The 282,590-nt window shown below is 37.5% G+C and overlaps 1 protein-coding gene across 2 annotated transcripts; it reads right to left on the reverse strand.

Annotated features, from left to right (window-relative positions):
* Positions 1–5,145: 5,145 nt before the first annotated feature.
* Positions 5,146–238,913, reverse strand: TMTC2 (transmembrane O-mannosyltransferase targeting cadherins 2). Of its 2 annotated transcripts, none has more exons than XM_005519400.3 (12): positions 238,586–238,913; positions 137,909–138,479; positions 101,003–101,831; positions 86,873–86,987; positions 77,734–77,819; positions 76,708–76,892; positions 75,006–75,084; positions 62,291–62,412; positions 48,679–48,760; positions 34,840–34,954; positions 28,273–28,336; positions 5,146–8,056 (listed from the first exon to the last, which is right to left on the reverse strand). In XM_005519400.3, the coding sequence occupies exons 1-12, from the start codon at positions 238,666–238,668 to the stop codon at positions 7,877–7,879; spliced, it is 2,511 nt and encodes an 836-aa protein (XP_005519457.1). In that variant the 5' UTR covers positions 238,669–238,913; the 3' UTR covers positions 5,146–7,876. The 2 variants fall into 2 exon arrangements, with proteins under 2 accessions (XP_005519457.1, XP_087911903.1); XM_088055777.1 differs by lacking the exon at positions 238,586–238,913 and adding an exon at positions 160,410–160,500.
* Positions 238,914–282,590: the final 43,677 nt, after the last annotated feature.

Here is a 282,590-nt window from a genome sequence, read left to right on the forward strand (position 1 = left end):
CCTTGAATGAAGCAGAAAAACTAATTACTTTTATTTATACAGTCCCATTAGAGCACTTTACAGCCATCTGGAAGGTACAAATCACGGCTCTCAAGACTATAGTGTCTGCAAGGAATGCCTTGTCTGCAGGGCAAGTAGGGACAAGAGCCAACAGTAGGAGTGGGGTTATGGAAAGTTGCAGAGATGATCTCTTCATCTTGTCACTTCCTGAGATTCTAAGCAGGGAACAGTCAAGATGAGTATGCCAATTTGGGATTTGTCAGAATATGTAGCAGTGTAGTCCCATTCAACCCAAATTTCTAGGAGCCCAAATATCAGTTGGTATTTCTACAATAAGGACTAAAATGGGGATTTCCTCCGTGCTTTTCTTTAGATGTTTAGTGAGCTCATATGGATCCTTTATAATTTTGAAGGTAGAAAAAAACCCAAACCAACAGAAAACATGTTTTTGAGCCCTATAGCAAATGAGGACAGTAGGTTCAGTGAGGTGTCTGAGCTACTACATAGCTTTTATTTTTAAAAAATGAATCCTTCTGTATTTCTTCACTTTGATTATAAATGCTTTCAGGGTGATTTGGTCCAGTTTTGCAATAGTCTTTGAGCTATTTTGTATAGCTCAAGCTTAATGAGGTTGCTGGGATTCCACCTCTACAAAGAAAAATATTTATCTATATGGTCACCTCTAATTGACACACATATATCACTACTCAGAGTCCATAAAAATCTGAAACAGTACCCATCTCATTTCATGAGATTTCATTTCATGGCTTTTTTTTTTCTTCCTACTATGTCTGAAAGGAAGTTTTCATATCAATCAGAATAAACATTACAGTAAATAACTGATTCAGAATAAACTGGATAAATATCTGCAGAACTGGCAGGAAGATTATCAGGCTGTGGTGGTGCCAGTGGGATGTGCACGTGTTCACATGCAAAGCACATCTTGAGCACAATGAAGTGCAAAACCCATCAACTGGGTATCAAGTTATTCTTAAAATGCTGAAGACAGCTGTAAGTACCAAATGAAACCAAACTGAAACAAAACAAATTTTATTTCTTTTTGGCTTTGGCAAAAAGGCATAAAACTGACGTAGAAGATCAACCCAAGGTCTTCTCTGCCTTTCACTTCAGGGAAAGTTGTTCCTCTTCTGGCCCCTAAATAATTCATAAAACTAACAGAGGAGATGGGGAAAACCATTTTCTAAGCAAGAATATCTAAAGACTCTTCCAATTAATGAGAATTATCAGGAGACATATTCCATTTTTAAAAATCAAGAAACACAAATTTGCAGTTATATAGCTAAAAGATTAATTGCCACTAAAACTTCATACAGAAATGGCATTTTGGAGGGAAGAATAGTAATTAAAAGAATAGATTTTAATGATTGAGCTGCTACACTCTATCCATGAATTTTAAGGTATAAGTGCCATTTACTGAGCTCTGTTGCTATTAATAGTATGTTTAATTTTTAAAAAAAAATGATTGTTAAAGTCTTTCTTCAAGGAAAAGGACAAAAAAGGCTATGAAATGACGGTGGTTAAAAAAAAAAGTCCTATTCTATCATCTTACATCTTCCTGTTGTCACAACAAAACATTCCCTACCACAATAGGAAAAGTAATGCTGTATTCCAGAAACTGTGGGTGTGCAGAAATGATTGGCAATGATTTGCTTTGCATATCACTATAAACCAGAAGAGGGAATTGATTTAATATAAGGAACAATACACTGAATTATACACTCATGTACTGTAGAGAAACTTACGGTTGCAGTTGCAACAAACATGACCAAATAATAAAGAAATCAATTCTATGGAAAGCTAATTTCTCATTGTATTAAAGAAAAATACCGGGCATGCAGGAGTACCTGCTTTCAAGAAAATTAGAGACAAAATAAAATATCTCTCCAGAAGAGAAAAAAATATGCTTTGTTGACAGGAATTAAAAAAAACCTAGAGAAGAGCCAACAAAGACTCTCAAACAATCTCTGCTTTCCAGGTTTACCTGCTGCAGCAAAACACTGTATATTGGGCTGAAAAATCTATTCACCTGGGTTAAATAATTACTGAAAGCAAAACTGAGTTCAAGTTTAGCCATCAAATCTCCATTTCTACCTAGCTCTAAACAGAAACTGTAACTTAAACTATTGAAACTCTGCAAGAGAGAAAAAAACAAAAATATCTATGTAGAAATAGAATGTCATCAGCTAAAGGAGCAGTGATGCAAGGAAAGACAGGCTCTTCAGTTCTATCAAATGAAGAAAACCCCACATCTTCTCACAACATCGCTTCCACACCCGTTTCTTCGAAAGGAAATCACAATTTTTTTTTAAAAACATGCATCTGTGGTTAAATGCACACAAATGGATAGAAATTTGTACGTATAAACAATTTAATCTCCAGCCTTACACATAAATATTTGTAAGCTCCATAACTTGTGTAAGTAAAACCAGGCTTTGTCACTGAAACTATATTCAAAACAATTTGAGTGTACAGCAAGAGTGAATGATTTAATCTATTTCATCTTAAACCCTTCTAGAAGGAGCACTGTGCTGTTTCTGCCCTTCTGAAATGCTTCCTCATGAGTAACCTTTAAAGCCGTCCAGCTCTGGAACTGTGGGAGCACTAAAGAGACAGTGCACAACAGGGGAAATAAGATAAAGAATTTATCTTTAAGGGAAAGGAGAAACATTGACTTGAAAAGTGAATGAAAATACAACTTTAAAGGTTTTCCAATCAAGTGGCATAACTTGAGTCACACATTCAGTCTTTTGTGGGTGTCATGATTTAACCCCTGCCAACAACTAAGTACCTCAGAGCCACTCACTCACTCTTTCCTGGTGGGACGGAAGAGAGAATTGGAAAGGTAAAAGTAAGAAAGATCATAGGCTGATTTAGGAAAAAAATAATAATTAAAACTTCAATAAATTTAATGCATTATAGAAAACCAACAGTAATAATAATAATAACAGAATATTACAAAAACATGAGAAAAATAAAGCCCAAGAAAAACAAGTGATACAAGTGAAAAACAATTGCTCACCACTAAACCACCAAACAACTGATACCCAGATGGCTCCCAAGCAACAGTTCCGCCTGCCAAACTCCACCCCAGTTTTATTGCTGAGAATGAAACCATATGGTCTGGAATATCCCCATGGTCAGCTGTCCTGGCTGTGTCACTTCCCAGCTCCTTGTGCACCCTTGCTGGGGGGGTGGTGTGAGGGGCACAAAAGGCCTTGACTCTGTGCGAGCACTGCTCAGCAACAGCTAAAACATCCCTGTGACATCAACACTGTTTTCAGCTCAGATCTGAAACACAGCACCATTCTAGCTACTGTGAAGAAAATTAACTCTATCCCAGCCAAAGCCAAACCAGCACAATGGGGAATATATTTTTATGTCCTGAACTTTATAATACTATGTTCCAAGGACAGCTTTTCCTGTTGGCAATGTTTGGTTTCAATTTATTATTATAACAGAAGAACTTAGAAGTTTTTACAAGTCTGTATAGCTTTGGGGTTTTGTTTTCTTGCATTTTTTAAAAAAAAAAATTACTGATGAATTCACTTTTCCATAGTTTATTCTAGAATAACTTGATCTCAGGGTTCCTTCTTTGCTCTTGTAATAAAATCTGTCTCTCTAAAGGTTTACTAATTTCCCCCAAAATGTCTGCCTCTGCTCTCAAACTCCCTCGTAATATCCCTTCACAACATCAGATGTATTCTATTCGTATAATCACTTTCTTTCAACATCACACTACTGAATCTCAGGGAGATTAAATGTTAAGCATCTGTGTGAAACAAGGCAGGGACTTTTCAAATTGCAGGATCAGTCTACCCAAGGGAGCCTATCTGATCATAATTCAGCTGCTGATGCCTGTTATATATGAGCTGGAAGCAGTGTCTCCTCCCATGCTACCTGCATTCACCTCTGTCAGGCACAACTGCCATGGGAATGCCTACAACAGAGTGCCAAGTCAGATCCAAATGAGCTGGTATACTTACACAGAATCATTTAGTGCCTTACCTTTATCTTAGTTGAAATCCCAGAAGTGACACAGCCATCCATAACAGCTACTGAGAGCAAGTTCAGATGGGTCTGTGAAAGCAGGACTAAAAAAATCACCAGAAAGTGGTCGTGTGCCTTCATCAGAAATGGAGACGTAGCAAGTATCTCTTGCCTGAAAGTGTGATCCTTGGAAGAACAGAAATATTGGAAGCACAGCACAAGGCAGACAGAACAGGATCTCACTCAGAAGGGTTCAGGGCTAAGGTGCCAGGGCAGGAGCTCAAGCCCATGCTAAGGCTCTATTTCCAAGAGAAATAAGTGACACAATTCAGATGATTCTTTGCATTCTCTACATTCATCATCTGCCATTTATTTATTACCTACTCAGGCAAGGAGTGTCTGAAGGTGAGGCGTGACCTTCAATAGAAATAAGGTGAATTTGCAAGTCACTGACTGAAAGACTGCCCTGCTCGTGCCCATGCATGTTTTTCAATCATAGAGCACACCTATCAGTGCTCAGGACTGGAATGCAACAGAACTAGGGAGATATTAGAATACTAGTTCTGCACTGAGTTAAGGAGGTTCTGTCCATAGAAGATTAAGAGAAAGCCAAAAGGCAAAAGAACCATGTTGTTTCATAACATCTCTGCACAGGAAGGCAGAAGATTTGAAACTCATCATATGACATCCCAGCATGAGGAAAAGGTGACCTCATACATGCAAAAGACCTCGTCCCTAAGTGCAATTTTCTCTTTAGCTTTTGTAACCAATAACACTTTAGCAAAGTTTTTACTGATATCATGTTTGTATAGTAATATAAAAATATTTTGTAAATATATTAATCAGCTTTTATTCCTATAGAGTTTAGAAAAAATAATCAAATATAATAATTATGACATCCCTTTGGCTAGATTTAATGAGTATAAATATTTAAAAATGCTTTCAGGGAACCTTTTTGAAAATATTCTCTGAAGTCTAATTGAAATAGAGCATAGAAGTAAGCCAAATGTGACAGGTTGTATTTTACTGATGCTAAACAGTTCTCCCATACATAAAATAATCAAGATTACTCATTAAATTAGAACAATTAAAAAACCCACAGTACTGTTACAGTAACACAAAGAAACACACAGGGTATTAGTTATCAATGCTTTATTATTGAACAAAATTGAAATTCTTTTATCTGGCACATAAACAATTATTTCTACAAAAAGGAAAGCCTACAAATCTGATAATTTATACAAATAACAGTTTTTCAAAAAATAAAATTTTAATTTAGTAAACTTGTCTTGTGCTCTTTTTTTTTTTTTTTGTTTAGCACTGTCTGCAATAATCCACCACAAATCCCTGAGCAGAGAGACATATTTTAAACATGTTTTAAATTTATCCCAAAAGAAGAAAGTCATCAAGCCCAGACCTATATTAAAAAAATGTATTCAGGGACATTCTTGGTAAATTTACGGTAGTCCTTTTTTCTTTTCCTTTTTTTTTTGTTTTTTTTTTTAAAGAAACAAACAAAACCAGTTATCAATGCAAGCATGACACCATATCACAGGAGTGCTCCCCTCTTCCCCTTTTTGTGCAATGAATAAAAATTACCAAACAAGAATAAGTACAAGTTGAAGGAGAAAAATAACCTGGTGAATGGTTAAGACAAAGAAGCCATCGAAGTGTGATGGCTGTTGAGCAAATAAAGCTGCAGGATACCACAGTTCTATACCAAGCTGAGTTACAGTTACTATCTATTTCTATATCTTTTCCCAGAAAGTCAGTAAAGCAAGAGAATAAGTTCAAGCTACCATTGTATTCTAACACTGGTTTCAACGATCAAGTAGAAATTCAAGTTTTGATCCTTCAGTTTTGCTTTTCCAGCAAGAACATAATTTGAGAAAAACTTGACACACTCCACAGAACCAAACAATCTTGCCCCTCTGGCCCTTCTGCTGGGCCAGCTGTAAACTTAGCAACTTACGGTATTTTAGTGAGCAAGAGGGAAGAAAAGGAAACACACGTAACTACAGTTTTTCTACTATACTGACTTTGAAACAGCTATTCCCCAATCTATTTCAATCCAGATTTCAAATCCAAGTATCCAAGTGTAAGGGTAGAATGACCAGGAAGGAAGAGTATAATTCAAATGTTCCCTTTCCCATTTGGTACATACACTAACCACAAAACAAATGCAAGTAAAACCAAATAAAAGAAATAGCAACACTTAGAGATTGTTGTGTTAATGGCAGGTAACATTGCTGCAGTCAAGTAATAAATAAATAAATACAGCAAAGTGTTCTTCTCTACATTTTTGTTGGAATGGTGCTCAACAGTTAAAAAGGAATACATAAACTAAAAACCCCAAACCCCTTCTCAGTAATAAAGAGCTTTTAAAAGAAGATCCTGAAGAAGCTTCAGTTCAAGGTGCTCTACCACTTTAACATTTTATCTATCATTATGAAAGGAATACTGAAGCAGATACCAAAGGGCCATTAAATGAAATAGTACATTTTCTTACAAGCAATAATACTTATTCCAAAGAAAGAAAGCAGTTAAAAAATGGCCTGGAAAATAATTACTAAAGCTTCATACACTTCGATTTAAAATAAATTATTTTTACATTTAAAATCTGAAGACTAAAACAGTAATGAGGCTAAATCATTCTGAAACAGAAATAAATTGAACCTCACCAAAAGCATATTTAGATATTTGACAGCTCTGCTGCTAGCATGTGTCAGAATACAAACAGAATGCTAATATTTGGTTAGAATCTGAATAAGTTGTTTAAAACACCAACAATATGGAAAGTAACTGGCAACCACCATTACTAATTCCTTTTAATCTACACTATTTTAAGCATGATCGAATCAAATTTCTTCTAGCCTCATCAATGCATAACATTCCCTTTTCTCTGAGATGCTCATGAAGTCTCATTTTAGCCTACCCAAGCACTAACATTTTCAAATCTAATTTTAATTAGTAATTGCAAAAATATCATATATAGAATTCAATTTAAAGTTGGACTTACCTGATAGCAAACTAAAGAGATTCAAAGACATTACTCTATAATACCAATTATTATTTTCTAAGGTGACAGTCTGACCACACTGATTTGGTATCAGGGCAAATACTCCTCTTCCTTGTATGGGTAAATCACACCTCTGGTCTTTTTTTCACCAGCCTACATACTACATCTGATGTAGAATAAATACAGACAGCTCCTTGATCATTCTGCTACCTCACAGAAATTTGACTGTGTATCTCAAGAAAACTGTACTATAAGTTAACAAGCTGAAGTAACAGGCATTTTCTCAGCTTGCAATGCTGTCATCTAATCACGTGACAGGTTTGAAAAGAGTGGGCCATATAAGCTGTGAAACTGGCTAGCAAGTGGTTCAAAAGTGAGATACAGCAGCATTAAGACAAACTGCAAACACACTGGATTTAGTACACATTTTAATGAATTACAGTATTAGCAAAATACTTTAACCTACTATTACCACTTTAACTCCCATATGGCTTTACTGTGTTTAGTGTTTACTGTGTGATTTTCCCTTCGTATTTCTATGACAGTATACATTTCAAGTACCCATCCAAAAGTAAGCAATATGGGATTTGCAATTATTTATCAAATATACCAAAACAACTTCTCTCACGTGCCATTGTTTCAACTATTTTTGTTGCGTAACAAGTTCTTCATGAATCCCTCAAAGTCTCCCTTTTTCTATTTCTCTAGCAGAATATCTTCTCCTAGCAGCAATTAGGACCTCTGATCCCTGCAGTCAAGTCCAGCAAGTTCTCTGACCTGACAACTGTGTGGAAGTTCTAGTTCTTGGGTTTAATCACTTTAAGAAAAAGAAGTTCAGAGTTTTCATCATCATGTCTTCGATGTTTTCAAACCTTGTTTCTCCATGATATTCCACAATTTGCGAAGATTGGACTGGGTGATGACATCATCAGGTTTCAGTTGAAGAGCAAGGAGGTAGTTTTCTTCAGCCTCTTTCAGTTTGCCATTCAGATGGAGAATGGCTCCAAGATTCATTAGGGCAGCTGGATACTGGTATCAATAATAAAAAAGGAAGGAGGAATATTACAAATATTTTCAATTTTTCTTTTTAGACAATCTTCTTCCACTTAAATTACTCCCTTATGTTTGCTGATTTTTCATGGAAACAATTTAGTAATTTAAGCAAATACAGATAACAAGAAAAAGTTTCTGAACAGCTGTGCTGTTGAACAGCTGAACAGGTTGTGCTTTAAACAGGTCAAGCTCTAGTGCCTACAGACATAAGACTTTTCTCTTTAATGAGAAAACACAGAGCTCAAAAAGCTTTAAATGTGGTAATGTTGGCATAACACAGGTTCCAAGAGAAAATTAAAGTAATGCAAGAGTGAATTAGCAACAAGAATTTAATTTTAATCAAACCCATTGCCAATAAAGAGTTTATAATCATTGGGAATAGTTAACACATTGGAACTTATCCCTATTTTCTCTTTGTCTTAATTGTAACTGGTAGAAAATACAACCTGGTCTCCGATTCTCAGTGTGTTCAGGGGTTCTAGAATATCCATTTAGATTCGGGCTGTGGCAATTATTTCTTAATGAATGATTGAATAGAACCAACAATGGTGGGAAAATGTTAAAATTTTGTAACAAATTAATTTGAAAGTTTGTTACTAATTTTTTTTTTTCATGTTTAGCTAAGACAAAATGCTTAAATCATTTCTATTTTTTATCTCTAGCTTACTCCATTAAGAAATAATAGGTTTCTTCATGATAATAATGTGCCTGGTCACTAGAGTTAACAAATATTCCAAGGGCAGAAAAACACATTTATGAAGCTGAAGAGTCTAACCTACCTTTTGGCAAGCACTAAAGGTATTCACATCCTAGTGAGAGCACAGTAAAGGCATTTGTCAAACCAGTACTTTGCATTTTAAAGAACAATGGGAAAAAAAACCACACAAAGTTCACTGTGGTTCTCACCCTCAGGTCAATCTAAGTTTCAATGAGAAAATCCATTAATTAGGAAATTAATACTAATTATAATTTTTATATATATTTATATATATATTTATATGTTTATGTATATATATGTATATGCATGTATATAAAATAATAATTATAAAAATAATCAGGAAAACACGTTTTCAAACTCACATAGTGTTGCCTCAGAGGATAAGTGTTTCAAGCCACCACTTACCAGTGTTCTGCACAAAATAATATTCAAAATGTGAAGCCACATGGCATATCAAGTTCAGACTACTGTGAGGGTGTGTTGGGATGCTTTAGGAGACCTCCACTGACAATAACTTCAGGAAGACTGAAGTTTTTTAGACAGTGGAACAGGCTGCCCAGAGAAGCTGTGGAAGTGTTCAAGGCCAGGTTTGACGGGGTTCCGAGAAGCCTGGTCTAGGTGTCCCTGCTCATGGCAGGAAGGTTGGAACTGATGGTCTTCAAGGTCCCTTCCAGCCCAAACCATTTGATGATTGTATGGAAATATACATTAGGTAGAAGGCAAATAAAATATGTACTACTGTTGGTCTCCCAGATTGATGTGGTAATAGGAAATCATTATGGCGAAGACGACTTACCTTTGTTCCAAACCTCTCCACTACAAAGTTAAACTCATTACTCTTATGCTTTCTAATCAAGCTTCAACAAAATCCCTACAATTCTTATGTCTAAAACCTAAATTTTGTGGTGGAAATGTTCAGATAATTCCAATGTTTTATATCCTCATACTATATATTCATTCTTTTTCAGCTTTCTTCTTGCTTCTTTTAACCTATTAACATATGCATCACAAAAACTCATAAATAACTGTGATGTATCAAATTTTCAGAACAAATAGCTTAGAGTTTCAAAATGAAGCAAAACAAAATTAGTTCAGCCCTCCTTAATGTAAACACCACAATGCTAATGAAGAGGAATTTGAAGATGTAATTTTTACATTTACTTCTTCTTGCCTTACCCTGATAGATTTTTTCCACCTTCCCTAAGTCAGTTACTTCATTCTACTGTGAATAAAACAAACACCAGCTGTGTTTCATACAGTTTTATCAGTTAAATGCTCTTCAAAAGAAGGGAAAGAAGGCCCATGAAATGTAATCTATGGTACAAATAACTCACACTGGCAGCCATATTTTCATAGCTCCACCTTTGAGTATGCCTGTCTTGCATACTGTTTTGTAATGCAGTAATATACTCCTTAATTACAGATGCTCTGGGTGCCAACTGATGTTATTAAAGGGAAGAACGCTTGGAAATCAGCTCCCATGTACATTGATGACTGTTTAAATATCCCCATATCTAATTTATTTTTAGACTTCAGATTGCTTGAGAGAATTTTCGCGAATCATGAGTAGGAATGTCCATTTCCTCTAGTCGTGCGATTTCTTTGTTTAATCAGAGTTCATGAATGAAAGAGCTTTCTTAAAGTTATTGACACAGAGCTGTCCTCTCACTTGAATTATAAGTGTGGGTGTTTACACTGAGACAAAGCTTACAATGAATAAGGACTAAAAAAATCTTAAACCTAGAAAAACTCATATAAATAAGGCACATGTTTAAATGTGCTCAGGACTAATTCTACAGCATTCACAAAACTTACTGTGCAGGAAATAACTCAGTTGTCTCATATGGCTTCCAGAATTCCTCTCCATTTCCTCCATACCCTCCTGAAAATATGATGTGTGTATGGGACTAATCAAGAACATCACATATGTAAGACTATATGCCTAGCTAAGAAACTCTTCTACCATCATGTCTTTAATTTGATATACCATTTCACGAGGGCAAGCAACAAAAACAAATAAAATGAACAAACTTCATGCTTTTTAACTGAAATTTTCCAGCTTCTATACATCATTTCTGATTTCCTGGAGGCCTAACAAATTCCAAGCCATTAATGTTTTACACAAAGGTATCCACGGAAAACGTGAACAGATAAATCATTTCAGGTAGTACTGAAAGTTCATTCCAACTCCATTACGTTTCAAATAAGGAAGTGCATGGGATTTTGGAAAGACTGTTCCCTAACTTTCTAGGATATCAGTGCTGGGGTGCCAGCATCTATGGTTTATTGTAACAGTCACAAGGATTTTGCACGTCTGCAAGATTCCATGTCAGTGCTCTCTGGCATCAATAAAGGATGGTCAGAGGATAAGAGAGCAAGAGACATTTGCTGTAGTTTTACTTCACATGGTTTGTCTTTTATTAAAGACAGCTGATAAAACTTTTCAGTACGTTAACAAAGGCAGTCAGCAGCTACCACTGCAATAACATGGGGCTTGTAGCACTGTATAACAAATGACACCACCTACTACTTCAGAGACTTGAAAGGAGAAACAGGCCTGCCTTCATTTCCTTCTGGAGACAGATGCTTTACATCAAAAATAGCTGACTGGCATTTCTATTGAGGTTATAAATGCTGTCTTTTACAGTCTATTTGGAATTATTCCCATTATTAGCATTTTATCGTGGTGTGCTTGTTTCCTTAGTGGTTTTTTGGGGGTGGTGGGGGAAGGTGCTCAGGGGGAGGAGGGGAAAGAAAGAACAGAGTAGTTAATGAATAAGAAAATAACACAAGGCAAGCATTTAGTTGCCTGAGGTGGTTTTGGTTTACATTAATGACAATTTTTTCAAATTTTCCCTTGAGTACCAAAATAAAAGGAGAGCATTGGGCCATGCAAAAACCCTATCAAAAAGTCCTCTCTAAAATTAGAGAACTATAGAATCCTCAAATAATTCAAAATAATTCTGAGTAGTATTTCAGGATTACACTACCGTAACCATGTACAGTATTGGACCCACAAACAGAATTAATGGGATAGAAGATGAACTGCCTCCTTGTTTGTCATCTCTGCCTCCACATACAGCAAATGCCATAGCAGAAGTACAGTCACAAAGACAAAAAACCAATTTTACTCCTACATGGTCAAAGAAGTTATGGAGAGAGAAACAAATACACAAACATTTAATCTAGCACAAATATACCTTTTGCATGGCAGAGAAGTATGAACAAAGAACAGTCCAAACACAAGCAAGGAAATCCAAAATTGTTTTCCTCAAAGCTCTACTTACAGATGACCTTCTCTGCTCAACACCACAGAGATCAGGGCAGTAAATTCTGAGAGGAAAGTGCATTTTGTTAAATCTCTAAGGAAATTACGGCAATTTTTACTCCAGTAGAATCACAAGTGCAAGATACTTCTCAATGACCCATTTTAAAAGATGTTGCCAAAATCCATCTTACTCTTAAGGAATTACTGCCGTGTCTGATACTTTAGATGTTTCAGAACAACCCCAGGACTGTTGAATGAATTCTGTAGTAAGTGTGGCCAACCTACCAGAAACACAGAGGCTGTGTATTGTTTTTAAAAAGTGCAATTAAGGACACTTATTCTTTTAAGGATTTCTTTTGAGTTAAAGAAGGACACAAAACATCAATCACAAATGAATATTTCATGCTAGCACTTGTAGTTCAAAAGGGGTGAAGAATTCAGAAATTTCTCTTTCATAGCTGAAGACACATAGGTGGTACAAGGACTGAGCAGTCAAACAGCAGAGTATTAGCTGTAGAATGGCTCACTAGACATGAGAGAAAATCATGGTGGACTGCTGCACCTGATCAGTGGCCACTAAGTAATATGCTGTCATGCCCTTTTTTATCCTTTTACAGTGATGGCAAGAATTTTCTCTTGAACTTTTATTACTGGTGGAAGGAAAAGGAGGGGAGGAACATGCTGAGAGATGATTGCTGCCAACTGCATCTTCCTCTCCAATGTAATACAGTGACAACATTGTAAATTCATCAGTGGCACATGGAAGCAGACTTTTTTATTGGAGTGCTCTCAGATAAACCAGGCAGCAGTTATGGAGAGAGACTCATGTTTCTACCTGGTTCTCTATGCTATAAGGCTTCTAAAGAACTGCAGTTTGATGTGCTGTGTCTGCTATTTTGTTCAAAACGGTACATGAACCACAACTAAGACACTGATCTTCAGTAAGCTGGCTAAGACAACGAAAGTTAATTGTCTAGGCACTGATAATTTGGTGCAAAAAGCATTCTGGATCAAGACGACAAAATGTATTGCTTAGTATGGATCAGACAGAATAAAAAAGCTACAATTCAAAGTTGAAAGGGATTTCCTGTGTCACCAAACCAGACAGAAAAACATTCAGTTCTTCTGGAAAACAAATAAACAAAAAAATCAGCATCTTTGCAAGCTCTTAAAATGGAAAAATGTTCTGCAACTTTTCCTCTACAGTAGTTATGTACATCACTTAAATTTCAATCTGCTTATGAACAATTTTAGTAAGTATGCTTTTGTGTCAACAACAGCTTTCAGTTTAAACAGTTAAGAAGGGAAATGGAGAGGAAAACGCTTACCCTGCCAGTATTAATTTGAACATAGAGCACAGTTTCCACTGTTGTATTAGTCAGAAATGGACCTAATCACCTCTGCTGCAAAGGAAATGTGTCCCTATCTAATTACCTTAAGAATGAATAACATAAATAGCTATATAAATCTAAAGAGCAATAGGCCAAGGCTCTGGAGGGGAGTGGATCCTTGGATTCAGTCATCCTCTTTAAGAGTAGTATGTTCTTAACACTGGAAAGAGAACAACCTTACCTATTATTTACTAACATGTCACTAAACAGAGAGAGACCTCATTCACTGTTCACCAAACTAACAAATAATTGATTTCCAGGGAAGATGAACACCCTGCAGAAAAAAAAAGGACCTCCAAAGAAATATTCAATAAATAAATAAAAATATTTTTAAAAGTAAATAGCAATTAAATAGTTTGTGTTGAACACTGTTTATATATAGTCTCAGGTTATGATAATATATTATGCTAATAAGGCAGAAAACCAGAATGAGTTAACACCTGGTCACCTTAACAGCTGATGATATTACAAAAACATTAGGTCACAAATAATTTTTCTTAGTTTTTTTATTATTTTACATTTGGATACTCTCATCTGGACACCTAAAGCAGATGACACTTTAACCCACCTGGTGACAGATGGATATATATGGAAATTGTTTGTATGCATCTAACCTTGTGTATTTTGAAACACTGGAAACTCTCTTATCTCAAATTGCAAACTACATGATACGTACATTTAAAGCCAGAAATTAAAAAGTGACGGAAGTGTTTCTCAGCATTTTTTTTTTTTATTTATGGGTGGCAGATGTGGTCACAGATTGTGTCCTCATCCACAAATATACCATGAAATTATTCAGTTTGCTTCTGGACTGAGACATCAGCATCATTAAGGAAACCCACAGCTGTGAGTCAGGGAAGAGTTCTAGACTTGGCATAGGAAGGAAGAATCAAGCAGTCTACTTTGTTTCTCAAATTGTCACATCAACAGGGGACACCTTACCCTCAATGTTCCCCAGAGAATGGAGATTTTTTTTTCCTCAGCACCTCGCTAGTCTCAACCCTCCAAGAGTGCTCAGCCAAGCAAACCAAACAGCCAAACGTATATGGATACATGTTACATCTTACTGCTGAAAAGCTATCTACCACTGGCCTTTATGTATGTTCATGGTAGGCCACTTTACAGATCAGCAAGTTAACAAAAGCATGTGTTACAACTGTTAAAGGCTGTTGATTCTAACAACAGCTGAAATCATCCCACAAAAATGTACTTACACTTGTAATTTCTGTGTATCTAGACATTTTTTCCCAAAGGCCATGCACTGATTGCTTTGGTTTATGCTTAAGAAGCCACCTAGTAATCACTCAGTTTATATGGAAACTGCGATGGACATTTCTAGATAACACACTTGGATTACCACAATAAAAGCTAAAGAAGAACATACGTTACGGGCATTTCATATTATGGTCGTACAAAAAAAACCCCAATAATAATTAAAAAAGGTAACATTTTCCAGACCTCAAAGTGTTTCTAATTAAACTTTTTTGCTTTCCAGTTGTCATCAGTATAAGATAGGATAATCTTACTCAGTTTTCCTTGCACTTTAGGATTCCATTTAAAACAAAACAAAAAAATCAAATTACTTAATTTTTGTTTCTAGAAACCCAACTATGCTCTAATAGCTGCAATTTGATGATTTTAATATATAGTTACAATACACTTAACTTATTTACCTTATGAAACACAAATAGGCTGCATGCTAAGTAGGAAGTCTGTACTTCAAGCAAAATAAAAATTTGGTGGACAGAAATGTCATCTCTACTGTTGTAATGACAAATAGAAATTGCTCAAAATCTTCACTAACAGAATTTTGTCCTATTAAGACAAAGTAAGTTTATTAAAATGAAAATCAATTTGTGAGCAAATGCACTTTTGCCTGCATTTTCTTTCTAAACCTTGGAAAACAGAAAAGCAAAGGGCTTTGTGTTGTTACCTAAAGACAAAGCTCACTTTTAATATAAAAGAAATGTAAAATGTTAAAAAAATGTATATATAATGTACTTCACCCCAGCAGCTCACATACAGGGCTGATTAATAGTTGTCCACATTAACACAATCAAAACTGGCTAATCTTCAGAGAAAACTCAAATGTACAGATCATCAGAATTTTTAATCACAATTATACTCACACTATTAGCATTAAAAGATGTTCATTTTTCCAATCAAATAAAATGTCATTAGAAAATAAAAACACCTGCTGAGAATGAATGTATTATCCATTTATTTTTGCTCAGATACTCATCAAATACATCAGTACACAAAGAAGGTTGTAAGCTTTTCCTAGATGCCTGTAACAGGCATATAGCATTAGAGTTTCTATTTTTCTGGAGAATAGACAACAACTGCAGACTCAGAAAGAAGTCATGTTGATTTCTAGCCTTTAAAATTTAACTCAGTTCTAGTTATGGGAATCTCAATATAATGAGATTTCCAATATTTTGACTCAAATGTTCAGTTGAACATTAAATTTCCAAAAAGCCTTTGCACCTTTGGCTTACAACTGAATTAAATGCTTGAGAACTAGATTAATATTGGTATAACTGTATGTTTTCCCAAACTATTTAGGTATTTTTAGTTTATATAAGGCATTGCTTTCAGCCACATAGTGTAAACAATTTCATAATTTGACATAGCTGGTCTGAGCACAAAGAACAATAATACTGTTAATTTTTAAAGGCTTCCATCATGCACAATCATTTTATCAAGAGAGCCTGCAGACAAAGTGTGGTCTTACAGCATTACTGAAAAGAAGACTGAGGTCTAGGAGATTCTGAAGCATCAGAATTTTTTCTTCCCTTTTGTCCTTTTTCATCTGGCTCCTATGACTTCCATGCTAATGCAATAAAGTTATGCCCAAACTTGTCTTGAGTTTGATTTTTAAGCACAGAATTATGAGAGCGGCTGAGAAGAGACGCATGTACTAGAGGTCTTTTGCAAAATGCTGAATTACAGTGTTCTGTACAATTCATAAAAATTCATGCCTTACTTTCTGGCAGCCACTAACCTGCAGGTGTTCCCTGTACAGTATTTAGCAATTAAAGGCACAGTACATATTAAAATTATTAACTTCCACAGTAAGTCCACGGATTTAATTTTTATTCTTACAGCCTAAATATTTCAGGGCTGCAGTTTCTAAAATTTGGTCTTTTGATTGCTAATAGTTAAGACTACTGGGCACTAATTGCTCACTAGGCTTTTACAATGTTGTGACTTCTAAAAAAATAAAATTACTTGCAGCTAGGGTAGCCTTATTTACCACACCTGAATAGTGACATGTGTTTACAGTAATTAATATCAATAATAGCAAGACACATTCAGTGGTAGATTTACACATTCTACTCTGAAAGACTGCACTTGATGCAGCATATGCTGACAAATGCTGTTTATCAAATAGAAGTTTTTTGTATTTGTCAAACTGAGGTTTTAAGATATGGACACACAAAGCAATAATTTGGATAATATTTTCCTTTTTAAAAAGTGTTAAATTAATTACTTCTAAAGGCACAAGAGGACAATTAGTATTTGCAGGACTAGCACCAAGAAATCAAAGTTCAATTCCTGCCTCTGAAATTCAGTGTTAGAAATTATTCAGTGAAACCAGATGCTTCCTCCAAACTGGTCCAGAAAAAGTCCTCTATGGCTGGAGCAAAGTACAACCCAGGGTCAGTAGACTTAATAAGCAATTTTGTAGTTGATGACTCAATTGAGGTTATTTTGCCTCAATTTTTACTACACCTATCACTCATTCTATATGAACACCACAGGATACCACAGAAATTAACTTTGGGTTCTACCAGTGAACTGTCTGTTCGAGTTCATTTTTCCACCCAAACCAAAAAGTTTGTCTCCTGTGCAATTTCAATAATCTCTGTTCAGAGAGCATTTTCTTCCTCTATTGTGGGTAAAACAATTTTTGAACAAATCAGCAAAAACACTCTATCAATGCAGCTATCTGAATAGAATTTTCCAAACAATTAATGAAGGATCATGGATCTTTCAAAAAGGACAGAAAATGTCTAATCTAATAATTTCAAGTGTATTTGAATGCAGTCAGAATGTGTAAAAATGAAGTAGAACTACTGAGTTGCAATAAAACTCCACCAAATAACTCCACCATGAACATATTAATCATTCACCCCCATAGAATCTAAGAGACATACAGCAAATCTTATGGAATTTCATCTAGGGGTTTTATTGTGAATTTTATTTACTGTTGCTGTTTTATTGGAAGAAGTTTATATTTTCTTTCATGCTGCAATTGTCTGCAATGATCTTGAGGCAGCCAGATGTTGAGGCAACTGGCACTATTACAAATCTGACAATAATGTCAGATTAAAGTTATTTATTGTTAAGGAAGACAATCCTTATTGGAGCACCTGAAGAATTAGTAAAACTTCCTCAGCTTAGTAATAAAGCTGTTCATTGTATGGGAGACATTTCAATAGGGTAGGTACACTGGAATGCACATTTGCTCTCCAGTAAAACTAACTGTGGTAAACAGAATCACATGAATGCAAAATGAAGAGGTAACCAATAAACAGTGGGGTTCAGACAGTCTTAAAAAGGGACTGTTCCTTGGGGGAAACAAGCAACTCTCCATCCCCTCCCCACTGCACCTTCTCATTTACAGGCATCTGATCTCTAGACTAACCTTCCAAGGCAAGAATATGTTCAAACTGATACTGAAGTTACTCTGAAAAACAAATTCAAAGCAAATTACTTCATACAGATGCCTGACACCCATCCCCTTCCTAGCGGTCTGCAAATGTACAGCTCTTCTCAGGCAGATCTCAGACCAAAACTAGCCTCACTGCAGGGCATTTCTCCTCTACACACAAAATTACATTCAACCCAAAGGTGTGGGAGGGTGGGGAAGAAAACCAGCTGCAGAAAAACCATCTTGTGAGAAAGAAACTTTCTCCAGAACTCGTGGGGGGAAAAAAAATCTAGCAGACTATGTCAATACACAACTAAAAAACATTCCTAGATTGAGAAATACATCAGAACTACAGATTAGGAAGAAAATTAAACAGTTATCTATTGCAAAACATCCTATTGAGAATGTACAGTTGCCAGGTTCATTTAATGGGCATTAAACCCACATTCTTATGAGTTCTAATTGTGTGATAAAACCATTGCATTCTTTCTAAAATCAGCACTAGAACACTCTATTAGGAAAAGCCTTGCTGGATTATCTTTTAATTGAGTTCAAACAGATGGTTTAATTTCTGAAATGCTATTCTACTGGTGTGAGTTCTCTATTTCATAGCACTTTATTTCTGATTGACACCAAGAGCAAATTTACCAGGCAAATGCAATCTTTCTCTCTCCAGGAACTGATGTAGGCAGCACAGTATCCCCTGCCATATTACTGTCAGACTGTTAAGCACAATCAAGTGCATAAATCTATCCATGATACACTATCTTCAATTCCACAGTTTTAACAGAGACTGCATCTTTACAAACTACTACCTCTCATCCTCTCAAAGCATAATGATTCGTTTTATTTAACTCAGTAGTACAAATCTAGACTATTTAGTTTCCTATTAATTAGTTTCAAAAACCCAGTTTTCAAATTATTTAGTAAATTAACATCACAGCTGAGTACAAATACAACCATTGTGCAGTATTTTTCATTTTTGAAGAGTAAGCACAGGAAAAAAAATATATCTGTCTACTAAAATATGAATGAAAAACACTAAAATGCTAGATGAAACAAATCTGCATGCCAAGGGACAGGCCTAGATGACTTCACATCTTTTTCTTTCTTCAAGCAATTTTGATGGTGGATTGATCATATCTATACATGAGATAAAGACTTCAGATTGGCATAATGAAAATACGTATTTAAAAAATTGTGAGATTTCCATTCAAATTAACTGAGGTGCAGTCCTACAAAATTTCTGAATTGAAGTCTTGACAATGAAATAGCTCCAGTATTATTTGGTATGGGAATACCTTCACTTTGGAGAATTTATGAGCCATCCAAGGTGAATTACATCACCTAATGGTACTGGAAGAACATGGGTAGGTGCTCAGAGAGAAAACAGAATCTATAAATTAATACTTCTCTGATTAACTTCTTGAGAAACATACTAAACCAACAATAAATATGTATGATTTTTGTGAAAACAGTCTTTTTCTGTTTTGAAGTTTTAGTCACATAACATTTTGAATCTGTGGGCAACCAAACCTACAACAGAAAAATGGTTGCATTAACTAAAATACCCTGAGGTACTTCTGGTTTTTTTGTGAAGAAAAGACTTTCCTTCACAGAAGAAAAGCATCTCCAAGCAGCACAAGGGATTGCCATCAGACATACTGAAAACCTGGTATGACCTATGGGCTAAGTGAATAGTGTATGAATTATTGGAGAGTTTCTTTCTCCCAAACTATGTGTTATGCAGAAAATTACTGTTTCAACAGTTCTTGGTAAACATAATTGATTATTTAATGGAGTTCTAAATGTTAAATAAATTAGAAAAGGGGAGTTAGTATATAGATGCCTATTTCTAACATTTGTTTCCCTGTAAGCAAAAGCATGACTACACATTTCACTGTTCATGAGGTTGAATGATTTGCAAAATACATTACATCAATAATTAGACTGTAGAAGGACTAATATTTATGAGACATTTGTAAACATTTTTATAGCTAAAAATGAAAGGAAAAACACTCTGAATTACCATGACAATGAGTTTCTGGCTTACTTTGCTGAGTACTTAAGCTAAAGACAGCTCATAGCTGCTTGCATACTTTCACATGAAATCAGAACATAGAGAGTCCAATTTCTCTCTCATATGCAGGAGAAACAGAAGCAACTCTAAAGTCAATGATGGTACTGCAATGCAATATCTGTGTGAGCAGAAGAAACTTGAATGTATTTTCATTTCAGTAAATTAGAACTTGCAAACAGACAAAACAATTCTGTATTGATTAGAATATCAATGTACAACAAATTATTCTAGATGGAAATAAACAGCAACTTAAATGCATTTTAATTCAATTTCAAAGCTCACAAATTACACTGAGCAAACCATTTTATCTCAGACATTTGTGTGTTTAACTGCTTGTATAATCAGGAGAGTGCAAATCAACTCCCTAACTCTCAGAAAAGTGAAGATGTGAACTGTAATGACAGTATTTCCAGCTTGTTCCTCTGCATCTTACACAAAGATGGATCACAATATTTAGAACTAGATTTAAGTAGTCTATAATTGCCCAAACGTACATTCAATCTTTGCTTTTACAGAGCTGCTACAATGCAGGAGAAGACACATGTACAATTTTCTGGGGTAAGACAATAAATATTCTCATGTATTTCCCAAAGGAAATTCAGTGTTTTCCACAGCTGAGTAAATCGGTTTTCAAATTATATAACTCATTCTGATATTGTACTTAAGGTACAGGTAAATATCCCCATTCCAGTGGCCTGTATTCTTTCTTTGTCCCTTGATAGAGATCACAGGGATGGAAAACACTCTATGAGGTTTTTTGTTTTTTCTGTTGTGTTTTTTTTTTAAGGTGGGAGACACTAATCTCCACTGAAGTAGGAATACTTTAAGATTCAGAGCAATGTCCTGTACAGAAGCCTGTCCTGAAGCTGACAATTGTGCACAAAAACCTGCCCAAATGTGTCATAAAAATGTGTCAGAGGGCTGTGAACAAATATAATTGCAAATACAGGAAGAAATAGTTTTGTTCAAAAGAATAAATACTGTTTTTCCTGAACAGCTGGATGTAAATAACATATCTGCCTTGCACTTAGCCCCAGACAAGAAGGACCTGAAAGGGGTGAAACAAAACAAGAGAAGTGAGTTGGGGACTAATAAGATTCAGAAAAAGCTCAGGAGGAGCAGAGAGACTTGGATAAGAGCAGAGGAGCATGGATAAACTCTACATGGGGAAGTATTGCTATTCCTGTGCAAACACTGAAGAGTCTTTCTACCTGAAATGATGGGAAGCTTGCATTCAGTTAATACTAATTTTCTTGAATTTTTCCATTCTGCACAACATTTAGGCTAGCTCACCCTTGCACTATGCAGAATGAAAAATGTCACAGCTGTTCTGATATCAAATCTCAGAGTCATTTTTTATGGTGTCTCAACAGGGACAGTCTAACCAATTTACAGTAACCAAGAAGGGGCTCTCTTGAACTTTTGAGATCAGAGAATGATATCCTCTTCTCAATAAGGGTGTTCCACTGTCTCCTCTCCCAGTGGAGCTGATGCATGCCTAAGCATCCCACCCCTGTATCTGTCTGAATTCAAACTATTAAAAACATGTCATCTGGAAATACAGTTCTCATCAGTCATGCCTATTCTTCTCATTAGGAAGCCACAGTACCTGTTTTACTGCCTGAAAGTCCTGCATGCCCTGTAACAATTGCTTGAGTCTTTAGCAGGAAGAGAGGAAGAACTGGATCCTGGGAAGTTTTCTTTTTCCTCACACCTTCAACAGGAGCAAAGAAAGGAGGCATTTTCAAGAGGCCAAGAGCACTGCTGAGCTGGAAGGAATCCACAGCCATTCATATTATTGAGGCAGAAAATTTGGCACACTTCAGAAGAAGCCTTAAACAATGTGAGGCTTAGCAGCAGCTGGTGTGGGTAGTAGGAAGATGTGCAGCCCTGACACAAGGCAGGAGAAGCTGGGAGCATCTCAGAGGGCACACAGGCAGTCAACAGAGGCTCCTGCTCCACAGGGCCCACTTTTAACTTTCAGTACAGGCAGACAACTGAACAGATGAATCTGCTGGATGCTAACTACTTAAAAACACAGCTCTGTGGTCATGCCATAGCACCAGTAGATAAAGCTAAAATATTACCATGTGCTCATTATTTTGAAAAAAGAAGTAAACAGGCAGAACAACATTTTAAATAAAACAAGGATTTGCAGCTGTAAATTGTCACGCTTTACTGGCAATAATACATAAGTGTTAAAATCATATATATACTGTTTCTCTAGGGAATTAGTTGTACAGCTTTATCTGTACTATGCTCCAGAAACCAGGAGTACAGATGGCAAGGCACTCCTTGCCTTTGCAACTCAAGTTGCATTTGAACAACAGGGACTAGGTAGATCTGCTCAAAAGAGCTGCAAGAGCAATAATAGATACATTACTGGTGAGGGATCTGCTGTATCCCTGGAGCAGTGTGGCAATGAGATTGGATCCACTGTAGCCAGCTTTTCTGTCAATTGAGGATCAGCTGCAGACAGTGCAAGAATTGCTGTTAACCCATCCATTACTGCCATCATCAATAGATTTAACATAGCAGAAACTCCTGAAAGAGTTTATGAAAATTCTCCCTGGTAATAACAGATGTCCTTAACAAAGCTGGCAAAATGTGTTTAAGTTTTTTCCCTCACAATTACTCCAAACCCAGTAAAGCTAAGTGAGGCAATTACTGAATGTTCATGAGAAAATCAAACAGAAAATTTGGCACAGAAACATTGAAGGAAAAAATATATAATAAAGCAGATCTTGATTACAGATGTTCCAAGACAAAAATGCTGCATTTACTTTCTTTTTTAAAGATGTATGTACTATTGGAAGTATTTTCTTTTAGAAGTCCTGCCATGAATAAACCCCATGAATTATGAACACTTTCCCTAAGAAGGCAGTGAAAGTATGTTATCTCTAAGGTGCCTATGAAATTACAGTCAATTATGTAGAAATCACTAGCATTCTTCTTTCACCAGCTAGACAGTTTGAGGCAGAGATTATTGCAAGCCTGGAGCCCTTGGCATGAAATCTGTACTTCAGCATTGGGAAAAAAAAAATAAAATAAAAGAAGCACTTGTAGAAACTTCTTTTTAATATGATATTGTGTTAACTGATTACATAAGCCCTTCAAGTCAAGAAATGGTTTAGTCCCCCACATCATGATTAAACCATCTAGTGGAAATTGTATTTATTTTGCTTATAGGTACATTTCTCCTTTCCCCCTCACTCTCTGTGTGTGTCTTTATGTATGTTGTTACAGTGAGACATTTAATCAAGCCCTTTTGAAGTGGTAGAGTGGAAACAGCTGTATCTGACAATGTGCTGATGACATGGGGCTTAAAGCTGTCATGAGCTCCAGATTGCAAGCAGCACTAATATGTGGTTGGGATGGTAGTGACTTACAGGTCATGGCACCTCCTTGAGGAATGCTCCTAAGCCAATCAGCTCTAGGTGGTGGCTCAAAGTCTTAGGGCTCTGGTGAGCTCTCTTTCATTTAATACTCTTGAGGTCACACTTCAAAGTGCCCGTTCTTCTCAAAAGCCATTGGCCATATGTGGGGGTTCTAGAGCTGCTTTTTAAAGACTGGCTGCTTCAGGCTCAGACTTTAAAAATTAGAAACGCAGCTCTGTTACACAAATGTTATCTTAAAAGTTGAACAAAGGCTGAAGCTTAAATGGGAATCTCACATTCTTGTAAAGAATGCCAATTTAAAGACAGTTTCCGGATGACTGATTTTCCACAACAAAGCAAGTTTAAGCCCACATTTTAGAGTGCCTAACAACTTGTTAAAACTATTTCCTGGTTTGTGAAGATTACAATATGTAGGGCACCCAGAAATCATCCCTGAATACAGCTTTTCTTCAGCCATACTCATAGTCAGAATAATTATTGTATAAATTCCCAAGAAAATTATGGTTTCATATCCTCACGCAATTTAATTTGTTAAAATTAGACTAATGTGATAAATGTACACTCAAGCCAACAATGCTAGAACAAACATTTAGGTGCTTCTCAGTGAGAAGGCTCTAAAATCATTTTGGTTTGATCATGGTATAGCAAACAATGCAGTAACATATTTTTTGGAAAGCATTCATAAAGTTCAAGGGGCTAGGGAGGCTAACCTCTGTAGGTTACCTACAGACTTGAAGGAAGAAAAGAGAGTCCTGTAGGAAATAATTAATTGCAAATAAAAGTAGGTTTGTTTTCTGAACTGCTTCCTGGATTCCTCTCTACCTATTCCCTTTCCAGGGGAAATTGACCCTCTGAAAGCTAAAATAGACATAACCTTGAGAATGCTTGCTTCTTCAGTAGAGACAAATTGTTCCCGTCTTTAAAGCAGCAGTGTGTTCTACAGAAAATACTGCTCTTCTGAAATTTGTCTGGAAATTACTGTCATGGAGGATAAATACCCATCTACTGCAAATAAGGCCAATTGTGAACGTTATTAAGAAAACAGCTAGGTCTGTATCTCAAACACTAATAGAGCCAGACTTGTTTTTAATTTGCATCCAAGCTTCTTTTCAGCTGGTGCAGCAATTGTATCAAAGTGTTTTAATTCTTTTACCATCTGCAGACAGAAAGTGTATCCAAAAGCAAGGATGGCATTCAAGATGTGGATATACGTTTTAACACACCTTTACTGTATTCAGTTGTTCCTTTGCTGTATATTTTTCTTGCAAATACTTTATTCATTGTAATAAGGCTTGTAATGAAAAAAGTAAATTGTATTCTCAGACGTCTCAGAATTAGTTCAGTGATGAATGAATCATCCCCAATATTGCAAAAATAATATCTTTTTATGCTTGCTCTCTTAAAAACAATAGCCTGCAAGTTTCAGAGAAGTTATATTTTCTGTAACTGAATACTGTGTTTCTGGCAATGTTTTAAGCTGCCTTAGTCACAACTTTTCTAAAAATGGATTAGCTGAATGTGAATGTGACTCAGACATGCAGCTATATTGGTGCTCGCTGCTGCTCTCCAATTCTGAGACACTGAAATAAAAGGGCTTGTCTAGGAGACAAATGCAAGAGTGAAGACTGCTGTCTGGAAAAAGCACTAAAATAGCCAATTAAGTATCTCTGAAAGTAGTAAATCAGATGGCCATTTAAACTGGACATGGGTGAAGAAAAGCTCAGCAGAGCAGTTTCTAGATCCAAAGGGCTTATATATTAGGGAGCAGATAAGGAATTGTTGCACATAGAATATTGTTTCATTCCAAAAGCAACAAGAATGGTTGAGAAACCAGAGAGGGGGATGCAAAATGAAAACAGAATGCTGAGAACAAAACTGTGTCATGATAGCTAAATGAGAATAAAAAAATTCACTAACAATCAGTAAAAGATTGCATTTACAGTATTACTAAAATCTCTTATTGCTCCTAAGGACTGTATCTTATAGTAGCAATATTAGAGATATTATACAATATGTTACATTTGTAAAGAAACAGATGCAAGAGTGGAAATCTGAGATTTGTTTCAGGCTGTGCTACATGAAAATCTCACAGGAGCCTGTCATCGGTCTAAAAGTGATAATTTAATTGTCTTGGCACAGTGAAAGAAAGAAGTTGATAACAAAGAAGTGGATCTTCAACTTGGGATCTGGCCAAGTGACTGGGGAACCAAAGGAAAAAAGTCATACTGAAAAAAAGCAGAGTGCCAGTTTACTTGGGATGCTGCTCCATAATTCGCTCATATCAAACAGTACTGTTTAAAGCACCAGAAGAAGGAAGATTTGTCTTAAACAGACCCTTTGAGCACTTAATTATACTAATAACAAGGTTGATCCACTGCACAGATTGAGACTTCACTGCTGCCACAGTATTCTCACTGAGAGGCTATCTGGGGTCAGACCTATTAGCAACTAAAGAGATGTACACAAATATACATACAGGTATGTTTGTATACATGGAATGGTAGGAATCTGTATATTATATCACATGAACACATCTAGTAGCTAGAATTTTCTGTCAAGAAATGTTTCTAGACCATTAGTGATGGATACAAAAAAAGAAACCAACCCAAACAAAGATCCTTCAAGCACTTATTCTATTTAAGGATATTTCTTTATCATCTTGACTCATGTAATTTTGCTGATCCTTCATATTCATAAGACAGTGAGAGAATACACAGGCCACATACAAAATCAACTGTGGGCATTTTCAGGCTGTGAAAATGGTTTCTACACAGCTCTGGACTGGGCCACTGCAGTCTCTAGGACAATACCTTGATAAGCAGCTGGTTCAATCAGCACTGGGCACATTTAACTTATCGGCACAGATGCAGCCATTCTTCAGTAATTTTCATTCCATATTCTTTTGAAAAGATTGGAAGCTTCTGTCTTACCATGTACGTATTAAACTGCTTACTACCAAGTAAGCCTCCTCAAGTGGCTGCTTTTCCTCCCAGTCTGAAACTAGTGTGGTAAATTTGAGAGTTAATAACAATAAGAAATATGTATGACTACTTCTGGTTTTGTTTACATTTTTAAGACATACCCCTGTAAAGTCATCAGACAGTTGATAATAGCTGTGAAAATGGATACAAGTTTCCCACTCTGCACCAATAAAATATTCTTAAAAAGTCATGAACCATATGCACACTATGCTTACCTATAAAATTCAACTATCATCGTGAATATAAAAGTGTAATTATCTTTTGAAGAAAGCTGAACACCAGTACCTATTAGATTTTTACTCACACTAATCAAAGTTAAAAGAAAGTTTCTAAAATAAATTGTTTTGATAATCTTATTCTTCAAAAAGGATACTTCGTTCATAATATGTAAAGCTTGTCATCAATAATCAGAAATACCTAATCCTTAGAATACTATTGCTGTGAATTTGCTGTCAGTCACTCCAAAGCTCTCTGAGAAACCTCACACAAATAACCATATATATATATATATATATAGGGATATACACAATAAACTTATTTCTTAGTTTCTGGGAAGCATTTTGAGTATACAATGAAGCACAGAAAAGAGAAATTGTGCCAACTTGCAGACAGCTGAGGGAATACTTTTAACATTAAGGTTTCCTCTCAGAAAAAAAGGCAAAAAAGTATTGCATTATGCAAGCATTATGAATCACAAAGTCTTTATTGTTATTTCACCAAGTATGAAGTAGTTTTAAATAAGTAGTTTTCTGAGAGTTCTTAAGAGACAGTATGAAAATCTGAAATTCCATATGAATAAGTTATTATGGGGTTTTTTATTGTATTTTGTTAGCTTGTCTTGAGTCTTAGCTGTTGTTGCTTTTGATTCTTAGCTCTGAAAACTCTTAAGTATTTTTTTTTTTTACTTGGGTTTTTCCTTTTTTTTACTACATTTGCTGACTTGTATCCTCAAATTTGCCACAACAGACTTCTGTGACAGAAATTTTCCTAGGTTTGATTTATTGCATAGACAAAGTGTTATGTATCTAAAATAAATTCTGCCCCATTTCTATTCAAGATGTTTTCCTAAAAATGTGAAGGTAATTGAAAAGAAATGTAATATTATGTAAAAAATGGTAAGTAAAAAATATTTTATTTCTTTAATTCCTGATGCAATGAAAACTGGAAATAAGCTTTCCTTCTTAAAAACCATCTGTCACTTACTCTTACATGTATCTGCTCAAACAGTAAGTATTTCTTTGCCAATACACAACTACATCAGAGATAAACATCTTTATGTTTGCTGAACAATGTTTGCCAGAAGTTCATGACAGATGAAAATGCATAAATGTATTATTAAAAATGCCTTAAACTGTGGCTCACAGTTCATTATCTTTTACTAGTGAAGAGATGGAATTGGAAAAGCTTTCCAAACTTAACACATTTAAACATAGATAAATAAATCTAAATTTGGAATTCTTTTCCAAGTATGTTTGCCAAATAAGACTTATGGCTAGACCACTTCACTGAGGCAACTTGCAGTGATTGGTTTGACGAATGAACAGCTTCATCTAACTACCCAATAATTAACTATTCAAAGTACCTATATAACACAGGCTGAGATATCAAATGCTCCAGCAAATTCTCCTCAACACAAAGGGTTCAGTGCCATGGCATGTTCATCAACTTAAGTAATGGATATCATTAAGAAGGTACTTACATTAGGTCTTAATCCTGCTGCCATTTCATAATACTTCTCGGCCTCTTCATTAAGACTGGCTTGTCTATCAGGATGGAAAAGAACAACATAGTTACACCACATTCTCCTCATATTAAAATGAAACCATACCTAAAGAAGCATAGCTAGAAACTAAACACTGCAACTACTCCCTGCTGTTTAAGGATATTACCCTAACAAATGCACAAAATATGTAAATCTAAAAGTCTTCTTATGGACATTTCAGAATGTCCATCAGCACAAATCCTCTTTGCTTCATTTTCTTTTTAGTTCTGCAGTGATATTAGTACATAATGGAAAGAAATACAGAAGGCTGAATACTCATCTCAGGCAAAAACAGAGACATACTGGACTTCACCAGAAGAGAATACGGCTCACTTTTTATCAGACATACTTTAAATTCTGAAACTGTGTATTATACCATAATCTAGTTTCTCACTTTGTGCCCTCCCAAAACCAATATAATTACAGTAAAAAAAAAGTTAAAAAAGGCAGAGAACATAAAGATTTCTGAAAACTAGGTTTCCATGATTGAGGGAATTAATTCTGAAAAGAGTTCTGATTTCAAAATTTACTCACATAATTCTGAGCAGGCATTTAAATGTAAATCCCATATACCAAGAGAATAAGATGAGTTTCTGGGTACCTGAAGCAGTATTAGCTCAACACTTTTTCTCCTCCTTACTATTACTGTCAGCATCTACATGCTCCTAGTAGTTTAGTTTTTATTTCTTCTCATCAGTTTTCAGTTTAATATCTTCATATAAAAGTGGAGTATGTTGCCAAAGAAATCCAAACATGTTTTTGTCTCAACAGGCCCTTTTTATCACTTCTCCCAAATTCCTCTTTTCTCCTTTTGTCTCCACGTTATCAAATATCTCCATGTTACCAAATTGTGTTCAAATTTTGTTTCTAACCACTCAGATTTTAAACATTAGCCCCATAATACATGGACAGACAATTAATCCCAAACAACATATTTTGACAGCTATTGGTCTTGCGGGGAGAAAGGATAATACCTTTGAAGTTTCTCAAATAATTCCTGAGCAAGCTGAAACCACTTCATGACTAACAATTTGCTAAACAGAACCTGGTTTATACCTGTTAACTGTTTTAAATTACTTTGCACATGTATCATTGACTCAGCGGTTGCAGTGGTTAGAAATGATTGAATGTCTAAAAATATTCGTTCAACCTGCTTCCGAATCACTCCTGCTGGGCATCAGTAGCACTTGAAACGACTGCAAAAAAATTAATCTCATACTTCGGAATTTCAGGATTTACAACAAGGCACTGTAAAATGAAACGTTACAGAGCACTTTTTTTTCCCCCCCTGTTTGCACAAATCTGTCAGGACACAAATCACTTCTGAAAGTGGTGAAATAACATACAGTAAACAAGGTGCCCTTCCCGGAGGCAAATACAAAAGGTACACTTAACCTCCAAAAAGAGTTGCTGGCATGTGAGTGTGGAACACATTAAAATCCTGTCCCCCTCTTTACACCAGTGGAAATGCATGGCTTGCTTTCCTGCCACATGTATATCTTGAAACAAGGATCGTCAATTGGCAAGCTGAAATCAGTTTGAATAGATAATTCTCCATTAAAAACAGTTTAGAGAAATGAATGTAGAACAAAGTAACCTGGTCAGGAAAATGCTAGTCCAATTTCTGGGGCATTCAGCAACAGTTCTGTTAGTTAAGATGCTGCAGAATTCTGGTTCCCATTTTCAGTGCAAATCTAAGCTAGAAATTAATTATGCTAAGCCCTGAAACAGCTTTCCCTTGAGAAAAATTAAAGGCACAGAGGTAGGAAATTGCAGTAACCCTATGCCACTGAGCAGTAAAGAGCTCTGGATCAATGTCAAATAATGGAAGGACACTATTAAAAGTAACATAACTCACAGTAGAGTAAAATATTAGCTAAAATGTTGATAAAAAAGCAAAGAGGAAGGAAAGGGAGCAAAGAGAAGTTCAGAAGATAGTCTTTTTCATAGTTACAAGCTATATTTTAAGCTCTATCTTGAATCTTTTCATGAGGACTGACCTTGAAAACATATCTGATTTTCCCCACTAACAACTAGCATCTGATCTCATTTTAAGGGAAAAAAATATTTCCACTTTTTATTCTCTCATATGTCTTAACCTGAGATTCCAAACCAAACAATTCCCTATATTTAGCTCCAGCTGACTAACAGTGACACCTAATAAATGTGCTTGACAACACATCACTCTTAGATTCTCCTGATACTCAGCTATAATCAGTTTATATTAATTTTGATTTTTACATTTTTCACTGGAAAAAATACTGTTGTAAGAGAAAAACACCACCAATGCTGACATGTGATTGGAAAGGGTTAGTTTTAACCTGCCTGCTGCTTGGTACAAGGCTTCAGACTGTCAATTTTTACAGTAAAACCACAGATGTCGGCACACCTACAAAGAAATTTTCTTCAGTAATTCCTATTTTAAAATGCTGGTACTTGGCATTCTTAATGGACCTTTTTGTGTAACAACAAAATTATAATCAGGTCGTATGATCAGCTGCTCCATTGCAAAGAGCCATTCATCCACAGCTCTTTTGTTTTAAAAATCTATATAGACTTTATGCTTTGCCATACATACATATTTAAGCACATAGATAGTAAATAAAGGATGAATATACTCTGTTCAGACAACAACATAGAGTTAAGTTGTGCCTATGATACTCTATCAGCAATTACACTCCATGTTTGGTCAGTGTACTCTGGAGAGCCAAAATACTCATACAGAAAATCACTGAAAAATGAAGACCATGTCATGTAGTACTGCTCTAATTTAGACTTCTGTTTTCAACAGCCAATAAACATCCTGTAACTTCATGTCACATGAGATCTTCCCAGAACAACCCTTTCACAAAAGCATGGAAAAATGAATTATTCCTACAGAATGTGCTTTTAAGCAAAGAGGTCTTTTTCCCAGATTTGTTGAGGCAAGGCAAAATTCTTTTCCGTTTTCTAATACTACAGCTGTGCCACCACACTGCCACCCTTCACTCTAGAAACAATCATTCCCCTGCCCACAGGAAGCCTTGCTCATGGCAGCTCTAGGAGAGCCAAGTGAGCCGCAGCCCTTGTTAAGACACGGCTCAGCGCTGAAGCTGCAGCCACCGTACGGCATCGCACACGCGCGTCACTGCTTCGCTGAGGGACTTCCAACTCCTCTGAGCAAGAGCACTGCAAATACTACAAATGTAAAACACATGACCAGATACTGTTTTAAGAACCACCCAAATGGCTGCGTGACCCTTGAAGAAAGCTGTCTGGGAAACAAATTTGTCGAGAAGATGAATTTTGCAGACAAGTATTATGCAAGTTAAAAGTTACCAGACTGTTGCAAAGAAATTAATTGCATTCATCCCACATCTCACCCCTCTTACAGATGACTTGAATCATCTTGCATTGCATTAATGGGATGCTACAGAAGTCATTTAGGAGAAAAAAATTAATAACTATCATGTAATTAGGTAAGGGGAGGTCTCTCAATAATGCAAACAGAACTAAGTAATTTTTTTTTTTTCTACTTCGGATTCAGTCACAAAGAGAGGAAATCAGCAATGTTGGAATATCTGACTGGAAGAGCAGAAATTCTTGTGACTGCTAAACTGAGAACAGGCTATCTAAAAATACAGCTACTGCATTTCAACCCAGTTAACAATCCTGTTGCAAATTTAAGAAAAAGAAAATTAACTTGCAGCACTGCAAAATTTTCAGAAGTTGTAAATTTTTATTTATGTTGCATTTCAAATTTTTTTCTCAGCAAGTAGGGGGATTCAAAAGAAAGGAAAATATTTAACACTAGACTAGAAAAATAAATTGCATTTTGAGAGAATGAAAGGTATGTTTATTTTCCATCCAAAACAGCTGTAAACCAAGAAATGTCTTCATGTTTCTGAGTCTTATGACACTCCTTAGGCTAATGGTGGAAACAGCAGGAGAGAAGGGAAAGATGATTCCTTCCTAATTCAAAAATACATCACTGTGTAAAATATTTGGTCTGAAAAAGAAAATATCAGAATCTATACAAGAATATAAGCTTCTGTTATTATCTTGCAGTCATTTTGGAAACCTTGCATCATCCATATTAATATCAATTTCTGTCTCTTATTCCACAACACGTCTTTAAAATTTATCCTGTGTATCTCACAAGAGTCATTTCATTTTCATGCTCTGTGAACTTCTATAATGTATTTTCTATCTCACAGCTGTGCAGTTCATTCAAAATTCTTCCTTGCTTACCAGTCAGTTTTTATAGCTCTCTAGGGTACCTAAAGAGCAGTTGGTCACCTACTTGAAATTATGTCAGCCTTTCATTTATGACTGTCTTTAGCATTCAGTTTCTACCAGTGTCATTCTGTGTCAGTTGGAGTACTCCCTTCCTTCCATCCTCCTTTGTGTCCTGGTATCTGCTTTCCTCTTGGAATCCCCTCAGCTCCCCACTGTTCTAAAGATCCTAAAAATCATCTGCTTCTGAAGAGCCAGAGTCCTGGTGGATTTGTAGCTGCTCTGTTACAATGAATGAATATGCATTGCCCTTGTCCAGCAAGTATTACGGAAGCAATATATTTGAATTAATTGCTAGGTAAAGCACTGAACAAGGACAGACAACAAAACCTGTAGCAAAAATCAGTCAGATGTTAACACATGGGATTTTAGCAAATATTTGTCAGCACTGAATTCAGCTTTGCCACCCTGACGCTTGCTAAATCCTACAAACCACTTTAGACTCTCAGAGAGTATCAGGAAGACATTATGTTCTTCCACAGAGCTGAGTATTAAGTGAAAAATTAGATCGACTGGGTATCCCAAAGGAGCACAAGGGATTCTAGTTAAACTAAAGCAGGCTTATTTTTTTTAAGTGTTTCAGTTTGGTGCATCTTGTTTTTGAAGGTTGTGGCTTTGCACTTACAGTAAAAATTGAGAATGCAGCTTAGAGTCACTGAGCTCACTGCTTGTGAAGGCCTCCCAAAAACAGTACACTCCCAGCCAGATCAAGGAGGATAACTATGGCTGATGGCAGCACAGCAGCCTAGCTGTTACTTTAAAAGTGAAAAAATACTCATATCCAGATGTACATATATACACCTCAAAGACCTTGAACGCTACACTCAGTGCTCACAGAGAAAGCAGGAGCTTTATTAAAACTATTTCCAAAATAGTACTGACCTACACCACCCCATTTTATAATATACACAATCATACCACTAAACCATCTTCTACAACACACTCAGTAAAATCAGTGACCCCTCTATGCCTTTCTAAATTCAGCTGTCATGCCTAACTTGCTCTGCTTCTGTCTGTGAATTTGTAACCCTAATCAAAATGTTTCAAATTGCTGAATTCTGTCTTGAGAGATATTATTCACAAAATCATTATAGGGAAGGGAAGGATCCTTAAAATAGCTCATACACCACTGTCAGGTCAAACTATTGTTTACCAATGAGCTATTTGTCTTGGTTTTCTTTCTAACCTACAAACAGTAAGTTATTTTTAAAAAATAACTTTTGGGGCTTATTTCCAAATCATGGCATAGAAACCATAATTCTGAAACACAGGTCACTTGCCTGAAGTGGATTCTACCTTCTCTTTTACACTCTCTTCTTTTTTTCTTCCATCTCTTATTTAAAATGCTAAAAGCATAAAGGAACCTAGTAAGGTATCTTCAGCAGAGAAATTATATGAAGAACTGTTTTGTGATAATGAACTAAATTTTTTTAGATTTCCTTTTTCATGCATTTTCCATGCTTAGATACCATCTAAATGAAATCAAGTATCCTTATAGCTGTAAAGTGGACAATAGACAATCATTTGATAGTTATCCTAGAAATAAGTATAGAGGATACCTATTTCAGTAATGTGAGTTTAATGTTATGTTATACTCAGAGACAGAAGCTTAAATGTTACTGAATAACCAGGTCTGACAGCTTTACTAGCTAAAGTCCAAAGTTTTGTTCTATTCTGATAGAATGGAATTAAATATAAGACCACATTTTAAATAACAGATTCTGAGAATATGACTAAGTGCTCCAATGCACCTCAAAGTAATTACCAGCCTGGGAATATTTAGATTTCTATTTATCATAATGTTCCCTACTGATATTAAGAGAAATTTTCAATATTCTCTATTTACATCCATGTAAGATGAGAAATATGGTCTCCTCTCTTCAGTTGTTGTGCACATTAAAATTTTAAAAATCAAGTGAAAGGAAATCCTACAGAAGGTTCTTCAAAAAAGAAACACTTGTTTCATATGCAAGCAAACTGCATTACCTGTTTGTGAACAACAGAAGTTTTGAAGGTGTTAACTTATGATATAATAAATAGAATTTAAGAAATGCAAAGTGCTAAATGCTGCAACAATTTAATTCCACTTCTTTGTATCTTATTAGCAATAATATTGAATTATTCAAAAGAGTTGCTGGGCTTTAAAAAGAATTGTGCATAAGCAAAGGCTATAAAGACTATTTTCCTCAGAAGAGGAAAATCAAGTGAGGCAGATGTTCAAGCACTAACCTGAGCATATGGGCTGCATTGAAAACAACATCAAATTCTGTATTATCAAGTTCAGCTGCTTTTTTTGCCATTTCAGCTGCTTCTATCAGGCGGGATTCTTCTAGGAGGAACTGACCTGCAATGGAGAGTGTGAACATGAGAGTGTGAACTTTCAGAGAGTACAGTCAGGAAAAGGAAGCGCAAACCCCCCCCCCCTCAAAAAAAACAACAAAAAAAATAAAATCCCCCAAAAAAACCCAAGCCCCAAACCAAGCAGCAAGCTAAGGTCTCATGTTCAATGTTTAGTTATTTCTTGATCTGCTCTGCATTTCACTATTTTTAAAATACAGCCAATGTAGAAAAATTGCAATAAATATCACAAGTAATAACAATATTTTTAGAATATATTTAAGAAAAGTGAGAATGATAAAATGAAACTCAGACATCAAGAAACAATACTCTCAGGCCCAAAGAAGCCTGCCATTTGAGAACACGCTTTTCTGCCTATATAATTACAATTATATTTGCTTCCTCAAAACAAATTGAAATAAAATAATATCTACAAATTAAACACATTCCCAAAGCACATCCCAATTTTTTTTTTAAAAGCATATCCTAAAAATCACATAAAATGATCATTTTTTGTATACATATATGTTAATATTTTTCAGCTTTAGAATTCTAAGTAGTATTTGCTTTAAAACCATTATATATGTATGTATACCTTAATGGACTGGTATTTTATTATGTATTTCACTAGCACTGAAAGAATCACAACAGGTAGCTTTTTACAAGTTTCCTAAATTATACTTACCTCTCACATTAAACAAAAACAGAAGATGGCTAAAATCAAGTGACTCACTTTTTATAAATTAAATGATCATTATCTTCAAAGCAAATATAAACTGAAAAGAATGAGTAATTTAGCATTAACCAAGCTTTAACTGAAGTACAGTAGTTTCTAAACAGAACATGCAACATAGAGTAGAACTCTATGAGTTTTCCTTTGAGGAAGGTGAAAAAAAGAATTTGAAATGTATTCAACCTTATTTTTGCTCTTTTTAATGCTTTTTTACGCCTAATCTGTAAATGTGTCATTTTTAGCAACAACTTTTTTCAAGAATTCAACCACCTCATCTCTGTGCCTATTTTACATCTGGAAAAGCTACCCTAAAGCCTAGTGATTATACATTCCAGCATCCCATCCTTCCCTTTTTGTCTTTGTAAAGTCTCTCAACCAAAACTCCGCCAAGCCATCGCTAACCACAAACTTCATCAGGATCAATATACCATGAGCAAACAATACCCTGTCTAGTAAGGGACTTTCTCTTTTCTCTTTCCCTCTTTCCTTATGCATTCCCTGTTGCTCACATACTTGCTGTGTGCTTATGCAAAAAATTCCCTTAACCAGAGCTAGCAAGGTCTGTACAAGCATTGTGAACCCAGTGATGCTTTGGTACAACGAAGACATTTGCAGAAGGAATCATTTCAATACAAAAAGTGATGAAAGGCAGCTTTCTTAGCTTTTTGTTTTCTCTGTGGATACATTTCAGCTTCGGAGAGTTGGCAGATTATTTATTCAGTCTCCTATATCTTAATTATTCAGATCTGTGAAACTTGTAAAAACATTTTGGTACCTCGTTGCATTCATAGAGGAAGATTTCCTTGTTTTAGTTACATCTACACTCTAATATATATCACATTTTGATACAGTACAATACTCTGTGCTTACTGAGCCCAGAAAGAAATTATTTTAAAAAAAAAGGCCTTTTCACACAGGAAAATAAGTAAATAAATAAATAAATAGAAAAAAATCTAAGACATAAAAACATAGTCCAAAAATAGTTTGGACCACAAGAAATTCATTTGTCTTCAGAATTATATATCAGTGCTTGAACTGTTAATGGAAGTCTCTTAATGGAAGTTTCTTCTAAAGAGAAAAAACTTCTGACAAAAGCTAAAAGTTTACCTTTTTTTTTTTTGTTTTGGGTACCACATCAGTGCATGCCTTATGTGCAGCAGGACAAACTCAGATTCGAATCTGAAAATTCTCCAAGTAAATCTAACCCTGAATTCCCATTTTCTTTAAAGAGCAATCTTTGAAATAAGCTTGACCAACTAGTATTCCTATTCTCTTCCAATGAATGAAGCAAAACAATATTCCTAATCTTTAAGCCCATGTTAAAGCAAACCACCATAAAATGTTAAAATTAAGGTACTTTTGCAAATGAAAGCCCTGGATTAGCAGAGAGAAACACTGTTAAGTGAATGTGCTACTAATACATTCAGCCAGGGTGAAGAAGGCAGATATAAGTAAAACTTCCAGTTCCTCAAAAAAGAACATTCTAGGACTGTACATTACCTTACAGAATTCTCTCCCCTGTACTGGAGGTGGCAGTAACCCATGCTGAGTGGGAAAGTAGCAGATGATGCATATATGAAACCAACTGTATTATCCTCCCTACGTAAGCCCTTACAGAACTCCATTTTAGGGCCACTTCTCTTCATAACTGACTTGGATGCAGCTCTTAAAGACATACTAAGTAACAGTATACTTACTATGTATACTAAGTAAGTTTGCCAGTGATATGAAACTGTCAGCTCCCCTGAGGGCAAGTGCTGGATTCTGCACCTGGGATGGGACAACCCTGGATGTACAAACAGACTGGGGAATGAGATGCTCGAAAACAGCACCACAGAAAGGGAGCTGGGTAGATGACAAGTTGAACATGAGTCACTGGCACTGCTGAGCCAGTTGAGGGAGGTGATTTTCCCACTCTGCTGTGTAGTGGTTTGATGTCACCTTGAATATTGTGTGCAGTTTTGGGCACCATAGCATAAGAAAGCTACAAAGCAATTAGAGAGCATCCAGAGGAGGGTTGCTGATCAAAGACTTCCTTAATTGCATGGGCTACAAATAAAATACGCTGCATCTTTCTCAGTCTAGTGAAAAGGTCTATACCTGAGTGTATAGGTGTGTGGTGAGTTGGCCCCTGCCAGTGTCCAACCACTCATACAGGGTAGGGGGAGAAAACAGAAGAGCAAAACCAAGAAAATCTCTGCATCAACATAATGACAGTTTAACATGGGGAAGAAAAAAAAAACCCAACAAAAACAAACCCAAAACTAAAACAAATTGAAGGAAATTTCTCACCACTTCTCACAGCTAGAGTGATGCTCAGCCAGTATCCAAATAAAGCCACCTTAGAAGCCAACACCGTTCTTGTTTCTATACCCCAGTTTTTATTGTTATGATGTTATATGGACTGTTATTTCTATCCCTTTGGCCAGCTCAGGTCAGCTGTCCAAGCTGCATCCCCTCCCAAAAAGAGAAAGCCTTGACACTGCTCAAACACTATTCAGCAACAGCCAAAACATTGGTGTGTGTGTTATCAAGGCTGTTTTAGTCACAAATCCAAAACAAGGCATCATCCAGGCCGCTATGAAGTTAACACTATCCCAGCCAGACCCAGTACAAGGTGGAAACTTTCAGTTGAAAATTGATTTGCCAAGTTCTCCTGAAAGGCAGACTAATTTAATTCACACATCTCAATTTAATTTAAAGCACCTAAGTAGAAAAATACCATTTTGAAAACATTAGCTGCCATTCCTTTTAATCTGATATACTAAATTCATACAAGAACGAGCTGGATTGGCAGTTTACTGCTGCACTTTCTTCATTAAAAATCAGACTTCTGAACCTTTCCTGTCAAAGCCATAAAGAGGTTTTCCCAAGACAGAGCACTAGCAGGGTGTAATATTGGCAAGGTGTTGAAGGTGGATCAGAAGGTATGATCCACAAGCCCCTGCATCCGGGAACCACTTGTGTGGGTCTAAATTTATATGTAGGATTTTCTTCTCTGACAAGCAGCTGGCAAACCTCATGATTTATGAGATACTGCCCAACATCACATAGAGAACTTACTTATTGCAGGTGTCATGATTCCTGCTCTTGCCAACAACATAAATTATGGTAGCCTGACTGTTTTTTGGAATCACAACAGCTTTTGAGAAAACAGCTCCAAATACCACATTTTCCTATCTAAAGGAAAGAATATTTTTCATTACTCTTCTAAACTGAAAGTGGGAAATCCATAGTTCAGGAAAATATGTGACTTTCAGAAACACTGATCCTTGCCTGGAATGTCGTTTTTTAAAATAAAATTTTCTACCTTTCTTGCTAGACAGCACAGGAGTGACAGTAGATGTGTAGCCAATAGTTGTTAAAGACCTTTGATAGCAGAGAACTGATTCAATATTTCACAATCCTCTTAGTCATTTTTCCTACACTATCTAAGAATCAGAAATAGCATTAAAGCTGCTGAAATCTGTACCTGCAGACTTGCTCAAATTTACTTTTCATTGCAAACCATCAACAGTGGTTTAGAGTCTATATTTGAGTCTTTATAGATGAAAAAACCTTTGGGGCAATATGTGCAATCTACTGAAAAGTAAGATACAAGTATGTATGTAATTTAAACAAGAACAAAATATTCCAGTTCCCAGCAATTGAAAAGAACAGTTTATTTTAATCTTTTATAATTTCTTTTAAAGCATTTGTCCACATAAATGAAAGAATGCAACTCTCTATCCCGTAGAAGTGTCCCCCTTAAACAATCATGAACATTTGTAAAGCATTTGTTAAGACATGCACCACCACCAATTTAAAAACCATACATCTGAACTGATAGTTCTGCTGCTTTATTGTAACAAGAAACATATTAATTGGTTGGGATATGTCTGTGTGTAGAAACCTCTTATGTTCATAGCACAGAGGTATTAGTGTGTTCCTCTAGTATGGGCTTAACTATTCCCTGCAGGCACTGTGAGCCTTTATTTTACTAGATAAAAGTGCAATTTGCTTAATTTACTAGATAAAAGTGCAATTTGCACCAATCTTTTAGTTGACATGTTCCCTCTTTTAATCACTGGCAAACATACAAAGGTACTCTGTCCCAGAACAGAGTAGATTTCTGAAATATCTCATCTTGCTGGTGTTGTTTTTGAAAAGAACTATCTTGAATATTCTCAGAATGCTGCTGGTTCTGCATTTACGCAGGTTGCCATGACAGACTTATGTGGTAGTATCTTCAGTAATCCAAGGAAAATTGAGTAAACTACCATCTGAATAATAATGAAAAAGACTTCCAATGCCATCCTAACAGGAACTTGCTCATTTTAATACACATTTCTCACCAAGTCTTCTGCTTCTTTTCCTCTTCAAAAGAATTTTTTACTTCCACAACATGAAAAGTGGCTCTACCAAGATTCAACTGTAAAATCTGTTTGCAATAAACTTCACTAAAAGTTATTTCAGCACATTCAGCATTGAGGATTTGAAGCTGAGTGTCTGCTGGTTCTATTAAAGCATTTCAAGCTTTGAAAGAAATCAGAAATCGTCAGAAGAGGGAGTGGATTCTGGCTGACTCAATACGTTGTATCTTGTCTGATGCAGATGATGTCTTGAGAGCAGAATTATGTATCCTCAGTGGCATAAGCAGAACCATCACTGAAGTTACTATCAACTTCAGCTCTGCTGTGGCAATGCAGAGCTAAAGAGCTGATGCAACTAGAGATTTCAAAATGGAAAATTTAAATTGCGTTCAGTGGAAGAAATGAAGAGAGAGCTTGTCTGGAAGTTGATTTCCAAAGTATTTCAGGTGATGAATCAATGCTTCAAGATGCAAAGTCAACAGATGTGGCCTAATATAACTGTTTCCTTTAGGAGTTTCAAAACAGATTCACTGGCTGTGAAGGAGAAGTTCCCAAAGCAAGGGAATATTTGATTAAATATCCTGCTTTACCAGGCCTGTTTAGACAATTTCTTGCTGAACGTGAAAGATGTGATAGGAGAAATAACAGCAATGTATATCACAATCACTCAAATGGTAGTAGCATTTCAGTTTTTGTTGCTCCTTGTATCCCATTCCACCTTAATCTAAAGGTGTACTCTTGGTTTCTTGCTGGAAGGACTTCTGGACACTTTCTCCCTTTAATTAGTTCCCATAGAGAAAATTCTTCCATGCAAATAAAATATAATGAAACACTAAGAAAGCCAGTGGGTGCTGCAATGTCATTATATGCACTGGCTTAGAATTGACTTTTTTTTATTAGCCTTTGTCTGAAAAACTTATCTGTTACAGTTGAGCTAAATATACCACTGGATGTCATTCAGAGCATGATCACAGATAAAACAGAAAAAATTAACTAGCAGACCTTTGGGACTTGATGACTAAACCTGTGACCACATCTGGATCACTGGAAGCTCTCACCAAACCAAAAGATTAATGATGAAAATATATACTACAGAGGATCTCATGATTTACACATACTGAGGAAGATCCTGAACTCTATATAATTTTCCAGACACTTGATGATGTATAAGGTTTGGAAATGTAAAATTTGGCTGAAAAAGAACTATCCAGCTGTACTTCTGTAGCAGCTTCATGCTATCTCTACAAAATTCCCCAGTGCCTCTGGCATTGTTCATGTTCATTTTTCAGTCCCAACTGAATAGCTACATTTTGGCAACATGGAAGAAGCATACATTTCTAACCCTGTCTCTGATCTGCACTATCTATATCACATCTCTTGAGCAGTTTAGTATATTGTGCTGAGGAAGCAGAGTCAACCACGTATTAGAGACGTCAGAATGATTAGATTTAAGGCTAAACCCAAGGGAAGAGCCAGAAGCATGGAAATTCCACAGCATTTCAGGTCAGTGACCTAGCTTGTTTGGAAATACTCCACTGCATTCCACTTGAGCGATTGGTTCTAAAGGGAGTTTGGAAAAAATGGCCTGTAATAATCTTCTTTTAATGTTGTGTGATAACAGTAGCCTAGAGAGTGGCAAAAAGGAATTAAAATTGGTAGATTGTTCTGCACAGCTCTTTGTCCTCAGTTTGGAAGTAAGAAATACTGCTGGTTAGTAGTAGCTGAAGATTTTCTTAAAGTTTATAGAGAGAGTTCTGGGAGCAGAAAGTCAGAAGCTTAATGAAGTCTTTTTTCAAGACAGTTCTATCTTCCTGTTTCAGGTCTAGGAATCCTGTCTTCTCGGAATTACGTGCATTGATACTGCAAAAGCAGGTATAAGCCACAGACCAAAGTCAGGACCCTGATTTGATGGCACATGGTATGTTCAAGACAGAGAGACTCTTTCTCCAAAGAGCACATATGTTCTATGAACATGTATTATTTGAGTATCATAAACTTGTTTATAGTTTCCCTAAAAAATAATTGTAAACTAATATTAGGATTTCCAAAAGATTTAAAACAGCAAAATCTCTGTCACTGGCAGAAAGGTTCATGAGTGCATATTGGGAAGTGAGTTAGTGATGGACATATCTGGTTCACTTTGACCCTACCTCATCAAGGGATTTAATTTCTCAATACAAAACCATCATGTAGGTTCCCAATGCAGCAGATCCATGCACTTTTATTTATCATTTAGCAAATACTCCATTTAGCTAACCTCAGTCAGAAATAGGATAATCCAGGCACTGGATTTATGGCTTCTGAAATTCTATTCATTTCATTGACAAAAGTGAACATTAATCTACCTGTGGACTAGGGTGACATTTCTACCATGCACATAAAACTCTCCTAAAAAAATTAGTAATATTCCATGAGCAGGTCATGGATATTCCTCTTTCTTATAAATACAACATTGATACTCTACTTTTCATTAGTTCACTGCTTTCTTCATAGAAACTTTTCCTAACATATGTGAGAAAAATAAATTTTTTCTAGGCCGTTCTTCAGTCAATGAAGAGAAAAACCACAAAGCTCAAGCACTGACAGCAATGTGACTACATGGAAATATTATAAATACAGCACAAAGAATCAATTAGGTTGTAAAAGACCTTCAGGATCATTGAGTCCAACCTTTGACTGACCACCTCAGTGCTCATTAAAGTTAGTACTGCCATGACCAGCCCTCCTTCTTCATCTCCAGTCATGATGACTCCACCACCCCCCTGGGCAGCCTGTTTCAATGCTGAACTACCCTTTTCAGTGAGATAATTCTTCCTGATGTCCAACCTGAACCTCTCTGGCTCAGCTTGAGGCCATTTCCTTTAAACTGGTTGCATGGGAGAAGAGACCAAACCTCACCTGGCCACAGCCTCCTTCCAGGGAGTCAGAGAGAGTGATAGGGTCTCCCCTGAGCCTCCTTTTCTCCAGGCTGAACAACCCCCGTTTTCTCAGCTGCTCCTCACATGTGTTCCAAACCCTTCACAGCCTTGTTGCACTTCTCTGGACACACTCCAGCACCTCAATGTTTTTCGTACTGTGGGGCCCAGAGCTGGACCTTGCACTCAAGGTGTGGCCTCACCAGTGCCAAATACAAGGGGATAATCCCTGCCCTGCTCCTGCTGGCCACACCATTGCTGACCCAGGCCAGGATGCCATTGGCCTTCTGGGCCACCTGGGCACTGCTGGCTCATGTTCAGCTGCTGACAAGCAGCATCTTCAGCTACTTTTCCTCTGCACAGCTTTCCAGCCACTCTGTTCCCAGCCTGCAGTGCTGCGTGGGGTCGTTGTGACTGAAGTCTAGGACCTGGCACTTCACCTTACTGAACCTCAATCTAAGTAGAAACATCTAAGAAAAAAAAAAAATCAATTCACACCTGTAAATATATAAAAATTTTCACACTCACTAATACATGTAAGCCTAAGACTTAAAGACTGAAAAAAATGGTGCTTGAAAACTCACTGCAATCGTATTTCAATGAAATATACTTTGATCTTTAACCAACAGCAATTCCAACCTATTTTCAGGCTGTGACATAGGAGTGGTAAAGCAGCCATATTTGGAAGTAAGACAGATTCAAAGCACTCATAAATTTAGGTAAAAATTTAGGTATCAAAAAGGGCTAAGAGCCCTTTGCAGAAACAGTGATTAGAAAGATTAGGATGAAATTGAAAAACAATAAAACAGCAGTTAAGAAGCTAAACTTGCTTAAAAAGAAACAGATAATGTAAGAATATCTATAAAAATAACACCTAAATTATCACAAATTCAAAAGCAAAAGACAATGTAAAAATAAAAGTGTATTTGGGAATATGTTAATCTGTTCTTAGTTCAGTGAGGATATAGCTAATACAGTTCAGCTTCAGGTAATTTGAAAGTCTCTTTTTGCATTATGTCTCTAACTGGGAATGCACTTAAAAAGGCAGATGATCAGTGTGAACTGCCAAATTCAGTGAGTGCATAATTAATATAATGAGAATAATAAATTTTTATAATGAAAAAGAAATCTTTAAACAATTTAGGATTATTAGAAACAATGTATTATTCAAAGGAAACTATTTTAAAAGGGGGGGGTCTTCAACAGCTATTAATAAAACAGAGTTAATTTGAACATCCTGTGGGGTTCTAGACTTTTCTATTCCAATTAAGCCATTACAAATATAAGGGAGAAGGCTCCTCTACCCATATTTGTCTTGAAGTCTCACTCCAACTTTGTCTCCCTCTTTTATCCTCCACTCCATTTTCATCATTTTGGAGAGACGCCACTATATGCACTTTAAGAGGTATAGTGGCAAAACCTATTTTTAGCAGACAAGTAAAATGAATTCTGCTTTAGTGTTTTGTGAGGGGTTTATTTGGTTTGGGATTTTTTCATTTGTTCTTTGTGGTTTTTTTTTTGTTTGCTTTGTTGTTTTTTGCCTGGTGGAGTTTTTATGATTATTATTATTTTAATTTTGTTTTTAAACAGCAAATTATAAATAAAATAAGACACTTCTGGAGATAAAATCTTCACACAACAAATATCACCACAGATTTATGATGTTTATCATTTAAGGGAAAGCTAGTATAGAAAGCTTTCAACAATTTCCAACTCCTCAATTACACTGAAGAATTTATTTTGTTCATTTTTTAAAAGAGATGAGCACGTAAGCATGTCACTGTTTGAAGTGCACCTCATCTCTGTGCACTGAAAAATTTCATCCATAATCTTTCTTCAACTTCTCCTGAGATAGGCTCAGTGTGGACAGAAATAGGGACCTTTACCTCCTTTGTCATATATCCAAATACCATATCCAAAACAACATAGTCTCTGAGCCATAAGGGCACTTGTCTGACCTGACTGAATATCCCTATGTTGGGCACATTTTTTAACAAATTTGATGTACTGGCTCTTTAGATGCCATTATGTTCTTAAAATATTTAGACGACAGTTCCTTTTAATTTGTTTAGTTCATACTAAACATACATACCACTCTTTGTGGTTTATAGGACTGACACTTAGATTCATCCATTTCATTTCATTGAGGCAAGTAGCTCAGAAAGAATCAAATAGTCCTTGGAGATCACTTCAATTATGTCATCAATCTGCTGATGACCAACATTACCAAGATCTTGAAAGATTCAAAATGGCCTACTTGAGTTAAATGTTCAAAGTAGAGTGGATGCATGTCTGCCAATATCTTGAGCAGATGTGAGTATGACAGTTTGATAAGAACTTTCCCAGAGGAAAAAAACTGGAAATAAATGTTAAGTTCTCTTTCAGTCAAAAGTGTTCATTTTAGGCAGTCTTTAGAAAATGTGTATTAACGATATCCAATTAAAAGCCGCAAACCTTACAGAAGCTTCAAACTCAGTGCCCCAAAAAATTCCTCCAGTGTTCTAGTTCAAAAACATATTTTCTGAAAAAATAAAAATAAAAGTATTGGTGCATCTTCAGTCTTTCCTCTCTCACTTTTTCTTCTTCCTGATTCATGAGAATTTTCTCTCTTCCATCTGTGAGGTGTTTCTGGTAGCATGCTGTGTACCTGTGCAGCTTGTACCACTCTTCAACACTCTTGTATTTATAAGACAATGGTTTTGCATCAAGTTCAGATGTTCAGATAACTGGCATATCAGAGGTAGAAAGGGAAGAAGGGCAAAAGAAAAGTGGTCAGGTGAGCAGCAGCCTGCATTTCCATCTGAGAAGGGACTGCCATTCTCTCTGGTCACTAGAGTAAAAGCCCCTTCCCCTTACGTCCAATGAAGTGACATCATGTCAGCCAGTCTACAGGGATTTATATCTCTTCCGCTTTTCCACTATTTCTCCCTTCAGACATCTTCAGGCATAATGAGTCCAGGAAACACTGCTTAAAACTTAAATCCCCTTAAATCCAAAGTCAGCCAAGTACCTATAGAACACTAATTATAATGCCAGCTTGAGCAGAGAAGCATGCTGTGGTGTTATCTTTCAAGGAGCAACCATGAAACTGTTCCACTCTCTCCAAATTTTCATGTGATTAAATAAGCTGCCTCCTGCACCAAGTCATACCTAAAAATAGCTTTGGCTTAAGGCTTGAATTAAAGCACAATATAATACAAAGGTAAGTCTCTTAAAAGATACAGCATATTGACAGTTTTTCTCATAGATCCAAGAAAAGTCCAGAAGGTAAGAAGTCAAAAAGAACATCTGCACAACCTGGAAGCACAAATTTTAAGCGTATGGAATCCATGTGCACTTGGAAGAAAATCTTCAGTCCATTTATTCCTGCTACTCCATCAACACCCTGTCATGTCCCAGCTGACCACTCTTTTCATTTGGCTGCTTTGTGAGGTATGTGTTTTTTTAGGAGTGATGCCAGCTACTTTATTCTCTCTTCCAATATCTTCATGCTGAGAAAAAAAAGTAATCTCTAAGATTTACATGCAAAATATGGATGTATTTCCCTATAATTAAACTCTTGGCATACAGGATGTAGAATGTACCTGTGACAAGGTGCTGGAACAAATTAATGAGATGGAAGGGTAAAGCTTCAAGTGCTCACTAGAGATTCCAGTGGATTATTTGGAATGTCCCTGGTAAAACACAGTACACAGCCCTCGTTAATTCAAGAAATAGGTGGAAAAGAAAAGAGAAATAAAGCTAGGAAGAAAAGAAAGGAAAAAAGGAAAGAAAGAAAGAAATAAAAAGCAAGGAAAATTTATATCAAATTTTATAAAGTCCTGTGACCAAAATAACAAGGATTTGAGATCAGCTGTACTACACAGACACAAGAGCCAAGCAGAAGTAGGCCATATCTTTCTCATAGCTACTTTGATAAAAATGTAGAATAACATCACTGAATCGGTGAGGGGATCAGAAGTTATTTTATGAAAAGATTTCACATACACTCATAAGAGATCTTTGGGTATAATGCTCCAAGACCTAGTGACTGTTAAAGAGAAACTTCTTCTATCTATTGCCTTTCAGCATCCTATTTTACTATGTTGGTATTCCAAACACTGATTAAATTTTGCTCTTCACTCCTAAACTGCTGAGTAGAACCTCACTTATTTTGCAATTACCACCTCTGCACGATGACAGAACCCACTTTTCTAACCTGGGACACAATGAAGGAAAAGTTTTCCAATGCTTTTAAGGAATAGTTTTAATTAGGAAACAACACACCATGTTAATATTGTAATGAAGAAATCAAATAGACATAAATGATGATTTGAATAACCATGCTTTTAGTTTATAGGGTACTTGAAAATGAGACAGAGGGAATATTGCAGGAAAGGACAAGTAAGTTGATGACTAATGAGCAAAAAAGAAAAAAAAATTCTAGACTTGTAATAAAATACACTAAATCCTAACATCATTTGCTGAGATGGACTGTTGAGACCAACCATTGAATTTGTATGCAAGGTTTCCTACTAAATGAAGACAGATTTCTTAATAACAAAGGCTGGAAGAGGCTTGAGTAGGATTTCAAGAAACAATCAGCTGTAACTTTTTCCTCATTGTCTTGAGATATACACAGTACTTACATCCCAATGAAACAATGGGGTTTTATATGCACAAATATCCCTATCATCTTTACAGGCATAAATAGAAAACAAGGCTGTGAACTGCAGTGTTTCATAATGCAAAATAATGCAACACTGGGCTATGTTGATTTAAAGTCTCTGAAATGTCCGAAGTCCAAAGGTTGATTCTAGGTATTTAACATACAGAATTTCATACTGCACAGACCAAACAAATATAATGTGAGCAATGCAGACAAAGATATCACAGAGTAAAAACATGATCATTATGTGATATTTATTTTTCCCTCTTGCCCACTCATTTTTAATCATTTTACCAGCAAGAATCAGAAGAGGAAATTAAAATAATATACGAAGATACATATGGTATGCTTTGTGGTTCCCGACCTTCTTCCTAAACGAAGATGAAACTTACTACTTTTTATGTTATGCCAATTGGCACAATATAGCTTGTGTTTTAGGATTTGTCCATTATCAGCTTTAAAATGCAGTTAGAATTAGTCCATAAAGATAAATAATTTTGGTTCCCTGAGACTAAACACATCTGGAAATGTTTTTTGCACATCTAGCAAAAACAATCCAAAGTTACAAAGATACCTTCAAATTAACGGTGTGCTTCGTGCAACATGCATGGCTTGAAAGGAAAGATACAGCCAACATGTCCAAATTTTTTGTGATACTAAGCCATTTCAAGCCAAGAAGGTGCTGGGATGTAAGGCCTGTAAGACACTTCAATATATGAAACTCATGAACACTAAAGTAAAACTTCTGGTTGCCCACCCACCAACCATGAGTGATGTCAGGCCAAAACTGTTAACAATAATATTCCAGGCCATGAAACTTTGACATATGGCAATTTGTTCTTTCCCAGAGAGGCAGCAACACTGAAATTCCTCTCACAGGAGGAAAGCTATGCAAAATATGAAAATCTTCACCTCTCCCTCTACAATGATTGAAACATTGTAATGAAGTAATATATGGCAGATTAGTTTCTTTCCTTTTAGAGGAGATATTTTGCCAGTAGAACTTTTCAAATCTTTAATCACTGGGAGAGATTAACAGCAAGCCTGGAACACGTGTTGAAATCCTATCTATCTGAAACATACCATAATGCATGTAGCAGTTTCCTTTGGTAGGATCCAGCTGAATAGCCTTCATGAAGTACTTCTCTGCCTCACTCTTGCGTCCCTAAAAAAAAAAAAAAGGGGTGAAATTATTTTAACAGTGTGTCACTACAGAGCAATCATGTACAGTTAAAATTTCCAAACTCCAGGCACTGCAGAAAAACAACAACTATTATCACTAGACTTTAACTTAAATAAATATGAGTGTTTAAATACTACAGTAAGTTTTGTGGTCAGCTACTTTATGGTGAAGATCTCCAGACTAAGGAAGAAATGTAACCAACATTATAAATGTCCAAGAAGTAAGGAAGTGGTAGAAACATATTGCAAAAAGTATTGAAGTATTGTAAAGGGCTTTGGGGTGAACATCAGTTCCATGCTACTTTTCTGGACAAGCAATTACACTCACCCAAGCTAAACTCAGAAGGAAAACTAGGACAGAGCTTTAGTCATGCTCTTAAGAAAAAAAGTCAGTGAGGGCTGGGGGAGGAAAAGCATGTTATGGTTCTACGAAATCACAGAATCCTAGGAGTTCTCATGTTGGAAAGGACCCTTAAATAGTCACTCCTAATCCCTGCTCCTCATAGGACTACCTAAAACCATGTGACTACATGTTTTCCAGATCCTTCTTGAGCTCTGACAGGCTGGGTGCTGTAACCACTTCCCTGCAGAGCCTGGTCCAGTGACCAGTCACCTTCACAGTGAAAAATCTTTTTCAAATATCCATTCTGAATGCCCCTGAGGTAGCTCCATTTCTTTTCCTTGCATCCTAAAAAATACTATACACACAGCCAAAGGTAAAGTTACCACAAATGAAAGTACATAAATATAAACTATTTTAGAGTTTAATGTGGAAAGTAAAAAAAAAAATATGTCTTTCTGATTTTAATGTGGGAAGTCAGATTTTATCAGAAATCAATTCTGACAATCATAAAACAACTGTAACAGAAATGCTAATTTTTAAAGACAATGGTCAAGGGTATGACAATTGGTCAGGGAAAAAAAGAACCAAAACCAACAAAACCACAGCCTAAGAAAACTTATGGTAAAAAGAATAGACATTTTCTGAGACAGAGATTTTCTTATCACTGGAATCACCAAATCTCTATAGGTCCATTATGGTATAGAAGTGCCAGAGCAGATGCATTAGTGGTCATTATTCTTGAAAAAACAGTGATATTGGATTAGTCTAGTCTGATACTCAAACACAAATCACTATCACATATTCACTAAGACACCTGCGACCTGTTTATCCCTATCCCCACAAAATTAGCTGCTGTGGTTTGTGCTATAAAATAGGCAGCCTGCAGAATAAAGAACAGTTAAGCTTAACCCCTGTGGAAGAAAGGCTTTGTGGTCTGCACCTCTCAAGTTGCCTCGAGTGTTATTTCACAGATACAGCCATATAGGCTTTCTCAAGTTCTGTGGTTTGGAAACAGACATGGCACACATCCTGCACTATCCCACAAGTTAACACAGGAATAACAAAGAGGTCTGCTCATGATTACAGCTGCTTTAGATTCTCAGTATTTCCCTCAGGGAAATTGTCTTAGAGATAATAAAATAGAGTGAAGGAAGTTGTGCAGCAGACCAAGAACTGCATGAAGACCAGGTTCCACCAAAACCAGCAGAGGCCACATTTCAAGAGATCATCCTGGAAGAGATACGAGCAGGCTTAACATTTACAGGATTCCAGTTTCACAAAATGAATGTTCATTGGAGATAACAATTCAGCCTTATTATATTGTAAACTTTCTTTGGTAAAGCCGTATTCCTTACAGCCAAGTCCTCATGGCACAAGATTCCTACCAACCAAACGGTACAACTACATGATAGAGTACACTATCTTATACTGCAGTGGTTCATCCTGCTTTATTAAAAAACCCAAACAACTAAACAACAAACCCACAAACAAAAAAGCCCAAACCAAAAAAACATACGACAGGTAGCCCAGACTGATTTTTCTTCTTTTACTAGTGGAGTAAAGACATACATATATATACATATGTATATATATATGTATGTGTATGTATATGTATGTATGTATATATGTATGTATATCTAAAACACCATTTTTTTTAAATAGCATGTAAGTATAGTTAAGAACAAAAAATGAATAAGAAAATAATCATCAATTAAAACAATTGGCAGGATGAGGTGATAATCAAACACTCACATTTGCACATTAAATCTGAGGCTGGTAATTGTGGTCTGCTGAAAGTTACAATGGCTTTTCTAAGTCTAGCATCAAGGCTTCAAAATGCAAGGCACTAAGCATATGTATCATGAACACTGACAGAATGAACATCTACAGATTTTGCATAATTGCCTTTTTTAACAGAGTCACATAATTAGTTTTAGCTGTTTGCACTCTGTGTCTATTTCTAGAACATCAAAGCACAGTTCATTGAATACAGTCACAAAATTGTAGCTTCTATGGACAGAACTATAAGGCCACAAACATTTGTCAAACATGATTAATTTTTATTTACTGGAATCACCAAAAATACATGACTGCTCTACTCTTTTTGGCACTTTCCAAATGGCATGCTGCACTCAAGTTCGGGCTAGTCAGGAGACCTACAATACACAATGATGACAGGTGCCAGCATACATAACATCAAAAGTACTGTGCTATTTACAGGCTCAAATGGTCATTTCACAGATAAAGGGGAGAAAAATCTTTAATTATATCAGCCAAGACATAAAGTCCTCTGATTAAAAATAATCAGCGAAGTTCCATCTGTTCATGTTGGCCATCAATTTAATTTATATACATTTGTCAAAAACTATTTTAAAAAATGAGTAAAAGTGTTTTCTTGTAGACTGGCATGGTGAGGAACCTTGCACAACACCACTAAAATGTTCTGCTTAATGCAGTCTACTGCTAAAATGTCAATACCTCAGCATAGATTTAATATACACCATTTTTTGTGTCAAAATATGTAAAATACAACCACTTGACAGAATCAGGCTATTTCACGATTAAAACTTAGTTTTTATCAACCTTTTTTCAATTATCCAATATACATCTTAACTATCCAACAGAATGCAGACACTGTGCAGTTTATTTGACAGTAATCCTGTCATTGTCCCTTTCCCACATTTCTCAGCATTAAATAAAACAAATGGTATAAAAGAATGAAATTATAACTCTTAAAGAAAATCCAACTAATTGTTTTAACAGCTGAAAAATACTGATTTGGGGCAGGAAGCTATTTGGTGTGCATGCTCACTGTTACGTGTATTGACCCATACAAACACAGGAATTGAGAGCTACTGGAAACCTCCCAATTTCTAGCAGCAGGGTTTGCAGTCGTATATGCACAATGACATACCCTGGCAATTTTACAAAGCAAAAAACTCTAAGTTTACAACCACATGATAGCGGACTTTTTTTAAGGATAAAGAAGTTATTCATAAATTTTAATGAAAATACTTGACAGCCCTGAAGATTAATAATGGGATATAAAATAACTTTCTCCTCCTGGTCACAAGTTTACATTCAGTCCAGGTCAGTGGCTAATGAAAAGGTGCTATATGACAGCTCAGGAGAAATGAGTGGGTGGTCCCAGCCCAAACCCTAATGGAGATCCTCTGCACAGATGCACTGGCATATTTATGGCTTTTCAGTGCAGAGACTAACAAGACATCATAAAACAATCAATGTCAATCTCCTTGCTGAAGAACTTGAACATTATGAAGACACTTTAATAATTGATTTGAAAGACTGGCTGATATTTGCCTTACCAGATCTGGACCTAAAGCATATAATAAGGACAAACTTCCCAGAGTTTTCCATTAATAAAGAGAACATCAGTCGCCCTCTCCCCTGTCTCATGCCCAAACAAACATTTTTTGCCTCTGATTACCATCTTCCAGCAACACCAACAAATTTAAAAAGGGAAAAAAAAAGTTTTAAAAGTGCAGGTAAGTAAAACAGGGCTCTTACAACATAACACATAAGTCCTCCTGGTTTTCAGAAATACCTCTCTCTCCACAAATCATGCAGACTCTAAATCAGAATGGCTGGGTGCTTGCAGTTTTTGAAGACAAACTGTTAATTGTTTAAATATTATTTCAGAAGCTTGATTTTTAAAACAAGTTCTTTGCAATTGACTGCAAGAGGGTTTTTTTGGATGGTTGCTTCTTCCCTAGAGACCAAATCAATGTATCTGTGCTTGCTAATATGGTCAAACATACAACTTATCTGGGCTTTCATACAAATTAAATATAAATGACTGTTAGATCACCAGAACAAATGAAAGAGAGCCAACTAAGGGCAGTTCACACATTAGTAAAAGACTGTATTTATCCTTAAAATATTAAAAAGCTGAGGATAAAACTAGCATTTCGGTATCCACCCCAATTTCTTTTTCCTCAGTTTTCTGGTAAATTGTGCCAAATTCATGTTGAGGCAGCTGTTGTACTTGAGGCTGCTGGAGGCCCAGGGACCCTGCAATGGTAGTAAAACTGGAAAAGACTAATACAGCTGAGCAGCTCTGAATAACCCTCCTGTGGAAACTATGATGACACAGTGGCAACCAGTAAGGTGGTTCAACAAATTAGGTGGTCTCTGCAATTTGAACCAACTTTATATGTCATAAACATTCATCATTCTTCAAAAGTTACGGGGGATCACCAGTAGGACACAGACTTCATTCTTCAATACAGTTTTACCAACTTTAACAGGTAATAATGTGATTGCATAAATAACTTAATTTATGCCACAAATGCAGTTAACTGTCATTCTCTACATCTGTTCTTTTTTCTTTTTTTGGCAAGCATTCACAGTTTTAATAAAACAGATTGAATTATGAAAAGATTTATTAACGGAAGTTTGATTAAAATGTGCACACTGAATAGAGAAAACCAAATATTATGTTACATGTTTTTCTTCCTCCTCTCTAGAACACTTTAAAGTCACAGACTATTCAGTGATAGTAAAAAAGTTTGAAATGAACATGTGACTTCCTTTTCATGTTTCCATAAGTAATTGCAGATCTACATATCCTGTTTCACAACCAATTCCTTTTCCCTCACAAAAGTTGTGAGGCACAACACAACTTAAATGGTGTGATACTGAGTAAATGAGTAATAAATTCTTCAAAAGCTTTTACTTAGCTGGACTAATGAAAGAGGAACTATGGAATTGCAGCTTACAATGATGTCATTGACACAGGCAAGCTCTCCACCCCAGCTCTAAATATTAGTAGTTCAAAAAGAACTTTAGTATCTAGTATTTGGTAGCTAAAGAAATTCTTCTTTCTTCCTTCATTTTGCTGTTATTTCTACAACTCTTCCCTCTTCACTCTGAATTACAATATAAATATCTTATACCATAATTTGTATAGGAAATGCTAGACCAAGTGAAATATAGAGGACCCAGATTTTTAATATCAAAGGTTTAAAATTTATCTCTGTTTCTATACTTCCTGTGCATTAAAAAGACAAATTTTGCCTTTTCATCTCATCTTTATTGAAATAAAATAATAATAATCAAACATGGCAGAGAAGCCATCTCAGTGTATGGAAGCATGAATTGGATTACTCTGGAGGAAATTACACTATAAATCTTTATCTACCAAGTCAAGGTAATTCAACATACATTAAACTTTATAATAAATGTGAAGCAACTTTCTCATTGTTGTGACATATCCACATAACTTTGTCACTGAGGTCATGACTAACATTCTCCTTCCCAGTCATTTCACTGGACCAGGGTCCTCACATGCACAATTCAGTACATTGCATACTTTCTGCAAAACCCAGTACATAACGTAGTTCCCTTTGGAAATAAACCTTGGTAGAATCAATAAAATCCAACCTCTTCTTTTAGTTTAATCCTCTATTTGTACCTTAAGTGGTTCACTTACATCTTAATATATAACATTAGTCCTCCTTCAAACAGATGCAGAATTTTGTTGAGTAAAAATCCATCTGCTATTTTCACTGAAATACTGCTGAAGTCAGTGTGATTCTTCCAAGAGCCAAGGTTAATTGAGAGAATAATAATATACTGTGCTCTTGAGTGTGTATCTACAGTGGCAATTAAAGGCATGATAACCATAGAGTTGAGATTGAAGCAGTGCCTATTCCAGCTTAAAACTTACTGACTTGGGACATGTCTGAGACAATATTAGGGTGATACTTTTTTCAAGTATTATGTGTCAAATGAATCAATAATATATTAAAGCTATTTGACTTCCATTTTTTTCAGTTTATGTGTCCCCTATCAACAAAATCATTCTTGTTCTAATAAAGTATTCAAAACAATATAGAAAAGAAATGTAGGCATAATTTTTTTTCCCCTTGGAGGTTTTTTTTTGTTGTTCTGTTGTGGTGGGATTTTTTGTTTGGTGTTTTTTTTTTAATGATGTATCTTATTTTTAGTCTTTCTTTTGGGATAGCTTGAAGTCTAGAAGGAATTTACCTCCTTACATCACTGTTGAAACCAAGAAATATTGTGTAAAGTCTTAAGTAAACATTTAAAGAATGGATTTCATTCTATACCTTATGATTTATTTACTGTCTAGAACCCTATTGAAATGTTCACTTCAGTCATTAAGCTTTGACCATTTTGTACCAAAAATATGTACTGAAATGTGAAGTAAATTTCCAGGTTAGTCCCTTTCTTTTCTGTTTAGTCTTAAACCACATTTTATATTTTCTGATAAAGAAGTGAATTAATATCTACTCATATTTCACTGGCCAGTCAGTAGAATATAAATTCAGTATCACGCTGCTTTCACTGAGTCCTATGAATTTCTTCTAAGCTAAATCTGGCCTATTTTTCCACAATTAGTGACCAAATTACTATGCACAGAGTAACTACAGCAGCTATATCTAATCATGTAATAAAACAAAAAAGATCTCTCTTTTGGTGGGTTAGATCTTTAAGGTTGCTTCCAAACCCAAAACTGTCTGTGATTCTTTCATGAAAGCAGTTCATCCTGTATCAGTGATGTTCTCTCTAACAAGCTTTAAACTTATGTTGAGTGAAGTGAGAAGTTTAGGGCTCCCCCTTTCCTGTCTACAGGAAGTCAGAAACACGATACCAAAGATGAGATTCCCTAAAGGAGGTTAGTGAGGGGCTATGTGCCTAAATACCTGTTCCAGAGACATTTATGAACTAGACAGATATGCTATATTTAAATGAAAATATTCTGCTTTACAATTAATTCTGTTACAACTGGCATGCAGCCAAACTCATGTCCTAAGGGGACTGGAAAGAATATCTATGGATGCAATACTTATGGAATGCAGCCAGCCTCTGAAGAAATGCAAACTCAATATAGATGTCAGCTATTGAAATTTCTGTAGTTCGGAAATCCTGTCATTCAGACTGGAGGTGTGAAAGCTCCAGATCCACAAGACAACCAAACCTTTAAAAAAGGGCTCACATTTCTGAAGTCAGTGAACCTGATTTTCCCCATTGAAGAGGGAAACCCCTTCCTTCTAGCCCCTGCAAGTGAATTGCTTGTAAGCTGGGAACAAAAATGAAAATAACTCTCATTTTGCAAACTCAGAACTAAGTACAAACTGTGCATGTATTGATTACAACCCTCAAGAGATTTCAAGTGTCAAGAAAGCTTATAGTGTCTGTGCCAGACTCCAATGACAAACTGACTACAAGACAGAAAAGCAGTAGTGTCTATTGCTTGGCTTAACTTGATTTCCTAGGCAAGGCATTCTCGTGGATTCAGTGTCAATTTTATATTGTCATGATGTGACTTTAGCTGAAATTTCCAATTTTCATTTAAAAAAAAAATCTTCCTAGAAGCAGTACTAATAGCCAAGGGATATAGTTTCCCAAAATGAAATACCTAAGAGCTTTGCTGATCTAATTAAATTGACCTGTTCAGAAAATGCCTGTTCACTAATTAAAGATTCTTCTATGTGTAGGCAATTATTGGTCCCCTAAGTATTACTGAAAATATTTTTGTTTGCTTTAAAGGAGTTGATTACTAAAAGAAGAAGCCATTCTAGAAGATCATGACTAGATTTAACATAGAGCATTTCAATTTCTGTATCTTAAAGACAGTCACAATTCTTTTGACATCATGACTGTTCTCCCTCATTCCTGCTTTCTTCCTATTTGTGTAGATCTAGAGAGACAGAAAAGAAAGTAGCAATGAACCAGCGGCATTAAAGATGACAATATGAGATTTTTCCAACAGAAATGCAAATTTCCTTTCTGTGCTGAAACACCAGCAGCAAGTAATTACAGAAATAGTAAATGTTGAATTAGTCTATTCATTGTACACCATTCTCCCTTTCCCCTGCTGTCCCTTTCTTTTCTATTCTTCCTATCTTCCATTTATTTCTATGTTGCCATTTATTTATATTTATTTTGAGACGACAGTCAAGCACTACACCAATTACTGAATACAGTAGGGTATTTGATAGCAACACTGAGTAATTTCAGAACTGACCAAAAATGGCAGGATACCTCACGTCTTCTGTTTGTCAGAAGCATAAGCAACAATCAACTGCAGGCAAAAATATGGTCACTCACTGAGAAGCAATTATCTCAAAACTTCAGAAAAGTACTGAACTTCAATGTTGATACTTGAATGTCACAATCCTGCTACTTTTATACTAATCCAAAACACTGCCTTTCTCTATCAAGTCTATAACTGCCTTTTTCCCAATCCCCTTTAAAGAAAACATTTTAAAATCAAATATGTTATATTATAGGGAATCTTCTAGGATGATTATTGCTGAATAGTTGGAGCTCCGGTACCAAAATTTTACAAGACAAAGTAAATTTTTCTTACAGCACTTCGGGTGATTTTCCAAGCCAGTAAAAAATAAGAGATTAACAGCACTGTGTGGAGCCATGTAAAATGCAAGAAAACACTGTGCAATTTTTTCCAGAGAAATAAAGCAAAGCCTGTAATTCCTAGATGCAGCACACTAAATATTACAATATGACGCTGTCCCTAAGTACTTTAGCAATTAGAGCTACTGCTGCAGACTATGCAGGGTCATTTGTGGGCTCCACTCAAAAGAGATAAAACAAAACTTAAAAACATTTCTTTCCAATTGAAGTAAAGCATCTCAGAGTAGCATGCTACTGTAACAACCAAACACTGACTGATGGCAGAGAGGCCAGACATTAGGAGGGAGGATTTCTTAGTCTTCTCTTTAGGATTACTGAAATGCGAGGAAGAAAAAAAAATTAAAACCCTTACTTGCAAATGATTTTTTTAGCATGACAGCCAATACCTTCTCTTCTAGAAGGTCTGCTCATATAATGGAAAATGAATTACAGTACATGCTCAAGGCATCACCTGGCACTGTCATTTTTGACAGACTCATTTTTATCCTAAAGCTGGGAGCCTTGCAATTTAAAAGCCTTTCAAAAAATTATGCTTTTCTTTACAATGTAGAAATAAATTACCTAAGCAAGGGATGAGGCTCAGATGGTGTGGTACAAAGCTACCAGAAGATTGGCTATGTCAACTAACATATCACATTGAAAAACAAATTCCTCAAGCGATTTAAGCAGCTTAACAAGTTAAAGGTATGAAAAAGCACGTAATGCTAAAGTACTACAGTTCTAAACAGCTACATGTCCTTTCCAAAATATAAAAAAAGGACAAACCTAAGCCCCAGACAACTGGCTATTTTCCAGTTATTCTAGTAACTGAGCTACTAATCATGATTTTCAACCACTAAATTATGCTGTCCTAACATATTTTCAAGAAAATTGTAGCTTAGTGAGCTGTAATTCTTAGATATAAACATATAACATGAACTAATATAGGAGCTAGGAAATTCTTGTGACTTATGATGTTAGGCAACAAGACTGTAAATTCATTAGCTATTCCTCTGGAGCCCTTAAGCTGGTCTGTTTTTTTCCTACGTATACAGAAACTTGCCCAAGTCCATTTGAGTATTACTTGTGTCTTTTCCAGCCTAAATGATTCTCTGACTCTATGTGATCCTGCTTTCAGTAAGCATTAATACTGGCAGCAGACTTGAGAAGGCAGAAAAACTGAGGTTAAAATTAATCCACTTCATTGGAATTAAAGCAAAGAAGTAAAACATAGCTGAATTTGTGAACTTTACAGGTCTGACTTTACTGCTGGGGGTTTTCTATTAGAACTGCCTTTGGCTGGAATTTAGGAACTTGTCTGGAAATTACCTCCTCTCTTCCCTTACACCCCCAATTTCACTGCCAGAAAAATTTCTATCTATATTAGCACCTACATCCGCCCTTCACTTCATCAGTGATCTCACATTTCTCTCCTAGAAAAGACACAGAGAACTGTTATTAACAGTTTTGTCTCAGCACTTATATTCAGAAACAGGTTTGTAAAAAGTTCAAAGGTTTGATTCCAATAGATGACAGCAAAGAAGCCTCTAACACATCTCTTCTCCAACATCCAGAAACTAACTGAAGAAGGCTTTTCTCTTTTCTAAATTTACAGGCTGTAAGACAATTACCACTAACCCAGGTAGCAAAGTGTAACGGAAGAATAAGTCACAGTGGTACCTCAAGTTGGGGTTGGGCTGAAATAACTATGCCAAAGGGAGCAGCTCTAATCCAAATCCCAATGAAGTTTATGAAGACTTCCAGGAAGCATGTCAGTTACAGCAACTATATATTTGCAATGGGAACTAATACTAGCACAAGTTCAGTACACCAGGAAGTAGACAAAATGCATTTTGTGAATCACTTAGCAGACAGTAACCTGCAACACTGATTAAGTGACCAAAATGGAGACAAACCCCACATATTTTACTGCCAAATCTCTTAATCCATTTTTCTGTTGAATATTTTTTCAGACCTGTAGCTCAAAGAACTAATTAGAATTAATGCAAAATAATTTCAACAGATCAAAGATAAAGGAACTTTTATTTTTCATTAATGAAGTAACCATCAGAAAAATGTTGTGCCCATCTGTAAATATTTTCTCATCATAATGTTTCTTGCTATATGTTTATGAAATTCTAAAAGTCAACAGGACATCAGCACCATCTTTTCAGCTTATACTGCTGTCAACAGAATGGACATCAACCCTATCTGTACATATTGCCATGAATATGAGAAGCAACAGTAATAAAGAAAAAAGTGTCAAGAGATAATAACAAATAAATGTGAGGAGAACAGATTACAGTTATGGTACAGAACAAGTATAGGAAAGCAAGTGTGTGTTGAGAAAGGAAAGGTATTTTACTGCCTATCATAGTGCAGTATTCAGTGTTGAAAGCTGTATACAAATCTTCTCCTTGCTCAGACACATCATTCCACAAACACAGCTCAGATGCTCAAGGCACAATCCACCCCACACATATCTTCCATTTATATCCCCAGAGAAAAGTAAACAGTTCAATTCTACTATAAGGACTCTTGCAGATTTTTCATTGCCTCCTTCTAAAAGTTGGCATAATAACACTAAATTTTAATCCTATTCCTGCACTTTCATAATAAGGGGACAGAATTTAAAAAAAAAAATTAGTGGCTCACAATGTTTGGATGCTTCTGGGATTTGGGGATTTTGTTATTTTGAAGAAAACTGTGAGACCTTGTTTCCCAGAACTACTGCAAGACTTTCCCTAACAGATCTCATATTTCACACACTCAGCAGTCAAAAAAATTAACCAGAGGAGTATTGGGGTAGGAGTGTGTGTGTGTAACAAAAAAAATCAAACAAACAAAAATTTGGATTTTATTAAGAAAACTCTTTACTTCCTGTCCTGGCTCTGGCCAGGATAGGGTTAATTTTTGCTGTAGCCAGAGGAGGCATGGCCAGGACCCAGAGGTTGTTCTATACCACCTCCCCCTCCAGGAAAGCGGGAGAGGGGTCACTTCTGGATCAAGGAGCATGGTGGCAGGGTTGGATATTGCTGAGGGTTTCTATGTTGTGAGCATTCCCACATGAATAGTTCGCCTCTCTCGTACACTTTGTTATTAATATCGTTGCTCTTACTGTTTGTTTTCTTATTTTATTACTGTTTGCAGTAGGTTGTTCTTATTTCAGCCCATGATCTTTACCTTTTGTGCCTCCAATTCTCCTCTCCAGCCTGCTGCAGCGGGAGGGACAGGGAGTAGCGAGAGAGCAACGTGTGGTTTAGAGTGTTACAGTGGGAACACTGAATTGGGAAGTACTATTCCTAAACCACAACACTTTCCCACAGCAATTCCAATAAATTAGCACTTTTGTGTCAAAGATCTGCTAAGAAGAAGCTGGTAACACTGAGTTTCTGCTATTATTCCTAGGTACAAGATATCTGCTAGAAAAGCAAGGTAAATACAGCAATTTTCCTGTACAACCTATTTGTAGTTCTATTCTAGAAGAAGGCAAATAGTGGGTGCATATATTTGTTAATATCCCAGCAATTTTAACAGTAACTGGACATTGTTAAAAAAAAAAAAATCCTTTCCAGGATGTGAAACTGACAGGCAGTGTAGATATAACACTACCACCTTGACTTCATTGCAAGTTAAAACCTTCCCTTCTAGGCAGCTTTTAATAAAACTCTGCAATTAACATTAACACAGGCCGATTTTTAAGTCTTCAACTGTTACTCATACAGAAAACTTTTGTTGTATTTCCTTCCCCTTTTCCAAATTCAAATACTAACAGTAAATGATCTCCTGAAATTAATCATGAACTGTTGTTTTCCACTGGATAAAAGACATCTTTTGCTTGAAGATTGGACAGCACAATCAAGACTATAGAAAAAGCTTATCACCAAGTGAAAAGCTGAGGAACTTTCAGCTGAGGAATATTCAGACTGAGGCACAACAACTCAAGAACCATACAGAAGTGTGTCATTAGTGCACAGAAAGCAAATATGAACCCACTAAGGTAAACAATGAAAGTAAATGAAGAATAGATAAAAATGAAAGAAAAATGGGAATGAGAAACTAATAACAAATGAAAGGCAGTTTTAAAACAGAATTATTTAAATTAATAAAATGGAAATCCATTTTCATCTTCAAAATGTGCGAACATCAAGGAGGGATTGGCACTTTGCTATAACGATGATATGGGGTTAGTTTACCTGGAGCTACAGGCGCACCTGCAGTCAAAACTTAAGTAAATTTTACAGAAATAAGGAAGTCCAACTCTTCTGATTTTTTAGAACTCGCTCTTAGTAGTTGAGCAGTTCTTTCACATGCTCAAAGAGATACCCCTAAAGAATGTAAATTCAAAGCATGAGATGCTATTGACAAAGTATAGGTGACACCCAGCCATATGCTGCTCCAACAACCCTGAGTCAAACACTGAATATATTACAGAATTAATTCCAATACTTATTATCCAAAGAACTTATAACAAAGGCTTTATCAAGAGAACTTCTTACTGTGCATTACAAAGTTCCTGTGCCATTATAATTGTTTTCTTTCCCAGCACAGAGTTGGTACTACCTCAAGAATAGATGCAACGTCTCACAAAAAAAACCAAAAAAAACCAACAAAAAAATACTAAGTCTTTAATTAGAAGAAGTAACTGAAACACTGTGACAAATAAGGCAAAAAGCAATTTTCAGGCCAAAGCCTTCCCATCTATCCCTTTACCTAAACTACACAAAGGACCTGAGACCACTTCCCAGGAGTATATAATAATAAACTCACCGTCAGAGCCAGCAGTTTTCCATAGGTGAGATGGGCTGGGATGTGGTCGCTCTTGGATCGCAGTGACTCCACATACCAGTGCTCTGCTTCGGGCAGCCGGCTCATTCTCATGTAGGCTTCTCCTGCAGGATCAAACAAACGCTAGTGAGAATAACACGTATTTCTCAAGTCTTCCATAATTTGTTTATCTCATAATTTTCTATGTTTTAAATGTGCAGAGATCTAGAAAATCATGAAGTGATTTGAACACTTGCAACCACACCCACACACAAAAGGCCTTGCAGACACTTGAGTGAGGCGATTAAGTTAAGGCTTTATTAGGGCTGGAATAGCATAGCTGAGACGAAAACTAGTGTTGGAACAGAATTGCTAGAGAGAGAACCACGTGGTAAGCTTTAGTCAAAAGTCTCAAAGTAGCAGAAATTTTACCTTATCTACTTCTCCTCCATCACTCTACATTGCAAAACATGGAAAAGCAGGGAGAACATGGAAAATGTTTGCATTTAACCACAATAACTCAAGTACCTAAATTTTGTTTCAAAATGCAGGGAAGTTTAAGAAAACAGTCCTGCAAGTATATTGAAGGGATGGGCAAGATATTAAAAAACCTAATCTCTGAATGTAGTTATATTAGGTCATCTGCCACAACTTGTTTAAATTAAAAACATAGCACCCATTATTTTAAAATTGCTAATCTTAAGAAATCACATACAAAATGACTGAAGCTGGACATTTTTCAAAGTGAAATCCTTGACAATGAGAGGCTGAGGTAGGCAAAGTTGAAGAACAATATATGAATGGGATATCGGAAAGTCTGTTATATGTTTATATATATATATATATATATATATATATATATATATATATATATATTAGTATTAGATAATTGTAGTCATAAAGTTTCTAAGAAAGAGTTTAGTGTACACAGCAAGAAAGTGTCTTTCTTTAAGAAGCAAATTTCTCAAAGGTTGGAAACAATCAATATGAAACAAGTACGCAGTGATGAAGAGTAAGAGCTTTCAGATTAACACTCGACTTACACAGCTCTTTCACAAGGACTCTGCATATAAACGTGCCCTTGCCTAGGTCAATGACAGTTTGAAAATGCCAATTAAAGATTCAGGATTTCATCATCCCAGCAGCTGATCCATCTCTAATAAATGACTAAGTAGCTTCCAAAAATTATGAAGTCACAGGTTATCAAATGCTCCTACTGGAGGATCAAGAGACTACAGCTAAGAGACCCAAGTAAAGATCAGCTAAGGCTGTCTCCAGGTGAGTCACAGCCTCCAGTTGTAACTCATAGCATGGGAGCTATTTTATCACTTTATCTTGAATATTTACGGAGGCTGGAGGATTTTCTTCATAAAAGAAATTGGTCAAGGTCAAATCACATTTTTTTCTTTGTCTGTCACCAGAGGAGAAGAATCCCAGGCACAATATGGCACGCAAGTTTTTCGTTTCAGGAGTTAGGGTGTGGTGCATGCAAAATGACCAAACTTCAGACCACAGATAATATATGCATGATGCAGAGAGAGAAGTCATGCTGAGCCAAGGCTAAGGGAAACCAGTATGATTGTTAAGAACAAACAGACTTTTTTTCAAACAATCCTGCTGTATTTATAGGCTTGCATCCCAGTTTGGAAAAAGAGTCTATGTGTCTATACTTGTCTATCTACATATATTCCTAAATCAAAGATTTACATAGCATTTTGTACTCATACACTGGTCTTGATATGCAATTACATACACAGAAGCACTCAAAAAATTCTGCTGCTGTTTAGGGCCAAAAAGACAGAACAACTCCCTCCAAAAAAACTCAGGTTAAATTTAAAAAAAGAAAAACAAATCAAAAAATCCAAACAGGTAAGAAATCCCAGAAGAACATGAACATCAAATTCTATGATAGGAATATCACATGTGATTTTTTTCACTATGTCAGCACTCACAAATAAGTGACATAACATTATACTTTTATCTGCACAAAACAAAGTCAGTAAGTGCTGAAAGGATGGAAGAAGCTGAAAATCAAGCTACATGCTCCCCTGAACTCCTCTCCCTAGCTGCATGCTTTAATGCAGAACGTTTAATTATTTGATTGCATACTATTTTTCCAAGAGGCTCCTGCTTCATTAGCATACAGGAAATGAGGAATCCATATTGTTCTTTTCTCTTCTTCAAGTGGAAAATTCCACCCCAACCTGTTACAGCTTGGCAGAGTTTCAAGCAATTAACAAGATGCTTTAAGAGTAATGTAAGCAGCAATAAGTGATGGCGCTATTATCTGTGGGTAGTAAAGGCTGAATGCACTGCCAAATATCAAACAGATCCAAGGTTCTCATCTATTTTTCGTGATAGATTCTGATATAAGAAGAGATTAAGAACTTTGGAGTACTTGCAAATTCAATTTTTAATAGGTTTTAGGAGCTCAACTACTTCACAAACTAAACTCCTAAAACTTTGAGCATGTTTCTGAGTGGGCGTACCTAGAAACAAAGCCACAATATGTCAATCTAAATATGAAACTGTAATGAAAGAAACTGTATTTCCCTGAACTTCACAGATGAAAACTGGGAGGAACTGTTGAGTTACTTGAAGGCAGGGAGGCTCTGCAGAGAGACCTCAACAAACCAGAGAGGTGGGCAATCACCAACCATATGAAGCTGAACAAGGGCAAATGCCAGATTCTTCACCTGGGATGAGGCAACTCGGGCTGTACGGGTCAGGGAATGAAAGGCTGGAAAGCAGCATAGTGTAAAGGGTGCCGGTTGACAGAAAGCTGAACAGGAGCCAGCAGTGCCCTGGCAGCCAGGAGGGCCAGCCCTGTCCTGGGGGGCATCAGGCACAGCATGGCCAGCCGGGCAACGGAGGGGATTGTCCTCTCTGCTCTGAGCTGGGGCAGCCTCACCTCCAGTGCTGGGGACAGTTCTTGGTGCCATGATATAAGGAAGTTCTTAAACTATTAAAGAGTGTCCAACAGAGGACAATGAGGATGGTGAAAGGCCTTGAGGGGAAGCCTTATGAGGAGCAGCTGAGGTCACCTGGGCTGTTCAGCCTGGAGGAGACTGAGAGGAGACCTCATGGCAGTTATGACTTTATTTGGAGGGGAAGAGGAGGGGCAGGCACCGATCTCTTCTCTGTGGTGACCAGGGACAGGACCCAGGGGAATGGCCTGGGGTTGCTCAGGGGAGGTTTAGTTTGGATATCAAGAAAAGGTTCTTCACTCAGGGGCACTGGCTGGGCACTGGAACAGGCTCCCCAGGGAAGTGGTCACAGCCTGACAGAGTTCAAGAGTCTGAACCATATCCTTGGGCACATGGTGTGGCTTTTGGGGACAGTGCTGTGCAGGGCCAGAAGCTGGACTTAACGATCCTTGTGGGTGTCTTCCAACACAGATGATTATGTGATTCTGTGACTCTTTGCAGATAATATAGGTGAACACTTTTTTTCTAAGGAACCTGTATCAAGAATTCCTATATTATAACTGATTAGAACATAGATTACTACAGAAGGAAACACTGTTAGGGGGTCTGTTATTAATTCCATCTTCTAAATGAAGAAAAGAAAAAGTTGAAAATTGACAACAGCTCCTATCACTGCCATACTCAAAACCCAGAATAGAATCAAGCAACAGGTAACTGAACCATTAATTCAATCAAGTGAATTTATGCATTAGGCTGATGCAATTTAATAATAGCTATGCCACCTTGAGATAATTTTCCAACAAAATGTCAGAGAAAACATGTATGGATTGATTTCTGTAATTCAGGATGCATTTGAGTGCCTGAGATTAAAATATGAAAAATAATATTTGCCATTTATAATCATGCATTCTTATAAACTTGCAACACAAACAATTTAGGCATTCGAAAGATAACAAGAGTGTCCACTGGCAGAAAACATGCAAACCAACACATAAGCAGATTTCTATATTTACTTTAACAAATGCTTTTTTTGCAAAATCTTTCAAATCTCATCCTAAAAATCTGAAAGATCACACATGGACACTTTATTAATAAAGCTTGTCAGATCTCTAAAGTTCAACAGAGGTAACAATGACAGAGAATGAAATTCATGGCAGTGAAAACCTTAAGATAGAAATGGTCATTTATCTCCAGTCCCTAATCTGTATCAACAGAGACATGTGTGGCATTGCCTGCACAATGAGTGGTGGTAATAAATTCAACAAACAACTAGAGTAAAATGGGACCAACCAGTATTTCAAAACTGTTTCCAGCTTCACAAGGGTTAGTTCAGTTAATATTTTCTGCGTTTTATGAACCCATTTCTTGTTTTATTCTACTAGAAAGATCATAGATTAATAACCTGTAATTCTCATTTACTAATGTAGTGCAAGAAAAACATAATATGGAACTGAAACACCATTAAAAGAAGGACATTAACATTTCTATTAATACTTTCAAAGAAATCTGCAATGGGATACCTTTTAGCTAGATTTACACCACCAAAATTAAAATCCCTATACTCAAGTGGATTTTATTTGCCTCAAAGATAGACTACTTGCAAAACTACCATTCACCAACAGTATTTTACCAAATTTCCTCACAATCCCTGGAATTTAAAAATAATCCTTCAAAATAAAATGAAACAAAATTCCAAAAAAATAATAAACTAGCCAAAAACCTCCCACTAAAATCACGCCAGGATATTAATTACAATTAAATATATTTGATTAACATAGCATTAACAACAATTAACACAGAATTAATAATAACTAAAACCCTATAACAATCATAATAAACATTAAATATTTATATTAAATAATGATGCTAAGAAAATATTAGCTTGCTAGCAGCCATATTCCCTAAAGGCTAAAATTTTTCTTGATAACTAAGTGGAATGTGTTTGTAAGAAATATAAACCTAAGGACACAAGATTTTCCAATACATACCACGTATTGTTAAAAAGCAAAATTAGGTAGCATTTACATTAATGTACGTTACATGGTTCTAGCTTAACCTCTCATCTGCTGATTTCATGTTTTTTCTGTTTCAGATGCATGTAGTCACACCAAGCAAAGGACTGGTGGGGAGCATGCCAGACTTTCTAATCAAAAAGTACAATAGAACTGTGGATGTAAAAGCACTGTACCTCCACAGGTGTACAGTACTCATACTTTCAGATTAACAAGATATGTCCCTCCAGTGGTCCTTCTTTTAGGAACCCAAAAGATATAGCTGAAAAGACAACCAAAAAATGATCTCCATAAAGGAGACAATGTAGGGTAAATATGCCTTGCATCATCCTTATATATGCTAATTATCTGCCCCTCAAATTTTGGCATGGTAAAACTGTAATATAGAAAACATTAAATTTGACATGGACAAAACACCAAGTGTCAAAACACCAAGGAAGATGGAGATGCCCTTTGAAAATAAAAATCTCTAATACAGACTTTCCATCAGGATTTAAATTTAATCTTTCCATCATTTCTTTTAATTGGGAGTATAAACAAGTTGCCTTAGAAAATGATGGAGAGGTCTGTGTCCCTGTGTGTCGCAATAATGTGAGGAGTTTATGTCTTTGGTAATGCGACCATGCAGCTTTCTTGTGCAAATCAAGGATGCAGATGTGCTTACCATAAATGCACCTCTCTAGATACATGACTTCCCTCTTTTTTCTCTTTGGTACCAGTGCATAAAATAACACAATAAATCTGGAAGCATAGTTTGATGTTATACTATACTGTTGTATAAGATATACTGCAGCAGATTAACAGTTTTGGTTATAAATATGCAGTGCATGCACATCTTCCCTGAAACAGCTGAAGCATGTGAACATAGTGAGCACCAAGGTCTGCACAGACCAAGCATATTGTGGGTCGATTTTTTTCCTTTTACAGAATAATCTCCTTGAAGATTTCAAGGAATGTATTGTATATTATCAGGGTTTTTGATGGATGGAAGTCAATCTACATTTACTTTGGCTGAACAAATTCTTATAGGCCTCAATTAGCTGAAGCAAAGCTTTATCTGATTTAATTAGACCACTAAGCTACTTTTGAAGGAAAATACCTAAGTAGAAAACAGATATAGATGAAGGGCAAAATAACATCAGTTGCAGCATGGACCTTGCACAGCTGTTTCCTGCTGTACAAAGGCTTCCAGTGAAAGAAGTATACTGACAAAAACAGAGGCATTGAGATCACACAACATAGGTAATTTCATTTTCATTCCAGTATAGGTTTCTTTAGAACTCTATTACTAGAAGCACTTTCCACTAGAATCATGCCTGACTGGGATCCCTGCAGTCCATTTTCAGTATTGGACCATATTTTTGGTCTGCAAATGTTATGATTATATTTATTTTCATATAAAACCCTGCATGTTTAAAATAAAAATGTGTTTCATCCTTAGAATCAACTTTTTCAGACTACTACCTAAGAAAACTCAAACATTTCATATTAAAATATAGATTAATAATCCAAAGATATAAAACTAAGAAAATCTGGGAACCTAGGGAGGAAAAAAACCAAACAAACCCAAACATGCTCTCAAACATTGAATCAATTACCATCTCCAGCAATTTACTGCTGTAATCTTCATAACCAGCTTGATTCCCTCAAAGCTAAGTTAAAAAAATAGGAGACATTGCAATCAGATTGAAGATTCATACTTAGAATCATAGAATCACAGAATCATTTAGGTTGAGAAAGACATCAATCATCACCAAAGTCCAACCTTTGATTAAACATCACATCAACTAGATCACTGCACCAAGTGTTACATCCAGTCACTTCTTGAACACTTCCAAGGATGGTGACTCCACCACCTCCCTGGGTAGCCCATTCCAGTTCCTGACAACCTTTTCAGTGAATAAACTCTTCCTGATATCCAGCCTCCCCTGACACAACTTTTTCTTGTTTCCTCTTGTTGTATTGTTGGTTGCCTGGCAGAAGAGACCAACCCCCAGCTGGCTACTTGCAGGTGGTTGAAAAGAGCGATAAGGCCTTTCCTTATCCAGGCTAAATATGCCAGGCTCCCTCAGCTGCTTATTGTAGGACTTGTGCTCCAGACCCTTCATCATCTCTATTGCCCTTCTCTGGGCATTCTCCAGCACCTCAATGTCTTCTTTGTAGTGATGGGTCCAGAACTGGGCAGAGGATTCAAGGTGTGGCCTCATCAGTGCAGAGAACAGAGTCAGTAAGTTCTCTGGTCCAGCTGGCCACACTATTTCTGATACAAGCCAGTATGCCTGGGAACACACTGGTGGTTCATGTTCAGCTGTTGGTGACCAACACCCCCAGGTCCTTTTTCTCTGGGCTCCTTTGCAACCACTCTTCCCTCCTTCTCCTGTGGTTGTTGTGACCCAAGTACAGGACCCAGCAATTCACATTACTAAATCTCATACAATTGGCCATGACTCATCATCAGTCCAGCCTGTCCAGGTCCCTCTGCAGAGCCTTACTGCTCTGCAGCACAGCAATTCTCTCACCTCAACAGAGTGACAGCTGTGAACTTACTGAGGGTGCACTCAATCCCCTCATCCATATCATCAGTAAAGATATTAAACAGGACTGGCCCTAACACTGAGCCCCACGGAACATCACCAGGGACTGGCTGCCAGCTGGATGCAGCATTTAGCTTCTTAGCTTTGGACACCTGATATAAACTACCACAGCCTGCAAAGTCTCAGAGGGGGAAGGGTTAAAGTATCAGAATGAGGGTGGGAAGGGGGAGAGAAGGAAGCCTAGCACTTTATTCCCATCACCACTGGAGAGGACACCATTCTTATTTCCATGGAACATGTAATAAAATGTACATATGGAAGAAAAAAAAACAACCTTTTTCCATCCAAGCTAGTTTTACAAGAAAAAAAATTACTTGAAATGTACACTTAGTAAGAAATTACCAGTAAAACTTCATGAGGTGCATAGGAAGCACACAGATGACTAAAGCTTAGATAAGTGCAGGTACCATACTCTGCATAAATGATGATGTGGGGTATGTATTTCACAGCTTAATCATCTTTGGATCTTATAAATTAAGTGTTGCTCAGCATGCACAGTAAAACAATACCAAAGGATTTCCTGGAGTTCTAAAAACTATTTCAAAATAGTTCAATAAGAAAGCATCTAATGGGAACAAGGGGCAAATGGGATAGGAGTCTTAACAATATTAACAGGTTTGTAGAAACAGCCACATCCACGCAAAAGCATAATCAAGTAAAGTGATAGCTATGTTATAATCATCAACACAGAAAGTCTCTCTGCATGCTAAGCCATTGTACTTATGAGACAAACCTCTGCACCAGATGTAAAATCTGGCTCCCCCTTTCTGGACTGTACACTTGTGTATGATTTGTTTTCTGTCCATGTGCAATGTGGCAGATTCGCAAGGAGAAATTTAAATTTTGTGCATCATGAACTGTATTCATTCCTACAATGTTAGCTTTTTTGTGGCTTGCATTTCTCATAAAAAATGCTTGTAAGGCATTTGAAATGCTGAAGTGCATTTGAAAACAGACATTCAGATGTTAGTTAGCAAGGGCAGATGAAGTGCAATCAAGACATTGATCTTTATGACAGTATTGTGCCAATCTAAACCTGAACAATGCCACCCCGCCATCTTTCTTGTTAGTTTGGTATTAAAATAAAGCCTCCATGGTCCACTTCACACCACTTAACTGTCAGGAGTATGAATTACTGTAGCAGGTGGGCTAGTGTGGTTTTAAAAGCAATGTAATACAATCAACTGTACAATATCAGATTTCAAGGAACGCAAAAGACATCTAGAGCAGAGGCTGATCCTTCAGCAATCCTAATATTGGCTTTAAAGTGTTCAAGATCCCACAGGGACCATTTTATCTTTTGACCTCAGGCTTTAATTGAAACTTTAAACAAAATATATTACCTATTTAATACAGCTGAGCTGGACTCTGGCCTTTGTAGTGCAAGTTGCCATGCCAAGCAAATTAATCTGTGTAACCTTAGCATGTACTTTTTAATTTACATCAAAGCAATATGGTATACAGAAAATAAATACCAAGCCAACCTTATACAGCTTGTTGAATAACTATTTTGATTCTAGTTTTAAAGTTTCAATTTTTAGCTGTTTTGGGTTCTTCCTAAGGAAAAAAAAAAAAAAAAAGAAAAGGTTTTATTTCTTGGTACAATGCCAGAGAAACATATGGTTTCCTTAGCTGAGTTGTTGTGCACCTGGCAAAATAAATCACAGCAACAGGAGACCAAAATCTTCCCTGCAACTTTTTCATATGCACAAACTCAGAACATCTGATGCTGGTATTACAGCCCTGTCTTTTGTACCATGAAAAAAATGCAAAGTCAAATGGATGCCTGCTTCTTCAGCCCAAATACTTCTTTCTCCCATTAAGAGGCAAGTTACAGAGTGTTTTAAAGGATGACAGTCTGTCAGGCAGACTAACACACCAGAGGAATGAGTCACAGGGCCTGTCAGAGCAAAAGGCCAATAGAAGCAAGCACAGGAAAAGAAGTGCAACACAAACAGGGAAAGCAGGTGGTGTAAAGGCTTAGCACTGCTGGAGTGTTAATGCTACTGCACTCAGAGTGTGCTGGAGTTCAAACCTGATTCAGTTTAAGCAGTTCATCTCCCGTTTATTCTCTTTCAAGTAGGTCGTGTACATCATACAGGAGAAAGAAAACCGTCCAAAAATTTTTCAGTTACATGAATGAGTAGTTATTCAAAATTAGAGGAAGCACTGTTTCCTTGTATGACATACATATATATGCAGCAATATGTGTGCCACTCAACCGAGCAAAGAGATTGCCAGAGACTGGAAATACAGTCATCAATATCAATACAATAAAAACCATAGCAGATAATCCTCGAAGTGTGACTATTCTTGGATTTCATGATAAGGTGTGAAGACTTCTTCCACATTTAAGGAGATAGGGAAGACTACTTCCTTCTGCTACTTGACAAACAGATGGGGAGCACTCCCCAGTTTCTCCCCCTTCCTCCCCAGCAATGAGCATACAAGGAATGGTGACAGCTCAGTCAGGTTTATGCAGTTGCAAGCGCACGATACAGGACTGGCCTATTTCAGTTCCTCTAGTCTCCCTTTTAAAGGCAAGAAGTGGGCAGACAAGTTTATGTAATGCTGTTTATCAAAGAAAGTGTTATAGAGAACGTGTTTATAATTTTGTCTTGAACATCAAAACAGAAATAAGCACTCCAGGCGGCCTTCAAATACTCAGTGACACCGTGTGAGCTGCAAAGCAGATGAACTCCCGATAATGGATGTGGCTGTCTTGTTCCCCTGTCACACACAAAGCGAAGAGATGACTGAAAAGGTACTTAGGATTTATCTCACCCAACTCGAGCTACTAGGTCTAAGTTAGTCATCTCAGCTCTTTTAGAAGAAAAGTATGCTTTCAGGGATTATGTGTATAACCTTAAATAAGTGTCTAAATCAGAAAGGCTTCATTACTCCTCAGAGGTATGCTTTTCTCTCCACGCTGTAAAGAAGCATAGCTACCTAGCTCTGTTTTGTCATCTCAGGTAGGAGAGACTAAATGCAGCCATGTAGGCTTACATAGACACATCCAGGACAGCTTCAAACAAACCAGTCTGAGTCCTGTTAATACAGCTGCACTGCATTTTATTCAGGTCCCTACCCAACTTTACATAGCCTCTTGGATTGCCTTTGCAGCATAACCTACAAGCAACGCTTCAGCAACCAGTGTGAAGCAAGTTCTGTCTTCCCTGCAAAAGCTGCCATCACAACAGCAACCAAAATACAAATACAAGCTATGTTAATAAAGTTGAAATACTCAGAGCTCCACAAGGAGCTAAGGTACACTCAATCAGTTGACCATGTCTTGTTATGCCACCAGGACATCCATGAAGTGTTGGCAGCAGCTTAAAGGAAGCAGAGGCCAGGGTATGGGCTAAGGAGAGAAGGGAGGAAGTATAGCAGGAGCCAAGCCTGGACAAGGAACTGAGCTAGTCTTTGTGTTTTAGTGAGTTAAAAAATGCAAACCCCAGGAACTTGGACATCACAGAGTGTGCTTTCAAATGAAATTGAGAAAGGCCTCCTGAACCTAAAAAATGCAACAAAAAAAGGAAAAATCTGAATAAACTTATGGATCACAGTGGTTTTAAAAGCATCTGTTCATTGGAAAAGAAAAAGGGTAGCACAAACCTGCTTTGCAATGGAACAAGCATTACATGCTAGAAACAGCACTGGTTTATGCTTTCCAATTTTGTATTCTGAGGAATACTTTCATCAGAATTATGAAAAATGTATCTACACTAAAGGCAGTCAAACATCAGAGAATTTGCTGAAGCACTGCAGTATTTCAGCAGTCACTATAAGATACCAATAGCAAGCAGAGGTTTAATTCACACAGTAGTGATTTTTGATACCACCACTAAATCGATCTGCAAGTGCTGATAAATAAAATTGATAAAACAATAATTTCACGAAGACTGACAATGAACAAAAGTATATGTAATAATCAATTTGTGCTATTCATGGATTTAGCCATTGGTATCAATCTGGTAAAGCTTAGTGTTCAGGAAGAAGTAACTATCCATTGAACCGTATGAACTGCTAAAAAATGTTTAGACTGACATCAGATACTTTGTCACTGTGGCAAGAGAACTACTTAATCTAGCATTAGCATTTACATTTTTCAAACATACAGCATCAGTCACAATCATAATTTTACTTTTTCCTGTGCCCTAATACTTGTAAGGTGCAAATAAAATCTACCTTTCCTGAATAAGTAATCAACAACAGTGTAAAAGCAATTGGCATCAACCAATATATTCCCTTGTACACCAGGCATTGGCAGGGGAGAACCACACAAAACACCATATGCTTCCTGTTGATCCTAATTGCTTCCACAGATATTTTTAATTGCTCCACTTTGAACTACTTGAAAGCAAGGGTTCTTACATCCTTTTCTATCCCAAACAAGAGAGTACTGGGCCAAGCACTGAGGTTGCTTAGCAGAAACACATGAACTTTGAGAGAGAATTCCACTTACAAGCATCTCTGTAACAATAAGAACTAGCCCTCTTGTTTTCAGATCTGAGTACTAGAAGTAATAATTCATATTATCTTCTTTCTTTTATCTGCTTAATGTATCCCATATAAAAATGCGATCAAGAGTATGAGGAACTGAAGTTAAACAAAAAACGCCTCACAGATAAATTCATTTTTTTATTTGTTTATTTGTTTATTGCGGTACTCAAAGGACTCTTAAAATTTTGAAGGACAGAGAACTGGTCCTGGAAGAAAAATAAGAATTCTCTCATTGTAGACATTTAAACTAAAGTACATCAGCTGAAAATAAGATTTTGGCACAACCTAAAAAAAAGTACGTATCTGTGGGTCTGTTTGAACACCTTGTTGGTTTACAAGGCATTTCAACACCTAACACCTACACACACTGGCACATGGGGTCTCCAGAGTAGTGGTTGAGAGATTCTGCAGACAAAAACACTAATCCATGCATTCTAAATGTAAAACTGCTACACTGACACTCTTAAAGGTATCTGGTGTCTAATAGTCTCATCATTTATTGTACCTTATGCAGCATTGCAGTTTCTGGCATTTAAGCTCTGAACCTAGTTTGGCTTGTACTGAAGGTAATTATTTTGGGGTTTTATTAGCTCAATAATTTGAGCACTACTTGCCTGGATAAGGTCTTTTGTTTCACCCTGACCCCTCAAATATCATTCTGAAGCACCAACAATGCACTTACCCATCATGTTATATAGGCTCTGCGGTGCAAACTGTCTCGGCATTTTCTGTATTGCTTCTTTGTAAACCGTAAGTGCCTCCTGAAAAGAGACACACAGGTGGGAAAATGCCAACTTAAAAAGCACATGTAAAGTAAAACCAATCTATCTTCCTTCCCCAAATGAAAGGTGCAGGGATAGAGAAAACACATCAGCATCAAAAATGCCACAGAAAGTGCAAAATTTTTCCTTTTAATAAGTTTTTTTTACCTGAATTTTACCAAATTCAGTAAGGCTTATAGACAAGAGATCAAGTTAGTTCCAATATTGCAACTTCTTTTTCAGGCAAAAGTAACAAGGACATTTTTTTATACCTCTTAATGACTGATGAGTTTATAAACATAAAATTCTATAGGCTGTCAAAGAATATGGAGTATTATCGAACTGCAGACAAAGGACACTGATGATTAACTACACTAAGTGACCTAAAAATAAAGAAATCATTATCTACTGCCAAATAACAACAAAGCAAATAATAATAATCCTCCCAACAGAAGCCTGCTCCACAGAAAGGATGAGATGCACTATAAAGTCAAGAAAGCCAAAACTGGAATCCCTTTGCAAATATGCTGTGCCTTGAATTACCTGATCATGCATTTATTCATTCACCACTTTGGACACCTGCTGCTCCGTCTTTTAGCTCTGCATCACACAGTCACAGCTCATGAAGGCTGCAATGACTACCAGGAAGAAATCTGAAGCTTTATATTCCTAAAAGCTCTTGTATCTTGTAGGTATTGAACTCCAACTCTACACTCTATCAGCTGTGCAGACAACATGCTGCTGCTCTCTTCTCTGTGTATTTGTATTAGATGTCTGTATTTTAACCAATTAGCAACTCCTTCTGACAGAGCTGGATGCAGCAGACAGATGACAGGGAATCTGTCCAGCTTGTGCATGCCTGATCTTAAACAGCTGACATAACTGTCATGGTCAGGAACACTTCACATGGATCAAAACCACTCAACTCCTATTCTGAAGCATGCCTGACAATGCAAAGAGAGAATCAATTTATTTCAAATACTGCTGAAGGTCAAACCTCAAGTGAATGTCCTGTTTCAGATAAGTTCATCAGGGAAAATGGAGAGGAATCACAACAGTCACAGTTGCATGTGTAAATGAGATGGGATGGCTTGGGCAGTTTATTGTTACATTAAAAATATCCAACCCACTTTAGCACTTAGGTCAAGTTATCTGAAAATAACACACAGTGGGATGATTCTAATCACCGAAGTTTTAAATTATTTCAACTGGGTCTTATTTTTGGAGACTTAAAAGCAAGCATAATTGCACTTTTCCAGCTGAAGACGGACTTACTGTGTTTTGAATTATAATGCCTCTACACTTTAGGTTGACTGACATTTAATCAGGTTTTATCCTTGCATACCAGCTATGGGTAAAAAGCCAAAACCAATGAACTAACACATATCAGATGTGACCACTGCTAATGTTGACTCTGACATGAAAACATCACACTGCTAATTAATAGCATTATACCAGTGGCTGTAGAGAATAAATATTCTCTGTAAAGAATGCTAATCTTGATCTGGTGAAATTCATTCAGTTCATGTGTGTGATTTATTTTGAAAGTCTGGGTGGAAGCAGTACATATTATTTGTACATGAAGTTTTTATAAGTATATTATATATAAATCTGTTATTTTACCTCATAGTGTCCTTGTTCATGAAAAAGTTTTCCTAAGTTATAAAGACAGCTGGTAACAGAGCTTTTATGAGCATGAGGATCTTTCAGATTTTCATCAGGGATCTCTGAACACTTCACAAAAGTCCTCCTGGCTTCCTCTGTCTTCCCTTGGTTCATCAGGATGATACCAGTATTTAAATAGGCAGCTGCGAAGAGGGAAAAAATGTTATCTTTTGATGGAGTTCTATTATGCTGTATCTACTGTTTCAATTCTTAGTAGTATCTGGTAGAGGTCCCAAAGTCATCTAATTGGGGTTTTGAATAACATAGATCACTCATTGGTGTGTGAACATGTAATATATGTGAACATATAAAAGGTACAAATTCAGAGGCAAGGAAGGAAGGTGACTATAAAGACTGAGTAAGTAGGGAAGGAATCACTGGTTAGGCAGGGTGTTCCATTTTGTTCCTCTTTTTAGGACTGTATAAAGCATATAGCACCTGTGCTTGAAGTGTAACAAAAAATACACATATACATAAAAACATATATACATACAGAGAAGATTAATACTGAAGGTACAAAAGTCTCAGCCATCTTAAACAGCAACACGTAATTTTGGAACCTATTACTGGCAACACCTGAATGATTATTCTCTATTTCCCCCAGGCAAGAAAGAAAAAATGAAAGGACTTAAGAAATATTTGTATTATTCACTCAAATAAATACCAGGGACTGGCTGTAGGAAACAGAAAACAGGAGTCTGAAAATTTGAGTAGTAGTGTCTGTGGCTCAACACCCCAGATCAGAAACATTTTAAGTTCTAGTAGTGCTGCCGAGTGCTAATTCATTATCTGCTTCTTACTTATATCACATTGAATTTAGTTGTTTACTAATAAACACCTGCTTTCAAGGGCACAATTTCACCTTTTGCTTTCTGACTTAAAAGCTTCTGGAAAAAAAAGAAAGCATTATAAAAGAGGAGGAAAATTTTCTAGGAAAACTGTAGTCAATATTATACAAGCTTGTATAGTTATTAAAATACTTACAAGCTAGTGTGGGTCTGCTACCAATTGCCAGTTTATAGTAATGCAATGCCTCTGAAAACCTGCTGTTTTCCTGAAGAAGTAATCCTCTGCATAAAGGGAAAAAAAAGAAAAAGAAAAGAGAGAGTGAGGTGTGAGATTACTACAAAGAGTAACTTGAAAGCAAATACCGAAAACAAAACTTGGGTAACAAAGAAAAATATGCTTACTGGTACTTCAGTGATACAAGCACTCACTAACAGTTCAGTTTGAAAATTATTCCATGTATAAAGATTCCATGTATAAAGATTCATAGACATCAGGTGCATCCATATGGCTTTAACAAAGCAGATGTTCAACAGAATAGTTTTGGCTTTCTTGGAAACCAAGAAAACCAGGATATTCATTTACTCAGTTGAGAAAATGTTAGCCTGCAAGACTTTAAAAAGTTGACAGAATATGATGGAGGTATTTGCAAGTCGTTAATGATTAGCTTAGCCTCTTGTCTTAACCTGAAATAAGCAGGTCTTTTTCAAATGCATGATGAAGTTAAGCACCCAGCCCTTCACATATTATGTTAAGGACTCCCCTTGTTGAGCAACTTCACTAGATTATTCACTGCAACAGGTTCTAAGCACCCACAAAAGTTCTGTTTTTTCCTGTATTCTTTATACTCTAAACAAATTTACAAACTGAAGAGGTATTAAAGAATACTGAATATTTCCAGTTTCATAATAGACGGGCTTTAATTTAGATTTTAAGACTAACATCCTTGTGAATTGTGCCAACAAATTTCTGAGAAGTGATGTGGACATCATGGACATGAATGTACATTGTACGTATGCTTAAATAAAGACCCCAAAGCATTATTTTTCAGAAGACTAAAGAGCATAAGGAATATATTAAAAACAGAATGATTTAAAAACTCTTAAAAATTAGTCATTTCAAAGTGGAGACTCGGACCTCAGTATCCAGGGGTAAACATTCCTTGTCATAGAACTCAAAATATCCAAGAAAACACAGCTCTTCCTCTAAGGTAGTAGTGGTACTTAAATTTCAATTTAATTGTAGTTTCCCTAACCTACAGCAATTTTCTTTTTTTCCTCTATGCTTTGATCTGCTGATAGCTTTTTGAACTGCAAAGAGCTTGGAATTCTTTTAACTCCAGTCTCAAATCAGAGAAGATTTTATTTCCCCCTGAAGTTTTCCTTCAAGAAAACTTTTTCAGTTAAACCAGTAAACTTCAAGGGACGAAAAGGGAAGGACAGTTGGCTGAAGTAGCCACCACCTATGTTGTTTGCTTCTTGTCACTGGGTTAGGGTTTAACAGAATTGAGGAATATATAATATTTTTCTTCTATACTAGCCTAACAGCATCATACAACCTCACTTTGAAATTGTTTCCCAATTAACTTCAGATTAGGCAGTAAATAATTTTTAATATTAACAGAACTTACATTTAGTAGGTACTTGTAGTAAAGTAGGCAATGAGGAAATACATTCAAGATACTTTTTAGCATGCCACCAAGGTTTGTAACTAGTGTCAAGTATCTTGAAAATAGCAAGAGGTATGATCATCAGGATGGAAATAACATTTTCTAAATTTTCTAGAAGCTGAATTTTGTTTACTCTAAAAATTTTTGTATACTATCCTTACTTTAGGGAAGATTAATTATGGTACTTTGATCCTGTTTGCTATTGATAGCAAGAGAATTAACAGAAAAAATGAGGTGGATGGTCTGACATTTAAGCTGCTTCTTACTTTTTTTAAAAGGCAAACATTCTTACACACAATTTTGAAACAATTTAATCTAAGAAATTCCATTCTTATTTATTTTAGTTATGGAATAAATAATATTGAGAGAAGTAATACAGTAATTGGTCAACTTCACCAAAACAAATTACTTTGGTAAATGCACAACATATGTGGGTTTGTGATTAAAAGAACTTTTATTTGCAATTATTACAAATTAATCATTTGCATTCACTACATGCTCTAATACTGACACTTTTGATTTATTACTTGCGACTTTGAGGTGGGTTTTTTCTTAACTTCTCTTCCAAAAGATGTTTTTGTTTTAAAAGCTGTTCCATTAACTGTCAGTCTCTCAGTGTGTGTGTCTCTCTCTCGCATATATATATAACCCAAGCAGCTCAGATGAAGGACTGAGTGTTGATTTCCACCCAATAATTAGTGATTTATTTGTATTTTTTATGAGTTTGGGAGAAGAAAAAGAATATAATCTTACCAAGGCATGAAACTCTCTCTTCTCCTTGTGAAATTGGTCCTGATTGATCACTAATTTTCATTGTAGCTTCTGGCAGTACAAACACTACCAATTTTTGAGTGTCCAGATCTAGTCTGAGGTTAAACAAAGTCAGGAAGAAGCTGACTTCTCTAGATGCAGTGGAAGAACATCCCTCAGCTGGAGTTCACACCTCGCAGGCACAGCAGATTCCAGTATCTCACCCCTCCCAGCATCCAGGGCACTCAGCTGTATAAGCTCCTCTCCACTATAGCCAGGAGCAAATCTGTTCTTGACATGCCTTTCACTTCTTTGCTTACACTGAAAAATGATAACTGCTCTTTGGAGATTTTTGGCAAAGGGGAAGAGTAGAAAGACCACAGAGGCATCCATACAGTGAGAAGCACTGGACATAATCCAGAGGTGGAGCATAGCAACTGACACATGTTGAGTATGTATGTACCTAACTTTTGTGGTTACAAAAACATAAAGCTTTCCTTTTTCCTTACACAATGATGAACAAAGGAAAGAACATCCCTGAAGTAAGGATGCCTGATACAAAAGAGTAAGTTCAAGTGATAAACTTCGATGAAAACCTTAAAGTCCTTCTAGCACTTCTAACTTTTAACAGTTACTAAAAATGCCAAACAAACTAAATAAAAATGCCTAACCATCAAAATGCTCCCACAAAAAAACAAAATACAGGAAAGGTTACTTCAAGCTGATATTTCCAAAACTTTTTATTCTCTCCAGTTCACCTTCCCAGTTGGAAGGCAGGCAAGTGAAAATGTTGACTGAAATATGCAACTTCTATGCAAAGACAGTTTACTGACATAACTATATGTGGCTTCTATAGTTTAGTAAGACAAGCACTGTGAAAGAATAAATGAACATGAGGAAGATCTTCTTCACTATGCGGGTGATCACACACTGGAACAGATTGTCCAGAGAGGTTGTGGAGACTCCCTCACTGGAGATACTCAGAAATTGTGTGGACACAATCCTGTGCCATGTGCTTTGTGCTCTGGGATGACCCTACTTGAGCAAGGAGGTTGGGCCAGATGACCCACTGTGGTCCCTTCTAATATTACACACTTTTTGATTCTGTGAAATACATAAAGATAGAAGTATTCAGAAAAGAAAAAGCAACTTAAACCCTAGGACACACAATGGACAGTTATAAACTGTCCATGAAATAATTTAGGATTAATTAGGAGGTAAGTTCTAACTGTCATAAGTAACAAGATTCCGGAACCTTACAGCAGGATTTTATTTTTTTTTTGCCTGCATTGCTTCTAGCTACTTTTCCATGGAGTGTTGTGCTGACCGCTTGCAGAAGTAGCAGACTTCTCCAAGTGACTTAGGAAGTGGCTCAGAATCCTGTTTTTTAAATAGGAAGAAGAATTTTTTTAAAAATTAGAAGTTCTCACTACCTGGAAATGCTGCACGTCATTTCTGTAGATAGAATTGCTCATTTAGTTCATGCAGGAAAACACTTCCCCCCCAAAATGAGATGTTTGCAACCTTTCTGAATTCTTTAAGCTGCCAACTTTTACCTATCTTGCATCACAAACAATAAAAAAATCTTCCTGTCTTCCTCCTCTTGCTTTGGTTTTGACTGAAAGTCACTAAATACTAATGGCACAAAAATGTTTTCAGAGACCAGAAGGCAGTCAGAGAATATAAAAAAGCAGTAGATGGTCTATGGTCTTTCTGAAGTTTCATAATAATTTCTTCCTGTTGGCAGTCCTATTCTAGTCAGCTGGTCTCTTACAAAGCAAACTCCTCAGTGACTAAAACTGGCATAAACCAGCTAAGTACGTTACACAGGAACTGCAATTGTCAAAGCAAACGTGTTAGTGAAACATTTATAACATTTTCAATTCAGGTACAACACTGAAACAGTTTAATCAATTTTGTTTACTGGTTTATAATAACTAATACAGGGCCTGTAAGCTATTACCGTGCCATGACTGCGGTTCTTCCGTGCCTCAAGCTACATTCATCCCATTGATTTCAAGTGGGATTATCTACAAAGGACTACATCTACCTAAATGCTGCACTGGCAAACAAAGAAAGAAATGGAAGAAAATCCTCTTTTATTCCCCACACAGACGTGTCTCAAGTCACACACAGCAAGAGTGGATGTGCTTTGCTTCCTAAGGCAACTCTCATTGTCATGTGAAAGACTAGTAGGTAGAAAGGTAGCTATGGATGCTACTACAAAACATACTTTTTAATCAGTAAGAACTCAAACACACAGACAACAACCATTTCTTTTGCAGAAGTCACTAAGTAATCTATCACTCCAGTAGTAAAAAAAACCCAAAAAACAAAACTAAATAATCACCCCAAAAACAGCCTCTAGACTTTCAGACAGTGCAGTAACCTTGCTTCCTTCTCCCAGATCTGTGGAAGAGCTTCTCAAATGCAAGCAAACTGGTCAGCAAATACAGTCCCAGGTTTTTTTTTTTGTTACTGGTACAGTTTGGTTGGGAATACTACCCTTTCAGGACCACATCAACTTGCACAGCCCTTATTTCCTGGGCAGAGGGAGGGCTGCTATGAGGATGAGGAGTAGCACTGCTTCTGTCTTTCTCACTCCTCTGGACAACAGGCAGCGCTGTGCTGTCTGCAGTCCCCCAACCAGATGCCTATTCTCTCTCATGTGCCCCAGCAGTCAATATAGAGAAAGAGCTGGACAGAACTTCCTGCAAGAGGGGTCTTTTTGGAAACTGAATGGCAGATACAAACCATTATTTTCCTAATTTTATAAAATGGTGGAAGTTTATGTGAGGACCCTAAGTGCCCACAATTTCAAATATTGAGACCTGTAATTGAATAGCTAGGTCACTGAGTGCCTTTCACCTCTAACTATGACTTTGAAAATCATCTGTACTCGATGGCCCTACAAAGGCCCTCTTATAGGCCCTACAAAGTGCCCAGGGCAGAGTTTTGCACTGCAGGAAACCACCAGTGACCTTTGGGTGCTACCTCAAGAGCCAGTCTGTCAACACAGAAAGATTTTATTGAGACATCTTTGGTTACAGCAAGACACAAATTTTAGCTGCCGTCTTTGACAGAGGAAGAACTAGCTGGCAAAGAAGAGATTAATTCCAAACAAGTTTGCAAGAAGTTTGCATTCACAGCTGAGAAAAACAACATTCAAGTACTGAAGACACCAGATGACACACCCTCTTTGCTTCTTAACTTAACATCCTGAATGATAAAACCTCTGGGCTATCAAGGAAGAACGACAACCTTGACCTGTTTCCTACTAGGTGGCTGCTCCAGGAACTTGGTCTGGGGAAGGTTCAACCACAGTTCAGTACAGGTTTGCCAGTGAAAGATTGGCTGCTTTTAGAGTTTTTTGTCTCTGATTAGGGGTTTTTTATGCCAGCACCCTTAAAAGGCAGGGAAAACATTTTCCAACGTATAAAGCCTAACAACAACAGACAATGAAGAATTTTGCTTATATTGATTTTTACCTAAGGATGCAGAGTTAAACTTTGCTTGCAAAACACTACAATCCTAGACTTTCTAGGATAGGTAGTCTTCAGTAGTGGCTGAAATTTCTAACAGAAACATTTTTTAAAATCCACATTTATTGATATAATACCCTAAGTTTTCCAATGTAAAGTTTATGGAAATTCATAACACAACCTTATTCAAATGATTTTAATAACGAACTTGTACACACAGTGCTCTATCAGTACAGGCAAAATGAGATACCTCAGGTGAGAAGCAAAGGGATGGCTGATTGCAAGAAATTAATCTTTGATAGGGCACTGTATTTTCCAAAATTACATTTCAGTAATTAGTATAATTTTAAAGGAATATTCAATTTAAAGTAACTAGTATAATTTTAAAGGAATATTCAATATTTATGTCAGACTGAGAACATCCTTATAATCACATGAGAAACTCAAAGTAACATAGATTACTAATATGGTTGACAAAGCACAGCCAGGCCTAAACACAGTATATGCAAAACTGTCCTAAGACACTAATTAAAAGCAATCTGAAAAAATACATTAAAAAACCACAAGCTCTAGGTAACAATCATAAGGTAACAAAGATTGAAAAGCCAAAGCAAACTGAAATAGTTTGTTTTTAATCTACTGAACATTGCTTTGTTTGAAAGAATAAACTATAATTTCTCTACAGCTCTGTCCTTGGTACTTCACAATATTAAAATATATGGTTTTCTCAGTCAAAAAAAGAAGCAGAGAAAGGTCATTTTATGCTGTTTTTCTACCCTATGAAGCTTAGCTGAAATCAGCAAAGCTACATAGCTTTGAGAATTCAAATAGAACATGTTCATAATCAGGCAAATTTTCAAATGTAGATTATGTAGTTATGCACTAATGCATTTTACATTTTTTTAAATGGCAAAAGCAGCTGTAACTCCGAGCCAAAAGGTGTAAGTTAAAAAACAAAAATACAGTACTGAATTCATCTAGCTTGTTAAATTCTAAGGATATTAATATATTAGTAGTCAATTTCTAAGATAACCTTACATTGCAATTTATTGAAAAAGAAGGAAAGAGATCAAGTGCTTTTGTTTATGTAGTTTCTCTCTTTGATTGTTATCCATTAAAATTCTGAGTTATAATTTGTTCTGCAGCAGAGAGCACTTGGATTTGTTACTGCTATCAGTGAACACTGCACATGGAAATTAATTTGCATCAAATACTGAGGTATAGGTGCTTAGAAACAATAAACATGTGATGTCGTGCTTCTAAATAACATAAAGATACTGTTTCCTGGAGTTCTATGGAGTGATTGTTTTAGTTTCAAAGGCACATACTGAAAACCAGAAACAGCAACACTGACTGGCCTCTTCTAAGCAGATATAAGACACGTTTTCCATTACAGAGGTTTTTTGTAAAGGGCTCCCACAAGACTATGTGCCAAAGATGGGTTTAACTTGAAAAGGAGCTCTTGAGGGTTTGTGCTTAAAAGAATTGATTCATTTGTGTAATATCAAAGGACACCTCATTTACCATCTCTTTTTCATGCTGGATATTGAAACATCCAACACTGATACAGCCTCCAAAAAGAAAAAATGATGCATGCTTTTTCAACTACTGTTGAATAACTGAAGGTTTTGTAAAGCTTGATTAAAAAATAAGGGATTCTATTGTATTCAAGGTAGTAGTAGTAGAAAGGCTAAGAATTAAACTTTACTTCTTATGCCCTACACATACTACAACCAGCATTTTAGTTAAAATCCACACAAATTCAGTAGAATTTCAAAAACTTTTTTGTTCAACAGAGATGAAGGTTTATAGACATATATTTTGCGTAATGGAAAACTGGAAGACTAGCAGCTTATTCTGAGAACAGTGAAAAGACTGAAATCTGATTTCTTTTATGTTCCTGCCTTTATCACCCAACCCCTTTCCTCGTCTTACCCTGGTATTAACATCAGCTTCTCTCTACAACACAGTAAGAGACAAAAGTACTGCATAGGCATATAAAAATTTAATAGCTATAATTTTCACCTTCAGAACGAATAGCATATAGGAAGTATACATGTATCTAACTTGTCACTTTATTTCCTACAATCTTCTGCTGAGTTCAAAAGTTGCTTTTTAAATGTGAGCAGAAGATTCCTCTTAAAAATATGTTTGTCATGCTCCTCACTGCCTAACAGAGAGGGAAATTCCGAGTATACACATATTTGTGTAACTAAATGATATGTAAAAATACACATATTATGAAATACGGATTTCATTTTGGAAATTCTATCATTAAATTATTTTGAGTTTAATTAAGTCAATAAATTTGCTTAACTGAAAGGCAAATTAATAAAATGGTCAACTTTATTTTAGACAAGTTAAAAATAGTGAAAAAATACTATTATGGTAAACTTCATTTTCACATATAAGCAGTCATTTTAAACTGGACTTATAGGCAGAACATTATATTTTGATTGATTTGAAGATGCTTACTATTTGAATGCAGTTTTTGCACATTTTGTTTATCTTACAGTCACGCTTTTCTGCTGCACGCAGGATGCATGCACCACATGGCTACCTATGGAATGGCAGTCACCTGGATTCTGTCCTCCACACACATCACCAAACAAGAGCACGCGGCTGCTGGAGGTGAGCAGCTTGTGCAGCAGAGCCCTGCTCCAAGGGCTTGTGCTGCCTGGGTCATGGTAGGAGGGGGAGGAAGGGCGAGGGCCAGCAGGACAAGCAGTGCTGAGCCTGGGACAGCCAGGGGATCAATCCCTCCCTGATGGGACACACAGCACACCCCACCTCAGTGAGAAGCTTGGCACGATGCCTGCTTCCTTCTTCGTGATTTGGTACATTAATGAGATGGGAAATCTTTTCCCCTGCTGAATAATTATTTATTTTGATGCTCATGTTATTTATCCTCTTACTCACCTACAACAGGGTTCAAGTAATTAAACTTTATTTAACCTATGCTGCTCTGGAGTCAGTCACAGGAGAAAAGTAATTTGCTGTTCTAACATTTCAGGCTTCTGAACCAAAGGGAAGGGTATTAATCTATGCTAGGAAGTGTTTACACCCACTCTGCCCACCAAGTGTTATTCAGACTTAAAAAAGAAGTCTAAATAACACCTCACAATTTGAGTCTCAAACAGATGGAGGGCTACAGCTCACAACTCATCTATTGGTACTTTGTTTAGTGTAGGAGGTTTTTTTCTTCTTTTGAAGCAAACAGATTAGTAAGTTTACCTTGTCCATACCCATTACATGAATATACAATAATCCTGTCCAAAAAATCCTGTCCACCCCATTGTTTAAGGAGCACAGTTAATGAAATTACTATTACAAAGCAACAAATAACATTGTCTCCATTTCCAGCAACTAAATCAGTAGCTCCATTCACAACAGGTTTCAAAGACAATTCAACCCCAGGAAAGCCACACATACTTACAAATTATAAAGCATATCAGCCATGTTGCTGCGATAGTACAAGGCATTTCTATAGGCGTTTTCAGCTTCAGAAATCTTGCTCTGGCTCTTGAGAACATTTCCAAGGTTACCCCATGCTGTCAAGAGGAGAAAACAGTATTCAGAAAGATCTACAATCCAATTACACATGACAGAGTATGCAAGTACCAGGAAGTTTCTCAGGGAGACAAGCCCCACAAAGAAACTATTTTTATGGAACGGGAGGGGAGGTTGGTTATTTTTTTCCCCCAGCCCTCTGGTTCTGTGCATCTTACTGTGAGATTCACATTTCATAGAAGGGATTTACACGCACTCTGCATTAATATAGATTTTGGTTGGGAAGTTTTTTATAAAAATGTGCCTCTAGAAATTACTCTAACAAAGGGAAAAGGACCATTTTCTTTCATACCACCTATAAATAAAAATCTCCAGAGTCAAATGTGGAACTGAGGCACCTTTTTAGTTTTTATGGTTTTTTTTTTTTTAAGCCTACTGACTCTAAATAGCAAGAAATTTTTCCAGAGTAGACATAGTCCTCACTGAAGTACTAAAATTTGACATATGACACGGGAATTGAAAGAACAGTTAGGTAAATAACTAGGATTAAAAACATGCCATATGGATATAAACATACTACACAGAGCACTAAAATGATTTTTTTTTAATACTAGAAAAACATTTGGTCCATTTCCATACAATTTATTATGTTACTCAATGTGTTTTTACAGTCCATCTATAAAGGACTTTAGGCAAAAAAAAATATTTAAAGCTCCTCATGTGTTCCCTTTGCAGTTTTGAGTGGCACAAAAGCTACTTAAAAAAGGAATCTGAATTAACATTGTATGAAAACACAACCTCTGCTACTCAGAATTTAGGAAGCAAATTTAACCAGCATTACAATTACAGTGCGTGTGAACATGAAAAAAAAAAAACACTTTATGCTTATAAATGCAAAGTTATTTCATACTATTTTCACGCTTTCTTAAATGAAAGAAACCAATGGAAAGATGATGTATGTCCTTTCCACCAAATAGAATATATATCAGAACATTCTTCCCTCCAGATGCACTTAAACATTAGCTTAAGTAGCATTTAACTCTTTGCTTTTCAAGAATTTGCATCCATTCTGACTAATAAAAATTTTAAGGTAGTTTTAATATAACATTGCTATCTAAGTTGATAACTGAGACAGGCATTTTTTTCCTCAGAAACTACATCACTTTCAAGCTGCTGTGATTTGTTGCAGAATCATCCTACCACAGGGATGGAAACAGCAGCAAACAGAATTTCCTCTGAGCAGAATAAGCCTGTCATTGCTGGGAAAAATAAATTAATAAATCCATTTAGAATTTATAAAAACCATGTTATTCAACTGAGCACAACATATTTCATAGATCAATGAAAGAAAATATATGTAATATTTCCATAAGAAAATAAACTATTTCTTCTGTGAGTAAATTCATTTTGGCCTAGTATTTAAAGAGAAATTATTTAACAATATTTATTTATCAATAAATCAATAAAAGTCACAAAATGATCCATCATTTTGAAATAAAGCTGATAAACTATTCTCAGGTTCACTCAGCTTTTCCACTTGGCTAGCATATGTGCAGAATTCTGAAATTTCCCCATTACTGCTACTCTTCCCTTTTTACACAGAGAAAACACTTTGGAAGTACCAATGAAAGTGACTAGCCAGTCTGTAGGTATTAACCTTGGAAGAAAAAAACACACACTTATATATGATTTTTAAAATTAATTTGCTTCTCCAGTAAATGAGCATCCAGTTTTCCATAACTGCATGTTCCATATAATCTATAGGGACTTCTGTTTTCACTCTAATCTCCCATAACAGAGCATTACATCAAATGACCATTTGAGCTACTGATAACAATTTCCTGCCACACAGTTATTTACTCTCAACCATTCTGAAGCTCAGTAAATGAAAGTATGCATAAAAAGATGATTCAGTTCATGTTTTCACCTCTTAGACTGGAAAGACACTATTAACACTGTTCAGTGTAACAGTTTCTCCTCTACACTTCCTTTCATGTCATGGGTTCTAGCAGTTACCTTAGTTTTTAAAACAATATTTTAATCTATATTTTGCAAAATAATCTGCATCAAGTTTTTAATATCAATCACTAATTAATCTATATTATTTAATTTTAAATTTATTCCATTTAGACTTTTGTCTAAACTTGTAAAACTGTGAATGATTAACCTTATGTGATGCACTAGAAGAAGTGACAATAGCAGAAATCAGGAAATATAAAACATGATAATCTGACAATTTATCACTAATGGAAACATGAAAACCAAGGTCTTTTCACTTATGCAAACTACAGATATTTGATATAAACATTCATGTCTATTTAAATACAGAACTAGTTAGAAGAATGATCTAGCTCTGGGTAGCGATGAAGCTACACAGAACATGAGTAGAGATGATAACAACATACACCCTGCAAGTTATGAACAGCTAATATCTGCAGTAACCACATCCTCTTGAGTTTTGGTGTATGTGGAAAAGAGGATGGTGTACATACATGGAGAAAAGGCTACATGAGCTACTCAAGGAACTTCACTCCTGCTTTGTCTTAAGTAAGCAACTAACCTTCAGGGAAAAAAAATTTCAATTATTAACTTTTTTTCTTCAAAACTGTAATAGCATTGGTTCAACTATGAGCAACTAATGACCTAATAATCTATGACTCAAATTCAATTCTAGCACTCAAGTGTACATTGTAAAGAAAGAAAAATATTCTTAGAAGAAAAAGAAACTAGGTCAGTAATTCTGGAATTTAGAATGGATGTTTATTCCAATTATTTTTTATAAACATCTTTCATATAATATCTCTATTGGCTAAGTTGAAAAAGGGAACATTTAACATTCAGAAGACACTAAAGTATACATATATATGCCACATTTTAATCTTTAATTAAAAATTCAAATTTGCCCATATTGAAGACCCTATCTAGCACTAGAGAAAAAGGAAGCTGTGAATGAAAGAGCTTTGCAATATTTACTTTTTGCCTGCTGCTTAATTCCCTGTCCATGAAAAATAAAACTAACACAGACCCAGATCTTTAAGAAATAACATTCCATCATAGCATAGGAACAAATATAACATTCACATCTCACTACAAAACAGTCAATCCATTCAAATTTTATTTAACTGCTTATTTTTCCATAGATCATACTCAGTATTAATGGGCATATTAAAAATTAAATCAATTTCATCACCTTTATCATAAGTCAACTATAAACTGAAAAATCTCCTAATGCTTGAGCAGTCTTTTGTTAGTTACATGTCTTTGCAGGAAAATGGAACGTTTTAAAGGGATTTTTTTTCTTCTGTTTGTTGTTTGGAAATTTTAAAGAAATAAATAACAGAAGAAATTATGCAGCACTAAGTAGGAAAATAAAATCATTGTTTAAGTGTTAGAATTTTGGCCATATCAAACTAGACCTCTATTAAACTTTAAAGATTGCATTTACGCCACTTTGCAGTGAGAGTACGTCAAGTTCTCATGTATTCAATTGCTTTCAAAATGAAAATTAATATAACAAATGTTAGTTTCATATTTAAAATGCTTAACTTCTCAACTATCTCAGTTAAACTGATAATTGAGATGGAACAAGACTGAAAAATACCAGACTGGTATATTAAATTTTCTCTAAGCACTTTCATTATGGAAGAGTGCAAGACAAACAAGATCAAAACAAGAACAACATTGTCTAATCTAATCTGCCTGCATTTAAGAAGCACATTTCCTAAAGAAAACTAGTAAACTTTCAGCTTGCAACTGAATGATGAAAACAGGTGAGAAATCGAAATTAATGTGTTCAAATATCTTCATTTAAATAAAATGTTCCCTTTTTACTGAATCAAAGATTATGCTACGCTATTCAGTGAAATGAAGATAATAAAGCAAAAAAGTGTCATAAAAGAGCAGTCAGAAATGATAAAAGCACTTATGTTCATCTCTTGATACAAAAGTTTGCTCTAAATTAAAAAAAAATAACATCGCAAATCATTAACAAAGACAACCCAAAGTATTAAATTCTGATTCCTACCTGGCAGCCCTATATAATCCATGAAAAATTAGGTAATAATGAAATCTATTTGGAAACTGCCATTCTATTAATTTATCTGTTGTCCAAACACTTCTGCTGAAACTTGAAGAGGAAAAAATCCAACTAGAATTGCCCATTAAATCACTCAAATACATCCTAACATAGAGAAGAAAAGAAAAACGCTGCCTTTCCTTGTATGTTATGAAAACATACTTGAAAACTAATGAAACAAAAAGCAAGACTTAAAAATTGATACACAACATTCACTATTCACATGAAATTACTTAAGTTTGGTAATACTGTTCTCACCTTGTGCTATCAGACTTACACAAGTTAATCCACAAATTGATGAATGCATTAAGGAGTGTGAACTAGATTATTATTTGAGTAAAACAAACTACTTGAACAAAGACTGAAGTATTTAGGGAACAGCTCAGTAATTTGTAATCAACTTGTCAGCAGTTCTAAACTAGAGCCTTTAGTTCAAAGAAAAATGCAAGCCAAGAAAACCTCTATGGAGCTTTACAGATATTTGTGTATTAATTATTATTCTTTATCTTGTGAAATTAGAAACAGCAGTTCCAGTTTGCATTCCCTCTCTTTAAAATCCTTCCTCATTTCTTCTGACTTGTCCATGAAAAAGAAGTGAATGCATGACAATTAGAATCTCTGGTTTTTTCTTCAATAGTGTTTAAAGGATGAAGCGATGCTGGTCCAGAAAGAAAAGCCTTCACTTTTTCCCTCAAAGGGGAAACAGTTTCACCAATAGAGGAATAACAGACTTCCGCAAGGAAACCTCTGAAAGCTCAACTTCACATTCATAAAAACAGAATGAAAGGAGTTCAACATCTAAAACACTTTTTCTACAATACAGAGCCACTATCACTCACAAATACAGCCTGAAGATCAACTAGATCACGTTTATTAAGTGGTTTGAGAATGGAAAAATTCATCTAAAATGCTACAGGTTGCTACTTTCAAAGTGGGACAGCTTTTGCACTATGGTTTTTATAAGGTATTTATATTTTTCCCATAATTTCAAAGGAATAATGATTTTTTTTTTCAAAATATGTAATAAATGCACACATAAAATTTGCAATAATTTTCCTCTAAAAACTTCACTTGTTAATAGAACAATTTGATCAAGTTATCTCCTTTTGCTAACTCAACCACAAAACTGCCCAGTTTCTTGTTTCCTAAAGGATTAATAGGTTATACATAACCATAATTTATGCGTTTAATCTACTTTGCACATTGATTTTTTTTTTTTATGTCAGTGGTTATGTGGCAATGTTGAGACAGACTGTGTTAGAGACCTATCACCTCAACTTTTACATATTCTTCTTCTATTGATTAAGGTTGTTATTTATATAATTTGTTCAACAGTTCATTTGTTGATCAGTTGCAGGGCTTTTGTAATGCCAGCAGGTGAAAGAAAAACAGAATTGAAAACTATGCACTGCTTTGAAAGCTATCCAGCAGCACGTCAGCATGGGTACTAACCAACTCGCATTTGGCAAGCAGTGCTTCAGTTTTGTTTCTCAGTTCTGAAAGCCTGATGCAAATGAATGTGAAGCATGACCTGTTCTACTGCTGATACACCCCCTTCACCCTCTGGGCTACAGAAAATTAACTCTTCCTCCTCAACAGATAGCAGAGTGACTCTGGCAGCTCAATGAACCTGAGACAGACTGAGCAGCTGCCAGTGCTCTTTGGCTTCACCATTACCTACCATCTTACACACAGTCAAGTTCTGCCACACCATCCCTCATGCTAAAATGATTTTTGTGTAGGGTATGGCATCAATCAAATAACTAAACAAATCCAAGTTAGGGAAAACAATTAGAAAAGGATGACCACAGAACCTTTAACATCTAATCTACTCACTGTTCTGTTCGCAGCAGAACCCAATCACACCTTTTCACACTTTGTTCACTAAGTGTGCATTGCGTGTGAACACCGTTAGCCACGAAGTTCCCATTCCATGAAACTTCACAATGGTCAGCAACAGAGCTGTGAACAGTGCTAATCTTAATCTCATTATATGAGGAACTGTATTTTATAGAGGTAAGGGATATAAATCATGCAAGAAAATGAAAGGAGGACAAAGGAGCAGAAAAATACAAGCGGAACAAGAGGACATGTCTGGGCACCCCAGTCATCTCAGGATGAACCCTGAGGAACTCTTCAAAGCTTCATAGTGACTCAGACAAAGAGGTGGTCATGTCCTAAATCTGTCAAATTATGCAACCTTCTTAAAAGTAGGCTTCTAAAAACATTATCTATGATATATTCAAAATTATCACTTATGTCCCAAGAGATGAACTGCAAGTCAGCCTCTTACAGCAATGGCAGGGTGCACTGAAATGGCAGCCCTGGTTCTCCAAGCTAAGAGTAGATGGAACACTGTTGGCTTCTTTCCAGAAAAGGGGAAAAGTGAGCACAGTGTCCTAGAAACATCCCAGAGGGGCCATGGCAAGAAGAAAATCAGCATTTGGGTTTGTCAAACCAAGAGAATCTTCAGATGAGCTCAAACGACATATGTCACACTTGGAAAATGCAAATTAGCTCATATCCAGGTAACAGACTTTTCATAACACTTCAAGTTGTCTGGTTTCATTTGTTTTGCTTTAAATCACTAAGAAAGGCAAGACAAGAGCCTGTGAAGCTTTGCCAGCCGATACATATCCCCATTGGTATGGAAATACAGGTGGGAGGAAGGAAAGTCATAAAATTACGTCCTTCATTTATCAGTGAAACGAATTAAAGACACTGTAACTATTAACTAGCATCTTTAATAGTCCATATTCAAAATACCATCTGTATTTTAAGACCTCAAAGAAAAGTTCAGTGTGTTAGAGCATCTAAGGAAAGAGAAGGAAATGGTATTGAGAATTCAGTCATTCTATTTCATTATCTTTTCTGCAATTCACAACAAAACTATATGCAAGCCTCATGTGCATACTGTAATTGCATCATTTACTTTTTGGATGCATGATTGGTAATGATGACAGCTCAGGCTTAAGTTATAAAGCCCCCTGTTACAAAGTATTTGAAATCTTAAAATACTTGTATTTATCTATCTACATTGGGATTTTATCCTACCACAAGTGGTATAAAAAGGCATATATGTAGATTACTTCACTGTCCATATTAAAGGTTAGTTTCTCTACCAGATTTATGTAAGTGGACCTGAATATGTACTGATACAAAATCCATCACAGGTAGGAAAATTATGACATGTAATTCATAGCCAAAATTTTAAATAAAGAGGAATTTTTCCAAGTTGTCATACTTTGAAAAAATGGAAAAATAACAAAACAATTGGATGATTATCTAAAGCACTTAAACAAATATGCTCAGCTTGAGAATCAATCCAGATAATCTCATCTTCCTAATTAAATGTAACTTTTTCCTTCTGAAAAAAACATCAGGCTAATTCTGCAGAAAACATACATATATGGACCAAAAGTCTCTCTTTTAATCAAACTGAAAAATAAAATCTATCATTTTCTGGCAAAAACCAAAAACCAACCCAAAAAACAACAACAACAACAACAAAAAACAAACAAACAAAAAAAAAAACCTTAGGCCATTTTGCTTGATATTATATGATACAAAAATTCTTCTTGCCAAAGCTGATTCCTCCTTGACTGGGCCTGGATTTTTGGTTTTTTTTCCCCTACACTGCAGTTTTTAGCTGAGATGAGCTTGTTGAAGGCTTCCTCAGGGAAGACAGGGGAAGAAATAACAGTCTGATTGGCCCATGTCTCAATGTCTCATGTTTGTTTCTTTAAAAAAGCCTATTAGTTAATAACAGTTTCTTTCCTATCCCCCTGCACTTTAAGATTCACAGATTAGAGATGCTGCTGTACTACACTCCAAGGGGAAAAAGAAATAAATCCATGTTTTGAGACCTCTACACATAAATAAAGGAAGAATATCAGGCTTTCTCATATCCTGCTGAAGAAAAAGCACATCCTACACTAACCTGGGTTTCAGAGGAAATTACAGCACTTCTAAAGAACTGGAAGAAAGAATACTCTCACTGCAGAATAAATTCAGAGTTTGAACTGAACTGTAAACCACTTTGCTTCAGCTCTCCACCATATTGGCATAACCAGACTGTTTTGCTGAGGGTGGGCTGCCTGTGGCATGCTCAAATGGCCTAAATAACTAAGGCTGTTTCCCAAACAACTTACAAATTACCATTCCTTCTACACTGTCTAATCACCCAGAGTAGCACTACTACCCATTTAGAGAGCCCCACACTATTTTCAGGGAGTAGGACTTTTATTTAACTTCCAAACAATTCTATGTGGTTCATTTGAGCTAACTCTTTTAAAGCTGTGTCCTAGTTCCAGCCATGACAGAGCTAATTTTTTACAGGAGCCAGGCAAGGTGGTGCCTGTAGTCCCAGCTACCCTGGCAGGCACTGCCAGACCCTGAGGTTATTCACTCATCACTTGCAAGATCTCTCTTGTTCCATTCAGGGGAGAAAGAGAACATACGGGAGAGTCTGTGTGGGGACAACTAATTTTGGGAGCAGTATTCCTAAACCACAACAAGCTTTTAAGAGTGGCAGATATCAAAAAGTATTTCCAATTTATTTTAAGAACTTTGAAGAATTCTGTAGAACACTTATACTTCAAATTCTGATGTTTTTGTTATGAACAGAGACATCAAATTTATCATGGTACATACTGCATAATTCATATACAACAGGCTTATATGGCCATATAACATTATATATCATAAATGATACTTTTAATGTGTAATTCTAACCTATGATTTATGTGCAATTCTAACATATATAATATAACAATATAGGTTAATAACCTATGATTTTGTTAACAATGTCATTTCATTTGCCATACAGTAGCTGTTACAAAGGTTCTTACTGGCAGCTGGAAATATTTTACACCATTGAAAGATGATATACCTTGAAGTAATTTCTTCTTTAAAAATTAGCTAAAGCTGAAAATTATTATAGAAGTCAAGGAAAATATCCATGCAACATTTAGTCAAAAAATATTAGGTATCAGAAAGTTCCAGCAAACATATTGGGAAAATGGATGATTACTTGTTATTATGTTTCTCTGACAACTTCTAAAAACATTAACTAAAAAGAACATCAAGAATCACCATAATGACTATATATTCTGATATATATTAATCAGTTGGCTTAGGAGAGATATTATACTGCCATAACTACTGAGAGGTTTTAAAACAACATGAATCATCAAAATAAAAAAATTCTAATATTTTATGGTAATAGGTAATATGAGTTCCATTCCAGAGAGAAAAATTTAGATTAAAGTGGTTTGTTCAAAAACTGAAGAAGAGTTCATTAGCAAAATTAAAACTAACTCATGAATACCAAACTCCAGATGTTATGCTCATATCACTGGTATTTCTTAACAGTGATAATAAGCAAAATTTTTAAGTGTACTTACTTATCAGCAGGTTTTATATGTTCAAAATCTGATGCTTTATATGGCAATCTGTGCACTGAAATCACTTTCTCTCTCAAGATTTTTTCCCCCAAACCCACATTTTCTATTCAGTGCAATGTTATATTAATCACAGCGCTAATTTTATTATTATTATTGACATTAAATGAGACAAAGGAAAAAGAAATAACTACTATACAGAGTAGTATATTGGGCTGTGGGGCCAAAGATGAGTTGGAGTTTTACTGACGAGATACATAGAAAAAACCTGAATATATGCACCAAAATTGAAATGCAATCCCAAATACTCAAATTATTTTTAAATGTCCAATGTGGTATTTATTAGGACACACACTACTATATTTAGGAGGTATAAAAAAATGTGTAGTGAACAACAAGCTGTATGTCAGAGCAACAGCTATTGAAAGCTCTAAATGTATTAGAGGAGATTTTGCCAGCATAATGCAAGCTCTTAAAAATAAGCATATTTGAAGAATGCTGCTTTTGGTTTCCAGTCACCAGTAGTGATACAAAATTATTAATAATGGAAAATAATGTTTCATTGCATCTTTTTTATTTGTGGGAAATATGGCTTCTCTATCTAGCTTGGTATAAAGTATAGTAACTGTTTTTCCTCACTGAACTGTTAGCTGAATTTTTAGTTAAGCATCCACTTTGTGCACCAGGTCGACTATTTCCTGGAAGGATCCTCAAAGCCTATTTATACAGGTAATGGCACCAGGAGAATAAAATTCCATCAGTAAATATGACCAAGCAACTAATAGCTCTGCAGCAGTCTAGCAGTTTGAGACTCTCTATTTTCTACTTCTTTAATCAATGTCTGTATCAGGTACAGGAAATACATCATAATGATCTTTAGTGTTCAGATGTGGACTGCAAGGTATGAAATGGCCCAGAGGAAGATTATGCTTTTTGAAGCCTATTTTTGGTACCACAGGGAAAACTAGATTTAATGAGGCATAATATCCACAATTATTTTGTGTGTCATTACAATTTTATATTAAACACAAGGTAGTCATCACCACAGAATGACCCTCAGTATAACTGAAAAAGACGTGACAGCTAATACCCACTTTAAACTTTTTTGTTTGTTTTTACATTTTGGGAGGCTTCCTTTGCTGTAAAAGAACATTGAGATAATGAGAATAGTTTTAAATCAGTTGGGCTGCTCATTAAGTTGAAGGCAGAACAGAGAAACACTTGTGTCTTTCCCTCCCTACAGTCAAAACACGCATATACCCACTTCAGAATCCATGAACTAAATTAGTGAGTCTTGCATATTTCTCCCTTAAGTGCTGACAAACTGTAACAAGGCACTGCTTGATCACTTTAAAGTTATTTGAAATACCAGTCAGAACCAAAACAGCAGAACAAGACCAGTAAAGATGCAGCTAAGGCATCCCAAGGACTCCCTCAGCCAAGGGATGGCAGCTGCCTGCCGCACAGTGAGGCAGCCAGGGTAGTCTGGAGGTAGCTTTACCACCTTCTCACTTGACTCTCCCACGGTGCATTTGCAGGTTTTTTTAAGAGATAATCCATGCCCCATGCTTTTGAGTATTTTTTCCACATTGTCAGTGATTAACAAAAACAGCCTGCAGGAATGCACGCTGCAGAAAGGCTGTGGCTGCCTGCAGGATAGAGGTTTTCTCACCCGCAGCAGAACACTGCTCTCTCTGCACTGCCTGCAAGGTACCCCTGAAGGGACCAGAAGAAAGTAGCAGCGAGGTGATTATCACCCATTTCTTCACTGAGGATTGAAGATGGAGAAGCTGCTGAATATGTTTGCCTGAAAGTCCCACAGCAGCAGATGAGATTATAATCTTACACATATCACAACACAGATGACCTGATAATAAACCATCACCAAATGAGGCAACTCCATTTCCAAAGCAGTTCAGCCACATTAGTACACAAATGCACCCATGCTAAAAGCTTGCCTTGCAAATTGCCCTTATGCCTTATCAGCTCAGTGCTCAGCACTCAGCCAGCAGTGGCACTCATCCTGCTAGCCCAGAAGACAGATGGATCTGGAAAAAAACACTCATCTTTTTGCTTTAGTAAAGATGGTCTTCACAGATTTCTATTTCTTTATCAGTTTCCACACTGAGTTCTTCAAGGGATACCTCATTGCTTTTTAGATTATGACAGAAGCAGCACTTGTTCAGAAGCAGGTCTTTGCAGGAGATGAGAAAAAAAGCAGAACTATCAGGGAAAATGATCCTGCTACTCCACAATTTTCAGAAGTAAGAAAATACTATTAAGGAGAAACTTGCTACGAGCTGAGGAAAGCAGAGAAATGAGGAGTGACAGCCTCTTCTTAGTCGCCTAAAAATAAGAAAAACACTTCTCCACTCTACCATTTGACTGAGCAGCCCATTGTCCCACTCTCTGAACAGCCTATTTAGCACTAGCATTCATGAAACTAGAAAAAAGAGGCAAACAAAAATATTTTTCTTCCCTATGTCAACCTCATTTAATTACTGAAGAGTAGTGTGAATTGTTGATCTCCTAATACTTTGGCAGGATTGGCAGCCAGTCTAGTCCAGTCAGGCTTGCCTGACTATATGAGAAATAGAAAATAAAATTAGCATAGTCAAAGCCAGGGATAATCTTAGAAATATTCACAATAATGAATAGAGTTGGGTGACAGGTCACATTAGCTCGGGCTTTCTTATACCGAGCCTTGTTACAATGTGTGTGGGCTAGTAAATATTCAGCAGAAGTTTAACAGGATATTTTAAGCAGATTTATTTAAGCCAGCTCAGTCATGTCTATATCATCACACTGACATACTGTCTTTGCTTTTGCACATCTTACAAGACACTTAATGTCAGCTTATACGCCAAGAAACCAGACGATCATATACACATGAGTCTGTGCATACTGAGATCTGTATGATGAAAATAACCCATCCTGTCTCCTGGGAGCATAATACCCAGTAGTCTAATTTCCAGACAATGATGCAGCCAATCCTACTATTGGGCAAAAACTAGCACAGTATTTTTTTGACCACAAAATCTGGCTCATCGCAAGCAAACAACTATTAATGTCTGGGGATTTCCACCAAGGATAAAAATGGAACATGCATTAACTGTGCATACACACTTTTCTTTCCAAGGAATTCCAGTGTTTTAATACACGTTTTATATTGTCTCTAAATTTATCCATCTAGAGCTTCATATATTCACTCTGGTGTGCTGACTCCCTGTTCAGTTACTTCATTTCTTGCTCTCCTGCACTAATTTTGAAAAAAAAGTAAAACAAATGGGATGTCCTTGTTTACAATTTTAAAAAGGCACTTACTGCAGCAACAAGTTTAGTAATTTTCCTAGGGTGAGAAAGTATATGGAGAAGAGTTACAAAATCAGACTGACAAACTACTAAAATGTTGCTTTGCTAGGCATTTTATCTGCCGAATCTACTTTTTCACTCCCTGTCAGCTCACAGTAACCACCTGCATTTGCCTCTTGCTATCACGGCAGCTTTTAGACTGTGGCATGATATAACTGTCTAGCCAAAATGCACAACTTTATCAGCAGACGACTTTGCATCATATAACGGATTTCTGAGCAGAGGACTGAAAAAACTCAAGTATTCAAGTGCTGTCAAAATTTTCTTTCACAGACAGGCAAAACAATCAACTAATCCCTTCTCACTTCTGATGAACTGTGAATAAGGAAGGCTTAGTCAATGTCTACATTGCACTCACAGGTGATATTTTGACCATTCTCACGTAAACCTGCATGTGTGCCAAGAGCAGTTCAGCCAGGCAGCATGGAGTTCAGGATACAAGCTGGATCTGCCATACATGCTTGAAACCACAAAACCACAGCTAAACATTGTTACCGATACCTAAATTGGCAGGTTTACTGCCTGTTTGGATGTGTTTACACTAGCTATGGTCACATCTCATTACAGCATAGATATAACCTTTGAGAGGTGGCTGGGCAAAGTTACAAATAGCTGATATTTACACATGAATGGGAAGGCATAAGCATTTGACAATAACTCTTTACAGTACTTGTAGGCAGGGGGAACTACAGTAATTTCCTAAACTGAATTATATGACCTCATTTCCTCATTTTTATTATGTAGTGCTGACGTTACTTGCATCAGAGGAAATAAAGGAACAGCACTTCCTGATGCTGTCCTTGACTATTTATTTTATTTTCTAATCATAGAAAACAGAACATTTGGTAAACTCACAAAAAATCTTCATTAGCATGCTAGATACCAGATAGCAAATGGAAAAACACCAGGGTGGGCTCTATAATACTAATAATGCATCTTTAATTTCAAAATACAGAACCAATACCACTGAAAAGAAAGTATCTCCTTACCTTAGGGTCTCCTTTTCTCCATGTTAATGCCAAACCTGTAACACCTAATCAAAATACATTCCTGCTTTTCCCCATTTATAACTAATGCACATACCACTGCAACTTGAAATTACATTTCTTAAAGTATCCTCTTTAGAAGTAGCTAGTAAAATCAGACAATTCAAAGGCAAAGACAGACAGGAACAAGTAAAGCATTCACCATAAAGAGCAAAAATTACCTTTAGCAGGGTTTACTTTTATCCCTGACCTATACAGCATCTCCTCATTCTGCCAGTCCCCATTCCTGACAACGGTCTTGAGTCCATAGAAAACAATTAATGCAGCAGTGGAAAAAAAAACCAAGTTCTTCAGAAAGCGCTTTTGGGCTTTGACATAAAGGGCCCTGACACCTACTGTAACCAGCAGGCAGAAGCCCATACTAGGAACATACAGCACACGCTCTGCTATTACAAAGCCAACATAGAAAAACAGGTTTGTGGCAGGAACGAAGGGCACTATTAACAAAGAGAGAGACAGAATGACAATGTTCTCGGTTGAAGGAAGCTGCAGTTTCTGAATTTCATGCTTTTTTAGGCCATTCTCTTCTTTTGATGCAAAGCTTGACTTCACCTCCAGTGTCTTGTACTCCATCTCTGGGTGGCAGCTATGCCCATTAGCATTTTGCTTGCCATTCATCACAGTTTTCCCATTGCATTCTCTCTCATTGCTGGAGCCCTTCAAGCTAAAGTAGGCAAGGAGGAGTAGTCCTGAATAGAAGGCCACAGTGTGTAGATTCCTCCAGTCACTGACTGCTTTTAGAAGAGGCACAGCATCCATAGACCAGTCAAAGCTGAGGGTATCTGGGCACAGCAACAGCCAGAGGTTCTTGGTTGGCAAGTAAAAGAAGGTCAGAGTACGTGTGAGAAAACTGTCTGAATCAGCTGCTGGATTATCAGAATTAGAAAAACTTGGGGGCTTGTTGCCCATCCAGTATAAGCGAACACCCAGCAGTGCAGTTCCCCAGGAGGTCAATAAACCAATGCTGAAGAACAGGGTCAAATTCTTTCTCTGAAAAAAAAAAATAATAATAGCATAAATCAACACTAAGTAGTTAGTTGTGTAAATTATACACAAAAAAGAACCAAGAAAATATCTGATAGAACTTTTTCTCAGTAATGGAAACAAACACAGTAGCTCTCCGTCTCTGACATTTGGATCAAGCCATGTTGGGGTACATTGCTGACTACAGACTAAAGAAACTGGCTCTTTTATTTAAGCTCTATCAGGAATATATCAGAGTCAAGCCTTCAGATATTTTAGGGCTGTCAGTCCTTGCTAAAGATTTAGTTGTATAATGTTCTGGAAACTCTTATTTTAGAGAAATATATGGAATCTTGCATTAGTTCCTACATAACCTCCCAAATCCCTTCTCTGTTTCTGGCTGTGACCAAAACACCAGATTGCCTCAGCTACATTTAAAGTCTAAAGGACGTTCCAGTTCCACTTTCCTTAATCAAAGTCTCTCCTGAGGCATTTCACTAGAGAACTGATTAAAATTTCCAAGAAAGCAAGAGAAGAAAACCTATTTAGGTCTCCTAGCTCCTGCCTATTAACTACAGTGATCGCTTGGAGCCTTCAGATCTACCTACTACTCAAAGTCCCACTTCATTTTCAATAAAACACAAAAACTTTCACCTCAGCCTGAGAAAGGGCTTCTTTACATCGAGAGTGGCAGAGCACTGGAATAGGCTGCCCAGGGATGTTGTGGATTCTTGTTATCTGGAGATATTCAAAACCCATCTGGGTTTGTTCCTGTACAGCCTGCTCTACGTGACCCTGCCTGGGCAGGGGGATTTGAACTGGATGATCTCCAGAGGTCCCTTTCAACCCTACCAATTCTGTGATCTCAGAGCCAAACAATACATTGGGGGTTTTTCATCAAGCACATCATAATAAGCGCTCCAAAACCTTTCCGATCTTTATATGCATCTAAATAACATTATGGGAAGCAGGCAGCTGACTCCATCTATCAATATCATCATTCTAACAACTTGAAGAATTTACACTTATTTATGGAATAACTGAACATTTTCCAGCAGGAGTTCCTTCTTAGGTAAGTTCTGCTCTCGATTGCATGGGCACACTAAATGAAAACTGGTTTACATTGCTCCCTCTCTATATAGAAGCTAAAATATATGTATTTTTGTACTTCAATTTCTCAGACACCTTTTGTAAAGATAGGAAAAAAAAAACCTTATTTGCCAAATAGTTCCAGATACAGAATAAGTACTTTGATAATCTTTTCCCCATTATTATAAAGAATTATTTGTCAATCATTTTTCATTTTATCAGGCTTGGTTTTTTCCATCTCACACTACATACTCCTGGGATGATTATTCAATGTTTACTCAGTTATTCAGAAGCAGAACTTCACAGTAGAATGTTTTATCCTATTTCTACAAAACAACTAATTTTTTTCTTTGTGGGTGGGCTCAACCCTTGATATCATGAATTATAGATGATTGAGTTGCTCCATTTTAGGTCAATTACTAGTAGTTTTCTACAGCTTACTGATGTTCTACTAAGAAGACACAATCTACCAATGATAATTGGTAGTTTATCTTCTAATATATTAGGAAGAAATTTATATCCTTTCGTATTTCTATAGAGTTCTTCCTTGTGAAGTTTAAAATATCAAACATCAGTTAGATCATTCATTCAGTTATGCTACATTATGGAATTTAATGGAGGCATTAGTAGGGAACAAACAAATTTATAAAGAAAACATTCATGCATATGGATTGTGAACATCTAAAAAATGCTGGCACTTTTTATATATAAAACAAAGCCTGAGTCCAGATTTAATTTGCCACATTAACACCAGTTTAATTTACTAGCTTTTTTACATTCATAATCCACAATGTTCTGGTAATATATCAATCAAAACCCTCATCTACACATCATGGTAACTACATTCCCCATAAAGCCTATTAGAACAACTTACTTTTAATTTGTAAGCTGGATAATACTTTACAACTCACTTCTCACATGGTTTCATCCATGCCTGTCAAAACTATTTAAATGCTTTTAATCTTATAAAGCTGTGTCAACTGGTTATCACTGCAACTCCCAACTAAATTTATATTTGGAAAAAAAGATTATTCAGATTTCATGGATTTGCATGCATGTCCTCATAGTAAAACCTCATGTCCCTGGTTCAACTTGTCCTTTCATTCTCATCAAATTTTTCTACATGTAATTTTTTCTGCCCACCCTTCTGGCTCAATAATTTTCAAACTCATTTCCTTCAAACATACATATAAACTCTCAAATGTTAAATGTGACCTATTTACTCTTTCACACATCCTTCTTATGAATATCGTATGAAGCCAGAAAGAAGCTAGGAAGTGAAAGATGGTCTTTTTTGTTTGTTGGAGTTAGAAGTCTTTTCTGGAAGGCTATATACCACTTGAAAGATTAAGATATCCCACATACTAAGGAAGTGAAACTCGATTAACAGATGAAAAGTGAGCTTTCATGGACTGATTAGGCTGCTTTGCTATTTTGTTAATATTTACTTAACAACTGGAAGAAAATCTCACTTTTCTTAAGTCCTAACCATTGCACTTTTCTATTAAATGCCAAGAAAGCTCACATTACAAAGCTCAGTGACAAAACCATGTGAGAACAGATATGCTATTCCTCATGGAAAATAGTGAAACCTTCTAAAAATTTTCAGGTCTTCCTCGTATGTTAACCAAACACTAACAATCAGAAGTTTGCCTCTTGCTCCTATCCCAAAAATGTTAACAATCTGTAGCTCAGAGATGATCAACCTTCACTGCTGGAGTAACTATTTGCAACCTCTCTTTTAAGTTTTACATTTGAGGTCTGTAATATCTTATCCTCACAGTTGTAGGTCTTACAAAGAACACAGATTATCCATATACAGGTTTGTGTGACATGCTGTAACAAAACCTTTTTTATGATTTTTTTAGCATTTCACATGATTTTCAAATGAAATATCTAAGCATTCACTCATAGAGCTCAGAGATATCTGAGTAGGTTTACCACCCCACCATATGAATTGATCATGCTGTAAGGCACTAGTCAATTGGAGACTGAGCTCCAGTAGATTCTTAAACTCAGTTAACTGACCACAGGAGCAAAGTGCAAATTTCCTGTTGCTGCCTCAGATACAAATGGTTTGCATTCTTCCCCAGATTTCACACATGAATCTTTTCAATAGCCAGTAGCTATATAACCTTTTTAAATTAACTACATGGTAAATACAATTAGCAATAACCTGCATAATACTGACATGCCATTGTGAATTTTCAGATTTCAGAAGAGGCTCAGTCTAGAGGCAAGAAAAATCTGTCCCTAACACTTAAACATATGTCACAACAATTTAAAGTAGAAAGTAGGATGCCTTTTTTCCACTTTTTATTTTTTTTTTTTTTTTTTTTTTTTTTTTAGTTTTCAGTTTCCAAATCTCACAGATAGCATTGGCCTAGAAAGGAAAGACAAATTCATTCCTCTTTCTTTCCTCTTTCAACATTCATAATTTTTGCATAGCTTTTATCCCTCTGTGCTAATATAGTCACAGATAATGAGAAAGGTTTACCACACATTTTGGCTTTACTTTCTTTTAAGGCTTTGGAAGAAAATCATTCCAGCAATTTATTAAAATTAAATAATATAGCCGTTCCCCCAATAGATTTTTGCCTTCAAGGGAAGTGCTTTCAAAATGAACTCTGCTCAGACAAGCACTTTCACTAGTTACTCTTCTTCTGAGCCTCCTGACAGTCTGTGCTACTCTGGTCTGATTGTGTACATTCAGTGCAGTCCAGGAGCAGAAGAGATCCTCTGTAATGCTTGACAGAAAGGATTTGGATTACTATACCCATAAATCCTAATCCAGCCCATCTGCCATATGTTTTGACACCCCCATAAATCTCTAACCTTTCAAAAGTAGCCATTTTCATCTGAGGAAAAAAATGAGCACTGATTTAGATCAGATTTAACATGTCTCCTGCATGCTCACCACTGCAATTTTAGTCTTTTGTGACCGTAGAAACCTTCTTCACCACCCTAGCAAAATACTTCTGCATGACACACCCACACTGCACATTTCCCTTGCATTAAATGCTAATTCCTCACTTCATTATACTGCCCTTAAATAAGGCATTGCAGCAGATTTCTTAATTGGGCAGTCACTGCCAAAACTCAGTCATTGCCTAAGTGGTATCCAAAGCATTTTCAAAAGACACTGTTCTTTTAACCTTACGTTATCCATTTCACAAGCAGCATTAAATATGGCACATGATCGAGACAGTCCAGATATCAAAATCGTAACACACAAAATGTTATTCTTTGAACTCAGGAAATGCAGAGATGAAAGATGTGTCATCAGGCATTACTCACAGGAATTTCTTTTCCAAATTAGAGTTCCTTAAATATATGCTGGCTTGAAACCTGAGACTTCCGAAAGTAGTAAAACGCTGCCAGATCACTAGACTGACAGCATCTTCTTCCCACAGTAGGTAGAGGTTCCTGGATAACAGATCAGCCAATTTGGAACCAAACTACAATTCAAAACATATCCCCACGAGGAATGAAGCTATTTGCTACAACCCCTGCTGGGTCACAGTGCTGAGATGGAAGTGGCCTTTAATGCTGCCTGATCACCTGTCCAGTTTGTTCCTGCTTACATGACCCACTAAATGAGGTTTACTCATTTTCACTGCTGATGCAACAACTGACCTAAAGGTGTGTTCTTCCTCAGAGTTGGAACTCTGTCAACAGCTTGTCCAATATTGGGACCAACTGTGCATATTTAATGACATTTACTTCTAGATTATGACCCCACACAATTCTCCAACAAGATAGTCAGTGCATTCACAAAAAAGCTAAAGATTATCTGCACATACTTTTATTGTAATTAGCCTGTAGCACAAGTTAAACAGTCCTTACTACCACTAACTTGCCTTATGTTAATTTGAGTTATAAATACTGGCATTTAAAATTGCCAAAGTCTTACTCTAAAATCCTTCATTCTTTAAAATGAGTTTTTAATTACAAAAAAAAAAAAAATCTGAAACCACAAAGACTAACCTCTCCACTGAAAAATAGTTATATGGACTACAGGTGAAAAGATCAGAAAGTGCATGAATGACTGGAGATCATAGAAGAGCAGAAGGACTTGCTACAGACGAGAACAGAACAACGAAGCCTTGGGGAAGTAAATAAAAGATGCAACTTAGGCAAACAGAAGTCATGCAAAACACAAGCAGAATGCCAACTCAGCTCTGCAAGGCTGACAGACCAAAGCAATGATATCACACTTACTCAAATGTGGGGGTCGAGGAACAGCCACCTGAAAAGGACATCAGACACTGAAGATCGCTAAAGAAGACCCCAAAGAACCATAAAAGGACTTCTGATAAGGGCTGTGACTATGTAAATAAAGTAATACATATATATCAAGCAACTGGGGATAGCTAATGATATGTAATTAGTGTGTATGATAAGAATAGTTTACCCAACACTCCGGGTACTTGATTAGTGGAAGGATCCTCCAAATACCCAGCACTGCAATAAAGAATGCCTGCTTTGTAATGCTCAAATCTGTGTTACAAAGTTTATATTTGGCCAATTTCAGTATGAAAATACAGTAGCTTGATAAATCTGTTTTCATGGTCAGTGCTAGGAAAGGTTTTCTCTAAGCTGACATAGCTAAATGCTGTGTGACAATGGTGATGCTACCAATATTCAACCCAGAGTTACTCCATCTATGTGCAGCAGCAAGAACTTTACACGGGAGATTAGAAACCCATTGGGACTGCCAGACTGCTCAGGGATGCTGTCCAGCACTACTGTTACCACCACACAGATAGGCAGGTCGTCATACCTGAATTTCATTGAACAAGTATTGTCTCATCCAGAGGTTTTACAGTGAAGGAAGAGTGCTGCACTTTCCATGCTAGATAAAACTGAGAGCTCACTGAACATGCAAGTATGTTGTAAGGTAGAACTGGAATTCAAAATTATTTTGAAGTAACAGAGAAATGTTCAGAAAAAATAAATCTGCATAAAAGGCAGGGGCAACACTGTTTGCTTAAAGGTACACAAGTATGAGAAGTGGAGCAAGTAATTGGCTCATCTTCTGAGAAGAACAAGAGATCACCACAGATGAAACAAGCAACTCTTTCAAGCCACTGCTAGAAAGGTAAACACTGTACTGAGGCTACAAATGAAAGCACACCTTCCAAGATGTGTGAAGTAATCCTTCCACTCTTCTCAATTTTAATAAATATTATCTGATCAGTAAGTACTGCAATCTTGAGAAGCAAGACTGGGACAACTACCATTTTAATAAGAACTTAATTTGTTGCCCTTTTTCATTAGATTGCAAGCTTTTTAATAGAATTTGTTATGGTCAAAGACTAATTTAAAGAAGAGAGAGCTTGGTGTTTTCTATGTTAATTACTGGGGAAGCTTTTTGTATTCATTCCCTATGGAATACACTAGACAGAAATGGGAATGAAAACCTATCAGAAAATGAATAGAGAAAACAAATTAAACTTTTTGCAGCAAACAGTCTTGGCTAAAAAACAAATTAAACTTTTTGCAGCAAACAGTCTTGGCTAACTATGTAAGTAATTACTGTTCAATGATAGCAAAGAGTGTTGCAAAGATATCACAGGAGTAAAAATGCTCAAATATAAGAACATTTAGCCAATAATTAAAACTGAAAACACTTCACCAGAAAACTTCTTCACAAGTACGTTTGATAAAATCAATAGAATACCTTGAACAGGATGTTCTCTACTTTGTTTCGCTATACATAAAATATGAAGAAAACTACAAAAAATATTGGTGATAATTTCTTTCTCCCCTTATTCTAGGGATCCTTTTAAGGTGTATTTAAAAGGATATTTGCCTTTTCAAAATACAAACTGCATTACTAGAGTCTGAATCAGAGACAGAGTAAAAGATACAGAAAGCATTTACTGACCTCCATATTACCAAATCTTCAATAATTCAAATAAAGAGAGATTAAAAATGATGAAGCAGAATATGGATGACAAAACTTACTTCATGACATGGAATGTCATGACTCTCCATTAAGCTAATGTGAAGAAATGAGGCAGTTAGGAGCAATCTCAATTGAACCAATACAAAGATACTTCTCAGTTATTAAGGGGTGAAGTATTTAAAAGAGGTCAGTTACTGGTACTATAAGAGGTGTGCTGAAACCCCTTAACCGAGTACAATAAAATTACTTGAAAGCCTGCACAGTTATCTTGTTTAACTTAAAAAAAGATATTTAATATTTCCTGTGAGGTGAAATATTGGTCTGTGGTCAAATGAATACCTGTAAAACAATCCAGCTTCTCTGAAGGAAATGAAAAATTACATACTCTTTTAAAAGAAAGGAAAAAATTTATTTTTTCTTGAGTACATTCAGTGTTATTATCAAAACCTTTGTTTAAAATAAATTTCTCATTTTTTATAGACAAAATAGAAGAAGAAAAAGAAGTGCAAACAGAAATCACATTGCCTGTGTGTACTCATCCACATTTACACACGCAAATACACAGAGCTAGCCTTGGTAATATCTGGTTTGTCCAGCTCCAGTGCATTACAAACATGTTTTGGGCATCAAGGACATAAATGCATCAGTCTTTCCTTAGCATGGCTCTGGTGCAAACAGCCAGCTATTATTAAATTCATTCCAGTCTCACTAATGAGTTGAGTTTGGAAGTGCAGTATTTTTGAGCTGTAAAGACATGATTTATAATGAGAAGTCACTCAGTAGGAAGGCTGAAGTACAGCAGTTCTCTCTGCAAGTTATCATAACAGAAAGCTATTTAATGAGTGTGGGTTTCTTCAAGAATTTAAAAAAGGCAAGATTTGGAATAGGATGTGTTACATTATGCAGACACCCACATCACTGAACATTGCTGCTACAGTAAAACCACCAAAAGAAAAATCCTCAAAGTTGCTCCTATCTTGAGTTTTTGGCTCGTTTTTTAGTAAGTTCTTTCAAATGTAAAACACGGATTTGTAGAGATTAGCAGATAGACACAATTCAGTATAAAAAAAATTTAGTAAAGTTTAATGAACTAATCTAGGTTGCCTAATGTCAGGCACTCCACAGGGCAAACAAAACAAATGAGCCCTGAAGCAAGACATTGTTTGGCAAAGACACAATGAAAGAGCAGAGAGGTACCCTTCCTCAGCAAGCTTAGGAGAGGCCAGAGTTGCCCACAGTTCCTCTCTGCAGGAGAGCACTGATGACTCAAATTCTGTTACACACAAACTTGAAGCCTCCCCTTAACCCATCTCCAGTTCAAAGCTACATCCAGCCTCCAATAATAAAAATAAATACATTTTCAGTAGACTATATGCCATAATCTTTATGCATGTGATGGGGACATAAGGGCTTTGCATGCTAGAAATCATTCACTTTGGCTTTCAGATTAAATTGTTGAGGTTGCTAAGGAAGGATGCCAGCGAGATGGTGGGAAGAAGACAGTGGAGCATATTATGCCAAAATTCTTAAAATCAAAATGTAGGCATCACTGATTCAGGTTGCACTTTTCTAGTAAGAAAATTTAGACTGTGGTTCCTTGACAATAGAAGAATTAAAACAGTAATGATGCCTTGGGAACTTTCTTGTTTATTTTCTCCTATTGTTTTCAGAGTGATGCTTGTGCAGAGTGACATTGTGTTAGCCCAGTGGAGGGAACAGTGTATAAAAGCTGAAGAAAGTGGTTAACTTTGTTAAGCCATGACTGCTACCAAAAATGCCTATGAAAATGTGACTTCCAAGAATATCACTAGGAAAACTGCAATCTTCCATGCACGGTAAAAAAACACACATCCATCCCTGCTTCTTCAGTAAACTGAGACTTGTTTAGAATAGAATATACTTATTAGAAATACTTATCTGAGAACAGTTATAACTGTTCCACTTCAAGGAGTAACATGTCATTTTTCTGAGTCTTGAAAAATAAAAAAGTTCCACTGAAAAAAAGATACACAGTCTACATTAAACAGAGAAGTCCTTAAGCTATTGTGCACATGGCCACAAAATTCCCTCCCACCTGACAGTCTTAAATATTCGTTCCACACCAGCTGCTTGTTTTCAGGGTCACTACACAGGTTATCTAGATGTTATGACAGTAAAAACCCAAATTTCTGAATCTTTCAGAAAGCTGTGACGTATTTCCTTGTCCCTTGGAAGTATGTACATCTTCAGCTTCTAAATAATCCTCAGATAGTAGGATGAACTTCACTGCTGTGTTTGTCTGCATTTCAAACCATCTGCCCAACCCACAGATCCTTCATCAGCTCATCATTTTCCTGTCAAAAGCACCTTAAGTCTTCCTATGAAACCTCCTTCATCTATACCTCATAGATGGTAGTTACACTCAAATCATGCCAAAAAGTGAAAATTCTTCAAAGTTTTGCTCTAAGTACCACAACAAAATAGCAACAGCACCTGATAACAGATCATGATGATGCTTTTGTCACCAGCTCTAACACAGATATACTGAATGATACAAAGCAGATTGCTTATCCACCTTCTGTCTCCTTTTGCTCTAATCCTTCCATACGGCCTCTAAATTCAGACACTGTATTCCTAACAGTAGTAGGAATTTGCAATTATGCTTTCTATGGAATTCAAGAAGGTGCCCCCACATAAGTATCTATTATACAAATAATTAAGCACTAGAGACAGAAGCGAATTCTTTTACTTCCAATCTGGAAATTGTCATCCAACATGCTTCTGTTGCATATTTATCCAACCTAAGTAGCAGCTTGTCAATAACTTCATTTTCATCTTTCTTTGCCCCCAGCTCCTTTCCCTGTTTGCTTCTGCCAAATATTACCCTGAAATGTAATGGTGCTTTTCAAAATAGTGCTTCCCACTATTTTATACCCAGTATAAAATCTAACATGATGGAACACTGCATTCCAGGAAGCCCATATAAATATTCAACGAATCACAGAATAGTTTGGGTTGGAAGGAACCTTTAAAGGCAATCTAATTCAACACCCCTGCCATGAGTAGGGCTATCTTTAACTAGATCAGGTTGCTCAGAGAAGCAAAAAAACTAAGAAGTTGTTAATCATTCATGTTCTCAACTTTGCCAATCAATGAACAAAATACATTTCTTGACATTGCTTAGGGAAAAAAAAGAGAGAATAACCTTTAAACACTAGGAATAATCACACATTATGGATTTACCGGGCAAGCAATATTCATTTTAGTGATGAAAAATTTAACTGAAAAGACTAACATTTTAAATTATGTACCTACAATTTTCATTAAAATTCCTTCTTATCTACACAAGTACATGAAAATCATTAACCAAAATACATTCCAGGACAGAAATTACAATTGCTAAATTTTTCAAGTCTCTGTGAAGGGACCTTGAAGTTTTTCCAGTTGTTAAAAACTACATCTTCCACAATTCATTTATCTAAACAGACATTAAACTGCAAAGATAACCCTGTAGTAGTATTTGCAGCTCTTTGAAAGCACTGTTGGATTGTTTGTTTGAGGTGATTTCTGTGATTAATGTTTTTAATACTAAAATCATGAAAACTATGAAAATGATAAAAATATCACAATGATGAAAATCTATTTTTAATTTCCTACCAGCTTAAAAGTATCAACATTTCAAACATTTGAAAGTGAAATGCCTTAAAGCAGAGGCTCCACAGAAACCATCACTGTCAAGGCTAGTCTCCAAGTTCACCAGAAACCTTACTTGTCTTAATTTCACAAATGGAAGAATTAGGCAGGTGAACTTTTTTTAGAAGACAGTGTATTTTCTTCCCTTTTGCTCAGTAACTTCTCAGAATTATGGAAAACCCTCCTGTTTAAGAAGAAAAGCAGAATATCCACATTCAGTCTCTACTCATTATCTGCGATAGACTCCAGACTATACAGACATTCTCTTCCAAAGACTGCCACGAGTGCACATGATTTGAGTTGTTTTGGAGGAAACCCGAGCTACGCCATCTCACTAAGTATTTTAGTACCTACTGAGCATATTCTCACTCAGAGCTCACTGTGTGTACAGCATCCCTGGTGTGCTAGAGCACACAAGGAATAAACCATCCTGACGACAAAGAAGGAAAGATGCATGGTTGGACAGGTTTTACAAACACTCCGCTCATAAACTGGTTAGTGCATGCCTAAAGGGAGGTAAGGATGGTTAGCAAGGTTCCAGTTGAGCTGCAAGCAACAGATGAACAGGACCTTAAGACAACTTTTAGACTTGGCTATTGTGATAGTACAGAATCAACTGTGTCCCTACCTCCTCCTTTGCATTTTGGCCAAGGTTTACATACTTTCCACATACTACAAGTATAAACAAAGAGGAGTTTAAATCAAAAATTAAATTGTGAAGAACACCTCCTACTGCCTGCAACAGGTCTCCCTTGGACTAGAGCACTAACAGCTGGGGCTGACCTCACTTCAGTCAAACCCACAGTCAGCCTTTGACTCTTATCACAGAAATAACTGGAAAGCTAGGAAACCCACTTCATTTTAATTTTCGTTACTTGCCTTCTGAAATCCCAGTTTAAAGAGGTTTACATTCTTAAGCACTGGCCAAGACCATGATGACTACATCTATCAGTTTGGTTTGGCATTTTTTCCTGTGAAAGCTGAGATTCTCACTGGGACAGATGTTACAAGTGTGTAATTCACTGCTCACAGTCTACCGTAAGTGTACATTTTGTTAAAGGGCTGTGGCTTGTCAAAAGAGCACTAGGCTGGCTGCTTGTCTTACCAGGCAATCATGCACTGGTTCAGCTGGATGTTGGGAAGGAGGAGGGACCTTGCTCTCAGACAGCACCAAACTGGGAAATGCTGCTGCAGTGCAGGGCTCAACAGGGAAAGCTGTGGGAAGCAATGAGCCACGAGGATGGAAAGAGGAGGCTTGAGCAAAGGAGGGAACTACATCTCAGAGACAACTGAAGACTTCTTTAGAGACCTACAGGAGACCAAAAAGATCCAAGGGAAAATTAAGAGACTCTTCCCTTTCAAGGATGACAGTAGACAAGGATTAAACCTGTTTTCAAACACAATTATTTGAATATACAGCACTCAGCAAATCAGCTCTCATGATAAGTTTCTGCTTTATTTTAATATTTATATTAGAGGAAAAAAAAACTAAAAAAGTTTTAAAGGTTCTTGGTGTATTCTCTTTAATGGAAATATCCAGAGAGGACTTTTTCAGAGCTCTGAGATGGCATTACTGGCCTAAGAGATAAAGCAGAAAATGGTAAGAAAACTGACACACAATTTGCAACTGCATGATGAGCCTTCTTTCTCAAGATGCAAAGAGGTGCTTTCTTTTCTACTGTCAATAAGCTTTTTCTTCTACATGGGGGTTCCCCTTTGTTCTAAAAATACACTGACCCTGACAGAAAGAAACTTCATGGAATAAAAGGTCAACTTGTCTTTATGAGAGATTTGATTTTTCAAATAGAAAAGATCAACTGGCATACAGCATTTTGAAACTAACAGCAAAAACCTTCCATTTCTCTAAGGTCACAAGCAAAATCAACATAGGAAGAAATTTAGCTCTACAGAGAGCAGAGACTAAAAAGTATGCCCAGAAAACTGGACTGCCTTGCCTGGGATTTAAGCTAGGATACAGTCCAGGAAGGGTTTCCACTAGCCCAGGACTGCAATGTCAGCATACAGATGATGAGTGCACTTGTTCATGACCTGCCAAATCCCCACCAGACTGAATTATTGCTTTTTAAACAGTTTCTTAAATGACAGGAACTTAATAACCAATTTGGACTATTTAAGAGTCCAACTTCACAAAAAAAACCAACAAAACAGCAAACTAATAAAACCCAAGCAAACAAAGAACAAAAACCAAAACCTTCAAACAACAACAACAACAAAACCCAAAGAACCACAAAAAAAGCAAAACTGAAAGAAGAGTAACCAGAGGTTCAGGACATCAGCAAGTTAGTTCTACAAACACAAGAGTGACAACAGTGGCAGTTTCATGAGGGGGAAGGTGGTGAAGTAGCAGAAATGTGCATTAAGATTCTTTAAGTTACTGTGGATGAGTACAGAATAATGTAGGATGTCTAAGGATTTTGCAGGAATAAAGTTCTTCACTGGAAAGGAACACAGATGAGTAGAAAGTGCCTGAACTTGGTTTTTCGGATGGCCTAATTTGTTAATTTTTACACTGAAGCTACCTGAAAGCTGTATTTTAGGCCAATCTGTCTCCTGCATATTTCCCAATTATTTACAAAGCCAGACTGTAGTGGACTCACAGAAGGGTAGGATCTAATAGTTTCTGGTGATGCAGCTACTATTGCTAGAACATTTGCTAACTACTTAGAAGGCAAATTTTCTTTTATCCCACAACTGCAATTCATGTAGAATTTATATTTTAAAATGCTAAGCATGCTGTCCCTCCTATAGCTATAGCCTGGAAAAGGTTATTTTACATACCAGTGAGAAATAAAAGGTTTTCCTTTGTACGTTAAAATACAGACTTCCAAATTCTGAAAAGAAATAAAAATAAAAACATGCAATATGGCTAGCAAAAAAATCAGCACTGTTTATCTCATGTTGTCTTTCTGTGACAACATTCATAGTGAACAGGAAAAGGTTTGTGAAATTAAGAGCATGCTTTAAAGAAAAATATTCAGATGAAGACTTATGAGTATGGCTAGTAAAGGAAAAGAAGCAGCTAAGAGACACTTTATTATTGAAATTTCATTTAACAAAGACTGTGCGCCTGACAAGTTACTTTGACACCTCAGCACAAGCATGTTTCTGTGCCATCTACCTAATGCTTAAGTTAACTTGCATCACTGCACAAGGATCTTTGTTTTTCTGCAAATATCCCTCCTTCAATAAAGAAAGAAAAAAATTGGGAGACCTGGCATATTGGTTTTTCTTCAGATCCATCAGTGTGTTGAAGCATAAAGAATTTGGGTTGTTCTTGAAATACTTGAGCTTTGATCTATTTACGTGAGGAATGTTAAAAATGTAACCCCTAAAACCTTTTATGCTGTGACTGAGTTCTTGATCTGGACAGATCCACATGACTGAGTACTTTAAATACTGCTCTTTCAAGTAGAAACATATTAGGTGTCATTATGCAACCCCTCTGTTCAACTGTTTTGTGCCAGACATTAATGGAAGAGTTGAGACAAAAAAGAAAAAAGAAAAAAGAAAAAAGGAAAAAGAAAAAAGAAAAAAGAAAAAAGAAAAACAAAGTAGGACCATTTCAACTTGTTTTAATAAATACAAAGAGTTTTGATTTTTGGAGAAAAGAAACTTGTAAAACCAAGTGAAGAACATATTTTGAAGAATGGTATGCTTTAAATCCTCTGAAACTTTATTTTGTCTCTGCCACAGTATAGGTTTCTATATGAGAAAAGACATTTTCAGCCCTGAACATGTTATTGTGGCTGTGTTTGTTTGCACCAACTAAAAATGTGCAAGTTCTTTCCAAATTTTCATCAAAATTCTTCAGATTAAAAGGCTGACAATTCTCCCTCCATCCCAAAACAGACGGGAGGAAAAATGGTTTCCTTTGACTTAGCAATGTGATTTTATATACTCTAAAGATCATAATTAAATCATAATAAGCCAGTTTTAAATCCTTCTGTCTTGAAGGTGTATCTTTCAAACATCTTTAGAAGTACCAGATTAGCTAGGATAGATCTGCTAAATTATGCCACTGAAAATCTCAGGAAAGAATAAATCTATAACCACAATATGCTTGTTTCCCTCTGCACAGTAACTGCATTTTGGATTGCAGACTGTGAGAGCATGCAAAATGAATACACTCAAGAAAAAAAAAAACATCAGCAATTTGAAAATTCTGTTAATGAAGTGAAAAACATACTAACAAAAAACCCACCAAGAAGTTGCAAAGTTGCAAAAGCACCAAGTACACAATTGGAGATCATTGTACCAAGATTAAATGTATGTGCTAGATAATTCTGCAATAAAGTAACTCTTTTAATCCTATGTTTTTGATAACATTTAATTAATTTAATTAATTCAATTCACTAATTCATCTAATTCATTTCCCTTCACGTACCTAGTAAAACTTTTTACAAGTAGTTTAAGAGGTTTCTCAAAGGGCACTGCAAAACTTTTCAGGAAGGATATCCTGAAAATTAAGAAATATCACCAAACAAAATATGGGTGGGATTAAGACGAAATACAGGAAACTTGCTCCTGAGACCTCTTGTGCTTCCTCCAGTTGAGCAAAAGCAGGATCTAAAAGCTTGTTCCAGCAAACTGCTCTTTCCCTCCTCACCCTCCCATGACAGTCCCAGCTCTTCTGATCATGCCCACCCTGATTCTCAGTGCAATACAAAAGACCCCTCTTCTATCCTCACCCTTCCCACCACCTGTCCCATCTCAATCTCCCTCTAGCACACAGCTGGGACAGCTGTCTGCAGAATGGTAAGGAGTAAGGAAAGAGCAAGACAGGGCAGCAGTCAGCATGACAAGGCAGAAAGAGCTTTGCAAGGCATGTGTGTGACAGTGAAACAACTCTCCCTGAAAAAAAAACGGGCTGGTAACTGGACTAAAGATGAGGTGTTTAGTGCAGTGACATTTCTGGTGGACTGTACTGTTTTAGACTGAAGAACAATTTCAGCTACTGAAGGCAGAAAAAGCACACATACAGTGAATTGGCAGGGATTTGGGTGGATGAGCTACTAGAATAACTAGTTAAGAGCTCTCCCATTCTGCTAGGCATACAATCTCCACAACACCTAAAGAGACTACAATTTTTTTCATTGATTTGGGGGGTTTTGGTGGTTTGGGGTTTTTTTACCATTGCAATTGTAAACTTACCTGGTTGAATAAAGCAACTGTTCTTTAGCTGACCATGATAGTTGCCAACTGACAAAAACTATCAGCTTACACAAACTGATCTCCTTCTGTGAATTAACAACCTTCATTGTTTCATTAACATTAACTGCTTAGGGATAAGCCTGAAAGTTTCCAGTAGAGTCTAAAGAGGGTTAAAACAGCTTTGAGAAATCCAAGCTTAGCTTTTGGGGTGGATAAACAAATGAAGAATGAAGGAAGCTACTTGGAGATATTTTTGGTTGGCTAATCGTCTTTATATTATCCAAAGTCAAAAGTTTCCCCTAAGCCTTCACTGGTCTGTACATCTGAACTGTAAAGAGACTAAAAAGAAAGTATTACTGGATATGTCTAATTGCCATTTTCACAGCCATAACCATGCCTTTTCAACAGTATTGCCCATAGAAAAAGAAGATATTATGAGGATGTGAGCAACTGAAAAATCAGAAGAGTCCCAATCATTCATTCACACAGTGTAAAACTGATCTCAAAGCTACCCCACATTCCTCCACTGCATCTAGAAAATAAAACACATGGTGAAGAACACAAAGAGAATTTTTGTACAGCTAGCCTATGCCTGATATGAAAACACTGAAAGTTACTGAATGTCTACAAGGGTTGTACTTTGCAAAGCTGCTTCTCTCCATGACCAGCCAGCTGTTCTCACAAGTCAAGCCTTCTGGGACAGCAATGAGTCCACCTTTTTACCTAGACAGGGTTGTGCACATGGTACTTGGCCATAGAGCACTGTTCATAGACATTATGATAGATAATTCATGCAATACTTTACCCTGGAAACAAAGTTAAAATAGGAATATGAGCCTGGAAAATGTAACATATATATCTGGGAATGTGAAGCTTTTTTTAGGAATTAGATTAGCTTTACCTTCTCATGTCCATCTTGGATCCTGTTTTGTAAAGCCACAGGGCAACTAGAAAGAGCTTGTACAACATTTTGCTGTCTTCCAAAGATTTATTGTAATACCATGCTATCAAGGAAATACTCTCATGAATAACTTAAAGCAAAGGTACATGTTTTTTCTACATCATATAATAAGCACTTTGTACACATTAAACACAGTCTTGCATGAAAACCTAAAGATTAACAAATTTCAGAAATTATTTAGAAAGTGATCATCTGACCCCACACAATTTTTCCACAATGACTGAAAACCCTGAGTATGTGTTAGTTCCATTGCCAACACTGACATTCTTAAAGACACCTTCTTCTCTGCTGACCTATGAGATTAGAAAACTTGTCCAGGGGATTACAGTAATTGTATTAATTCTTAGATAAATATGTCTCATAAGAATTCTGCCTGGTTTGGCCATCATGGCTGAGCTGAGGCACTTCCATCAAGCTGTCAATCATCTCCTGATAGGCTTTCAGGATTCATGACCCTGCTGGGAAATGCTGGGTGATGCTTTATCAGGTGCAGCACTCATACAGTGAGAGCAGTAGGAGGGAAGCAGCAGGGGAGGCACTGGGCAAATCTGTGGAATCTGACCTTTTGCTTTGGGCACCTCCTTGGATTTTTGCCTTGTCCCAGGTGGCCAACAGCCATGCTATTTTATAGAAATCTTTTGTTAAGTATGTGTGAAATGTTGCAGTACAAGTTCTTAATGGATTGCACATCTGGCATAATAGGCAAGCATGGCTCACGTGAGGCCCCAGATTTGCAGCCCAGCAAGGACCTGTACAGGTGGGAAATAACCACTGCTTTAGGAGAAAACCTCCAGTGTGGCAAACTAACATAGCTGCAGCAAAGAGTGAACTGTTGATGAGTAACTGCAAGACCTGTTGACAGAAGTGTGGAGATACAGCAGGTTTTTATAACACTACAGTGGCCAGTGCAGCAGGTAAAGCATGAATGAAGAAACTTACCACTGAATAGCACAAATATTTCCTCCAAAAATACAATATATATACACAAATCACATTTCTCTAAAGACTAAGGTATTTCCAGTCTTTACACTGCTTTCTTCCTGGTTATTGTAAATTATACAATTTGATGAAACTGACTGGAGGCTGATACAGTTAACCTACATAAAAGAAGGGGAAGATCTAACACTTAGTTTAACTGGCATTCATTGCCCTTGAAGGAATAAAGGCTTAATGTAACCTGAGAGATAGACGAGAAAAATTACTGAACAATTCTTATAATGCAGTTTAATTTAGAGTGTAAAATTACAAATTGAAAAGTTTCAATTTTACCACTAGACAAAACTATCACACTCTGAAATTCTTCCCACACCAGGTCTTTTCTTGACATAAATCAATTTTCAAAATTTAAGACTGAGTATCTTTTTTTCTGATTAAGTCCTATTTGGAAAATTTCTCAGTAAAGGAATCTCATAAACAAAAGAAATGTCTTCTAAAATTGCTGGTCTCTTATAAACTTTATGAAAGTACTCCATTCATACTTGAAACCTAAAACCAAATAGGGTACATCCTTCAAGGGAGAAGAATTTATGCAATAAATGTCATTTACGGATAATCCCATTCTTTTTCTCACCCTGAACTCTTGTGAGCTGTTTAACTGTACTACTTCCAAAATTGTATCAATAAACTTATAGCAAACCAGCCTATAAAAAATTAAGCTTTTTAGAGGATAGTTACCTGTGAAAATCATGGAAGCAGTCTACTGTTATCATTCCTAATCCACAGAAAAAGAATCTAGACAGAATAATGAACTTGTCTAGGTAATAATGGGTCAATGGTAGAAGCTGACGGAACCTGACATTCTTAAAGAACCTTCTTATCTTGCCACAGCAGTTTGATACATATTGGTAAACACAGCATATGGAAAATATTTTAGCAAAGATATTAAAGCAGAGAGAGGAAAAGGCAAATATTGTCAGATTCCTCAGGCGAAAATCTACACTTTGCAGCACTGCCCTGTGAGATAAACATTCCTTTTTCTGGTAAATTTATGTTATGACCAGCTACAAGAACAGTAGTCACATTATTTTGCCCTATCCTCATCACATTTTCTAGAATTGACAAAAGTTTCTGCAACTATTAAGAAAACAAAGCAAAATATATTATTCTAAAAATATTTTTAAATATTAAATATATATATATTTAATAATATATAAAATATATATTATATATAATTATATATAGATGTAATAAATATTAACTTTAATATTAATTAAATATTAAAATATTACCACATTTTTAAAACTGCTAACCATTTTCAAGAAGCATTTCCTGAAACTAAAGACAATTACTTTATTTTCAAAGCAAAAAGAAACACATTTTCTTTGAAAGCTCTGAAGTAGCTTTAGAAAACCTTTATGGAATTGAGAACTTTGATCAAGTAGCCACAGAGAATATTCTGTCTTAAACATTACAAAGAAAGGAAAAAAGAGGGGCAAAAACAATTGTTAATTATCATTCTGGTAACATTTTTTCATCTTTAAACATTTTCTTAACTTGGCAAAATCGAAGGATTAAGTGACTCTGTATCAAACAAAAGATTAATTATCACTCCTTTATATAATGATTCATAAACACTAGAAAGCCGAAAGAATATTTTTAATAGCTCCCGTAAGTAAAACTTTGGCCACAAACGGAGAATCTTTCAGTTAATTGATGAGCATTTCTTTTCATATTGTATAAAATGAACTTTCATGTACATGCATAGGATTCAAACTTTTCCCAAAACTGCAGACTATTGGTTTGGAATTCCCATGAAAAACCAAGAGAAGGCTAAATTAAAAGAGAATATAACATGACTTGGGTCACTGCAACCACAGATTTATATGGAGAGGACTAGTTTTGTAGCAATTGGTTTTGAATATTGCCTTTAAAAATTAAATTAAATACCCAGACTGAAAACACACCTTCTGACAAATCCTGTTCAGTTATTTGTTTCTGAATATTTTGAATGAGGAACTGAAAGAAAATTTTGTTTCCAATTTAGATGTTTCAACAGAATACCCCCCTACTTCTGCACTTGGGGAGTAGGAATATGTATCAGCATAAAGCTTATGTATTTCTGGAGGAGTGCAAAACAAACAAACAAATTTGTAAGTCATCTACACACAACTAGTTTGCAAACATTAGCATTAATGAAGCCTGCTTTCCCCTGAATGCACATACCGTGGCAAGAGATTTCATGCCTGATACACAACTCCGAATATGTTGCTGCTGCTTGGATTTCCAGTAACTAAAAAAGTGCTCCTGAATTATTTTTCTTTCAGGGAAACTTGTCTCTTCTCTATTCCTATTACAATTTTATTAAAGCCTTTAAGTGCTTCACCATTGAGAGTACTGTTACTGAGTCAAACTGGCTTCTCCCTGACGGACAGACACTGAAGTAAAAAGACGGACAGAAATTCCAAGCATATTAATGCAACCTGCGTGTCTTTTAAAATAAGCTTACAAAACTAGCTCAAAACTAGTTTCTGAGACAACACCATCCAGACATTGTTGACTTGGTAAAGATCTTCTGTGAGACATAAAAGTAGCAATTTTTATCTACAGTTCAGGAATATCAAACCTATTTTATGTCACTTTCTGATCTGTGCTAAATTTTGACCTAAAGAACTTTTGTAGCTAGGCTATAAATTCTAGAAGTAAGGTTGGAACTAACATTGTTTGTCAAGGCCACTTTAGGAAGACACTGGGAGGAAAGTATTAAAAATGTTATTTTATTGAATAGGTAGGGAGAAGTTAACAGAGATGTCTAAAAATTCCTAGTTTCAAGTTTTATCAGGAAGACTTTTGAAATTAAATTTCTTCTAGAGTACAAAACAGAACTTGAAGAATTAGAAATGGAAGATACTCAGAAGGAAACACAATTATGCTAATCACCTGTAATTGCCAGACATGGGCTGTAATATATTTCTATTTCTCTGACTTGTAACAAATTATCTGCTTCCAGCACTTGGCGCCAGGTCTTTGGTTCTTAAAAGAAAGCTCCTAAATGTGCTGTGCCCTGGCCCCTCCACATAAGGACTGCTGCTGAACCAGTCCATTCCCTTGATTCCTGGAGCCCCCAGTGATGGTGACAGACATCCTGGTACCCCTTACCGTGCTGGGCTGACCAGATGGTACTTTCCTGGTTCATACCTGAAATGTGCTATCAGCAGTCACTTGTGCACTTACAGATTTGATGCTAGAACTGTCAGCTTATCTTTTCCCACTGAATTTTTCTTAAGCTACCTCAGTGATGCAAATCTCAACAAGCTTTACTCTTGCTCACCAATTGAGAAGTGCCCTGGGGTCTGAAGACTGCATTATAAATATAGTGACTGATCAAATTTCATTGATGGTGTTGCCTTCAGACTGACAAGTTTGATTTTCGAGTGGTATCGTACAAAATGTAGTTCACAAAACAGAAGGCAAGGGACTTCAGCTTTCTGTAAAAATGTATCATAACATTCACTAATTTTGAGGGAAGGTATTTTCCCTTTTAGGATTGACAGCTGGAGGAAGTGAGAACCTCCTGGTGCTTCACACGTTTTATGATGATTTACTTGATGGAAGAGAGACATGACAGCGTAACTTTCTGAGATGTCGGTAATATCCAGAGATAAACAATAAAGTATTAAAATATGCTGAAAGTTCTGCAGCTTATCCCCTGAACTCAAAAAAATCTGCTGTCACTTAATTGTCTAGGTATTCTAATCAGTTGTCAACCTTTCCCTAAATAATAGTTGACAGTATACAGATTGGTCAAATACACATTTTTAAATCATTATGTCTAGTAAGACACTCTACTAGACCTAGAGAACAACATACATGCTGTTCAATCTTACTTACAAAGTAACTCTCCATGGTTGAGAGATACCTGGGCAATTAGCAGGTCTTTCAGGTTCAGCGATTTTTTCCTACTTCATTTCCTTGCTGCAATTTTAAAGATTATATATCTAGATAAGACTTTAAACTTTTTGGTTTTATGTTAACATTGACCACACTGAAACAAGAATAGAGGTGGGTCCTTGGGATAGTACAGAGCTAACATGAGAGCAATTTGGTTTCATCTTTCCTAAAAGAAAACCTTCTGCAGCAAATTTACAGTCTTGGCATGTATAAATTAATAATGTTCATATTTGGCCTGTATTGTTCTTCTACAGTAAAGGGCTATTTTGCAGAAACTAGTTAAATAAAAGCCTTGTTCACATCTTGGCCTGATCTGTTGTATGTTTATGACAGAGTCTGGACTGACATATTTTGCCAATAAGCTTCTACAGCTAACTTGTACTTACACGTCTCTTTCTGTAATATTTACATTTTTATAGGAAGTATTTCTTCTAATAAAGCATGAAGGTAAAGATCAGATCTTAAGACATCGGACTATGAATTAGGAATACATTCCACTTCCACAATTTATCTAATTTTTTTTCCTCCTGATAATAAACCTTTCTGATCTGGCTCTGTTCACACCTTATAAAAGGCTGCCATCCTAATTTGAAGGAATATTCTGACAACCTGGTGTAAGATTTTCATTCCTTGGTAAAGAACATCAAAGAAAGTCCTTTCAAGTATTATGTTTATATTATTCAATTATTTATAAATTAACAGTGAAACATCATCATCATGCTAAACTTACATATTTTGTTTTCCGGTTTCCTTTATTAAAAAAAAAAAAAATAAAAGCATCTAGCCCACAATTTTATGCTGCTTTTGTCTGGTTTCTAACTTTTTTTATCCATAATTATCCCATGTGGAGAAAATGTTGAAATAAATTTTGGCTTTTAAATACTAAAATGTTATATACCAAGAAATAACTTCATTCTCACATGTCAGAATGACACAGCCTACAGAATCTATTTCAATGACAGTTTCTCTGCTACCACAGCAAACAGATATTCAGGTTGAATTTACTGATCCTTATCTTCAGGAAGATATGGCAGGACACTTTCACAATTGACATCTTCAAATTATTCCTCTTCTAATATCCGGTTTGTATTTTGCAACACTACCACCCAAAATTTCTTTACACAGCTGTCCTTTTTCCAAACAAATCCCCTGCATTAACTAGCACTTTCTTCAAACAAATTTTCATATCCATATTTCTAAATAATTTTTGATAGTAATTCTTAAATAATTGCATATATCTTCATAAAACACAGGGCTATAAACCCTCTTTAATGCAAACCCAAGGGCAGTCTTCTGAAGTAACAGCTAATAGCATGAGTTAGCAATACTTTGAAGCATTAAGTGGAAGATAGAAATGGCAAAGCTGTATCCTGACTTTAGGTATGGTAATTATTTCTTATACCTGAGTGAACATCTGTGATCATTAGTTTTAGATTACAATTTCTCAGAAGCAAATCACTTTGATTTCTTAAAGCCACTTTGAAATTGCACATCATTAAAATTGGGTCCTTCTTCCAGTTCCAAATGTCTATTTGAGCTCAACAGAGCACCTATTTAAGAAACATTTGGCATCATAAAAATTGCAGGAGATGGGCAAAGTGCAAAGAGGCACATGGGTTGAATCTAGCCTGTCAAAACCAAAAAAAAAACCCTACCCTTTTCATATCCTATTTTCTAGTGAAAGGACAACATACAGAACCACAGAATACGCTGTGGGGACCCACTTACGGGAAGGGACCTACAAGCATCAATATCACCTCTTAGCCCTGCACAGAATCATCATCAAGAGTCACACCATGTGCCTGTTGTCCAAATGCTTCTTAAACTCTGTCAGGCTTGGTGCTGCCACCACTTGCCCAGGGAGGCTGTTCCAGTCCCCAACCATCCCTGGGCTGAAGAAACTTTTCTAATATCCAACCTATACCTCCCCTAACACACCTTCAGGCCATTCCCCCAGGTCCTGTCATTGGGCACCACAAAGAGATCAGTGCCTCCTCTTCCCCTCATGACTAAGTTCTAGACTGCAGTGAGGCCTCCCTTTAGTCTCCTCCAGGATGAACATACCAAGTGACCTCAGCCAATCCTCACACAGCTTCAATCAAGGCTCTTCATCATCTTTACTGCTGTCCTTTGGACGCTCTTTAATAATTTAAGATTTTTCTTACACAGCGGCACCCAGAACTGTCCCCAGCACTGGAGGTGAGGCTGCCCCAGCTCAGAGCAGAGAGGACAATCCCCTCCCTTGCCCAGCTGGCCATGCTGTGCCTGATGCCCCCCAGGACAGGGTTGGCCCTCCTGGCTGCCAGGGCACTTACACCTAAGTAAGCTTTCAAGAGGAGTTTGTATTTCTGCAATTAACAATTGGCTGTAGCAACCAGATACTGGCAGAGTAGATCAGTTTACCAAAAATCTATGTATAGAAAACATGACAGACTTAAATTTTCTCAGCTACTGACAGTACCAACAGAGGAAAAAAATGACTTATTTCTTTTAACATACATTAAAATTAACTTCCTTAAAAAAGACTTCTAGTATTTCTAGTTAGAAAATTTTGGAGCCATTTTGCTGCATCTTTTCATGTTGACAGGCTTGGAATGAGTCTGTTGATGTGAAGAAGTTCAGCTTTGAGACTCATGAAAAGGTTAAGGCTGCATTTTCAGACACATATATTTGGGGTTCTTTGAAATAATGTTTCTTAGAAAAAAGTATTAGCATTTTAAATTATTTATGTATCACAGTCATATAACATTTAATCTAAATACTGTAACCATGCCCACAGGATGAAACAGCAAAGCAGAGCACCTGACAGACAGACTTATAAAGCTCCCCCTGAGGGTTTGAAGCTGTCTGCTACACTACAAGCAAAACAAGTAACTGTATTAAAACATGAATTTATTACCCTATGGAGACAGTACGTTGGTTGCTAACCACCAATGCCATGGAATGGAAGGTCACATATCAAAACAGATTTTCTCAAATTTCACTTTTCATTACTCTGACAAAATTTACAAAAAAAGTACAAACACAGTATACAATAAGGACAGAGGAAAGGAGCTGTATCGTCTGGCTGATAAGAACAATTATGTTGATTAATACAGATATTTGACCTCTATAGGGTCCCAAATTTTCATACACTCAACTTCCCAAACAATGCGCTTTTTTCCACCTTTACTAATTTCTCCCTTTTTTCCTTATAAATTCAGCAGGTAGTCAAAAGACTTGGACTTAAGCAGGTATTGAAATTCTTTCATTCTAAATATCGCAGGGAGAAAAACAAACATTTTAATTAGAATTGGTATAGATCTGAAGCAAGAAACACTGAGCAATAAGGACTGAGTCAAAGAGCACTGTCTTCATTAATAAACCTACTAATAAATCTCTACTGCTTCAGAGTAAGGTTTTAGTCTCAGACTGAATTCATTTCCAGTACAAAACCAGGCTATAACTGAAAGAGATATCTATGCCATGTAGCTATTACACAGACATATCACCTCCTTACTGCATGTAGATTTGCAGTCACAAATATGAGTTAGGCAGATTAACAGTGAAGAAACTACACTGACACCTGTATCTTCAATATTTCACCTGATGGTGCCAGGGGTAATTATCAGAGCACAGAGGAGCCATCTGGGTATTTCAGAGCCTTGGAGAGCAACCTGAAAACACAAGGACACACCAACCCTTTTCACTACAGTGCAACCACAGACTGCTGACAACATGCCATACCATGAGCAGGGCAGTGCCAAGGCAGAAATGGTTATTTAACAGGATCTACAGCTAATATAGTATCATATAGATAGTGGATTGTGTTGCAGTGCAAACAATTTTCTGATCTGAAAATTAAAAAAACACCTATTTTTAAATCCATCGAAGTTGCACTTAGAAACTACATCTTCAAAGTACATCAATACAGAGCTATCAAACCAATAATTAAAATATAAACAGATACTACTTGTGCTTGCTCTTCTTTTTTTGTTTGGTTCTTTTGTTTGGTTTTTTTAGGTTTTTGGGGTTTGTTTTTGGTGGTTGTTGTTGTTTTTCCCCTAAAAAATTTAGGTTACATATACTACCTAAAGTGTAACTGCAGGTAAAAAGTGGGATTATAGATATCAAGTAATCTGCCACAACTGCAGGCAGGACATAGTTTTATCTGTAAGTATCCTAACATCGAGTAAGAAGCACAATTTTGAGAAAGTAAGGAATTTTTCTTCCCCTTTTTCAAACTTCAGTATTAGAGATGAAATACTGAAAATATTTATTCTACAGATTTGCAAAACAGAAAGCAAGTTAAAACATTCCAAAGTTTACCTGTAAATTATTAACACTTCCTTCTTAGTTTGAAAGGCCTCAGATGATAATAGTGCTAATTTATTTTGACTATCCTGACAGAGAGGGCTCATAAATACTTAGGTCAAAATGATAAAATTAGCAGATATGTATCATCTGGCCAGCCTCAGGCTTTGTGCATTAGTATCAGTCTAGTATGAGGCAGCCAAGGACCCTACCCCCTACCCACTTAACTTGCCTTTAAATCCACTTTAGCAGTCTGTGCCAAGGTCCCTAAAGTTAGCTGCCTTTTACAGAAGCTGACTGAAAAAATTAATCAAGCAAGAATGTCACTACCAGAACAAAGATATATGGAGGGGGTATGGTTGGGGGTTTTTTGTTTATTTTGAGGGATTTTTTAAAATTCTGTTTTTGGGGGGATTTTCTTATCTAGCTTGGTGTGGGACGGTTGGGTTGGTATGTATATGAATTAGTAAGAGATCAGAGGAGGTGCAAAGAAAGCAACGTAAAAGTATATATTATGCAGGCACCTTCTAGCTGAAAGGGGTTTGGAACTGGGATAAAGACATAGTTTATTAAATGTTCTGGAAGAAATTATCCTTAGGATATTCTTTGTAACTAAACAGGATTGCATAATCACAGAAGTTGGTATCTTTCAATCCATATTCTCAACCAGAATTACCCACAAACTATTAAGTTAATGGCTAACAGCTCAGATCAGAAGAGATAAAAATGTATTCCTTTAAACAAAGAAACAAAGAAAAGTCACTCCACAAGAACGCTAGTGCTGCCTTTTCACATTACAAACAGCCAAAACAAGACAAAAATGCTATACATGAAGTAGTCCAAAGAAGCAAGAATTAAAGTTTTAAAAATTGGCATTTCTTCTGTTTTAAAACTTGTGAGAGCTATTTTGTGGTGATGTTTTGCTATTTTTAATAATGTTTTAAGGAGAAAAGTTTCCAAGTATAGAGATAGAACTATAATAAACATATATTTTAGGAATAAACCATTATCCCAAAATCCCTACTAAATGAACACTGCTATTGATGCAACCTTCATTGTACTCTACAGCAATACAGGCTGCCCAGGATACTTTTAAAATGTGCAGACTAAAACATGCAAAAAATTTATCCATAACCCCCAAAGTGCTGTTTTCTGGGAGAGGAAGAATTTACAGAGACTCAATACAATTCTACCCTCTTTTCCCTTGCTCCCTCATTGCCTTTATTAACTCAATATGTCCCTACACTTACTTTAAAGACTTTGTTGCTATGGGAATTTGTTTCCATATTTTATTGTCAAGGAGAAACTGAGATTTTGGTGATTAAATGTCACAGAAGCTCTGATTTTTGCACAACCTAATCAAATCTATAGCCTTAAAAAAAAAAAATAAAAAATCTGTGTATGTGTCTGAAAGTCTTACAGTTCTGATCATAAAAAGGTACATATGTTCTACCTGGCATTTAAAAGCCAAGTACACAAATTCTCTCTCCCTTCCCCCAAAACCTTCTGGATAATTTTAACAATTTCTGCATGCACATTTTTAATTAGTTTCCTAGAAACTCAAGAATAAAACATGTTTTGTTTTCCCTGTCTCCCAATGAGGACTGTCCACAGCATCAAGAGATTCTTCTCTTTTATAAGTGACATTCAAGGTTAGCGAGGCTGGAAATTCACCTGGTAGTAACTGACCCATAAAGACAGCTACAAAATTGCAAGCATGGGTTCCTTCCCATCCCATACCAAATCTATACTGCAGCTGGAAAAAAGAAATACATGCAATAGGTACAAAATATTGTTCAGTTCCTCCAGTAAATATGCCAGAAAGTGTTTGCTGTATTCTATCACAACTAGCTGTTGCCACTGTAAATCTCATACACTTGTACTTCCCCCCTTTTCAATATTGTAACTGGCTACATAGGTTAATGTTTAGAACCATTCATAAAAAAGCACGTATGTAATCATTAAATCATTACAATTTCAATAAAACTGAGCATAAGCCAAAAATTCAAAATTTAACCTAGTATCAGAAAAAAATCTCCCTTGTGGCTCAGGTGTATGGTTCTGTTCCTTCAAAAGAAGTTCTCTCAGGTTCAGAACCAGAGCTCATGTTCATGTACCAGGAATGGCTGTCTCTTGGGTAGGACTCCAAGAACACAGCTGAGAATGCAGCTCCATAGAATAGACTCGGGATGCTGCCAGAGGACTACAGCTCTGAAACTGAGATGACCACAGCTGAGGCGCTCAAAAAATCAGGAGCCTGACCTTCACACTCTGGGCAGCCTTATCTTTCCCAAAGGTGCTGTAACAAACAAGTCTGCACTTCTGTAAGTCAGAACTCAGAGCATCAAGAAGCTTCACCTGCTCCCTAATCTACCTGATTCTAATTGAGGACATACTTCCAGGTTTACCCTCTTCTTACACTACTATTGTATGCCCTGACTTCTGGGAGCAGGAGGTTTAGCTTGCTATTCAGCCGTTATTTGACCAAGTGCAATGAGTTCATTAGGTAAAGCTCACCAGGAGCTACAAGCATTCCTGACTTCATCAAACCAGGACATTCAGGTGTCTAAACATAACATTAGGAAACTAATGTCAAGTACTCATGATTGAACACGCAAGCACAGGTATAAACTTTGCATGTGGCATTTAACAAATACAAGTCATACTTGACGAATACAACCATGAACACATGCATTTTAACCATGGCACTAGACCAGGTTTAAGCAGAAAGGCATAATTCCTAAGGAAAATCTGCACAAAAGGAGTAACACCAGGAAATGTTTAACTCATTAAAACACCAGTGAGCTTTAGCACCGTATGGTGTTTTTCTCATCCTGTGGCCAGTACCCAGTCATCTGACCCATGGGAGAAGCACAGCCAGAGGGGAAGAAATATGGCTTTCTAGCTAGTGAACAAATGGAAAACTGAAGATTGGCCAAAGCTGCATGTATTTTTTATCCCTCGAAGTTTGTGGAAATCCAAGTCTCCTTATCACAGCATAAAATACATTTAAGTATTAAACGTATTAAATATTGACTAACCCTACCAAAAAGCATGAAATTTAACTGTTCTTTAATATTGATATTTTAAACAGGAAAATTGTCAGCTTCCAGGAAAACAGTTTTACAGAGTTTCTTTAATTAGGGAACTAATTGCTAAGATGAAAAAACATACATCTGTAATAATGCCTAATATTTTGAAACTCAGTTCTTAGACAGTATGATAAGCTTGGTGCTTAATTAATATTCCTTAAATATTATGAAAACATTAATAATTAGGAGAGTAACATTTTCTGATTGATATTATTTGCAAAGATTTTGTAGAGTTGAAAGTAGCAAGCCCCCCAATACCCTGTAATTAAAAACCACCATGAAAAAGTCATGCTGTTGATGTCAGTAACTGGCATGTAACCTCAGAACGAAAAGTAAGTGCTAACAAAAACTAAGCAAAGCCTGTGGAAACTTTCTTACCTTGTCCCTCTTAGAGAGATCCCCTTTAAGCCAGGGAGAATGTGCTGGTTTTGTCTGAGATTGAGTTAGTTTTCTTCACAGTAGAATGGGGCTGGTTTGGATTCGAGCTGGAAACAGTGCTGATGTCGCAGGGATGTTTTAGCTATTGCTGAGCAGCACTCACACGGCATCAAGGCTTTTTCTGCCCTTCACACTGAGAGGTGTGCACCATCGAGGAGCTAGGAGGGGGCACAGCCAGGACAGCTGATCATAGGGACGTTTCAGACACATTCCATCATGCTCAGCACATAAAGCTAAGGGAAGAAGCAGGAAGGGGCAGATATTCGGAGTGATGATGTTTGTCTTCCCAAGTAACGGCAGTGCATGATAGAGCCCTGCTCTCCTGGACATGGCTGAACACCTTCCTGCCCATAGGAACCACTGAATGAATTCCTTGCTTTGTTTACACACACAGATTTTGCTTTACTTATCAAAGTACCTTATCCTCTGAGTTGTCCCCTTCCCCATCCTAAGCGGACAGAGTGAGCTAGCGGCTGTATGGGGCTGAGGTGCTGGCTGAGGTTAAACCACAACAGGGAAGAATGGAGCAACACCGCATACTTTGTATGCTACTATGCAGTATAAATCTTATGCAGGACTGAAGACAGTAACAACATTTCCCTGGTTAACTAACCTCTGTGGTAAACTGAAGGTTCTCCACAGATCCTGTAAATAAGAAAAGCCTTCTCTCTTTATTTACTTACTCATTTATTAAAGAAGTCTTTCCCTTTTTCATCATTCTAGAGAGGCATTCTCAAATAAAGGCTTCAAAATATTACTATAGATTTCAAGTGGATGGATAAAAGTAAAGGATTTCAGTAGCAATTCCAATGAAGACATTACAGATTTAATATTAAAATATAATCCCTTTTATGCAAGTGTCAGCAGCTTCAGCAAGACATCTTATGATTCCTCATTTTTAACAAGATACAACTCTGATAAATTTGCCTTAGGATGCTGTATTTCTGTCATATGTGATCTGTTCCAGTGGTTTAAATCACCCCATGAAAATACTTTCAGGAAACAACAGCTATTTATACATATTGATGTCCAATTCAGTACCACTCCACCGACATCACAGGGACCTGCAGGAGATCAATATCTCTGAGAAGATAGCTGAGGCCAATCTTGCTTTTCTGATTTCAGGATCAAACAGAAAAGCAGCAAGGAGCTGTGGGAACTACAGGAAACAGCAGTATTAGCTACTTGAAATTGTCAAGGGAGAAGTAAATTGGAAAAAGCTTCTTTTGTCTAGGAAATATCTGGGGGGGGTGGGGAGCGATGGTCAGGACCACACAGGCCTCACGCTGCTGCCATCCAGCAGAGTGAAGAGAAAAGCATCAGGCTGGCTCATCTGCAAATATGAGCAATGTATGTGCAGGCACATTTGTCTCACCGTTTTCAGCATTTTGTACAGCCTTAAAGCTGACGGGAAAATTAACCCCCAGCTGACTACTGCAGAATGAGAGATGCTAGGGATCTATGGGGCCCCAGCTGGCAACGGAGCCCCCAATCTCCTCCACACTTCTTGAAATGCTAAGGGTTACCCAGCCCACAAATGCAACACTTAACAGCTCAGTGCACTTGAATATGTGGTTCTTGTTAGACAAAGGGAACCCATGAGAGGTCAAGTCATGTTTTGAAGTGTAAGTTATGTATTATTTTTATTTGGAATAAAAGCAGTCTCTATGAAAAACATATTTACTAAATATCTGACTCCAAGGATGAAGTCTGTCCTGCAAGGAGTAGCTGCTGCCCTAACAGTCTAAATAGTGTAAATAATGTACTTCAAGGACATGGAGACAAGACTGGACCATGCCCACTCAAAAGAGAAATAACTTACAAAATATAATAGGTTCCAAATCAGTTGTGCCGAAATATCAAGATCTCGGGTAAGTGCAGCTTAATAAAATTCCTTAGAGGGTGGGAAACAAGCAGAAAAAAACCCACTGGATTAGATTTTATATAATGATGAAACACTACTGGAAAACAGCATAACTTGCAAACAGAGAAGAGATGAACAATAAGCCATACTGACTACTACATTACTAAGGCTTTAGAGCTTCTCAGAAGAGAAGGATAAAGCTGCAAATTTAAATCAAGAGCAGCATTTTATTTTGGCATTGCTTTTCAAAGCGTAATAGTTCTAAAAGTAGCAACTTCAAAGATTAAAGAATACAGAAAGCGGCCTACTTGAAGTTTAGAATGATCTCAAAAATTAGTAGCTTTATCTAATACCCAGCAGCATATCACCCACAACTAAGAGTGTTCCAAAACCATAAAAGAAAGTAGATTTTTATAAAACTTGGTTTGGTGGTTGACCATGTCATCCATGGAGGCCCCAGGTTTACATCATTACCTTAAATAAAATATTGGCCTACAATAAAATTGTCTTTTACAAAACCAATACTGTTATAATAGCACAGGAGCCTAGATAATGCATCCTGCAATCCAATTTGTGGATCATGTTAAGCTATAGACACCAACAACTAATTCCACATGTGAGACAGACATCCCTGAGGGAGATTTTAATCAAGTAAAGGATGGGAAAAGATACATTTCCTTTTTTTGGTATAACAAACCCCCTGTATTAACAATATGTTGATCTGGTAAAATGTTACTGTATTGTAGCAGTGCAACATTAGTAGAACTTATATCTGGTTTAGTTATATCTGCATGGCACTTTGTGTACATAAGCCACAGAGCAATAAATACTTTATCATTACCATTATATTAAAAATGAGCTTTAAATGCACTTTCCTCCTCTATTTAACTGCTAATGTTATTTAGATCCACTCACACTTTAAAAAAAAACAAAAACAAAAGAACCAAGGAAACAAAAGAAAACCTAAAATACCCACAAGATGAAAAAAGAGCAGCACAATAGGGTTTGTATTAGCTTTGTACTATTAATTGTACAGAAGACTGTTAGTTAATGCTTCTGCACTCAAGTTCAATATTTCAAGTATAAAACAATTAAGCCTCTGTATTTGCATATTTTCTGTATTAACGAACTTGATCACAGCTCTCTCCCATACCCAAGCTCCCCCTCCCACTTCTACACCTCTGATGGTTTAACTTGCACAACTCCAGCTGCTGACAGGTACAAGCTCCGATACCCATCCCGCCTGACAACTCAATAAATCTGCAAACCTGCTATGCAACTTACACTGGAAATTACTCAAGGTCTACAAGGCCAAAAAATAAAATGAGTGTCTAACTTACTTCCACAAGGAATGCTTTACCCCAGTAGAACACCACTTTTCCATTACTCTCATTTCAAACAACTCATTTATGACTGCAATAAATAATAATTCCATCAAAACATTCTGACTCAAAGACAGTGAATACCTTCATGTCAGCCAATCAGAATAAAACAGAGCTAACCAAAAGAGATGGAGTCCAGACTTACAACTTTTCCAGCCAGAGTGAGAGCATCACAGGCAGACAGGAATACAAGACTTGGCAAAAGAAAAAAATTCAGCAGCCAAGTTCTACTGAATAACCAATACACAGATGACAAAGAAAAGGGCTGGATAGTGTAATAAGTGGGTACAATACAAATTTTTAAGATGCCTCAGGAATAGCTTCTACATAAAGGGTAGCATTAATCTGCTCAGCTAGTGGTCCAGCTTTTCAGCAACCTTGGTTAGAAGTCCTGCCAGTCTACTCAAATTGCAAACTGGGATGTTTTCATGTTCTCAGTGTGACAAATCAGGATGCACATGATAACTGGTCTTGAACACTAGCCATCATTTTATACCACTGGATACTTGGCCCAAAGATAAGAACACAATGGAAAAAAATAAGCTTGTCACCCAATACCATATCCTACCATCAGCTGGAGCATTTTCAAGTTGCTTGTACCAGTTTACACTTTACTGACCATCCTGAAGACCGTCAGTAGTTTCACTATTCTTTAAACATAAATATTTGTGTCTCAATTTCCCCAGTGGTATATTCTGAAAAATGTCATCATTTTCAAAGTTAAAAGCCATAGTCTGGCAGCATACCAGCCAGGTCCCTAACCAGCACTCCCCCATCTCTCTCCATTCCTTGCTTCTGTGCCCACACTGCGTCTTTCCTCTCACTGTTAATCAGTACAGCTATCTGTAGGGCAATGACGAGGACTGAATATAACTGAACTGATCCATGTTTGAAGTAACTTCTAAAAGATGTATCTGGGATATTTGGGTGAGGGGCATGGTGTTTAAAGGTTATTTTTTTACCTGCATTTCCTCTCAGTTCAGTTTGCAGCACAGCCTAGGAATCAGCTATATCAGCTCAGCTGGACAGGGCTGAGCTAAAATTTAATTACACTGAAAGGTAGTACTTTTCTACTGTTCCATTACAAAGCATTCAGTTACTGCTTACTTAGGTAGTACAGGCTTGAGCTAAACACCTTTTAAATTATTTTCCTTTCTTCCTCAGCTCCATTTAACACTTTTGCCCTCCAACATGCTACAAAAGACGGTAACTTTTTCCTCAACTGATCTTTTTGACATCTTTTTTTTCCCCTTTCTCCTGAAGTTGCCCTCTCCCAGTATTACACTAGGAAAACACAAAGAACAAATTCCATAACAGGTATACAGACGCAATTCTTTATAATTTGTTCAGGCTGAGCAGCCCTCAGCCCAAACATATGTACAAGAAATATGCAGCCTAGTAATTTAGTGAATTAAAAAAATGCAGTTCTGGCCAATTAATCAAAATATTTGCACTTTCTTTCAATAGTCTCTCCTCATAAAACTGTCTGCAGCAAAAATCAAATCTCCACAAAGGTCTGTAATCTGCAAAACAAAGAATTACTCCTTCTAGCATTACAGATAAAAAAACAAATTTTCAAAAGACACCAGCTTACTGTCTAAGACAACTCTGATGCTGGGTGCAAAAAAAACCTCACAAGCCAGCTGTCCAGATTTAGAGCTCCACAGAGCTCTTTAGGAAGATAGACCTTGCGTTCAAAAAGTTAGGATGTAGAAGCTTGGATTTCACCTGTGTCATTCAGGTCTCTTCTGGACCAATCTAACTCTGGCCCTGACACGGAAAAGGAAGAAAAAAGTGAGAACAAACTTTTCTCAATTAAAACTCTATCAGAAACATCTGAAAATATTGTGGGTTTAAGCAAGGAGTGTTCAATAAAAAAAAAACTTTCTAGATGTTCAGAACATTCTGTCATATGAATGTTTTTACCACTGTTTAATACCATAGTATAGGGTAACACTTGAGTTATTAACTAAACTCCTTGAAGCATTTGAAAAAGTCTCAAATTTGTGCCTTTCAGTATGAAGCTTGCTGTTGCAGATGAACTTTAAGGAAAAAAATAAATGCAACAACTTATTCAGTTTCCTGTTTGTTTCTGCTCAGTGTTAGATGCACAATGTACCATACAGTATTTGGCTATTGACATTCAGAGGTTTTACATATGTCATTATATGCGAATAAAAATACCCAAGTATGTGTATACATATATGAAATTATTCTTTCCTTTTCCATTTTGTTAGGAAAGAGCATATTAACTAAGCCAACACCTTAGAGCAATTAGAAAGGAAGCTACAAGTGACTGGGTGTTTTGGGGTTTTTTACTCTACTACTTTCCCTTTATGTTACAGCTATATAGTCTGTACAAATAGAAATCATCATTGCTTTATCAAAAACTCCAATTTCTTTTCAATCAATTTCAAAAAGAAATCAAAATTTTCATATCAAGGTGTTTGAGATAAGTAAGAAAACCAATGAAACAAAATACATATTTGCAATCTACATCTAATTGCAAAACGTGACAACACATGTCCATATGAAATACTGCTGTCCTTTTGTCAAGACAGTATTTTTCTGACAGCCATTTCACTGAAAAGAAAATTACATACACTCAGCTTACTCATTTGTACAGCCACTGCTGTAATGGACTCTTGATTTTAACTGGGGTTTCTGAGTACCACTAAAATACACAGTTTTATGTAAGCTATCTAGGGGATTTGGTGAGCTTGTTTGTTTGCTTATTTTACTTGTTTGTTCTCGGGGAAGAAGTTAAAAAATAGGAAATACTTATTTTATTAAGGCAGTAGTACATTTAAGTCATATTTCCTACTAGGGGAAGGAAAGAATACATGCCAAAGGCATGCACCGAGTCCTGTGCATCTCTGTTAAACTAGAACAATAAGAGTTTTATCTTTGCCTCAGGGAGCAAAGTTGATGATATCAGCTGCCACACTTGCACGCCTGACCAAACTAAGCTGAGTTTGCAAGATACGAGAAGATAAGAGCATGAATGAATTCTCTGCAAAAGGCAGTCAGACACCCAGTGCTCAATTCAGATAACCAGTGCTTGACAGTAAACAGAATGAGGAAGCTGCTGGAAGTAAGGAAAGTAATTGAAAAAGCCCATCCCTGGCACTGAATAATAGCAATGGCTAATAACACATTGCTTAAACAAAATGTAAAAAGACCATACTAAAGCTCTTCAAGTGTTCTTTCAGCATTAAACATCTGTGCTTATTTTTGGGAGTTGACTAAACTACTAAGAATTACTGTGTACTCAAAAACTCATTTAGCATCTGTTTAACAGTGAACGGTGCCTCACAAATAGCTTACTGCAGACAAGACTCACCTTGTATAAAGCAGAAATGATCTGATGCATTTTCAGTCGATGAAATACAAAGATATCGTACACAGCTGAAATGGCCAGAACAGTCACTCCTTGCTCCTTCCACAGCATGCTGCATCCTGCACACAGCCCTGCTCCCAAGATCCAGCCCCAAGTACTCGGCGAGGAACCTCTGGTAGAGCAGTGCTTCACGTAACACATGAGGGAAAGCAGAAAGAAGAGGCAGGCTCCAATATCTGCCCTCCCTACAATCCCTGCTACGGCTTCCGTGTGGATGGGATGAGACGCAAACAGCAGGCCGGCTATCAAGGTCCAGTACCCATCGCCAAAGAGAATCCTGGAGAAGTTTGTGAAAAGGCCAGTGACTGCAGCATGTAAGAGGACATTTACAAGGTGGTAGCCCCATGGGTCCATTCCCCCAACAGCATGGTTAATGCGGAAGGAAAGGGTGCAGAGAGGTCTGTAGGACTTGTGGCTCCCACTGTGAGTAAGCAGCGTCCCCCAAAAGTCATTGTAGAAGATATGGATCCACGGCGTCTCAGGCAAAAGGTCCTGGTTTGTCTTGATAGCTCGACTACAAAAGACAAATAAAAATTTCATTTTAACAGAAGAAAATGGCTACAAATGAAAGGCTGTGAAAATGCAATCAACACTGCTACAAGAAAAAAATGGCATTGCTTTGGTACTGCTTTAATTCAAGTTTCGAATTTTAACAGGAGGTGTTAAACTACATATATCTATTGACTTTCTTCTAGAGTAAAATTTCCATATAAATTGGCTTTTAAAACATTAGAAACAGACGTTATCCTGTTTCCCTTAAATTAAAACACCCTTCAGTGACATTCTTCTGAGTCTAACCCAGGAGTAATCAGTTAAGATTTGATGAGTTATAATTAAAATGTACAAGAAATATGAAAATCTTGCAAACATTATTGCTGAAACAATGGATCCTCCAGTAATTCAGAACTAAAACCCCAACTGTCCTTTTATATTGAAATTTTAATTTGGATGTTGGAATGGATTTTGCTAACATAGATAAACAATAAATACAAAAGTTGATACGAGTGTGCAATTTTCTGCTTCTGGACAGAGCATTCTGCCTGTATAATTGTCTTGTGCATATTTTGACTGACAACATTTTCTGCAACACCTTGTTGAAGACAGATCACAGAATATTTAACAGATGAAAATACACTTTCTTTTTGAATTTCTTGTATTTCCAATTGAGGGGGAAAAAAACATTTTTACATTGTATTAGCTTATGAATTCAAGTCTGTCAACTTAATTAGAAAAAAATGCTGCAGCTTTCAGCATTTATGCTTACAACCACACTGGCAAGAACTCATGCCAGCCATTAGCAGTCTCTAAGTCTAATTCATTATTCTAAAAATCTGCCTCATATAGTGTTTGTACAAATCCAAAGATTTGCATTTAAATTTATGCAGTGGGAGAAGGTGTGAGACCTGCTTAGTGCAAAGAAATGACTAGAATTTAATTAGCTGTATTTAAGCAATTATTTAAAGATGCATTGTTGTTACTACTGAGCTTAACTCATTTAGCATTTATTTTATTAGGGTAATTAAGAATCCAGCCAGCTCAAGACTCTTCTATTCAAAATACTAAACAAGAGAGTTGATTTATATCTTATTCTCTATTCAAAACCTCTATCTGCCTTACCAATAAATACCCTCCTATAATTAATAATTTTTCAATTCAGATGAGGAAGGAAAAAAAAGGTGTGAAACTCAAGCCCACATTTAAAATGCATGACTAATTCATATTCCAAGACTCCACTCACAATCTCCATTTTCTTAGAACCTATATGCAAATGCCCCCCTTTTTTTTTCTTGTGGTATTCAGGTTTCAGGAATGTTGTCTTGTTCTGGGAAGAAAAATGCTCAAAACTGATATACTGCACCACAGAATCTCCATGCGAATACTCCAAATACCACACAGCTCAGCATTTCCATTGTCCAGAGCATCCTGCTGTAATGCTTTCAGACACGCTTCCTCTCAGCATGTCCTTTTGTATCTGAGCACATAGAGGTTATAGAGAGGTCAGCTTAAATCCTTTAAAGATCTGATGATGCTTTTTAGAATATTTGAAAATTTTCATTTTGACTTCTGCTTATGCAGTGGATCAGGTTGCCTGTATTTGTTTTCCCAACCCCACACACATTTTTCTCATTTTAGGTGAGTCACAAAAGAACACTGGAGGAAAACAAGATCGTTGTTTCCACATTATTTATCTTGTCCTTCTGTGTTGTCCTTTCTTGAAACCTAATTCCTCTGTTTGTGATTTCCCTTTGTAGTATAACTCTCAGAACCACTATCAGAAACCAAGGAATTTGGCAAAAATAAAGCAGGTGTCAGGCAAGAAAGAGTCCTTTCTCTGAGAAAAACATAATATATTAGACAACAGCCTTCCAAAGGCTAAGAATGGCTATCAGATGTCAGGATTTAGAGTTGAAACCCTGAACTGCAAAAATGGGGTTTTTTGGGAAACAATAAGAAAGTAAGTGGCAATAACATTGCCAGCTCAACCACCCTCCTCAGAGGCAAAGAGTCCAGACAGTTCCCAGGTTGTTCCCAGGAAACAGTAGCTTTTAGAATTTCTTTTGCCTTTTCTCTAAAGATGATAGTTTTCATGCAGCAGACACTCATACTGAACTCATCCCCACCAAAAGTAAACTGTTTGTATCATAAAGAAACCTAGTGTACATTCCAAAGGCATTAATTCAGTCTAATCTTATTCACAGCTTTACTAACAAATTTCATGCGTCCTTGATCCTTTTCTGTTTAGACCTGTCCATATTAAAAATTGAAACAAAGAAACAGACAACAAAAAAAGCCCCACACACAACAGAAAATCAAAGGAAGCCCTGAAGATTACAAGAAGAAAACTTTATTTGGGTAGTGATTTCAACAGGCAGTTCTATAATAGTCCTAGTTTCTTGTGCATGTAAATGCTACAAATTCTAGTACCTGCTCAACAGCATAAAGAATACAGAAGCTGACAGTTCCACCTTACTCAGTGTTTAGTCACATCAAATGCTGTATTTGCTATAGATTAAATTTTAAATGAAGTTAAAATTTCTTTGTATATGGTTTCCATATGGTTCAAGGGCGCTAATGAGCCTTGACAGCCTGACCCCACTCCCGAGGTTCCCATCCCCTGCCCACAGTCCCAGGACCTCATGCCAGGTGTCCAATGCTGTGCAGGGCCCAGGACCCCATGTGAGTCTCCCAAGGCCATCAGCCCCTGCCCCAGGGACACCTCAGCAGGGACAATCTCAGCTCCCCAGGCCCTACACTGACATGGAAGGGTCTTGCTGAGCTGAACCTGTATCCCAGCCTGTCCTTGTCCCCAAGCCCAATGCCCAGGTCTTGGGCTGCCCTGGCTCCTGGCTGTGGCAAGGCTCTGTTTTTTATCTAGTTACTGAATCACCAAGCTGTTAACCCTGCTTGGTATCCAGTTCCAGCAGAAATTCTGAAAGCAATACCTCCTCAGCCTGGTAGCAGTGCCAGCTTGTCTCCAGTAAAGCCTCCTGTGCTAGCAGCCACCCTCACTCTCCGCAGATACAAAATTGTATTAATTGCTGGCTCTGGAAAAGACTCTGGGATAAAGGAAATTACAAAATGCCATATTAGCCTTGTTTCCTGTTTCAGTCACAGTTTACCTTGAGGTTATGTCCTGCAAATTAGTCCAATTTTGCTAATGGGCATAAGAGAAGCGCTCCAACTGCAGTCATCATTCCTCGCCAGAGCTGCAAACTCTACTCTCACTAAAAGGCAGCAGGCCACCTGAGAAAGTAGTTTCTCAAAATTCCAACATAATTGGCATTTTATTTCCAAGCAGCCTCTGAATAGGGTTGCACATTCAGGCAGCAGACTTGCTTTCTTCAACTTGCAATGCCTGCCTATTTCACACATCCCAGGAGAATGGGCTATCTTATTTAGTGTACAACAAATGGACATGCTGGGGGCAGGGGGAAGGAAAGAAATTAGATTCAGTTATCAGTTCTTCAGAAATAGAAAGCTGAAGAAAGACAAAAAAATGGTAAAGACAAAATCATCGTTTCTAATCCACTTGACGCAACGCTTCTGCCTCCTGCCATAAATCACTTATTTGCCACAGGTCAGTGCACACCTTGTGCACGACTCACTGAGCTTTTATTCATCAAACCTAAAAATGCCAGAGATACAGCCATTCGCACATGCACATATACATGCATATGCACACAAAAAAATTCCAGATGTTTTCAAAATTAACAGCTATATATGTCCCAAACTTCTGTGCTGGTGTTAAACTGATCCAGGTGTTAACACTAGGGTAAAAAAACAGATGCGACATTCTAAAGTGATTTAACGAGTTAAGCCTTATATCCAGCTTCAATATTGCTAATGGTCCCCATATGCTGAAAATTACCATCAGCATCTGAAGTAGACAACACATTTTAAAGGAAAAGGAGAATTCCCAACTGTGCATGCAGGAAGCCATTGACCAGACGTCTCTCACATAAAATAGATAGTCAGTGATGGACTGGCAAGGTTGAACATGGAGGTTCATTGTTGCTTATCCTCAGCCATTTTTAAACAGTACTAATTTAGTGGTTTTTTTCTTAAATAGCAATGGGAAAACACCCTAGGGTATTTTTACAGTGGATATTAATGAGACACCCTAAGGATGCTTTCAAGACTAGATGTTACTTATATAGACAACAAGACTGAAAACACATCCAAGAGCCTACTTGCTTGAGTACAAACAGCTTCACATCCCCCAAAACACACCGCAGCTAAGCAAATCCTCCAAACTACTTACAGGTTGTTCAGCAGATGGTGGTCAGAAAGCAGGGAAGTAGAGCTTGTCATACTTGCCTGCCAACTAACTATACATACATATATATATATATGTATATATATACACATTGTCTGTTTTGACAGGAGAAAGTAAAAGTCAGAAAATACTATTTAATATGCAGAGATGTCTTAGGAAAGTAATAAGTTTAAGTACATTCATCTAAATGTTTAATTAAAGACTCAAAGGAACTATTTGCCATTCTGGTAGAATTCTGGGGACAATTACATCCAACATGATGTGTAATAAAGTTCATCTTTCTCAACAGTTGTTAAAATGGAATTTGCCTTCAAATATAGCAGGTAGTAAAGTTTTACCCATGCCATTTCACAAAAAAACAAAAAAAACCAAAAAACCCACCACAAACAACAACAAAAGAACACCACCCCTTAAAAAAACAACACCCAAAAATAAAACCCCAAACCACAAAACTCTATAGTATATATCAACTAGGGATAACTTCAGGAGACCAAAATCTGTGCATCCTCTAAGTTTCAAGTTGCAGCTTTTGGTTTGTCTCAAGAAAATTTGTTCTTAGGTGAATTTCTAAGGAAAATCTAATAATTCAGCTGCTTTCAGAAAGGAAATACTTGGCAACAACTAGCTAGGTGACATACAGGATCCAGAGCTGCTAGCTGGCTCAGAGTGGGACAATACATACAAATTGATGGAAATACCTAGGTTCAAATCATATTTTAAACTAATTAAAGGAAAATATAACATCATAAAAGAGAAATTAGCTTACAAGAACTTTGTATCTAGTTAACTTCTGCCAATATTATGGTCCTTTTCTAACTGTATAGAAACAGCTGAACTCAGGAGTTCAAACACTGAAGACAACATCTAGTTTTAAAATAATTTTCCTGTCTTACGTAATTACTAGTGAAAGCTATTAACTCTATACAGAGTTAGTACAGGACCTCTGGAAAATACATTAACAAACGATAATATTAATTCTGTTTTTTGGACTATGAAAGCAGTTTAGTACCAGAACAAGGAGGAGCTATGAGTAACTGGTCTGTAAATAGTGTTTTATTTGTAAACTTGCTTGGATGAGCCTTTCCTGAATTAGATATAAACAGTGTGGAAAAGATGGATGAGTGAGACAACTGCAACTACACCATTAGATGATTGCAACCACTGCCAAAAACAAAGAAACAAAAATACTAAAGAAAACAAGTAAAATCACAAAGAAAACCAGTAAAAATGTAAAGGTTATGGTCTTATACCATATAAAGTATAAAGTGCATATATATATGTGTGTATATATATATATATATACACACACACTTTCTAAGTGCACTACTATGTCTTTTAAAGAAATTGATCTTTTAAAATAAGCAGTAACTTTTTCCTTGTTTTTTTCCATCAATGATTATATCTGCTGTGGTATAACTGTGTCTGCCAGTAACTGGCTATGATCCAGCAGCCCATCAGCTACATGCTTATAGACTTTATAATATTACAACTCAAGATGCAAGATGTTATTCAAAAGAAGGAAGTGGTGGCAATGCTTACATATAACACCAAATGCCATTAGGATTGCTTTAACTACACTTAAACATACTCCATCTATTGATTTTTTTATTGATTAAGAGAGCTTTGAAAACTTTATGTAACTAGAAGTTCAAAACATTTTAATTACAAGAAGGTCAAGTTAGCCTTTAATTTTTTTACCAGAATATAAATATTTCAAAAGCCAACTATAAAGGTTTTGAACTCTTTCTGCATTGTGTAAGCTTTTCCATTTCTATGTATTTCCTCCTATGAAGAAATAAAATGGCTTTAGTATTAACTGTAAATGCACCTCACTCCCCTCAGTTTAAGATTTAGCCTGACATAAACACTGAAAGATTTTTCAAAAACACTGAAAGGGACTATGTGAAATTTGAAATCCCAATTAATTCCAGCTGCCTGGAATAGTATTACTTGATTATTCATGCATAATTTAAAAAAAAAAAAACCCAAAAACACACTGGAAGGAAATGAAAGAAGTAATTAATACATTCATATGCTGAACAATGGGACACCATCAGTGTCCTCTTAAGAGGAAATTGAGAAAAGTATAAGGAGAAAAACAGCTCCTGTCTTTGTCTCTGATCCCTGAATTTCTTCACCACAGCATGTACCATAGGTCTGTGAAAAGACAGTTTCATTCCTAAACCAGAAATGCTTTCTGCTATTCTCACAGCTATTTTATAAACTAGCTTCACTACAAACTATACCCTGCAACGCAAAATTGCTAATTCTATTCTTCTGAAACTTCAAGATACTTTGCTTTTACCTGATAAATATTCTTTCAAACATATCCCTGAATTTGTCCTGTAAAACATTCATCTGTGCCAAATGACTGTCTGACAATAACTCAAATTTTGTTTATTTTATATATGTATGTAATACCAGCTTCTGAAGCCAAGAATTAGAATTCTTAGCTGGAACCTCTGCTGCCTTTTTTAAATCTATTTTAGATAATAAAAGTGGGCCCAGCAGGCCTTATTAGATTTACTGTTCTGCAATACAATATGGCACCACATTACTTCTCTTCACCACTTTCCACTGAAAAAAATGAAACATAAATAACTTCTGCAATTCACAACAGTACAAAAACAAATATTTAAAAATATTTCTCAAAGGCTTGAGAATATAGCAATTTGAGTTAAAATGTTTATTTTCTTACCCAAATTAACAGTATGGATATTAAAGTAGCTTTTTTTGACAGGACACCTTTTGAATTTACGTAAAGCCTTTCCAAGACACACGCATTTTAAGCCATTAGCTGAAAACAGAGGCACACATACTGTAGCACTACAAAAAAGAGCTTATCAGACATACATCAGTCCCATGGCTATTCACTTCTCTGAGTTTTTTTCAGTATGTGGCAGACATCAGAGAAAATTAAGTTCAGCAATTTAATTCTGGAAACATTCCCCCCCCCCTTTAATTTATTTTTTAATAGTGCATCTTCAGGAAATTTCAGGAGATGGTACAGAATTATGCCTAAGCCCATGACTCTTGTGCACTCTAAATTTAAAGCCTGAAATAATTTTTAAGTTCTGATTTTGATTTTTATTTTTAGGGAAGCACTGAAGAGAATAACCAGGAAGATGTACTCAACAAATACAGAAATAATGAGTAGAGGAAAAACCACTGAACCACAACATAACATAAAGACACTTTCCTTTTCTTATTTTTTGAAGGAGACAAAGAAATGCAATAGGGTTTTAGTGTATAAGTTTCCTTCTTCAAGTCTTTTATTTCAGCAGTAAAACAACCCTTCATTAACAAGGGCTGATCTAAATTTAGTTTTACTGGTTTAACTGAAAAGTATTATTCAAAATCTAATCAGTGAAAACAATTTGGTGCATGCATATCCACAGAGTTCAATTTAACCTTCACACTGTCTTAAGAACTCATATTGAAGAAATATCCATACTGGCAGAAAGAGGAAAAAAACCCAGTCAAAAAAACCCAGCTATCCCTTGTCATGTTCATGGTATTCACTGTAAGAATCAACTCAGAACAGTCAGACCCACCTTGGCTTTAATTATCCACAGAATTTCAAGTACAGACTGTGCAACACTCACCCAAAATGACACATGCTCACCCAAAATTCTCCTGTCTCCAAGAAGTCTCCTCTTCCCTCCCTCCAGTCCCACTACAAGATACATATATGTATAAAACTAATGTTCTGAAACACATCAACTCTACCACTTTTTCTACCCAAAGAAAGATCAGATTTGCAGGGTGGGCTGTTTGGGTTTGGGTTTTTCTTTAATAATGCCATACAAAATGAGCATTTTCCATTTAGGTTAAGTCAATACACAAATATTACAAATATTGATGCTGAGGCTTTAAAAGACTATATTGTATGGCAAGAAACTAGAACTCTTGCATGTTTTTACTTCCAGTACTGTCCATTTTTAGTAGAACTTCCCTCACAAGCTTCTCAATTATGCACATAAGACTGTCCACAAATATATTAGCACACTACAAAAGGTACCATTTTTAGACAGCAACTTCTGCTTAAACTTTTTCTTTCCTGAAATCAGTCTGGTCCAAGAAATCAAACACATACCACTTGTCTTTCAAGTCACTACAATCTTCCCAATCTAGTTTATCAACTTGCCTGATACACAGTCAATGATTGTAGTCACAGTCCCATTCAAAGGCAGGTATTAAATAATAATAAGGGGAAGGGAATCCTCCCTGAGGATTACCAAAATTTACTGTGTCAGCTACAAAGTCCAGCTACACTATCATGAACCAAGAGATGTACTGCTATTTCAGTGAAATAGTCTTGAGGAAACACAAAAAGCAAAGCAATCTCAACTTGCTGGAAAAAGAAATGTTGACATGTAGTTGAGGCTTACATGATCATCATTTACTCACCAGAGAATATTTTAAGCACCTTGTCAGAGGATTCCAAATTTAAAGAAAAAAAAATGCAACACTTCTTTTCAGATGCCTATTAATCAAAATTCCTATATAATACATAGAGGGCCTAAAATCTGGCTAGAAAGTATTTGTGATGGAGTTAGACTTTACCTTCAGTCTTTGCCACAGACACGTCAAACAAATTCCTGTAAGCATTTTTATAATTTTATATTTTTAGCAGGGAAAAAATGGAACTTGCTACAGACCTATGTCAAAACCAATTTTTATGAAAACTAAATTCTCACAAAAAAAAAGTAAAGCAACCCAGAAAATTAAAACCAATATTTGTTCATGCGAAGATGTGTAACGACTTCTAGTGAATAGAGAGACTGTTTGGCAGTCCTGAAACAGGCTCCCCAGGAAAGTAGTGAAGTCACCATCCTTAGAAGTACTAAATAAATAAGTAGAGGTGGCACTCTGTGGTTAGGTTTAGCGGGCATGGTGGTATTTCACCAAAGGTTGGGCTTGATGATCTTGAGAGATCTTTTTAAACCATAATGATCCTATGAACAAACTATGCTTTTTCTACTCTTCAACGTCTTTACAGAGGGCACTGTGGGACACCCTTCAAAAACATACTTTAACAGAGCAGATGGCACTCACCCATTTGGAAAGTTATGAAAAAGGCTGAAATGACCTTTACTGATTTGTTTCATCTTTGTGCCTCAATATATAGAGATGCAGGGATTCACAAGAGTAAAACAAGTTTTGTGGCTTGTCACAGCAATTGTGAAACACTAGAAATTGAAATCACAGTAGTGTTTAAAATAAATGTTATCTTCTCTGAATTGCTTGGTTAGAGCACCCAGCTAACAGACAACAGTTTGGGAGTGACAGCAAGGCAACTAATCAGAGTTATTTTGGAATAAAAATGTGCTTTACACTTACCATTATATGCAAGTTTGTATCAAGCACACTCTCAAGGATTTTACTGGATGCAGTCAAAGATTGAGGTAAAAAGGCAGGAAATGACGAATTAGCTGAATTATGTTATCAGAACACACAGGGTCAAATCCTGATTTCTGCTAAATTAGCTTTAGTTCACATTGGTATTGCAATAATCTGCACTTTATGTCACTGAAACCAGTAGGTTTTACAATCAACTGCAATTGGTTTAAGCTTTTATAGCCCTTCTGTACACTTTTTAGACTTCCAAGCATAAAAACAAAACAACCAAACCCAATTCCTGTCTATGTTTTAGAACAGCTATCAAGAGGCAGGCAGTTAGCAAGAAGGATCTCAGACAGCAATTCAGGTAAACTGAAGCCATTACCTGAATCACAAAACTGATCAACCTTTCTTGACAATAAAACTAGAGCTAAGTCAAGTTGCAATACAAAAGCAGGGAGCTTTGAACTGAAACATGCCAGATTTTTAAGTCTCTTTAATTCTATGCTAGCTAAGTGCTGGCACTCTTCTCCACAAGTGGATTTTTTTGTTGGTTTTTGCTGGTTTTTTTATGTGCTTTTGGGTTGTTTTTCTCCCGAGTAGCTTTAACTTTCCAAAGTAGCATCCTTCTATAAATTAAGGTCTGAAGATCTCCTCGAAGATCAAACCAATATTTAACTGCTAGGCTTAACTGTCCACTCTAACACTAAAGTACAACCACCCCTGACGGCAGCACAACAGAGGACTGCATTTTTTCCTGGCAGATGAGAAACCCAAGTGTCACAAAAGGTTATGGTATTTCATAACACTGGCCTTTAGACAACAACAGCTGTAAGTTCTGCCTAGAGAGACCCATAGGAGAAAACTGATCACACACAAAGGTTTATGAAAGCTCTAAAAAGTAAGTAGTTTGCTTCTTTCAGTAGTCTTCATAAAAATAATAAAAAAGGTCTGTGAGAGCACAATTCATACAGATTTTATCACAACAGAAATTGTATGTTATATTTCAAAATTCCAGCACTGCCAAAGAACAGTAATAATTTTGCTCCTCATGCCAAAGCAGGAAGACTGCTTGAGATCACAATACGAAGAAACTTCAGACACAAGGGGAAAAAAAACACAGGTAGATTAAGAGAAAAACCTGCAACTCAGTGCAATGAAGCTGACCCAAATGAATCAGAGAACAGGCTGCCTTGGAGAGGTCAGTTGGCATTTTCAGACTTCAAAAAGAAAAAAAAAAAAACAGTGGGTACTGTCTTGTTGCATTTGCTGGCAAGGCAAACATATTCTCTTCAACTATCTTTTAGCCATATGTGAGAAGATCAGAAATGCAGAATTTCACTTTGAAGAGAAGTAGCTCCAAATTCACTTGTCTGACCTTGAACTGAGATTGTTTTCTGCTAGGGCATGAAGACATATTGTATGACAATGATGTATGATATGATATATGATAATATATAAAACACATACTTTATGTACCATTTAAGAAAGAGCAATGTGATGTCTTTTTTCATCCAAAAAAGAGCAACGGTCCATTTGAATCTTTACATAAACTCAGCAAATACCTATTGCCTACGAAGCTAGGAGAAGGTTACCTCTTCAGAGTTCAGGAGCCCGATTTATTTTCTCCCCTGGCACTTTAAGCCACTGAAAGTTTAATGAAGAAAATTATAGTTTGCTAGGCCATATAAAATACCAGGACGTATTATTTCTGCATAATAAAATCAAGCTAGAATAGCATAGGCAATAAGCAGTTTCTGCTCTACCAGACTTGCTTCTCTTTCTGGGGCTCTACATTGATCTTGCTGCAAAATAATCAGGAATTTGAGATTTATTTCTTACTACAGGAAATTAGTTGTTTGGAATAATACACTGCTGTGTATGCATCATAAATTTCCCAAGTTCCTCACATGCTGTGGTACACAGAAAGACATTGAGAAATTAATTATGACATAGCCAATAAATAATTACAGCTATGCAACCCATATGTACCATCCACTACGACAAAGTGGCAGCAAAGGCCTACAAAGATTTCAGTGTAGGGCTGCCATGTTCTTTTAAGGAAATCTGAAGAAATACTGAGTAGTGCTATCCAACTATTTTAGAAAAAAATACTCTGGATGAAGAATGTAATCAGTCATAAACACCTCATTCAAATAAACTTCATTGCCCCTTATAGCTCCTTCTTCATCTTAGTCTTTTAGGACAAAAGCATGTAGAAATTCTTGTAGAATAGAGGTAGCTTCTGGCTCATAAGAGGCACAGGGAGTCCACAGGAAACCCAAAAGCTCACCATCGCATTTTCAAACTCACTGGAAGATGGAAGTCCCACCCTGCAGCTGGGAGCTGCAGCAGTGCTGAAAATGAGCCTTATTCCACTAATTTCAATGAAGACATTCAACTTAAATCCCAACCTTACAGTGAATGCTTAACATCAACTTCTAAGAAAGACAAAACAGTATTTCTAGAGATATAAGCAGCAGTTAATTTAATACTACAGGGCAACAAAACAGGTGAAAGTTTTTAATTAAACAGCCCTTCTGTAGGCTAATATTATGTAATTTTACATATAAATCAATCTAGATTACTTATTTCTAGTAAGTCTGAATATAATAAAACTGGTTTCAATGACCTCAGAGATACACATGCTTACTTGTGGTTATGGCCCCAAGCAACCCTGTAATCAGTCATTCCATTACGTCAGAAGCATGGCACAAAGCCAAGCTCCTGAAGGAGTTAAAGGTCTTGCACATACTTTATTTGTGTGTTTTTTTGAACAGAATGGTGACTTTGGGTTTTGGCCCACCCATCACTTATAGACCTCCCATAACATTTAAAGGAGCTGAATCAACTGAATTTTACTATACACCAGTTATCCTTGGGACACTAGCTCTTTAAGCATGATGTAAAATCATTGAAAACTGAAGCAACAGGGAAAAACATCACAACAGAGTTTACCTGGAGATACTTTAATGTATATATTCCTCTACAGATGAGTCAGGCAACATTTTGGGGATGGTTTAATTAGAATAGTAGAATAAAGAACTGATGCCGTTACACAGCCAAAAGAAATACACAAACTGCTCAATATAATAAAACAAGAAATAATGGTGATAATTATCACAGAACAAAGAAAGTAATTCAGGCCACCATACTAGGGTGGGTCTTTTTGGGTCTTTTGGGTTAGTTTTTCCCCCTTTCTTCTCCAGAGTCACAAAAAAGTTGCAGCAACTAACTCATTATCAGGAACACTGCAATGATAGGGGGAAATCAAAAACAAATTAATATTTGAAAATTCACAAATAACAGTAGTCTTAGGGGCACCCTGCTAACTGAAGAAAAATGCACTCATCTTCTCATTCTGGGCTCCAGAGCCCCAAAAATAATCATTAATTACTTTTTCATTCAGAAGCTTCAAACTTGTTGGTTATTTTTAATTAAGGGAGTTTTCATAGTACAAGAAAGAATCAGACTATCTTATTTCAGCCTTTACAGCTGAGGTCCCTCAAATAGGAGAAACTCACAAGGAAAAAAAACTGTGCCAAATGATGAGCAGGAAGTTTTCTTCCTGTGTCAAATTTGTTATCACACATAACAAAAGCTATAGTTACTGCTCTGTTTTCTTGCTGGTGATACTGCTATCTACCATAAAAGGTATTTCTCAAAGACAAGTGTCATATTGACTCAAATAAAGAGAACGAAATTTTTAGTACTTCCTAATAGTAGTCATCCTTATCCATTCTAAAATACATGCCACCCCATGTCTGTATTTCAGACTGTACAGAAGAGTCATCAAACAAAAGAAAGCAGCAAGAAAAATGTACTAGAATAGGACAAAATTGTGATGATTTTTTTCTTTGAACAGGTACCGTAATAAAGGTTGGCAGGTACCAATTCCAGCAGTACCAGTTCCAGCCAGGTCAACTACCACTTTGAACAGTGTGCAATGAAATATACAAGTGTGACACACACTTCAGTTGAGGAACTGCTGTTTTAAATAGTTCAGTGCCTGAATCTAAAGTTTCATTGTGACTTCTGCATGACTTCTTACTAAATGCCAAGGAACAAATTTAGTGCAACTTTCAGTAATAATAAATATAAATTAATAAAACTGAACTATTATTATTATATTATTACTATTATCATCACCATTATTAGAACAACTTTGAAAGTGCTCTTTTCTTTATGGCCTTAAATAAAGAGAGGAAAGTATTGCCAAGAACAGCAGACACTGAGTTCCTGAAACACCACCATTCCTGGCTTCCAAAATATTGCTGAAAAAAAGATGTGGTTGCTCCAAACTGAATTCCATACAGCTCTTAACATCAAATGGATTAACTCAGAAAGGAAAGTTTTTCATGAAACACGGGCTAAACTCAATGCATCAAACCCACTTAGCACCTGTGACCTGAAAGACTGCATCTGACTTAATGCTGAAAACTGAAATAGGATAGAAACATACACACCAATGTTTAGGTTGCATACATAAATAAATGTTTTAATGGCCAGCTCAGCTTAACTGTTAAAAAGGGAATAAAAAAACCAACCAAACCTGCAGTAGAGTATTCACCACATAAGGCAGAGGTGGCAAGTACAGATTCTTGTAGCATACCTGCAGTTTATTATGTTCTCTTCATCAAAACGGCACAAAAAGTACATTGCAGACACCTCACTCTGATATGACACCCCACTGGGCTTCCTTCCCACCAGGCATGTTTTGCCTTTGTGGAATTAACTTAAAGCCAGGAACAACAATCCACCTTTCCTCTCAATATTTATTACACGGCTTCTTACTCTGTGAAGGACGCTGATGTCTCTTAGATACATTTTTGTAATTTTTCAGAACTTAAATAGATGCCATGTAATTACTTTCAACTGAAGTTTTGTGGTGATGTTTTTCAAGCCCAACTGATTAAAGCTTGTTTAATGGATCTTGAAGAAAATATATTATTCACCTTAATAAGAATTTATGCAAATCACTGCCACTAGCTTTTACAGAAAACCTTTTCAATTAATTATAATTAGGCTTTTTAGTTCTAGGTTTCCAGGGTTTTTGCTACTAGAAAATTATAAGCATGGATTGTGGGAGGTTTTTTTCAATTGTGGGGAATAAAACTTCATTGTTGTAAAATGATGTAAAATCTCCTATACAAATGAACTTGTAAACTGCAGATCCCTTTTCTCTGCCATTCATATCAGGTCTAAATATATACCCCCAGATATCTGTGACTGGAAAGAAGACAAAGCATATTTGTCCCTGGTGTTGATACACACAAATTACTCCTTGGCTTTAGGAGAGTGATTTTATAGGAAAAATAAATAAAATTATTCAAATAAATAAAGTATTCAAATATTGGCATGTCTCCCCATTACTTTTGAAAACCTTACAAACACACAAAGATCTCTCTAACTATAATATTATAAAACTATTTTTGGTACATATTTCAAGGCCATTTCAGTTTCTTAGCATTAATATAAAAATGGCCTTGCTTGAGTGGATAACTTTTCTTTGAATATACCCAGAAATACTGCAGTAGAGAAGCTGCAACATCTCAGAAAGTACAACACACTTAGCAGTAATAACAGCTGACCCCTTTTAACAGGTATGGATTTATAGTGAGGAAGACACAAAGTTTCATATTGTAATATTGTAGAGTTTATTATGATGAATTAAGAAGCTCTTAATATAAAAGTGAAATCCTTATTGCATTGCAACTGATTTCCTAAAGCCAGGTACTTTTAACTCTTCCGAACAGAGAGCTATGGAGCACCACTTTGGTCCTCATTTAATTGGCTGAGGCAAGGGAGGGAAAGTGTTACAGTCTTTCCAGTGGAGCATCTTATTTTAGAGAACAGCACACATGCAATGAGTCTTGAGCATTCCCATCAGGCTAGAGTAGGGCAACATCCTGCCACTGCTTTGTTCCACCCTCTTTCTTGAGCAGTGAAATAGCATCCCTGAGCCACAGAAATAATCACTCAAACTTCATCCTTTCTCTTCATCAAACTCATGACTAATTTGAAAGAAGGAAAGACAATATGGGAAACAATGGCAAGGCTCTTAACTAGAACTAAAATTCAGAGAAGCCGTCTGCTCCTGTTTCTCTCTTGAAGTCATTGGATTCCAGTCCTTGAACACCAATGTTAAAAGCAGTCTAACACACCTTTCTCTGTTCTTTCCGTTCTTCAGGTTTTGCCATGCTGAAGAACAGTAGGGACAGAAATCATGCAAAAAATGAATGACTGCCTCAAGCAATCTATGTTCTACAAACTTAACAGCTACTCATTGATGACAACTCCCTTCATGCCCCTTTTTCAAATCTTCAGGCATGGCATGTTTTCTGCTACAAAATGTACATACTAATCATCACTGATAGCTGCAATCATAGCTCCCATGCATGAAACACAGGAACTGCACATAGATGTATTCCCTCTATCTACCACGATTCTTTAATTCTATGTCATTTAACCAGAAATGAAAGAGCACTTTCTCTTGGAAAAGCAACTGTGAAAATGACTGACTGGTTCTAGATTTATAGTCTTTTAATCCAGATCAATGCGCTCACAAAATGAATTTACCTACCTGCAGCAGTTAGCTCTACAAAATCAACCAGGGTTCTGCAAATCAAACTGTTCTCCTTTGAAGCCTATATGGCCTTTGATTTAGGAGTAGAAATTTAGTGGACTAATTACAACTGCAGTGACATTTATATAATGCCATGTTACACATCACAGATCACAAGACATGCATAGGAGTACATCTACTGTGCTCAAAACAGTAACACTGAAAATTAATGTACAGGACAATCAGTTTGAGTTGAACATAAAAACATGAGTAAGGCTTTGGAGGAGCAAGCAGATTCATTAGAAATTAAAAGGCAAAGCAGAATATTAAATAGCCACATAAACAAGGTGAAACTGTTCTATGCTTCTAATTTGCAGGCAGAATTTGAAAGCTAAAACTTCATTAGAAATTCTCTAGGTGATGTGTGAACCAGCTCAGCCTCCCATGACAGGACCTGCTCTGCAGGGCCACTAGTAGTAAAACTGACATAATAGGTAGAATCACAAAGACAGAGAATACCACTTTTCAACACCTTCAGTTACTGCTGTGGTTTATTTTTAAGCAGCCAGTTGGCCCGTTTGGAAGTGTGGTTGTAGTCAGATCACAGAAGTCACCTTCTGAACTTCAAAATTCACTGCCAAAGGGATATTACGATACAAAAATTACATCATCTTGTTTTGCCATTAACACTGTCTAAGTTGCCAACTTCTTTCTAGGAGTAAATCAGGTCTTGTTTTACAGAAAAATAACTTGCTGGGGATTATTTATTTTTTAATCCAAACAACTAAAATATTCACCAATTTCCTTGATCAAATTTTCATGTAGATGTCAAATTTTCATGTAGACGTGACTCTTAGGGATATGATTTAGTGGCGGTCTTGGACTCCATGATCTTGGAGATCTTTTTCAACCTAAAGGATTCTGTAATTCCATGCCTTCTAGGGAAAAGTACAATAACTAAAATAGTGGTCAGGAGACAAGTCCAAATGATCAGGTATCTGGAAGCTCTTTAGCTCCTGGGGTAAAGTGGTTAGTATAAATAAAAACTCAGACATTCCAAGACAAATATTCCTGTAAAGAATTATTTCTACATGACCGATGCATTATTGACTAATTTTCCTTTTGTAAGACTCATCTAGCCAAACAAAGATAATCTAAAGGAAGAAAATTACAGCAGCAGCAGGAATCTAACATTCAATGAATTTTCTTCTTGTAAGTGTGCTTTCATGAACAAAAACATTCAATACTATAATGGCAAACTGGCTTTACACACTGTAATTTAAAGAACTATGGTTTCTGGGACTCAAGTATTTTTCTGCCTTAAGACTTCAGACTTAAGTCTGCTCTGGTCAAACCTTTTAACATTTCTTCAGTTCTACATCAGATTAGAAGCCATTTCCCTCTGCTCAAGCTTTTTTTTTTTTTTCCCTTGTCTTCTATATTCTCCAATTTCCATTTAAGTATGTAGGATGACTAAACCACACTGGGGAAAAAAAAATATTACACAATAAATAATTCCATCACTCCCCCATGCTAAAGAAATGAAATTTCAATACAAATTCCTTAAATTGTCCAAATATATGATGGTCCTTTTCAGAAACAAGAACTCCATCCAAAAAATGTTTGGGATTTTTTTTCTAAACCATTTCCTTTTAAATGCCACAATAATCTAGAAACTAATCAATTTACAGGATTTTTTTCTCCTTGTTGATAGCTGAACTGAGTGCTAGAGGTTCTTTCCTCTCTGACCAAGTGTTAATTTAAAATGCAGCGATCAGTCTTAGAAACTTAAACACTCTATTAAGCAAGTGATCAAAATTTCAAACAATCTGCCTTTTTTGGATTATGTCACGTCTTAATAGTCTGGCTAAAAATGTCTTCATAGCAAGTTCTAAAATCTTGCCCTTAAAAGCAGGTCAGAAAACTTTTACATCTGACTGTGAGCTGTTGTGGATACACACTCTCTCTTTTTCCTTAATTACATCAACAGATTTATCAACAAGCATATTGTTATTTTATGGTTTTTTAATGTATGTATAAACTTCACACCTTACAATGTGCCTCTCTAGGCACCATAAACACAATAAATATACTTATGCAGAAACCAGTCAGCATAAATTAGGGGGGAGGAAGCAAAGAAACCTGGGATTTTTTCTTGCATACTACTGTCCCATTATACCCAGGAGAGCCAAGAGTCTTAAGCACAGTCACCTACTGTTCTTTATGAACAAAAGAGCTAGCAAATTACATTAAACTAAATAAAACAGGTTTTTAATTTATAACATCTTTGTTCAGTCATTTTTTTATAGTCTTGTGGGAACATTCTCAGTACTGCTGATGGATATTAAGACACCAAGTTTCTCACCTACGTTAAGGTACAGGGGTGTTTAGAAAATTAATTAATGTTAGTATAGCACTTCAAAAGTGTAAAATACTACATGAACACTACAGGCATCCAGTTAATAAGAGTAGTTCAGTTAAATCCCATTCATCATACTGAATGCAAGCATTTTGTATTTTTAAAGTTCACAGACTGTCTATAAAAAGCCTGACAAACATTAATAGGCACTGACAAGCACACTAAAAAGCACAGACAGTCGCAACTTGTTTCTGTAATCAATTCTGAATGAAGTCAACTCAAAGCAGTCACCTCACAGGAACAGGAAGCCCCCACAAAATCACAGCTCCCAAATGAAAAGGCAAGAAATGAGCCTTTCTGGTTGCCATAATCCAAAAAGTCATAGAGGACAATGAGACTGCCCTAACTACTGTGGACTTTGAATCAGATTGTAGAGGTCAACATTTATTAGCTTAGTACCAAGATGAAGCTAGTATCTTCATTACTTGAAAAATTCATTGCATTAGAAAAAGAAGTTCCCTTAACAGCTCCACAATATCTTCTCCTTCCTCCCCACTATCAGTTTCTGACAATAATATTGTGTTGATTGGTTTTCACTTGTGCTGTAAAAATGTCTCGGTTTTCAAGTGTCAGAGGCCACCTGAAATAAACACACATGCTATAGCATCTACCTGCTATATACAACCTACATAGCCATTACCAGTGTGAGAAATAGATTTCTTTATCTGTTCAAGGAATCAAATCAAGAAGAATATTTATCAACCTTGCATTAAACTGTACAGTTGGAGAAAAACATTACTTTTGGACACCACAGCCAATTCCTCAACAGAAGAAATGAGTCTGAAAGAAAGGACCGTTTTTAAACACTGTGTCCCATCTTCTTGTCGGTCATCCTCCACCTGGCTATGCTTCCCAACAGAGGTTAAACATTCCATTGTGCCCTATTTACAAAAAAAATTGTAAACCCTCTAACAGGAGATTTTATTCCATTCCAATATTAAATAGTCTCCCATTTAGTTATAACCATAACTGGCAATTCAATTAAAATTTACATGGGTTACTAAAACCAGGTGAACTTACATAATGATAAATATACAAATGTAACTACTTCAAATCATAGCATATTCTGAGTTGGAAGAGACTGACAAGAGTCACTGAGTCCAGCTCCTGGCCCTGCACAACACAACCCCAAAAAGTACACCATGTTCCTGAGAGCACTGTCCAAGTGTTTCTTGAACTCTTTCAGGTTTGGTGCTATGACCACCTCCCAGGAGAGTGCCTTTCAGCACTTGACTAAACCCTTGGGGAAAGAAAGTTTTGCCAACATCAGAATTAAAGCTCTCTTGACAAAGCTTCATGTCATTCCCTTGGGTCCTGTCATGGGCACCACAGAGAAGAGATCAGTGTTGGCCCCTGCCCTTCCCCTCATGAGGAATCTGTAGACCACAATGAGGTCTCCCCCAGGCTGAATAATACAAGTGACCTCAGCTGCTCCTCATACAACTTCCCCTCCAGACCCTTCCCGTGATCTGCCTTTGGATGCTCTCTAATAAGGTTATATTCTTATGTTTTGGTGCCCAAAACTGCACACAGAACTCAAGGTGAGCACCTGCAACTGGAACAGCAAATGAAAAGTTTCTATTAATACTTGTGGAACCAAAAAGGACTGAAAACATTCCAGTTGTTCTATGTAAGCATACAGAGGTATTACTGATCTTCTCCATCATGACTCCAGCAGACAGATCAGTAAATGTACTGGAAGTCTGTGCAGAAACATACCTAAATTTAAACTTCTTACAGCTGTGTAATAAAGAGCTTCATTTAACAAGCTGATCTGAAGCTACACTAAACAGTTCACATTTTCAAATCAGCATCAAAAATAAAAATATCATACTTTGAATACACACTCTTAAAATCCGTAGGAAATCAGCTCAATTCTCTCTGCTATTACTTCTGGATAACACAAATAGGGTCTTCTCTATTCTGCAGAAGTCAATACACTTCAGAGTTCAAATGTCTGGTACTACTACAGCAGTGTCGAAGTTTGATGCAATATGAACAAGAAATGGGTTCCTGGTATTCACATTTCACTTAAATCTCTAGTTCCAGATGCTTGGCTTAAACACAAACATTAAAAGAGTCAACTTCATTTCAGAACATCATTTCTGTTCTTAAGACTTTAGTAGCAACTTTCACCACCAGTGAGTTTTATATTCATGGAAGGCAATAGCAGTCAGTCAGACATTTGTCTAGGGGCCCATACCTGAAAAGACACCTAAACACATGCTGGCTCCTGCCATCGCCACCCAGACAAGCCATGCACACTGCTACCTGTTCCCAACAGCAGCGCTATTTATGCACCTGATTTCTACAGCCTAAATTTGTCCACCACATCTGGTAGGACCCATTTTATTAGCACCTCCAAGTCTCCAGGGGCTTCTCACATTTATACACAAATCATCGTTTGTCAGAAAGAATACTATTAACTACAGCCAGGACAGAGGGCCAAAAATGGCAAGTATCAGCACTGACTATAACCCATTTCATTTTCAGAGTAAGATTTCACTTTAGAAAAAGATTAATAGATTGCTAATCTAAGCAATTGGAAAACAGTGATTATCCTAGTCTAATGGCAATTAGACCGCTCCTCGAATACTACAGCTAGAATACTCCCCCCAATACTACATCACACTACTTTTCACTGTCATTCCACATTAAAATAAAACACCTGAAAATTTGAATATATTAGAATCTCAAAAGCTAGCTGTTCTGTGATAAAGTTTTTCTGTTATTAAGCTAAAAGTTCACTTTACAATGCTGACTTTAAAAAAACATGTATTTTAAAATCTCTATGGAGCTCTTGCCTTTCCATGTGCATATATAAAATAAAAGTTGATTAAGTAATGCTGCTATCCTGATAGTAGCAACAATATAGTGCACTTGTCCCAGGCTTTTTGCAAGACCTGCCCCTAAGAGACAAGTCAAAAATCTTCAGACCCATTGACTGAAGCAGTATATCTATCCCTCAGTTAATTTTTACTTCACTCTCAGTCTCCTTTTGAAAATATCAACAAAAAGGCGTGGAATAAAGCAGAAAGTAACCAGAGGGGATAAATAATAAATACCCCTATGAGTTACGAACAGAAAGAACAATGTAAGCAACACTTTATCACACAACAGTATGGTAATGCTTCCTTTCTCCAAGTTTTCAGATCTCCAGGATTCTTGAATGCAAGAACAAAAATCAAAGACCAAAAATATAATAATTACAATAACACATGGAAAAAAACACCATGATTCTTTAAAACATCTAATTACAATTCTGCCTAGGGGCAGAATTGCTCACTTGGAGTCAGATTTTATTAATTAAGGTTCTGTCACGAACAGTAGAACTATTTACCTTGTTGCCGGTTCACTGCTTAAACGATATGTGCTGTACATTTTGTTTGGGAGATGGGTAATAAGGTTGTCCCTTAACATCAGCTGATTGCTGCAGCTTCAGGTCACAGTGAACCATCTGGAAGAGGAGGAAATTATGCCTCCATGTCACAAAGACCAAAAGAAAACTCCCAACCTGGAGGAGCTTATGTAGCTGGCTTTGCCAAACACATTACCCTCCGGTCTAATGAAGCTCTCCTAAGAGGCCTGGTACCCATCATTGCCATTTGTCATGCTCTAGGCTTGGTAATGAACATAATTCAGATGACCAGAATTTTAATGTCCACTGAAATCATTGAAATACACATAGAAATTCTTAAAGATGTAACTTTAAAGAACTTCTTGACCCATAATTACTTCTCTGTTGAAAAGCAATTAAAAAAAGTTATTTACCGTACTACAATGATGAGAGCTCCAAAGACTGTGAGGAGCTCAAATGCTATAATGATGTAGGATGGAGAACTCAGTTTCAAATGCAAGACATAAAGTGAAGACAGAACAAGCACTAACTTGCTTGACAAATGAAAATAATTATAAATAGTCCTTCCTTTTTCCTTCATGTATTTTTACTGGAAGACATTAGTTTGATGGAATGCAGAGGGATTACATCAATAACGGGAAGAGTACAAGTAATATTGCTAAGACATTACACGTTTTTCTCCTGTTGAAAAGAAAAATAGCAGCTCAGTGTTTGGGCTTCCACTCAAGCTCTGCATTGAAGGCACTCATCCCTGTAGAGGATTCCCTTTGGGAATTTTCTTTATTCTGTTGTGCATGGAGAGAAATAAAATTATTATGTAAGCAAACATAATAGCCCTGGAAGAAAAATATTACGTGCTAATATTTCCACTGAACAACATTTCAGGGCAGACAAATTGAAAAGACATGTAAAAGAGTTAAGATCACATGGAAGTGCATATCTGGATGTTACTTCATGAAAATGGGATTTTGTCAATGAATTAGTTTCATACAGATCTGGATTTTTCTGAATAGCCTAGCAATATGAAAAACGGAAGTTCAGCAATGAATCAGTTGGATTTGCAAGAATGTCTCATACCAAATACTCCTTTTAAAGATTTCTTGTGTCCTAGTAGCACGTGATTTACAGACTTAAAAAATACCATGTATAGTGCAAGAGCTGCTGCTCTGTGCTTATGACTATGACCAATACAATAACAAAATATTGGTCATGTTGGCCATGAATTTCTTTAAAATCTGGTACACTTCATAGAAGTTTGGAAGTGGTTGATACTGAGCATACCCAGGGTCTGCCTTGTATGTACAGAATTCTTTATTCACACATATATTCCATATATTCACACTTTATTTGTAAACAATGGATTGTACATTATTTATAATACCAAAATATTACTTTTATTTTTAGAAAAACAAATCCTGTTTGTCCCTTTCCATGACCACTATGTGAAATGTTCATGCTTCACCACACACTTGAAATAACTTGAAGTCTGCAATTATCAAAGCAGTAGTATTTTTATGGCACCCCAAGTGAGATGGCATATGAAAATGTTTTCAAGCACAAAAACAAGATGCATGCATTTGTCATTTCTCAAATTCAAAGACTGTCTGGAAAAAGCAAACAGTGATAGAAGCAGCAGCAGGTGGAGGAAGGCAAAGGCTGTCCAGTTTACAAAACTGAAAGTATGGAAAGCAATCCAGAATGCATGCAGATAACAGCATAATTTAACAATCTACAATTGTAAGCAAAAGCTATCAGTACTAGCACCCTTAATTTCACATAATTTTTTGGAATCATCAGCTTACAGATTTCCTGCTTTGTTTTCTTAAACTTTCTTAAGTTTATTCCATCCCTCTCCATTCAGACTATGGAAGAAGTGGCAGCTCAGTAATTTCTGAATAAGCAGCAAAGACATCTTTGTTCAATTCCTCCCCCAGATTAGCTCAAAAGGACTTTTACCCAAATGATTTTATACAAAAGCAAATGTCCCCAGTTCTTAGAAGTCTCATGTAGAAGTCTAACACATCATTCCACAGAAGCAGCATCCAGGGAAAAAGGCATCTACTCACACAAAAAACACACACTTATGCATGGGTTCACAACACAGCCCGTGCAGAGTTGTGATGCTGTTCTGCCAAAGGCAAATTAGTCCTTTTGAAAGGGAATGCCTACTTTATGAAGCCGGTACTGAAAGTCTGCTTCTTTTAACACATTTTCCAAAGAGTAACAGAGCTCCTCTTGTCCCTCCCACATTTCTGGACTATAAACCAGCAGATCAGTGAAAGGTCACAGATCTGCGAATCAGCTGCGTGTGATACGAGGTGGAAGCACGGCTGTGCAGCCAGTGTCTGAAACACTTGGACCACAGCAGGAGAGCATGCAGCAAGGGCCAAAAGAGTAAGCTTATGCTGAGCACATAAGACATAACAGGTCTGTAAAAGTAATGACTTCCAGCCTTCAAGAAATATTCTGTGGCATTCCAAATCAATATAGCAGCCAGCCCTTTGCCTGCCCTGACCTCTAAGATGTCATCCTCTAACAAATGACCCAGATGACTATTATGCCTTTTTTTTATTATGAGAATACAGAATTACTTTTTGGCCAGAAAGACAGGATGATTTAGGTGTGAATGAGTGTATACTATTGAGAACTTTCAGCAGAAATAAAACTGCGAAGCAAATTTTACAGCAACAGCAATTGAACAACAGCAGACTAGCACTACAGAGAAAGCATGCCCATCCTTGAAGCTTTCAACAGCTGAACAAATGAAAGAAGTGCTGTCCCACCCCCGGCACAAACCTCCCCAATTCAAGATATGTCACCACTTCCTTGGAGCCACATATACCCAATTATCTTCCTTCAACAAGGACTGTCCAGACAATCATAAAGACCTGCATGGCCACCTTTCCCTGCTACCACCAAACTGTAAAAGGTGAGGGAGGAAAAAAAAACAAGAACCATGAATCCAGTCTCAAGTAAAGGAAGAAGGTGAGAGAAATTGGTTTGTTTGTAATTCTGCTGACCAAAAAACAAGAATTAACATCACTTCTGCATCTCAAGAAGCAGTGAGGATGTGCCTGTCCAGAATGACCTGCTAGCCCAGACTGATCATTCTCATGCTCAGCATCTGCACGCCTACACGGTTTCTCAACCCTGCTGCTGGGCTCCAGCCACAACAGGGAAGAAACAACATACACAACCCTTCTCTAGCTTTACCTCTTGGGTCTTCTGCAGGAGAACTTGAAAGCATCAACACCTAAAATCTGCATCTTCCATGCACTCGTACCTGAACAATCACCCCTCAGGCATCAGTTCGCCCCCGAGGTGAGCCCCTTTCTTGACTGCACTCACAGGACAAAGCTGGCAGTCTATCACCTCTGAGTGCTGAAGGGCAGTATAACTTACAGAAAAAAGGAAGGAATTTGGGTTGGGCTGATCTATCTCTATTTGGTTTGCACTAATCTATCTCTATTTGAATTAAACGCTTCAGCACCAGGTCTTTCTCTTTGGTGTGATCACATTAGATGCCACACAAAAAAAGTCTGTTCTTAACTGGAACCCCTCACAGCTCCAGAGCAAGTACAACTGACAACAGACCTCTTTATTTTCCTCACAGTTATTGAGGAGGTTGGGTGCTTTCAGCTGGAATGTGGTACCTCAGCTGGGAGAAGGCAAGGGAGGGTGACAATGAACAACTTCAAGCTTTAAGACATTTAAGACATTAATTCCCGTTTAAAAGAACAGCTGTGTATCTCTGTCTATCTCACTGCAAACAGTATCAAGATGAAAAGCAGCAGCATTCATTATCAGTCAAAGCAATCTGCTATGAATTACTTTGGTACTCCAAACACTCTATTACCTAAGTATTTCCAAAGGTACAGGCTCAACAAAGAATGAAGCAAATGAAGCCAAAGAACAAGGTCTTCCCTGCAGCCTTCTGACATTGAAATTTATTACCAGGTTATAAATAGAACTGAACCCCCTCCATCCCCCAAAACTATTTTTCCCCATACTCTTCAGGGAGGAATCCATCATAACATTTAGCATAGGATCATTATTCTTCTGCTTTTAAAGTACTTTTCTAAAAAAAAAGCCCCAAGCTTTAAGTGATCCACACATTCATATAGCCATACATACACATGTAATTAGTGCCATGATGTATTTAAATACTGAAACGCAAGGATACACCCAAGTACAGCAACACCTTATCCTGTTACAGACTATCCTCCATTCATCCACCTGATCTTTTTCCTCAATTCGAAAAGTCTGTAAACTCAGTAACATCAGATGAGAAATTCAAGTATGCAACATATGCGTCATGCTTTAAAATACCAATGGTCTACCCAAAATGATCAAAATTTCTAAATATTAAACTAGTACAGGGTTTGCATATGGCAACATTCAGTCTAAGCATGAATACAAATCCTGTGATAGCAAAGCTCTTGTTCATGAACCCACCAATGTGGAAGTTTACATTACATTAGTACAGACTGAAGACAGAATTTTGACAGTTTTGAATTTCAACTGACAGTGGCAGTGCCCCAAAATGTTTTAGACGAAGACAAACCAAGCTTTGATTTCCTACACACCAGCTATAAAACTTGTTACATCTATGCTTGCTGCTAAATAGAAAAGTTTTTTTCCATAAATTGCAACTCAGCTAAAACAAGCAAACTGCTTACTTAGCTCTCACATTTGAGAGAATCAGGAGGAAGTGTGAAATGGGGCAATGAACCCAAAATAAAAAGTAACAACTATGTTAACTGTTTCACTTAAGGAGTGAAAAACTGAGAAAATAAATTCAAAGCCAAATGGATGATACCATAGCATGAAAGAAACATTGGAATCATACCAAATTAATAAAATAAACTATTTTACATTTTCTAATATGCTAGATTAAATATGGTGTATAGGAAGAAGGGAGCTTCTTTATTCAGGAAGTTTAAAATCCCAGAAATTATTTTCAGGATGCAATTTTCATTAACAAAATGTATATGCTTCAGAAAATAAGGTAACTGAAAAAAAACCCTAAACCTATGTAGATATAATTTCACTTTCTTTGCTAGTAGGCATGAGAATAGGAGGACACCAGTGCTACAATTTCACTGGAAAATATCTAGCTGCATCATTCATTATCACATACCATCAACCTGAATTATGGTTTTCTGCTAAAACCCTCTTTTATTGAAGGGTAAGCTGTAGCATACCTAAAAGTGAAAAATATCTGGATGTTGAGGACTGTAAGGTTGAATCTACATGGAAAGATAAAGCATTTTGATGAGTATTACAGGGATGAAAAGAAGTACAGCCCTTACAAATGATATATGGCATCCCTCCCCAGTTGGAACTCTTTGGAAGAGTTAAGAAAATAGTGGGCAAGGAAGCAGCCCTGAATGTAGGTTACATGTCCTACATCACAGGCTGTTTAAAAAACAAACAAAACAAAACACAGCCTTGGTAACCGCAGAGTGAGCAGTAAAGTCCTGTCATAGCCTGAAAGCCAGCCAACAGGTAGGAAGCAAAGGAGAATTAATAAATGGCTGACTCTCAGCACAGAAAGAAGTTAACAGCGGTGTGCCCCAGGGAGCTGTTCTGAGACTTACACTGTTCCATGTATTTATTAACGACCTAGAGGAGACGGAAAAAATGCTGATGGCAGGAAATTATGTAGGTTAGTCAAGATGAAACAGTGCTGTGCAAAGTTCCAAAGCAGCCTAGCAAAACTAACCTGGAGGTTAATCTTCCTGCGTATTTAAATAAAGCCTGTGTACCTTCATGGAAGACAAAATGCATATACACTTCTAAGGTTTACAGTTTATCTCTTTAAAATGTGTTCACTACCATGGCTAGTGCAAGTAAGGTGGTGAGTCTTATTTTAATTTGCATAAACTCTGTACATAACATAACTTGTATGTTTACATATTTTGTAAATAAATTTGCAACGTTTATGTTGATCAAAATTCTGATACAAAAGTTCAACAAAAGGAAAACCAGATATAATACTTTCAAACAGAGCTAAATGCAATAGAAGAAAGACTAAAATAGAAAAATGTGTGTATTATAATACTAATAAGTAAACTAGAGGTTTGGTATCCTAACAAATTCAATTTTGGTGACTTCCTCCAAAAAGTCAGGGAACTTCCAGAACCACACACTGCTTTTGATAAAAGTTCATGAGCAAAATGCTGCCATGTAAGGATGCAATTAAAAGAAAATGCTACTTTTAAAACAGGACAGCTAGAAAAAAGACATAAGCCTTATGACATGCTCAAAATATTCTTAACACCCATTGGAATGTCTTTAGAAAGAACCAGAAAGCACCTCTGCTGTTCTCATTTTATTAAATTACTGAAAAACAGGTGTAGGACCAAAAAGAAATAACAGTGAAAAATAAAAAAAGGTTTGCTAGGTAAAATCCACTAGTAAGGATTATTGTCAACTCTGAAGCGTTGCAGAAAGCACTCACAATATTTTTCAGGTAATTCATTACATGAAAATTATTAAATTAGTAAATCCTAAAATGTCCTATAGATGTACATTCAGTCAAGCAGAACAAGCAGAATATCCTGATTATACCTATTTAGAAAATAATGGACTTGGACCTAGCTATTGTCCATGAAAAAGAAAAAAAAATCTCAGTAGTTACTAGATATTCATAAGCTTGAGTTTCAATGCTGATTTATTACGAATTTCAATATATATATATATATATGGATATTTAAAAAAAATAAAATCTCACACTATATACTTGTGCACACACCCAATTATTTATTTATTTATTTAGTGAGCCCATGCTCTCTTTGTTTTTTCTCTTAAAAAGGAAACAAGAAATCCTACAGATAGAAAAAAAGATAAATGCATTTCATATAAGGAGCAGTTCAACAGACTGACAACTTTCAAACTGGAAAAAAAATACTGCAAAAATGCCATGGAACAGCTATGTGTAAACACTTGGTGGTATGCAGGAAGTGAACTACAAAGTGAGGTTTTTGCTTTATTCTTTCCAACACTCACTAATGACATAGGTATTCAGTGTGGATCAAAAATGCAGATTCTTGGTATTAAGGTTTCAAGGGAGTATGACTGTGTTTTCCTCTGCTCTCATTCACATCTTTACTCACCTGCTGTTCACTTCTGTGAGCATAGTAATAAGATGGATAAGCAATTTGATCCAGTATGAACACTCATACTTCTTATTAGGGAGAAAAAAAGCTTATGATCGAAGAATGCTGGGAAAATTACTAAAGAAATGACAACTTGGAGGCTAAAATTTGTACAAGATAGCATTAAAAAACAATAACCTGCCTCAAATAGCCTTTCTGGGTTTTTAGTGCTAGAATATAAAAGTCAAATGCTGCTGTAATTAGCATCACAGAACCTACCCTCCTTAACTTAAAAGGTTTACTAATAATTTAAAACATAGTCATACAAAAGGAATTGCACATGACAACTTGAAGGCACCAGCACTTCAGCAAAAGATTCAGATTTAGAAATCTGGTATTAAAGAAAAGGTTCTGTTACAACTCAAATTCTTTGTCTTGCATCGTACAGTCATTTTTACTAATAGCAGAACCATTGGTGTGAAAGCCAACAGAGAAAGTCTAAAACACTGCCAAATTAGAGTGCAGTGACTTATACCTACTCTGCAATAGTCTGAATAGCTGCAGAGTAATTGAGCATTAAGACCTGATTTACTGTGAGAAAAAGGGGACAGAAAATGCCCAATTATTTAATGACCTTTTCTAACCTCACTCCAAAGGGGAAATATATAAATAAATAAAACATTCAGGATGCAACAGGAATAATTAAACAATACTCTTACACAAAACTAGTGGGGGAAGAGAGCTCTCTAATTTAGACAATAATTAAAAAGAACACATTTCACTGTAAAAGCAAGAAAGTGAAGTACATGGAATTAACTCTTGGAATGTATTGACTCCAACAGTTTGGTAAGAGTAGCAATAGAGATAAGAACAACATCCATAACTGCACTCAAATAAAATACAGCTACAAAGGGTATCAATACTCAAGATCCAGGATTTTTTAAAATAACCTCTAGGCAGTCTACAGTCAGCTATAAAATCACAGATTTTCTTACAAGTCTTTCTATAACTTTACTCACTTTTAGAGGAAAAATATTCCAGTACATTTCCCACATAAGTAGACAGCAAAGTTTTAAACAAACTTTTAAAGTGACCTTTACTGGTTTCAGTATACCAGTTTCGAAATCAACATAAGAAGAATTTTATGTTTTATCAAAATGTTCAGGTAATAGTTCAAAGAGTCACAGATTCTAAGCAGAGAAGACTCCAACCGCTTTTTTCCTTAATAAAATCAAAATGAAGCTGTTTGGAACCAAAGTAGCATCAGGAAGGTATCTGTAAACCAGAGAGTGATGAAGGGGTGAAAATCTTGCTGCTTTAGTAAGAGAAAAGCAGCACTGTGATTAAAAACACCTGAAGATATCTTACGTGTCATGACATTTTTCTTTATTACAGTTCTTCCTCTTGTTCACTTAATAATAAGGTATCTTATAACTACAGTTATGGACAAGGTGCATGCCAAATACTTCAGCCAAAGCACTCTTTTTTATAAATGACTGGACAAGGTTTCCTGTTTAAGAGTAACGTGGGGCTGTGATAGAATCACAGAAAGCTCAGCAGTAATCACTCACAGCAAAGATACCGGAAATAAAGCGCACACACGTGAAATCCACATTCCTACATTACTAACCACAGATACATGCGCTAAGAAGCTCTTACTCCTGTAATTTTTCTTCTTTGGAGTAATTTTTCAGTCCGATGAACAATCAAGATGACTCACAGCAATCCACTTGTTACAGAATGTCTCTAAATATTCAAGCACACCAACAAACATTTAACACAGTAACGTGTTCACACACAAAAGAAAGTAACAGTTCAGGTAAAATTATGGAGAAGATTATCCTGGAAAGTATTGGAAAACACCTGAAGGACAACACAGTCATCTGTCACAGCCAACACAGCTTCATGAGGGGGAAAAGGCGTACTTGTCAAAATTACTTCCTTGTACAATAAGGTGACCTATCCAGTTGATGGAGGAAAGTAAGTTGATGGGATCTTTTTGGATTTCAATAAAGCTTTTGATACTGTCTCTAGCAGGATCCTTCTGAACAAAATGTCCAGCACACAGCTGGATAAACACACAATGTGAGGAGTGAGCAACTGTCTCATGGGTCAGGCACAAAGGGTTACAGTGAAAGGGGTGACATCAGAGTGGTGACCTGTCACTAGTGGGGTTCCACAGGGCTCCATCCTTGGGCCTGTGCTCTTCAACATCTTCTTAAAGGACTTGGACACAGGACTGGAAGGGATACCAGGTTTGCAAAGGACACTAAATTGGGAAGAGCTTTTAACTCCCACAAAAGCAGAGAGGCCCTGCAGAAAGACCAAGACAAATTAGAGAGATGGGCAATGACCAACCATATGAAGTTCAACAAGGGCAAGTGCAGGAATCTGCATGTGAGCTGGGGCAACCCTGGATGTATGGACAGACGGGGAATGAGATGCTGGGAAGCAGAGCTGTGGAAAGGGACCTGGGGGTCCTGGTCAATAGCAAGTTGAACACGAGCCAGCAGTGACCTGGCAGCCAGGAGGAACGACCCTGTCCTGGGGGGCATCAGGCACAGCATGGCCAGCTCGGCAAGGGAGGGCATTGTCCTCTCTGCTCTGCAGTGGGGTGGCCTCACCTCGAGTGCTGGGGGCAGCTCTGGGTGCCACAACAAAAAAAAAAAAGGATATAAAGCTATTAGAAAGCATCCTGAGAAGGGCTGTCAAGATGAGGATGGGTCTGGGAGGAAGCCTTATGAGGAGAAGCTGAGGTCACTTGGTCTGTTCAGCCTGAAGAAGAAGAAACAGAGGGGAGACCTCATTGTGGTCTACAGATTGCTCACAAGGTGAAGCAGAGAGGCAGACACTGATACCTTCTCACTGGTGAACGGCCATCCTAGAAGGGAATGGCCTGAAGCTGTGTCAGAAGATGCTTAGGTTGAATAATAGGAAAAGGTTCTTCACCCGTAACGTGGTCATGCACTGGAACACGCTGCCCAGGGAAGTGGTCACAGAACCACGCCTGACAGAGTTCAAGCATTTGGACAATGCTGTCGGGGACACGTCTGATTCTTGAGATTCTCCTGTAGGACCAGACTTTGACTTCAATGATCCTTGTGGATTCCTTCCAACTCTGGATATTCTGTGATACTATGAACTAATCATCCTTAGTATACTGCACTCTATGTTCTTATTTGCAATTTTTAAAAACAGTCAACTGTAAAGTAAGTTTTCCATCTTAGCTGAGTCTTTTAGCATTGTCTAATCACTTCCAAATAATAAGGCCCACAGCTCCTAATTAAAAAAGGACTGTGCACAGTCTTTTTTGCTCACAAACTTCACTCAAGAAAGCACTCAGGTCTCACTAACAAAATTTCTGAAATCAAAACTTTACACATTTTTCTATTAGTGAAGACTATATCCTTGACTAAGCAAGCTTTATACACCTGCAAAATAGGCATATAAAACTTTCAGCTGGTTTTGATTATGGATATTCTGCGATTATTCATTTGATAAATACATAAAGAAATCTAACCTAATAATTGTTGTGCCTCTATTAACTCAAAATAGCTTGGATTTTAAAAATGGCTCTCCATTTATAATGGATTCATAAGCAAACTTATCACATCATTGGAAACACTACTCAAAAAAAATAAAGAGGAAAAAAAAGTCAAAAGCATCAGCAGTTTCTGAACACCACCATCATCAATCTTTCTAAAAATGTGAAATTGTGATGCAAAGAAAAATACATAAAATTATAAGCAGAAATTTTAGTTCATATGCTTTCCAAGTCATCCTAGCTATCCAAGGGCATACCTGTGAAGCTGATACTAACCTTACTAACCTTACTGAGATGGACTCGGGCAACCCTGTTTTCTATCAAAGTATTTTATGATATATTTACACGAAGTTCTAGTTCATTGGTGCAATATAACAACACTATAATAATTATTCAAAAAACAAAAATTCTATAGGCAAGATTCATAGTTTTACAAATTCTGCATAATAAAGAAAGAACAGAAACAGGTCATTTGAGGGTAATTTATACATTGTTTTTTGTTTTATTCAGGCAGCCACTTCAAAATACTCAAGTTATTTTCTAAAGCCCTGACACCAAATGCCTGTTAGTTCATTTGTGCTACTTTTACAGGGAATGCAAATCAGCCTAGCACACAAAAAGTCTTACACTATTTCAATCTTCAATATAATAGTCTTTTATATGGCACTCTCCATGTTTTGAATCAACAGCTACATTTTTAAAAATTATACCAAAATGTGAGCACAGACACCACCATGGTCCTTGCTGAATGTGTTTCCTAGCTAGGCAGAGAGCAAGCAAATGCTACAGTGTTTGAGCACTTGAGACCTTAACCTCGTTGCTTAATAACTACATAATGCACCTCGTATGGCAACTGCTCACAGTGCAGGCAGTGAGGGCAACTGGGAAAATGTGTTGCATCACTCTGTTTGGGACCACCAATGTGGTCTTTAGACAACATCCTGCTTTCAGGAGAACACAGCTGAAAACAGTCTCTAATTAGCATCAGACAGGCACAAGCTTGAGCAGAAAGACAAGGGTCAAACAGACTGAAGAGCAGGTCAAGCCACCAAAACTCTATGGGACAATACAGAAGCTACAGGGCAGCAAAGCTTCTCATCTGTGTAGACAATAAGCTATGCTAAAATCTCTAAACTCTCCTCCTCTCTCTCACTGCCTTACCCTTCATAAAGGGGAAAACAAAATTAAATGGCTCTGTTGTTACTGTGACATGATCACTAACTTGCAGTTACAATTTCCTGAAAAAAACATAAACAGAGGCCAAGGGCACATCACTCCCAGCCAAAAATATTTATGTTATATTTAAGGGCCCAATTAGCTGAGCATTAAGAAAGTAGAGATATTCCCTATAAAATTTCACACTTTATATAGAGGATAAAAAATATACAGAAACATTTCTGTAAGGAATCAATCATATCTATTCAATGACTGATTTATTTAATTACAAGGACTGCTGCTTTAATTTATTTTTTTTTAAATGTAGTAATTTAGGTTCAGAAGGTTGTTTCTCAAAAGCAAAATTACTACTGCTTGCTGCTCCTAAGTAAATGCTCCTCATCCCTGAAGAGATTCTCCAGTGAGACAACATACTTCAAACTTTAGATGTCTACCTTTGAGAAATTAGCACTCATCCAACTATTTTCAACAATAGCTTTAAATAAGTCATGCCCAGATTGCCTGTTTTTTTCCACTGGTTTTCAAAGGAGTCCAGAATCCTAGCTTAGATGCTAACATATACATTGAAGCTCTGTTGCTGGTGGACTTTTTCCTTTCAAATTTCATGTAAAATAGAGGTACGTTATCTGGTTTTGCTAAACTATTACAATTGGGACATTTCATAAACTTCACATCTTCCTTAAACTTTGATGAAATGCTCATCCTTTTTCAAAATTTCCCTGTGGAAAAAAAAATTTAAGAAGGTGGGGGGGGAAGTGTTGCTCTCATCAGAGAACTAAATTTACCTGCAGCTGCTTTGCTCAGGAACAAGCTGTCATCAGCCAGCAAGACCATCACTTCTCATTGCTTCCCTGGCATCAAGTCAAACTTCTCTAAGCCCAAAGGGCCAAACTTCAATATAATGCATAGCAAAGGCAGGAAATGGCTATGGGAAATGAGTGTATGCTGGAGAGATGTGGAGGGCAAAAACCAGGTTTACACACAGGGGAAGACAAAGGGAGACAGGAGAGCAAGGGAAGAGCTAGACCAGTGACAGGCACAGGAATGCAGGGCATCAAAAAAAACCCTGAAGAGAAAATGAAGTGACATACCAAAGATATTACAAGCCCTGTTGTTTTTGATGTTTTGTAGTGACTATTATAAAATGTAGAATAAAAATTATCATCCATGTGTTAACTGAAGAGGGTAAAAAAAAAACCCAAAACAAAAAAAAAAATCGACAAAAAACTTCCACCAAGGACTCCAGAGCCTTCTCCTAATCAGTTAAGGAACTCTGCCAAAATGTGATGAATAAATAGCAAGACATCATGTAATTGTTTTATTTAACGAGGTATACACTGCATTGCTAGTCTCATAAGCCATCTACTTATAAACAAATAGGAAAAAATTATTTTAGGTTAAAAAGATATAATGTGCTTTTAAAAGTACTTCCACATTTTGGAACACTTCAGGAATTATCACTCAGTATGTTTTCCAAAATAATTGACTAAATGAGGAGACCACTAAAAATAAGAGAGAAAGAGTAAACAGGTGGCCACTGTTCCAAAGACAGTAGAAGGATACACATGAATGGAGACAGAGCTCCATGACCAAGAGGAATTAACCAAAACATTAAGATAATTCTAAAACACTAAATTCACAGAGGGAGATGGGAAATTAAGCCTTGGGAAGATGAAAGAAAGGCTTGTTTTTAAGAGTCAAATCTGAAGCCATCATTCAAATAAAATTAACGTTGAAGAGAGAATTCAGAGAAAGTCAATACATGACCTGACTAAATATTGTAGGCTTCGGTATACTTCAAAACCTAAAAATTTAGGGCAACAGATGTTCCAGAATAATATAGGTCAGGAACAGAAGTTCAGCATGTTAAAATAAATCACTGCTTTCACATGTGAGTGTTGTTTACAGACAGATTAATTGGAAAGGGAATAACCTTCCTAAACAGAACAATGCAATGGGACCACTTCTAAAATACACCTGTATATTAACTGTTTACTAACTGGCCTATTTTCTACATTACGTATTTTAACTACAGTGAATGCTCAAGAGATAGTAACATTTAAATGCAGATCCATATTCCTATTGGTTCAAGCTGAGAATTTAAGAAACACCTGCTATGTCTTAGGAGTGACAACTAATATGGTGCCTGACTTTCAGGAAATTTTCTTCCAAGAAAGGAGAAAAAAACCCAACTTATGCTTGTAGTACTACATATGTCCAATACATGCCATACCTATGTGTTAAACATCCTATGTGTTAACATGCATTTAGTCCTCATTTCAGTCATAGAGAAGAATTTTAAAAAAGTCACTAACAGTTCAGATTTTGGAGTACATTTTTGTGTTAAAAAACAAAGTTGTTTTTCTAAATGCAATTTGTTTTTAATGGCTTTTCTTTAAGGAGCAGTTTTGAATGTAATGGGGCAAAAATTAATTTTTTTTCTCCTTGCTTATGTGCAGTATCGCACTATGCTGCTTTAAAGAATAGAGGAGAATTTAAACCTCAGGGAAATCTCTTTTCCTGAACCAGTTTGGGGGAGGGGCTGCTTGAATTTGCTTTTCCATTTGGAGGTTCTCTCCCAGATTTGCCCTAAACTGAGACACCCATTTAACTTCCCTTTTTAAGGTCTATCATTTAAGTGAAAAGACTAATTATTTTGAAGCTTCAAGAGACTTACTTCCATGAATCTTTAAACCAATGAGTTAAGCAAAATTGAGGTGGGAGAAAAGGCAGAGAATGGAGGTGGAAATTAACTATAGCATTATCTAAGATAAGCAAGTAGCAAGTTGTGTTAAATATTTCAATCAAACAAATTAAAGAACAAATATTGTAACAGCAGAATACCCACTCTAGTTTAAGCAATTCATCAGCACCTTAAAAAAGAGCACTTTGGGTTATGACTGGAAAGAAAGATCATTGATTTTAAAATTAACTTCAGAAATTTTCGTTTAATGATTGTAGTCTGGTAAGGAGGGATGGGATCCACCTGCCTAAAAAGGGCAAGAGACTCTGGCAGCCAGCTGGGCAGAGTGGTGAGAGGGGCTTGAAACTGAAGGACTTGGGGGCTGGGGGCTGACCTACTACAGAACAGCTCTGTAAGAAAGGACTTGGGAGCCCTGGAGGACAACAAGGTGACCATGAGCCCGCAGTGCCCCTGTGGCCAGGAGGGCCAGTGGTACCCTGGGGTGCATCAGAAGAGGGGTCAGCAGGTCAAGGGAGGTGATCCTCCCCCTCTGCTCAGCCCTAATCAGGAATACTGGAATATCTGGAAGATTATTATCAGTAATTTTGGTCTCCACAGTTCAAGGAGCTGATAGAAAGGGTCCAGCAGAAGCCACAAAGACAATGAGGGCTCTGGAGCATCTCTCCTGTCTGAGGACACTGTCAGAAGAGACTGAGGGAGCTGGGCATGTTTAGTCTAGAGAAAACTGAGACAAGATCTCATCAGTGTATTTAAGTATTTCAAAGGCTGCTGCCAAGAGGGTTGTGATGGACTCTTTTCAGTGGTGTGCAGCAACAGGACAAGCAGCAATGGCTGTTAACTACAACACAGGAAGTCCTTCCTCAACCTGAGGAAGGCCTTCTTTACACTGAGGGTGGCAGAGCACTGCACAGACTACCCAGGGAGGTTTTGGAGTCTCCCTCTCTGGAGACAAATCAACCCACCTGGATGAGTTTCTGTTAATCCTGCTCTAGGTGACCCTGCCTTGGCAGGGGGGGTTAGACTAGACATCTCCAGAGGTCCCTTCCAACCCCACTTACTCTGTGGTTCTGTGAAATAAGCCTATCAACAAAAAGGAAAACTATTTTCTTTATAATTGTTTTTCCCATTTTTTACTACTTGACAGAAGTGACCATGTTTATGGTTATGCGTTGCAGTCAGCAACCTCAGGATCTCGTCCAGGGAAGCAGCAGGATTCTGGGGACCAGCATCAAACACCAACGAGACGGGCTCCCATTCATGAAACCATTTATTCAGCATGAGAACAAACTCAGATCCAGAACAGAGAGCCCCGAACAGAGGCACAGCAGAGGTTTTTGAGGGACAGAACCCCCGAGGGTCTCCACCCCTGAGGGTGGAGTTCAGGGTCAGGGACCATTAGAAGCACACCAAGGGAGAAACCCCCCAGGGACTCAAACCCAATCAGAACACCTGGGCCGCCCTTCACAAGGGGATCGGGATGGGACAACGTAACTCTTTGTCTCCCCTGAGGCCGCTGCCACAGTTATGTGTAATTTAAAAACCTACAAATTTGCTCTAATTTTGTTGGTGAATTCACTTACCTACGCCTCCACTAAAAAACATTACACTACATTCACATTCTGGCCTACAGCTCTGTATGGTTTAGTTTTATGCTTTTGGAGGAATTAAAGCAAATGTATTATTTTATGCTGAGCTGAAGTTTTACTGCGCAGGGCCTACATTTAACATATCTAATAACCCCAAAATTCCATTTTTTTTTTCCTTAAAAAACATTTATGGAAGAAAAACTTTTGAGACAACATGCTTAAAGCCTTAATATAATTCATTTATTTGAGAAGGATTCATTTAGGACAGGCCTTTAACTAAAGGATTCCTCATCTAATCATACAAAACAAAACGCAATCTTTCTGTTTTTTTAAGTTACATACAAAAAAACTTATTTGCAATCCTATTCCACAGCTGGCAAAAGCACAGTTTGGACAAGAGTTGAGAATTTTGCTAAGCCAGACATGAATACTTTGGGTTTCATACAGAAAAATCATAGGTAGCAACATGCCCCAACTTCTCTAACAACAGCTTGATCCCATAAGGCGATTCCTCAGTGACTTCAGTATAGAAAAGCTCTGAGGTACTAAGGAATAAGTGGCCAAAATTATTTCACACCTGTAGAGCTACGGGAATCCTGACATAAGGAATTGTGGAATATGTATTTATTCATCTCTTTTTCCTTCCTCCTTCCAAATGAGACAGTTTAATCATTACCTGACACATCACAACCAGCTGGAATTTGATGCTATTCCCAGCACTGATCAATCAGGACCTTGACATTAGATGGATACATTGAAGACCAGAACATTTTAAAGTGTAGGCTTCAGTTCATACGGAGCTGGCAAAGGTTTCACTCCCCCCGTATTGTTCACCAATCCATAGAGAGTCCTTACAGATGCTGAAAGTTATACTGCAGAAACCAAACCTTTAAAAGAGCAAAAACAGAATAGGATTGAATGAAGCTGCAAACCGGAGTGAAGACAGCCTTTAGCAAGATCCCCTAAAAAGGAAAAACAGGCTTAGTATTTTGTAATGACTTAAAAAAACCCTCCACAAGTTTGAGACTTTTCTTGCAAAGGTCTTCACAAATCTGGATACAAGCCTGCTTTGCACAAGCAAGCTGAATTCCAGAATACTGACTGTAGCACTTCTTCACTCCTCGCCTGCCAGTTTGCTGACTGTCAGTGTAATTTCTTCTGAAACATAGCTCTGCTTGCAAAATGCAATTCAAATGACTGCAAGGGTATTCTGTCTTTCAGAGAAGCCACCACATACTGTAATAAATATCTATACTGTCCTCTACAAAACTATTTGTTTTAACATGTTCACTTATTATGGTGAGGGGGAAATGGATGCCATCCAGAAACTTAGTGAGAATATTTGTTAGACTGTGGTTTTTAAGGTCTCCTTACAGTGTCTTCAGTAGGGCACCCAAATCACACATTGGCTGCTTATAGACTCAACGCTGGAAGCCACTAGTGGAGTTTTGCAGCACCCTGGCAAGAATGGCTCAATTCTTTCCTCCCTCATATAAAGCAGAGTGTTAATTTGGTTCCTATACTGCTCTTGCAAATAAGGACCTGGGACAGATGAAGACACAGTAAAGGCAGGTGCTGTGCAAGCAAGAGAAAGCTTTGCCAGTATCGCTCATGCCCTATCTACAACTACCCATCGGTTCCAGCGCCGAGTCCCTGCAGAAGACAGGTTGCCAATGCTGTCAACGTTGTGTGATATTTCTCTGATGCAGACAAACGTCCCCAGAGCAAAAAGGATGAATCTCATAAACTTCATCTCACTTGTGAGTCATGCCAGAACGTACATGTAAGAATAAATAAATAATAATAATTTAAAAAGCAGCTGTTCAATGCTGAAAACTGCAACAGGAATTTTTATTTCCTTTCTCCTCTGCACCACTCCAAAAACCAGAGAAAAGTCCAACTGGAAAGAGCAAAGAGGACTTCCCTTTTCTCACACTTGTTTAAACTACACAAGCAGCTCTAGCTGGCAAACCTACAAGAACCTTAAACCACACATAACCAAAAGCAAAAAAATAAAATCTACATTTCAAAGGGAAGACAAGCTATTATTATAAAACAATAATAATAAAGCCCTTGCACTTTGGAGACAAGATTAGAGTCCAGTCTCAGAGTCATATATGATTATGGTTATTAAAAAATGGTTTCTCAGAGTATTATTAGAGGAAAAAGCAGGCACTCCATCACATGTCAGTATTTCATATTTATTCCCCTCATAAGAGATTGGTGTTTGACAGAAAATTCTGCATCTCACCATTTTCACTGAAAGCTGGGGGAGATATACATTATTCCCTTCTTTTGCATTCCGGATCCCACAAGACTTTCTACTTTAAGCTACTGAGCAGTTCCAACAGGAACTTTAAGTGTCTTTAAGTGCTTCATTGCTCAACAACATCAGCTGGGTTTAAAGAGAAAATAAACATAAGGTAAAATTCTTGTTGAGACTCTAGAGAAAAGAAATTTTGTCTCGTTTTGAATCATCAAAAATACAAGAATTCTACTTTACATCTCAGATGCCATGGTATACCAGGGAGACTATTGCTCATCATCCTCATGACCAGGTAAAAGATTTTCCGTCTGTCCTTCCTTCCTTCCTGCTCTCCTTTTCATGTCTCTCCAGGCATGTCAGTTTGAGCTCTCAGTTTAACAAAATAAACAGAAACAATTACATCCTTCTTCACCATCATGAATCTCTGAGGTTTTATCCTAATGCCATCTGCTCTGGCCTGGGTAAGAACAATTTCCAAAAGTAAAATAAACTGTGAATGATACCCATCCATGCTCAAACTCCAGCATTTCCTCAAACAAACAGAACAGGGTTGGTGCTGGCTATTGCAATGGCAGATCAGTGGGAAATGTTGACACTAGCAGTCAGGGCATTTTAGTGAGTATATTACAAAGAGAAGAGAGTTTTTTTGCTTTAGTGGTGACCCATGCCTCAAAACCAGAAATAGGGATCCAGAGCTGAAATACTGAAACGGTAGGGACATTCCAATAAGCTCTTCTCCTACCCTGACAAGTTCCTTCCTTCCCAGCCTCTTTTAGCAGGCTCACATGGACAACCTTTACCTGAAGTTCACTTACATGAGTAGTTCCAGGAGGAGCACTCTCCTGTTTCACTCAAACTCTATCTCAGTGCAGAAAGAAGAAGGTAATTTCCAACTTTTCACTCTCTAAGTGAAGGCACAGCTTCAGTAAACTTGAGCAAACATTACTCTCCTCCTTGTTCTCACAAGCAAGTGGCACACAATGCCAATGACAATGCAATATGTAGCTACATGCTGCTTTTTATGCTTAAAACTACCATTTCTATGGATCCAATGAAGAAAAAGCAGGAAGCATTCCAACATTAAAACAGTCCCTACACGGTTTTGTAGCATGCTAGCGTCAATTATCCTTAGTTCACATTCCCCAAAATGCCTTTTCTGACAGAAAAAAGACTAGAACATAGTTGCTCATGACATCACCATGCAACTATGATGTACTAACTATCAAAACAGAATGACAGATATCTTCAGGAGTAGATCATAGGGCAAGACACTTAATAAGAGCACAGTTGCTTTATTCCTGGAATATGGATTTCTTGATAAACTTTGAAGTTTGTGTCCTATTTTCCAAGCAAATTATTACACTGCATATCACACCTGAGCTAGGGAAAGTAAGCGAGCAGGCAAAAGACAGCAAGGAACATATCTAGTGATAGTGTGAAAGCTGGCAATATTGTAGGTAACTGAACACAGCTAAGAGACTATTGACTGCACAGAACTAATATGCATGTGAAGTCCAGCCAAAACACTGTCAAAATTGCAAGTGCTAAAGTGCCAGAGCTGGAAGAAAAAGCAAGAACAAGTTATCAGTTGATTAAAAGTTAAAGTCATCACTGTATAAGCTACTCTGAAGAGAATACAGGGGTTCAGCTCTTGAGAACAGCTTGAAAAGCACTTCTATGCTTAAGAAAATAACAATTAGACTTGAGAAACACTCAATACCCCAGTGCAATTGGCAGATAGCAAGATGGCATGTCACCAAAGAAAGAAAAAAAAAAGTATTTAATTTGTATTAACATTTTTCTCTTAGTTAACTTAAATTTTCCCTAGGGGTCTACACAGGAAAAATAGCATACAACATTCAGTCAATGAAGAGCACTCAAACTTATTAGAGGCAAACAAGCTGGAGGTAAATCACATTTTGAGTGCTTTTCTTGAAAATGTTTCCTCTAATTTTAAGTAGTTAGTTCTCACCTTTCTTCCACTCAGCAGGCACAAGGAACAAGAATGTGTCTACAGCAACAGCAGTGCTGAACAAGAAAGCAACAATACTAACTTTGAAGCTGCAGAGCTGTCTGGATATGCTCTTGATGTCTATCACAGTAACAGCACTGGCAAAAGGTACCAAGATTCATTCTCTGGGGTAATTGGCTGGAATTAGGCCCTGGTTAAAGTTGAAGAGAATCTGTTGACCACTACTCAGACTATAAAACAACATGTTTCACATCACAAAACCACCAAACATTTCTGCAAAAGCCAGCAGTATAACAGACCCACCAGTAAAAATCACACAGACAGCAAACGTTAAGCCACTGGCACTCAGTTAGACATCAAGGTTATCTGCTATTCTGGAAAGAGAAGGTACAGAAAAAGTGCATCAACAGTGAAAGAAATGTGGGACATGGATTATCATGATGATCATAACATGACCTTGGATGTCTTCTACTTTGTATTATGAATTATCCTTACCCTTCAAATACCCCTAGTAAATCAGCTCTGCTGCTGGCACATGCACACAAACCTCACATGCAAGATTTCACAGCACAACACACTTGCAAACACATCTTGCAACACACTGAAGCCTCTCCAATAGTTTCTTAAATTAGAGTTTTACAGCTAAAAGGAACAAAGTCTTCCTGAATTTACTATTTGTTTCTATAGATATTAGTATAATAAATATACACATCCAATCCACTGCACATGGGGAAAAGAGCCAGTAAACTCACTTTAAATGAAAAAAGGATTTTTGCATATTTTACCAGAAATACAATTTTATATGGCTTGAGAAGTTTAAACATTTCACTGCTTCCTAGAACTCAAGCTACAACTAGACTTGTAGTGGGGAATTTTATTAATTGGTAAACTAACATGGTATTGTTAAGCTCCTTTGTACTATTTCCTTTGAAATATTTTGTATTAACAAAACAATTTATATACTGATAGCTACAGAAAGCAACTATTAAGCAATGCAATGTCTATCTCAGCCCTAAATTGCTGTTCATTAGGCACGATTAAACATTCATGCCAATCTAACAAGATTACTGTCTGGGATCACACACAGATCATCGTACTGCAGGAGGTATTTCCAGAGGTTCAGTAATGTCTTTCCTTTCCATGGTACAATTGGTTCCACTATATATATATATATATATTCCACTATATTGGTTCCACTCAGCGACTTAAGAGGGAAAGATATACAATTTGTTTTTCCAGAGTTCCAGGATTAAGAGTTGTAATGAACAATTGGAATGGTGAGGGATTTTCCTCTGACACAACACAATTCTGCTCTACCTCCACTTTACCTGCAAGAAAATCCTCCCCTCAACTTTAAGTGACAAGTGATTTCGTTTGTGGTTGGTACAGCTTTCTCAACAGATTCCTTTCTTAAAGTGGTTTACAAAAGAACATCCATTAACAGAATTTAATTAACTCATTTAACAAATTTGACCTTGTGGCTGCTTACACCCTGCCCCTACCCCCTCTTCCCCTGAACTTGTATTTTGCATATTATGCCCCAGAGCATACTGAACAGAGTCCAGTGTTCCATTAATATTTTTCTTCTGGACAACACAGAATCCAGAAATCACAACACTTTCTTGAATTCATAAGGCCTGATATTGATTAAGCAAAAATCAACCTCACTGCATGAGAGGTCTCTAGGGAAGAAGAAAATAGTTCCAATTTTTTGTCCTAAATTCAATTCAGACTAGGTGAAGTCTGAAAGAAAGACTGCAACCCTAAGAAGAAAAATTAATTGGCAAGTTTCTTTTGCATGCGAGTAGAGTAGGCCTATAATAAAGCTGCAAGATGAGAAATGTTTGCATGGCTGAATTACAGATCATATCCAGAATTCCCAAGACACCATAAAAAGCAGATTGCATGAAAGTAAGGTATGGTAAGATATGAGGTTTAGGTCTGTTTGGGGTTTTTCTGTGTGGGGAGAGGGGCAAGGTTTTTTTTTAACTTTTTTGCAAGTAGGCAAGTGAAAATTCATTCTGTTTCACTAACAACATTAATGCATTTGCAGCTGCTTATATTTCATTACATGATCCTCAAAGAGGAAAAAACTGTCTACAACAGTATGTTCAGCATTATATCTTTTGATTTGCAGCTCTTCAGCACACAGGAAGAAGTTTTGATTCTTATTGTTTCTGCAAGCCAGTTCCTCTGAATTTAGTCCAAGGACACGAAGATGCTAATTACTTTTATGTTGATTCCTCCTTATTAATTTAGTAACAGCAAGGAGTGTCACTTGCATTCAAAGTTTCAGATACACTGTATATAGATCAAAAGACATCACTGTAATATGCAATATGCTTTGAAATTTAAATATCAGCACAAATTGGATTTATTTCTCTAAATGAGAGAAGCTGTGACAACTTCTACATGATCAACATGAAGCTTCAAAATTTTAGTTTCCTCTACCATAAAAATCATTGCCATAACTCTCACCCTTATCTCCTTTTCAAGTTCTGACATTTCATTCAACTTTGTGATGTCTAACAAGGTTGATCTGAGGAATTTACAGATCAGTGAAGTAATCCAGTGAATACCTTTCTGTTTTCTTCCTTTTTTTAACCAACAAAGCTAAGAAAAAAGGATACCTCTCAGTCTAGAAATACTGACTAGACACTGAAACTCCCTCTCTCTACTTTACTCAAGCTTAAGCCATGAGGAGATATAACCTAAGTATATGACAGTCTTTCAGGCAGCAAGGCTCAGCCTGGCCTGGTGAGCACCCACCTCTCACAAAGCCTGTTCAGCACTCACCCCTCTCTGCAAAGCACACATGATGAAGACTTAAATCTTTGGGGCTTGAACCCAAGCTCTGATGAGATCTTCCCAAACAGTATGATACTGCTCTTCACTGGATCGTATTATACCAACATAATTGTTCAGATTTATAATTACTGCAAGAAGCCTAAACCTGGAATAAGGTTGCTGGTGCAATCTTTCCCTGGAATTCACTTGCTCCCACTGTTTACAATACATCAGCTCTGAACTCAGCAAGATTGTTTTCCCTGAAGCAAGTTCAAAGTTTCAGCCATTTTATCTGGTATTTAATCCTACTCATTAAGTGAACAGGCATTTAACCTGCATCTTGGATTTACATAAGACTTTCTGTTGTAATAAAGTATAAAACAATATTGATTAGTATTTCAGAAAAACAAAGAAATGCTTCTTCTCTGAGATTACGAAACAGAAATGTTAAAACACCTGAAGAAACTGTACCATTCTCAGAGGGAAAACCTTGTGCAGTCTTAACAGACTGCACACTCACTACACATATATTATCCGTTCCTAATTGTACCTTTTTTCCATTACAATTAATTATATATTCTTTTAAAACCTGCTGTACACAAGCACATCATTATAACATGTAAATCCTTTAGTTGCCAGCTTCACTAGTGTGGGTGAGCTGTAATAAATAATGCTGCTTTCCTCATTTGCTAAATGAAGAGCATTGAAATAATCCACAGAGAGAAAAAGAAGCAGGAATTGGAAATCAAACCGTTTAAGTCTCCTTTTGAACACATACATTTAGCATTAGTAAGTGAGGATGTAAGGCAGGTATGTATATCTGGCAATAAAATTAAAATTGGTCCAAATACAACCTAAGTTTTAATTGTCAATAGTCTTTCACAAAAGCACACATGGGAACAGTGAATGCAGCAGCACGCTACAGTGAATGTGCACACGCATTTTAATGATTCTGTCCTAATTTGTACACACATAGTCTGGAAGGGAAATAAAAGAGCATAAAGGCTTTTAAGTTTTGAAAAGATTGTACTTGAACCACATGTAAGAACTCTGAGAACGCCTGCTCTAGTGGAGTCTGCAGAAAGAATGAATTATTTCCTAGCCTCTTACTCCAGGATCTTAACATCCTATTGGAGAGCCTGTTTACACAATGCACACCAGAAGCTGACAAGTCTAAGGCTCAAAAGTTCAGAATATGTTTTTTGGGTATTTGCATAATAAATGTTCGTATTGTTTTGACAGAACTATTTTTTCCACATCCTAAATAAAAAGCTAAAGCTGTTACATGATTTAATGTAGACAGCTGATAGGAACAAGACTGCACATTCAACATCAACTTTCAAGTTGAAATATATATTGAAATACATACAAAAGATCATATTTTCCATTTGACATATCTTGCTTTCATTCTCAGATATGGCTAATATCAAGGGAGAGGGGTTTTGTAGGAGGTTACAAGCATGCTTGAAGATCTTTCTTTAAAACAACAAGGAACAGTTTAATTTGTGGACTCTTGGCAACAGGAAGTCAACAGCTGTAGAAAGCTCATTTCTTTTGAAACCCTACAGGCAAATGCTCTTGCAGTCTCCAAAAGCTACATCAAATCATCCAAACTGTTAGCAAGATGTTGTAGTCAAAGAAAACTTGCTTATACTTGAAAAAGCTCAACATATGTAATTCCACTCTTGTGTCAATATGAAACAATCCAATATTCCATCCAATATTTCAGGAAGCATTAGTATACACACATTCTTCAAGCAATTACTTAGCAAAGATGTTTGTGCAAATCATGCAAAATGGAGAGGAACTGTAGCAAGCTCAGAGTTCTGTTTACTTGTAAACTTTAGAATATATTGCACAATAATAAACCAGAAACTTTTAAGATGTTAAATACTGCAATAATAAACTACTCGCTTTTATTTTTTGCACTAAAAAAACAAAATATCTATATCACCTATATCACTGCAGGAACTTGTTTCAAAAAGTCAGAGCAAAGCCTGCTTGCTTTATCTGGAAGAAAAGCAGCCTTCAGTCCGTCAGGAGGCACATCATGTTTATCTACATTTTAGAGGATGATTAAACAAATTCTTTTAATGATTTAAAAATTAGAAAATCAGACATTCCATTTTTTGAACTTTGAGATTAGCTATTAAAAAAAGGTATATTCCCAAATTTCAGAAAACAAAGCCTACACTAGCCAAATAGAGGGTAGCATCCATAAAACAGGAACAGATTGTCCATTTCATTTTATCAAATTATGTATGCCAGTAAGCCTCCCCATTCTAATGTTAAAAAACAACAACAAAAAAAAAAGGCCTCAAATCACTCTTCCTTCTATCCATGCTGAGATCTGCAAAATTATAATATTTCAGGAAAATCTGGGCCAGGAATCATAAGGTTCAACACTCATATAATTCAGGAATAGCAATTTCATCTACCGCAAGGCAGACTATGGTGCTATGAAGACAAACTTCACTTCTCTTGTCACCTGTCAATGCTTCAGTTCCACCATTTGCTTTGGCTGACAGCTGACCTTGAGGTACAATTTTGTCTTCAAATTCTTTTTCTTTTTTAAATCTCAAAATATGTAGATACCCTGTCACTTATGCAAGCACCCTTTTTCAGATTCTTGTGCAATGCAGCATGGACCATGTACAGAAGTAAACTACCATAATAAAGAAACTGGTGCCAATTTAAGAACAGAACCATACTGTATACCCAAACCCTACCGCACCTATGAGCTAGATTTCACATTCAAAAACATATAAATGGACAAAGTCTCATTTATTTTTACTTTTTCCCACACAGACCAAGCTACTCCATTGGTCATTATAAAAACTATGGAACATAGTAGGAGAAATTCAGAGCATTTCCTCTAAATAGCATCTCTTCTGTACAGGGCCCTTTATGCCTTTCCTAAGTCATACAGGAAAAAAAAGTTCAGCTTACCTGTCCTGAATTTATTAGTGGGTTCAGTAAAGGGAACTAAGGATTTTCAGGTATGCACACTTCAATATGAGGGGCAAACCAGAATTTCTACCCAAGACATTAAAGGAAGGTGACAACATTCAATGTTTCATTATGCCTCTTACTAAGAAGCCAGAGAGATTAATTAATTTAGACTAATAAGGAGGGGGAAGATTTCACCTTCCTCCAAAGCATGAGCATCACAACTATTGAGACGATGCTTTAATGTTTCCACTTACATTAAACTGAGGTTCTCTGCTCAAGCGCTTAATATCTTATCAAATCTCCACAGCCAAGTCATGACAAAACTCTTCCCCAAGTCAGACTGGCAGAGTGCCACTGCGATTTATAGGTACATATTTCTCCACATCCTTATTTACCATGGTATATATGCTTACTAAGCAAAAGCCCCTGATGAAACAGACCATTTCAGAGATATTTCCCCCACCTCAGACTCATTTTTTTGAGGCTAATGGCTCATTCCCAACTCCTAAAACCCATAAGAGATGTACTCAATAGCTAAGAACATATGGTTTGTGGTTACATACTGCCATACGAAGCAGATGAATCCCTCTAGACCAGCCATGTACCACACGCTCTCACAGTAGACACAATTCTAGCCAGATTTTTCCAACAAAAAACCCAGCCACAAATTGTGGAGGTCATTTCAGTTCAACTGCTAAGTGAAAAGCTCAGCTTTTAAGACTCAGCTGGCTCTGGACTCTGTAGGCTTTACTCAGCTCTGCTTTTTCATCTTTTGGAGAACTCATTGTCCAGTTTGTATTGAATCAGATTAACGCCACATTAGAGCCTCACGGCATAAACCAACTATGGGCCAAAAGTTACTGTCAAAAAAGTAAAATCCATAACTTAAGCACGGAAGTTGCTGTAGCCAGAAGACGCACATTGATCCATCTAACCAAGTTACACAGCAAAAAGAAAATCTGACAGCAGCTATTTACTTATTGTCATGTGGGAAAATAAATAAATCACAGGATGAATTTGAGCACATTTTCTTAATTAAGAATTTAAAATGAGAAGCTATTTTAGAACTTCATTTTTTACAATGCTACTCAGAAACCTCACACTATTTTTATTATTGTCTTTCAGTGTTCCTGGTGTCCAAAGACTGAGAAATAAATTATGCACTAGACTTTAGAACAGCAAAATGCTCAAAAATCCTTCACTAACACTGCTGATACTGAAAACTGTTCTTAACATTTGACTGACATCTTACTCAGCTGTCAGTAAAATGCACAGTAAGAGTTAACCTATTCCATCACTATGACTTCGAACAGTCTTTTGATTGTAGTTGTAATACTTTGCACATCTCCCAAATGAAGTAAATTGATAAGAATTACAAGTTTTACTAAGACACAGTTTGTTAGGAGCATGAAATGTTTCCTATGCTTGTTTTCATTTCAGTCATTAAAGAACATTTCTATACACTGATAATGGTATCATGTTTCAGAGCAATGTATAATGACCCCTAGGCTTTATACTGCCATTCTCTAAGGGCTACCCTCCAGAGGGCCACAGTTCCAAAGGCAAAAATGTCTACACCACCCTTTAAAGCTCCTAAACTAGCTCTGAGCAGGCATTCTCCACAATGACAAAAATCAACCACACACTAGCTGGAGATCGGTGAAGGGTCAACTCTAACAAGATAAACCATCACACAAGAATGTAACCAGGAATTTCTGCCTCGCCTTGAAGTGACCACATACTTAAATATCATCTCAGAATACTAAAAATACCTACAGCCTACATCCCACTTCTTCAGTTTTATGAAAGTAGGTATTTGCAATCTGAAATACCCTGACCACTCTCTAAATCCACATCAAACATCTCCACACCCTCCTGATTAGCAGCATATTACCAATCTTTGATGGTCCCAGCAGTCACAGAAACCATGTCGGGGTTACAAGGGTACACAGAATAGAAACTTGAAACCATTAAGTCCCAGGAACAAAACCCAGCAAGCACCACAAGTGCTTCAGGCAGAGCTGTTCTACAATGAATCACTAAAGAACAGAAAAGCTCTCCAGCAGCTAAACTTCCTCCAAACACACCGGCTGGAGTCATCTGCTCCAAAGAGCTGTATTTGCTGTTTCTTTTTTTCCCCCCATCTGTTTAAACAGTAGAATCTTGGAAAGGATATGATCAAATTGTGATTCCATGCTCATTTGAAAGAGGAAAGGCTTTCAGTGCTGGAGAATGAACTGAAAAAAGGGAGTATATTAAAAAGCTTATTCACTGTAATTATTTCTTTTTCTGTAAAATGATTACATACCAAAAGTTTAGTTCTGTTTATATCATGTGAAATATTGCAGAGGTACAAACTCAATGAACTAGGAGGCACCAAAGACATTTTTCATGACATTGGACAAGACTTGCACAAATGATCTCACAAATACCCAAGACACCCATTTTTAAGTCTGTGCTTTTTATTTTCTGTTTACAGAAATATTTTTAGAGATCGATTACTATTAGCTGTCTTGAATTCCTTTCTTGCTATATGCATTTTAATGAAATATTTTTCATTTCAATTAAACTTAGACACATTGAGCAGCTGTAGGCTCCTTGACCAGCCAAAATAGATGAAGAACTGGCTCTAAACAGCTAACAATGCTTGCAATCCCTTCAACCATTTGCACCATTTCAATTAGGATCAGTGGAAATATGCTTTAAATGTACACAGTCTTAACTGTATTTTCATGTCTTCTTCCCAGTGATCCAGCTCAGAGATCAAGAGCACCATTTATATTTACAACCAATGTGATTAGCTTCTACTTCAACGTGTACACTGGACTCCAGAGGGACTTAATAACATGGTTTGACATTAGTTCTATGAAAGGCCAAATTTTAAACAATTACCACCTTTACAATTCAGTTGCCTGACATACACAAAAACTTCATTAAAAATTCTGATCTCACACATCAGATATCTGGATTGCAGTTTAGCTACTGAGAGCTTCCACTTCAGCAATGAATCAGAAGCATTTTCATCTACAGTGAATAGTGATGAAAAGGTATTGCTCTGACGTAACTGGAGCTCTGATGCCAAGTAAAAAAAATCCTAAGTATTTTATTTCTTTAAAATCCATTGTTACTGTAGGCACTTTTATTCAATGGCACATACAGCCAGTTCTTCAATGCATGTATGTGAGTTTTGCTATTTAGGTTTAAACTAAGAATAGATTTTCAAGATAAGAAATGCCAAAGCTAAAGATCTGTACTTGCTAAAATGCCAGAGCAAAAAATAGCAGTCCTTCCTCACGTCTCCCACAAGAAGCTTTGCAAAAACACTTTCAGACTGGATTCCTGAACTGTTATCCTGTCTACTTCACCTCTGAAAACATCAGTTACAAAAACTCTAGGCTGAATGATTGAATTTTCCTGTGTCAGTTCTTCCCCTCTATATCCTGAAAGATAGTTCTCTCATATAAAAGCTGTTCTGGTCTATTCCTAGTCTAAGGGTCCAGCAATAGGCATTTCCTTCTCACAGTTTTATTCTTCTTCCTCATAGATGCAAAGACTGATCTCTGATAAGACATTTAGTAATGGTAGGTAGGCAGAGGGGAGCAGAATCCTCTTGGTACACTATGAGATTAAAGGAAAATGCTGATTCAGGCCTGATCAGCTGACAAATAACTTCACGCACAGAAGTTTAACATTTGTAACATCATCTCATTGCTACTCACTACAATCACTACACATTCTCTTATATGAGGAAGAAAATATCTGTTACTTTTAGTTATAATACTGGGAAATACTCACAAATCCTTAATTCAGTTGGCCCATAATAAGTACTTCATTACACTGGTATTTCCTCTGTACTTCACCAAGCCCACCCCATGAATGAGGCAACTGAGCATCTCTGAATATAACTCACAGCATGGTATAGCTGAAATACGTGCTCTTGCACAGATTTCTTAAAAGCTATCAACTAAATGTGAAGATCACCACAGATTTGTTGCACTTGATAATATTGGCCAACATGCAATTGATGCAAACCGTCAAAGGAGAAGCATTTCACTGCAGGGCACTTCAGCACACTGCACCAAATCTTGGGATATCACTCAATGCAGGTCTCACTCCACCCAGTGCCAGAAGTAGGAAGAAAGAGCTGTAAATAGAGGACAGAAGAAGGCCTGGCATCAAAGCCAGCTTCTGCCTTTACTGTATCTACAAACAGTAACTCCAACTTGAAGCACCTTGAAATTTCTATATAAAATGAGACTGGCTTGTCTCCCCCTGTACACAGTATTTTAAATTATTCATTGCATCCCAAATGTTTCTGCACAGCACCTACACATTTCTGTTCTGCAAGTCTACAGCATTGTTTTTAACCTTTCAAGAGAGAAGTAATTTTATTTAAAGATTCCTTCTCACAGTGGTTATTTTTCTTCCTGATAGAAGTGAATATCAATTTTATTAAAGAGGAGGAGAGGAGCACTATGTGTGGTTAAAAACTGATGTCATCTTTGAACTTATTTTGCCATTCTTGCACCATCTCCAAACCATAAAAACATAACTCCCATTTTACAGATGGTGCTGGAACGGAGCCAGATTTGCTATCCATTTCTGTTATGAGATACAATGAAACCTATTTACCTTCAGGGCTACACAACAGCAACACACATTGAAAAGTCATATTACCACTGTTTCAGTTTCAGATGGAAGAAAAATACTGTTCTCCACCTTCACTCTAAGAAGAATTTTGAACACCACACTATCAAAACCAAGTGAATTAAAACCAGCTTCTCAATAATCTAGAATTGGGTACAAGTCATATCAATCCTCAGTAATTTCTCACTGGTATTTCCAGTGTCCACACATAGGAAAAGAGAACATATGAGATCTCCTTGTACACAATTAACATTATTTCAAGTACATTCAAGGCTTCCCTAAGCATTTTAAGATAAACCAGCATGGCAGACTTTTTCAGTTTTATCCTTCTTTGCAAAAGGAAGTCACAGCATCCTTGGCTACAAACCATCACTCCTGTAGACTATGCAGATTTCCTACAACAGATCTTATCTAACTTTTTGATGTAGCCAGAAGAAATATGTCATTAGATGATGCACAGCATTTCTTGTTTCTACTAATCCAAGGTTATGCAGTACACAGTTTTGGGGATCAAAGAGATGAAAAAGTCACATGTGAAAACAAAGGAAAAAAAATGTTTTCTTTATGTTTCTAAGGCTGCTATCTATAGCCCTTCCTAACAATTAGGTTACCACATCCATCCTATTGTCCAGACTTAAACACCAAAATGAGAAGTACAGGTTTTTTTTACTTCCTCTCCCCTTGTACAAACAGCCATAAAGAATAATTATGAAGTGCAAATATACAAATTCAAAATAATGTTAATGAAATGTATTGACAATCCTTGTATCTTATCATCAGCTTAGGACAAAAAAGCTCAGCAGTACTTATCAAGTAGTAAAATAGGACACCAGCGAAGATGATCAATACAAATCATCTCAAAACCATTACTCTGCATCTGCTGCCATCATTTTAGTCATTATGGGATAAAAATGCTTTTCAAATTAGCTAGCATTTCCAGCAGATTGCGTCTTTCTCAGCTGACCTTCAGCTACAACATCATTCCCACCCCCCTCACTACTGCAGGAAGAGTTTACAGCAGAGCTAGAGACAAATCTCACAGCACCCAAGCTGTGCCTGCCACCGCTGCTGACCCCTAAAGTCAGGAGGAAGACCAATGAATCTAACATTATTCATAACCTAGAGACACCTGGAAAGGCCAGTAATACACACCTTTCAGTCTAATGCCTTTCCTGCTACAGGATAGTGTCTGCTTGACTTCACTTGTAAAAGACATAAATTGGAGCACTGAAATATGTAATTGTGGTTGTGATGATTCCCATTTTCCTGTGAAGCTATCTAATGGAACAATACTATTACTAACGCATTACATCAGTTATATACTTAATAACCTAACTACATTGTTTCTAAGTTTGTGGCCTAATCTGTCCCTGGAAATGCAGTTTATTTGTCTTCACAAGAAAAAAAATGATACCATGAATATTTCAAAAGCAGATAAAACAGAATTCCATTCCTATTTATATTAAGAGGAAAATGAAAGGACAGTTTGAGAAAAAAAGAACACTGTGTACCATTTTGCTAAAGCAATGCTGGGTGAGATCACTGGTCTGTTTTCTCCTCAACATGTTTCATCCACAGTTAAGCTTTACCTTTTAATAGTAAAGAATATCTACAACCAAGAGCATTGAACAAATCATTGTACGTGACCAGAGGGCAAAACACGCTACAGAAACAGTGCCCAACAGACACACATGGCTGACAGGCGTGTGACCGCACATCAATATACAGCCAAACCCTTCTTGCTTTACACTCCTCTCACCAGACTGAGCCCTCAGGACACTCACGATATCACTACACAGAAGTTTGGTGTCAGGATTTCTGCCTGCAATTTCTAGGGAGCTTGGTGGGGTTGCTTTGTCTGCTTGCTTGAGGTTTTGTTTTGCTGGGGTTTTTGTTTGAGTTTTTTTTCCCTCTGAATCAAGCAGGGTGGCTAAAGTGTGTATATATGGCAATAGCCTGACTATAAAAAATTGAGATGAGGTTTTATGATATTTCCCAGTGTTCTCAGCCCATGTTACGATAGCAAGCAGGATTCTATCATTATTACATTTCTGGGTACACACCACTGCTTTTAACAGCATCTCATAGTCCATGAGTACAGGGAGCACCAGCACCTCCACACCCCAGACAATCCCTGAAACACACATGGTGCAAACTGAATGAGGAAGAAACAGAAACCAATGAATACTCATTTCTATTTATCCACCACACATGACTCCTAATTTCACCACCCACAGAAACTGCATGTAATGGGGAAAGGATATTTGACCCATGATGTATAGTTTGACCTACAGAGATAGTTACACAGTAACAGTGATTCAGGCCCAGGAGAAGTAAGAAGACCTTGGAAGACAGAAATGCAAGAACATAAGCCCTGGTTTAGGTCAAAAGAACATAACCCCTCGTTTAGGTCAGTCAGAGAGACCAACAGGATTGCCACCTAAGACACAAAATAGAAAATAAACGGGGAATGGAAAAGATACTAAAATAATTCTTGAGCATTTTATTTCCCCCAATCCTATCCCTTGCTCCATTCCACATAAACTCAAGAACGACCTTAACACTCTACAGTCCTGCCAGGGAGTTGCTTTGAAAAGGTAAGATCTGGGACACGTGAAAACAATCCCAATTACAGACAGTTAATTTGAGCTGATGATCAGCCCTATCGGTTTTTAAAGGAATGTACTGATGAACAGTACTGTCCAGTGACGTTTCTCACTTTCTTTCCCTATATTTAGTTCACAGCCAACTGAGAAACAAAATTACTGTGTTGCTGAGGCACAACTTTGCTCAGGCAAGTTTGCTCATAGCACCAATTAAAAACTTTTCCTCCATCTCAGCAAATATTCAATTCAAAAGCAACAAGCTGCACAGAGGGAAAATGTAACAATAAAATCCAGTCAAACAGCCCAAGTTTAAAGGCTACACTATAATAGCTGCTAGAAATTTTCAAAACAAAATTCCTGTCTTTTTAAGCTCCCTTTCCCCTATAAGGTCCTTTTCCTATACATATTCCTTACACTTCTATTCCACATACATAATGCACCTGATCTGCCTGACAGAGATGATCAAGACAGATGAATTTTTATGCATGCAAAAATGGACTAACACTCTCAAGAACAATACTGACTATATGACAATACCAAGAGTGAAAACTTTATGGTGAGCTTTTATTAGAAAACCCCACGTTTGTCTAAGCACATGTAATTCCTTAAAGAGATAAGCCAGCTTTGACAGCTATAGCATGTTTTATAAATACAGCAAGGCTCTGTATATTTTTTAAATTTATCTTGGCTCATGCAAATAGCTCTATTCAGTTACCAATTTATTCAAAACTGATGAACCTCTGGGGAGTTGCAAGAACAACTTGCAACAACTGGAGAGCTTATTTTCCAGTCCATCAGTAAACCGGAAGTGTGATCTCTCTTAGTTCCCCAAACAAATCTGGAGGGACAATGCTAAGCAAAATTAATTAGGTCTAATCCCTTAACTACAAATACCTCCCTTGGTAAGTAAACATTAGAGAGAAGGCTGTTATAATTTCTCCTAGTTATTTCGTGTATATAAGGCAACAAGAACTTTAAATCAATCAATCAATTCATCCATCATTCACAGGAGTATTCACTGAATCAGCACATGCTTCAGGTTGGGAGAGACCTTTGGAGGCCATCTTGTCCAAGCCCTTGCCCCCGACAATGCTAATTTGGAAGAAAGATCAGTTTGCTCCATTACCTTGATCAGTCTAGGCTGCTTAAGGGCTCCAAAAACAAAGAAACCTGTGAAACTTCTTTCAGCGCTTAGCTACAAACAGTGTGGATACTTATTTGCCTTTAACCTAATCAGGTGTTTCTTTCAACAACATGTGACTGTTGTCTGCCATTTCCACTAAATGTGTCCAAGATCCATCTCCTCTAAATGCCCTCCTGTAGAGAGCTGAAGTCAGCAGTCAGATTCCCTTTAGTCTTCTTATCTTCAACTTGAGCCAATCCAATTTCCTCAGCCTCTCCCCTGCACTCACACCTTTACCCCCAAACCACCTCAACATTCCTCTGCTTGGCTTGTGCTTCTTCATAAACCTCTCTTGCACTGGGAAGCCGCACACTGGATGCAAATCCCCAGAGGCAAGCTCCCAGGCACTGGCTAAAGGGGAGCCACTGCTTGCCTTTACCTTCTGGCTGCACTTTTCCTCATATGGAACACCACCTGGTTGGCCTTAAATTAAAAAAAAAAAAAAAAAAAAAGCAATTCAAAGTGTCATTCACTATTTTATAACAAAAGAAACATATACATTGGAAAAAGAAAAAAGTAAGTAATAAAAAGTTGATTTTCATACTAAGTAATTACATAATTAATCACTATACAATATGTCATGATAGAGGTCAAAAATAATTAAATACTCTTTAAACTTAATATTTTCTGATTTTTTAAAAAAATAATTATTTGGGCAATTAAAATAGCATTTTAGAATCATTGTATTTGGATATATCCATTGTGTAGGGAAAAAAAAAAAAACGTTGTCTTTTTTGTTCTATTTTTCTTCAGTTCATATTAGCACCACTAGATACATCCAGATCCTCCAAACAGACAGAGGATTAAGCTTTTGAAGAGACTGCCTGAGCAGCCTAAGCAACGGCACGCATGGAACCAGCGTCCTGTCGGCCAAACAGGCTTTGCTCTGAAAGGCATCTGGCAACAGAATTGTGGTCTCCATTTATGAGTCTGAGGATCAGCAATGAAACCCTACTGATGAGCTGCACAAAAAAAAAAGCTGAATACGCTCTTATAAACCCTTAAAAATCACAGCAATCTTAAATATCATGAAACACAAAGTATGTCTGGCAAGGCATTTCCTGATAGACTCTTAGAGAAGACTAAGCCATCTGCTTACTCAAAAATCAATCCTGATGAAATTTAATGAAACTGGATAGTATTGCATGAGATCACAAGAATCTTAGGTGTTGTAGAGCAGTGTTTTGCAAATGGTTGAGCTCAGAATGAATGGATTCAGTATGAAAACTACGGATTTATCGTCATCAGCAAGAACCTAAAATCATTTAGAGTACTGGTCCAGGAGAAAAAGAAGATAAAAAGGAGAACTGTAAATATGCTTTAAAAATGCTTTTTAGCAAGTGTCAGATAGCAATTCTGCCAGCTTTACAGAAAATGAGAATCTGACAAGATAATAAAGCAGTCGGTTTACTTACCTGGAAATCACATGAGTATGTAGCAGTGGACTAACTTGGGATTTGATAAGAGACAGTGCATTGCATCAATGGTTTTCTGGAACCTCAGCACATCACAACAAACACAGGTATTCATACTAGAAGTTAGATTTTGCTCATAATGTTTAGAATACTAGCTTTGCAATATTAAAGTGTTGTGCTGCAGCAAAATTTATTCAGTAAATCAGACAACAAGGATTTACCATGTCTTTCTGAAACAAATGCTTCTAGCCATTTTTTGATTCTGTTCACTGTACAAAAATATAACATTTGTACCTCTTAGATGTAAATGATTTCGGACTTTTGGGAACAGAAGATGTTGGACTACGTGAGAGTCATCAATGCTATTTCCACATTTTGAAAGACCTGTATTCTCTCATTCAACATTTTTTTCATGACATGTGAAGTATCAAGCATTGATTCTGCTCTGAGGCTGCTTCTGGCTGAAAGCCCTACTAAAACACATATTCTAATTCTTGCCTAATATTGTAAGTGATTTTAACAGACTTGTTTCAGACTAGAGAGATGAGAGGCAATATCAGCTGAGCATTTTTGACAACCTGCGTTGTAAAAAACTAAAAAATACATTGTAATAAAAACCTTTACACATTTCATTATACTGTGAAGCATTATAGGAGCCCCACTACTTCAATATATATCATGTCTTCAACAGTAGTTCTTTAGTTTTCCCCTTCCTAGTTTTTTCTTTTTGTTTTTTCTTTTTGTTTTCCAGTTTTTGATATGCCTTTATTCATGTACGACTTGAAGTCAGTAACCAGAGAAATGTAGATTACTTGAAAAACCAAGCAAAAAACCCCTCAGTGCAGTGAGGCTGCTGCTGTGCCCACTTATGCAGCAATGCTGAATCTCATCACTAAGAGATTCTCTTTATTTTTTTAAAGAAGCCATCCTGATCTTAAAAACGTAAAAAAAAAAAAAAAAAAAATAAAGACAAGAAGGTAGCAAACCGTTCAACTGATAACACCAGGCTTTGATTTGCTCCAATAGTTCAACAGTTTTTCAATAGTGCGCAGTTCAACACACATCCTCTTTCCCAGATCTTCAATCTCCTCTTATTCCCAAGAATCACCCTAGTGAGGACACTGACCAGCAGTCTCCTGACCAGCCTCACCCACATGCCCTGCCCCAGCCAGGGCACATCCTGAAGCTTCCCAGAGCCTGTGTACCAGAGTGTACAGGCACGGATGCCCAGCACACAGTCACTGCTCTGCCTCCAGCAGCAAAAGCTGACTGGGGCCCAGGCAGAATGTGACTCACTGGAGCCCACCTGGAAGCAGCCCTCACAGCACTGATATTGGCCACTAAGCTTCCCACTCTACAGCTGTACATTAACAAAAGGAAAAAAAAACAGTAGAAAGCGAATAAAATATTACATTTTTCCTTCTCAGGATTAAATAGGATTATTGCATTGTGCATCCTCACAGAAATCTAAAAACAGTTTGATTAAAAAAAAAAAAAGCAGAAGTGCAACACTAAACATATTACATAGAAGTGTTGCTTTTACAGCCTGACACTTTTTTATGGAAACCAGGTTTTATGGATTTATGTTTTGGCCATAAATAAACTGCAAATATCGTCAGGCTTTTTAATAACCTGATGCTGCCTGTGTGTGAATGGTTTGTTATCTGATGTACTAATTCTCCTGTAGAGAGTCAGATTGCAAAATTTTTTCCTCTAATTGCAATGTTTGTCTTCAATTATTATTGTTATTTATTTACTTGCGCTACAGCTACTGCAACTCAATTGTCAACTGAAGAGAATCTTGCTGTACTTATAAGGCAGTCTGACTTCCCTGCTCCCTCTCCCCTCAGAAAGTTAATGAAGTGAACACTGAGGAGCACTTCAAGAGAAGTGGAGGAAAGACAATTTGGCTTTTCAACTTTTCCGATGACACAAGAAGGTCCTTTCCTGTAGACAAAAATATGACCTTCCTCTGGATGAGAGAATGGCAGGAAGAGCCCTTGTAAGCACAACCCGCCTCTTAGACTCACTTCAAGCTCTTTTAAGACACCTACCCCAAACACCAATGTCCTTTAGCAAGGATGCAGATTCATCCAAAACCCAGACTATAGCTTTTAACAGACAAATGTTCAAGAAACCAACTCACCTCTTTTTCACACTACACAAAGAAAGATGAAAAATGAATAGGAATGACCACAACTGCAGAAATTATGCATTAGACACAGCAAATACATCTGGTTTCAGCTTTCTAGGAGCCACAGATGCACAGACTGCAGGTCTTGATTAAAAACAAAAACTGAAAAAATAGCAGAAGTGTTGTATAACCCTAGCCTATATTTTTGTCCAGTAATTTAACACTTTTACAAAAAGGATGAGTGAAAGATAGAAGCATCTAGTACAATTCAGATCACACGATGTCATAACATTCCTTTCACGCCTTACATTGTGAATTTATGTGAAAATATATTTTTTTAATCATTTTACTCCAAGTCCTTTTGGGCTTTGACAGTGTTTCAGTTTAATATTTTCTAGCAGAGCATGCAGGCAACAGCATACTTGCCTCATATTTTTTTTTTTACACTAGCTATCCATAACATTTTTTGACATACAACCTTTTGCAGCACATACTCCAAGAACAACTGTCTTGCATCTGTATATTACCTACTTCCAGAAAATAGCATCTGGGGATTTAGAGAACAGAAGTTTTTCTTCCTGAGGGCTAGATTTTGGCATTAAAAAGCAAATGCTGAGCCAGAAGTTTCCCTCACTAACACAAGTGCTAATTCAACCCTGCCACACCTCAAAAAAAAACTTCATTCACAGCAGTAGAGCCCAAGGTCACAGTCAGACCCTCTATCACCAGCTAACTAGCAAGCCATTGTTTAAATGTACTCAGCATCCCTACACACTCAAATGCAGAAAGGTGACCTTTCCTATCTCAAAAATACAAATTTGCGGCCACTCCCACACATTCCTATTTCCATGTGGTTCTGAACTGATAACAACATGGTGAAAGCATAACCAGCCTTATACTCTCCTTTATTTGACTTACACTGCTACAGAAGCATCTGCCACTCACTTTCTATAAAAAAAGGTTAGGAGGTTGAGGAGATTTTGCTTACCTTTAAGGAAGCAATAGCATAGGTATTTTTGTACAGTGTGTGTATAGCTGCTAGTTCAAAGTCATGTAACTAAACATAGTTTCTCAGCATAGTTATCTTAATTAAGTGTTCAAACCAATTTCAAATCAGTGTTTCAATAAAGACTTTAATTATTAATATAGTTCTCATATAAGTGTCACTTGTCTATTAAGTGCCATGCCTACTGGAACTATTGTGTTACCTGTGCAGGATTCCCTGTACACGTAAATCAGTGAGATGTCACTTATTCGGAGCTGGCACAGAACAGAAGAGCTCACACACGCTAGCAAACAAGATTATATCAAATATGGGGTGATGGTAGAATCACCTCATGCACACTCCTAAACATTGAACACTTTCTCAGTAAGAGGTCTTTGTTAGTAATTTTATTACAACATATTTACCTGAGCTCTTTCACATTTTCATTCTGTGCAACGGACTTCAAAACAGCTCAAGTTTGCTATAAGGATGGGACAGAGGCCCTATCACATAGCAGAGCCATACTGAAAATGAAGAATAGATTATTTCCCCTAGGTCAGTATAAGCTATTCCTCCTTCACACTTTTAATATATGTAAATTAGGGGCTAAATAAAATGCTCTGTCTCACTCCTTTGGTTCATGCAAGAAGTACTTTCAGAGAGCCAGCACCCTTCCAGTGGCTGCCTTGCAAAAGGAGGGTGAGAAACATGAGGAAGGACACTACACTGCACAGCTACCAACACTCCCTTTCCAGATCCCAGCCAGACTCTGACCCAGACTTGGACTCAAACCCCTCTTTTATTTTTTAATTTTTTTTTAATTTTGAAATATCATCTCTTGCCTTTTAGCAAAATGCTGTAACTTCCAGCTTCAAAGGCTTTCCAGCTCAGCAGGGGACAGACTCTTTCCTATTGGAACTATTATCAAAACATACTAAACATGCAGTCAGAGGAGAGAGAAAAAAGGTGGGGAGAGCTGGAAGGGCAGACTGGAAGAAGCAGGATGCTCACTTACAGAATAAGAATAGTAATCTTGACTCCAGCCTGATGCTTACTGAGCATATAAATAATTTTGCTAACCATTTTAGGCACTTTTATTTCCAAGCAGAACTGTAGGACTACAATCTTCAGCCCAGAGCTGCAAATCTCATTACCAAAATCATGGCACACTACAACTGCACAAACATTAATAAAGCTAATGCAATCACAGCTCGATTTCTAAAAATTATCCATAGTAAAGACTTTCATGTAAAAACTTCAAAGGGTTAAATAAAAAACATGTAAGGTGTCAGAGCTAAAGACACAATAAACAGCATACATACATATTTTACTACCAGCCTTCCCCACAGACCTGGAGAGTCACATCTGCACACAAAAGAAACAACATAAATGTCAACAGACCACTTCAGAAAAGAAATAAGCAGCAACACTGCAACCTAAATTCTTGCTACCTGAGTTACAAAGTACCATTATTTTTGCTCAATTTCACACTGGATCAGATGCTTGGGGAGGCTGAAGCCTATCGACAGTCTGGCTTTCTCTGGTGTCTCCCAGGGCCAGTTACTCTCACATCCTTCACACTCCTTTGCCTAAAGCCTGGAGGCATTATTCCCTGTAAACAGTCATGCTGTTAGAGGCTTAGTAACCATTCCAAAGACAACAAAGTAATTCTGTCCTTCAAATCGCACTCTGGTTTCCTATCAGGTGTAAATCCCTACAAGATAATGCTCAGAACCCTATTCTGCCTGTTAGTATTAGAATTCAGGGGGAAAAAAACAACATCAAAGCCTTGGTTCATATTTTTTGTTCTGCATGTTTGCTTTTTAAGCACACATCAAATTCTTTGATACTGTTCTGTGAACACTGAAAAGAAAAAAGAATGTTGCTTCTACTTCCTGTATTTATGAGGAAAACAATCCTCTTCTCAACAAAATGTTTTAGACCACTTTATCACTTCAGAGGACTTTACAAGAAATAGTACATTTGCAGAGAGTGACTTCCATCCCAACGTCATTGATTTCACACACAGCAAAAAGGTGGACATGGAGTAATTTCAGTCACAAAACAGGGGGATGATTTTCAAAAACCACTGAACTGCTAAAAGCTGTCTTCAAAAAGGAAAAACCAAACATCTCTGTATTGAGCAACTGGAAGACTATTAAAATATTTTCTAATAAACACCACACTAGAAGTTCAGAGCCATAAATGATGACAGAACAATGCTTAGAAAATTGTTTTCAAAGACGTATTATTAAGTACATGAATTAATCCTTTTTTTTGTTATGATAATAGCAAGCTGAAAATGCTGAGATCATGAAAAAGCAGGGAAAGGGTTTTTTTTTCTTATCTGAAAAGGCTACCAGGCCATCACCAAAAGCTTCTAGATGAGTAGAGCACTAGTGGACCAGGCACAGTGTGATTATATAAAAAAAATATATTTCATTTATGTAGTCTTGTGTCACATGATTGGCCTTTATAACCTTTACATGGGCAATGCTTACTGACTCAAGCAAGGCCACCACTTCAAAGCCGCCAAAATGTGTCCAGAAATAGCATTTGATCCTGACCACAGCAAAACCAGGCAGATGTGCAGGTTCACATCACCCACAGCAAATCCTATAATCCCTCCCTCCACCTTCCAGGCACAGGCTGTGGATGACATTTCACATAATCCCTCTGAACTTCTCAATAAATGTTGCCCTCCCTTGTCAAAAACCCAACCGTTCAAATAAATACCATAGGACACTGCTGTAGCCACATCTGCATCTTGCACCGACCCCAGAAACAGGAACCAAGCTAAGTTACAGTGACTTACAAACAGAAGCTGACAGCCCAACTGCTGATCACTGGGAACAAGGAGTAATCAGGGTGGAAGCATAGCATTTTAGGAGATTGCCCGGCTGACAGTTGCATATTAGCAACTTTCTACTGGAGAATCATTGTCTCCTGGCAAGTTCTATAGCCTCTATTTCCTTCCTGCTGTAGTCACAGGTTCAAGCAGGAAAAACATCCCCCCTAGAAGGAAAGCACCTTTTACAAGCATCCCTCCTCTCTTCCTCCTCCAACTATAAAAACAATATAGCAACAAAAATGTCACAGTTCCTGCTCAGCTACCATCTCCGCTGGAGATGTGCTCTCCATAACCTTAAATGCCAGAAGACTCTGGGAACAAAAGGCTCCTCTTCCAGACCTCTTCCTCTCATCCTGCCTTCCTTGACCCAGAGAAAGTCAGCATAATTGGAGGTTGCCACAAGCTGCCATCTCCTACGTATCAGAACAAAACCAGACTCATCTTTCAGTGATGACCAACCTCCCACTTCTAGGACTGTCATAAGGCTGTCCTAGCTATTATCTGGTTTATAGCTATTGATGGTTTTAAACAGGAACTATGACATCAATTCCATTTTTAGGACTGGGAAGGACCTCCTGTTTCTCAGGACATGCAGTATGCAGCCACCTTACGTAAAGAAGCTTGAGGGCTGCTAGAGAAGTCTTGGGTTATACTGTACTAAAAATGTCAAGTGCTGAGTGCAAATAGCATTTTAAAGATAGTTTCCTGACAAATAGGGTGTGCCAGCCACCAAAAACAAATACCCCAAAAATAATGTCTGGTATAGCAAAGATGTAAATTTCTCTCTCATCTTTATTTGATCAGATTTGAATGGAAGCCAAATGGGAGTCCTGGCAAAATGTGGAGCCAGCACTTCGAAGAGGTGGATACCAGTGAAAAGAGGGATAACAGAGTGACTGGCAAACATCTCCCCAGCTTGAGTTGCATCTGCATCTCCATCTGTTACCACCTGCAGCTGAGAAAGCTGCTGCTTTAGGAGCAGACCTTAGCTACACTAGTATAACTTTTGTTGTTAAAGAATCTGAGCTGCATAACCAGGAGAGAACAACATGTCATCACTTTTTTTTTTGGTTGATTGTTATGAAAAGCTAAAAATCTTCTAATTCAAATGCTTTCAGCTGGGCATTTCTCCTCTCTAGTCTTCTGACTCTCAACACTTCCTAATTCAACCATGATTGTAGGCAGACCCTTATTATGTGTCTACACGCTACAAAGGAAACCACTTTAATTCAGCGAAAAAAACCTGGAAGCACCACTTAATTAAAAAGTATTTGGGAAATTATAAAGAGGGGGAAAGATAAAGTCTTCTTAAATTTTTTAGATACATTTTTATAAGACTTTTAAAGTCAGATATGTTCTAGTTCCTTGTTTTTTTTATTTACTGTGTTAAAAAGATGCAAAGAAGAATTCCCAGATGTATACACAAAAAACAGTAACAATTATCCTATTTTTAATTCAAAAGTTTAACTCAAAGTTTTGAGTATAAATTTTGAACAGAAGTCTCTTTAAACCAAAACAAGCATTTTGATTTATTAGCTACATGGTAGTTACATAGCTACTCTTTTTAACTTACTCCTTCATGGAAAAAAAGAGAGGAGATGAGTAAAATTTACTATGCATATTTTCTCCTAAGTTGTATTGTTTACTACACCTCTCACAAACAAAATCAGGAAATATTAGCACTCATGTTTATCAAGAAAAAAATACTACACCCTCCTATTCAAGGTCAGGAAACATTTTATTAGCCCCAGACTTTTATTCCCAGCAGGAGAAAAATGTAGCATGTGTTAATCAGATTGTAAGCACCTCCCTATTATCACAGTATCAGTGACATCAGAGATGTCTCTTAACTAAGTTTGCAATAATTTGGAGGGAGTATTAGACTTGATAGTTCTCGTTTTGTTTGCTTCACTGAAACCGAATAAAATGAAGGTACAAAAGCCAACAATTGTGTATTTATACAACCCACAGCCTCTAATGCTTAGATCTTAAAATCTGAGGCAGAAGGAGAGCACAGGAAGAATACCCTCCTCTTGATTAATATCAATTGAAGGTTTAAAGGTCTAAATTCTTTCTGCTTCAATATAATTCTCTTTCTATTATCAACAAAACCAGATTCAGTGAGTATAAAAATTTTCCCCCCCAGTAATTTTCAGACATTGCCCCAGATGGATATATATTTATAAATAGCCAAAAGGTCTCTTTTTCAGGTTTTCCTGAAAAAAGCTAACAGCTAAAATTCTCTTCCATAAGATGTGCTCCTTGCCAGAAACCCAGAGAATACACTGATTATGGATGAGAACAGAGTTTAAGGAGAGCAAAATCAACATAACCTTCTCTTCCTAAAGTCTGGGAAAACAGAATGACTTCACAGCCTGCTTCAGAGCTAATCCTAGTTTGGACTTTTTCACATCAGTCAAAGGGAGAAAGAAACTGAGTAAATTCCAAGAACCAAACAGCCCAGTCCCTTTCCAAGCAGCCTGAGTTTTTGGATTCAAAAAGACATATTCAATGTAATAGGCAGCAGAAGACACCTGCTTCTGAGAGCTATTTGCAGATTCTCTTGCAGACTGTGCAGACAAATACAAGCTACATTTTTGCACTCACACACAGTGGTAGGTACCACCTATCAATGGTGAAGAGCACCATTAACAAATAGCACACTCTCTTCTTGCAGTAATTTCATTCTTTCAAGATATTTAAGGAATGGTTTAGAACAGTAGTACAGTAACACAGAAATCAAGACCAAGATCTAGATCTGGATTAAACTTGATGACCAAAACATTATACACAGGTGAAAGGTCACAAGTCAGAACTAAAGATCATATCTCCCTAGTGTGAAGCAAAGGAGATGAAAATACATGACTAAATGTAGCTACTTCTCCTCATTTTATCTATATTGGAAAACTAGTTAACCATCCATCAGTACTGATAATGCACTTTCTTTTATTCCCAAACTCTACCAGAGAAGTGTCCTTTGTTCCGAGCATACACCAAACCGTCACACTATATTAGGAACAGCAATAAGCATGACACTGACTCTCCTAGCTGCATTGTCCAAGACAGCAAAGTTTATTATTCCAGTTCTTCTTTTATAGACAGGTTCAAGAAGGTCTGAGAGGTAAAACTCTCACTGGTCATTAAACTTACACATAACTATCACTGGTTAAGTGGAACACCACCCCTTGACTGTTTCTTGCAAGTAAACAACAAGGATCCTAAACAACACCTGCAAAGATTGTTGTCCTTTACCAAGGACTGTTTGGATTTTTCCTTATGCTTTCTCAGGCCAGAGTGAAAAGCTTGTGTGATTTAGTTTCACACAGTCTCTGTTTCTGCTTGCTTTTTACATTTAGCATCCACACCAAACAAGCTGGTAAGATCCCTTCTAATCCAGTACAAAATCAGAAGGAAAAAAAAATAAATTAAAAACCTGGGGGGAGAGCAGGGAAAAACAGGAAACAAAAGACACAGTACATTGTTCCTAACTACTTGTATGCACTCATCATTAACAGAGAAAACTTCACATTATCCTCATATAATAACTTCAAATTTGGACAAAAATTAAAATGTTTTAAATAAACAAATATGATTTGAAGCTTGAAGGCTCATGATGGAATGTATGCAAACTGAAGGGGTAGCTGTATAACCATACAGGGAAAGTATGCTGTTATCCTTTGCAGATTAGCCACCAAGGAGTGCAGCATACTTCACTTCTGCTTTACATTCTGCTTATCCATATGATTTATACATACAATAGCTATTCATTCTTTTAATGCCTTTGATAAAAGCCTAACCTAAGAATGTTAAACCCTACATGAACCATGATGTAGTTATTCATTATGTACTTTAATGCAGTGTGTACCAGAGCAGTCAGATAAATGAGTCTACAATCTTTTCTGTTCATTTTAAGTATAGCCTTATCTCCTCATTTGCTGGCTTCTTTGATAGGAACTTCTAACTATGACTAACATGTAGAGTACACAGTATCTTAAGTACTGTATCCGTGAGAGGTGAGAGCTTACATTCACCAGTTGATAGTCAACAGCAACACTGTCACTTTACAAAATGGGACAAAGTATTTAACAATTTTTGAAAAGCCAATGTTTATTTTCCTTCTTGGAAGAAAAGAAAAATAAATATTTTGATCTTTACAGTATTAAATGGAAACATTCCTAAATTTCTTGCCAAGAATTTGCCTTCGCAACAATTAGTATATGCCATACAGTTTTCTTTAGTTATTTCCTGATAGCATGGTATTTCTTCTCACCAAGAACATTATTGTACTTAGTAAGCATAATTCCCAGCAGAGAACTGAGACACTACACCGTACCAAACAATTCCTAGCAAGGCACTTTCCAATCCTTCCACAATGAACAATGGCAATGCAACAAGGATTTGGCTTGGCTATCAAAGCAAATTGCTGCAAGGAGTTACCTTCAAATATCTGAGTTCAGCAATGTGAAGATTAAGCACATAAATATTTGGTGTATCTTCCTTAACTAAAACTTGCCACTTCTTTTACAAGCTACCTTTGAAGCAAATGTGAAACTGTCCGATTACAAAGTTGATTCTCGTGCTTGCAGCTCAGAACAATCCACGGAAGCCTAGCTTGATGCAGAATGTGATATAAATCTCTGCTCAAGAACTATGCAAGGCTTCCTGTATCAAAAAGGTTAACACATTTGTTTCTAAATGAATCTCATAATTATTAAGTGGTGTTCATACAGCTCTGTAAGATATTTCAAAGGTAATCAATATTCTAGAATATAAGGCCTCTTGGAAAAGGTTTTTTCCCTGAGTTCAGAAGACAAATAGATTAGTTCATGTGCAAATTGGATGCACTACTCACTCGCACAGTAGAGATTCAACTTCAAATCAATCTTGCATTACTGGTGGTGACAATACTGTCAAAATAACAGAACTCTACAAAAACATAATATGCAACATATAGATGCCTAACATTTCACAAATCATGAATATATAATTTAACAATCTTGCAAAACAAAACAAAATTGGAAGAAAATGCTAGTATCACATATCAAGGACACCAAGGTCTAAGTGATACAGAAGAAATTATCTTCAGGCAACTAAGCAGGGAATATAATCCCTCCAAAAATGTTCCTTCTGTCTTTGGTCTTTAAGCACTCTTCTATGCCGACAAGATTAGAAGCATATCTGGAGGTCACCTGGAAGCACAAATTAGTATTTACAGACAGAATTTTCAATTAAGCAATATTCTTACTGACAAAGGAATGATGCTTTAATAGCAGAAACTGCTTTCACTGAGAAATCAGTTCTAATGTCAGCTAAAATAAAGGTTTTACTGCTAAAGTGCTAAGAGTACTCAAGAGAGCATAGAAAATTGGGGATTTATGTGGAACAAGAAACATATATTGAAATCACTTTTAACTTGTTTATCCATGAATCCAACTCAATTACACACTCTAAAAAAAAATCTTTCACTATCAAATATTAAACAAAATTTCATAGAATATTTAAAACCAGCCTCTCTCACTGTGACACAGGAATCACATTTGATTTACAAATGTTAATGTAATTATGCAAATGTAAAAACTTTCATCATGTCCTGCAAATACTTCCATCCTTTTGGGAGTTTTATCTACCCAGTTTATTTTAAAATGTGCTTTTTCATCTCTTAATTGATTTTCTTCTGTTGTGTGCCTCACCTCCAGGAGGCAGCAAGTAGGAACTGGGCTGATATCTTCCCTGCTGATATCTTCCCTGATATGTTCCGCTTTGACAGCAGAGTGCAGCTGTAATTAAGGATGCCTTTAGTCAGAAAAAATAAAAAAAATTAAAAAAAAGGTAAGGCAGAAGGAGAAGCCAGAAAGCCAGGCTGGCCTCCTACTAATTTGTTCAGACTCCTGATGCTCTGATGAAGATGCAGAGAGCAGAGTCACCAGCATTTCTGACAACCTGGGCACCCACCCAACACACGTAACACAGATGCTAAAGACAAGCTGAAGCCCAGCTGCAAAGTTTGAGACTAACTGTATTTCTAAGAGCATTCTTCATGCTGTCACTCACTATCAGTTCCCAACAATAAATCAAGAATGCAAGTCATAATTACATTCTCTGCTACTTAATGAAGCAGCCACATGCAGCGTCCTTCCCTTCCCACCAACTGTGAAACTTAAAGGTTCAAGAGAAAGACGCTTACATCAAAAAGGTCATTTTGTGTCTTATTCTGCAACAACATGAACACCATTAAGTTCAAGTGCACTCTTCATGCTACATGCTTCCTTCACTACAGAACACGAGCACTTAAACGACTTTGCCCATCTCCATTTCTTCTGCACTGCATATCCTTGCCCAGCCTTTCCACAGAGATAAAGCAAAGGCCCCACCACAAAACCAATTCCCTCACTATATCTTTGCTCTGCAGGAAAGAACGATGCTTTTGCCTAGTAAGGGATACAAGGCCATTGTCTTCACAAGAAACTGTTTCCATAAAAAAAGAAAAAAAAGAACATATAGCCATAGGAAAGAATTGTAATAATTGTCTTGTAAGGAACCATTTCATAGCACACTCAGAGAATGCTGCAGAGATTGTACATTCCACCTAAGCCACTAAAACCATCCTGTTTTCATTTCACTGTCAACAATGACTTATGGTAAGACTTCTTATCTGAACGAATAATCAAATTGCTTTAGGAGCCTCAGTTTTACATTATCATACACCATTATATAAGCACAATGGTAAAATAGATGTTATCTAACTGGTAGAAGGATTCCCAAATCCTTTGAAGAGAGACTGTCCATTAACCATGAAATTAAGTAGGCCATGCAACTGCACAGCAATGAAGTGGAAACAAAAAGATCACATTTATAGAGGAGATTGGTTAAATTACTAACCAAGAGTATTAGACATGGAGGCATGGTCTTAAAAACATTACTGGAGGGAACAGTATCACAATGCAGAAATGCATGCACATGGCATGGCAGCACTTGAGAAGATCCCTGTGTTGCCAGGAGGATTCAGTTGTTCATGGAGGGATCAGACCAAAGGCTACTGAAATTCAGGAAACGGATATACTGCAGGTAAAGTGTTATGACCACTTAAAATGAAAGAGTACTCAGATGTATGTATTCAAAGCATCTGTGTTTCCTATTTCTTTCAGCTTAGCAAACACATCTCTTAAGTAGCAATGATGGTATCTTTAAAAATTGTTAAATTATTTCTGAATTGTTAAAAAAATGCCACCAGGAGCACATTAGTTAACATTACAAGCACGCTGACAAAGTTATTCCCAGCTCTGATACCAAGTATTAAACCAAGTGATCACAAAAGCAAGTGTGGACTAAGAACAGCAGTAAACTTCTGAAGTCAATTTTCTATATGCACGAACACATGTGCAACAACAATATACTGGAACTGCACAAAACAGACCAGCCAGTTCAGTAACATCATCCTTGAAAATGGTCTGTGCATTTGAAATTGGTTTTTTTCCTCAGGTCATCTATCTATATTGCGGAATAAATAAAAACCAAGCACACCCAAAAGGCAGTAAAAAACGCAAGCCACACTGTATTTCAGCTCCTCTGAAAATGGGTGTTCACCTGGATTTTATTACTTTTTTAAATAGTAATTCAGTGACAATTCTTTCTTTTCCACATAGCATTACTGAGACTTGTAGCTGTTGTGATAACATATGCTCAAGAAACAGCTGTATCTCAGGCAGAGAGACTTCCTAACAACTCACTCCACAATGTCCGATTGTTCTGATGCAATTCGATTTCTGCTGCCATGGTGGAAGAGATATGCCAAGCTTCTTAAATTGTTTAGAGAATACCAAGACGGAGGAGATATAAGCATGTAACTGAAAACTCTCAAGATGGGAACCTTGTCAATTAAGAACAAACTGTTACAGGCAATAAGCAGCTGCTAACCACTTTCATAGGCTAGGAACAAAAATTACATTGTCTCACAGAGCTCCACATGCACTTTCCACCCTACCCCATCACCATCAAAAATATCTGTGCTGCTATTCCAGATTTAATGTCTTTTTTTCCTGTCAGTCTTGAACTCTATCATTTACAAATACTTAACTTTCACAACAATACTGTGAGGCACAAACTTCTTTTTCATTTTCACTCAGGACTCAGCTTCCTACTCCACTATTTGAAATACAAAGCAAGACAACTTAAGATCTTATTTAGCACTACTTACTCTGTAATTTCCCTACCCCCCTTTTATTTCTCATCTGGCAAGCATTTCAAAATTTAGCATGCAAGTTACACAGGCTCAATTCAATTCCTAGATTAGACTGCTAGCCCTAGATGTATGAAGCACTTTCAATCCAGACTTCAGTATGAGGAATTTGAGCAACTCACAAGGCTTTCTGTCCCTAAATCTTGAAGATTTAAAAAAATTCAGTGTCAAATCTGAAAAGACAGCATCTTATCCTTCTGTCAAAAGGCCAACATCCCTTCTCCATCCAACCCACTATCCTTCGTGTATCTATCTTCTCTGGGTCACTGCCAGGTTGCCTCAGAAAGCCCCTAGGGAGGCTGAGAAAGGGATTGAATAAGCCAGAAATGCTGAAAAAAAAGCTTTGTAAGAAGCACACCCACTACCTCCAGCTGATTATATAGTGGTATCACTGAATAATTGCAGCAAAAGGTTTTCTGGGTCTGTTACAATCATGCAAATTCGGTTCAAAATTATTCACAAAGGAGTTACTAAATGAGTGCTGACAGCCTTGTTTGCTAAATTTCATCCAAGCATCTTTCTCCCAGTCTTAGAAGTATGATAATTGCTGAAGCCTCTGGTATTTCCCCATGAAAAACAAATCAGGCTTTAATGAAATATGCAATCTCATTCCAACATACTGAAGCAGATTCAACCCTGCTTAATATTCCACAGCCAGTACCAAGCAGCTTCTGGAATCCAGGGTAGCTCTGGCAGAGGAAGCATTCCCAGCAGTGGGTAGGCATTTGTCTGCCTCCTGCTCCATGTCAGGGACGTCAGGTGTGTGAGGAATGTGTGTGTTCCATCGTGACAAAGCCACCCGTGTGTGCAACACCAGCAGTGGGCTGTCTGCAACCAATGGGATTGCACTCACTAATGTATCCAGAGAGCCCCGAGTCTCATTGCTGAGAGGTTTTTAATCGCTGCAATTTGAATTTTTGATTCCCAAGTCCATCAACAAACATAGCAAACTATTAATTAGGCTACAGTACCATCATTTGAGAGAAATTAAATGAGAGTAAAACTACAACAGGTGTACACAGGCAGCCTGCAGTAATCCTATACACTTACCACGTTTCAGTTGATTCCTGATGAAAGCTTATCCCATTTCACGTCTATGTCCTCCTGATTTTGAAAGCAGAAATCAAGGACACTTTCATAGAGGCATAGATTACAAAAGGAGGGACTTTCACATTCTAGCCTTCAGCTACTAAAACTGGACTGAATTTCTGAGCTGCATTACATGTGATAAGTAGATTTCCAGAGAGTGAGGGCTTGCATTAGAAGTCATTATGGTTTTTTTTCAAGATCAGGTAGTGATATTACTTCACATGCATGCCTACTCCATCCACTTTTTTCTGTGTGTTAGGCAAGGCTTTTTATCCTTCCTAGTAGCTAAATCTAGAGCATTATGTAAAGGACTCAATTTGTCTTCTAGTAAGGCACTGCATTCCTAAACAACTTCTGGGTATATTTTTTCAGAACAAAGAAGTCACAAATGCTTTAACAGGTAACATAACACTTCCCATTTTTATACGGAATTTTGAAAACATACCATGGTGCTTGCAGTAGCAGAAACAGCAACACATCTGCTACAGCAACACAAAAAAATAAAAACACAGAAAAGTGGTCTCCCAAGTAAGAACATAGTGGGAAAGCATGTATTCCTAAAGGAGAATGCTTTTCTATCACATTTCCAAACAGCTCTGCAAAACGAAGCCAGGCAGAATTAGCTATTATCCAAACACTACTCACTCTCAGAGCACGGTGTACTTCTCATTCAGAGTGCTGCTCTAAGGGGCAGAGAGGTCCCTGCTCTGACAATAGCCTGCTACCAGGTGGAAACAATTAAGGAAGGAAGCTCTCCTCCACTCTGCAAATTATTTCCTAGCAATCCCCACTAAAGCTCATGCCACAACCTAATTTAACCACTTCACTTGCATCACGTCTCTGTCTTCCTGCATGCCTAGGAAAAGACAACTCCATGAACTCTCCTTGTTTCTACAGAGTATTTTGATTTCTTTCCTTTGTCATAATTGTAGCTATTTTTAAAAATCAGACTGCCTTCTTCCTGCATCTGAAAGCTGAAATAAGAAACATCTCTTTTTTTGTTGTGAGTCAGCATAATTCTCTTTACTAGCTATATATTAACTTACAGAAGCTAAAATTTTAGCTTTATCAGATATAATAGCAGGGTATTTTCTTGGATTTTTATTCTTTTTAAACGAAGAACAGGGGAAGGGAAGGAGGATAAAATGATGTCACTGATTTTGTGATGATATTTTTCTGGTAATCCTGCTTTAAAAAGTAGGTATTAGTGTGCACAGCAGATCAACAATAATGCTACTCTCTCTACCTTATAATCTTTTTATGTGACAGTTTTCTCATGTAGTATTACAGGCAAAGAAAAATTTTTAAAATATGGTTAACATGATATATTATGCATATTTTAGCAACACTATTTGATCATCTTCAATATCTTTGTCCTCTAAAGCAAGAAACTAGTATCCCCTCCTTATCAACTAAGATGATAATTTCTAAAGGTTATTAATAAACAAGGATACTCAAGTTAAATGAGAGAATCCTCTCATGCATGTAGGAGAAGTAAATATTTTAAAACATTTGACTTGAAATACTAAACCATTATGAATGGAGACAGAAGGGGAGAAGTCTCTCAAAATTCATTAAGCCTGCATAACCTGCACATCTTTTTTCCCTCTGACCAATATTCTTACCCCCATAACAACTGTCACCTAGACCTAAATAGTTTAAGAATATGAAGTTAGGCAAAATAAATCCTACTCATACTGCTATTATGACATCAGGCTCAAGTTTTTAAATCAGAAATTAGTTACACAGCAAGAGCTATCCTCTCAGTATCAGGCACCACTGTGGACCACCTACCCACACACACAAGAACATGCATAGCAGAAAAAAGTAGAATTCAAACTGCATCCAGTTACATTTCCTGTTTATTCAATAAAAAAGGCATCACCATGTTTGCCAACATCAAAAGTAAGGAAGACTATCACTCCCTGTCTCTTTCTCAGAAACAGCTAAGGGAAGAGGATGAGGATGCAGCATCATTGTCTCAACTGCAGATTGGTCACTCCTGAGTCTTTCACTGACACCCTGAATTTGAAGAGGAAGGACAAGTCATCAGTACCTGAGATAACACCACTTTACCATGAGCAGAGATACCCAGTGCACACAGTAAAACTCTTAAGTCCAATGCCCTTAAACACACAAAGGTAACTGCAATGGAGAGAGCAACCACAGTCTCTATCTTATTTCCTAAGTGTATGCATGAAAGGGAAAAAGAAAGGGATGAAAATAACACTTCTCACTATGAAGTGGTAAAGTAGGAACAAGGCAGTTATGAATGGGACATGGGTAACAGCTCCTCCTCCCAGCAATGACTTACAACACCAAAGGAGTTGTAAAAAGCAACAGCAGCAGCAGGGAAAACTCTAACACACTTAATCCTCGGTAAAGGGAGCCCAGTTTAGAGAGTCTGTGGAGCTTTTTACACCACCAGAGGGACAGAGAGTACCTAATTACTTGCTATAATTACCAAAATCCATGAAATAGGGAGTCCATTCCTCTGTCACCTTGAGAAAAGACATTTGGAGGGCTTTTTACGGAGAGAGGAGCTGTAAAAATATATTTTAATCCCATCAAAAAGATTAGTAAGAATCCTTGAATTTTACATCATCCTCAACAACTGATCAGCCCTGTTCTAAAATATGAAACATTAGCAAAACTGCCAGCCCCATAGCATAATCATTGCTTTACTTCCTTGGTAACAAAGGAAACTTCTAATGGAAAGAGATTTAAAGTACAGCATGCACATTCCTCTCCAGACTGCAGCCTTTTCCAATAGACTCTTGTAACAATACATCCGCTGACTATCCCTTCTAGAAGGGAACTGTAAGGCCAAATAGGTTATACACCATTTAAGAGCTTACAACCCCACTCGATTAAAAGTACATTACTCTGAAAACAGGAGTTCACCTCCTGATTCTTCTTCATACATGTTCAGGGAAGAAACTCCAAAGAGACTGAGAAAAAGTCCTTAAACAGAAGCAGAATTTGGTGAAAAGCACAAACTAAGCAAACGCATCTATGACTTCTGCTTACAAACATCTGTGATGGGGAAAATCCCACCCTGCAGCACAGGCACAAAATAGGTGTTCTCCATCTGTGCATTGGACTGATGCTGGTTTAAAGCTGACAGTGTGCTTAGCCTGTTGTCTTGATAGGTAAAATAAATAAATGAATAAACAGATGCATTCTACAGAAGTCTGCACTTGCAAATATATTGTCAACTATTGACAGAAGTACTGCAATAATTAAGCAGACCTCTTCAGGCTTTGCACTGTCAGTAATATTGCTCAGCAATCCAAAATTAAAATCACTAAAAAGAAGAACTGAGTAAACATCAAAACCAGGAAATACCTGGGAAAAAATATCTGTACTGGCCTTAAAGCACCTGACAGTAGGTCTGCCTGGATTACAGCCAACAGCACCCAGCTACATCAATGCAAAAACACAGGTAAAACTGCCTAACCAAAAGCAATTTTGTGTCATTTGTTCCAGGGTCATTTTCAAAACTGTCATTAAAAAAAAAAGAAAAAAAAAGAAGGAATTAACAGCTAGTTTTTCCACAGTAAAGAAGAAAATCTGAGGAAGGTGGAAATGCAACACAATTGAAAAACCTAGACAAACTCAATACGCACATCAGAACAAAAAATATAAAACAAAAACCAAAAACAACAAAGACCAAAACAAAACAAAACAACGACAAGAACAAAAAGAAACCTCAAAAGCTATGAAATATCAGGCTGGAACCAGAAAGTAAAGCTGTAGAGAAACTGCATTTTACAGAGGCTAAAAACAGTCTTCCCCATTGTACATTATCTCCCCAAACAGGAGGAACATACGTGAATTTAGAAGTTTCAACAGTTGTGCAATTCTTCTAGTAGCAAGAATGCCACAAACTGGAATTCCTGAAAATTGCCCTGCATAAGAGACTGTAAATCTGCAAGACCCAGAGATATCCACCGGACAGCAAAGTAAAGCTTGACTAGGCTCAGTAAAGAATGGCTAAAGGAGGATTTTACTTAAGTCCCCACCCAGCATTCACAGAGTGACTATGTGGCACACTAGGAGTTACACACAAAACATCACCTTTCAAAGCACAAACTACAGTAAATATGTGAGAAAAGCCCTCTTCAAAATCAAGGGGAAAATTAATTCAAACACTACATTTGTCTTTCTTTCTTTCCTGCCACTTTTTCTGGATGAAAAAGGAAAGGGATAAAAGACAGACTACCCTTTCCTACACATAAATGCATATTTCTCGCTTTGAAAGAAAGAACGAACACAACAGACACATTAGGTGTTTTTTTAATTAGAAAGCCAGGAGGCACACAAAGGAACAAACAATCACAAAGGGCTCCGTTTCACTCTGGGTTTTTAAATGGTGATAGGATGGTATTCATGACAGTTTGTACAAAAAGCACTTAGGTACTAATTGTTCCAGGATGCACCAGCAGTTCAAGCACCCGTAAGTAGGTTCCCATGCCCCCCTGCCTGGGTTTTAGCACTCAGCAGCCAGCAGCAAGTGTGGCCCCTGAGGTCCCCAGATGCACTGTGAGTGGGGACCTCGTGCTGCTGCTGCTGCTGCTTTCACCCACAGCTCATCAGATACTCATCAGTACTGCCAGCAGCAGGACAAAGAGAATTGCTTCAAGAGTAGACAGCCGACTTTGGAGATGAAAACACCTTCAGACAGGAGTTTCTGATACCTTCACAGAAGGGTCATGAACCTTCTGATACCTCACAGAAGGGTCAATGCCAAGCTTACACCAGCCACCTAGTATCACAGCCACAACCTAAACATTTTGAGAACAAAAACCAAGGGAGGAAGATACATGTTTAATCTCATGACACTGCAAGACTTTGCAAAATTACGTTTCAATCTTGTACATGTACCGTTCAGCAGTTACACTGGGATTAATACAGCACAGAGGAGCTGAGGCTACAAGAGTTATTGGAAAGTCCAGTTCCTCAAAGAAGAGTGTCTGTAGATTGAAATAATAAGGCATAATCTTTGTGTCGTCCCTGTATATTTCTAGACACTGAAAAAGTTACTATTAAACAAAGTGATGTGGAAGCTGTAGAGAAGGCAATCTGCGATACCTTCACACTTGAAAAAGTCTCATGTACCAAATTCCAATGTTTAAACTATTGAATTTGCCTAGCAGAGTGGAACATTATGTCAGAATGAAAAGAGAAAGCAGATTGCGCTAATAGAAGTTAAACCCAGATTAATTTAAAATTAGAATATTAACTTTTTACCTGTAAGAAAACAAATTATTTTAACAGAAAATTATGTACATAAAGTAGAAGCAGTTAATCCAAGCAGTGTATGTTCAGATTGTCTATCAGTATTTATGGAATGATATAATCACCTACCCTTCTCACTGCCAGCCTCCTCACACTGCAGATTATACATTAAGCCATTTCCAAAACAGTTCAGTGGGGATGCTTTCTAGGACAAGAACTGAATCAATGGCAGAGCACCCTTCCTGAGTATAGCTAGTTCACAAATGCATGCTGAAGCTAAAAATAAGAACAACAAAACTTTTAAGAGACATGTTTTCAGGGACAGTGAGACATCTAAAATAAGGGATGTGCATTCCACTGAGCCTCAGACAATACCAACTACAACAAGACCAACTCGACAGCTCTGTATTTTTGATTTCTTGCTGCCTAGCACCCAGTCCTCACCAGATATCCACTGACAACACTTTCTGCACTGGTTAACAACAACAGACAGAAGGTCCCAATCAAATTTGAGCAAAACCTCATCTACCAACACCCACTTTTTCCCTCTAGCTGTCATAAGCAGGGATTCTATCACAGGGAACTACATCTGACACCACATCACTACTCCACAACCCACCCACAGGGGCACTGGGGACAGGGGACATGCAGCTGGCATTACTGGGGGACCAGCAATGGGGAGAGTCCTTGGAAATCAAATCAGGGACTTGATTTTGACCGTTCACTTAGCTGAAATAGGGCAATGGGACACAGGTTCAATGAGGATGATGCTGCCCTTAACTCCATCAGCTCACCAGGGGTCAGGGGCAGGTTTCCAGTGTCCCTGCAGCTTTGCTGAAGCCAGAGGAATCAAAGGGAAGCTCCAACAGCTGCTGCAGGATTATCTGAGCAAAGGAGGCAGGGGAGGACAAGCCAAAGGCTTTCCATGAGACAGACACACCAGTTCTACAGCAAACCCTCTTGGAAACCAGCACATCCTTGGGACTACTAATACTCCAGATATAAATGGGGTCCTGACCCCAACAAGGGGAAGACTCAGAGATCTGCCCTGCTGGCAAAGGTGTCCTAGGGAGTGTACTGCAGCTCATGAGCAAAACTGGTGAGTAGAACACACTTTACATAAACACAATGGTTTCCCATTATTTTTATATTTTATGATCTCATAGTGTTCAAGAACTTCACATAATATAGAAGAGACATAATTACCTATATTCACCAACATCAACCCTGACACTCATTCTTGACAAAACAGTTATAAAAGTGAGAGGCAGCAGGTTACATGAATTATGAGAATCAATAAAAATATCAGGTTTTGAGGAGAAAATAATGACATTTAAAGAATCCAACCCTTCAATGACGATGCTTTTCATCAAGACAAGTACAAGCTCCAAGCAGGTTTCTCCTTTGCCCACAGAAGGTATGATTTAAGAGTGAGGTAGGAAAGAATAAGTGAACACAGACAAAGCAAGTGACAAAAATAAAAAAAAAATACATTAAAAAAAACAAACACAACATCACAAAACCAGGAGACAGAAAAAAATTAATATTGACTTGTGAGAAGATTAGTTGAGCTTGTATCACTTTCACAGTTCATGGTCTATGATGATATGAAATTGCTTTTATTCCCAACATTTTTTTCTGATAGGGTCTTGTTTGATATTGAAAACAAGCTTTCCCTTAAGATAAAAAAATGAGAAAAAAAAAACAACACACAGAAGAAAGTAATGTTAAAACAATTAAAAAGGAAAAATTTGTAAAATACTACTGAAAAATATGCATAGAATTATTTACCTAGAGAAAGCTATAGGCTGGTCTTTGTTAGAGATGCAAATTTTATTCAGTTAATCAACGGATGAGTGCAACTTCAAATATAACACTCTGAAGGCTCACATCACCACCTCAGGCAAATTCACAGATTAGCTGGTGGCACTGCTGATGATTCCAAGCTTATAACCGAAGTAAATATTTATTAGCATTAACCACTGCATTTGGATTCTATGATTTAAGAAATATACCTACCTTCAGGAAATACCAAATCCCTTTTATCCTAGACATAGTTACACTGAAAAAGGAAAACAGAATTTCCCAAAAGCTTTCTGAAACATGAAGGGAAAATTATGAGTGTATGATTTAAATACATTACAAAAAAAACAGTTGCAATCCTTTATTAAACACAATTAATTTTAATTGTAATAGTCACTCCTATAATTATGGTTGATGAGAAACACTGCACACAATTTGCTTCCCCCACAACAATGCTCCAGATACAGATTTTCATTACCTCATCAATACCCACAGCATGAAGTAATCAGAAATAAAACATGAGCAAAATCTCTGAGATTTTTTTATGTTCTTGAAAAAATAAGACAGTCATATCAATGTTTCGGTTTATACAAGCAATCCTACTAAGTAAAATCAAAAATGGGCAGGGGTAGATATAAAGTATGTTGGTTTTGGGTAGGGGCTTTTACTCCAGAATAGGGGCCTGAACAACAAGGTTTTAGGGCTGGGACAACTTCCAATTTCTATAGTCTCTCAAATAGCAAGGGCACAACTCTAGAAGGATCAGACTGCTTCAGAAATCATGTTATGATAATAAATTAGAAATCATGTAGTTTATACTTTTGAACCATCCATACTGCAGATAAGCCATTTATTGACTAATCCTGGTCTCTGTCTCAGTTATCTGGCTACATCTGCCCTGAAGATAGAGCTACAACTCTAGCACATCCCAGAAATACAACTCAGATTAACACTGAAGCACACAAACAATGCTGTTTCAGCTCAAACTCTGAGTATATTTAGATCTTGGAGGAACTCATAAGAGTACGCACTGCCCATATGTCACCCTGTATGGTTTCCTGCTTTTAGCCCTTTCTTAGGTTGGACAGAGATTGCAGCTGTTCCTCATATTTACAGAGTCTCCAAAACTCCAACTTAATCACCTTGAATATAGAATATTATTGCCACATGAACTTAAGACAGTTAATCAAATCAAGTGATAAAATCATTATGAAAAGCACTAGCATTCCTGAATGCCCACTATAAATAATTTTTTAAACTTCTACATATAATAGGTCTTGTTATTGCCTTCTGAATTTTGCCATTATCTACCTACCACTTGAATTGTTTTCATAGCATTGACCAACAGCTTTGGTGGGAGCAGCACTTCCAAGGTACAAGAAAAGTTTCTCTGCAGTTGCTACTGGCTCGCCTATGCAAGCATGCTGCTCCCACACCACGTGCAGACCAGTTCTGCCACTAAGTACAAAGCCAATCTCACCATACACGGAATACAGACACATAAAATATGCTGTATCAGCTAAAGGTGAACAGAGGCCACAGACATTAGCTCTTCTAAAGCATTCCTTTTACCTAAGAAAATGGCATATTAAAAAAAATGGCAACAACATGAAAATCTCAGTATTTTCTTCCTGGTTTAAGATGAGAGAGGGAGACATACAAACAATCACTATTCTATTTTTCATGGTAAATTGATAGGTCTAATTATATAATGCATTCTAGAAAGATTATGCCAGCATTAAATATCAGGCTGTATTGCCTGATGATTGTAAAGAAAATTTATACAGCTTCACTCATTGCTCTTGAGAGCATCTACTAAACATTTCAGTAAAACTGCACATTGAGCTTTTCTCTAAATACATCAGTTGTGGCTACACTTCCAGTTTCAGACCACAAATCTTGGAAGCCTGGGAGTATAATGTGTCTTCAAAAATAATTTCTTCTTTAATGTAAAAATTAAGTTGTCCTTTGTCCTTGAAGCTAAGACATGGTAGGAAAGAAGGTAAGTCCAAAAAGAGAGAAAACAGCCTATCTACCTGGAATTAAAGATGTGTGTCTACTATAACAATAACCTAAGCAAAAAGGGGAAATAATATTTGTTTAATTCATAACATTTAAACTTATAATGGGGTAATAAACGAATGCCACATGCTGTGCAGTGCCACATTTGACACACACAGTCAGTTCTCATGTTGAGAGGGACTTGAAAACTTCTTCAGTATAACGTATTCAAAGCAAAAGGCATACGGCCACTTTTCAAGTGTTTTCCATAGCTTTATATCGGCTATTTCTTCATACACATAGCCCTAAAAATAGCCTTGTCTCTGATGATAGTTCAGCTTGGACTTCCATCCAAACCACTATTGCCAAGACTAGGTTAAAGCTTCGTGCTTCATTAGCCACACAGCAGCCTTGGCAAGGGCCAGCTCAAAGCAGCAGTGCTCTGCACCATCACCGTCTGTCCCAAACTAGGAATTAGTGCAGGGAAAGCCAAACAAGGCAGTCACAAAAATGTAGCTTCTGTAGCAATCTAGCTTTTGCACAGCATCAGCTAAGTCTTTGTCTTCAGTCACACTGTTTTATCCATTTTCCTTTCCCAAACAGTTTATCTCATTTTTAGGCCCTATTATGTCTTTCTTCTTGAATGGGCCTAAATTTATTAACTAAGTCATTGCTCATTTCTCCTTCTTTGGTTCCAGCATCTGTTTTCCGTATATGCCGTAATTACTTTCTGTTGTAGGAAAGAGAGGAGAAAACCACCCAGGGAGACAGAGAGAACAGGTTAGAAGAGCAAGATGAAAAGCCATGAAAGGCAGGAGTGGAATCCCCAGAGACATCTATGAACAGGCTTCCCTGGTACCCTCTGACCAGATTATCTGCACTGATTGCTTACCCTCACTTACCCTACTAACAGGCATCCCTTCAGACCTGCTGACCATGCTGATGGTGTGATCGATCTTAGGTTTGCTCCCATCAAGCAAACAGGCTTAAGCAGTTTGACCCAGCCTGGCTTCCTGCAACAGGAACAGCTGAGATTGTCAAAGCCTAGGGATAATGTCCCTCAGCAAAGGCAGCAGCATTCAGACTCTGAGAGCAATTCTTCTCACAGCTTGTGTACTGAGCTTGGATCTTTTGCACCTCACACACCTAAGAGCCAACAAGCTCTGTATATCATTTCACCTTTCTCTTGTTATGTCGCCTGCCTTGACCTTTCCTTTAGCCAGACCTCCCCTATTTGGCACCATAATGTTTAGATGGATCTTGTACCTGCAAACACTACTGAGTCTCTAAGACACAGGACCACTACACATACACTGCCTCTTTTCCATGCATTGCTCTTCTCAAACCTTTCAGTCCAAAACTCCTTGGGGCAGAAAATCCCTTCTCAAGAGCTCCTGAAAGCACCCTAAGGTATTGCTCCCTACACAGTGGGATAACGTAACCAAAATGAATGAAATTGCATCAGAATCTCATCAGACCAAAACAAAAATGCTTTAAACCTTGGGAGGGAAAAATAAAAAATCAACAGACTGAGTAGGAAGTACTGAAGTACTTGCCCCAGTCATCTGTGCACAAAACAGCCAAAGAGTTTGGTACAAGCACCAAACCTTCTACCGCCTTGCTGCTTTACTTCTTTGCCTTCTGGCCCACTACACCAAGTCTCTCCTCTCTATTCCCCAACAACATCTGGATTGCACAATCAACAGGACAATGCAGCTGGGATGTCCTTCTCCATTCTCCAAACACATAGGCACTATTAGTCTCCAACCTAGGGAAGAAGGCAAGGTTCTACACCTACCTGAGGAGAGAGGGAGAGCAAAGACAGAAGGAAACTCTACAGCCTGAATCTACAGCTCCTCACCTAGGAGGTCATATTCCTCCAGTCACTGGAATTCAAAGCACATGGAGAAAAACAGCCTGAGCATGCCAAAATGAGGTCACTCAGAACAATGAACGGTAACTATTATTTTCTTAAGACCTCAACATTTCTCTCTTTATGCAAGTTCATTGTACAACAGAGCAGGTTGAGTTTAAATGAGAATTAGACTGCAGCTCTTTAGTATGCCCCAGGTAAAACAAGTGAGAGCGCACAAAGGCCACCTGATAACATTATCTGCACATGCACTATTGTGTAGCTGTTTCCATAGGCACAAAGGACTGTCAAACTGCCATAAGACTTCATGCTAATTGCTTTGTGTGTGTTATGAAATGTAAATTAGGACTACCTCAAAAACCTGGAAAATTGCACTTATCTAAATCTCACAGGATTATAAGAGGGCAGTCATTCAATAATATTTCTCACCAAGAAATGTGAAACTAGGCTCTGCAAAGATGCTTTGCACAAAGAGAGACAGATCTGTTAGTGTACATAACAGTTGTTTAGCTGCACATGCAGCTCCAAATCAAATTTGCAAACTGGTGAAACATCTGGAGGGGAGAGCCTCAGATGGTGAGAACCATCACAATTATGATAATACAATGTTTCTTTACCATGTGTGATATAAAATTAAGCAGTTAATATACATGATGATTAAAAGAGTTGACACAATTACCAAATGTTGCATGACTCCTACTACGGAAAGGACAAAGTGCGGGGAGCTTCCCTGTAATTTCTAATTTACCTTCCCTCTCCCAAAAGAAAGTCTCCTGCTACTAAGTTTTTCTGAATAATGAAACATAATAATGATACTTACATGTATTTGTGCCAAAAAATATAAAATAAAAATACATTACAAGCACATCCCATAAACATTTTCACCGCTTCATTATTTAGGACCAACCAAGCATTTTATGAATTGTAGTTATTTATGATGTTTTATATACTGCTTTCGTTTATGCACAAAATGGTCCCCTACTTCCTCACTGTGGCTCTTCATCATTCAGCAGCAAGACTGACGGTCAGACTTCCAACTATGTCGCAAGGGTCTTATTCTCATATCCTTGCAGGCCCTCCATCCTGCAAACACTCAGCCATGTGTTTAACTTTATGTATACAAGCAGTCTCACTGATCTCATTCATGAAATTCTAGCCTTATTTAAATTGCCACAGGTTTTACCATTGACTCCATTTAGACCCAGATTTCATCTAATGGGACTATTTACATCTGAAAAGCTGAACACATGTCCAAGTGTTTGTAAAACTCAAGTCTCAACAGCAAAGCCAAGGCATACTCTGCCATTCTCTCTCTTACTAGTACATCAGACCTACAAAATTATTTCATTTTCTTTGATTTTAACTAAGTTAGGACAAAATAAACATATCACTAAAGCATATTTATCCCTCTTTTTGAATATTACTAAGCAGGTTATCCTCTCCAATCAGCAGGAAACAGTTAATGCATAATAGTCTATGCACAAACACTGACCTTGCTTAGTAGAAGAGTTCACTTGTTCATTTGTACTTCAAAAAAGAATAAATTTTAGGCAGCTACAAGAATAACACATTAGTAAGTGTAGTCTTCTTTCTTTAATTAGAACAGCAGCAATATTCAACCAATCTAAATTGAATTCAATTACATCAGAGCTTACTCAGTTTCTGAAGCAATACGTGAAACAACCTTTGCATTTGCTTCCTCATTTAGTTTTATTTTAAAACATGGATAGTGTAAGCTGACCTAAGGAGCTAACTTCAAACCTTCAGCAGAAAAAAAGAAGGAAACCCAAATAATTGCAAAGTCAGAAGAGATCCTTCACTTCAGAAAGTAAAAATTATGCAGTTCCTGATGCAATTCAGAACAATGACTAAAGAAATAAGGACCCTCTAAACACAAAACAAACAACTTGCTTTTTCTGATTACCATACTACTCACTATATTGATAAGCTCAGAAACTCCCAAGGGCTTAACTGGATAATTTAATCACTCTGTTGGAAAAGTCACTGATTGCAGGGCCCATCCCTTTACCTTATCCATGATCTGTGCTGCTGGTGCAGATGTAAGATAGCATGCAAGTACAGATGGGATGAAAAATTGTATTTCATTCTGTATGTATATATATATACAGTTAGATGTGCAATTAAGTATGCATATTAAATGCAACCATCCTGTTATGAAAACGGTTCTTTTGCATTTTACAACACAAAATACATCATAACAAGAAGTCTTCCTTGACCACTTATTCTAAAAGTGTGCTCACTTTCTCTTGGCAAAGGACTAACTGGTAAAATTTCAGATTCATTCTTAGAATTATCACAGTATCTGCTCTTCTTTAACAGGAGCGTTGTTTGCAACTTCACACATTTTATATAGGATTTCAGTCCAAGAAAAATGAGGATGGAAAACAAATACTCTCCACTAATACAGCAGCATATAAAGTACAACATTGTGTATTTCCATACTCTACACACAAATGTTTCCCCACAATTTCTTATCTTGAAAGAAGTACGCAAAATAAAATGCTCTCAGTGCCCTTGTTCAAAACCTTCAGCCATCACACCCACTACTATGTCACACAAAGAAGGGATGTCCTTAGATCCTTGACCACAGTAAGATCCAGTGCAATTTGTATTTTGAAGCAGAATTGTTTCAGTTACACTAGACAAGCAAGAAAAAAAAAATTGATATATTATTTCAGTCACACTCATCACTGAAAATCTGAAAATTCACATCCACATCACTTAGATTTTTCCTTAAATATTTACAGAAAGACTGAGGCACAGGTATGGATGCTAAATGTAAAAAGCAAGCAGGAATACAGAGCCTGTGTGAAACTAAGTCACACAAGCTTCTCACTCTGGCCTGAGAAAGCATAAGGTAAAATCCAAACAATCTTTGCAGGTGTTGTTTAGGATTCTTGTTGTTTATTTGTAAGAAACAGTCAAGGGGTGGTGTTCCACTTAACCAATGATGGTCGATGTGTTGTTTTAATGACCAGTGAGAGTTTTACCTCTCAGATCTTCTTGAACCTGTCTATAAAAGAAGAACTGGAATAATAAAACTCTTGCACTCTTGCTCTCTTGCACAATACAGCTAAGAGAGTCAGTGTTGTGCTTCTCACTGTTCCTAATATAGTGCAGCACACAGGCATTAATAAAACAGCTCTTTATTTCTGGAATCTTTCCCATACTTACATTTACCTGCGTCTTAGTTCTTTATTTTTATGCTTTAGAGTCATTTTACTTATTCAGAAAACAGTACCCTAACATTCAGATTCAGTAGTAAGAAACTGAGATTTAAATCTTTTTGCTGTAAAATAAACTGTGCTTTTTCACATCATTAAAAATTAGTGAGCATAGTGTGAACACAAACAGAAACCCTCTGCCTGTAGTAAGGTACAACACAGAGAACCTCAACAAAATCTACAAATTTCAGTCTGCAAGATGTTCAGAACAAGCCAAGCACTGAGCCAAATTGGTAGATGTAAATATCACACACAGGATGTGTTTCTGGAAACTGTGCCTAACAGGGTGGTACCTTGCTCCAAGCTACTGCATCAGAGCCTTTCAAGACACTTACAGAACTCATCACCATGGTACCTGCAAATCTGTACTATCCAAATTTCCTGTTTTGAGAAGCCTTCTTCTCCAACACTATCATCAAGCAGCATCAAGATCTAGAGCTGCAAAGAGCAGCAAACCTTTTTTCCTGCAAAACTAGTTTATTTCGGTACACATCAAGCCAACAGCTCAGAATTACAATAGGGTTAACACTTATCTTAGTGATACATGGAAAAAAACGCTACAGGTGTTCCTATACAGTCAGAATTTTCATCATTTTTCAAGAGTAAAATACCAAATATTAATAATTATTAGCATGGTAAGCTAGCAGACTAGGTATATGGCACACAAATAGGTGAAAGGCCCTTCTTTGTGAGATTCTTTCGTCCCCTCACTACACACTTGCCCAGCCCCCTAAATGAGGTGACCCTCAGTTGTCCTCAGACAGGATTGATCATTTTGATTGAAAACAAAACACTTAGGAAAAAAATGGAAGAGCTGACTGTCCCCTAGAGGTGAAGAGTTTCCTGAAAATTCTGACAGGTTTACTGTAGTTTCCTGAAAAATCTTACACGTTTACTGATGTTAACATATAAACATCACCTTTTTCATTAAAATCCTGTTTATTTTGTCATGCGCTACAAGCAGGCTCTAAATTCCAGAAGACCAACAGGCTTCCTTGCTCACTGGACGTCCAGTCCTTCCTTTTGCTCTTAACCCTTTATCAGTCAGGCATGAAACTACAGTTACTCAACTCCATCAGAGTAATCCCAGGTTCTGCTAAGAACACATACAAACCTACTCATTCAACATTAAACAAAACTGACTTAGTGAGACTTTCACAGAATTGCAACTTTCAGGAGGGACCTCTGGAGGTCATCTAATCTAAGACACACCCCAGTCCATCCAAATAAAGCAGGTTTACCTGGAGCAGGTTGCACAGGATTGTGTCCAGGTGGGTTTTAACTATGTCCAGAGAAGGAGACTCTCCACAACTCCTCTTGTCTTTTAATTAAAGCAAGTACAGTGCTACAGCAAAAGACACTCCAGAGAAACCGAAACTGCTCTGGCTAAGCAGCATCTAGAGACCTCACAGCTCTTGGGGAAAGGGGAAGTATATAAAACAAGTTCCTTTCTTTAAGTCCAAACCGTCATTTCAAAATAGCCAGATACCCTTATGAAGGCTTGAGCCACATGGAACCACCCAGCACAACAGACCATCAAAGATGTGGCTTCAGTCACCGCTAGTTTGCTGTCATAACTAGCAGAACAGGGTGGAAGAAGTAAAGCAGTAAGAGATGTAGTGACATGGAGCATCACTCAGGGCCCATCCTGACACACAGCCCCAGACTCATTCAGGTGGAGCAGGCACCCATCTGAGGCTCAACCTGCCAGCCATACTCCATAAGGCACATCACCACAACAATCTCCACAGCAGGAGCTGCTTTCAACAGCCAGGCAGAGCAGGAACGTGCCTGGCAGCAAACAGCAGCGCAGACAGAACTCCAGAAGATCCAGCTTGGGCTTGGTTTTTTTACCATGAGCACAACAACCAAGGAACCATTTACTCTGTGACCTTTCCCTGTCCTTAAGGGAATATTTCATCCTCTGGATAAAAGTATATTTTGAGAACTCTCTAGAAGCGTGATGTTTATTAAAGAGAAACACTAACATTTTTAACAAGCCAAGTGATTTACATGCAAGAGATGAGTAATGTACTGTGAAATGGAATAGAACATATAACTACATCTTTTCACAAAAATAGAAAATTTATTAAAGTACACTGGTGTTACAAAGAAGCTATAAAGAACTGTTCTACAAAATAAGAGCTGCTAGACACAAAAATGCCATTCGATTAAATTTTTTCATTATGCTCTTAGTACTTATTCTTTCAGCAGGCTTTATTTATACAGCCATGCAGCATTTAAATTATTTTTTTGGCACTGGAACCTTAATTCAGATCAAAGTGATTTAAAAAGCCTAAGTTTTCTTCTCCTTTAATTATAAAAATGTAAGACATCAGAAGTTTAATTACAAATAATTGGTTAGAAACAGGAAACCCTTTTTCTCCAACTAATATTGAATTTTCCAGAGCAACCGTCTTTTCTTAAAAAAAACCAAAAAACAAAACAACAAAACAACCCTCACAGAAAAAATGACCTTTAAAAGTTTCCTCAAGTACTACTGAAACTGTTCAAAGAAAATGAAACACATATACTGAAAATTCTTGGAATTTATTACAAGGAAATTCTTGTTAAAATTCAAGATTTTGCAGTAGGGAAATAGATAGGAGCATACCATACCTAGAAGTATCTTCCCACAAACAGTGTTTCTTTTGGCAAGGGAGCTGGAAGAAGGCCTGGAAAGCCAAAGAAAGGATAGCAGAATGGGAGCAACGTTGCTAGAGACTCATGAACCAAACTTCCAAATCAGAAATTATTTCAGAGAGACGATTCCCCAATTAAATGATTCACCAACTCATTTATTTCAGAGAGATGGTTCTCCAAGATGATTCACCAACTAAATACTGACACCAAAAAGGTCAGATGGGCCAATACAGAGAGGCTTAATCCAGGATATAAATATCATTTTAGTGGTATCTAGAGTGCCAATATAAAACACACAAAATTAGGCTTGTTAAGACCTTGCCTCAAATGTGAGTCTAATTTCTTCATCTTCTTATTAAAATATTAAAACAATCAATACTGTTGCCACACTAGGGAGTTATATCAAATAAATACAGTATCAAATACAAAAGAAGTATGACAGCACCTTCACTGTCACATAACTGTTGGAAATGAGAGGATAAAACAAGGCACACACAGAGCGTTGCTTCTATTTTTTTTTTTAAAGAAAAAAAACTATTTTTAAAAAGCATATGAAGTAGGAAAAAAAGAGTATAGAGCAGAAGGTTCATAACCTACAGAACAACAGCTGCAAGTTCCACCCACAGAGTCACACTCGACACAATACGGGCTCCTTCTACTCCAGTAAGGGAAATCCGCAGTGTTACTTGGAAATGGGGAACTAAGGAAAGTTACCCTAATGGCCAGAACTGCAGGCATCTCATCTAAATTTCCAACTGGACCTAATCCTCTTCTCAAAGTCGTCCAATACAAGTCCCCTCAAACAAAGGAGCCAGCCAAACATAACTGATTCTGACCCAGGAAAGTTGACAGGCTGTGAAATGAAACCAAGAATATTTTGGTTTCCAATGTTTCCAAAGTGCTACAATATCACAAAGACTAAAAACACCAACAGGATCAGTCTGCAGAGGAGAAATTACTAAACAGCTCATAAAGGCACAGGCATTGGGTGCTTCAAAAGGAAGATTTTCAAGTGTATTATTTAATGTGCTGCTTTGCACACTGGGCAGCAAGAGCCTCCCATGTCTTTTCAAATGTCCACCACTGAAAACACACTCTGAAAACAATATCAAACTATACACATACACAAAGTACTTTGAGAAACCAAAGTTAAAGTCACAGAAGTGGCAGACTTTTAAAACTAATTCCCACTTCAAGATTTCACATGAGAGACCTGAGACAAATCAGTTAGTTACAAAAAAAAATGAAATTATCCTCAATTAAGAATTCCAGTTCTCCCCAGTTTGCCTCCAAGATGTTGGTTACTACTTTATAATCCAATGAATTGCATGTTTCAATGCAAAGTGCCTACTAAGAGCCTGTCTGGTGTATAGGCATTAATATAGTAAAGAACTTCAACTCGATGACTCACAACCTCACTCAGAGCAGGTTGAACCCTAAGCATGATACAAAACACCTCTGGGAAACACCCTGAGGTAAAATGCAGGCACAGGAATTACCACAACATTCATGGTTCCAAAACCAGCCACACACTGAATATTTACAATTTAAATGACAATGGGACAGACCTCCACTGCCTACCTTCTAGAAGCAACCTCAACACACCAAATTTTTTCTACACACAAGCTGATTTCCTCCTGAAGTCATTCATCTCCTGTTGGAATCTGGAAGAAGACATACCAAGGGGCTCTTTGATAAAAGCAAACAGTTTCATGCTGGTTGGCTGGATTTCAAGGCTTGGTTTTAACCATGATATTCCACAATAAAGGCCTTAGCAGACCCCTATCTACAGACAGATTTTTATTTTCCTTAATTCTTAAATATCCTTATAATTAACAACATCCAGTGACTCAGGAGTTTTTCCTCCTCCCTGCTAAGTAATTATGTCACCTTAAAACTGCTCCAAACATCAACTTTAGGAAACTATTTTCAGTGGAATTGTATTTCTTAATGCTTTATTCATACACTGGAACTCCATGCTGGCTCTTTTAGTACCAAAGTAAATAAACATTACCAACTTCAATAGTTGCTGAGAAAACATAAAAGCTATTTTAAAAAGCATCAACTGAGAAATATTCCTGCACAGAAATTGCAAGAATGGAGGCTGGATGCTGCAAAGGCACTCCTGATGCATCATGACACTGGAAGCCCATACACTTAGCCAGGCACCACCTCCTAAATAAAAGTACCTGATTCACAGAGAGCCATACAACTTTGAACTACATTCCCTTGTATCTGAGGGACAGAAAAACCTTAGACAAGCAGTTAACTGAAGTTACACTTAGAGCAGGCAGCCAAGCAACTGGAAACACTATGTACAAAAATGAAATGTGATCTCCGAGCTGGGGCTGCAGATAAGCACTTGTGTATCTTTTAGTTAGGTATTTGAAAGTGTCCAGAGACTGGTTTCCCACCTAAGCACTGGGGACAGGTCATTCTACTACAATGATGTGGAAGGCACACACTGGAGTCTGGTTCCTGGGCGCAGCTTCCAATTATTAATTGCTATATGTAAAAAGCCACAGAGGTGAGAACACTGGACAGAGATCTAGGAAGGGCATTGGCTGCCGTTGAGTGGGTTTGTTTCCATGACAATTTTGGTCACTAAACAGTGACCCTGTTTCAAGAGTTCAAATCCTTTTTTAGGATTTAAGTACGCAAATTACCAAGCTGCATGAAAATAGCATCCAGGCACTGGCAGGGACTTCACAGCAATAGTTCTGCTACCAATTACTGCGTTGTTCCCCTGAATGCGAATTGGACTAACCGAATAAAACATGTAGGAGCTAAAAATCTTACAATCCTCTCATTAGCAAAATGGCCTAGAGTAACACTAAATTCAGAAACACCCATCCTGCACACAGGATGCTAAATTCAGAAAAACCTGCCCTCCCTTGAAACCCAGGTCAGAGGTCAGGGCAGGGCTTTTAGGGTCTAGTGACAAGCTGGTGAATAATAAGGGATTCCACAGACCAGTCCAGTCATCTAGAAACAATGGTTTGTACCATCATATAGAAAATCCACATTCAATAATCTGTCAGTCTCTGGCTTCCCAGGCCAGCTGGGACTGGGAATGCTGCTGAGGCCAATGTGCTTAAATCCTGGAGAGAAGGAAATGATCTGAGGCAGTCAACAGTGACCCCCATGAATATATTACGGAGCCTTTGTAGCAGACTAATAGCAAACCTGTCCAGCTCTCTGCTGGAAGAAAGATGCCACAAAAGGCATGGTCTCAAATTTTAGCATACAACTGAATTCTGCTATTTAATATAATGGTAGTATATACACCCACAGTGTTTTTACAGATTACACTGATTCTTAACAGTTTTTGAAGCATCAATATGTGCCACTTGAATAAACCATGGGACAAAAAAAAAAAAAAAAAAAAATTAAGATATAAAAGACAAAAAAATCTTATGCTGAAACCATAATATTTCCAATAAAACAAGAAGTAATTAAATAGATGAAGAAGTAATGGAAATAAGGGACATGAAGATAGTAAACAAGTACTATTTACCTCCAACTGAAACCTGCCACTATTCTTGAAAAATTTCCTCATGAAGCCACTAGGACAATGAAGGCTAACAGTAATTCACAGTGTCCTAGGGAACACAAGGATTAGTATTCAAGGAAGCCACTTTTACTTTTTCTGCCTCTCAAAGCTTAACGAGGCCAGGAATGGCCAGTGAAGCATCACCGATGAACCTTCCCCAGTTACAGAGGCAGGGTCACAAAATCTTATCTGCTTCAAACAGTTTGATTTATCAATTTTCTTTTTCCTTGAAGTAAAACAGAGATTGATAGATTACTTGATCCTTGGCTGCTGCCCCAATGATCCAGCTTGTTCCTTTGTTTCACAATCAGCTGTCATACACAAACAGCAGCAACCCTGTGCTAGCCTGAAGCACCATGTGTAGACAGAGCCAAGTGCATATCACTGCCTTTGGAGATGTCTGTCATAAGCCATTCACAGGTCCACAAAATATTTCAGCTGTCCTGAAGTAACAAACTGAGCAGTAGTGTTGACATGTTAAGTAATATTTAGGATGCCATTCCAAAGAAACACTTTCCTCTGACTCTTCGAGTTTCATTCACCTTCAGGCTAGCTTTTGGGGGAAAACGGTTTAATATGGAGCTCCACAGAGGGTGAAACTGGGAAACAAATTGCAAAATTTATACCCTCCTACTAGGGAGGGACTGTCTGCACAAAAAAAAAAATCACACATCTTAAGTCTGGATGACCATCCTGAGACAGGATAAGAACCTGATCTCGTAGACGTGAAATGAAATCCTACTGCCATCCTGACTTAAACAACCTGCCCACAGAGCAAGCTCCCACTCTAAAGGATTATAAAGGAGAATTCATATGATCAGTCACCTCAAGTGGGAAAGCAGAAGGAGTCAAAGGTTGCCAAACCCTAAGGCAAACAACAGACTTACACAATCAAGAGACAAAAATTCCAAAATTTATTTTAAAACTTTCAGCAGAAGGTTCAGATCTCCAGATTAAATGCTTCCTCCTTTCAAACAACCATTTCAGACAAAAATTTGGGTTAAAAGAACACAAAAGGAAATGGGCATTTTAAAAAGGTTTCTTTTCCAAAAAACAGTTATCCCAAAATCTGAGTACAGCCTATAAAATATTTAGACATAATTTTTTTTTAAAATCTAACGTAAAACACTGGCCCAAAGAACAGATTCACCTTTACATTAGAAACAATAACACTAAGCATCTCTGCCTTCAGATTTAGTCTGTTTCTTCAGCTTTGTTCTTGGAGCAATTCTCACCACAGGTTGCCAGCAGTCTTGCATCAGTTTCAGCATCAAATATTCAAATATAAAGAAACTCCATAAACAAACAGCAAAGTCCGATTCAGTCAACTTCACAAAAACAAAAAAAAAAAAACAAAAAACCAAAAAACTCACAGCAAACAACAAGGGAAGGGCAAACTTCCAGATGAGAGAAGCAAAGGAGCTCTAATTCATCACTCTTGCAGCTATCAGATGGTTAACAAATTGAGTTGAGATACTTCTGAGCCTTTCAGCAACTTTCGCTCTGGCAAACTTAAAGGATTCAGAAGTGCAGCTGGAATACATATGGGAGATGTTGGAGAAAGTTGATCATTCAAATTTGTAACTCCATTGTGTGCTGGAAGAACTTCCTGCAGATGAGGCGCATCCCGTCAGTGACTCAGAGAGACTCTCTGTCTACTAACAGGCATGAATTTATTCTCTGAACCAGCTACCAGAAGTGACATGCTTTATGTTAGTGCTACATATGCAACAAGAATCTTAAAATAAAGCCAGTGGGGACATAATTTCTTTTTTGCTTTCTAAAATCCCTATATTACAGCATCTCAAATGGAAAAAGAAAACCAACAAACAAAACAAACCACCCACCAATATCTTGATGAAACTACAAATTCACATTTGGATCAAAGTGTTTCATTCAACATATTTTTTTATGCAGAAACCATTTTTAAATCAAAAGCCAAATACATATTTAGGTTATGTTCAGCATTTAAAAAAGAACTGGTATTAACAGAATATTATTGTGCCAGGTTCATCCCATTAGAAAATCAGTTACTGGTTCACTTGGTTAATACTCAGCTACAACACAAACTCAACTATAAACCTTTACTACACAGCCTAACTTACTTAAGCATCTTCTCCAAGTTACCCTTACTCCTTTATGAATATGTAAAACCTCCTGTTTCATATAAAAATTATCCTTATGGTGGTTTGAAATTAGCATGCAGAAGGTGGAACAGAGGGGACAAAGGGAAAACACTAAAGAGAAAGCACACAAGTCCCTGTTTCCCCATCACCAACCTCACTCCTGGAATTCAGAAGATTTACCTATCAACTGGAGCTACTAAAAGCTACTGGAGAGGTGTACTTGGAGCTGAAAAATTGAGAAGACAACAAAAAGGGGCCATAAAATCACAAACATAAATTAATAATCAAATATACGCACACAACAAGGAGACAGATGGCAAGTAATTTTCCCCAGTGCACTTACACTTGTTCTTCTAGTGCACGTATTTGGGTCACTTGCTGGATTAAATCTCATGTGGCAGACCCAACAGAAGTACTGTCAAATGTGTATGGGCTCGGCCTCTTTTAAAATGATGCAAGTCTGACACTACAGGGTGAAAACATTTAACAGGATTTTTTCAGCGTAGTCTGGAATGTTGCCCAGGGACTTTGAAACAGGGCTGATGGATATTTCTACCACCAGCAAGGCTGCCCCATTCAGGCCTGCTAAATAAAATGCAGCATAACCTAGAGAAAGTTGGTCTGTCCTACCAAATTTCATGGAAGAAATACAGACAAATCTGTATACATTTTCCAGAACAACAATTTTGACAACGTGTCACTGAGACAATACATCACTCAAGGTAAAAGCTTCCTACCATACTGTCCCTAAATTATGCCTTTCATCTGAGATTTAGAAGAAAGGACCACCTTAATAGATGAGTTGCTTTTGCGCTGTTCACTGTAGCAATGCATGACCTTGGATAGGCACTAAATCTTCCCCACCCCAGCTACAAACTGACAGCCACCTGTCTTAGTCAGCACAGGTCACATGAAGGATGACAGCGTCAGTGTAAGGTGCCTGCGGGTCAAATTGTCAGGTGGGCAGGCAAAAATAGTCATGCCTATGTGTAAGCCTAATTGCAGCAATGGGTCTCCCTCCTGTAATACTGTTAGATACTAGCATGAAACACTAACTGTGTGTGCAGAGATTAGTCCTCCCCTTAATCTGGCAAGAAGCTGGACACAACACGGTGCAACGAGCAAGATCTTAAACACATCTGCAGGAATGGAAATTGCATTTCTTTCTACCCTGTTACCAGTTTCAAGATGATTTTGCTTAACAATAAATCAACCTTTATTAACAAGCAATGTGAGCTACTGTGGCATTAAATATTTTTCCCCCCTCTATCTTCATTAATCTCTTGTTTTGGGTTACTACATGCCACATTCAGTTTCAAATAAATACGTAAAAAGAGGCAGAAAATACATCTATTTGCTCCTAGCTGAACAAGAAGGTTTTGAGCTGGGGAGGTCAAACTCTCAGTAATAATCTACACACATAAGTAGGAAATATCACAGCTGTCTGTAAGAATTACAGTGGAAGGGACAAGGGTGGCAAAAGCATGTGTTTTCTAGGTCTACATCTACAGAACAAAAAAAAAATCCAACAACACTGGCTCTTGTGTTTAGAAACTGACAAGTGACACTTTCATTCAAAGTAATCAATAAATCAACGGCTCAAAATATCAGGATTGCACTGATGATGTGGAATCTATCTGCTTAGCCTGAAAGAAACAAGTTTAGGCAGACTAATGACAAAAAGAACACGTACATTTCCTCAGGCTTAAAATTCATGCTATTTCAGCTAAAGTGGGTGAAGGGTGGGGAACAAAATATTGAATCCTTTGATACAGAGTCAAAGCCCAGACTACAAGCAAGTTTGTTATATCACTGTCCATACAGTCTTTAGTTTGGTGCCTTGCTGCTGCTAAAATATTACATCTTACCATTGGAAAATTGATTTTCCTATAAGAAGTTTTATGGTACCACTTAATCTTGCCCAACCTACATAAAAAAAATACTGAAAGCAATTACAGACACCCTTTATGTGTTAAGTTTGATCACTATATTAAAAAGAGAACAGTGTGATGTAATTTCAATATAATAGCAAGGGAACTAGAAAAAAAAATGGCAATATGCTGCCCTCCTGAAACAAGACATTGCTTAATTTAAGCTGGTTCCCAGCTTAAATGCACAATCTTGGTTCAGTTCAAGTTAGTAGCATGATCCATCTCATACATGGAGGGCTGTGTCCTGCAGCTCCAGCATCGACCTCCTTTTCTACTGTTACATTTCAAGCTGGCTCCTGCGGGGCAGCAAGACTCTGTGATTGCAGCTGAAAGAATACTTGGGGTCTGAGAGCCTGCCTCTTTGAATAGATAACCCTTTCAAGCTCAACAGTTACTAGCACTAAACAGCCCTTTCTGCCTTGTCCCTTCCGGTGCTGCAATTGAAAAACATCCTAATTAGATGACCCCGCATACAGATATGCCATTAACTCGCTTTCAGAACACTCTAGCCAATGCTTGAATCTTAGCTACAATGATGAGAAGTACTTTATTTAGTTAGGAGGTAAACACATGAACAAAGCAGTCTTTTAGAACACCTTTTAAACAGTGTGGGATTACTGCTAGCAAAATCAGTGTGTGATTATCTTTTCCACACTTTCAGAGATGACACTCAAATACTACTTTTTTTCTGACTGCATTAAAACACTCAGGCAAGACCAAGAGTAACTTTGACCTCCACATCGACAGCACCAGAAAGTACTTCATACTGCTTTCCATGCCTAGTAAATTTGAACTGGCCTGCAGGACAGGCTTTTAAGCCTGTGCTTAAACAAGACAGTTTTGCCCAAACATTGCAATATATGCTATGTAGGGTTATGTAAATATTCCACAACTTCTGCAGTTCTTAACTATAATAAGCGGGTTTAAAATAGCATCACTGTATGAAAATATTCACTACTTCCTATTGATCCAACTCAGACCTGACATTTCAGGGCAACAGCAGACTTTTCTCTTTTATTGTTTATGAATGAAGCTTCAAAACTCTAAAATAGGTTTAAGAAAAATCACTGTAGGAAACTGGAAGACTCATAGAAACCTAAAACCACTTAATTGCTCGCAAGGCTTCAAGTACATGCAAATGACCTGGAGGGCTGAAGCCTGAATTGCCACATTCTGCAGCCAACTGTTCCTAGCCAGAGACCCATACCAGGACTAACACTTGGCATTTGCTTCCAGTATAATAGGTTTAATAGTAGCAAGCCTTGAAAACAGGGGGGAGTATTCTGGAAGCGGTGACAGATCTTAAACACGGCAGGTGCACTGTAATACTGCTTAAGGGAGAAAAATTCCAAGTTTAGTAACTAATTACTGCAGGACAGGCAGGTTATTTTCCAAGGCAAATGCCTAATCAAACACACATCTGACCCTTTCGCATCCCATCAAACACACATCTGACCCTTTCGCATCCCATCAGCGCCCCGGGAAGTTCAACTCATCCAGCAAACGTCTTTCTGATCAGGCACACCCCTCATCCCACCTCGCCGTGCTTCCTCGCGTTTCCTCCTCTCGCACCAAAGCCTCCAAGGCACCAACCCTGCCTGACAGCCGCTCAGGGAGTTCGCTGGCACCGCTAACCCGAGTCGCGCCGTAAGACCCTCCGCTCACACACGCTCCCAGGGGCACTCCTCGCTCCCTCCCGCACCGGCAGCCCCGCACGCGTGGCCAGCTGCCGGCTCCCGCAGCATTCCAGCCGCGCCGCCGGGACGGGACGGGCCCGCCGGAGCCCCCCACCCAGACACCCCCGGGGCAGACGGCCTCTGGCCACAGAGGAGAGAGGCTGATGAAACGCTGTCAAAGTCAATCCCGGCTCACTTTTTGGATGGCTTAATTCCAATGGAGCATGAATCACCCCAGGACGGTTAATAAGTTTAGCCAGGCGTGCTGTTCTCCCTAATAATACATTATAATTATGCATCTGTTTTATATGCCATCAGATTAAGCCACCGGAAAAGGTACAAATCGGAATTTCCCCCGACTAGGAGCAGCAGCTTTCCGCAGCTCCGGCGCGCAGGTACGGCCAGGAGACGAGCAGGTGGGCAGCCCAAACCAGCCCAGCGTCGCTCTCGGCCGGCGGGGCTCCGCTCCCCGGGGCCGCCCAGCGCAGCCCGGCAGCGACGGCAACTTCCCGTGGGCGCTCGGTCCCGGCGGAGCGGGGGGACGGGACGGGACGGGAGGCGGCCGGGCACCCCGCTGACACCGCGCACGAGGGACCAGCCCAGGACACGCCAACTTGGAACGGCGGGTCCCCTCCCGCTGCATGGACCTGGAGAGAACCGAGTCCGATCTGTCAGAGCCCCGGGAGCGAAGGATGCCGCCGCGGCCACCCGGAGCTCCGCAGCCACCGGGACCCTCCGGCGCCGCCCCGGGCACCAGGAGTGGGGCGGCCGAAGCTCCGCTCCCGACAGGTGAGCAACCCCCGCCCGCCCAGCCCCGCCGCTGCCCGCCCTACCTGTCATCGTAGCAGAAGTCGGCGCTCAGGGTGTTGAGGTACAGGGCGAGCCCCAGGGCGCTGCTCAACAACTCCGCGATCATCTCTCCGCCTGCCACCGCCGCTGCCGCTCTTGCACCGGGGCAGCCCCCTGCCCTGCCCGACCTCCCGCGCCAGCCCCGCCGCGCCTGCCCCTCGTGCTCCCCGGCACCGCGGGGCGCCGCTCCGCGCTCCGCCGGCGGCCACAGCCTGACGGCGTCCCCCGCTCCGCCGCTCCTACCCCATGGCAGCGGAGCGATCGGCGGCGAGAGCGCAGCTGGGCTCAGCGGAGCGGGGCTCAGCGGAGCGGGGCGCGCCTCCGACTCCCGCCTTCCTCCCGCAGCGCCCCGGCGCTACCGCAGCTCCGTTCCCGGCCCGCGCCCCCCTCACTGCCGAGCCGGGCGCTGCCGCCGAGGCTCTGGGGGCGCCCGCGGGGGGCGCCCCGGGCCCCCACCGCGCCTGCGCGCGGGCCCGCCCCGCGCCGCCCCTCCGCACCCGCCCCGCGCCCCGCCCCGCCCCGCGCGCCGGCGGCTGAGGCGGCCCCGCGCCCGTTCCGGCACCGGCGGCACGGGCTGGGCCGTGGGTTCGCGGTGTCCCGCTGCCAGCTGGGCACAGTCACGGCTTGTTTTCCTTCCCATTTTCTCCTTTTCCCATTTTTCTATTTCATTCTCTTTTCGGCTTCTCCCTTTCTTTTCCCTTTTTCTCTGTTCCTCTTTTCTTCCTTTTCCCGTCTTTCTTTTCCTTGTTTTCCTGTTCCCCTTTTTCCCCCTTTTTTTTAAATTTTTATTCAGCCCTGCTGAATAGGTCCGATCAGTAGGAAAGAGAAGGGCCGTACCTCTATTGGAGATGGGATGCCAGGGGGCTCCACGCTTTGCCCACAGCCTGCTGTTTCCCTCTATCAGTGTGAACATCCATAGGGAGCTCTTAGCTTTGCTTACAGTTAAGCAAAATTACTGAAACTTGGCAGAGAGTGTCGGAAACAAACACACCCCAAGGTAAGGAGTGCTGCAAGCTGGTGCTGCCTCAGGACAGCCCCACAACTGCTGCCCACCAGAGGAGAGGAGGGGTGGGTATAGCCAGAGGTGTGCACTTTGACTAGAACAGGTAAATAGACTGGAAAGGAAAGACAGCTGTGGAAAATAAGGCACTGAAACCGTCCTCCAGAATTCATGGGATATAGAGGCATGAAGTTATGGAAAGGATTTGGGTCCATCAAGCTGATTATTTCTTTTTTATAGAGAGTTTTTTAAAACGTTGCCTCCTTTCCCTGCTAGCCAGCCCTTTTATGTAACTCTTTCCTCATGATTTCCATCAAGTGGCACATCATGCTGTCCCAGAAGAATGGGAGACTGTTCATCAAGCTGTGTCTAATAAATTGGGGAGCTTTAAACAAGTTTTCTTTCTCTCCTATGTGATTTTTTTTAATGCTGTTCTTTGCAACCTCTAAATATACGAAGTGCATTAAGACCTCTTTTCAAGCAATGTTTAAAGTGCTCCTGAGAAGTCTGCCCTGAGAGTTGCAAACATCTCAGCTGCTTCTATTTAGATTCAGGGAGTGTGTTATCACCAGCAGTGGCAGTAATTGCAGACATGGGGGGAGGGTGGCATTTTTTTCAGAATATTAAAGCTTTGAGGGGCCTTATTGAACCCATTAGCAGATTACATTGATCTGGCATTAAACTTTCCAGCCTGAAGCACTGAACATAGTAACCTAGGTTTTAAAGAGTTGGTATTCTTTGTCAGAAGACCTATGATCCCTCCTTTCAAACACCAATTCTCAATATGCTTCTGGACCTACTGCCAAGATCCCAGTCATCACAACTTAGTCTTTCTTGCTGCAGTGGAATTGCTGAATTCATGCACTAGGTTTGTACAGCTCCTTCTTTGGAACATCCTAATAAACTCTGCATAAAAAGCAGTATAATTGCTGCTGAGTCATAGTGGCAGAAGCCTCTTGTTATCCATCAAAAGCATATGTATTTTTTCTTCAAAGAGGTAGGACTACTGATAGGGGTAGATGAAGTCTGGCAGAAAAGCTTTAGAAACAAAATAGATCCTTCAGGAAAAAGAAGCTTAACAAAGCCAGGCACTGTCTAATAAAAGCAAATGTCAAGAATGGGTGGGATGAAATGTGCAGACTGTGTAGAGAGTACCTGTTCCCCAGGACATCCCAAGTGCTCCAGGGTGACTGGAATCAGCCTGTCCAAGTAGATTTAGCTGCACTACAAGAATCCACAAAGTCTGTGTCTTGTGGAGACATTTCTCTGTATAAACAAAGGACAAGTTTCCTTCCAATGGCAAGAGCTGTCTCCAGTGGAGATAACTTGCTTTGTAGAAAGGTATAGATGGCAACATGTGCATGCACCACCCCACCTGTCAGCTCTGGGCCACAAGCTGGGCCATGCCAGGGACAGCAGCCAGAAAGAGCCAGTGCAGAAAACTGGAGACAAATTGAACATAAAAATTATTGACCCTGTTAAACAACACCACAAAAGAAAACAAGAGGGTAGAAATCAAATCATGTTAAAAGAATTCCTTTTCTTCTTAAAGTTAGTTAAAAGTATTAGATGCATGTAGTTATGAACACTATATTTTACAGTATCATTGAGAGATATCAGACAACATTCTGACTCATAGCAGATTTACAATGTGATGTACAGGAACCACAAGGTGTCAGAAGAGCTAATTTGGAAGTTCAGATCTGTCACTAAGCAGACATTTCAAAAACTGTCTTCACCTCCAGAAAGTCACAGGCTGTGATGCCAGGGAAGAGAGAGGAGGTGTAGGGCTGTAATAACACATAATAATAACAACAACAGTAATTGTAAAGAGAACTGGAGTTCCATAGTCTAACAGCTCATCTACTGTGTAGAGCTTAGTAGATAAATTCACTTTGTTTTGCTTTATTATAAATACAACAATCAAAATTATCTGTTTTAATACCAGCTGTGAATTTTTTTCATTAAAGACATTATGGACTCTGAGTCACTGTGTTAGAAGATATTCCACCTAAATGGTGCCTGAAAGATTAAGTTGTGGCACAGCATGTAGAAATACATGTCTGTCACAGTGACAGATTTGGTTAACCGGTCACTGACTATGAGACCTTAAATGTCAGGGTAATGCATGTGGTACAGATCCCTCAACAGATTAGATTAGACACTTCAATTTCTATACACTGGGTTCATTTGATGGAGCTTGTAAAAAATATTTGTGCCAGCTTCCTTAAAGCATCTGAGAAGAGAAAGGCTAATCTCTGGAGAGCTGCTGGGGTTTTGATTAGAATAAGGTAACTAGATATTAAATGTTACTATAGGAATAATTAAGTGGTATTTTTAATTTTTTTGACAGTTCTTATGCTCAGATGCCATCAAAGAAATGTCATAACATACTGTGCCTAATTTTGAACAATCCAAATGACACCCGAAGATGGTGGACCTCAGAAATGTAAACTTTGGTGCATTTTGAAACACCCATGTAGTCAAGAATAAACTGGTGTTATCTAAGGAAGGAAAAAGTGATTTTACTTGATCAAAAGTGGAGAAAGAGGAGTAGGGGAGAATGCTCTAGCAAAGTGCTGCTTTCACAATTACTGACTGATCCATAGAGGTAAAGCTGTTGGATTCTGTGGACTAGGATCCAAGCTGTTGTTTTCCTTTCATGCTAACAAGATCATGTTAATCTTCAAAGACACCAGTATTTCTGCGTTCTCTAAGAAATTGCTTGCTTTTTTTCTTTTTTAGTGTTATGATAATAATAATATCAGCAATGACAAAGTAAAAATTAGTTGCAACTCCAAAACTGTAAAATTTCATTGAAATCTTTATCAAATATGACCATAAAAAGTAAAAAGATGCAGGAAAAACAAGCACACACAGGACTTCCATCAGTCCTTGGAAGAGATTTTAACTGAACACATTTCCTAAGGATGTACATTTCTGGGAGGCACCAGTTCCTACTTTAGATCAGTCAGTGGAGCTAGAGTATTGCTGCAGAGCTAGAGAGAGAGAGGGGGGAGAGAAAAGGAGAGAGGGAGAGAGAAAACCAATGCGTTTTAAACTTGACCTAATCTAATTATGCAGATTCTCTCTACAGAGAAAAAAAGATAATTCAAGGGAAGTTTCTTGTATGCACAACACATGCAGGAGCATTTGTGTGACTCATAGGTGAGTCAAATATTTCAGTACCAGAGAAAAAGGTAAATTTTAGTTTCTTCTGAATTTTCAGGATTATTTTCTTAATATTACTCCATTCTAGACTAATCCTAATCTGCTTTGCATATTTATCTCCCATGTTCCTTGAGATAGCTCAGAGAGAGATCAAAAAGAGTTTTTAATCCTTCTTGTTCAGAGTAAGTTGACAGTATAAACTTACTAAATGCAGATATGTCTATTTGTCATCTCCCAGAACATGATCCTCTTACTGGTTTTCTCATGCTTTATAAAAATAGCAGTATGCTAGTTTTGGGTTTTGGTTTTTGGAGGTTTTTTTGTTTGGTTTGGTTAGGTTGGGCTTTTTTGCAGGTTTGTTTTTTGGTTTTTTTTTTTCAAAAGAGCTCAAAGAAATACAGATTCTTAAAACATGGCTCTGGAAGTAAATTAGAATTAACCTCATTTTACATAGGTGGAAATTGAGGCAACTGGCATTTGTGTCAGTTTATCCAAATCATATGAGAATTCTACAGCAGAAGAGGAATCTATCCAAGGTCCCATCTATGAGTCCAAGTCATTCATTTGCTTTCATCATGAGATCACCCTTCCATTCACAGTAATTGATATTTCCTTAGACAAAACACAATAGAATTATCTCAGGGATTAATTTGGCCTAGGGCACTAATTCTGAGAAAAGTCCTACTTGACAGATGGATGCCTGTAATGCCTGCAATGTAACCAAGAGGTCTGCAGTGCTCAGCTAGGATTTTGTGCAGGTGGAGGATAGGGAGTATGAGTTGTGTATCATATCCTGCCTCTCATCATTTCTTGGCAGCTGCATTGCCCAGTAGATGGAAAAGTTTCATCAGCGGCTGAAAATCTGTTCCTTGTCATCTTCCTTCCCATAAAAAGAAGCAAATCATTGTGCTGTCCATAAGTCCTCTACTTTTCAGGCTATTGACACTTCCCCTGTGATGCAGATGTTGAAAGACAGTTTTTACTCTAGATCTGTCTACTTGTACTTTATTTGTCCTTCAAATGTACAACCTGGGATATTGGCTGTGAAAATTGGACAAAAAAAATGATACATCTCTATGGCAGCAAGATCAGATCTTCATCCCACAGCAGAGCAAAAGCAGCCAAAGATGCAAGTGTAATTTCCACCTCAATCCCTGCAGATTTTCTATGGAATAACCTAATTTAGTTTTTTACTTTAGTACAATCCTGGCTTCCTGCTGTATAAGCATGAAGTAAAGCCAGAAAAACCATGATTACTCTTATTTCAGAGGGAATATGTCAACATTACCAAAACATATCTAACACCAGCACAAGCACAATTCTCAAGAGTTAAATAAACAAGGGAAAAATATTATAGGGAATAAACCTTTGAACCCCTCTAAACAAAGTCAGTTTGGTTTTTTCATAATAATATTGGAACTAAATGACATTTTTTATTGCAATAGAGACAAGCCCAGAGAGGATAATTCAAGGAGTTCTAGGTTCTTATAGCAGAACTAAAATTAGCAGGAATTAATGTTTCTTCTCATCTGCTTGCTCAATTTGAGGTAACACCTTCTTTCTGTATACATGAAATCCTGAATTAAAATCTCAAATGGCCTCTGTCTCCATACTTCAAAATATAATTAGCACATGCTAGCAATAAAGTCATATTAAATTGAATTTTTAATGAAATAAACACATTATTTCGTTTTTTGTGGTTTAAGGACATTTCTATGTTAATTTAGAGATAAGGCAATTCCTTCTTTTATTTTCAAATATGGTAAAATACAAAATATGAAATGTGAGAGGGGTTTTTTGTGCACAAGATTTGTAGCAGAAGTTTAATCAGTTCAGTGGAGCATTTGCAGCTTTTAAGTGACTGCAGTGACTCAGGAAATGCAGGTGACCCAGATTTCTCCCCTGCTATGTCACATGAACAGATAGACACAGCATTGTATACTCTCTGTGAACAGTGAGATTGCTTGGCTACTGGCTATTGTATGTACGTGCTGGATTCCAGTTACATTGATGTGTGCCATAGGATGCAGTGAAATGAAGTTATCATCTCCAGTGTGCACACCAAAAATAAAATTCTTTGGAGACTTTATTCCAGTACTTTTCTCTCCCATGTACATTGGCAGAGAGGAGAGAATTCCCTGTGTTTTGCAAAGTAGAAGCTTTCTAATTTATTTAATCTCTTCTTATTTTTTATTCTAGTAATATTTGCTTACTTTGTTTGCTTGGGAAAGTATACCTTGGAAAATACACCTAGCTCTAGCTCATGAAATTTACCATCATTAAACTGGCCCATTTATACTAAGGTATTTCCACACTGGTAAGAGAAAACTTTTAGAGATTTGATCAATCTCTAGTGACCTTCAGGAAAACTGAGCATTGTGAGATTGTTTTTGTTATAATTTTTAGAGCAAGTTGGTAAAAAGAATGTTATTCCTTTCTATATCCACTAGGAATTTTTGGAAAGCAACTATGTCCTACTGAATACATCTCATGGAAAATACTGACTTCCTGTGTTAAGGCCTTAATTTAGTTTTCTCAATCTGCTAATGAGTAAAAGATGCTGCCTGCATGATCAACAAAAGGATTTTCCCATATACTGGCTACCATGTGATTAAATCCTTGTTTTGTAGGGCAGGTACATTGTCAGAGATTTTGGATCATGTTTGCAGCTGGTATAACTTGTCATATCTTTAGCAGAACTGTCACAGTTTCAATCATTTAGTGTCTATACCTTAATACAGAGGGAGGCATGAAAAGAGATATACAGGTCTAGAGAATGTTAGCATTCTAAATTCCTTCCTACCATATTTTGCACAAGAAAGAGCATTAAATTTGGCTATGTAAATAGAACCCAGATTTTAAAATAGCCGGGTTCCCTTATGCATCAAGGAGAAAGAAAGATATAAACCAGAATTATTGGCTTTCTGTAATATTTTTATATTCAATTTTCTCTTGTTACATTCATGCCATGTAATTGCGTGCACATGTGTTCATGCGTGGTCCTTATTGTGCAGGGTTACAGCCAGATTCTTGTTCCCATGCCAGAGCTCTACCAGGGGTTCAGGGAGTTGCTGCAGCACTCTCCTTTATTCTGTGTACAACGAGTGCTCCCTCCTATATCTGCCAAATGCATGGTTTGATCCCATTGATATCCATTTGGCATCAGGCTGTTACTCACTAACCCTTCACCAGAGCTATTAATCACACGAACATGCAAGGTAGGTCAGCTCGGTTGTCTTGTGATATTAAAGTCCATCACTGAAACGCATTTTCCCAAGTGATTCCTGGCTCTCCAGCCTATTCTCAGCACCCACAGTGTATAGACCCATCCAAATCACCGGGCATGTTCCAACTGTTTCGAAGAAATGGTCTTTTCCATTACCTCAGAGTTACCCCTCTTTCCCCGAGCTCACCCTCAGAACTGCACGGTTGTACATCGCAGCATATTTTAGTGAGGGGCTTGGAAGAAACCCACACATTTTAGAATGCCATTTTGAAAATTTAACTGACTGCAAATTCCTCATTCTTCATATGGCTTGATCTCAGAGACTTGCCTAATTTGGGCTGGTTTAGACAGTTTCCATTAGCAGCAGCAGATGGTAGTTGGCTGAAAGATTCCTGTGACACAATCCTCTGTGTGTACAAATAACCCACAAACAGCCCACAAAGTACTTTTTTCCCCTGGCCATGGCTGAAATCAGATAAGAAAAAAGGTTCTTTATTTGTAATTCCAGCCCTCCTTCAATATGAATTTGAAAGGGTTCTGACAAAAGTTAGTCATAAATACTGCCAGATAAGTGTCGTCCCAGGGCTACCAAGCAGCACCAGCCAGGCAAAAGGACTACCAAACAAGACTCCAAAAGTTCTGCAGGTAACCCAAGAGTTTTACCAGCGAAAAATAACTGAGCCATGAACCAATTTTGTGAATTAGGAGCAAATCCTTAGCTAACTTACATCTTCATTGCTTTGGTACAAAGGCACCAAAGCTGGTGTGGCTTACATAGGTTATCTGTAAATGTATCTCCATCTTTGCCATACACTCTGTGGGGAGAGTGCTATAATGTTATTTATATACACACCAAAAAAGAGAAATGTCTGATTTTTGCACATTTTTTAACTCAGGTTCAGAGAAAATTTCTGATAGTCTCTATAATGTGCCTTCTAAAAGCAAATCTTCAGTGGTCATACATATGGAATAACAAATTATTTTTCAGTAGAAAAAAGAAACTCTTGTCACAGGGACACATTTATCTGATTCATATTCTCCGATGTTCACTTTTATTGCAGCTTTTTAAGCCAAATGGTTTAGTTTGAGTTTATAAGATTTCTGATGTTTAAAGTTTGGCAGTGGATAGACAAAAACACTCACATAGCAGAGAACGTGATGGAAAAAAAGGGAGAACAGGGTTGCAACACTGAGCTCAGGGTCCTGCTGCAGGCAGTTCTGGAGGCCAGTACCCATTATATGTGGTGCCCAGTTTTCCAGTTATATTCCTTCAGGTGTTTCTTCTGGCGTTCCTATCACAGAATCTGATGCCTTTGGTTGCTTTTTAGAGCATTTAGGGAGCACAGAATTACAGAAACAGATGTCAAACATCCCGAATTCTCAGTGTAGCCATTAGAAATCATGTTTTCTTAATCCGGTTGTCAAAATGGAGACAGGACAATCTTTTCCACAATTAATGTCTAGCATTTTTCCCAGCCTAGTTTCCTTATCAGGTGAAATGGTGAAGTGTTTGGGAAGGCCTCCAAAACTGAACAGCAAGCTCAGCTCTGCATCCTCAGACAGCTATGCACTCATCACCACCAGAAAAGTACCTACTTGGTGCTGTACTTTTAGCAGTTCTTAAATGCCCAGAGCACTGCAGCAACAACTTTTTTTTCCTTTACATGAGGAATGTGTGGCTGCATAACTTCAGAAAGGAGGAAAACTTACCTAGATTTGTCAAAAAAGTTTGAGGAACTTAAAAAAACAATAATTTTTAAAAAAATAGTATTGCTGTCAAAATTGACCTTTATTCTAAATGAAGAGAAGTGATTACACAGCAGTGAGGGCATGGCTGCCCACCCTTTCCATTAATCATTTCTGCTGGAAAGTACAGAGGGGAGTATACAGTGATTAATCCAAAAGCAGTGGGAGGATGCATTCTAGAAAGGGCACAGAATTCCCAGGTCCAGAAGTTCCTGGTATACAGGAGAGGATGATATCACTTCAGCAGACAGTTACAGTTCAATGCCACATTGTGTCAAATTTTACTCTGTAAGTATATAACAGATCAAGAAAGAAGCATGTTATTCTTTCTAAATCACAGGGGTTGAAAGGTAATCATTTCCTCTGTCTGTCTTTCTTCCTTTCTGATTGCAGTATTCTCTCTCTCCTCAAATCCTAAATAAAGCTACAATAACGCCAATGGTTTAGAGTGTCTACCAAAATGCCTTTGAAGAATTCATCATGAATTGATGAAGGAGTTTACTTTCAGGCAGTATTTTAAGTTAGAGACATTTCATAACAAAAAAAAGAACTGTGTTTGTTAGCAGGTGCAGAGGATAACTGTCTCTTTTCACTTAGAGACACCTCATCTATTTTCAATCTGCTTTCAAGTTTGTTTGAGATTATTTTACCAGTGCAGAGACTTAGGAGGCTTTAGAAAGCATATATTCCTGAAGTTTAGAATATATACTCTTGGTTTTGGGTTTGAGTCCAGTGGAATTTGCGGTTGTATTTCTTCCCTTTCACTGTTTCTCTTGTTCTTAATCTGCATTGATTTTACCCCTATAGAGCAGAAAAAAAATCAATTTTCCATTATGTATTTTAATCAGTCATAGTAAGATTTAAATGGTCCTGGATGTTGCAGGTAAAAGAGCTGATAATCAGCTGGGGAGTTCTCTCATTTATTACTCTGAGTTGACAGGGGGTTAAATTCTTCCTCTAGTGTCATGATGAGGCAAGTGGAGCAGTGGTGCCTTGCATCCAAGTAGAGTACTTGCCAGAGCCCTGCCAAGTGCTGTTAGAGACAGACTGCTGTCCTAGGGTAGCTCACACTGAGACACCTAGAAAGAAAGAAACAGCTAGAAAGAGGCAGCAGCCTGCTGTCACAAGACTTTGGGATTGGGAGGTGATTCTCCAATCTAAGCATTTGTTACTCACTGGCTGGAAGACCTCGATCTGCTGCTGTATTACAGAGACAACACAAGAAGTGCTGAGACCAAGGCTGCCCATGCAGTGACTCACCCAGGGCCTGAAGCCGCTTTCCTCAGAATCAATGGGAGCCTTTCAACTGGTTTTACAGCAGGAGTTTGTTCAACAGCCACCCCTGTGTGCTGGGAATTATTTGTCCACTGGAAAGTGTGATGAAAAAACAAACATTCCCATATTCATCATCCTTGATTGACAAGAAATGAAAGGAACCTGGTAAAATAATGCAGTTTCAATCAGAAAAAAAAGCACTTAAGGAATCTGAAGACTGAGATAAACAGAGCTTTTTCTTTCTTGATTATTGTAGTACAGGGTTAGGAGACTGCTCTGTGCAGTAACTCTCTGTGGCCACAGCTTCAGTTTCACTGCTATGACTCACCCTCGATTGCTCTTAGGTAAGTGCCAGATGCCTTCTTATTGCTCTCAAGCTTCAGTTCAGCAAAACATATAAGCATACGCCTAAACACCTTTCTGAATAACAATCATCGTCACACATAATTAAAATTCAAAGCACACTTAAATGCATTGCTGAATCAGGGACTTCATGCTCAGTATGAGTGATTAAAGGATCATAATCTAATTGTTTTTGCTGACAATGTGACATAATTTTTCACTGTAACTCTGTAAAATTTGGATATTAGCTCAAAATGAAATTAAAGAACACGTTTAAACTAGCTAAACATTATGGTACTGAAAAAAAAACCTACCAAAACAAAGGTTCAGGTCTCTGCTGGAAGCAAGGGATTTTAATTGTTTCATTAATCACACTTCTGCACTGTGTGACATTAAAGTGCAAAATATCGATCAATGGTACCTTCCACATAAGTCAGGGCATTTTACAAATCTCCAGATTTTGTGACCTCTCTGCTCTGTACCTTCAGAAAGAGGCCAGTGTTGGCACTCTCCTGTTGACTGTCGTTTACAGGCTCTCAAGGCCATTTTCACAGCCACTACTTTATTTATTTAGTTTGTTTGTTTATTTCAGATAGCTGAATGGTGCCATAGGTATAGTAGGGCAGAAGATCTTAGAAACAACATGACAAAACAATTAAGAAAATGCTGCCCAGTGGTAGTCACTCCTTCCTTATCACTGCTGGATGGCAAAGGACTGGATATTAGTCCCTGCTTCCACCCTGTATTTTCAGGCAAATCCAGCCGACTTCCATCACTTCTTGGTGTCAGTCTCCTCTCTGACTCACATACAGAATTTGCTTCGCCTCCATGGTGCTCTGGGTACATTGTAGAGGTATGTGTGAAACACAAAGAGAGTTGGATTCTTCCAAGCAGTTTGGATAAAACACCCGTTCCTTTTTGCTTTGGCAAAATACCAAATGCTTCTGCTGTGCATGGCTTCAGACAACATCAAGTTGCTAGCAGCAATCAAAAAAAGCCATGCTTTTCTATCAGGATGTTCTGGCAGATCCCACACTGTAGCTTTCCGGCTATTCAGCCCTATCAGAGAAGTCAATTAGAAGCTATACCATCAGGTTAACTGCATGCACTAAGAACAGCAGGGTTACCTAAGTCTTGTAAATCAAGGTTACGTGTTTCATGTTTCACTCTATTTTGCAATGTGTTAGTTTTTACCAAAAAACCATGTGACATTCACATGTGCTGCAAGTTTATCTTGTGCTAGTCCACCTAGTGATTCTTTCTGTTCATTCCCATTGACACCTCAGTGTCACTTTTTTCCCAGACCCTGGGTAATGAGGCTCACCTGCAGTCTTGTGCACCTGGACCACTGTGGCTCACAGCCAGGGTGACCCTTAGATTTTCTTCTTCATCACTGGTTGATGGTGATCCAAGGGTGAGCATCTACAGACACCAGTCCCTTTCTGAGCTAATCCCAAAGACTTCTGTTTTCCTCAACTGACAGAGGGCCCTTAGCCAGCTCTCCTTCATAAGGTCATTTGCAGGACAAACTGCTTTCAGACCCCAATTGATCTTACAGACCACTTTATGTGATGGGTAACTGTGGAATGGGTATTTCTGTCTAGCTTCAGCTTTCCCTCCTGCTGCTCTGCTTTTCCCCCCTTGTATATACTCCCCCAGGGGTGCTGCTTTCACTGCTGGCATCTGTCCTGATCCATCCTTGAGAACATGGAGCCAGGGTCGCCCACATAATTCCTGGTGCTCTGTGAGGAAATGTCTGGGTCCCTCCTGGATATTGCTTGGCCGTCACAGCGATTTTCCGCTCTCAGGCACTTCTTCCTCTCTGCCAGCAAGCACACTTTGTGGTTTCCTGTATTTGGCCATTGGTCTAGACCACATGAACCCCTGCTATTGTTTTGTTGCCTGCTCTAAGACCTTCTGCTAGAACACACTGTTACCACACCCAGATTTTGTTGACGCTCTTTCAAGACTTCTCATATGATCCTAAACCATAACAAATAATCCCTGCAGGCTTTGTTTGTGGTTCTTACCTCATACTTCCTGCTCTTGTATTGCTCTCCCTCTATCAGGAAGATAAAATGACCAGCCACTCTTTAATTCTATTACTTGGATCTAGTTTTGTGACCCCTCAGCTAAGCACCTGCTGCTTGGTAAGCTGAGGCTGCCACAGGCACAGACCAGACTGTCTCTGTGAGATAGCTGTCCAAACTGACAAAACTTCATTTTTCAGGCCAAAATTAATCCCACTTCTCATGGGTAGTTTTCCCAAGCAGAGCCATATGATTTGTGGTTTCTTTCCATCATAGTTCAGAGAATACCCATAATCTCCACCAGTCCAGTGAAACTAGGTCATTCTTAATTGACATGTCCTGTCTGCCTTGCAGGCTAAATGGCTTCTTCAGCTACATTACACAGAGGGTCCTTATCTTCTTGAAACCACTCTAAAAGCTGATAGACAGAGGTATTCCAGCTTCTAGTCCTTGCTTGTGGGATGGGTAAATCATGCAGGCTTCTTAATCCTGGGTTCTGTACCATAGATTTTTCTATGACACTCAGTGTCACCAAAAATACACATATTAAAATATATTTTTAAAATAATAAAAATATGTATTTTCATATGAAAATGCATATATTTTCTATACTATGACACCACACTTCCCACTGCACACTGGCCCTATCCTACCCAGTTTGGGATGTCCTTTTACAGGACTGCAAGAATTCGTCAGATCATTACACCAGCATGGTAAAATGGTGGGGGGGAGTGGGGGAGAAGATGATTGTGATGAAGGCAGAGAAAAATTACATACCCCAATGCCAGGAGTAAACTGTCACAGGTCAGTACTTCCCCTAGGAAATGCCTGGCATCCCTTGCTGCTCACTACAGTGCAGCATTTTTCGCTTTTAGATCCTTCCAGGCCTTTTAGCTTATTCATCCAAATATCACTATGTCTTAAAGTAAGCTGGTCATGTAAGAGTTATAGCTACTCTAATATTAATCTTGCCACAGCCACAAAAAAGCCTCTGCCATCTTCCCTGGATTGCATTCCCTAAACACTCTTCATTCCCTTATAAACAGTAATGCTGGGGAGAAAAAAGTGTATTTTTTTAAAATGCATTTTACTTGAGTTTAGCTTAAGGTGATTTTTTTACAGCCAAAGAAAGCAAACACAAGCTCCCAGGTCTACTGTTCAACAGAGAAGTCTGCCAGAGAGCAGCCTTTTTCAGTTTTAGCCACTGTGTTCTTCAGCTGTCTGTTACAGGCAAGAAGTTTAACATGGATCTCCTTCGCTCCATCTTCAGATTTCAACTGCAAAAGTGTAAGTATGGAACAAGGACTAAAGAAAAGTGTCTCTTGAAAGATACAGACATTGTGAAGGCTGATTTAATTTTGGGAAGGGACATTAATTATTTTTTTTTATTTTTATGACATTTGCATTTGCCCCCTTACACCTAAAACACCACAGACCTAACATGTATGCATTTAATGTGTGAGGATTGACAAAAAGCAGCCCAGACCAACTGTCTTGGGTAGTGTTTTCCGTGATGATTGTCAAAGCAAGAGAGAAAAAAGGAGTTAAATACAGAAGCATGGTTGTACAGGCTCTATGGCCTTCTGGAGCCTGGCAGATGTATGTGCCTAGCTCTGCATTTCCTGGGGTTAGCCTGTATCTAACAAAGCCTCACTGATAAGTGTCCAGCCTGGCAACACACTTTTTCCTTAAAAAATCTAGTACCTGGAGTATCTTCTTTTATGCACCCAGATCTACTGGCAGTTGTGAAAGACACTGGTTTTTTCAAGGATTGTTGTTCATTGCATTATAATTATTAGTATTAGTATTAGTATTAGTATTAGTATTAGTATTAGTATTAGTATTAGTATTAGTATTAGTATTGTTGGTTATTATTAATTATTATGTAGTGTCCACTATGTATTATATTTAGTATATATTTGACATCATAATTAATTCTTATCAGTTTTTATCTAATATCATAAAGTTTTTACAATTCTAATTCTATTTTACTTTGTTGGGTCAAAGGCAATAATCAGTAATATACTGATAACACAATGACAAGTGGAGAAACAGATAAGTTTAATAGACTGTGAAAAATACAAGTGGAGAAACAGATAAGTTAAATAACCTGTGAAAAATTCTTGGAATTCCTGGGTCTTTACTCTGATATTGATTTAACAGAACAAACCACATGGTAAGTAGTTTTAAAATCTTTTAAAGTTTGTTGCACTGTGAGAAGGGAAGACAACATTTTCTAAAATTCTACATCCTGTCTACTTTTCAGTGACTATTTCAATGAGAAATGCCCACATTTCCAAAGATAATAAAATGCACATCAAAGCCTTATCATCAATGTTTACCAGAAAACCGATAGATTTAAAATTTATTAAAAAAATAAAACACATAGTTTATTAATCTATAATGTCTGTATTAATAATATCTGTATAGTATTGTATATTATGCATTATATTGTATATTACTGTATAATATGTAAAATATCTATATCATATCTATAATATCTGTATCACTTGTATGATATGCTTTACCTCAACTGTTTCCTCATGGGATGCTTACATGGACAGAGGAAGTATAGCCTATTCTAGAAGAAGGCTGAATGTAACTCTTGGAACTCTTGGAAAGTGGTGAGGAAATGTAAGAATATGGTGACTTACCAAATTTATGAAACACAAATTCCAGACGCTTTTCAAATGAATAATCATTTATGTTAAAGACACACATATGAATATTTCCCTGATTCAAACAGAGACTCCACTCTAGCTTGCATTTTTGGTTTTAAAGCTAAAGAAACAATTTGATACAACCACAATTCTTTTGTATGTTGGATCAAATTAACACACCTGTTAAATAAGCAAATGTGTTAATAATAAATCTGCTGTAACAAACATATGTAATTTTCTCTGATACTGTAAGAGTTATTTATGCTAAAAGATTTGACAAGTTAACTGATTAAGTGCACACAAAAGAAAAGTGCAGAAGAAGCTCTCTAATGTACATTTCCCAATAGAAAATTTACCCTTCCTCTGGACTTATCTGGTATTTGTACTTTCCCACTAATTTACTTCTGTCATAGGAAACCTCATCTCCATCCATTGTGTTAGAAACTACTCCATTCTTATGCCACAGAACCCCATTTTTATGATCTTAACTTGGTGTTAATGGAAGTTTTGTCTAAGACCTCAGTGAGGCCAGGGCTTTGGATACAGCCCAGTTTCTTTTAGTAATTAATATAGTACTATAGCTACAGTCCATATTTACGAAAGAGTCAGCAGGCGTCAGGAGGCAGCTGTGTGGAAAAGACGATGGGAGAGAATCAGTACTGGCAGTGCTCATTTTCCATCTCTCTGGCCCTGATTCAGCAGAGCACTTAACCACATGTTTAATTTTAGGCGCATGAGTAATCCCATCTCTGCAGAGCAAAGTGTGTGTTTCGTTCTCATTGACTTTAATGGGCCTACATGAAGACCCATCAAACCTTGTGTGCAGAGCATGACACTTTCACCGCTGCTTCCACCCTGTTGGCCCCTGCAGCAGGGCCTCTGGTCTGAGTCTTTGCAAAATGCCAGAGCCCTGCAACCCCATGAGCACTATGACCTTGTTCCACCCAACTGTATATCCACCCAGCTGTATCTGGCCTCTGGGAAAATGGACTGAGAGTAAGTGGGAACTGTGGTATTTATTCAGAGCATTCCTAGACCAACACCAACCAACTTCATTTTATGATCCAGCCTGTGCAGTCATGCTCAACTATTTTGCTGAGTCAGGCTCTACCACCCTAATCAAATTTCTGAAATTTCTAGTAAGGATAGTCACAAAACAAGCTGAGTTGGAAGGCACCCACAAGAATCATTGAGTCCAACTCCTGGACCTGCATAGGACATCCCCAAAAGTCACACTGTGTGCCTGAGGGTATTGTCCAAACAGTTCTTGAATTCTGTCAGGCTTGGTGCTGTGACAAGTGCCCTGGAGAGCCTTCTCCAGTGCCCAACAAGAGAAGGAAATTTTTCTAATATCCATCCTAAAGCCTCCCACCACAACTTCAGGCTGTCAACAGTCACCGCAGAGAAGAGATCAGTTAGCTATCTCAAGACTGAATAATCATGGACCATACATCCTCTACACAGGACACATGCTTAGAGCAAAATAGGTGAATGACTAAAGCCCAGATCCACAGTTCTGCAAGTCCTATTTAGGAGTCTAATTCTGCAGTTATGGAAGTCAGTGGATGTTTCCAATAAAAACGGGATCATGATAGGTCCTCATTCAGTTTAAATATTTAAGCAGATGCTTACTTTAAGGACAAGATTAAGTCTCTTTGAACTCACTGGGAATGAGACACATGCTTAAATACTTCAGTGAATCAGGGATCTATTCCAGCTTTGGATCCGCAGTACTGGAAGGTATCAACAGAAGCAGTCCCGCAATTTCCTGTTGCTGCCTACATCTCTGGCTGCAGCTATGATATTATTATCAGCGTATTTTGATAAATACAGTATACTTCCCATTTCACTATTTTTTTCCTTTTAATATGCACCTATAAGTATGTAATTGTTGCTAGATTAATGATTTTCTGAAGGGACTGTATGCATGGAACTCACTATTTTATTCTACTTCAGCCTTTCTTTAGATTTTTGCCCATTGATTGAATCGTGACAAATGATTTCTTGAGCATGCTGACTGCATTCAGCCCTGACGGCATGTTCAAAAGCCTGCTTGTGATGGCTGATTTCATTTTCAAAACTTGCAGCGGTTATTTATGGGAAAACAAAAGCCCTTTAACAGATACCTAACAATGGATTTGGCTAGTTAGTTCATTTACTGTGCAAAAGGGGAAAACAATCAGCAGCTCTTTCTGCCTATGTTCTCTTATGAAATACTACATTTGGTTTTGAATCTTCAGCTTATCAATCTTTCATGCCAAGCCAGCTTTAGAGGTAAAGACAAAAATCTTTACTACAGCTATTATTGCAGTGCCAGTCAGGAAAATGGGATGCATAATTTGGCAGTCTGCAGCCATAGAAGGAAGCACTTTTCTCCCGTTAGAATCAAAAATAGACTTTTTGACTAGAGATCCTGGGGGGCTCTGGAAATGTCCAGGATCAAGAGACACAAAAGCCACTCTCTGTTGGATCAAGCCCAGTGCACATTATTCTTATGTCAGATGTATAGGAGTACAAAACTGTACCACACTACATCGAAAAACTTTTCCTTCACTTGTGCACAGTTGGAGAAGAGTTTGACTTTGGAATTAGATCTCTTGATCAACATAAAAAATACTTAATATTTTGTTTGGAAACTCATTGTGTATGGCCATATAGAACAGGGAATAGCTTATAGTAAATACAAGTGACAAAGTCAATAAATAGTATTTTCAAGGCTGACAAGGACTCAAGCTTTATAAAAGTAAAGCTGTCTACTGGACATAGAAAAGGCACTAAAATTTAGGGATGGATGAGATCATACTATTTAATTTCAAGTGCTGCATTTTTGGTTTGAAAGCTCCAGCCCTTCATAGAATTTCTCTTTCAGTTTATTAAAGTTAGTGGGAATAAAAGAAGCACAGACTGGAAGAGATAAAGAAAATTTCCAAAAAAAGTACACTGTGTACTGTATGTGCAGCCATACACCAGTTCATGGCAGCCTAGCCAGGGCATGTGGCCCCCTTCAAACAAAACACAAGTACATTTTCTATAAAGAAAGAAACTTCTGCCTCAAAAAAGTTTCAGGCATGAGAGAAAATATTTATAAATGTAAACAAATTCCATGAGCCTAATACTTCATCTGTGAGATTATTTACACTGAGGACAAATTAGACTATTCAAAGTGCTTGAACATTAAAAAAAAAAGACAGCAACCAGTGGACAAACTTCTGGTAAAGACAGGCAGCCAGTAAATAAAAGTTCACAACAACGAAACTACAAACCAGTGTTGTTTTCAGTGCTAATATGCATTTGAAACCTTTGAGAACTATTGCAAAGATATTTGTATGCCTTATAGGCTGTGATGTTAAAGGGAATTGGGCACATGAATGCTTCTGAAACATTGTACAAGATTCAAACCATTAGTGATATTTAAATGGCATTTCAATTATACAGACACTTCCAAATAAGAATTTCATGTTACTCTGCTATTCATTTAGGCACTTTTTAAAACAATGTCTGATTAGTCATTTCTTCCAAGGTGTATATTTTGATGTACATTTTAGTATATTAACTGATCAACTGATATTGCTCATATCAGCAATAAATAGAGATTTTATCCATGCTAAAGATATAAGAAAACCACATTTCTCTTTACCAGGTTCAGGGCCTTTTGTGTATAAAAACAAAGGAAGCTCTCTCCCTCATCAGAACCCTTACTGTACCTTTGCAAGAGGACATGCATTGGCTGTTCCAGAGGCAGATGCATCTCAAACCACTGTCTCATGGAGAATAAATCTTTGCTTTTGCCTTCTCATCCCATTTCTCTGTGGCAGCTGCAGAAATAGGAAACCCTGCTGCCCAGGCATTCTCTTTCAGTCCTTCATTTGAGGTCTGTGAAGGCTGATGGTCTAAGGGTGAAAGTGCATTATTTAAATGAATTAAAATGTTAAGTCCCCTGGAGGAAGACCAGTGAGTGGTCCACAGTTCTCCCCAGAGTCTTCCAGGATATCCCAAATTACCCTAACTGCTCCCCTCCTGTAGATGTGTCTATGCCAATACATGTCATGGATATATTGAGCTCATTCTCAACTCACAGGCTTTGTTTAGAGAAAGCTGGCAAGACTGGGAATATCTTATTTTAAATTGTCTTGTGGTGGAGGATGATATAGTGTGAATACCAGAGGAGATGGCTTTCCAAAAGTGCATTGAGTCAAGAGACACAGACACTGTCCAATGCAAAGTGTTTTACTGTCTCCTTACAGAAAAAAAAAAAAAAAAAAAGCTGTTTGCAATAAGCAAGCCCTGAAAGCTGAACCAAAAATAATAATACATAGACCCTCTGGCACAAAGTGAGTACTATGTGAAATATAGAGGATATAAGCACTAGCATTCCTGCTTGGGCTAGGCAAATTGCTGAAAGATATACAGGGAACATAAAGACAGCCCCTTTCATCTTACTCTTTAGAGTAACATGACAAATAAAAAGTGTGCTTAGAGCTCTAGGATTTATTTGGAAAGAAAACAAGACTCAGTAAGTGGCTTTCGTCCACTGTGTCCTCCAGGGCAGGAACGAAGATTTACGAATGAAGGATGCAAACCCTCCAAAATTTAAACCCTAATAAAATCTAGGGCTTCAGCTTGAGATTTTCAAGCAATGGATACTTTCACATCCCGTGCACCATGGTGAGAATCTAGGAAGACAAGCAGATAACTGAGGTGTACTCCATCAGCACATGGAGAAGGTACTGCAGGCTCTGTAGGAAAGACAGGAAAAGGTGATTGTAAAGTGCAAATAGTTTTAGCTGATCATTAAAGTTGTGTGGCAGGAACACCTGATCATTCTCAGTGAAATGCACAGTACACCAACCTGGCCCTTTCATCACAAAGAGATCATGTGCCACTGTGAAAGTTCTCACATTTCTCCCTTATTGCAGAACCCAGTATTTTCTGTCCTTATTCATGGTCCTGTCTGAGTCATGGAGATAGGTCCAGGGCAGGCCTAAGAGGGCATCCCATGTGGAACAGATTATAAATAACACAAGTATACAAATGTAGGCTCTTTGAACCTCCTAGTCAATATAGAATTTAGTCTGCTTATCCACTTCCCTTGAAGTCCATCCTCTGGACGAGATCTGTGAACTGATTTTCCTATTCTGAACATTTTCGTCCAGGAAGCAGCATCTGAAAGAACCCTTTCATTTCCATGCTGCTCTCTGCACGTGTTGACTAGACAGCAAAAGGAGAGCAATCAGTTCAGACAAGAAGGGGCATGAACTCACATCACAGTGAATGATTTGCAGACTTTAGTAGTCATCTGCTGAAGGTGGTAGAGGTGATTTGATGGAAGAGGGAGAATAAAGAAATATTGGGCTTTGTGCATAAGAAGGAGACAGCCAGCCAGGCGGTCTTATTGACATATTACTGCCTACTTATGGCCTCTCTCACACTTCTCTCTCTTCAGACTGTGCAGCCAAGCGGGGCTTCAGAAGACCTCTTAAATGTTGTAGTGCCAGAATGATTTTCCTGGTGTTCCATACTGAGCTTGGTGTATCCTCTCACTTGCAGTAACACTAATCTGGTATTTTATGCCCTTACTTCAGCTCCCATGGTGTGAGAGCTGGGTGTGTTTTAATGAGCCTCAGCCTCATTAAAAGCTTTCAGGAATGTGCAGGAACCACTAAACTTCCTGCTACATGAAACATTTTCCTATGTCACTGCCCAGGAGTGGGCGAACATCTGGAGAGTGAGAGACAGTCTGTTCAATGAGGGTATTTGACTCTTGGGCCCTGTAACAGAGGGTGGAGAAAAGAGATCCTTCTGTCTTTGGCATGGAGCAACAACGTGAACTGACACGTCAGGGTATTTGTACATTCAATAAGGGCACTCCATGTCTGTTTTAGAGAGCTCCTTTGTCCTCAGCTGGGCTGCAAGCTTCTCACAGGAGGTGCTAGAGTTTGTGCACCATTCTGACATGGGAGCAACATTCCTGCGCACTAAGAGACACAGAAGATGCTAGTTAGGATGAGTCTGTGAAGGAAATGAGCAGGCAGACAGCTGTGAGTGGCTGTTCTGGTGCTTGAGGTTGGACACCTGCAGGCCCAAGAAGTGTTAGAGTGGAGGACAGAACACAGGACTGGTAGAGGTTGCATTATGGACCAAAAAAACCTTGTGAGTTGCTGCTTCAACACATCCCTTCTGTCATCCACTGCAGCCACTCTGACTTGGCACTAGCATGGACAGTGAGAGACAAACTTGAGCTTTGAAGACATGAAGCCCTATGGTGATTAGATCAGAGATAATACTAAAAATATACTTTAAAAAAATTACAATAAAACAAAACTTTACCAAGTATTCCTATACTGACAAATCTGGCTGTTGAGAGAATAGTGTCACTGGTTCTTCCAGTAGCATTCTCAGAGAGCTGGGAAAGGGAATGAATCTAGCAGTCCTAACTGCTAGAGAGAATAGCTGTAGGTGATAATAGACAATATTCTAAGGGGTCAGAGACCTTCCAGGTTCATCTGCAGGTGATTACTAGGCAGATATTTTGCATCCAATACATAAAAATAATTGCTCAGAATATAAATTCACCTCAGATGCCCACAGAAAGAGGAGGAGAGTATGTGACTGAGCAAAAATGAGAATAAGGCCTCATTACTGCAAGACACCTCAATTTGTACATTTGCCCAAAGAAGTTCTCAATGAAGACTCTACAGTAGAAGTCCCTGTAAAATTAATGGTGGGGATCAGGGGTAAGGACAATGAATTAATCAGAAATAGTTTATCACCAGATAAAGCCTTTATATGATGCCAACCAAAACAATTGTCAGTTAAACAAGAATGTTTTTCATTTATTATATTTCATTATATAATTAGTTGGCTGTCACTGATGTGACTTCAGAAGTCTGCAAGTAAGAAATGCTAAAGGCTAAAGCCAGTAATGTGCAAACTAAGGTATATAAAGGAATGCATTCAAAATGCTAATCATAGGGCTTTGGGAAGCAGGGACAAGGAAGAAAAGACAGATGAAAAAGATATAAAATAATTCTCTTCAAATTTATGCTGTGCCCTAGAGACTGGTTATAAGACATAAAAAAGCATCAGAGAGAGACATCTATCAAGGCTAAGGTGTACTGGGCAGGTACAGAAACAGTGAGATGCTCCAAGTCATCTAGAAGAGAGGTTATCTACCTCCCTAGAGTGAAACTGGCTGAAACAGCTCCCCACTAAGCTGCATAGGGTCTGCAGCAGTCACAGATGATCACATAAGGATTTTTTGCCCAAGCTGATTTTTAGCCAATTTTGGTGGCAGTACCTTAGCTCTCAGCCTGAAGGTATGATCTGCTGAGGAATACATCTGGTGCAGGTAGCTCTATTTACAAGCTACAGTTTGACATGATCTGGATAGGAACCCAAGACAAGAGGCCATAAAGTGACAACCCTTTGGTTAACAAATGGCACAAAGCGGGTGCTAACCAGACACAGCAGGAAGGGAGGCTTCAGGAGGAAAAGCAAGACTTTTGCCTGGGTAGACTGTGGGGATATAAAAGCCATGGGGTTCCTTTGTTGGGGGTTTCTCCTCAGAGGCACCAGCCCAGGCTGTTTTCGTGATACTGCACTGTGAATAAATGGCTTTATGGAATGGGACATCTCGGACTTTGCTATGGGAAACCTGGGGTTAACCAGTCAGGAAACCTGGTCTGACTGTGAGTAGGGTGTGTGGGGCACCCCTGGGCTCACTGGAGATGTGGAGGGACTTCGGTCCCAGAATGCCAGAGAGTCTTGTGAATGTTCAGACTGGGTAGTTTCCTTAACAGGTCTGCAAATTCCTGTTAGGTTTTCAGCACACATTTGGTTTCCTGATGATCCTGTTCCTAATTGGGCAAAGTCAGTAGATGCACAAAACCACTGCTTAACAGCAGTGCAGTGGGACACTTGTCCTCTCATTTGCCCCAGCTAAAGATGTTCAAGTCATTGAAAAATGAAGGAGGGCAAAGTGCCCCAAGAGCAAAGAGACTTTAAGCTAATGCATAAGAAGGACAGCTACTAATATGGCTAGAAAACATGCAGGTAATAGATCTTGACATGCTTAACTCCATTCTCAAGGTTTCAGCATATATGATTCTGGGTCTGTGTCCCTCCTGAACAACCTGGATAGGTCTTCAGTAATAGGTTCCTCACAGAGGTACTACTGTGACTCTGTAATACCTGTCTGAAGAGGAGTTCTGCAACACCTCTGTGAAACACTCACTTTCTGATGCTCTCTGAGATTACAGAGTTCTCCAATACCTCTCACTGAAATTCATTTATCAACAGAATAGTATTATTCTGTACTATGTGAACTACCTGAGGCTATGCAGACTGAAAATACAAGACTGTCCTTTGTGCAAGAAAAAACAGAAATGAAAGAAGAAATTTTTAAGACAGTTCTTTCCCTGTGAATTCTCTTCTAACAGTTTCTTGACAAGCCATAACTGACCTGAATGTTAGGGATCTGAGGTGTATATATCTACACTGGCATCATGTATAGGACTGCAATATAAAGTTGAGATAGGCAAGCTACCTTTAATTTAAATAGCTCAGATACTGAAGTAGCATTGAGAGCAAAGTATCACCAGCTTATAAACAAATCTTTAGTCAGGAACCACAAGTCTCAGAGGAGGTTAGAATAACATTAGGTAATGGACCAATTTTGCACCTCAGTTGATTTTCTTTATTATTTTTTTATGTCACAGCCTTACATATATGAAAAAACATGCTCACTTTTACTTTTCTTCAAAAACTCCAAATAAATAAGTGTACCAATTTGTATTCCTAGAGAAGCAACTTAGTTTTCTAACTTTATTTTCCAGCAGTCAGTGGAGCTACTTAATAGTAGCTAAAGAACTGATTTTCAGGGGTTCCAATGAGTCCTTGCTGCCTCCAAAGCCCCATTTTCTGATTCTTTGCTATGTCGTTTTCACTGAACCCTTCCAATTGTTTGCTGTAATCCTACAGAGTTACCATGTCAGGCCTGTGCCTCGTGAAATATTGTGGTCTGCAGCTGGCATAATCAATAAACCAGCATGGCTGGTACTAGCATGCCAGAGTCACTGTAATATCAATTTGTGCCACTCAATCAGACAGTCATAGAATCACAGAACATCTAGGGCTGGAAGTGATCTTAAAAGATCATCTCATTCCAATCCTTCTACCATGGGCTCCATGCCATAATGACTTTGAACACTGCTAGGGACGGGACATCCACAACTTCTCTGGGCAGCCTGTTCCAGTGCCTCACCACCCTCACAGTCAAGAATTTCTTCCTAACATCTAACCTAAACCTACTCTCTTTGAGTTTGAGCAATTTCCCCTTGTCCTATCACTACCGGCTCATGTAAAAATTCTCTCTCCATATTTCCTGTAGGCTCACTTCCACTTCCACTTCCGCTTCCACTTCCACAGGTCCATGTCCTTCCTGTGCTGGGACCCCAGAACTGGATGCAGTGTTCCAGGTGCGGTCTCACAGGAGCAGAATAGAGGGGCAGAATCCCCTCCCAATCCTGCTGCCCACACTATTTTTGACGCAACCCAGGATATGTTTGGTTTCTGAGCTGCCAGTGCACACTGCTGGGTCATGTCCAGCCTCTCACCCACCAGCACTCCCAAGTCCTTGTGAGCAGGGCTGTTCCCCATCTGCTCATCCCCCAGCCTGCGCTGACCCCAGGTCAGCCCTTGTCACTTTGTGGTTACTCCCACAACTAAGGATTTTAACTGAAAACATAGAACAAGCTTGAACACTAAGAAAAAGCACATTTGTTTCATTATATATAAATAGTGTCATCTGTAATAATCAGATAATGGGTATAACAATAACATGAATATCATTTGAGAAACTAATTTTTCACCCCAGCTGCGCAATTTATACTAGCTCCGTTGTTTTACTTAATTTGGCTAGGATTATCATTAATTTGTAATGTCCTAAGATGTCTGCAATGACACTGGGGTGAATATCTAGGTCAGGCCCAGTTCAGAAGGAACTCATTCTCTAGGGACTATGAGAAAGTCACTGCAGAGTCACACAGGGCAACTAATGCAGCCCATGTCTTTTACAGACCGTACTATAACTTCACTGGGGAATATGTGAATTAATGCCTCAGTCTACTCTCCACATGTTCAGAAAGGCATGATTCAGGCAGTTTATTTAAGTTCAGCTTCTTGCTCTCCAGGATCACTATTGCATGTGAAAAATTACATGAAAAGCAGCTCCACATATACTTTCCTGTTGTTGTTCTAAATATCTGTGCTGTGTTCTGCTCCTCAGCTGGAAAAGGTTTGCCTCAGGAAACGTCTGAATACAGCCAGATAGAAACCAAAATGGGGCTGGAAATAAGGTTTGTATGTCAAGGAACTTTCTAACTATCTTTCCTGTAGCTCATCATCCACAACCAAAAGTTTAGAATAAGGACTAGGATAATCACAGAAACTTTGTAAGGTCTGTTAACAGAGAAATTCAATCAGATCTGCTGACATGAAACAGCTGGGGATGCTGAAGCCCTTAATAAATGGCCTTTCCTGATGAGATTTACAAGAACTCTTGATCTGCCATCATGCTGGTTGCATCTGTCACTTGCACCTGGTATGAATATCTTAGTTAGACATCATATATCACTTTTATGTGGTCCAGCAGGACAGCTGGAATTACTTCACCTTTGTGTCAAGACCTTTAATAGTTAAATGTGTTTTATAAGATTCATCTGTGCCATTGCTAGCATCATTTAGTGTTGGATTCTCCTAAAACAACAATAGGTCTGAAGCAGTCTCATCCACTGGCGACGCTCAGCTCTCACAAATAGTATTGCAAAATTATCTGTGTTTCTTTCCTCCCTTTTACAGGCTGTCATGTACAGAGTTGGTTCAAGGTCAGGAGGCTCTCTGGGGACCTATTTCAGCCATTATCTGAAGCTTGTATTTTGATTTAGGCATTTTATATGCCTCTCTTTGTGGACCACCTGCATTTCAGAGAAGGCTATTTCTTTACAGATGTTAGGATAGATGAGCATATGACCTGAGGTTTCCATTAAACATTATTTCTTTCTTTGTTTTGATGCTACTGTCACTACAAATAGTGCTTTTATCATACACCAGTACCCCGAAGCAACAAAACTTCTCTGTCTCAAAACAACAGCTCAGCCTGTGTCAGCTTGGTCCTCTTCCTCAGCAACAGCTCTATCTCCTAATGGCTCTCTGGGTCCACACGGAAGTCAGGAGAATGATTAAGTGGAGACTCAGATATCATCCAAAAGAGAGCTGTACAGACTGGAGCAGGTGAATAGCTTAACCAAGATGAGGAGTTACCACTACTAGGGAAACTTTCTGCAAATGAAACTGAACACAATTATCAACATGGCACAAGATTTGGACCTCTCTATTACAGATATTCTCCACATTCAGACTGTCCAACTTGTTATATGGAACTTCCCACTTTAATTTAAGCAGATTTAAAATGGAAGAGTTTTAATTTACATGTGGGATAATAAAAGTATTTCTAGTTCCTCACTGAAGTTATTTGCTGCAAGGTTTGATTCAACTGGTTTTTAGTACTTAATGCAGATACACAAAAAAGTAACTTTTACAAGCAAGTCTCCCAGTCTATGATTTTGGGAGTGTGTCATTACCATGATTCACTCCCTAGATTTATGAAACACTTACAGTTTAACATAACAAAATAATCAGACATGTCACTTGCAATTGAGTAATCAATACAATTATCTATAAAGTAAAAACAGTGGATCTAAATCATCTGCCCATTTCTCCACTTTCCTTTTAAAGTTATATTTCAGCTTTAATATTTACATCCCTGCAAAAAAATGCTATTGGATCTCTCTATCTAGAATTATTATAAGATGAATATTTTTTTCTGTAATCTGTTACGTATTAGGTCAGAGTCTAATAGCAAAATATTAAAGACATTATTCTTCCAGGTGAATAATGAAGCCATGTTCCCTTTTCCCATATTCATAGGCCCTTAATAATATTCCTTTAAATTTATGTTCCTTCAACATAAATTCCTGATTCAGTCCTCCATGTAGTATTATAAACCAGTCTGTGACAATGAAATGCTGAATTCTTCCTTTCATATTAAGGTTCTTCTCCTATTGTTTCCCAGTTTGAATTATTTCCATATCTCCTTTTCCCTTGCACGCTAGCTTAGTGAAGTCTGAAAAGGATTTAGTGTGTTCCTTTGTTTCTATCAGGCCTTGTTGTAGCTTTCCTTGTTCTTTACTTTTTATCCTCTCACTGTCTCTCATGGACTTGCATTCAAGTATGATTTTTATTCACTCAGTGAATCCTTTATTTTGCCAGGGGAAATGTAAAGAAGAGTTTGTGTCAATGAGAATAAGATGTTGGGTGAAAATGCAGCGCAGGGCAAACAGAATGGGAGGAAGGGAAGACTGAGGAAAGGCAGCTGGAAGCACAGGTGAGCTGTGGAGGGGTCAGTACTCCATGATGGTGCATGATGGTGGGCCAAGGCAGAGCAAGTATGACCAGAACAGGCAAATACGGCTAAGGCTTGCTGCCTTCTGCTGCTACAGAAAACAAAAAGTGTCAGTGGTTGAAAAGAGCCCAAGGAAAAAAAGCTCAACGATAGCTGGAGGGAGTGAGGAGAGGGAAGAGTGATGACAGTGGGTGTGAAAATCTCTTAAAGCTCTTGGCTCTGGAAGGGCCTGACTAACCCCTTCCATCTTCCCACTCACATGGGCTGAACCTGGCTCTCTCTTCCAGATGGCCTTTTCCATTGGCTAGGACTTTTACTGACATGAGCAGTTTGCAGCTTATGCATGTTCAGGAGCAATTTAAATTTAATTTTCAAGATGTCTCTCTCTCATTTCTCTCCAAAGAACATCCATGAAAGAGTGAACAAACTCTTTGATGTACATTTCATTAGGAAACCTACTCATCTCACCATCAACATCAAAGGAATACTTCCATAAAAATACAAATGTCAGTGTAATGAGTCCCAACAAAAATGTGTTGAATAAGGTATCTTGGGCCACAGGTGAACTAAAAGAGGAAAAAGAGAGGGAAATGTGAGCACTCAAGCATTCATAGAAAACATGTGCAGCTTTAGAACCTGCATGCAATAAGTCTTCAAAAAAGGGATATTTTCAGCTTTACTGAGCACTTCCAGAGCATTTGGAAATGATACATGGTGAAACACCAAGGAGGGAGAGGCATCCATGTGCAATACGGTTATAAACCTGACAGATCACTATGGTGTTGAGAAAAGGAAAAGAAGTCAAATAAAGAACAAGTTTTTTCAAATATATACTCTCTTAAACTACCTATGCCAGGTTAGCAGCATTGGAAAAAGTAATGCACTAACGTTACTTTCAGGTCCAGGATATTGTGGTATCCCTCAAGTTTATCTGGTGACTGACACAAGCTGTAGGATAAGAGAAAATCCATGACCCCAGAAATGATTGAATTACATTAACAGTGTAAATTAAACACTAGCAATGAAAATTAAAAGCAATTAGCATGACAACATGCTTCATTTGAATAAAATAAGAGATATTCACATACAGGAAATGCTAATAAAAGTGGGCCAGCTGTGAAGCTATTCTTTCCAGTCACCTGTCTTTTCAGCATGTCACTCTGAACTTATTCAGAATGTATATATAGCAATTTTTACATCCATCTATGAAAAGATGAAAAATTATTAACAGGGACACTTCTGAAATGCAGCTATATGAGATCAGTTTGTGGGGATCAAACAAAGGAGACAGAAGCATAATTACTGACAAATTAAAAATATTTTTAATAAGGCTGTATTTGAAAAACATACAGAACCTGTTACATGAGAAAATTATCAGTTAAATTGTATTGAGTAAATAAAGCAGAGTGTACCAGTCTCTTTTCCTTGGCCACACCTGTTCTAGCTCTTCATCACTCAAAGTACCATAGGCATCTCAACTGACATAAGTTTTGCACACTATAAATCTCCATAGTGTAGAAGTTCTCTATGTAGCCAGTGTAAATATTAGCCAAAACAAGCAAGAGTAATATTAACTATAAATAAATTAACCTTTTAAACTTGTAAGGTTACAATTTTGCATTTGACAGAGAAAAGATAAATGGAGAAAAAATGATTTTTTACTGAGCTGAGTAGAAGTGGTCATTTACTAAAGTAACACTTTCAACAGGTCTTGCTGAGCTAGTAAGACAGGCAAACTTTAAGAAAGAGCATATTTTCCCAAACCCTCAGAAATTTGTTTAAAATGTTAAAAATGCTTTCTACAAAATATCTATAGCTCTATTAATCAAAATTACTTCAAAGTGATGCATTCTCTGGAGATGTGATGCATTCTCTTCTCTTACTTTTCTCAATATTTAAGTAGAAAAACACTTATAGTCTAAGAGATTCTTACTTAAGGCCCTTTATCTATGATTTCATCTAGAGGATAAGAGCTCTTCTGTATGCAGTTTTCCTGCCATAGAAACTCAATGATGAAAAGTGATGGCAGGGAAGGTAGCTCTGTTGTGTCAGAAAAGATTAAAATGTGAAAAGCATAACTATCCTAAAGTCTTTCGAAATCTGTGTCTCTCTTATATTTCTCTTTACTATTTCCAGGAGAAAATTCCTCACTGAGTAGCTGGTTTTGACATGAGATTCAAATTATACTTTGGTTCATGCTTTTCAGGGCTCACACTAAATGCAGTGTGCTTTCTCTTAGAGTGATACTGATGGGAAATTTGTGTAAAAATCTGACTTCTGGAAAGGATTGTATTCCAGCACTAGAACATTTCTAGCATTCACTTCCTACAAGGAAAATGTTTTTTAATAAATGCTGGCTCTTTGGACAGCCAGGCTTCCTGGTGCTGGAGTCACCTTTTTTATAGCCACACCATAAGGACTGCTGAGGGAAAAGGTTCCTTCCATGCCCAGTGAAAAGGGTTTTTCTTTTTAATGACCTGTCTCCAAAGTGCCATGAAGGGACTTAGATTCATAGGATTTCAGGACCAAAAAGAAAACTTCAGAATTATATAGACAAGTTTCCTTTAGATCTTAGATTTCATGTGTTTATCCCTGCATCAAACTAAGTCAATGCAGCTTAACACAAACTTAAGACACCATTTTCTCTTGTGTTTACTGCTTCCATTTTCCTGTGGATTACTTCAGACCAAAAGAACCACAGAATAGCAGTAGATTTCCCTATGAATCTTGCCTCCCTTTTTTAACTGGAAGAAAAGACATAAAGTGATGGCTGCATTGAAAATGGCAGGGGAAGATATGGTAATCTTTTAAGCATGGTTTAAGGAAATGTCTCTAATTCTGCTCACAGACTTGACTAGCACTAAACCTACCTATGTGAATCTGAATTAAAGCAAACCAGGGACTTCACTGAGTTCTTCCATAACACAAAGTACTTGTTTTCTGTTTCACTTTACAGAAGTGTTTTATAGTACCAACCACAAAGTATGTTCCATAGAAATGGATGTGGAACAAACCTCAGAAAAAATCGAGTTTAGCTGGCAACAAAGGTTTAATTTAAAGGCACAATCAAGAAATATTCAGAAAAATAACCACTATTTAAAACTAGTGAACACATTATTAAGTCCCTTTCTTGTCTAATGCACTTTAGTGTTGTCAAGATTACATTTTTTTTTCCCAATAATTAATGAATTGTAAGGCTTACAACACTAGGTTATTTTGCTTGCCTCAGGTATCTAGATCTTATAGAGACTTTTCTGGGACATTTTCACCAGGAAAACAAACTCATTCTGGATCTAGATATTTCTTTATAAGCTATAGCCACTAGCAAGGAACACGCTATCACTCAGTTTTTCTCAGAAGGTTTTTCTCTCTCATTTTCAGTATTCCCCTTGAGATAGCTCCGCAGTTGTGGCTATTTCATCCTGAGATTTGACCTTTGACTGATTGTTATTTCTTATGCCTCTTCCTTCCCTCTTTCTCTCACCACAAAGACACAGGCAGACAAAATATGATGAACAGATATGTAGACTTGTCCTGTGTCTTTCCCTTCTTTCCCTTGCCTTAACACACTTCTTAAAATCAGGCTTCCTTGGACTACCCAAAATAGTTTTCCATTGCTCCTTCTTTAGTTAGAGGAAAAATGATGCTACTGTTAGGCCTCTCATTTACTCAGATGTGGTTTTCCTTTTTGAAGGTCTCAGCACAGCAAAGTACCCCTCATGAATTACCATGCTGAATGAATTGCTTTATTTCTGCAAGTAAGCTGTACCTTCAGGAATCTTAACTGCACTGTGGATTTTGTCTGATGCTAATTTATTAAAATTATTAAGAAGATGGGTTATTAAAATAAGCCTTGTTATGGATTTAAAACAAATACATTTATCTTACAGTAAAAGCTGGTTTAAGATAGAAATAACATAGTAATAGTTATTTCAGGTATTTATTATCTATCTATCTATCTATCTATCTATCTATCTATCTATCTATCTATCTATCTATCTATCTATGTCTATACCTATATCTATATATCTCAATAGTTATTGAAGGTATTTCAGTTAAAAAGAACTAGAAACCACCATGTCCTTATCTTATGTAAATTTTACATTGTGAAAATCCTCTCAGGCTTAGTATGACTTAGCCTGTGTAACATTTCAGCTGTTATATTTCAACTGTAATAACAAGCAAAGCGTAATCTTAACAGATCTTATCAAATCACTGCAATCCTTCCACACTCAAGGACAAAATAACTCCTCATGAAGGCTATGTACTCTATATGTAAGGATTCTTTGGGGTCTGGGACTTGTATCTTCTCTTTTCTTCGCTTTCTGAAGGAACAACAAAAGGATTTGCTAAAAAATGGCCCAGTCTAAGTTCCTGGGAGCTTAAGAACACTGTCTCCTTGTGGGTTACAGCTGGCAGCTGTAAGGTGTAAAGTTTTACAATTTACAGTGCTGGAATTTCTTCTTCATTTTAATCTCCACCTCTCAAACCCCCTCAGTTTTCTTGGCAAGCTGTGAAACTTTAGATTACTAGTTAAATAGAATGTTCTGCCTGCAAATATTATAATGTATATATGGACCAGAGGGAATGTATAGTAAATGAATGTGAAATACATTAATATTGTCTAGTTCGGGGAGAAAGGGTGAAACTACAGGAAATTTTAAGCAGTTACAAGAACTGTCATAAGGATGAAAGATCATTTTAAACGTGAACTAATCTTTTTCTCTCTTTATAGAGAAATCTTGCTACAGTCAGTGTAGAACTAGCATATGCATTTAACAGAATGGACATACTTCTCCAATAAGTTATTTAGACTGATTTTAGGTATTTTTAGAAATGAGTTCTATACTATTTTACAATACTAATTTTGTCAGATTGAGTAATTTAATTTCTGTGGCATTCTACTGAATTTCTCCTGTTGGATTAATTATCATTATGTTTTTGTATTATTGTTTTCAACAGCTGGACCATATCATCCCCTTCAGTGCTACAATCCTCAAAAGAGTTTTAGAAGAAGACAACTTGGTGAGGACTTCTCTGGAGAGAAATGCAAGCTCTTCCACTGGAGAGCCAGAGTTTTCTTCAGTCAAAAAAGGCACTGAACTATTAATTTGTTCAAATTGTTAAGCAGATTACTATGTCTATTCCTGCTTGCTTCGGCCTCAGGCAAGACTTCTGGCTTATTAGCAAAGTTGCTGTATTGTACCTGCACTGTATGGGGTTTCCTGTGGCTCTGCCTGACCCTGATAAGACCCCAAAGAGGCAGAGAAGAAATAATAATACCAGGACCCTAAAGCACTTGTGGCTAGAATGGATGCTTGCCATTTCCCTAAGCCCCATCCCATTCACTTCTCCTTTAGCCTGTCCAGTCTTTCTTTAATCCCCATCTAGGAATTATGTCTCCTCCTGTCTATCCTGTCAGCAAGTGAGTGTGTAGTACAACTTCCCACTTAAAGAACCTCTGAGTGGAGCTGCCATGTGCATACAGTAGGGATCCATTCAGAGTCTTTCAGTGGAAAAACAGACACACGTGTCCCCCTTCTTATTTTAGGAGACATACCACCAGCTCTTTCTACAAGTCTAAACTGATGGTTAACAGACTTTGTGCTGATCCAGCTTTACCTTGATTTAAAGGAACGTTTCATTGATGTACAACCTGGGGTTACTGAAATGGCCAAAAAAAAGCCACTGAAAACAGAAGTTCAGAGAGAGTGGAACATAACTTTTATCAGTCATTAGGTTTTGCACCCTTCTGTTCTCAGCCACAAAATAGATACAAAACAGCCATTGTCTTTGATAAAACACTCACAAACAATTTTTAAAATATCTTTTATAAATTAGCTGTGGCTTCACACCTCAAATTTAATCTGTGTCTCTGCAACTGCTCCCTCAAGGCTCCTCACTGACACATGCTTGTTCTCTTCTTCAGCCTGACTGCTGTGCTTCTGCACCAGCCTCAGAACACAACATAACCTATGGACAGAACTTCAGCTGCATTTGCAACTTTGTCATCTATCTGAGGTGAAGCTACACCTTGACTTTGGTTTAAAACAGTCTTTTTACATCTTATGCTAGTTTAAAAAACAAATTGAGAAGCCTCTTCCATCAAAGAACTACAAGAGACTACATACAAAATACTTCACTCCAGTACTTCCAGAAAATTTATCACATAGACAACTTTGTGTTAGCAACATTTTCATGGCGATTGCATTTGAATTATTGAGTTCCCCCTTTTAGCAAAATCAGTTTACCCTATATTTTGTAGATATATTAAATTCCTACAGATATTGTTGTCCTCAGTCAGAGAACATTCCTTCTACAGACTATCCATAAAAATACCCAATTCCAGCTGAGTACACTGTGGTATCAACAAGAAGTTGTACACTGTTAGGAAGGCAAAATACATTAAGATAAGTCATATGTTTTAAACTTTGCAAGCATATGTGCTAGCAAACATATCTTACTCTCCACCAGCTGGACATCTGTAGTTAGCATCATGGTAGCTCATACATTATTTGTAATTGTGCTCAGCATGGAGCTTGAGCTGTACTTCAGAGCTAAAAAGGACACATTTGGATTTCACTTTATTATTAATGTGTTTTAAAGGGCATGGATCAGACATTTTGCAACTTCTCTCAGAGGCACTGGACAAATTACAGGGACTAGTATAGGATGATTAGTTAAGCAGGACAGTTTGCAAAAAGGTTTCAAATTCATGGCAAGCATCTTGAAATAGTTATTAATTACAAACACTTTAATGTGTGTATTCTTTTCCCAGAAGTCAGTTATTGCTGCAGCATTTGCAGCGTTCCTCCCACCATATGCGGCCATTTGCTGACTAGAACTCTTTCGGAGTTTCAGATCAATTTGAGCCAATGTTATGTGAATTGGTGCCCAGCACACTTCTCAGATGAAATTTGGAGGCAGGTGGAGCTTGATGTGTGGTGACCTCTGCTTCCTGTGCACTGCTACAGTCATATAAAGTTTAACAAAAGCACAGCACTGCAACAAATATAAGTATTTCATGGAGAAAACATAGAATACTTTTTCTGCAATGTCAGCTTGGACTACTTTGGGAAGGTTTCAGATAACCAGCTGCACAATAAACCACTTGAGTCTAGAAAAAAAATGTGTATATCAAAGAGGGTGTGCCTCTTTCACAGATTTATAATAGTGTTGGAACATTTCAGTTGAAATGCTGTCCAGTGTAACTCCAGGTGTTTGGCCACATCTGTTGTTTACCCAGATGAAAATTGTGCATATTGAATAATCTGTACTATCTGTAATTTCATTACGTGAAAAAACTTCATTATTCATTTCTAAATTATAAATTCCAAGACTTAGCATACAATAAGGTATAGAAGCATGCTAGAAAGTATTTTTTCTGTGCAAAATGCTATCAATAGCTTATCAGCAACCCACAGACTTCCATACAACTCTCATTCTCACTTCCCAATATTATCTTAGAAAGAAAACTCTATCAGCACAAAATTATGACACCAAGGACAAGATCCATGACTTACACTCACATATGTTTTGTTGCAACTTTCAGACTCTTCAAAATGTGAAATGACAGATTATTTAGAAGATGGGACTACATTAGTCAATATAAACAGTGCTACCATTTCATTCTCGTTCTAGAACAAAAGACTTTCCAGGTTTTCTTTTTCCTTGTCCAGTCAGTAGGTTATTTATATCCTTTCCCAGAAGGTATGACAGCACCCATTGCTGAATGAGATTCAGTAGCTGGAACTGTGATATTTGTCCCTTTGATAGATTCAAGATTAAAAACATCTGACATGGGCATCTCTTCCAGGCACATTTTATGTCATGCAAGGCCTGAACAAAGTCATTTGGCATTGGTAGAGCCCCAGGAATAAAAGGAATTTAATAAAATTCTGTTCAGGACAAAATATTTTTAAGAATTTATGTTGCCTTTACATTCCCATTTCCCAGCTTTGTTCCTCTACTTGTTCCTATTCCCTTTTTAAACAATAAAATCAAAAATCAAGGGAGCCAGGGAAAGGAGAGAGAAAAAACAAGTTTGTTTCTAAATACTGAAACTCTCACATGGCTAATAGATTAAGGTGCATGAATGATTCCACAACTTAATTGCAGGCTAGTCCTTCATTTGTGCATTAACTCCACCCTGTATACTCCATCTAGTATAAAATAATCCTGAAAGATTACAGGGGCACATGAAGATTATTGCAGGATGCCACAGGAGATTTCAAATGTGCAACACCTCTAGAGAGCTGGTAAATGGTACCTGGGGCAGAACTGCATCCCCGAGATGATTCCATGCTGCACCGCGGCCCCTGAAGAAGGCTGGCCCAGGAGCATTGAGCACGGCCTGCTCAAACTGCTCTGGCACAGCTGAGACACCCAGAAAGATCCATGGTGTGTACTGCACCCAGAGTACCCTTGTGGATCTGGGAGTTTGTCTGGCTTGGTTTCGTTTCCTTAAAAAAAGAAAATGATTGCAGAAGGGAAGAGGTAAGGAACATTTGCTTTAAAGAACCTGTAAGGAGGCTTTAGTGCAAAAAGAAGTGTTTTTGCAGCACATTTTTTTTGCTTGTTAGTAAACTTTTATCTACTTCTAGCTACCGGTATTTGTTCCTTATTGGTGGAAGGGACTTCGTTGGAACTAAGGGGAGGTAATTAATTTTTAGAGCGTCCACCTCTTTAAATTGTCTTAAACCAAAACAGATTGTTATTGCCTCCTTCTTTTAGAATATGAGTCAAGGTCCTTCCACATTGTAGAAGTTAGTGCAAAAACACTGATCTGAGACACTGTAGTTACTTTAGATTGACAGTCTGCACTTAGATCAGGAAAAAATTCCAGTAATATCCAATAATAAAATACCCCATAATACAAGTGTTCATAGTTATCAAAGACTTTTTTAAAAGAGAATTTAAAGTAATTTTTAAAATGAAATCACTTTAAAAATAATAAATAATAATAATAAGCAAGACTGTTCCTATTAAGCTTCCCATTCAGATTTTGTCATGCCTGCTACTGTTTAGGCAATGAATATTCATGAATATAAACATGATTTGTAACATCTGTATACCAGTGGTAGAATGTTAACAAGACATTTGCACTCCTTTGTTTGGGATATATACATTTATACAAAAAGAGAAAGTTTCCCTTGTGATCTTCTCCAGAGATGATTTCACAGTGCAAATTCTGGCCTTAAAAATATTCTAATATCTATCATATGACCCTGCAGGAGCAGAAATGGAAGCAGAGAGTTTCTCAGCCCACAGCCAAACCTTTCTACCTTGCCAGAAAACAAAAAATAAGTTTAATTTGTGAAACCTTTTTGCAACCTATCTTCTGAAAAAAAAACAAAACACAAAACCAAAACAAAAGTAGGCTGCATCTGGGGTTGTCAGTACCTAAAAATTCCATCTTCTGACTTAAAATTCCCCTGCTCCATGGCATTTCTTTACTATCCCACTTAAATTAGATGAGGTGACATGGCTTATCGCATGGGAAAGTCTCACTAATTTACTCAACCGCCCATCCTTTAACAATCACTTGCAACCATGTGAGACTGTTAGTTCAGATTCCCACTCTTAGTTCTTGTCCTTTTTAAATTAACTCAAAATCGTGAACTTAAATGACCATTTTAAACTAATTCATACCATTTTGTGCCTGGTCCCACAGGTTTTAAGGTATGTTTTCAGTTAAATTAGGAATATACCTAAGTGGAAAGTTCCTTAATGTAGAAATCTAATCTAAACCAATTAGTTAACAATAGCTAGGAAGGGTGATATCACACTTCCTGGTGTGAGGTGTGCTCAGCAATGAACACTAATAAAGACTAAGAAAACAACCATCTGTCATCTGATCACCTATCTTTCTGGGTATCTGGTCACAGCTAAACCTCTTAAAAGTTTTATCAGCTAGATAATATAATTACCGAACCTGGGTGAGCATGCATACATATCTGAACATCTTATCTGCTGATGAATTACCTAAAGCTACCTTCCTTGAACAGAACAGCATCTTGTTCAGTGGATTCAACATACTTTCTTACCTTCTGGTCACTTTGTTCCCCTGCACTGTTTGCATATAAAAGCATAAATAATTTTTATAATCATTTTCCTCCAACTTACCACTTCCAAATTTTTCTCTTCCTGAGTCTCAGATTCCTACCCTGTATAGAATTCTTTACATGTAGGTCACTGTGCAGTTAGAAAGAAATTCTAATTTGTCTACTGATTTTTAGCAGTCAGTCACTAACGTGGAGTTGGTAACTACACGTCAGTCACAGCTGGCAGTCCTTCCTGACTCAGAAGTGAGAGTGAACTCAAAATTTAGGATTTGTGGAAACTGAAATGAAAAGTTATAAAATACCCTTGACAGAAGGCACAGGATTGCAGAATAGTGAAACCATTTTTATCACTTGACACTGTAGAATGAAATATAGTCTGTGATACACCAAAAGGCTTCTATGAGATATTTTAAAGTTTTACTGCAAATCCATGCCCATGAAATGAAAAGCAGCTTCCTGTGATTGTTTTAATTTTTTTAAACCAAACTGCTGTGTGCTGTTGTGGTCCACTATATGATTATGCAGTCAGCACATCCAATGATCTATCCAGTTCCTTTGGAAAGAGAATTCTTTATTAAGCACTAATCTTTAATTGGATCTGAAGCATTTCTTTTCTGGGATGAGAGCTGTTGCAAGTGTGCTGAAGAATGCCATTTAAAATTTCCTTTGTCATATTCCTAAATCTAAATCTGAATAATCGTCACATTCAGACTTCTCAATCAGCATGAAAACAGTCCATCTCAGCCTCTGTATAGATAAGATAGGTAGGCTTGAGTGGAATATTATGTCCTGTCCCAGTCCCTAAGTGTTGCTACGTGCAAAATACAGATTCTTTGCTAAAACTACATGGTATGAACAGTCAAATGGCTTTGGTTTTCCTATTGCATTCACAGTTCAGATTGACTCAAACCTTCTTTTCTGGAAAGACTGTAAGAAAAAGATTAATGGCAAATAGGAAGCTTTAGAAAACATGGACATCTGGAAGTAAAGATATCACAGTGGTGTAAGCCACGGTGGAATAAAACATTTGTTTAATTCAAACTTTAGTCTCTGAAGCCAGTCAATATGGAAGGAGAGCCAACAATTTAACAGCACAGAGTTGTTTACGTAAGGTCTGCTGTGCAAAAGAGTCATCCAACTTTTTGCAAAACCAGCAGGTGCTGGGTATGCTGAACTGTCAGAGCACCCAGCTCCCAGGTGTAGATACATGTCATGACTCATGTTAACCCTTCTGGCTGGCTGATGACCTTTAGCACTTCCATGAGCCCCTCCTTGCTCAGCCTCTTGCAGTATTGCAGGGTCAGAGAGGTACAGGGAGGAAACGAGCAGCAGTGATTTCATAGGGATGGCCCACATCTACTCCCTACTGCTGCCCAACACAAATCCCAGGGCATGTCTCACCTGGATGTGCAGCTGCTGCACTGTGGGAATAGCTGGCACAAAAATTCAAGTGTAGACATGCAAGACTGTTATTATAAAAAGTTACTAGCTTTGAATATGATGAACTGTTTTGCTGGTGATGTTTACATTGTGCTGATTTTAATTTCCCGCTCAGCAGGTTGAAACATTTTCTTCCAGACTTTCTCCTTAATAGCATAAGTCTGTTTCTAATTGAAACTGATATTAAAATTAAGTAATTATTTTTCCTAATGTCATTTCCTGTAGTGCATTAGAATTCTCAAACATCTTTTCTTGTACAGTAGCATTGTCAATTGGTAACATAACAACTACAAGTACAGCATTTATTTAGCATCCTGATTTGCAAGCAGCATTGTGCCATGAGAAAAATATCCAAACTGATTTGACCTGTGTGATCCCTCAGAGAACAGAGGTTCAGTTTAGTATTTTGTAGACTTTCTAAAAATAAAAAGACTATCTAGTAGATGGCTTGGTAATAGAAAACACCTTAGAACATCAATAAATTGCACTGACAAACGGAATCTCGTCAGCCACTGAATTTAACTTCTGTTAAATTTAAATACAATTTATCTGTGTGTATAGGCAAGATTTGAGAGACTAACAGTGACTTACCAAATACTGTTCACAATACTGTTCACAATTCTGTAGTGCAGTAAGTCTCTATTTTATTCAAGTCAATATAAGTCAAGAGTATTTTGATCTTTGCAGAACTGAATGATAAGATCAAGGACTATTCTATGAGGAAAGAAAATTTTACTCTTCTATAAAAACCATATAGGAGTTTTCAAGAGGACTTGCATCTTCACTATAAACTCTTTGATCGGGACATGTTCTTAAAAAAACACCTCTTTATTTACTTTTAGAGAAATCAAAACACCCCATTCCTAAATCCAAATCAAGGGTGAGGAAAAGAAACCCTTTTAGCCATTGCTACTGAGCATGTAAAATTACAGATCAAGTGATTATGGCCGTTCTAACATCTTCATAAGAAAAAGAGAAAAGAAACTGTGGAGCAACTATGGAACATAGTTGATAAGTGAGACAAAAAATCTCTTTGCAAGGTACCTTTATGTATATGAAAGAACTAGAACAGAGACTATTTAATTTTTGGAGGAAGACTGAACAACTAGAATTGTCCAAGCTTTCCTCTTGCAAAAGATGTCTGTCACACAATTGGTCATTTGTATTTGTATGAAATTCTGCATCAGTTGGGGAGTGTAAGGTCCAGTCTCATAAAGCAAATAGCAAGCTTATGATTAATGAATGATTAATTATGATTAATGATAAACAGTAATGTGTACATTCAGGGTGGAAAGAGAAAAAGAGAGGAAAAAAAAGAGGAAGGATGCAACAAAATTACACGGGATGAACACTGGATAGGCAGCAATCTTCAAGTCTGAAGTTTTGCAACAGAATTTACCAAATTCCCAATGCAAGCATAAGAATGCAATGTAGGCATAAAAGCTTATTTACTTTGTTCAAAATCCTGCTAGCTCATTTGACACTTTTTCTCTTATTCATTTAATTTGAAGGGCATAAAAATTAACTACCAATAGCAATTATGTAGTTTAGCATCCTAATCAACTTCTACTTTATCTGACAGAATCAGATTTTTCTTTGTTTGAGAATCACGTTTCATTCCAGGATATAAAAGAAGCAACTGGCAAAACAATAACAAGGTTCAAACTGTATTAGGAAAGACTGCAAAAGATTTGTTCTTTTACATTGAGCAAAAACAGGTTTCTAAAAAGCATTAAAAATTCCCAGCAAATGAAAGCCAGGTATCATGCACACTGAAAAGAATGTATCATAACTTACACCTCTTGGTCACTGCATGTTTCAAATCATACACGGACCCAATTTAGTAGAATTTCTGAAAGACCAATGCAACTTATTCCTAAGACTTCATGTATAAACTGCATATTTCTAGGGTGGTTAAATTATAAAATGTCTCACTGTTACCCATTACTTTGAGAAACAGTGCTAGAAGGAATGGGATACATTTCCATTTTAAAGGCTCAGGAGTCTTCTTGGTTGTAACTTTGAAGCAAGGACAGTCCTTACCCTACAGCCAGACTCTGAGACTCTCTTCTGGTGTTAAGCAGAAAAGTCTTCTTTTGGAAGGAAGTCAAAAAAGCAATTGATAAATCAGATAATTTCATGATATAAGCAGGATCTCTGCAGAAATGTTACTGCCCATCATCTCTGCTGAGTAAAAAGTCTGTTTTTATCTCCTTACACAGACATAGTAAGTAGATTCTCAGCCCCACAAATATGTTTCTCACAGAAGATCAGCTGAAACTTCTGTAAAATAGAAAAAGTAGTGAATACATTTAGAATTTTTTTTAAACTTCCTCTTGCTTCATTCCCTTTTTCTTCTGTAGCATTTCTATCAGCATGAAAGTCTTCCACCTTGTTTTGAGAGCTATTCTTGGGCTTTGTCTTCTCAGAAGTGCTTATATCACATGCTAATTTGCTTAATTAACTACAAGTCATAGCTCCAACAAAAGCATTTCCTATATAGTCAATGTGACCATTAAAAAGTGATTTGCATTACATTTGGAGCAGCAGACACTTAGCTTGTGAAAGGGGCTAATGAAGCATGTGTTCTGGGCACACAAATCAGGTGCAAGAGATATAGAAAGTACACAATTGCTTTGCAGAAGCAATTTAAAAGACTTTAACTAGTGGTTTTCCAATAAAAACTGACTTTTTTTTCTCCTATGATAAAATAATTAAGAGAAACGAAGAACATCATCCCAAGCAATTTGACAATTATAAGAAAAAGCAGTCTTTTTTTGTCATCATTCAGAAAAGTGATTCCACATATATTAGGTCAGAAAGTTATTCTGTAAATTATAATGTGTAAATAGAATTTGGAAGGAAAGTGCAGTGATCAAGCGTTGCTACTGACCTACAGAGACAAACCTGCATAAACACAGGGCTGTGCTCTTACAATCAGCAAGAATGTGGCACTGCAGACACCAGAAAAGGACATCGCTTCAGGTGAAATTTAGGTCACACGTAAGTGCCAATGAACAAAAATATAATCCTGTGAATCTCTGCGCAGATGCTAACACACCATGGATCTGCTTAAACTCTGTAGGCACTCTTGTTTTCCTCACAGACTTTCCATTGATATCTGTAACTCCTATTGTTGGCATGTGCACATGTATTTCTTGTTGGCAGGGCTAAGTCATGCTGTCTGCGCCTGGTGCTACATCTAATTTAGGATTAGAGGGATGGAATTGGGAGCCTCTGCCCAAGGCTGTTGCGCTGGTCTGGGAGACGTTCTCGGAGCACATCTGAAATGCCTGCAGTCCACACAGAACACAGGAGAAACAAGCAATCCCTCCAGAATATGGCCAGGAAAAACAAGTGTTTAATTGTCTCCCTTTTTCCTTCTCTTTTTGCTACAGTTGTGATCTCTGAAGCCCAAGAGATGTGAGGAAGGCTAGACTGTATCCTCACCATCTGCTGTGTTCTGGCCACTCACATGACTAATGGAGACTGCTACATCTTCTTCATCTTAGCTTTTGGCTGACTTTGGAGTTAGCCCTGCTTTGGGGCTGACCACCAGAGGTCCCTTCCAGCCTAAGTTATTATGTGATAATAACATCTGTTACTCGTATTTTAAAAGCCAGCAGTAGTTCTTGCTAATTTTCTGCAAGAAAAACTGTAGACCATTTTTTTCATAATTCTCCAATGAATAAGGGGGTTAGGTATAAATAATAAGAAAGACAAAGGAAAGTAAATTCTGTCTGTGGAGTTTTTCACACCGGTGAGGTAGGTTTACCATGCATATGGATGCTTAATTCTGCAATCCTTTATAGGATGTCAAGCACTACTTAGTAGTACCCAGATCTCCTGGGTGCCTAAAATTTCAGTCCCTAAAATTCAGATGTGAAACCAACAGGATTGCCTCTGGGGAAAAGGAATTTCAACTCCAGCCACACAGATACCAGCTAAAATGCATTTTGGTTTCTCAACAAGATCCTTTATTCAGCAACTCCTTTTCTGGTTTTGCACTAAAGAAGCCTGGCAGAGAGCTCTTTTCACTCCTGCAACATTTTGAACTGAGCAGAAAGCCATGAACCAAGTCCTCATGCCCACAGATTATGGCTCTGGTTATAAAAGTGCTTCTTGAAGTTTTAATTCCTTACCACTCAGAAGTTTTAATTCCTTTACCCAGCTGAAAGTAGACTGAAAATCAATAATTAAAAATTATGTTAATGCAGCAAAAAATTTCAAAATATTGTTCTATCTATCTGTAAGGTACCAGCAGAGCACATTTAGACTAGAGAGCATGTCTCTATTCATAAACAGAAATTAGAGGATAATTAGAGGTTCAAGATAAACTCCTAATAAGCATCCCTGGAGATGTGCTGGGCTGTGTCATTTATCCTGGTTTTGGGTGTTGTTCAGGGTGCTGGGGTGCAGCTGGGCAGGGCCTGGCTCCAGGCCCCATCCCACCATCCCACCAGGAACAGCCTATCCCAGGGGCACTGTGCTCCCTGGGGATGGGGCTGAGGCCAGCCATGGGGCAGGAGTGTGTGGGCAGCGATGCTGCTGCAGAGCTGCTGGGGCACACGCTGG

This window comes from Pseudopodoces humilis, chromosome 5 (genome assembly GCF_049639895.1).
Source record: "Pseudopodoces humilis isolate 2021_Gansu_Grassland_sample_001 chromosome 5, ASM4963989v1, whole genome shotgun sequence".
NCBI lineage: Eukaryota > Metazoa > Chordata > Aves > Passeriformes > Paridae > Pseudopodoces > Pseudopodoces humilis.

Coding starts and splice junctions, on each gene's coding strand:
- TMTC2 (XM_005519400.3), bottom strand. CDS start 238,668: ATGATCGCGGAGTTGTTGAGCAGCGCCCTGGGGCTCGCCCTGTACCTC. Junction 62,413..75,005: donor GAGCCTATATAACATGATGG/GTAAGTGCATTG, acceptor TTGATCCTGCAG/GAGAAGCCTACATGAGAATG. Junction 28,337..34,839: donor AATGCAGCCCATATGCTCAG/GTTAGTGCTTGA, acceptor CCATCCTGATAG/ACAAGCCAGTCTTAATGAAG.